This window comes from Canis lupus, chromosome 11 (genome assembly GCF_011100685.1).
Source record: "Canis lupus familiaris isolate Mischka breed German Shepherd chromosome 11, alternate assembly UU_Cfam_GSD_1.0, whole genome shotgun sequence".
In the NCBI taxonomy this organism is placed as follows: Eukaryota; Metazoa; Chordata; class Mammalia; order Carnivora; family Canidae; genus Canis; species Canis lupus.
In genome coordinates this window covers 2,843,648-3,132,005 of record NC_049232.1, presented here as the reverse complement: position 1 = coordinate 3,132,005, position 288,358 = coordinate 2,843,648, and the positions used below count along the sequence as shown (strand labels likewise).

General features: G+C 43.6%; 6 protein-coding genes, 3 long non-coding RNA genes and 3 pseudogenes across 32 annotated transcripts in view; 6 read left to right on the top strand and 6 right to left on the bottom strand.

Annotated features, from left to right (window-relative positions):
- The window catches only part of OR1X2 (olfactory receptor family 1 subfamily X member 2), a 942-nt gene extending 467 nt beyond the window's left edge, over positions 1-475 (bottom strand). The window contains exon 1 of the mRNA NM_001388524.1: positions 1-475. This exon is cut by the window's left edge and continues 467 nt beyond it. Coding sequence (NP_001375453.1) covers positions 1-475 — 475 coding nt within the window.
- Positions 14,128-15,113, top strand: VN2R302P (vomeronasal 2 receptor 302 pseudogene; annotated as a pseudogene).
- LOC119873850 lies at positions 51,493-75,461 on the bottom strand. 3 transcript variants are annotated; one of them, XR_005366498.1, is made up of 2 exons: positions 74,311-75,461; positions 51,493-52,149 (listed from the first exon to the last, which is right to left on the bottom strand). It is a non-coding gene; the product is annotated as an uncharacterized LOC119873850 (long non-coding RNA). The 3 variants fall into 3 exon arrangements; XR_005366497.1 differs by lacking the exon at positions 74,311-75,461 and adding an exon at positions 58,640-58,808; XR_005366496.1 differs by lacking the exon at positions 74,311-75,461 and adding an exon at positions 57,665-58,631.
- On the top strand, positions 62,848-63,185 carry LOC100687855 (annotated as a pseudogene).
- Positions 75,462-79,887: 4,426 nt separating the features above from the next.
- On the bottom strand, positions 79,888-83,034 carry LOC119874017. Its single transcript, XM_038551600.1, has one exon. It carries the CDS (start codon positions 82,039-82,041, stop codon positions 80,983-80,985), a length of 1,059 nt encoding a protein of 352 aa, XP_038407528.1. The 5' UTR covers positions 82,042-83,034; the 3' UTR covers positions 79,888-80,982.
- Positions 83,035-86,804: 3,770 nt separating this feature from the next.
- Positions 86,805-128,823, top strand: LOC119876790. Its single transcript, XR_005366495.1, has 5 exons — positions 86,805-86,948; positions 100,755-100,853; positions 106,557-106,717; positions 118,045-118,151; positions 128,305-128,823. It is a non-coding gene; the product is annotated as an uncharacterized LOC119876790 (long non-coding RNA).
- Positions 122,599-125,217, bottom strand: PROP1 (PROP paired-like homeobox 1). Its single transcript, NM_001020807.1, has 3 exons — positions 125,109-125,217; positions 123,682-123,914; positions 122,599-122,937 (listed from the first exon to the last, which is right to left on the bottom strand). Exons 1-3 carry the CDS (start codon positions 125,215-125,217, stop codon positions 122,599-122,601), a joined length of 681 nt encoding a protein of 226 aa, NP_001018643.1.
- Positions 128,824-137,219: 8,396 nt separating the features above from the next.
- On the top strand, positions 137,220-138,569 carry LOC607157 (annotated as a pseudogene).
- Positions 138,570-154,865: 16,296 nt separating this feature from the next.
- OR1AD1 (olfactory receptor family 1 subfamily AD member 1) lies at positions 154,866-155,804 on the top strand. Its single transcript, NM_001388859.1, has one exon. It carries the CDS (start codon positions 154,866-154,868, stop codon positions 155,802-155,804), a length of 939 nt encoding a protein of 312 aa, NP_001375788.1.
- Positions 155,805-166,552: 10,748 nt separating this feature from the next.
- ZNF454 (zinc finger protein 454) lies at positions 166,553-261,815 on the top strand. Of its 20 annotated transcripts, none has more exons than XM_038551775.1 (5): positions 166,553-166,694; positions 167,735-167,820; positions 171,913-172,039; positions 172,800-172,895; positions 182,589-184,723. In XM_038551775.1, the coding sequence occupies exons 2-5, from the start codon at positions 167,788-167,790 to the stop codon at positions 184,166-184,168; spliced, it is 1,836 nt and encodes a 611-aa protein (XP_038407703.1). In that variant the 5' UTR covers positions 166,553-166,694; positions 167,735-167,787; the 3' UTR covers positions 184,169-184,723. The 20 variants fall into 20 exon arrangements, with proteins under 20 accessions (XP_038407703.1, XP_038407724.1, XP_038407704.1 ...); XM_038551796.1 differs by lacking the exon at positions 166,553-166,694 and adding an exon at positions 230,431-232,281 and having other exon boundaries at positions 167,129-167,820; positions 182,589-184,150; XM_038551776.1 differs by lacking the exon at positions 166,553-166,694 and adding an exon at positions 167,169-167,298 and having other exon boundaries at positions 182,589-184,722.
- Positions 171,724-235,869, bottom strand: LOC119876789. Of its 3 annotated transcripts, none has more exons than XR_005366494.1 (4): positions 235,633-235,869; positions 193,373-193,482; positions 192,713-193,007; positions 171,724-172,054 (listed from the first exon to the last, which is right to left on the bottom strand). It is a non-coding gene; the product is annotated as an uncharacterized LOC119876789 (long non-coding RNA). The 3 variants fall into 3 exon arrangements; XR_005366493.1 differs by having other exon boundaries at positions 235,626-235,866; XR_005366492.1 differs by lacking the exon at positions 235,633-235,869 and adding an exon at positions 203,786-204,015.
- A 3,770-nt stretch (positions 261,816-265,585) lies between the features above and the next one.
- GRM6 (glutamate metabotropic receptor 6) lies at positions 265,586-287,307 on the bottom strand. Its single transcript, XM_038551774.1, has 10 exons — positions 286,801-287,307; positions 284,039-284,255; positions 283,617-283,752; positions 282,559-282,713; positions 275,153-275,293; positions 274,850-275,050; positions 272,458-272,603; positions 271,745-272,368; positions 268,840-269,151; positions 265,586-267,921 (listed from the first exon to the last, which is right to left on the bottom strand). The coding sequence occupies exons 1-10, from the start codon at positions 287,305-287,307 to the stop codon at positions 267,724-267,726; spliced, it is 2,637 nt and encodes an 878-aa protein (XP_038407702.1). The 3' UTR covers positions 265,586-267,723.
- Positions 287,308-288,358: the final 1,051 nt, after the last annotated feature.

Here is a 288,358-nt window from a genome sequence, read left to right as displayed (position 1 = left end):
GGGAGATGAGGCCAGAGCATGTCCACATGAGTGTGGTTAGTCCCCTACAGAGCTGAGGAGTGATGATGGTGTGGTATAGCAGGGGTTTGCAGATGGCCACATAACGGTCCAGTGCCATGGCCGCTAGCAGAAAGGTGTCCAGGTTGGCAAAGGAGATGAGGAAGTACATCTGGGTCAGGCAGTGGGGGTAAGAGATAGTCCATGTTCCTGCTACGTGGTTGACCAGCAGCTTGGGGATCAGGTTGGTAGTGAAGCAGATGTCAACAAAGGAGAGATTGATAAGGAAGAAGTACATGGGGGTGTGCAGGCGGGGATGGGAGCCGATGACCAGGATGATGAGTGTGTTCCCAGCCACAGTGACCAGGTACATACACAGGAAGAGCCAGAAGAGGACTTGCCGCTGCTCGGGGTCACTGGTGATGCCAAGTAGGAGGAACTCGGTGACTCCTGTCACATTCTCCTTCCCCCTGGACATCCCACTGTGGCTTGGGGAAGGGACAGGCTTCAACAGAAGGAGGAGGACACAATCCCAGCAGAGCGTGGTCTTGCTGTATGTTAAAAATCAAATCTAAGGTCGTTGGTAACCAGAAAAATGAACAGTTTTCTACCCATAGAAATTGCTGCTTTTTGTCAAGTGTTTATTGCATGTCACCATGCTAAGGACTTTATGTGCATGATCTCTCTAAATCCTCACAAAAGAGACACTTTAGGGACGCCTGGGTGGCTCAGCAGTTGAGCACCTGCCTTCGGCCCAGGGCATGATCCCGAAGTCCCGGGATCAAGTCCCACATCGGGCTCCCTGCATGGAGCCTGCTTCTCCCTCTGTCTGTGTCTCTGCCTCTCTCTCTCTGTGTCTCTCATGAATAAATACATGAATAAAATCTTTTTAAAAAAGAGACTTTAATGATTCCTACTTTCCAGATGAAATGGCTGAGACTCAGAGTATGTAGTTTGCTCAAGACCACATGGGCAGTAAGAGGCAAAGGAGATTTTGAAGCCATGATCCAAAACCAGAGCCTGTGCTTCTCTTTACCATCCCACTACAGAGGACCCACCTCATGGCTCCTCTGACGCTGTGTGCTGAGGGCAGTGTCACTGAATCTTTGACCTCAATTCAGCAGCATATCCTCTTAAGAGAGGACCTTCTTCCCTGGGTCTTGCTTACTTATCTGACTGCATGTGCTTCCTGCCTCAGGGCAACCAGGGCAGGGCCTATGCACTGGCTGTTCTTGGCCTTTCATTCTCTCCACCTGGACCTCTACATGGCTGATTTTTCATCTTTCTATCTCTGGGAAGCTATGTCATTTGTTGACTAGTGTATAGTGTGTTTTCCCCATGAGGCTGTGCCCTCCTAAGAAAAAGGCTGTGCCCATGTCTGAAACAATACATAGCACATGGTCAGTGCTCAACAAAGTGGTCAGGTAGAAGAATGAACTTTCACGAAGGTACTGCATACCAAAATTGACCAGTAAAAAATACATGGACACCATACTGAATGAGAAATGTTTTGTTGTGATTATTGAATGCACTTAGCAAATAAAATTGTGGCTTACAGCAGAAATTGGAGTGAAAGTGAGCAGAGTGAAAAGCAGCCAGTGTCAAATCATAGGCAAGCCCAAGGCTTCATGTCAACAGGAATTTCCTCAACTGTATGAATGAGGAGGTATTATTGCGTATCTGGTCTGTGTGATTGACCAGAGGAGCAAACCAGCTCTGCAAGCCAAATGCAGCCTCCAGGTGTGTGTATTTAATTTAGAGCCTTAATGTCTGACAAGATATTTCCTATTTGCTGACTTTTTAAAAATCAAGGATTATGGGGCTCTTGGGTGGCTCAGTTAAATGCCTTCAGCTCAGGTCGTGATCTCAGGGGCGTGGGATCGAGCCCTGCATTGGGCTCCTGCTCAGTGGGGAGTCTGTTTCTCCCTCTCTTCTCTCTCTCTCTTTGAATTCTTAAGGGACATCTGCAGCTACTTTCATACAACTTGAAGTAAAGCAAAATGGCAGAAATGAGGAAACTTCCATCCATTTGCTCATGCCATCATCAGGTGTGTGTGAGGCACTTATATCGTCCTTGTAGGGCTACCAGACCCTATGTTCTGAGAGCACTACTGCCATCCAGAAAGCACTTACTAAACTCATAAACTGATATGTTTAAAGCCAAGAGGGAGTAGAGTTGAGATGTGTTGGAAACTCATGGCGTGATGGAAGGGGAAATGGTACATGATCTATGGGGAAGAACTCTGAGAAATGTAAGACAATAAAGGCAGCCTTTTCAATATTTTCTTTAAAATTCCACATTGCTTAGTGTTTGGTTCAGGAGCCTTAAATGGAAACATCAGAAATCCATTCTGTTTGTGTAGGACTTTGCAACATGCATGGCCCATGTGCATTCAGAAAATTCTGTAGAATTAAATCCACTTCTAGATGAGAGGTGGGCCAGACTCTGGCTCACCTCTCATCTAGAAGTGGATTTAATTCTTTATTCTCAGATTCCTCCTCTGTACAATGGAGATGGCCTGTGAGGATGAGAGAGATGGTGACTGAAAGAGCCTGGCACTGTCATTCCATGTCACACATTAGTCAGTGGGTGGCAGCTCCCGATCGAGCTGTTATACCCCTTCCTCAGAACCACATCAGGCATCATGCACAATGCTGACAGAAGAAAACCCAAAAGCCAGACCCTTCCTGCACTTAGAGGAGCTGTTAGATAAGAGGTGATGTGGCACCATGTGTGAATCTGCTAACCTCACGTCTGAGCTTCTCCCCCATTCCAGCTTCCCCTGGTCTTACTTGATTGCCTGTGCTGATCTTAATTCCTTCCCTGGATTTTAGCTCTGGCCTTCACCTCTCTCCTCAAGGATTGGCTGCAGATTCCATGACTGCTCCACCTGGAGCAGAGCATGGGCAGCAGATCTGGGGCAGGTGTAATGAACTAGCACAGCCTCCCACGTATAGGAGAAACTTGCCTGGAGCATCTCTGGAAGGGATAGCACTCCCACCATGTGTTCTCCTTCAGTGGCGCCTGCTCTTTCCCAAAGCAGCCTGCAGCCTGCTTTTGAACCCTTAGGTTAAAATTTTCTATAAATTAAGAGTTTAGAGTGATCCCAAGGTCTTATTTGTGGCATTGTGGGATGCTGTTTGAAGCAGACGATCATGTCGTCGTGCAGAAGGTGAGGTCCTGGTCTGGGAATGTGGGACCCGCAGTTGCCCGAGCAAGGTTGGACAGACAGCCACTGTAGGAGTTACTGGTGTGACTAAATTTTGCACTTTGTAGTTTCTAATGGGGTTAATTGATAGCATTCTCAGGCCATGGTTTACTAATATCTAAAACAGTTATGTTGATTCAGGGGGCACCTGGGTGGCCTAGCTGGCTGAGCATCTGCCTCTTGATTTTGGCTCAGGTCATGATCGCGGAGGTGTGGGACAGAATCCGACGTTGGGCTCTGTGCTCAGTGTGGAGTCTGCTTGTTTTTCTCCCTCTCTCCTTCTTCCCCTGCTCTCTCTCTTTCTCTCTCAAATAAATAAATAAAATCTTTTTTAAAAGAAGAGTTATATTGGCTTTGTATAAAGTATAAAGACTTTCCCTATATATGACCTGACTTACCTTTCTGCAGTCCTATGAGGTAGGTGGGTCAGACAGCAAATGTGATCACCCCATGGATAATGGAGCTAAAGATGAATAAGATTGGGAAGTATAATTGTGGACTTACAGGTAGCAACCTACTCAAATCTCAGTGCTCTGGGGCATGGGGACAATACCTGGGGTCCTGGGCAGCACCTTCTGTTCTCTTATCCTCTGGGCTGAAATTGTCCTGTCTATAGATGTGTAGGACTTTATGGTCCCCACCAGAGTGAACTCCCAAAGCTCCTGATTATAGGCAGTCCACCAGGAATTTGTCTATGTTCTGCAGATCACAAACAAATCACCTACCCTGGGGGCTAAAGAATAAAGAAAGGAGATTGCATTTGTATTGTGGGTCAGTGACAGAAGAGCTTTCCCTGTTGGGAATCTTCCAGGTTAGCTCAAGCCCCAGCTGAATTCTGGGCCTCCATAGATCCACATTACTCTGCTCTATTTTGCCTTCATCAAAGGACTGAGAGAGAATTGACAGATCTAGGTCCTAATGTGGAGCAGACCCATTTTATCCTCTGATTATTCTGAGTATATATTTTGGGGGGTTGGTTAGGATGGCATGAAATCTTGGAGAACCATCCGTGATGTGCTGGGGTAGAAAATGCCAGAAAACAGAGTTTGGGCAGTGGTCTATGTCGTTCTGCATCTGAATGTTTGGGGATTAGGGTTCCTAATCTCCATGTTGTCATTGGGGTCAGAAGTCACCTTCTGGGTGGTGGAATGGTTCGTTGCCAGGTATAATCTTAGTAGTCATTGTGATCATATCTGTGACTGTGCTGAGGGAGGTACCGGGGTCCATTCTGGAGCAGAGCCTAGAACTCTTGTGTCACACTTCTCTCCAGCCTCACCCATACCAGTTGTAAAACAATGTTTTTGGTCTAATTGTCAACATTGCTTCCCTGGTTATATGATTTAAATAGTATTTATTGGACACCTGCTGTATGATAGAGACTGTTCCAGGTTCTACAGGAGAGAGAAGTCAGACAGGGTAGGTCTGTGTTCACACTTCTTTCACTCTAGTTGGGGAGGTAGCACAGCTTTCCATGAGTAAATGGTTGGAATACCACATAAAATCAACCCTGGTCTAGTGTCATGTCTGCCACACTTTCAGGAAACTGCTCTTTCTACTAATTTCTGAAAGGTATTAAATGGCAGGTTGTATATGAGCATTGGTTTTTAGAAGTCTGGATTGTGCTCACATAACTTGGCTCAAAAGTGATTTATTTGTCTATATATAAAGACCTAAGAAAGAGCAAAAATGATCTGCATCCTTCTTGGCAAATATATAAAAAAATAAAAGTGAGGATGTGCCAAAATATCACTCATACCTCACATATAAAAATTATAACGAGCTCAAACCAGTAGTTTTTGGCTGTCAACATGATATGCCTGAAATTTTGAGCAAATATGAGATGGCCTGTTCTGAAAATGAGGTTGGCAGGACCCTAATCACCTCTGTGTAGCTCACACATGGAAAATCAGTCTAGATAACCAGATTTACTAGGGGTCAGAGTTCATCAGTTAGACAACACCAACTTTCATTGACAAAAGATAAATACAACAAAGGTCATGGCTAGAACAAAGTCATCTGCTGAAGGCTGATTGACATTGTGAGAGACAAAGTCCACATGAAGCTTAGCTCCTGCCCTCAAGCATGGGGAGACAAGAGACTACAGGCAGGACAGTAACTTGCCATCCCCAGGGAAAGGCTTCAGCTCCCTGGAAGACTCCCTGGCTGGCGGGGCCTTGAAGCACAATTTGGAGGAAGAGAAGGGTTCCATGAACCGGGAAAGCATCTCATTGCAGTGGCCATGACATGGAACAGTCCCTGCTCCCCTGGGGAGAGCAGAGTCTGGGGAAATGTGCTGGGAAGAGAGATGAGTCTCTCTTTCAACATTAGCTGAGCTAAAATAAAAACTTTTCCCTGCAAGTTGTTTCAACTGCTTGCAAAGAGCTGGCCCCTAGTGGCTAATTAGTGCTACCTGGAAGTTGCCTATGAGGAAGAAGGATGGTGTCTGTTGGGTGCCCCAGCTGCAGAAAGCAGGCCCTGGAGGGTGACTTCCCAGACACAGTCCTGATTTCCTGGCTGCTCCCAAGGAGGACTCTGCCAGCCTGGCCCTGCATCTGCTTCTGTGGGGGTGGGGGGTGGGGGAGGCCACTAGAGGCCCCAAATGATGCTGAGCTCTAATTTATGATCTGTTTATCTCCTGTGCAGGAAACCACAACCAGAAATGACTCACCAGTTCTTACCACAGAGCCTGTGGCAAATCTCAACACACATGTTTGTTTCTTCAGTTCAGCTCATTATAAGTGAGCATTATAAATAGGAGCCCAGAACCTCCTTCTTTGTATCCCCTCATGTGTCAATTCAGGATACCTCAATTTTTTTCCTTTTTCTCCCCCCCACCCCAATTTTTTTGTGGCAAAATACACATGACCAAAAATTTACCATCTTAACCATTTTTAAATATACAGTTCAATGAAATTAAATACATTCATTACGTTGTGCAGCCCTCTGCACCATCATCTCCATAATGCTTTTCATCTTGTACAACTGAAACTCCACCCATTAAACTGCCTATGTTCCCTCTCCCCAGCCCCTGGCAACCACCATTCTACATTCTGTCTCTGTGATTTTGATTTCTTTAAATCTTTCATAAAAGTGAAAAGTGAAATCACACAGTATTTGTCTTTTTGTAATTGGCTTATTAACATAATATCCTCAAGGTTCATCCATATTGTAGCATGCTGTAGAATTTTCTTCCTTTTTAAGTCTGAATAATATTCTATTGCATATATATATATATATATATATATGGCATAATTTTGCTTATCAACTCATCCTTTGATGGACACTTGTATTGCTTCCATGATTTAGCTGTTGTGAATAATACTGCTGTGAACACAAGTGTATGAATATCTCTCTGCGTCCTTTTTTTCAGATCTTTTGGGTGAACACCCAGAAGTGAATTCCTGAATCATATGGTATTTCTGTTTTTAATTTTTTGAGGAACCATCATACTGCTAAGTGTTTTAATTTTTTTTAATTTTTATTTATTTATGATAGAGAGAGAGAGAGAGAGGCAGAGACACAGGCAGAGGGAGAAGCAGGCTCCATGTACCAGGAGCCCGACGTGGGATTCGATCCCAGGTCTCCAGGATTGCGCCCTGGGCCAAAGGCAGGCGCCAAACCGCTGCGCCACCCAGGGATCCCCAACCATCATACTGTTCTCTACGGTGGCTGCACCATCTTACACCCACCAACGGTGTACAAATGTTCCAATTTCTCCATATTCTTGCCAACACTTAATGTTTTCTGTGTTTGTGTGTGTGTGTGTGTGTGTGTGTGTGTGTGTGTGGTTTGTTGTTGTTGTTTTGGCTAGTAGCCATCCTAATGGGTGTAAAGTGGTATCTTAGAGTTTTTATATCCCTAATGACTAGAGATGTTGAACATCTTTTCATGTGTTTATTAGCCACTTGTGTGTGCTCTTTGGAGAAATGTCTATTCAAGTTATTTGCCCATTTTTTAATGGGACAGTTTGGTTTTCTCCCAGGGCTTACAGAGGGGTAGCCACTAGGTTCTGTGGTTCTCCCTGGGGTACCCTGTGGTACCCTGGGGACCCTCAGAGTCAGTTCTCAACATGAATTCAAACTGTCCCATTCTCCTCCTGGCCTTTTCACATAGCAGCTCTGTTTCCTTTTCTATGACCAGGGTTAGAAGAGCTTGTGAAGCCCCACAAGGTTCTAGGGCAGCACTCCTTGGTGCCGAACATCAGTTACACCCCCCAGCCCCAAGTCTCTGGGCTCCATGCTGGGGTGCTGGACAGCAGGAGGGAGCCAGCTGCTGGGTGATTGCTGTTGTGGGCAGACACATGCACATGGCCTACCTCACTCCTTCCAGGCATTGAAAGAATCTGATTATAATGGTGTTTATTGATTTACATGAAGTAGGCTGGGATCAGTTTGTATTGCTAGCCTCGCTCCTGTTGATAAAAGTATGACATTGTGATTTATAGTAAGAAGTATATATTTGGTCTTCATCCCTGTTCTAGCACAGAGCTCTTAAAATTCTTGGAATTTCCTGTGAGGAAGGAGATATAAAGTAGCCTTTATTATGTTGAGATGAATTTGGGACTGCATCTAAAGGATGGGGTGGTAGGAATCATTGGAGCCCACCAAGTGATTAGAGAGTTGGAACTTTCAGCCTCACCCTCTAACTAACCTCAGAAAGGCAGAGGGGCTAGAGATTGAGTTCAATTACCAATGGTCAGTGATTTAATCAAATACATATGTCATGAAGCCTCTCTAAAACCCTAAAAGGATGGGGGCTTGGAGAGCTTCCAGGCTGGTGAACACATGGAGTCATGGAGAGAGTGGCCCACCTGGAGAGGGCAGGGAAGGTCCATGCCTTTTCCCCATACCTTGCCCCCTGCATCTGTCAACCCAAATAAAGAAGTAAAGTGAGACAAGTGCAAATCAGCAGAAATTGAGTTTATTCAAGAATAAAGGATTGCAATTCAGGAAATGTAAGCTGCAGGTCCTGATGTGGGAAGAGTAGGGTTTGAAACTGATAGCCAAGAAAGAATTCCTGAGACGTCTTTGGTGTAAAAAGATTTTATTAAAGCCCGGGGACAGGACTGTTGGGCAGAAAGCTGCACTGGGGTCTTGAGGAGTGCCATTATATACTTTCAAGTTGGGAGAGAGTAATGTAAGCTTCCCAGGTATTTTGGAAATAAGGTTTCCAGGATCCTGAGGAGCTAGCTATTGTTGGGAAAGGTCATTTATTACTGTTTAGTAAACCCTCAGTCATGAGACCCTGCAGATGTATATCAGTGGGTCATATGCTTGGGGGATGATTACCAACATAGATCTTGGGGAGTAGAGATAAAGGAAGTTTCCAAATGAATTTTTGTTTATTAAAGTAGACTTAAAGGACCCTGGGGGTTGGGCTAAGATTGCCTTTTGTCCTTAGCAAAGTATCAGCATCAAGGCAGCGGAGTCCTTAGAGGACTGCCACTCTGCCTGTTTCAAGGATTTGAGAGGGGGCTGTAGGTAGTAAGGAAATTTAACAATTTGTCTTCTGCCTTTGTTCCCCATGTCAGGTTAGTCTGCTCAGGGTTTGGGGTGGGCTGTCTTTATGGGTTAGGAGCACAAAGAAGGTGAGTCCAGTCAGAGTCCAACCAGTAAAAGTTCACTGGCTTGAGGGTGGGGTAAGATTCTTGGCAGATAGTCATCAGTCAAGGAGGTAAATTTCAGTCTTCTGTAAATTAGCCATTTACAGGAAATCTCGGTCTCTTGGTTGAGTGTCATTAGCCTGAGGGCACAGGTGTGAGCTTCTGCATTCACCTCCTGTTTCCTTTTATTTTTTTTAAAGGTTTTATTTATTCATGAGAGAGAGAGAGAGAGAGAAGCAGAGACAGAAGTAGGCTCTATGCAGGGAGCCCGATGTGGGACTCCATCCTGGGTCTCCAGGATCAGGCCCTGGGCTGAAGGCACTGCTTAACAGCTGAGCCACCCGGGCTGCCCTCCTGTTTCCTTTTAGACTGAAATCCTTTCATGCCTGTCTCCCAACTGGGAACTCCTGAGTTCTGTGCTATGACGATCAATTGGTGATCCACTAAGTAATATGTTTCTCTGAGTTCTGTGAGCCACTCTGGCAAATTAACAGAACCAGAGGAGGGCATCATCAGAACCTCAAATTTAAAGCTGGCCAGTCAGAAGTGTAGATAACAACCTGGATTTATCACTGGCATCTGAGGTAGGGACAGTCTTGTAGGATGGGGCCCTTACCCTATGGGATCGGATGCCACCTCCAGGTAGGAGGTGTCAGAATTGAGTTGAATTGTAGAACAGCCAGACAGTGTCAGAGAATTACATGGTGTAGGGATGAAACCTATGCAATGGTGCTGGGCCCAGAGTTGGAAAGGGTAAGCCCCTTCAAGCTGTGGTTCGGCTGAGTTGCTAATAACCACTACTGAGGTTGAAAGACTTGCCAGTTATTTCCTGAGCAATTTTGACATGTTGATGATGTGAACACTGTGTAAGCCTGGTGAAGTCAATGGATTGACCTCTGATTTGGGGAGGCCATGGGAGATGTGGTGGGCATGGTAGTGATGGGAAGAGAAAGAGAACCTTGTTTTCTACAGATGGTTCAGCATCTCCCTCAGGCCTTCTCTAGCTGCATATTTGTTACCACTCCACTATTTTGCCCTTGCCATGTCTTCCTGGCCCTCTGTATTTCCTCAGTTTTCTTTTTTTTTAAGATTTATTTATTTGACAGAGCAAGTGAGCAAGCACACACATGTGCATGAGCAGGGGGAGGGGCAGAGGGAGAGAATCTCAAGCAGACTCTGCTGAGCACAGATTTCGAAGTGGGGCTCCATCCCAAGACCCTGAGATCATGACCTGAGCCAAAATCAAGAGTCAGACACTCAACCAATTGAGCCATCCAGGTGCCCCTCAATATTCGATCTTTACTTATAGTTTTAATTTAATTTGATATGTGTATCTGTTGATATAATATACATACTAAATAAGTATGTATTTAATACATAGATTTCTCTAATATTTGATATATTTAATTATTAACTATTTAAACATATTACTCAATAAAGTTAATATTTTACTATTTATGTAAATAGTTTATTATATATTTTCATATTTATAAATATTACATTATAATAGGTAAAACATTCATAGTTTATACTTCAACTTATTAAAATATAATACATAAAAATTATATATATATATATATATATATATATATATATATATATATACACATTCCCTTAATATTTTTTGGAAAACAGCATAGCTGAATGTTGAAGACCAATCATTCTAACCCCATCCTTCCTGGGTTCAACCCCTGTCTTCTGCGGTTACTGTGTATATTACACTGGGTACCTCTTAATTACTGGACTTCCCTGTGCATCAGTTTACTCTGTAACATGGAGATAATAATACTGCCCACTAGGAGTAGTTTCAAGAATTAGGGCTTTAATGTACACACAGGGCCTTAGAACTATGTCTGGCATATATGACTGTCCTGCTCCTTTGTCTTCTGTCTTCCACACTGTACCAGCATCTCTCAGACTCTTAATCTCTTTTTTTAAAAGATTTTATTTATTTATTCATGAGCGACACAGAGAGAGAGAGAGAGAGAGAGAGAGGCAGAGACACAGGCAGAGGGAGAAGCAGGCTCCATGCAGGGAGCCCGACGTGGGACTCGATCCCGGGTCTCCAGGATCATGCCCTGTGCTGCAGGCGGCGCCAAACCGCTGTGCCACCGGGGCTGCCCAGACTCTTAATCTCTTAATCTACTCTTAGAGTAGATTATGGTTTCAGATGAGTGCACGAAGGCAGTCCATGTGAGAAACATCACTACAAATATCTGTTTGAGAGGGAGAATTTTTAAAACTCATGGTAAAAAACACATAAAATAAAATTTACCATCATAATTGGTTTTAAGTGTGATTCACATTGGTGTGTAGCTATCCCCACCATCCATCTCCAGAACTGTTTTCATCTTGCAAAACTGAAATTCTATATCTGTTAAACAATAACTCCCCATTCCCTCTCCCTTCAGCCTCTGGCAATGTCCATTCTGCTTCCTGTCTTTATGCATCTGACTACTCGAGATACCTCATATGAGTGGAATCATACGGTTTTTGTCTTTTTGTAACTGGCTGATTACACTATAGCAAAATGTCTTCAAGTTTCTTCCTTATTATAGCATGTGTCAGAATGTCCTTTTTAAGGTGAATAATGCTCCCTTGTGTGGATATACCACATTTTGTTTATCCATTTATCCACCTTTGGCCCCTGTGAATAATGCTGCTACGAATATAGATGTACAAGTACTTCTTTGAGACCCTGCTTTCAGTTCTTTTGGATATATACTCAGAAGTGGAATTGCTGGATCATATGGTAATTCTACATTTAATTTTTGAGGAATCACCATGCTGTTTCCTAGGGGCTGCACCATTCTACATTCCCACCAACAGTACTCAAGCATTCTAATAAATGGAATTTTTAATTCCCCACTTGCATAACTGTGTAAGTTATCTCCTCTGTCCTAGTATTCACTGAAATCATAAAAACCTTACGTAGTTCATGGTGGTTTGGCATATTTATTGAGGACATATGAACCTGTGGAAGTGAGGTTGCAATCTCAAGATAATTAAGTAGACCCATATGCACATAAGGGTACTGGGGAGGCTATTGCTCACATTAGAGACCCCCGGAACCATGGCCATGAGATTTGGTCCAACTAGAAGTTATCGTCCCTTGAAATTTCAGAGTGGATTTATGATTCCCTCCTCTTCCTGCAGGTAGCTCCACAAACACTTCTAGCACTTCTAGCACAAACACTTCCTGGCTCTAGAATTTGTTCTGGAGATCAACTAGGACCCTGATCTTTGGCCAACAATGCCAATTGCACTGGTAAAAAGACTCTGAAATCTCCATGATGTGGCTGTTTGGAAGGGATAGGACAATGTCAAATTACGGCTGTCAGAGGAAACCGCGAGTCAGCATCTGTTACTGGAGGTGCTATCTCTGTCTGTCCAGATGGGGTGCTTCTTGAGCTCTGCAAGGTTCCCCAGGTAATACAGAGTTCACTGACTCCTTTGGCAAGTGTTGTGGTAGAGATACCTGAGATGCCAGAAAGTTCTGTAGCTCAGCATTTGACTTTCAGGAAGAAAAGAAAGGCAGGTACACAACCAACCCTCAGGCTGATTATATTGTTCTCCCCTTTTGAACCTAGTAATGCCTAATTCAAAATGAATTTCACAATATTTTAAGTCTATTTATAGGAAGGCCAAGAAGGGATGTTTTAATTTCATTGCAATAATTATTTCACTGCAATTAATTTCTACTTATTTAAAACCCCATATGGCTTTTGTTTCTTTCTCATTTGGATCATCTATGGCCCCTTTCATCTCATGCTGAATTAGATAAAGTCCAGTACCCATTCCTTTATCAGATGCCCCCCAAAGATGACTCCTTGCCCCAGGCCATGTGCCAGCTGATGCTCCATTTTGGATGGACCTGGGTGGGACTTGCTGCCTCAGAAGACATGAAAGGTGAACAGTTTCTCTCAGATTGGAGGGAGAAATGGTCAAGAAAATGATCAGTGTTGCCTTTTCAGAGACTACCTCTGTCAGTGAGAGGTGCCCCTTGAGGAGGTCTTTGATAATCCATCCATCAGAGCAACAGAACCAGCAGCTACAGTGATTGTCATTCATGGAGATACAGATTCTCTGGTGATTATGAGATTTTCACCGCCTATTCGGCAAGAAAAGCAAAGGTGTAGATCATCTCCCCTTGCTCGGATGTTACTCTGAGGCCCATGTTTCAGGATGGTTTTCATGGGCCTCTGATATATATTTTTTTAAGATTTTATTTATTTATTCAGGAGAGCCAGAGAGAGAGAGAGAGAGAGAGAGAGAAAGAGAGAGGCAGAGACACAGGCAGAGGAAGAAGTAGGCCCCATGCAGGGAGCCCGATGTGGGACTCCATCCCGGGACTCCAGGATCGCGCCCTGGGCTGAAGGCGGCGCTAAATCACTGAGCCACCCGGGCAGCCCGTTCTTTTTTTTAAAAAAAGATTTTATTTTTATTCATGAGAGACACAGAGAGGCAGGGACATAGGCAGAGGGAGAAGCAGGCTTCCCACTGGGAGCCTGATGCGGTACTTAACCCCAGGACCCTGGGATATCGACCTGAGCCAAAGGCTGACACACAACCACTGAGCCACCCAGGTGCCCCAAGTTTTTTGTTTTGTTTTGTTTTGTTTTTAGAGTGCATGAGTGGGGGGAGGGGCAGAGGGAGAGGATTTTTTTTTTCATTTCATGACTTTTTTTTTTTACATTTTTTTTTATTGGAGTTCAATTTGCCAACATATAGCATAACACCCAGTGCTCATCCTATCAAGTGCCCTTTCAGTGCCCGTCACCCAGTCACCCCCACCCCCCGGCCCACCTCCCTTTATACCACCCCTTGTTGTTTCCTAGAGGTAGGAGTAAGCAGACTCCATGCTCAGTGGGGAGCTGGACATGGGGCTCCATCCCAGAACCCCAAGATATCAAGAGTCAGATGCTTTACCAACTGAGCCACCCAGGTGCCCCAAGAACAAATCTCTTCAGTGTAAAAATGGAACCAGGATAAAAATTTGCTAATCCACACACTGTCCTTATTTGGTCTTTCCTGTAGGGGATAAAGGTGTTTATCCCTAAAGGCATATAGGATCGGAGTTCACAAACCCTTAAACAAAAGCAATAGGGTAAAGCTGTTACTCTGTCACTGTGGCTCCCAGGGCTACATGCTTTGGTTCCTTAAAGTAGAAGACTAAATAGGATACACTTGTGAAAGAAAGATGTAGCTAACAAGAAGCTACACAAATATTAGGTGTTAGCACTGAGCCTCTTTAGCTGGAGTAGGAATATTGTTTCTGAACCCATTCCTGCTGTGCTCCTCCTATCCCTTTAAGACTTGGGCCAGTGAGAGAGGTGCCCTAGGGGACCAGGACCCACCCAGGGGGAGAGACCGGTGCCTTCCTGGGAGAACCCCTGAGCATGACCTGGGCCTGTGAAGCTCTTTTCTTCTTCTCACAGCTCTAGTTCTGGGGGTCTTTGTGAGGCATTGGGATACTCCCCTGGTGAAAGCCAGTCTGAAACAGTCTCTCAGCTTTATTCTTCTTATCTTCCTGACTCTCTGCTTCCTCTGCTCCTTGCTCTTCACCAATTGTCCTACCACAGTGACTGGCCTTTTTCAAACGACCTTTGGAACTGTGTTCACATTAGCTCTTCCCACCATTTTGGTGAAGACTATCTCTGTGGTTCTGGCCTTCACAACCATAGGGCCTGAGAGCAGGGCCAGGCATTGCATGGGGCTTGGAGCCTCTAACACCTTCATTCCCATTTACTCCCTGGTCCCACTGATGCTCTGTGGGGTATGGCTGGTGAACTCTCCTTGTTTTCCAGACACAGACCCACACCCTGAGCCTGGACTCCTCATCATAAAGTGTAAAGAGGGCTCAGCTACCACTTTCTACTGGGTCCCAAGCTACATGAGCATTCTGGCCTCGGCCAGCTTCTCTATTGCTTTTGCAGAGCCAGGAACCTCTCTGACACCTTCAGAGAGGCCAAGTCTTCATGTGCAGAATGCTGGTGTTTTGCAGTGTCTGGGTGTCCTTCCTGCTCACCTGCCAGAGCACCAAGGAAAAGCCACGATGGCTGTGGAGGTCTTCATCCTGGCCTCCATCCCAGGGTTACTAGGATGCATATTTGCTTTTCAGTGCTACTTAATCTTGCCAAGACCAGACAGGAACACCCAGTCATGGGTAAAGAGTAAATATGATAAGAAGAGAATTAATTCTGAATTTTTGCCTAAAAGTGAGCTTAGAGAAAAGAAAACATAGCTATAATTGTATGTCTTAAAGCCAGCATCCTACTTGCTGGGAAAAAATGAAATGCCTCTCACAGTCCCTCTAGATCAGGATCTTCCTGATAGAATTGTTGAGGGCACCGCTATGCTCAGGCTGTTTGCTTTGTGAAACAGTTTTGGTCTTGGTGTTCAGCAATGTTCAAGCCATCACCTGTTCATCTTACCTTTTCTACCTCCTTATGTATAGAATGTGCCCAGTTCCTTTCCTTTCTTTGGCTAAAATTCTGTTTTCCCCTGTGTCTATTCTGTCAATCTCTTTAGAGGACATTCTGTTACTGACAGTCATTATCGCTTCTCTGCTTCTGTGACTTCACCACTTTTTGCTGTTTAGTACAGTGGGGATCCATTTTCCTTAACAGTGCTGCATTCCACAATGGCCCCCATCATCCTAGAAACTAGAGTGTAGTGGGATAAGCTCAGACTTGAAAGTTAGAAAGGGAGTGGTCTTCCCACTACCTAAATGACCTTAAATTTTTGCTATACTTATTTGAGCCTTATTGTGAAGGACATGGGATGAAACTGAATGATGCCTATTATGTTCACTTGGTACCACCCAAATGGATGTGAAGAAATCTGTGTCCCTGATATAAATGATATTGGACAGAATCAAATGACCAAACTAAGATAATTCCTATAGAAAGTCTCAGTAACAGCAAAATAATAGCATATATTTGTGTAATCCTTATATTCTTAGAGATAATTTTATTGTCCTATCCTGTATAGATTCTGTAGTTACCTAAGCTAAGGCCAATGCCAGTCAGCAGAGTGAAGGAGGAAGTCAGCTATGACAAGGTTAGAGATAAGCAGGTGACTCAAACTGCAGTGCCCAAGCTGGCTTAAGGAACTGAGCCCTCTTTAGGACTGGCCTAAATGTTCATGGAAGTCCCAAGTGTAAATGAGAAGCAGAACAAAAAAATCTGAGCTGAGCAGGAAGAAAGTGTCATGGTAGCCGGAAGCCTCCCATTGTCCTTTCCACTACTTAAAGGGAGGGCCCTAGTACAGGCTTAGGATTATTTCCTATGTCTTTTTTTTTTTTTGATCATCAGGGAATCAAAGATCAAAGTCTTAGAAAGTTCTTATCCCAATGCCTGTTTCCCTCCACTTAACTTTTGGGATTGTTCTTAACATAAATACTTTAGTCTTAAAGCTAGCATCCTACTTGCTGGGAAAAAATGAAATGCCTCTCGTAGTTCCTCTATATCAGGAACAAGTAAAAGATTCCCACATTCTCTGCTTCTGTTTAACATTGTATTAGAGGCACTAACCAATATAATTAGAGAAATCAATTGGAGACAGAAGAAAAAAATTAAGGAAAACTATCTTTATTTGCAGGTCATGTAGTAAATGGTAAAACTATTAAATATCAGTAAAGTAGAATATATTTTTAAAAAATCAATGGTATTCACATACCGTATACAAAGTATACAAAGAATACTTAGGAATAAAGTTAATACGAAATGTAACAGATCTATACAAAGAAAATAGTAAAACATTTTTACAAAACACAAAAATATACCTGAGCAAATGGAATAGGATAATTCTGCATCATAAACATTTTAGTTCTCAAGTTATAAATTTAATGAAATATCAATAAAATTAAATAGTTTTTAAATGAACTTGATAAGCTGATGCTGATGTTTATATGGAAAAATACCAATGCAACATTAACCAAAAATTAAAGAAAAACTTCAATACAGGGGGCCTAGTTCTACCAGATATTGAAATATACTATAAGCCTCTACAAACAAAATGATATTGTTGGAAGAAAAGACACACAGAGCAGCTGAATGGAATGGAAAGCCCAGAAAGAGACTCAGGTATATTCTGAAATTTGGAGTAAGAATGGTATTTCAAATAGTTTGGGAACAACTGGCTACCCTTTTGGGAAAAAATAAAACTATATTCATACCTTACACCATAAACAAGAATAACTTCCAAATAGATTGAGGATCTAAGTATAAAAGACAAAACCATGCAAGAATTACAAGAGAACATCATGAGATTCTCATTAATCTCCACCCAAGGAAAGCCTTTTGAGCTATGCCTTAAGACCTAGTGGCAATTAAAGACTGATGGGGTGCCTGGGTGGTTCAGTTAGTTAAGTGTCTGACTCTTGATTTTGGCTCTGGTCATGATCTCAGGATCATGAGATAAAGCCGCTGGGTGGGTGTGGAACTTGCTGAAGATCCTCTCTCTCCCTCTGCTTCTGCCTCTGCCCTCCAACCTCTTTTGTACTCTCTAAAAAGGAAGGAGGAGGAGGAGACTGACAAATTTGATTATACCCTCAAATATATAAAACATTGCAAGGCAAAAATCACCATAAATAACACAGAAGACAACTGGCAAACCAGGAGAAAATATTTGCAATGTGTATCCCAGATAAAGGGCTAATCTCCCTAATATGTGAAAATTCTGAAATATTGGACTAAAGTTCCAATTATGAAAGTGAGAAAATGCAGTAAGCAGACCACACACACACACACACAAAATAAAATGGCCCTTCTCTCCATGAAAAGAGATGTGATCTCACTTATACTAAGCAATTCATTAAAGAGAGAACTATTTCTAGTAATGAAGAAGTGAAGTAGCAACATATACCTGTGTGTAGAGGACTATTATAAAAACGATGTAATAGAAACATAACTGTAAAGACACTGGAAAGTATCCAGAAGCAGACACTGTCTCACCCTAAAATTGGAAGAAGATAATAAAGTTTCTGATTTCTGTTTGGACAGAACTACCAAGCCCCAGGGCCACGGCTAAGGAGATAGAATGGAAATTGGTAGCCCCTACAGTGCCAGGGATCAGAATTCAGGGCTGAAAATCAGCCAGAATTTTAAATATGGGGGGAGGGGAGGGAGATTATATAAGTGTGAGAACCAAAGTATAAACTCTGCCCCAATTCCTGGATAGCTGCCAAATTTGAAATAATCATGGAGGACACAAGGACATATGACCAAACAAACAACACTGTGTTAGTGAAAGATATACATTTTATAGGCTCAACAAGCTCAGCAAACTCCAAGTAGGATAAATATGAAGAAAACCATACATAAGTATGTCACAAATCCCTGAAAACCAAAGAACGTGAGAAATTCTTGAAAGTAGCTAGAGGAAAAATATGACACATCCCATGCAGGGGAACAACATTGGAATTTCCACTGACTTTTCTCAGAAACCGTGGTGTCCAAAAGACAAAGGAAACAATCTAGACTGTCAATATAATTCTATATCCAGTGAAAATACCTGCCATGGATGAAGGTGGGAAATATACAATTTCAGGCAAAAGGACATGAAGAAAGTTAGTTGTGAGCGGACACACTCTACAAGAAATACCAACGAAATTCTTCATGCTGAAGAGAAATGCTACCAGAGGTAAAATCCCATCAGGAGAGAGTGAAGAGCATCAGTATGATAAACATGTGGGTAAATATAAAAGAATACATTTCCATTTAATCCCTTTAAAATATATATGGCTGCTGAAAGCAAAATTTACAGCATAAAACATATGACCTCTACACCATAAGGGTGGTGGGAAGTGGTATATTTGCCCCCTTCCAGTCTCTACCTTGTATGTGAAATCATACAATATTAACTTGATTTTTATTATTTTTAAAAAATAAACATAGGGCTTCTTGAACTCAGGACCCTGAGACTGAGATCTGAGCTGAGATCAAGAGTTGAACGCTTAACCAACTGAGCCACTCAGGTGCCTCAACTTTAAATAGATGGTAAGAAGGATATCTATTTTAATCCCCAGGGAGTTTTTAAAAAATAATGCAAAGAAAAAAATAATGCAAAGATGTATACATCAAAGGCTAAAATTAAATTCAAGTAGAATTCTAAAAATTATTGAAATTCTACAAAAGAAAAGAAGAAAGTAGGAGCAGAGGGAAAGTATAGGAAAGCAATGAGCAGCAGCAGCAAGGAAGTGTGAAGTGGCCTCCTAAATGCAAGTGTGTGACTATTCAAGGGGAAGGGACCAACCCAGGGCATGGCAAACTTTTTTAAAGGGTCACTGTGGTCTCTGTTGCAACTAATCAATTCATTCTGGCATTACAGTGCAAAGTCAGCCGCTGAAAATAGGTCAACAAGTGGGTGTGGCTGTATGACAATAACCTATTTTATTTACAAAATAGGAAAGTTTCATGGTCCATAGAGCTCGTATTACAGAAAATACTTTCAAGTCTTGAAGCTTGTAGCTTGTCTTTAAAGAGAATAAAGTGGGGGAAGTCACTCTTCATGGATTATGGCCCACTGAAGAGCTACAGTAATCAAGATAGAGTAGCGTGTGCAAAGGGATAGACACATAGATCAGTGGAACACAAATACGCCCACCTGATTTTGTGCAAAATCAATTCACCTGAGAAAGGACAGCCTTTTCAACAAATGGTAGTTGAGGAACTGGACATGCCTAGGGAAAGAAAAAATGAACCTCCTCTACCCAGCAATCAAAGAAGAATGAATGCCAAGTCTTTTCAAACTCTAACAAAAAGAGGAGGAGGAACACTCACCAACTCATTTCCTGAGGCCAATATTCCAGATACCAAAACCAAAGACATCACAAGACAGGAAAACGAGAGGCCAGCATCTCTAATGAATTCAGATGCAAACACCCTTACCAACACACTGGCAAGCCAAATCCAGCAACATGTAAACATAACATGCCTTGAGCAAGGGGGATATATCCCAGGAATGCAAGAAAATGTGCCCTTTGAGTGCTAATAAGCAGAAATTGAGAGCCCATACAGACCGATTAGGTGTTTGTCTTTCATTAATTGGATGACCTCCTTGGGGGCTTGGGGAAAGCCATAAACAAATATTAGTTTTCTTTTTCCTTTTCCATTAAACATTGAGCCACAGTACTCCAGGAATGGAGTCAGCCTTATATCCCACTGGGCTGGGGGATGAATTGTGACAGCAGCAAAATTAATAACACAAGAGTTTATGTCTAGGGCAACACCTTTTGTGGGGTTGCATGGTGTCGGAGGTGGATGCCCTTACACGGATCCTATGGGGTAACTCAGAATTCATGAGTGCCTTTCAAGAGAACTCACTCTCTGCTTGAAGGACAGGATGAGATGTGTAGGAAATAGCAACTCAGTTTGCCTTACCGCTTACCAGTGCTGCCTGGTCAATGGATCCGATCACACTTGTCCCATGGTCTTGGGAGGGATGTCCCAGCTCACTCCCTCCAGAGGAACCTTTGGTAAACGTTGCTAATTGATCCAAAACCAAGGGCTGACCCCGACCCCTTGCACCAGGAACATCATCCTGGAGTCTAGACGATTAACAGCTCAGCACAGAACTCTGGGAAGACTCAGCAGTGGAGTTTAAAAATTAAGATGGGAACCCATGGCAACACCTGGCAAACCCACAAATAGCAGTAGTGCCAAGCTCTCGTGCCTGTGAGCTGGGGTCGGCACCTTCCCCAGTTGAACTGGTTAGTAACCATCTAGTGGCATACCATTCCAGTCTGAGGCCAAACTACCCTGCTTGCTGTGCCAACTGTTTGCAAATGTAGGTTCTATTACTCAGTTATAGTGTGGCCAACAGATCAGAGGACACCTGCCATTGAAAAAGGTGGATGGTGAGCATGACGTCAGCAAGAGGGCAGGATAGGAAACCTCCTTCGGCCACAGAGGGAGATTTAACAACACGCGGCCCAGTTGCCTTTGTGAGGAACCCAGAAGTCAGTTGAGAGGTTCCTGCACGCCCAGGCCAGTGTGAAACCAGGGAAATTCGGGGTCGTCCCCGGCAGAGCCCCACCTCCGTCGCACCAGGCGGCATGATGGGGAGGTAGCTCCCAACTCCTGCCTTCTCCCTGGAGAGGAAAAGCAGTGGAATGTATGTCCAACGTTTCTGAGTATTTCGTGTGCGGCCAGAGGGACTGGTTTCTATCTCACCTGAATCTAAGCGCAGACAGAATTGGGATTCAGGCGTGAGGGCGATCAACTCGGTTTGGTCGAGCACCAGGGTTGCAGTACCACGGACAGACACGAGAGGGCACTCCAGTCCCAAGGCTTGCTGATGCGACGGGGAGGACGCATTATCGCGGACAGACACCAGGGGGCGCTCCCGAGCAGAAGCCCGGTACACTTTTCGACGAGCTAAGTCCCTAGGAGCCCAGAGGATGCCTACCAAGAAAGGCTTGAGAGGGCTTCAGAATTTCCAGCTGGGCTAGTTGGAGAAAGCACTCACAGTATGAAACCATACCACAAAGACTGGGAGAGAAGTCTGATTTTTCAAATGCTGAGTCCGACCTCCCATCACCCCCCAAACAGGAGAACATGGCTTCTCCAAGAGAGCAAATATCCAGACACCAACCCCAAGAAGTAGAATGATGTGAATTCCAAGACAGAAATCAAAATAACTGTCCCAAGGATGCTCAGTGAATGGAAAGAGCACAGACAGACAACTGAATGAAATTAGGAAAATTGTACAGGTCAAAGTATTTTACAAAATATTTGCAGAGTACTTTGAGACTTGGGGAAAGAAAGTAAAAGCTAGTATTGCATGCAGATGTTGGGATTTGAAGGCTCGGTTCCTGACACTGACGCATTCATCTATCCATTCATTTTACAAACGCTCACGGCAAGCCTACTGTGTGCCAGGCACTGTGCTAGGTGGTGAATCACAGCATGGACTAATTATCATTCCTGACCACTCTCAGAGCTCTGTGTCTCTAATCTAGTTTTGGGTAGAAATCTTGGCTAGTAAGATAATTCGGATTTAAAGGAGGAAAGGAAGGAATGTGTTACAAACCTTTTTCCATGATCTATTTCACCTGGCACACTGCAAGTCATGGGGAGGCTGCTCAAAAATACAAATAACAGACTGAGAAAAATATTTTCAAATAATTTTTCAAAAAGCTACTGTTCTTTAAATATCAAAGTGTTTTTAAAAAGAAAAAGACCAACCTGATAGAAAACTGGGCAAAGATTTGATCAGAAAGGTAGGTCTAAATGGATCTCCAATATACAAAAAGAAGGTGATAATACAAATGCAAATTAGCACTGCTCACAGGGAGATTTTGAGGTGACAATAGTGGCACAGCTTTTGAATTATTCCATTTTCCCACCTGAAAACAGAGCAACTAGAAAGCAAAACCAGACATGGTAACACACAACCCCACCAACCAACAGGATCCTATCAAGATTGGCAGGATACTTCAACCAACAGCAGCAAAATACATTCTTTTCAGGGGCCCACAGAACACATATTAACATACACCATCTCCTGGGCCAGAAAACAAACCAACGCATTTAAAGAACTGAATTACATTTATCTCTAACTTCAGTGGAATCAAACTAGAAATCAGTAACAGAAAGACAACATAAAAATCTCCAACTCTTGGAAACTCAAAAACACATTTCTAAATGACCCACTGGTCAAAGAACAAACCTCAGGGGAAGTAGAAAATACATGAAATAAAATTAAAATGCAGCATATCAAAATTTGTGAAGCACAGCCACAGTAGTGGTGACAAGGAACTTTGTAGCACTGAATTCGTTAAAAAAAGGGAGAATTGGGATCCCTGGGTGGCGCAGCGGTTTGGCGCCTGCCTTTGGCCCAGGGCACAATCCTGGAGACCCAGGATCGAATCCCACGTCGGGCTCCCGGTGCATGGAGCCTGCTTCTCCCTCTGCCTGTGTCTCTGCCTCTCTCTCTCCCTCTCTCTGTGACTATCATAAATAAATAAAAAAATTAAAAAAAAAAAAAAAAGGGAGAATTGTCCAAATGATAATCTACCACCTTCAAGAATCCAGAATAATAGCAGACTGAACCCACAGGAAGCAGAAGAAACAGATAATACTAATAAGAGCAGAAATAAAATTGAAAAACAAAAAACCCCAATAAAGTCGATGAAACAAAGGCGGATTCTTGGAAAGATCAATAAAATAGGTAAACATTGAGCAAAGGCTAAGAAGGGACAAATTATCCATATCAGGAATGAAATAAGGATATCATGACAAATTCTGCAGACATCAGAAAGACAATAAGGGATACTCTGAATAAGTCTATACACATAAAACTTGACAACTTAGGTGAAATGAACCAATTCCTAAAACAACCCCAAAACCAAAGCAAAACCCCATGAATCACCCAATAGCATAATTAAAAAAAAATTTTTTTAAAGGGAGAAAACAAAGAAATGACCAGGCTCAGATGGTTTCACTGAAAAATTCTGCGAAAATTCTATTAATTCAAGAATTAACACCAATTCTACACAGTACCTTCCATGTAATAAAAGAGGGGACAGTGGTCATTGACAAACTAAGTAGTTTGTCATTGACTAAGTAGCAACTAGCAATGAGTAAAAATAATTATATGGCAAACAAGTGATGTATTCCAGGGATGCATGGCTGGTTCAGTGTTTGAAAATCAAAGATGATTAAAGAAGAATCCGTTTACAGGATTTCATAACTCAGTCGGTTAAGTGTCTGCCTTTGGCTCAGGTCATGATCCCAGGGTCCTGGGATTGAGCCCTCCATTGGGCTCCTGGCTCAGTGGGGAGCCTGTTTTCCTTCTCCTTCTGCCCCTTCCCATGCTTATGCTCTCTCACTCTTGCTAGCTCTTTCAAATAAATAAAATCTTAAAAAATAGACCCACATAGATATGGCCACTTAATTTTTGGCAATACTGCAGAAGAAATGACAAGATTTAAAAAAAAACATGGTGCTGGAGCAACTGACGTCCATAGGTACACACAAAAAATGACCCTTGACCTAAATTTAACTCAAATGCACCATGAACTTCAATGGTAAAACTATAAAACTTTTAGAAAAATGTAGGAGAAAATACTCAGGATCTAGGGCTAGGAAAAGTGTTTTTTGACATCAAAAGCACCACTCATTAGAAAATTGACACATCAGGCCATGTCGAAATTAAAAACTTTGGCTCTGTGAAAGCTAATTTGAAAAGGATGAAAAGACAAGCTACAAAGAGGGAGAAGATATTTGCATAAGGCATATCCCATAGCAGACAAGTAACTAGAATATGTAAAGAACTCTCAGTTCGTAAGAGTGAAAGCAAACAATCCATTTAGAGAATGGACAAAAATCATGAAGAGATATATCATTGAAGAGGATTTATGGATGGCAAATTAGCACACGAACAGATGTTTGATAGCACTCACTGGTTGGGATTGCAAACTGAAACCACAGTGAGTTATTGCTACTTTGTGCTGATGTACAGAGGAGACCTCTGGGCAGAGACCAGACCCATCATGCTAAGTAAGCTCTGCTCAGGGCACATGATCATGGGCTGAACCAGTGGATGCCACCCACTGAAGGTCTATCAGAAGCACTGAAACATGAATAGGAACAGCACCAAATGCTGGTGAGGATGCCAAGAAAGGGATTCACTCATACATTGCAGGTGGGAACGTGAAATGATACAGCCATCTGGAAAACAGTTGGGCAGTTTCTTTACAAAATTAAGCATGTAATTACCATACACTTAAATGTTGCATTCCTGGGCATTTATCCCACGTGATGACTTATGTTTACACAAAAACCTGTAGCTGAATGTTTATCGCAGTTTATTCATAATAGCCCTAACCTGGAAACAACCCAGATGTTCTTCAGTGGGCAAAGGGTTGAGCTGTGGCACATCCATGCAGTGAAGCAGTACTCAGCAATAAAAAGAAACAGTACTGATACATGCAAAGTCTCAATGACTCTGAAGATCATGGCAAGCGAGAAAAGCCAATCCCCAGAAGTTCCATATACATAACTTTCTTGAAATAGAGAAATGGAGACTATCTCCATGGTTGCCAGGAGGTAAGGAAGCAGTGTGAGAGGGTCATAAAGGGCAAAATGGGAGATCCTAATGGTGGTTTTGGATCCTGTCTATAACAATGTCAACATTCCAGTTATGCTATTATATTTTGGTTTTCTGAGATGCCACCACTGGGGAATCCTGAATAAAAGGTGTGAGGATCTCTCTGGGACCCCTCTGTATTATTTGTCACAACTACATCTGGAACTACAATGATCTCGAAGTTTCTCTTAAAAAAATGGAACCCAAGAAATGTGGGGAAATAAATTGCACATACATAGTGATTATGCTGTGTGTGTATGTGTGAAATATCCTAAAACTACCTCATGAAGTAAGGAACATCAGTCTCCATTATAATGGGAGGAGCCTGAAGCTCAGAAACAAACAGAAAGTCTGTGATCACACAGCTGGGGAAATGATGAGAGCAGGATCGAGCAGTTCTGAGAGTCCTAGATCCACCTCAGAGTAAAGGAACCTCCATGCTGGAAGCACATTGGAGAAAACAAAGATGACAAGTCCCAAGTTACTGGGATCCCAAGCTCCCTCCCTGCCCCTTGGCCTCTGTAATTTTAGGCCCCATCCAAGCCCCAAGCACAAGGCAGAAAGGGACAAGGTTCACAGTCATGCATTTGACATTTTGTTTTCATTACATTGGTCTGGGAAAGGAAGGAGTAGAGTTGTGCTACTCCATTGTCTTTCAAATAAAATTGGGATCCAGGTTCTAATTGTCTTTCAATTTTGGATCTGGATCCATGTCAGAGGAGTCCAGCCACTGCTGCTGGGTGCTGAGGGCTGCAGGAAGAAAGGCAGAAAACAGGCAGGGACTTGACCATGAAGGTTCATGTTCCAGGGCTCCTGTCTGGTTACCTGAGGGCCTTCTATGTATCACATGTATAGGAGGGCATTAGGGGGGCATAGCATCCCCTCAGAGGGATCAGGGATGGCACAGGCTTTGAGCTGGTACTCGGAGGTGGGAAGTCCACCACATTAGCACAGAGAGAACCAGAAAGTGAGAAAGGCACATGGAGAACTTATGAGGACATCACCCACCTTCCCCCTGAATCTTTGCCTATGACCTAGGCATGCCCAGGAGCCATGAACATGCTGAACAAGTCCAGGAGAAAAGTCCTTTAGGTCATGGCTTTAGGCATGTTATTGAGGAGCAAACAGGAGAGAGAAGCAGGTGGACGCTCTGAGCATCAAGTCCTCTGTCCTGTGTCTAGAGGGAACCTACAGGCAAGAGCTGGTCCCCTCATTCTCTCCTACTCAGGAGAGTGTGACGGCTGAGCCAGCTGATGCCACTCACTAAAGGACCGTGAAGGGATCCCCAGGTGGCTCAGTGGTTTAGCACCTGCCCTTGGCCCAGGGCGTGATCCTGGAGTCCCAGGATTGAGCCTGGTGTCGGGCTCCTTGCATGGAGCCTGTTTCTCCCTCTGCCTGTGTCTCTGCCTCTCTCTCTCTCTGTAATTAATTAATTAATTAATTAATTAAAAAATAAAGGATCATGAAGATGTGTATAGAGGAGACAAACCTGCTAAGACATGGTCCTCCCTTCGGTGTCCTGGGATCCTGTGGAGGGGCCCTCCATAAGGGCAGGACAAAGATTGGCCCCGTGGACTCTGGTTGGCTCCACGAATGAACCGATACAAACCCTGCATAAATCCTTAGGAACATCTGGAGACATCATCACCAGTTCTTTTCTGAGGCCCTGTGCTTGAGACGCTGGGCAATTGCTTTCCATACAATGGGACTCTTCCTCAACTCTTCACATTCAAGGAATTCCCATTCTTATAGGAAACTCTGAGTCTCATGGTCATCTCCAGGGCCTGGAAAGGAGAGAGGAATACGGATACGCTTTGGCACAACTGGCATGTACTTCGGAGGATTTCTCAGAGACTCTCCCTCTATACTGACGGCCCAAACGTGATTCTATCCAGTTTTGGGGAGACATAAAACCCTAAATGAGAAGTTCAGGGATTCAGTATAGGCCTGCATGCTAATGCCCAAGTCATGCAATCCCGGAGTCAGGGTAGGAAGCTTCTGAGAGTCTGGATGTTGTACCCCTTCCATAAATTATATTTCAGGGACCACTGGCAGGACTTCAATGGTTTATTTACTATTTGGGAGGGCTCTGCTCATGTGAGGTTCATATCTCACCTCTTGTGGGGCCTTGTCATCCCTGGAGCTGCCCTCATCTGGAGCCTGGGGGTGAGCATCATATCAGGCTCAGGAAGATGAAGGAGGTGGGTAGGAAGTTTTCTCTATGGCCGCCTGGGTGGCTCAGTCGGTTGAGCATCTGACTATTGATTTTGACTCAGTTCATGATCTCAGGGTGATGGGATCGAGCCCCGAATTGGGCTCTGTGCTCAGCACAGAGTATGCTTATCCCTCTCCCTTTGCTCCTTCCCCCATTGTCTCTGAAATAATTTTTAAGTTTTTCTCTAAACATGAGTCAGAACATTGTAGCTGAGGGCTTTCCCACTCCCTGAGTTTCTTTTTCCTCCTTTACTTCCTGAGGTTTTCTAATAATTTCAGTCTGAAATAATTTTCTAATGAAAAAAATAAAAGATGAATATTTACATAGATGATCACTTAATGAATCACATGTGATCAATTCAATAATTAGCTGATCACAGAATTAAAAATGAAAAATTGTTCTCAACTCCTAAGAACTGACCTAGAAAAAATATATTCTACAGTACTGGAGTATCAGTTGCTAACCACTCATCAAGAACTTATTTCAAAACAAAGCAGAGTGCTTCTTTTTGTCACCCTTGCATTGAACATGTAAAAAGCCAGAGTACTGAACTGATGTTTTTTTAGACAATGGACAACAGGAGCACAGAACAGTGATCTGGAAGCAGAAAAGGAGTTCTATGACCAATGGGCTCAGAACCTGTGGGGTTTCCAGACCTTAGAGCAGGAGAGGGAATCCCAACAGGCTCTGAGTGTCCTGAGGTGAGAACTTGGCATGAAGATTGCTGGAAATCACAGTGACAAGGAGTCCGTCCAGGCAAGAGTCGGTCCCCTCATAGGGAGGGGAAAAGACAGAGTGACAGAGACCCAGACAGACCGAGAGAGAGAGAGAGAGAGAGAGAGAGAGAGACCCCCAGACACACAGACTCAGAAAGACAGACCCAGACAGAGACCAACCCAGACAGACACACAGACTCAGAGAGAGACCCAGAGAGAGAGAGAGAGAGAGAAACCGATCCAGACGGAGAGACCCAGAGACGGGGAGAGAGAGAGAGAGAGACCAACAAATTAACTTAGAGAAACAGAGACCCAGAGAGACCGACTGAGAGAGACTGACTCAGAGAGAGAAACAGACCCAGACAGAGAGACCCATCCAGACCCCGAGACACCAACATATAGACCCACAAAGGCCATGTGTGTGAGCTCTGGAGATCTACAGGGAAGCCAAGCCCCCTGCCCCCCATCCAAGTACAGATAAGCCATGTGGGTAGGGAACACCTGGGCTGAATAAGAACCAAGCAAGGGAGCAGGCTGGTAAATCCTAGGGTCGCTCAGGGCTTGGAAGAATCTGCCACCGGCAGCCAGATTGGAAAGACCCCTAGTCCCAGGGATTCAGGGTGCTCAGAAGGGTATTGCCCCAGCTATGGGGCCAAATTATCTACAGACTGAAGCTTGTTCTGGTCCCAACAAAGATTTCAGAACAATCCTTAAATGGACCAGTTTTGAAGTACCTTCACTGCATCTCAGGACAAAGCCCAACATGATGAGTAAGAAACACAGAATATCCAGCACTCAAAAATGCACAGCGCTGATCTCCTGCCTAGAGTTACCGGATGTGTGATAAAACAGAAACATAAATCACCACTGGCAGAAAATAGATCCGTAGACCCAGAAATGAGACAGATGGTTGAATTAGTATAGAAAGAGTATCTGACAGGCATAAGAAATGGAGGCCTTGTGGTTGAACGTGGAGAGGAGACAGCAGCAAAAGTAGATGATAGGAAGCCACAAATGATCTAGGTGGAAATCATAGAGATGAATTACCAAAGCAGATACACGCACGATCCCCTTAAAATCGGGAATTTGAGAGAGAAACCATCAGGCAGGGAGAGGTGGCACCGAACAGCTGTGGAGGTCAGGGACTCCAGGGCCACACTGCAGAGTTCTTACTTCCGGCTCAGAAATTGTGATTGTGGGGTCCTTCCTCAAAGTGGTTACCATGCCAGGTTACTTCTCTGTCCAATGAATAACATCTGCTATCTGGTTTGCAATGAGGATTAGATGAATTAATACTTGTAAACAGGGCACCTGGGTGGCTCAGTTGGTTGGGTGTCTGCCTTGGGTTCGGTCATGATCTCAGGGTCCTGGGATTGAGCCTCGCTTTGGGTTCCCTGCCCAGCGGGGAGCCTGCTGCTCCCCCGGCTTGTGTGCGTGCTCTCTCGCGCGCGCTCTCTCAAATACAGAAAATCTAAAAAAAAAAAAAAAGTACTTGTAGAAAGTGGAGCAGCCTACAGAGCAGGCATCGTAATGCTTGTGAAAGGAAAGGTGGTCCAACAATCCAGCCCTCCTTCCGGAAACACACAGGACCTGTGTTTGCTCCCCACATACCTCCAAGTTGTGTCACTGGAGTTCTGTGAATCGTTTTGCTATAGCCATGAGGCCTCATCCAGGGCTGGCTGACAACCAGCCCTTACTCTGTGCTGCTGGAATTCAGGAGAGCAGGAAGCCCCCAAATAGAGAAATGGGCTTGCTCCTCTAAGCTCCTGGGCAGCCTCTGAACCCCATGGAGGTCCCACCACTACTGAAGGTCCTGGATATGATCGAGTCAGATCCACCTGACACACTTTAAGAGTATCTGAAGACCTGCTTATTTAGTACCTTTATTGCATCTGCAGAAGGTCCTCATCGGATCAGCTAAATTGGAGCTTGATTAATAACTGGCACCAAGTTAACTAGAGACCACAGGGCAGCGATTCCAAGGGTCTCTGGGCACCTAAGTCCCCAAATACATGCTGAGAAGCTGAGACATTCCTACAGATGAGCCACCCTCCCCTCCATGAGTCGGTGTTAGCAGTCAGTGAAGCCCTTTGGGTTTGGCAGGAGGACTCTTGGGTTGGACTTTGGAGGCTGTTTGAAGGGAGGGTTGAAAGGGTGAGCAGGCTTCTGCTGTTTGGGGGCTTGAGATTATGGAGATGGTGTGGGACCCACTTTGCAGGCCTTAGGTTGAAAGAAGAGTTTCTGGAGGCAAGGAGAGAGGGAGGCAGAGTTTTTTGTTTGTTTGTTTGTTTTTTAATAGGGGAGCAGACTTAAGATTTGAGCATGCCGCAGGAGGGACACAGAGTGGGAGAGAAGGCAAAAGGAGCAAACAGGTGCCCAGGGGATGGTGGGGAGGACACAAGGTGATCAAGAACCCTAGCAATAAGATCCTTGGATTGTTTGACTTCAAGAACTCAGCTGCAGGTCAAGATTCTGGACCCCACTGAGAATGAATCTCATGTCTTGGTGACCACCCACCCCAGTGTTTCAGATTTATGGCATCTATCTCCGGGTGGTATCTGAGGAGGCAGGGAAAGGGGCTTTACAGGGAGTGGTAACTTAAGTCAACCCAGGCTTAGTGTCTAACTAGTTCCAGAGGAATCCTTAAAAATATCACAGTCCTGGAGCACCTAGCTGGCTTAGTCAGAAGCATATGATTCTTGATATTGGGGTCATGTGTAGAAAGTACATAAAAATAAATAAAACTTTAAAAAACAGAACTTCACAAGCCCTTCATTTCCATAAACAGATTTTGGGCTTCCATTTCCCAATGCCCATACAACCAGGGACACTGGGCTCTCTGCTCCAGGCCGGTCCTATACACCCCACCCTGAGCACCTAAGGGACTATATTAGACAAAAACTTGACCTTGTTACCCCTGTTCCCTCCCCAAATGTTACTAAAAAAAAAAACCAAGTTTCCCTCTCCAGGTTAGCATCCTCATAGCAAAGCTAAGCTTCAGGACCCTTTCGTCTCCATGCTCAACAGGGTCCCACCCTGGGTATCCTCACCCAGCAGCCCACTCTATCTAACCCCTGTCAGGGCCTCTCCCTTTGGGTAAGTGGGGGCTTCTTCCAGGCTGTTTCCAGAGCAGAAATGCAGAAACAACTCATAGATCCTTTTGATCACCATACTGAACGGTCTTCTCAAGTGGAAATGGACATCCCACCTTCTAAATATATGGGCCGTTAACTGTTTTGTTTTCCAACATGGGAATTAAAATGGTCCAGGCACAGAGATTTCCAGGAACAGCAGGCATGACAGCTCACGGGGGATCCTGTTTATATTTGCCTCTGTGTGCAGTCAGTGTGTTCTGTGACTTTTCAGGACATTCTTCTTGTCCACTGGACAGCCTCAGGTCAAGCTCAATTTCCTCCTATTACTGGGGCTCCAGCCACACTTATCTTCTTTCAATTCCTGAACTTTTTGAGCACCATTTTGTTGCGAGGCCTTTGTTCATCAAGCTGCTTATTCCTATCCTTAGGTTCATCAACTGATGCCTTCTCAGATGGTAACGTCCTCCTCCTCTGCCACAGCTGCCACCGCCTAGACCAGTTCAACTGAACTTCTCAGTCAACTCTGGCTCTGCCCCTGATCTTATAAACTCAGCGAAATCATACATCCTAGCTGTAAGTAAATCCAGCTGTAGAACAGCTTCCCAGGCCTGACTCAACCATGGAATCAACTGGAAGGCATTCAAAGGTCAATCCCTGTGGCTAAGAGTTAATTACCCTGAGCTGGGGCCCAGGCCTTGGGTGTTTGTGGAGAGCTGTCTGGGGGGTGTCTCACCTGCAGCCTGGGTTGAGATCTGCTGCTCCCAGGAGGAACATCGTGCACTCTGCCCTGAGCTGCACCTGACCAGGGCGGTGGCAGGGGGTGGGGGTGTGGGGGTGTGCTGGGCGACCTCCTTGGGAATTGCCACCTGCGGGGGCTCCAGGCAGGGTAGAGATTCTAGAAAGTCTCAGGTGGTTCTAATGTACTCTGGGGTGGAGAAGCTGCTCTTTAAAAAGGTGGGATGGGGGCGGTAGCTCTCAGGCTCTTTGGGGGGCGGGTAGAAGATTCTCATGCCTGATCTAGGAAAGATTTTTCTGAGCTTTCAGACTTTTGAGAGGGGCTTCTGTTTTCTAAGGAACTGATTTCACACAACTTTAGGGCTGCTTCTTTCTAAGGATAGGAAAACGTGGGTGTTGCATCTTAAGCCTTGGGGGAAATCTGCTAACTTAGGGGAAAATGTTTCACTCTTTCATTATGAAATATTGGCTGATGAAGCTCCTCGGATGGATTTCTGAAATGGGAAGAGTAGTGGGGAAAAGAATAGGGAACGTGATTGCGGTTGAGGGAAGGGGGAGGCAATGGTGGGTGTAGATGTGGGGAGAAAGGCCTTCCCCAGGGAGGGCAGATCAGGGGTGGTTGTGTGGGGGGCAGTGGGAGCTTCTCAGCAGAAGGAACCACCTAACATTTTCACTTCAAGGATAAAACGGAGTCTTGTCAGGTTTCCGAGTGACAAGAAAAGTGGGGGGAAAAAAGTCACATAAGGGGCTAAAGATAGCTTCAGTGCCCTGCGGGAAGGAAGATTGAGCAGGTGAGGAAAACGCCGGAAGGAAGCTATGGCAACTTTTAACCTGATCAGTGCCCTGAAAAGGTGAAGCTGGTGAGGGAGAACCCAGAGTAGAGGTGGCGGTGGAGGAAACAATGGTTGTCACTGTGCAAAGACAACCCAGCCCTCTCGGGCTGTGGGGTTTGTGGGGTTGGAGGTCAAGAGCGGGTTCAGACAGGGACCTCGCGGTCAGCCCAGGGCAGAGCCTCCGGCCCAGTCCAAGCCTCACCCTTAGGGTCAACGGGGAGTCCCGGAGAGGGAAGCGGGGCTCCTGCAAGGGTCTGAGCCACCGACGTCAAAGTTCCCTTAATGTCAACGCGAACAACAGTCTGGGAACACTCCCAGCCACAGCCTGGGGGTTCTAGGGAACCTGGGAGGGGAGAGGGACAGGAGTACGCGCGTGGGCGTCCGGCTGCCTCCGTGTGCCTGGGGGGAAACGGGTGTCCCTGAAAGGGAAAAGCCGGAGATCGTGGACCTGCGTGGAACCCACCCCGGGGGTCTGCTGAGGGCTGGGCCCAAATGAGCCGGCCCCTGAGGCCAGCGGGGGGTCGTGGAAGGGTCTTAGCTTGCTCAGGAGGACGTCCGGGTGTCAGGAGCAGGGAATGAGCTGGGAGAGCTTAGGAGCCCGAGAGGAGGGGCGGATGGAGGGGGTGAGACAGGGCTGACGCGGGAGAGGAGGGGCCCCGGGTCCCCTGGTCCCCTGGTCCCCGGGTCCCCTGGTGGGAGCTGGCTGCCGCCACGGTGGGCGCCGGGTGCCGAGCCCCGGTCCTCCGCGCAAGCCCGAGTCGGGAGGGAGATCCGGCGCTCCCGCGGGCTGCGGTCCTGGGACGGGGGGAGGGAGGCTCGGGTGGGGGCGGTGAGCCTGGGTGGATCAATGGGTTAAGCATCTGACTCTTGATTTCAGCCCAGATGGCGGGATCAGGGCCCCCAGGTCGGGCTCCCTGTTCAGCAGGCGTCGGCTGGAGATGGTCTCCTCCCTCTGGCCCTCTTTCCATCCACTGCCTCCTAGACTTTCTCTCTAAATCCTAAGTCCCCGCACTCTCCTTTTAAAAAAACCTTACCTGTGACTGAGGCCAGCTAATCCAGGTTTTTTCTTGGGAGTCACGTGGGGACTGGGATATGGATTACACCTGTCAGATCCCTTTGGCTGCACTTAAACTAGCATCTGGTTGGGTCACTTGAAGAGTGTGCCTGGGCTCAACTAGGCCGGCGATTCGAAAGGATTATGGGCTGTATACCCTCACCGCAACACATGTTGTCTTTTCTCCACAAATGCTCACCCCTGACCTCTAGTTTACTTCTTAAGGTTTTATTATATGACAGAGCACAATTAGGGGGAGGGGCAGAGGGAGAGGAAGAAGCTGGGAGCCTGACCTGGGGCTCCATCCCAGGTCCCTGGGATCATGACCTGAGCCAAAGGCTGACGCTTAACTGACTGAGCCACCCAGGTGCCCCCCACCCCTGACTTCTGAATTGGTCTCTTTTCAACCTCCCTCAGTGCTTGAGGGCCAAACCCCAACCTCCCTAAAACCATGGAATGACGTAGGTTTTCTTCACTCCAGAATTAAAATAATCTGGCATCAAGTCTTTCCCACGCACCATAGCAAATAGCATCCTCAGGGGCAACCCTACTTTGATGGTGTTCAGATCAAACCTCCTTATAGGGGTTAACTGGACAGAGGAGACTGCCCCCAGGGGATGGGCCTCTGATGCTAGGCTTGGTGGTGCCACAGTCTCCTGGCAAGTGTCATGTGCCTACACTGGTCTGTGACTCATGTGCATTGTCCATGTCAGGTCCTAGCTGTATCCCTCTGCCTGGAGTTTAACACAAATGATTCTGAACCAATCCTGCCCCCAGCTGTGAATGTTCTAGGCTGCCTGGGTGTGAGATGATGGGGCTCCTACTTGACCCATCAGCGGACTGTGTTCTCCCAAAGCTCATATGCTCCACGGGAAAACAATATTGTGCCAAAGCCTGCTGTACAAGTTAACTTGGCTTTATCCTCTTCTTTGGTAGAGAAGTGGAAAACAAACTTGCCTGTATATAAGTGGCCAGAGTTGTTGAAAAGAAAGATTGGTGAGACTTGGGTCTATGCAAAAGAACAGTAGAGATTTTATATGCTGGAACCAGGAAGTATGGAGAAATGGGTTTGAGACCTAAGCCATTTGGTCCTGTCCACAAAAGGAAGCTCTGAAGTAAGGAGCATCAGCCGCAGCCTCACAAGGTGAATGAGGCCCAGGAACACAAAGTAGTAAGATTCAGCTCACACAGCCAGGAATGCTGCTAGCAAGACACCACCCCCGTTGACAACTCCAATCTGCAAACTTCCCCTTTGGGCTAATTATCCTCATGCAGCAAGGATGTTGGAGAGTGTGGGGGGAAGGGCGGCTACTGACCACAAATGACTAGGAAGCCCAGTGCTCTCCCTGCTCCTGGGTGCTCTCAGCACTTTTGAGTCCTTTTCAAGCTCTAGCCACAAGGCGGAGCTAGAGGATCCTCTAGTTCATTTTGCATCTTAGTTTCATTCCATTGGGTTTGGGGAAAAAGGAGTCATGACATTCCATATCTCTCAAGTGGGGGTGGAATCCAGTTTAAGTTCTGGATCTAGATCCACAGATGGTCTGTAGGGGCAGAATCCGTTGGGAGAAAGGCAGGAATTCAGCCTGGAGTTGCCATGGAATTCTCAGGGCTCCCATCTGGGTCTTGAGGATGCTCCATGTGGACATGTGGTAGGGCCAATGGCTCCTCACTCAAGTCTGTTCTCACCCTGTGCACAGAAGCCTGAGAAGGTGGGCACACTCCTCATAGGTGCTACTAGTTACTCAGTCCCTGAAAATAGCCTCCTACTTAATATACTTTATGTAACTCCTTGGTTAAGTGTAGCCCTCCCACTGGTCTGGAAGTGAATTAAGCCTCCTTGGCCCTCACCCACCTCACTGTGACTGATCTGTGTGAGTGCACGGCTCACTCCACTCTTGCATCATTCAGTTCCTCCTTGAGTCTGAGCAGCAATATGTTGAGTCTTAACTCCTTGAGTGAAATCAGAAATCTGAGGGCAAAAAGTTATTTCTGGAGGCCTAGGGTGGATGGATAGACAAGTTAGGGGTATGCAGCTGAGTTTGTACAAGAACCCCCAACCTCCCCGCTCCTTGAGCCAAGGCTGGGGAATGAGCCCTGATGCACCTGAAGCAGCTGTCTTCTGTGCCCTGGAGAGGAGACTCTTCGAAAGGCCCCCCAGGTGAGCACAGAGCATCCAGGTGTAAGGAGGCTCAGGCACCAGTGTTTACCTCCACAGAAATACCCCATGGGGAGGGACTCCAGACAGGGTGACAGCACGAAAACCCAGAGGATGTGCCTGCAGCCACTCCAGTATGGCTAATCTGTGGGCACCTTGCCCACCCTCTGGTCCTAGCACAGTCCCTCTGCCTGGGCTTTGACACCCAAGACCGGGGATCCGGATTCTGTAGAAGGCCCGTTTTTGGCTCCGTGGCTGCTCACCAGCGCCCTCTAGTGACCACTAAGCTCCGTTCTCTGAGTTCACCTGAGCAAGAAAAGCATTTGTCTAAGGACTGAATCCTAGTGTTCTTGACTAAACTTCCTTGTAATAGGAAAGCGAATTGTTGTAAGGATGGCTTTCAAAATAAATACTAGAGTAGGCTGGGATCTATATCGGGAGAAAAGCTCATTCACATTTCTTGTGAGGTATGTGGAGATACCCGTAAGACCATGTGAGCTTGACATATGTATACAGGACACTCTGAGCTCCAGCTATTTCAACATTCAGCCTTAATGTTATAGGGGGATGAGGCCCAGAACAGCTAAATGAAAGGATGATGCTGGACTGCTGGAAAATGCTGAAGGCACGATTGCAGAGCTGTCTTCTGATGGACAAGTAGTTCCTTGAAGATCAACGAGCTTCTGAGCACTAAGACTGAATGAGAAAGCAGGAGGAGGTAGTGGCTCATTTCAAGGCCCCAGAAAGCTGAGCCCCTCCCAGCTCCTCGGCTGCCCTGTGTCTCTCCTCCAACCCTGGCTACAGGGAGAAAGGGATGAAGACTGTCCATTCCAAAGTTTACTAAATGACCTTGGCTTTGGGGAAGGAAGGGTTCATGGGTACAGGGGACCATTCTAATACCTGGTCCCCTCACTGGAGTCAGCATCAATGTTCCAGAGAATCTCAAAGCCTCCAGATCCGGTTCAGAGTGAGGCAAATTTGGGTTCTGCTCCTGAGGGGAGCTGGGACTATGGGCTGGAAGAAGACTGGGGAAGACTCAGGCCCTGGGTCCCTGGCTTAGGTCCTGGAGGTTCTTATCACCCATCACTTAATGGGCCCCTTGGGCATCACTTAATGGACACCCACAGGGCCTACGGTCCATGAATGTGACCCATTCCACTGGCATTGGGAACTTGGTAAGGCAGCTGGCTCCAAAGCTGGAGTTCCATGTGAATATGTACACCAGGCAATATTGTTTTCTCCACCTGGCTATCAGGTGTGACCTTCCCAACTTTCTCTCAGGCAGTGTTTGTGGAATTGTCTGCTGGTGGCCTTCCTGGTGTGACCAAGGTCTGGGATGGAGTGGCATTTCTGAGAGTGGACACTGAACAAGAGCTAAAAATTCTACCTACCTCTTGCCTTACTGAGGTTCTGGATCCATGTGACTTGTCTGCGGGCCCAGGTCACCCAGTGTCTTTGCAGGCTGCTCCTCCCTTTACACAGGGAGGCTGTTTGTGTGAAGCTGAGCTCTGATGTCCCAGAGGGTAGCTGTAGCCATTAATCTCCCTCCCTCTCTGCTGAGAGCTGTTTCTAGTGCTCCAGGATGTGCCCTAGTGGATTTCCAGGGCTGCCTGTGGTTGACTCGGGCCCAGCTAGGCCATTGTCCCTGTGGCTCACTCTAGGATTGGGGCCTATGTTCTCCTCTGCCAGCCTTTGCACATCTGTATCTGAGCTAGGCTTTGACTAGAATACTGGGTGATATGCTGTGGAGCAAAGGAAAGATGGAAATTGAGCCACATGTTGAAGCATCTTTCAATGAAATCCAGGATTGAATATTCCACATGTATAAACTGGGCTAAACAAGCACTCCCTTTGAAAGTGTTCTCAAAACTGGTTTACATTCTGTTTTTTGTCAGAAGTATCCTGCCTTCTCTGATATGGATAGAAAGCTCACCCAGGGTGAGCATGAGTGATCCCACAGAAGTCCCCCCTGTGGTGGAACAGGCAATGGTAATGACCATGCAGAGTAAGGATCAGGTTTTTCCTGCTGGTACCCAAGAATGATCCACATAGACCACATGAGGGGTGGACCGCAGTGCTCCACAAATGGAAGTGCATGATGGCTCAGGACTGGAGCTATACCCTGAGCTAGGTGGTGGCTGCATCTGCACAGGGAAGGACCTGAGAGAGAAAGGCACACAGAGAGCTTCCGAGGACATTGGCCACCTGCTTTCTCCCTGGACTTTGCCAAAGGCCTAGTGATGCTGGTAGGGGTGAGGTGGGGTGTGGTGGGGTGTGCAAATCTACTGAGTCTAGGGGAAGAGTCCTTCATGATCAATGGTTTGACAGGTGGACACCTTTCATAAAACTACATTAAAAATTAAAACTACTTATACACCTTCACAGCCCCCCCCCCCCACCACCCAGCAGCCTTCTGGGAGTTGTAGAGGAAGCAGTGGGATCATATTGTGCATGTTAGTTTGAATTTAAAACCGGGGATGAACATTTTGCATTAGTCAGCTTCTACCTTCATCCTCCTTAGTCATCTTCCACAGGTAACCAGCTTGGTCTTATCCCCGATTTCTGTGAAGTGCCTGGTTCTCTGTCCTCCAGATGTCTTGGTGCAATAATGGTATGCAGCCCGGGGCAAAGCTCTGGTCATAGACTGGCTGTATTTTCCTCTAGGTAGCAAAATCCCAGTGACCTAAGGGGCCCTTCCTGTGCCTGGTGTATCTAGTTTATTTCATTCTCTGCATCATTGTTCAAAGCCCTGTCACCCTTCCTGAGTAGCCTGCTGCACAAGTGCTGCTCGTGCCAGAGAAATCTCCCAGCTGGCTTTTGCTCTGGCTTCCAGAGAATCTGCCTTTTGGTGATAGAACCTTCTTAAGAGCTTGCCATCTATAATCTGAAAGGAGCCTTGTATGGAGGGCAGGGAGAGACTGAGAAATTACTCCAGATGGCAGGTGGCAGGCTTAATACGCAATAGAATATCTGTAGGAGGTTTGTTGCAGGTGGCCACAAGATGAGCTCTCTGCCCAGGCCCCCCAAATCTTAGTATACAGAGCTCTTAACTGGGTCCAGACACACACACACACACACACACACACACACACACACATTCTGATAATCTCAACAAGCCCTTGCTCTCTAGGGTGGGTCCTTGGAACAGCCCCCATAGCAATGACACTTTGCAAGGCATCCATTCCAATGACATGGGTGGGGGGGGGAGGAGACTAACTGCCCAGGTCCTGTTCGGGGGTTGAATAGAGGTCACTCCTCTTACCTTCTCAAAGACCTTCCCAGCCTATAGGCCCAGGGAACTCTTTTTGGATGACGAAACTTTATCCCCCTCCATGGGATCCTTATCCACTTGTGCTTCTCAAAGGAGATGTACCACCTGTCGGGTCAAACCCCTCCTTCCTGAAGTCTGTCCTAGTCCTCATCCTGTGGTGTGCTAGTTGTGGAGGGCACACCATCTTTAATGACTTCTATAACAATCTGCTTCTGGAAGTTTCTTTGCAAGTTCCTTCTTACCTTTCATCTCGATTTTCTTGGAGCTGGGATCCTGCCTCAAGGAAAATATGTGGGTGAGCTGCCCGATGGTGTCGCCTGTGTTCAATGTGGACTAGGCCTCTGTACTGGAGCAATTGGCCTTGCTGTGGATGGGGGCAGCAGAGATGGCTGGGGAAGCACTTTCCTCCTCCTGTTCCACCACGTGGCCCAGGCAGGATCTGCTCATTACTGTCTCCTGTGTGGCTCCTGAAGAGCAAGCACTGGGGCCCAGAAATGTTTTAAATTACACCTTCTATTCAGGATACTTTTTTTTTTTTTTTTCTTTTTGCATCCCTTCCTGTGGATTTTCCATCAGTTTTCCCTTCATTCTATCACTTTACTGGAATTCCTCCCTTAGGCCATCGAAGCAAAGCAAAATACAGTACATCATAAAATACCAGCGAAACCAGTCTCATTCACAGTAATTAACTTCACCACAAAACAACACCAATGTTAAAGGGCCTAATAAAATATCCAAGGCCCAACAAGCAAAATGTCCAATGCTGACTTGTATCTAAAATCAGCAGGCACACAACCCACTAGAAGCAGACAATGGGAAATGACAAGGTATAATCCATAGAGAAGGACTTGAGCACCTCTGCTAAACAGACTCCTGTGGTCAAGCATGTAGAGAGAACATGAACACAACATAATCGGGCCCTAAATGGAACATTAGAGATGCACAATAGTGAGGGAGCCCACAGATTGAGGCAGACACAGTCTCCTTATCAGGAATGTTGCAGGACCAGCCCAGGAAGCCTTTCAGGAGCAGCATGTAGCAGCCTCCTGCACTGGAGCCTGACAGCCGAGCTCTATTTCCAGCTCTGCAAAGAGCAGCTGGATCAAGGAGGCTACCAGTCTGCACTGCCAATGAGGGTAGTAACAGTGCACTCCACCAGGCATGTCTCAAAGATCTAAAATTCTCCATATTTGTAAAACAGAATTGTGAATTGTGTATGACACATATTAGCTGGGAAAATGCTTGTGTAATGAAATACCCTCTACTTTCCATCAACCCTCAAGAAGCTGCCTCCTGGCCATGTGTTCTTTTTCATTCCTGAGTCTTCCTTGTGATCTAGCTGCTCTTAGCAGCAACTAAGCTGCATCCAGGACTCATTCTGGTAGCATTTCTGTCTTGCTAGAGGTCTGGGACTTAGAGGATCCCAAGTGTAGAAATATTTACTGTCCTCCGTGTCTGGCAGTCTCTGATGCAAATGGAGGTCTAGCTACTACAAAAGTGCTTGGATGGGATTTAGACTTGACCCACACAGAGTGGCCAGTCAGCCCTCAGGAGGACCGTTTCCTCCAGAACTAAGGTCTCTTCCTGGGCATCAAGACCTCCGTTCCAGTGCAAGGGTCTGACAGGAGTCTCAGTGCTTATACTTGCCCTGATCTGGGCCCTCCTTAGGTTCCCCTGAGTCCTGGCATCTTGTACTGTTCGGTCTCACCCACCTGATTCAGGCCAAACCATGAATCTTGTGGTTAATTTAAGGACTTGAGACTGGTGTTACATCTGGGGAAGAGACAAGAAATATGGAGGTATCTTGAAAGGCTGGGGGTGCAGGAGTCCCATTGGGGAACTTAGGATGTTTCGTGTAGATCACGTCTGGGGCCTACAGCATCTCCTCCTAGGGAACAATTCCTGAATTCCCTTGATCCTTCACTCAGTTTCAACTTAAGCAGAAATCTTGAATCCTAAATATTTCTACACTAGAACTAAAAATCTGAGTATGGAATCACTTCCACGGAAAACTGCCATAGCATTTTTTTTAATTTTATTTTTTACATTTTATCTAAATTACATTTGTCAATGTATAGTAGAACACCCAGTGCTCATCCCATCAAGTGCTCTCCTCTGGGCCCATCATACAGCCCATCCCCCTTACCCACCTCCCCTTCAGCAGCCCTTTATTTCCCAGAGTTAGGAGTCTCCCATAGTTTGTCTCCCTCTCATTTTTCCCACTCAGTTCCCCTCCTTTCCCTTATAATCCCTTTCACTATTTCTTAAATTCCCTGTATGAGTGGAAACCATATGATGACTGTCCTTCTCTGACTTACTTCACTCAGCATAATACACTCCAGTTCCATCCACGTCAAAGCAAATGGTGGGTATTCGTCCTTTCTGGTGGCTTAGTCCTATTCCATTGTGTATATAGACCACATCTTTATCCATTCATCTGTTGAAGGACATCCTGGCTCTTTCCACAGTTTGGCTATTGTGGCCATTGCTGCTCTGAACATTGGGGAGCAGGTGTCCTGGTGTTTCACTACATCTGTATCTTTGGGGTAAATACCCTGTAGTGCAATTGCTGGGTCGTAGGGTAGCTCTATTTTTAACTCTCTGAGGAACCTCCACACAGTTTTCCACAGTGGCTGCACTCTGTTCATATTCCCACCAGCAGTGCAAGAGGGTTCCCCCTTTCTCCACATCCTCTCCAACATTTGTTGTTTCTTGTCTCAATTTTCACTATTCTCACTGGTATGAGGTGGTATCTCATTGTAGCTTTGATCTGTATTTCCCAGATGGCAAGTGATGTGGAGCATTTTTCTCATGTGCTTTTTGGCCATGTGTATGTTTTCTCTGGAGAAATTTCTGTTCAAGTTGTACCATAAAGCTGTGACCAAGACAGTGTGGTACTGGCACAAAAACACATAGATCAATGGAACAGAATAGAGAACCCAGAAATGGGCCCTCAACTCTATGGTCAACTAATATTCGACAAAGTAGGAAAGAATACCCACTGGAAAAAGGACAGTCCCTTCAATAAATGGTGCTGGAGAAATCGGACAGCCACATGCAGAAGAATGAAACTAGACCATTCTCTTACACCATACACCATCTCAAAGTGGATGAAAGATCTAAATGTGAGACAAGATTCCATCAAAATCCTAGAGAACTTTTTGAACTTGGCCACAGAAACTTCTTGCAAGATACATCCATGAAGGCAAGAGAAACAAAAGCAAAAATGAATTATTGGGACTTCATCAAGATAAAAAGCTTCTTCACAGCAAAAGAAACAGTCAACAAAACTGAAACAACCTACAGAATGGGAGAAGATATTTGCAAATGACGTATCAGATAAACAGCTAGTATCCAAGATCTATAAAGAACTTATTAAACTCCATGCCCAAGAAACAATCCAATCATGAAATGGGCGGACTACTTGCCATAGCGTTCTGATGGGGACCCTGCTTACTGCACTGTCCCTCGTGTACAGACCAAACCTATTTGGTCAGGATAGCAGTTTCTTCATGTGTACTTAATAGAGCAGATCAGGCTTTTGTTTTGTTTTCCTCTCTGCCCAACTCCCTTCCCCCCACCATCCATGCTCCAGCTACATTTTTAAATTTTAATAATTTTTTTTATCGGAGTTCGATTTGCCAACATATAGTATAACACCCAGTACTCATCCCACCCAGAGACCATCCCCCCGCCCGCCTCCCCTTCCACTACCCCTGTTCGTTTCCTAGAGTTCGGAGTCTCTCATGGTTTGTCTCCCTCTCTAAATTTTTCCCACTTATTTCTATCCTTTCCCTCAAAATCCCTTTTACTATTTCTTAAATTCCCCATATGAGTGACATTATGATTGTCCTTCTCCAAATGACTGACTTCACTTAGCATAATATCCTCCAGTTCCATCCACATTGAAGCAAATGGTGGGTATTCATCCTTTCTGATGGCACTCCAGCCACATTTGTCTTCACCATTTCTCTTCTCTGATCTTTCTGGGCTCATCACCCTCCAGTGCTATTCATCCACTGGCTCCTACCTTTGACTGTGGGGTCAGTTTGTGCACTAACACCTTCCAGGTGGTGCCCCTTATAGGTTCTACTCCTTTGGTATGTCCTTGACCTCAGTCAACAGTGAATTCCAGTTTAAGTCCTTGGTCAAGGTCCCCTCTTCTGCCGTTGAAGCTTCAGGAGATCATGGATTGTGTGTGCAAATGATTCAGCTGCAGACAGCTTCCCTGTAGTCCTGACACTACAGTGGACTCCTCTTTTCAAAGGTCATCCCTAGTGTTTGAGACCTCCGTACACTTGGCGGAGGTCTAGGGATTTATATTTTTGAAGTCTCTGGATGATTTCAGCATGCAGCCTAGGTAGAGATCTATTCCCATAGAGGAATAGCATACACTCTGTCACAAGCTGGCCCTGAGAACAGAGGCCTCCTTGGCCTTTCCCACTTCAGTTTGCTCCAGGGGAGCAGGGATTTTAGAAAGTGTCACACTGGGTGGTAGACTAGAACTACCTAGAGATGGTTTCCTAATGCTGATGGGGGTCCGATCTTCAGGAATTCTGATGTGGTGATCTGGTGGGGGGTGGGAAGTGCTGAATAAAAGCTGTTCTGGAGGGCCCAGGTGGTTCTAATGTACACTCTGTGGAGAATCTCAGCCTCAAGGATGTCTGCAAGCCTTCTCTCAGGCAATACTCCTTCGTTCCTTTGTGTGCTGACAGCTTTCTGGTTTTGACAGAGCTCTGGGATCTAGTGGCATTTCTGGTGACCAATCATGAAGATGGGCTCGAGACATTCCACCCACCTCTTGCCTTACTGAGGTTCTGGATCTACTTAACTCCTCTTCACACAAGTGCCAGCTCATCAGCTCCAGCCATGCTGTGGGAGGGGCAGTATCCAGGCTGCTCCTCACTTTCCACAGGGAGGCTGCTTGTGTGGGGCTGAGCTCTGGGGTCCCAGGATGTAGCTGGGACTTTCAGCCTCCCTGCCTCTCCGTTGAGAGCTGTCTCTGGAGATCACAGAAGTGTCCTGGTGGGCAGAGTCCAAGGGCTGCCCATGGATTGAGTCAGGCCCAACCAGGTTACTGTCCCAGTTTATTCCTTCCATGTTTTGGGCTTTGGATCTCTACTATCATCTTTTCACAGCTGCCTCTGAGCTGGGCTTTGAGTAGAATCCTGGGAGTAGAGTGGTTGTGCTATGGTCTAGAGGGAAGATGGGAGTGTCCAGAGTCACATATTTAAATCTTTCAAGGAACCAATTTGCAACCCACGTTGAAATTCCACATCTGTATATGTGACTGAACAGGCACATATTTTACAAGTCTTCTCAAAGTTTGTTTTTAGCTTTTCCCTTTGGCCAGAATTTTCTCTAACAGGGATAGAAGCCTTACCGTGATGGATCTAGATGGATGAATCCAGATGCATGAATCCAGGGAGATCTATCTCCCTTTGTGGTTTTTCAAACCACCAGAGAACTTCGGTCTCACCCACCTGATTGAGTTAGCCCAATCCTTGAATCCTGCAGTTAAATCAAGAACTTTGGGCTTGGGGTACAGGTCTTTAAGCACAGGTGCCCCTAAAGGAGTGTTGGACTTGGTCCCTGGGAGAGGGTGTGTTTGGTCACCATGTGGGTAGAGATTGCAGAGCATCCTTGGGTTCCATGCCCCCTACTGCAGAAGGAAAGGAGGGGGTGTGATCACAAATGGACACCCCTGATTTTAGAACCCTTTTTCCTTGTTGAAGGTTTCTAGGCAAGTGGGAAGTACAGAAGCAAAAGCGGTCTGTATATAATTGTGAGATCAGCTGATGGTTCTTCACTCTGGAATAAAAATAGTTCTGGCATTCAAGGCTTTTCCCATGGACACCAGCAGTTGCCTCCACAGTGGCAACCCTGTATGTCCTCTCCTTGGTGTTAAGATCAACCCTCCTATGTGGGTAACTGGATGCAGGGGTTTGTCTCTGGTGGTGGAGGGGAGGTCTCTGATCAGGGCAGTGGTGGTCTAGTCCTGGCCAGATGTGCCTGTAGCCAAGGCTGTCAATGACTGAGGTGTGCTGCCTTGCCCAGGGAGCAGATCCCAGTGTGACCATCAGCCTGGGATTTAACACATAGGTCTGAGGTACTTGACCAAACCCTTCCTTGGGTGCAGATGTTCATTCCTGCCAAAGGGGTGAGATAATGGATGCCCTCTGTGACCCATCAGGCAGCTGAGTTCTCACCAAGCTTCTATTCTGCATGGCAAAGGTTTTTTTTTTTTTTTTTTTTTTTTTTTTTTTTTTTTTTTTTTTTTTTTACAAATAGTATAATCTGGGTTTTTAGTCTTAGGCATTGTTAAGAGAAAAGATGATGTATACATTGCTGCATGGGTTTGTCTTTAAACAATAGTTCAGTTATAAAACTTGAGTCTACTCAAGGGGATGTGCTCATCTGAATTTGAGGTAACATGGAGAAGAGGCCTAAAAGACCCAGTACAAATAAACAAATATCAATGTGAAAATTTATAAAGCTCTGCTGTAGGCTTCTATTGTGTCTACTGAAGTGAGAAGCAGCAGTTGCATAGTAAATGGAGGGAATTAGGTCCAGGAATGGGACAGAGCAGCAGTCTGATCCTACAGGCAGGAAAGGCTGAAGGCAGGACTCCAACTACCTCTTCTAGGATCTGATAAACCACCCATAATGGGTAAGGAGTCTCTGTGCAGGAAGAGTAATAGAGGAGAGGAGGAAGAATGATGGGTCCCAAGGCACCAGAAAGCTGGATTTTTCTCCCCGCTTCTTGGTCTCTGTTCTGTCTGGGCCTGAGGCACTAGACAGAAGTAGATGTCCCCTCCTTCAATCATACAACTTATTTTCATTTCATTAGGTTTGGGGTCCAGAAGTAACCATGACCTCCCTTGGTCAGGTGCAGTAGGCTTTGACATTCAATGGCCTTAAAGTTCAGGACTAGTGAGCAGAGGTGGCTAAGTGCCTCCGGCTGGGGTGGGGTTTCTGGGGAAGAGACAGGAAATGGGTGTGGAGGTACCATGGAGGGCTGGCAGTGTAGGGATATCATTGGAACCTCCAGGTGTTCATGAGGGGAAGGGACCGCCCGCCCAGCATCTTTCCTAGGGAACAGTTCCTGAATTCCTTTTATTCAGTATAGCTTCAACTTCAGAAGAAATAATGCAATTTTAGAGGATAAAGAAGTGGCACAGGGATCCCTGGGTGACGCAGCGGTTTAGCGCCTGCCTTTGGCCCAGGGCGCGATCCTGGAGACCCGGAATCGAATCCCACGTCGGGCTCCCGGTGCATGGAGCCTGCTTCTCCCTCTGCCTGTGTCTCTGCCTCTCTCTCTCTCTCTCTCTCTCTCTCTCTCTCTCTGTGTGTGTGTGTGTGTGTGTGTGTGTGTGTGTGTGTGTGTGTGACTATCAAAAAAAAAAGTAAATGTTAAAAAAAAAAATGGCACGAGCCAGATGCTCCTTCCATACTGGGAGTAAACTTACTAGGCATTAATGGAAAACCACCACAGCATTCTGATGGAGACCCTGCTTCCATGGTCACTGGTATGCAGACCAAACCTTCCTGTTTAACTCTCAGGACAGTAGTTTCTTCTACATCCACTCAACAGATCACACTGATCTTCCTCCACTGTCTGTGCCCAGCCACACTGTTGTCCTACACCATCCTGAGTACATTGAGCACTCTTTTGCCTCAGGAGCTCTGCTTCTGTGGTAGTTGCACATAGCCCTCCAGTGTTACTCACCTAGCTTGCTCCAACCCCTGAGTGAGGTGTTGGTCATCTTGTGCATCAAGACCTTCCAGTTGGTGCCCCATCTGTCCTTGATTTCAGCCAACACGTGGTAAATCCCGGTATAAGTCCTTGGTCAAGACCTTCTCCCACTGCTGTGTAACCTCAGCAACTTCATGGATCACTTGCAAGTGAATTCAGTTGGCAGTACAGCTTCCCTGTCCCGATGCTACAGTGGACTCTTTTCCAAAGATCCATCACCGTGCTTATGACTTAAGCATATTGGACTGAGATTCAGGGATTTGTATTTTTTAAAAGTCTCTGGGTGGTTTCAGCATGCAGCCTGGGTTAGAGACCTCTCTCTAACATCTATTACTAGAACACATCATTCTATCATGAGCTGCACCTGAGAGCTGCACCTCCTTGGTCTTTCCCTACCTTCCACTGTGGCAGGGGGTGGGGATTTTAGTCACAGGTAGTTGCATATTAACTACCTGGAGAGCATTTCCCAATGCTGATAAGGGTCCTCTCTTCAGTGGTTTCTGATGTGCTGATCCAGGTGAATCCCAAATAGCAGTTTTGAAGATCTGGCATGGTTCTAATGTGCACTTTGGTTGGGGAAGAGTTCCAAACAGCCAGGTAGGAGTGTGTGTGTGTGTTTTCCCCTGAGAGACTGAAGAGGGCTTTATACATATCAGAGAAGCTCAGGGAAGAGGATGAAGGCCTGCCCTAGACTTCCTCCCAAGATTCACTCTGGAGGGATATTGCATTTGATGAAGTAACTTTTCAGACGTTCTTAGGGCTGTCTCTGCTTGAAGATGTGAGGAAATGCTCACATTCAGCTTTAAAGCTTATGGAAAATCCTCACTGTAAGGGAAATTGTGTCTCTCCAGTGTTAGAAAAATTTTTTTTTTCAGTAAAGAGATTTAAGGTAAAATATTTCTGTATAAATACACTTAAGCTCTTGGCTAAATACTTGAATACAGGAGCACTGTAAGTATCTTACAGGCAAAGTACTTGATATGAATGAATGTATCAGGTTTTCCTGGAGGAAGGTCTTCATGGATCAGAGCTGTGGGTACCTGAGGGAGCCAAGGACAGTTTCCGAAGTCCCTGGAAATGCCTGGAAGTTTTTGGAGAGGTAGTAACCTCACATTCTTGGAAGGTATAAGGAAAATTACCTTTCAACAGAATAAAGGTTAGGGTAAATGTGATTGAGCAGAGAGCATAAAACTGATTTGGGTTGAAATGACCTCAGACACTGCCCCAGCATGTGATTTAGAGGCTAAATGTAGGTGAGATGGGGCTGGGGACAGGGGGCTCAGACACAGCGACCCGCTCAGGGATGAGTTCTACCCAGATCCTCCTCCTATAGGCCCTCTAGCCCTTTGGTATCTCTGGTGCCTCTTGGTGGTGGCTGGCACCCACTGAAGGTCTCAGGGTAAAGGATGAGGAGGAACAGCCTGACCTCTGGGTCATCCAGGTGTGAACCTTGGTCAGAGCCACATCATGTTCAGTCTTGACTCATTGGTTGCTTCCTGAAATCTAAGGGCAGCCAGTTGTCCCTGGAAGCCTCTGGGTGGATTGTGGGTTGGGGAGGGGTATCAACCTATAGTCAATGTAGGTATAAGATCCACCTCTCGGCCAAGACAAAGGAATCCAGGTATCCATGGTGTATCTGGGGCTGATGCTTCCTTTCTGTTCCTTGGAGGAAAGTTTTTGAACAGCTTGGCAGGGCAAGCACCTGGAGCCCAGGACTAGTTGGGTTCAGCCACCAATACCTCAATCTGCATAAAGATGCTCTATGTATCTGAGCCCATGCTGATTGCTGACTAATCTATGGGTGGACTGCCCACTCCATGGGCCCTAGCAGAGTCTCTCTCTGGCTTTGATGCACAAGAGAGCATCCAAGACCATGAAGATGTTCCTTTTTGGATCCTGGCCATTCACAGGTGCCCTATGGCAACCACAAAGTCAGCTTGTTCTCATAAAGTTTATATTATTCATGGGAAGGCAATACTTGTCAAAGGACTGAATCCTAATGACGAATCTTCTGAGTAGCAGAGTGATGAATTGTTCAATAACAATAACAATATCTTTCTCTTCAAGAGAAAGATAGGGGTATGCTGGGATCTAATTTGGGAGAAAACTCCCTGTTTGCCAGAAATTGGAGAGCAAGACTGAGTGACCCCGAGGTACCCAATACACAGGTACACATACACAACACAAAAATTCTGGTAAGAGGTTATTTAAAAAACTTCAGCTTAATAGTAATGAGCAGGTGAAGTGCAGTACTAGGAAATGAAAGGATGATGCTGCCTTCCTAGAAAATGCTGAAGGCAGGATTGAAGAGCTGCCCTCTCGGGCGCCTGGGTGGCTCACTGGGTCAAGCGTCTGCCTTTGGCTCAGGTCATGATCTCAGGGTCCTGGGATCAAGCCCTGCACTGGGTTCCCTGCTCAGTTGGGAGTCAACTTCTTCCTCTCCTTCTGCTGTTCCCCCTGTCTGTGTTCTCACTTGTTCACTCTGTCTCAGGTAAAAAATCTTTAAAAAAAAAAAAAAAAAAGGCTGTCTTCTCTGATGGACAAGTAGCTCCCTGAAGGTCAATGAGCTTCTGAGCACTAAGATTGAACCAAAAAGCAGGGGGACTGGGTGCCTGATCTCCATGCCCCAGGAAGCTAAACCCTCTCCCTGCTCCTTGGCTTCCCTATCCCTCTCTTCCAATTGTGGCCACCAAGAAGATGAAAGTGGTCTGCTTCCATTCCAAACCATTTCATGACACTGGTTTGGGGAATGAAGAGTTCATGGTTACAGTAGATTGTGCTAATACCTATCTCCAGTGGAATTAGGGTTAGTTCCAAGATTCTCAAAGCTTCTAGATCTGGTTCACAATCAGGAGAACTTGGCTCCTGCTCCTGAGAACTGGGAGCTTCTCTTGGGTGCAAACTCAGGATATGGACATGTTGATGACTGAAGACTGGATCCTGGAGGTCCTTACCACACATCAGTTACTAGGTCCCTGTGAGCCTTTGAGGGGCCCTGTCATGTCTAAAGTTCATAGCCCAGAGCAAAGTACGAACCAGGACCAGAGTGGCCTCAGCCAGAGCAGCCCCTGCATCCAGTAGGGCCTGCAGTCCATGAATGTGACCCATCCCACTCACTTGGGGAACTTGGCAAAAGCAAATTGGAGTCTGAAATCTGAATATACTGCAGGTAACACTCCAGTAATCTTATTTTTCTCCACTTGGTAATCAGCTGTTCCCTGCCCAGCCTCCTTTCAGGCAGTGTTCATGGAGTTGTCTGCTGATGGTCTTCTGGGTATGACAGGACTCTGGGGGAGAAGTGGGACTTCTGAGGATGGACCCTGAACATAGGCCAGAGAGATTCCACTTGCCTCTTCAGACTCCAGTTACTGAGTGCCAGGTCATCACTCCCTAACCGTGTGTGTGGGGAGGTGTTGGTAGTTTCTAGGCTGTTCCTCACTTTCCATAGGGAGGCTGCTCACATGGGGCTGAGCTTAGCGGTCCTGGAATGCAGCCATGGCTTTCAGCCTCATTTCTAATCTGCTGAGAGCTCTCTGGGGCTCAGGGATGTGCCTTGATGAATTTTCAGGGCTGCCTGTGGATTGAGTCCGGCCCAACCAGGCCACTGTCCATCTTGATTCACTCCAGGATGTGGGGCTTTGTTCTGCTCTGCCAGTCCTTGCCCATTTGTACCTGAGCAATGCTTTAGAATACTGGGAGTGGGTGTGCTGTAGACTAAAAAGAAGATGGGGGAGTCCAGATTCACATGTTCAAATAACTCAGTGAGACCATTCATGATCATATTGGATAAAACAAGCACACATCTTGAAAGTGTTCTCAAAGCTTGTTTATAACCTCTTTGGCCAAATGAGTATCTTTTTTTTTTTTTTTTTCCTAATATGGATAGAAAACTCACCCATGATAGGTCACTGGAATCACCCATGCTAGACCAATCTGTGGTTGTTTATAGGGACTGATCCTGTGGGCTTCGTGACCTTCTTGGGCATTGCCTGTTCTAGAAGGTTCTCCAGTAGGTGCCACCAGATTGGGGAAGTAGGGTATCACTCTGCCCATATGGTCTGACAGAACCCAGCTGGCATCAACTCCGTCCCAGTCAGGGCTCTGCCCTGGGATATCTCCCACACCCTGGCTGGCTTCTAGAGGAAGGTGGGGTGAGAGGGTAGCACAGACTCTAGGTCATCAAGGAACCCAGCATCATGGTGAGCCTGGGGTACTGTGGGCAGGTTCCATGCTATTACACAGTACAGAACTATCTCTGGGGTCCAGGGTCAGGTGGGGAAAAGTGCTTCAGTGACTGTCTGGATCATAAACCCCACCTCAGTATGCCCCAGATGAACCTTGGGGATGTAGTGCCTGGATCCTCTAGTGGTGCCTGGGGCTGCTGCTTCTCTGTACAGCTTCTGCAGGAGAGTTTCGAACAGATGCCCATGTTTGGATACCTGGAGTCTATGGGCATCTGCTTCAACCCCTAATGCCCCCAAGCAGCCTGAAACCTGGTTCCCCAGAAAGCAGCCATTGAGTCTAGGCCTGGTCTCTCCACTCAGAGGAAGAAATGCTGAGCATGCTTTTTCGTCTGTAGCTAATCAACAGGTCACCTTATCTATATGGTCTCCTATGGTATAACTTATCTTTCAAGGAGCAGAAATGATGGGGAGAGGAATGGGACGAGTATGATAGACCCCAAGTTAGCTAAGCTTTAGTTCCCAGCTGTAACTTGACCTTTGTCTTTTCTGGGATCCCTTCAACTCCAGAGTCTAAGTAGAAAGAGGCAGGTTTATTTTATTCAAGTTCAAATTTTGTTTTCCCTATGCTGGGTTTGGGGATGGGGAGGAGTGGTGAGTACATAACTGTGATACTCTTTTTCTCTCTCAAGCTGAATCAAAGTCTGGTTTCCAATGGTAAATTCTTGATCAAGTTCAGGCAGTAAAGGTTGCTAACGATTGTAAAGGAGACTCCATGCAAGAAGAATGATAATGACAAGGTGACAGGTACCAAGTTCCCTAGGAAACTGAGGTCCTTCCATGTCTCTTGCCTTTCCTATTTTTAGGATTCCATCTCAATCGCTGCTACAATCCAGAACCAGAAGATCTAGTTACATTTCACTTTTCGTCACTTTACTAGTTTTGAGGAAGAAAGCATTCATGGAAATCTTAAATGGAACTGGGATCCAGGTTCTAATTTTAAGTCCAGGATCTAGATGATGGACAGAGGTGAACGATACTGCTGGGGCTTGAGGGCTGCTGGGAGAAAGGCAGGAAACAGACGTGGTGAGAACCATGCAGTGCTCCAGAATTGGGCATTTCCTGAGGGACCTGAGGACTCTGCACTCAGAACACTTTGGAGCTCACCATGTTCTCCAAATGGAAGGTTGTTGGCCTTGTCCTGGAGCTGGTAAGTTGTGAGCTGTTGGTGGCATCTGCATGGGAGGACCAGAGGATAGAAAGGCATGTGAAAAGCTCATGAAGACACCACACGTTCTTGCCGAATTTCTGCCTAAAACCTAAGGGTGTGTCCACGCTGAACAAGTCCAGGGAGAAAGTCCTTCATGCCCAACGCTTTATTTTTTTTTCTTTTTTTTTTTTTTTAATTTTTATTTATTTATGATAGTCACAGAGAGAGAGAGAGAGAAAGGCAGAGACACAGGCAGAGGGAGAAGCAGGCTCCATGCACTGGGAGCCTGACGTGGGATTCGATCCCGGGTCTCCAGGATCGCGCCCTGGGCCAAAGGCAGGCGCTAAACCACTGCGCCACCCAGGGATCCCCATGCCCAACGCTTTAATGGCTGCTTAACCTATTTTAATGAACTAAAATCTTATAAAACAAAATACTTATGCACATTTACAAAACTCTAGCAACCTTCTAAGAATTGCAGAGAAAGTGGGAACATCTCCTCATGTAGACTATTTTTGGAATTGGAACTCAAAATGAGCTTTTTGGGCTCTTCAATTACATCAGTTTCCTTTGTCTTGATTGGATTGCTTTATTAGTCTTCCACAGGTGATCACACATGATCTCTTCTTTGAAGTGCCTGATTCTTAGCCCTCTAGGCATCTGGATGGCATACTGGCATGAGCCTTAGGCAAATCCCCCCCCTGACTGTTCATATAGGGGCTGTATTCCCTCTAGGTATCCAATTCAGCCTCTGGGTGCTTCCTATCATCTGGTTCACTCCACTCTAATCCTTCTTGTCACTGTCCACCATGTTATCCATGGCGTCTGGTATGATGCTGCACAACCTTGCACAGGCCAAATCTCCCTTTTGGCTTCCTCAGAGAATTAGTGCCTTCTGTTGGTCCCAACCTACTTAGAACTTTTGGGTATAATCTGAAGCAGTTCTATACAGAAGGCAGGGAGAGATCGAAAAAAGGCAGACCACTCGAGAGTAGGTGACAGGTTTAATAAGATAAGCCTCATATATCGGTTTCCTTGTTTAAGTGGCCACAAGACAAATCTCCACACCTACCTAACAAATCTTGAAAATTTATAGATAAGTCTTAACTTGGCTTGAGCACTCATGCCATTTAAGCATTCCCAACACCTTTATACTCTCAAAAGTATGTCCTTAGAACAGCCCCCATGGTGGGGACACTAGAGTATACATTCCAAGGACTGAGGCGGGGAGAGGTTAGGAGGCTTTGACTGAGTGCTGGTGCAGGGTCCTGCTTATCGCCTCTAACCCCTTCCCAGTGAGGAGGCCCAGTGAACTTTTTTTGGGTGGATTTGTTCAACTGCCTTACAAACCATGGATCCTTGTCTGTGAGCAACTTGTCCATGAAATCCCTGTCCATTTTGCTTCTTGAAGGAGCTATACCGCCTATTTCCTCTTTTCTCTCTTGGTCCAGCCCTGGTCTAGGTCTAGCTCCCTTTCCTCACCAATGTCCCATCCATTCCCAAGGCCTATTGGTTATGGAGAGCCCATCATCTTTAAGGATTTTGAAAAATCTGTCAGCCTCTGGAGGTTTCTTCTCTTCCAAATCCCCTTTACCTTTCATCTTGATTTCCACCCCCGCCTCCCACCTTGGTGCTAGGATCCTGTCTCAGATAGTAAGGGATCTCTGTGAGCTTGCTGATGAGTGTCACCCATGTTCAGTGTGGACTGGGCCTCTGAGGTGGGTCAGTCTGCTTTGCTGTGGAGGAGGTGGAGGGGATGTCTGTGTGAGCACTGCCCTCTAGGTCCATCATGTGGCCCAGTGCGACCAGCTCATTCCAGTCTTGAGTGTGGCTCCTAAAGAGTATATAGCAAACCCTGGAAATCCTTAAACTTCCACCTTCTACTCAGGATCTCCTCTCTCTCTCTCTCTATCTCTCTCTCTCTCTCTGCGTGTATATGTTTCCTCCTGTGGATTTTCCATCAGTTCTTCCAGCTTTTTCACTGGAAATTATAGCTCAGGCCATCTGAAGCAAAGCAAAATACAGTGTTCTTTAAAAATTAAAATCCATCTCATTTATAGTACTTCACCACAGAACAAAACCAATATTAAAGAGCACTGAGTAATCCAAGTCCCAACAAGAAAATACCTGATGCTGACTTGTATCTAAAATCGGCAGGCATGAAACCCACTACGAGCAGACAAGGGAAATGACCGAGGGTGAAGTCAGTAGAGAAGGACTTGAGAGCATCTCTGCTAAACAGTGCTGTGGTCAAGCATGTAGGATGAGCATGAGCACAGGAGGTAATACAAGAACAAAGCCAGGACTTAAATGGAATGCTGGATATGCCCACAGATCAGAGCCGACAGTCTCCTTAACATCAGGAACATTGCAGGACCAGCCCAGGAAGCCCTTCCAGGAGCAGCACGTAGCAGCCTCCTGCACTGGAGCCTGAGGGCTGAGCGTCTATGCCCAGCTCTGAGAAGAGCAGCTGGATCAAGGAGGCTACCAGCCTGCACTGCCAATGAGGGTAGTAATAGCGCCATCCATCAGGCCTATCTTGAAGATTGAAAATTTCCATATTTGTAAGACCTATAACTGCATAGCATGTATTTCTTAAACGTAACAATGCTTGTGTAATGAAAGGAGATAATCCAGTTATCTTCTAAGAATCCAAAAAAGCTGCCTCCCTGGCTTCCAGTTTGAGTTTTCCCTATGAGGCATCTCTAGGCAGCAGTAGGGCTGCATTTAGGGCCATTACAGCTGGCACTTATTTTCTGGAATTTGGGTATTCAAGAATTCCCAAGTGTAGAAATGTTTGTGTCCTCAATGTCTGGCTGTCTCTGTTGCAGGGGGGGAAGCCCAACAGCTAGTAAAGGATTTGGATGTGATTGAGCTTGATACATCCCACATATAGGCAAAGTGGTTGGCCCACCCACAGTAGGACAACTCCCTTCAGAACCTGTGTCCTGCCTTGGGAGTGAGCTCTGGGCATCAAGACCTCTGTTCCAGCGAGAAGGTCTGAGATGAGTCTCAGCACTTCATTGTGCCCTGATTGGAGCCCATCTTTGTCTCACCAACCTGATTGAGTCAGGCCAATCCATGAATCCTGTGGTTATTCTGAGGATTTGGGACTTGGTTTACGTTTCCTAAGTCACTTAAAGGAGCCACAAACTAGCATTTGTTTGAGTAAATAAGAGAGGATGTGCATGACCACAATGAAGGCAGCGATTGCAGAGCATCACTGGGCCCCACGTGCCAACTGGAAAAATTCCTGAGGCAAAAGCATGATCAATGTATTCAGGAAGGCTTTGCCTCAAACATTGTTCCCTTCTATATTAGCTGTTAATCCCTCAGCAATGCCAGTTATTGAGCTGACTGTCCCTCCTGGCTCAGGTCTCAGGCTCCCTGGGCATAGAGGCTTCTCAGATAAGGACATCCTCTTAGGGTACTGTCCCTTAGTCCTTGACTTCAGCTAAACTCTTAGTAAATTCCAGGGTTAGCCCCTTGGTCAAGTCTACTTCTCTCACTGATTTCCAAGATCATTGAGATCATGGATTGTGTACGTAAGTGAAACCAGGTATAGAAAAGCTTCCAAGCCCTGATGCTACAATAGACTCCTCTATTTTAAAAGCTCATTCCAGGGATGCCTGGGTGGCTCAGCAGTTGAGTGTCTGCCTTCGGCTCAGGGCATGATCCTGGGTCCGGGGATCAAGTCCTACATTGGGCTCCCTGTGAGGAGCCTGCTTCTCCCTCTGTTTCTGCTTCTCTGTGTCTCTCATGAATAAATATTTACTTACTTAATTAAAAGCTCATTCCAGTGAGTCTGAATTACTTTAGATCTGAGGCCAAGAGGTTTGTATTTGTAAAAAGTGTCTGGGTGATCCAGCACACAGTCTAGGTAGAAATCTCCTTTAGAGGAATATCGTACATACACCATGTCATAAGCTGTACCTGATGCAGGGGCCTCCTTGGTCCTTGCCGCCTCACTGTGCTGCAGGGGCCAGGGAATTTAGTAATGGAGTCTCGTCCAGGTTGAAGACTAGAACTGCCTGGAGAGGCTTTCACAATGGTGATGGGTATCCCTTTTAAGTGATTCTGATGTAATGATCCAGGTGGGATCTGAAGGCCCAAGGTGATTCTAATCCACAATCAGGTTGGAAAAGCTCAGCTTTAAAAGGGTTTAGATGGTCAGGTTTTTCTGGTTTTCTCTTTGTTTTTGTTTTCCCTTGAGCAATTGAAGAGAGCTTTATGGGAATCTTAACTCGGGGCTGAGGACTAGGGCCTGACCTAGAAACTCGAGATTGAGAATGAAATGCCCTACCAGGACTCAGACAGGTGCCTGCGCTCAAGTCCCAACAGATGTGCCTGCACCCATGCCAGTCACTGACCAACCTGTGGGTGAACTGCCCCCTTCATCAGTTCCTAGCAGAGTCATTCTGCCTGGCCTTAGATACACTAAGCAGAGGGTCCTGTCCCCAAGAATGTTCTTTTGAAATGCTGCCATTCATGGCTACTCTCTAGCAACTCTTTCACAGCTTAAATTCTTCATGGAAAAGTATTTTTCAAAAGGTTGTAATTCTAATTATTCTGGCTTTTTTTTATTGGTAATAGAAGTACAATGGATCATGTATCAATTTTTCAAGAGAAAGACTGAGATTTATGAGGGAGAAAAAGACATTCATTCTGATATGCTTCAAACAAGATAGCAGGGAGGGAAGAATGGTAGACCTCTAGGCACCAGAAATCTGAGTTCCCTCTATGTCCCTTGGCCTCTATCATTTTTGCTTGATATAATTCTGGGTCCCATCCAAGTCACTGTCACCAGGATGAAGGGGATGAGGGCCATCTTATTTAATGTCACATTTTTTTCCATGACATTAGGTCATTGGGAAGGGAAGGAATCCTGGGTATATGGAACTGTGATTAACACCCTCCCCCCCCCTGCCGCCCCCACTGTCTCAAGTGTAGAGAGGAACCACACTTAAATGGTCTCTAAATTCAAGACCTGATTCAGAGTCAGCAGAAGTCCACATCTTCTGCTGGGGCCTGAGGTTTGCCAGCAGAAGTACAAGAAATAAGTGCAGAGATGACCAGGCAGGCCTCAAAGTTCATGAAACCCTTCTTAGGACTTCAATGTCTTCAATATAGTTCACTTGTGGGGAGACCAGAATGTGGCCCTTGGGAAGGCAGATGGGCTAGACTTGGAGCTGGATCTGGGAAGTGGGAGGTACCTGTATGCACAGGAAATTGCTAAGAGAAACAAACCTCTTTAGGCCTGGTATAAGTGGCCCAAACCCTCTCCCTGGATCACTCTCTAGACTTGCCTTCCATGGGTATCATGGCCACTCTGAATAGGCTGCGGTAGCAAAGCCCTTCAGCACCATTGCTTTGGACCTCAGTTGTAGAGGGGCAAGTTCAGCATGTTAAGTCCTGTCCAGCTTTCTGAAGATGGGACCAACAGAGGCTGGTCTCCTAATTCTCTACCCTATTTAGGACACAGTGTGGTGGTTGGGCCAACCTATGTGGGTCACTTAAGGTTGAATATAGAAGAGACCTACCTGAGGCCTGGAGTCTCCTGCAGGGCTTCTCCATAGGCATGGGCTAGGGTTTACTAGCCCTAGTAAAGGCCAACAAGTTACCTTTACAGTCCAAGGTAAAGTTTGTAAACTCATCAGCATCTGGGGACATTATTGTCTTTTCTTTATGGCCCTGGGCTTGGGCACAAAGCCATTGTCCTTGTCAGGATAGGATTCTTCTTCCTTGACTCAAGATGAAACTCCTTCCAAAGATTCCCCATTCTTCTAGGAAACTTTGGATTTCCTGATCTTGCCAAGGACTGGCCTGGAAATGACAGAAATGTGGATGCATCTTGCCATGACTCCCTCTGTATATGAGTGGTTTTCAGAGACTCTCCTACACTGATAAGGCCCACACCTGCCTTTATGTCTGCTGGTGGGAGGTGAGAAATCCTTAAATGGGAAGGTCAGGAACCAGAATCACTGGGAGAAGTATTGTCCAATGACTCTACTCACAGGCATGTGGGGAAGTATCTCTGTGCTCAATAATCAGAAAACCTTCAAAAACAGTTTGAAGGACTTGAAGTTATTATTGGTCTGGAAGGGCTTTTCTGTTTTAGGGAATATTAATTATCCTCATGAGGGGCCTTGTTCACCTTTGGGTAACCAGGACTTTCTGGGCAAAGTCAGCTCCAAATACACAAGGTCACAGACCTGTCATCCACGGAGCTGCCCTATGGGCTGGGAGGGGAACTTGGGGCTGGTGAAAACTCTGAGGCTGGGGCTGGAAACAGAAAAAGTAGCTGTTAGTTTGTTGTAACCAGAAGGATAACCTTGTTTCTTCCCTTCTGTGTTAGGTGACTCTTGACAGAAATATAAAAACTTAAACATATTTATTACACAATCTATAATGCCTTGCCTATGGATCTGTTAAAATATAGTATTGAAAATAATAACCTTATTAATGCTAAGAACTGAGAAATGTCATTTAAAAATAAAAATGAATCAAGAATTTACCTCAAAATTCTTGCAGAGCTTCCCCTTCTGCCTATGATGGAGTAGCAAGATCCGGACTCCCTCCAACATCAAACAGGTAAAAGCCAGATGAATGACCTCATCTGGATGTCTGACACTGGACAAAAGGATGAAGGACAGTATCTAGAGGCAGGAAGCTGGTTGGGGTCCCCACACCTGCCCCGGCTCAGAGCTTGCAGAGCTTCTAGAGCTTCCAGGAATGCAGTAAGGAAGGGATCCAGGCAGAGAGGGGAGATCCCCTCTGAAGTAAGGAAACAGGGATGATAATACAAGGAGGAGAAGGCAGCTGGGCATCCTAAAGCAGACTTCCAGAGAAGAGGAAAGGGTGAGAATTTCGGGGAGAAGGGGTAAAATTGAAGATGAGCTGGCAGATGGGTTACTGAATCATCTTCAGGTATAAGGGGTTAGTGCAAATTAAAGAAATTTTCTGGTAAAGGGAAATAGACACTACCCTTTTTCTTTCAGAGCATTTTTGCATCTTATTCTTTCTCTGTCCTTTAATATATAATCTTTTTAAAAGCTAAATAACCTTCTTGCCAGTTTCTCATAGTCTTTAATGCCTGGGAGCCATCTTTATGAAATTGCATTTCACACAGTGTCTAATTTTGAATATTCCATTGAGAAATTTTACAAATTAGTCACAAAATCTTTTGGATTGTTAATCCAGGAAGGTGAAATGCCTATGTCACTATCACCCTGGGAGGGCAGAACTCCGGTAGATACTTGGTTCTAAGATACAGACCTACCTCTTAAAATATTAGATCATTTTTTTGAAGAGAGGAAGATAATGGAGTAGGAGGATCCTAGGCTTGTCTCATCCCATGAACACAACCAGATAACTATCCAATCATCCTACATACCCCAGAAATTGGCCTGAAAACTGACAGAATTCTACAACCAAATGGGGAGAAGAAACAATGTTGAAGGAGGTAGAGACTTAGACAAAATGCCAAGATGGAGGAATTTATCCCAAATGAGAGTGTAAGATAAGGCCATGGCCAGAGACCTAAGCAAACCAGACAGAAGTATTATGCCTCAGGGAGAATTTATTTTTTAAAAGATCTTATTTATTCACGAGAGACAGAGGCAGAGACACAGGCAGAGGAAGAAACAGGCTCCACACAGGAAGCCTGATGTGGGACTCAATCCTGGGTCTCCAGGATCATGCCTTGGGCTGAAGGTGGTGCTAAACCGGTGGCGCTAAACCACTGAGCCACCTGGGCTGCCCCTGATGGAGAATTTAAAGCAACAATCATAAGGATACTTGCTGGACTTGAGAAAAGATGTCAGTGAGACCCTTGTAGAGGTAAATTCTTTAACTCCTCGATTGTATTTTCCACTCTGATAAGAGATTGGAAACAGGCTTGATGCAATGACAGGATGGAAGAGGCAGAGGAAAAAATTAGTGATATAAAACAAAATAATGGAAAATAAAGCTGAACAAGAGAAGAACTATTGAACATAAGAATAGACCTAGGGAACTCAGGGACACCATCAAATATAGTAACATTCATGTTATAGGAGTCCCAGAAGAGTGAGAAAATTTAGGGAAGTTTTCAGCTATTTCTTAAACTAATCTGGGGAAGGAAACCGATATCCAGATCCAGGAACCACAAAGAACTTTCAACAAAATCAGCAAAAGCAGAATAACACCAAGACCTGTTATAATTAAATTTGAAAAATATAGTGATAAAAAAATCTTAAAGATTTTATTTGTTCATGAGAGAGAGACAGAAAACATTGGCAGGAGAAGCAGACTCCTTATGGGAGCCCAATGTGGGACTCGATCCCAGGAACCTGGGATCATGAACTGAGCCAAAGGCAGACACTCAACCACTGAGCCACCCAGTGGTGTAACAAGATCTCTTGTAACAAGATCCCCCTAAAGAGAAAAATCTTAAAAGCACACAAAAGTCCTCAACTTAAAAGGGTAAACCCACAAGGCTAGCTGCAGATCTCGCCACAGAAGCTTGGTAAGCCAGAAGGGTGTGGCATGATGGATCCAATATACTGAATGGGGAAAAATCTGAAGCTATCTAGCAAGGCTATGCTTTAGGATAGAAGGGGAGATAGAGTGTCTTGAACAAATTCATGACTACTAAACCAGTCCAGCAAGAAATAAAGGGGACCTCTCTCCTTTGCAAAGTGACAGACAACACCTTTTCTCTTTCTGGAGAGAAAATCTCCAGAAGCAACCACAAAACACACATTTATTACTAGCTTATTACTTATCTATCAATTACTTTGAACATAAATGTACTAAATGTTCCAATGAAAAGATACAGGGTGTCAGAATGGATTTTTAAAAAAGAAGCAAAAGACTCCCTTACATGCTGCTCATGAGAGTTTTCATCGCCTGGCTGTATGAGAGCATGAGATTCCTTCTGTCTTTGCAACCTTGTTGTGGATTGTCTGATGGGTATCACAATCTGGTTTAAAACCTATTTAATAAAAAACTTTCAAATGTGTCTTTTTTTTTAAATTTATTTATGATAGTCACAGAGAGAGAGAGAGAGAGAGAGAGAGAGAGAGAGAGAGAGAGAGAGAGAGAGAGAGAGAGAGAGACATAGGTAGAGGGAGAAGCAGGCTCCATGCACCGGGAGCCCGATGTGGGATTTGATCCCGGGTCTCCAGGATCGCGCCCCGGGCCAAAGGCAGGCGCTAAACCGCTGCACCACAAAAAAAAAAAAAAAGACATTTAATAAAAAACTTTCTACATTCGGGGAGAGATTGGGGGTGGCAGGAGATCTTGTTTTTAACTATTTCTTCCCACAGGAAGTGGATATCCTTGTGCTAGAGGGAACCCAAGACCTTAGTAGCAGAAATCTTCCCCCTCCTTGTACAACAGCCAGGGTCCTGTGCCCAGGAAAGGAAGACCCCACCCCACCCCACCGCCCTGCTCCTGCAGTGGAGGCTCTGCTGGAGCAGGGACCATTGAACTGCAGCCTGGAGGGGCCCCATTCCCCTTCTCCCTTCATAGCTGTTTACTTCTTCCTGTAGCTCCATGGCATGGCTCTGGGATTATTAGTGTGATCTCCTTGATTCTTATAACAAGATCCCCCTGTTTCTGCTGCCTAGAACAACAAAAACCCCACAACTCTCCATTAATGTTTATGAAGGGTATAGAGAAACCAAATGAAGGAAAATGTGTGTGTGTGTGTGTGTGTGTGTGTGTGTGTGTGTGTGTGTGAAGTCTCATGCATATCTTATAATGCATATCAAAATATGAAGTTCATTTTGACCAGCTAACTTCCTGAAAGTATCTTAAGATTCTTTATGGAACTCAAATGCTGACAGAATGTCCTATGCTATGAATGTTTGCTAAGTTTGTGTGAAAATAGGTCAGTTTGACTTAATGGATGTTGGTTTCCTCTTTGTGTGTTTACTTGTGACCTTCTCCAGATCCTTCATCAAGGATTAAGACCTATGAGTATGGTCCTGTCTTGCCTGTGCCGTTGAATGGGGAATGTATCAATTTATTGGTTACACCTCCTGGAGGCTCTAAGCTGCTATCACCCTAGGAACTTGCAGAGCTTAAATAGTGCCCCAATCTGGACAGATAAAGGCAATGTGTTCCTTCCCGTAACAGCTGCTGATTTGGCCTGCCTTTGGCAGCTGTAACTGGGGATGGGTTGGATTCCCCAGGAAGCCACCTAGGGAGTTCTCCAAGGTCTGACCATCACCGTATTAGGCATCATAGATATGGAACTTAAGACAAATGTTGGGCAAAATATCAGTCTCTGTTGGTGTCTTCCACAACAAATTCTAGAACCAGAGCCCTGCTGGTAACATTTGTAAAACTACCTGCAGGAAAAGGAGGGAGTCACCAATTTACTCTGGACTTTCATGGAACTGTTGTTTTTGTTTTAGGCTTTAATACTTTTCAGAGCAGTTTTAGGTTTACAGCAAAATTGAGTGGAAAGTATAGTGTTCCCATATGTCCTCTGCCCTCACACACGCAGAGCCTCCCCCACTCCAACATCCCATACCAAAGTGGAACATTTGTCATAATAAATAAACCAACATTGACCATAACCCAAAGTCCAGAGTTTACATTAGGTGGTCACTCTTGGTGTTAGATATTTGCTGGGTTTTGATAAATATATAATGACCTGTATCCATCATTATAGTATCATATAGTTCCACGGCCTTAAAAATCCTCTATGATGTCTCTCAGTCCCGCACCCAAGATGACCAAGAAAAGAAGGAATAATGGTCGTGCCAAAAAGGCCGCGGCCACGAGCAGCCTATTCACTGCACCAGCTGCGCCCATTGTGTGCCCAAGGCTATTAAGTTCATTATTCGGAACATAGTGGAGGCCACCGCTGTCAGGGACATTTCTGAAGCGAATGTCTTCAATGCCTATGTGCCTCTCAGGCTGTATGTGACACTACATTATTGCATGGATTGTGCCATTCACAGCAAGGTAGTCAGGAATCTCTCTTGTGAAGCATGGAAGGACCAAACACCCCCACCCCGATTTAGACCCACGGGTGCTGGCCCACGACCTCCACTGAAGCCCATGTAAGGAGTTAAGTCCTTAAGGACTGAGAAAGTGTTCTCCAAGGGAAAAAAAAATGGTGATTATACCAAAAAAAATCCACAAAAAAACCCCAAAAAACCTCTATGCACCGCCGATTCATCTCCCCCTACTCCCAAACACTGATCTATTTACTGTCTCCATAGTTTTGCCTTTTTGAGAATGTTCTGTCATTAGAAAAATCGTTTGAGGCCTTTTCAGATTAACTTCTTTCACTTAGTAATATGCATGTAAGCTTCCTGTCTCTATTCATGGCTTGATAGCTCCTTTCTTAGCACTGAAGAATATTTCATTGTCTGGATATACCATTTATCCATTCACTTGCTGAGGGACAACTTTTATGTTTCCAAGTTTTGGCAATTATAGAGCTGCTATAAAGGCCCATGTGCAAGTGTTGATGTGCACATAAGTTTTAAATTCCTTTGGGTAAATACCAAGGTGCCCAATTGCTGGATCATACGGTAGTTATGTTTAGTCTTATAAGAAACCGTCAAACTGTCTTCCAAGGTGGCCGTACCATTTTGCATTCCCACCGACAGTGAATAAAAGTTCCTGTTACAAAATTCTGGCAAAGATATGGAGTGTCAGTGGTCTGGATTTTGGCCATGCCAATAGATATGTAGTGGTATCTCCTTGCTATTTTAACTTGCAATTCCCTAAAGAAACGTGGAGTATCTTTTCTTATGCTCATTTGTCATCTATCTTATTTGATAAGATAGATGTCTGTTCAGATCTTCTGGCAATTTTTGAATTGGGTTATTTTCTTTCTGGGGCTTTATTGAGCTTTATATCCTTCATATATTCTGGATAACTGTCCTTTATCAGGTATATCTTTTGAAAATATTTTGACTTTGTGGCTGTCTTATGCTTGTAAAATACATTGTCAAGATTAAGTTTTTAATGCACCCCAGTGTATCAGTTATTCCCTTAATGGATTGTGCTTTGGTGTTAGATCCTAAAGTTAAGACCAAACCCAAGGTCATCTAGATTTTCTCTTATATTCTAGGAGTGTTACGGTTTTGCATTTTACAATTGGTCTATAGTCCATCTGAGTTAATGTTCATGAAGGATTTGAAGTCTGTATTTAGATTTTTTTTGCATATTAATGTGCAGTTCTAGCATAATTCTTGGACAGATCATCTTTTTTCTTGTTCCATTTTAAAATATTAACTATATCAATGTAGGCCTATTTCTGGGCTATTCTGTTACATTGATCTATTTGTCTATTCTTTGCTAATACGACCATGTCATGATAACTTTATACTAAATCTTGGAATCTCCGGTAGTGTCAGTCCTTCAACTTTTCCTTTTTTTTAAAACTTATTTTTATTGAAGTTCGATTTGCCAACCTATAACACCCAGTGCTCATCCGTCAAATGCCCTCCTCAGGGCCCATCACCCAGTTACCCCGACCCCCCCCCCCACCTCCCCTTCTGCAACCCCTTGTTCGTTTCCCAGAGTTAGGAGTCTCTTAATGGTTTTTCTCCCTCCCATTTTCCCCCATTCAGTTCCCCTTCTTTCCCTCATAATCCTTTTCACCATTTTTTATATTCCCCATATGAGTGAAACTAGATGATTGTCCTCTGATTTCTTACACTCCACAGAATACCCTCTGGTTTCATCCACATCAAAGCAGATGGTGGATATTTGTCCTTTCTGATGGTTGAGTAATATTCCATTTTGTGTGTGTGTGTGTGTGTGTGTGTGTGTGTGTGTGTGTGTGTAGAGAGAGAGCTACCACATCTTTATCCATTCATCTGTCGTAGGACATCATGGCTCCTTCCACAGTTTGGCTATTGTGCACATTGCTGCTCTGAACACTGGGGTGCAGGTTTCCCAGCATTTCACTACATCTGTATCTTTGAGGTAAATACCCAGTAGTGCAATTGCTGGGTCATAGGGTAGCTCTATTTTTAACTTTCTGAGGAACCTCCACACACAGTTTTCCCATCAGTTTGCTGTACCAGTTTGCATTCTCACCAACAGTACAAGAGGGCTCCCCTTTCTTCACATCCTCTCCAACATTTGTTGTTTCCTGTCTTGTTAATTTTCACCATGCTCACTGGTATGAGTTTGTATCTCCTTGTAGTTTTGATTTGTAATTCCCTGATGGCAAGTGATGCGGAGCATTTTCTTCTGTGCTTGTTGGCCGTGTCTATGTCGAATTTGGTGAAATTTCTGTTCAGGTCTTCTGCCCACTGGGTATTGAGTTTAAGAAGTTCTTTATAGATCTTGGATACTAGCCCTTTATCTGATAGGTCATTTGCAAATATCTTCTACCATTCTGTAGGTTGTCTTTGAGTTCTGTTGACTGTTTCTTTTGCTGTGCAGAAGCTTTTTATCTTGATGAAGTCCCAGTAGTTCACTTTTGCTTTTGTTTCCCTTGCCTTCATAGATGTATCTTGCAAGAAGTTGCTGTAGCCAAGTTCAAACAGGGTGTTTCCTGTGATCTCCTCTAGGATTTTGATGGATTCTTGTCTCACATTTTGATCTTTCATCCATTTTGAGTATATCTTTGTGTCTGGTGTAAAAGAATGGTCCAGTTTCATTCTTCGGCACATGGCTGTCCAATTTTCCCAACACAACTTATTGAATAGACTGTCCTTTTTCCAGTGAATATCTTTTTCTTTGTCAAATATTAGTTGACTATAGTGTTGGGTGCCCATTTCTGGGTTCTCTATTCTGTTCCATTGATCTATGTCTGTTTTTGTGCCAGTACCGCACGGTCTTAATGATCACAGCTTTGTAATACAGCTGGAAATCTGGCATTGTGATGCCCCCAACTTTTTCTCTTAATATTGTGTTGGCTATTCTAGGTCTGTTGTCTCTCTGTGTAAACCCTTTAGAATAAGTCTGTTGACACAATTGTTTGCTAGAAATTTTATTGGAATTGTACTTAATCTATAGGCAAGGTTGGGAAGAACTGACATCTTGACATCTTGACACTGAGTCTTCCTTCAAGGGTTATCTTCATTTAATTCATGGATTTCTTTTGTCAGTTTTATAGTTTTCCTCATGTAGATATTAATAAATATTTTGTTTTATACCTAAGTATTTCATTTTGGGAGGTGCTAATGCAAATGGTGTTCCTAATTTCAGAATCTACTTGTTCATTGCTGGTACATAAAAAGTAATTGATTTTTATATATTAACCTTATATCCTGTAACCTTGCCATAATTTAGTTTGGGGGGTGAATTTTCTTCATACAGTCATTTGTGAACAAAGACAGTTTTATTTTCCAATCTGTATGCTTCTCATTTTCTCCTGTTGAATTATCTAGGACTTCAAGGATGATGTGGAGTGATGAGGAGATCTATCCTGTCTTGTTCCTGACCTTAACAGTGATAAACTAGAAGTTTTCTTAAGTATGATGTGAGATGTAGGTTTTCTTTACCCAGTTGAAGTTCCCCTCTATTCCTAGTTTGTTAAGTTTACCATGAATGAATTTCAGGACCTTTTTTTTTTTTTTTTTTTTTTTTTAAAGGGCCAATCTTAGGGACAATAGCTTAGATGATTCATTTGAGTGTATAGTTATCAATCCTTCAGGACCTATATAGGGTACTTCCTTATTTCCTTCATCCTTGAGATGTATTGGATATATCCATTTCAATTAATGTATAATTCATCAGTTTTTTTTAATCAATAGGTATTTTTAGTGATATAAATCGACTAAATAAACATATCATCATGGAATCACAGAGATTCTGTGAGATGACCACATAGGGTATTACAGGAGAAGGCAAACAGCAGAATATAATAAGCGTATAGAGTTCAGAGGATGGCATCTGAAAATAGCACCCATGGTCTTTACTTTAGATTCCATCTCTATCAAGTGCTCGATATGTGAATCCTAGCAAGTTACCTAACCTGAGTCTGTTTTCCCATTTGAAAAGATGAAAATACGTATTTTCTATGGGGATGTGAGAATTAACATTTGTAATGTGTTCCTAGTAATATGTAATAACACTATCATTAAACCTGATGCTGGAGAAAAGTACCACATCATGCTACTCGAAACACAGGTACACTAAAGTCTATCTGGTCCTCAAGATGTCTTCTATGTATTCTTATCAGTTCTCTAATTATCCTTATTGGCTTTTCTAAACATTCATCACTCTCCTCACATTCCTGTATCCTTTTCTCCTCTCACTCCCCCATGTCAACAAACCCAATTTCAATGAACAAGTATGAGCCACTGGACAACTACTTCTTCCTTTCTTAGCCAACATCTGTGTTTCTGTATGTGCATCCTTCCTTTCTAAGGAATGGAAGAGCCATTCCATCAACTCAGGTGCAAAGCAGCCCTTCTAGTAGGTCTTGGATGCCATTTCAAAAGTTTCTAGCTTCAGGAAACTGGCTCCATTGATTAATAATTTTCTCTGTCCTTCAATAACTTCTTCCCGCTATTTCCCTTCATCATTATCAACAGCATCCTCTTAGGCACTCAAATTTCTTGAAAGAATGGTTACCCTTACCTGTCACTCTCTCCATTCTTTTTCTCAGCTAATTAACAACATGAGTATTATCCCCTGAGGCCCCCTGGAGATAATATTCCTTTTTTTTTTTTTTTTTTTTTAAGATTTTGAGAAAGAGCACGTAAGCTCACACAAGCAGCTGGGAGGGGCAATGTGGGGCTTGATTCTAGGTCCCTGAGATCCTGACCCAAGCTGAAGGCAGATGCTTAACTGAGCCACAAAGGTGCCCTTAACTTCTATTAAATTTTTAAAATTTAAGTGGACTTACTATCCAATCATTCAACCTGGACTTTATTAATAAATTACATCCACATATGTGCTTTTCCATTACTTGTACCTTCATACTTCTGTAAAAGTAACCACTATCAGTTTTGCATTGACTTTTCTTTTTTCCCTACCTTTTGTTGTCTTAAAGTATACAAATGCATTCTTAGACAAAATATTTCTCCCCTGTATTAAAAGGATATACTCATGTTATATGAATAGGGATTTCCTCATTTAAAATTTTTTTTGAGGGATGCCTGAGTGGCTCAGAGGTTGAGTGTCTGCCTTCAGCTCAGGGTGTGATCCTGGGGTCCTGGGATTGAGTCCCATATCAGGCTCCTTGCAGGGAGCCTGCTTCTCCCTCTGCCTGTGTCTCTGCCTCTCTCTGTGTCTCTCTCATGAATAAATAAATAAAATCTTTAAAATTTTTTTGAGATCTATTGACCTATAACATTTTCAGGTGTACAGCATAATTTAATGTTATAGCAACCATTTCATAATATATACAAATAAGTCTGGTTAGTAGTTATCACCATACATAATTACAAATAGGTTTTTTGGGTATGTTTTGACCCCCTTCATCCATTTCACCCACCTGTAAACATCTGGCAATCACTAATCTGTCCTCTGTATCAGAATTGTTTTTTTCTTTTAAAATCCCACATATAAGTGAGATTATGCAGTGTTTATCACTTTGGAAGTCTAAAACTGGATCACACTCGTATACCATACACAAGTTAACTCAGAATGGATTGAAGAATTGAATGTAATACCTGAAACCATAAACTCCTAGAGGAAAATAGGCAGTAAATTCCTTGACATTAGTCTTGGGGACTTGTTTTGTTTTTGTTTTTTGATCTGATACCAAAGCAAAGGCAATAAAAATAAGCAAGTGGAACTACATCAAACTAAAAGACTTATGCCTAGTAAAGGAAGCCATCAGCAAAATGAAAAGGCAATCTATGGAATAGGAGAATATATTTGAAAATTATTTATTCATACCCTCCATGGGAGCTTTCTGGGTGAAATCCAAAATGGATCCCCATATGCAGAGGGTGGAGAGACTGAAGGAAGAGGCAGGACACTCCACTCCAATTTTATAGGTGGCAGCTTTCATAAGCAAAGGGACTTCCAAATGAGGCTTGTCTTGGGTGACCATAAGACAAGTAGATTTCCACAGTGGCCATTAAATCTCCAAAGTTTGGTGTACCTGGGTGGCTTAGTTGGTTGAGGCTCCAACTCTTGGTTTTTGGCTCAGGTCATGATCTCAGGGACCTGGGATGGAGCCTCACATTGGGCTCTGTGCTGGGCATAAAGTCTGCCTGAAGATTCTCTATTTCCATCTCCCTCTGCCCCTACCCCAACTCATGTACCCTTTCTCTAAAATAAATCTTAAAAAAAAAAAAAAAAAGTTTATAGAAAGAGTGCCTGGGTAGCACAGTAGGTTAAGCATCTCTTGGCTTTGGCTTGGGTCAGGATTTCTAAGTCATGGGATCATCTCCACATTGGGTTCCATGCTCAGTCTGGAGTCTGTTTGGGACTCTCTCTCCCTCTGCCCACCCCCCTACCCCAAAGTTTATATAGAAGACTTCACTGAATTCAGTTACTGAGACCATTCAAATAGTCTCAACACCATTATCACACTCCCAAGGCTATGCCATTGCGGTGGATTCTAGGAGCAGGGAGGGTAAGCAGGATACACATTCCAAGGACAGAAAATACAATGAGCCCCCAGTTGCCCAGTTCCAGCTTATAGACCAAAAAGTGGTCACATCATTTTGATTACCTCCTCTAATACTCCAACACTTGTGATTGGTTCTTATAATCTCACAAACATGTCTCTTTGGCAGTGTACCCTGCCCTGAGTGGTCAGCAATGTGCCCTGTTCCCAATATAGGAATGCCCAGCCCAGGTGTTCAAATGTCTGTCTGTAACTGGGGTAACTTAGGAAACCCATTCCAAATCTGGTATAGCTACCATGGCTCTGATGGTAGTATTTCTAGGACCATTCTGGTCAGCATTCTGATGGGATGCCTCTATAGTTCGACAGAAAGGATACCAATGCCCAGTGTTGTTGATAGTTATGCCATAAGCCAAGTTTCTGGATCAGAATTAGTAATAGCAGATGAATTAAGAATGAAAGAGCTGGGACTAGTAACTTTAACGTACTGCTTTAGGGCCTTCCAATTCCCTACCTAGAGTGGTGATACCCATCATAGCAATCTTGGGTGAGCTAGAAAAGGACAGTTGCCCTCATAACAAGCATTTGGGCTGATTTGTCAGGAGTGAGTGGGCCCACTGTAGAAAGAGATTTCTATCAGGTGCCTATCCTGTAACAGGATACAATAGGAGTAACAGAAATCTACAGTTGCAAAGACTAGTACAATTGACTATGGAACAATGAAATGCACAAGCCTGGGCCACCTGGCTTAACTTGGTTAAGTGTCGGCCTTTGGCTCACGTCATGATCCCAGAATCCTGGACTGAGCCTCATGTTGGGTTCCTTGCTCAGTGGGGAGTCTGATTCTCCACTGCCCCTCCCCCTGCTCATGCTCATTCTCACTTGCTCTCTGAAATAAAGAATCTTAAAGTACACAAGCCCACTGATATGCAGATACTTTTTTCAATAAATTGGAAAACTTTTTGGAGATTTATTACAACTTGAAAAAACTCACAGATGAACCACATAGCCTAGAAAAACTGAAAAAACTTAGGTATACCATGAATAAGATAAAATAGACTGTTAACATCTATCACTACTATAAAATAGATTTTAACTTCTTATACATTTTTATATAACAGCACATGGTGCTATGTGCAATTGAAAGCATTAACAAAGATGCAGTGTTAAACTGCATAAAATTTACAGCAGTGCAATATGTACTAAAGTTATTTTGTAATACTTCCTATTGCTATTGCACTTGAGTGAGCTCATGTGTTGTATCTGCTTAAAACCTTGTGGTACAGGGTGAGCAATTTAACTCTCAAATTATGTACCACAATAAAAAGTGATCTCTTGTGGTCTTGGCAAATTTTTCATTGTGTTTAGTGCAATCCACAAACCTTAACACCATGGGACCCACATGAAGCACTACTAGTAATGCTGAAAGTGATCCCAGAAGTGGAGAAAAGTCATGACATCACAAGAAAAAGTTGAAATGCTTGATCAGTACCACAGATTGAGGTCTGCAACTGTGGTTGCCCACTATTTCAAAGTAAATCAATCCAGTATAAGGACCACTGTAATAAAAGGAAATTCATGACGATGCCATTGCAACTATACCAGCAGGCACAAAACCCTTGTATTTTTAAAATAAAATATCTATAGTCTCCTATTGAGGCTGCATTTTTTTTTTTATGTGGATGAGAACTGCTATAAGAAAGGCATACCTATAGACTCTGATTACAGAAAAAGCGAAGTTATAACAACTTAAAGCAAAAGGAAGGTGAAGGATCTAAGCTGTAGAATTCAATGCTAACCAAGTGGCCACAGACAAGTTTCCAGATGCCATGAAGAAAATCATTGAGTAGGGGTACATGGCTGGTGCAGTTGGTGGAGCATGTGGTTCTTGATTTCAGGGTTGTAAGTCCAAACCCCATGTTGGGTATAGAGATTACTTAAGAAAAAAATAAGAGGGGATCCCTGGGTGGCGCAGCGGTTTGGCGCCTGTCTTTGGCCCAGGGCGCGATCCTGGAGACCCGGGATCGAATCCCACGTCAGGCTCCCGGTGCATGGAGCCTGCTTCTCCCTCTGCCTGTGTTTCTGCCAATCTCTCTCTCTCTCTCTCTCTCTCTCTCTCTCTCTCTCTCTCTCTCTCTCTCTGTGACTATCATAAATAAAAATTAAAAAAAAAATCATTAAGATCTTATTCTGAGTAGAAAGGTTATCTTGCCTGAACAGGTTCTTGAAAGAAAAGTTTTATTCATGAGACACAGAGGTAGAGACCTCAGCAGAAGGAGAAGCAGGCTCCTCTGGGGCAGCCTGATGTGGGACTTGATCCCAGGACTCCAGGATCATTCCTGAGCTAAAGGCAGATGCTCAACCACTGAGCCACCCAAGTGTCCCTGAACAGGTTCTTAATGCAGATTAAGGTGCCCTATACTGGAAAATAAAATGCCCCAGTAGATGTTAGTAAGGAAGAGAAGCAAGCACCAGGACTTAAGGCAGGAAAGGAAAGGCTAACTCTATTATTTGGTGCAAATGCAATTGGATTTATGATCAGGACTAACTTGTATCTATAAAGCTGCTGACCCCCAAGCCTTGAAAGGAAAAGAAAAACACCAGCCTTTTGGTTATACACCAAAAAGGCTTAGATAATGAGAATCCTTTTCCTGGGTTGATTCTATTGCGGTTTTATCCTTGGAATCAAGAAGCACCTTGACAGTAAGGGATGGCCTTTTAAAGTTCCTTTAATTATTAGACAGTGCCCCTGGCCACCCAGAACCCCATAAGTTCAACATCATAGATGTTGGAGTTGTCTCCTTGCCCCCAAATCCACATCCCCAGTTGGGCCTCTAGATCGGGGTTGAAGGGTAGGGGTTCATAGGGACCTTTAAGGCTCTTTACCAGTAGCCTATGGAAAGGATTGTCAATGCTAGGGAATAAAATCCCAATAGAGAGAACATCATGAAAGTCTGGAAGGAGTACACCATTGAAGATGCCCTCATTGTTACAGAAAAGGCTGTGAACTTTCCATCAAGCTAGAAACAATAAATTCCTGCTGGAGAAAACTGTCCAGATGTTGTGCATGACTTCACAAGAGTTACCACAGAGCTGATGTAGGAAATGGTTAAAGAGATGGTTAATATAGCAAATATGAGGAGTGAAGGGTTTCAAGATACGGATGAAATTCAAGAGCTAATAGGCACATTTACTGTGCCTGTCTGTCTGCCCTCTTTCTAACTCTTCTCCCCCTACAATCCAAGGTGGCAAGACAAAGCCCTCCTCTTGCTCTTCCTCTTTAGTTTCCTCAATGTGGAAACAATGGTGACCTTCATGATGATTGATCCACTTCCATGAAAGGACTAGTAAATAATCCTCATTCTACATAGTTAACAAAGTTAGCTCTTGTATAGGTGTGTAAATATCTTCATGTGAAAATCCAACAATTGTTTAGCAAGAATTGTCTTTTTCCTTCATGAATCTGGCTAATACTTATAAACTCTTTAAAAGATTTTTATTTGAGCAGGGGTGGCAGGTGGGCGCTGGGGGGAAAGCATGAATGAAGGAGTGCACAAACAGAGGGGTAGGGGGAGAAGCAGACTCCATGTTGAGCAGGGAGCCAGATGTGGGGCTCAATCCCAAACCCTTGAGATCATGATCCAAGCCAAAGACAGATGCTTAACTGACTGAGCCACCGAGGTCCCCCAAGATTTATCAGTTTTATCTTTTTCAGCTCTTACTTTCATTGATCTTCCTGAGGTGGGTTTTTGTTTTTTGTGTTTTTTAAAATTCTATTCCCTTCTTTCTACTAACCTTGGGCTTTGTTCTTTTCTACTTCCTTTAGATTTAAGGTGACACTGTATATTGGAGATTTTGTTTCTTGTACTGCTATAAACTTCTCTCATAGAACTGCTTTTTTTGTGTCCCAAGATTTTTTCTTTCTTTCTTTCTTTCTTTCTTTCTTTCTTTCTTTCTTTCTTTCTTTCTTTCTTTCTTTCTTTCTTTCTTTCTTTCTTTCTTTCTTTCTTTCTTTCTTTCATTTATTTTTTATTGGTGTTCAATTTACTAACATACAGAATAACCCCCAGTGCCCGTCACCCATTCACTCCCACCCCCCGCCCTCCTCCCCTTCCACCACCCCTAGTTCGTTTCCCAGAGTTAGCAGTCTTTACGTTCTGTCTCCCTTTCTGATATTTCCCACACATTTCTTCCCCCTTCCCTTATATTCCCTTTCACTATTATTTATATTCCCCAAATGAATGAGAACATATAAATAATGTTGCCCAAGATTTTGGAACAGTGTTTCCATTTACATTTGTCTCAAGGTTTTTTGGTTTTCTTTACTTTCTCTTTGGTTTCTTCATTGACCCCCTTTGTTTAGTAGCATGCTGTTTAACCTCCTATTTGTATCTTTTCAGGTTTTTATTCCTTCCAATTTCTAGTTTCTTAGGATTGTGGTGGGAAAAGATGCTTATAGGATTTCTATCCTCCTAAATTTAAGACTTGTTTCGTGGCCTAATGTGTTCTACAACAAAAGACTCATGGCAGTCACACTTTGTTTTGAAGGGGGGAAAAACAACACTTTATGGATGTTATAAAAATCTAATAGAAACAAAGAAGAAAAGGGAAATCTGTGTATAGGTGAGGGCAACAGTAAACAGTAAAGAATAAGACAGAATTAAATCAAATCAGGTACTTAAAACATCTAACCTCATCAGCTGGGGAAACCCCGTGGAGACCGCCAAGCTGGAATCCCAATGAGAGGTCTGGGTGGAGCATCCTTCCCTCAGGTGAGACTTCCAACTGACTATCCCTATAAGGACTGTATTTATAGGGAAATGATGGGATCTGAAGGTAAATATTTGCTTGCTTATGTGTAGTACAGAGCTAGCTGCATTCCTGTGTTATCATGTCTTTACATATTCAAGGACCCTGGGCTGGATATGCTGGTCTCCTCTCCTGGATTCCATTCTGGGGGTTGGAGCAGGAGGGAATGTGAGGCAAGATTGACCTCTCTTGGCGTCCAGACCAGAAGGGCCAGTTCTGACCTGGAGGCCAGATAATGTCAACTAACTAGGCTCCCAAGGTCACTTATACAGCACAAGTCTCACAAACCACATGCTTTAGTTCACATGTGTATGTGCAAGTTGGGTGGCTGGTTATAACAGGACAACTCACAGAAACCTCATTCCATACCATATGACCTCTCCTGGAGAATGTCCCACACGCACTTGAAAAGAATGTGTATTCTGGTTTTAGATGGAATGTTCTTTATAGATCAGTTAGGACCATCTAGTCTAATGTGCCATTCAAAGCCATGGTTTCTTGACTTTCCCCCTCAACCTGGATGATCTATCCACTGATATGTGGGGTGTTAAAGTCCCTTATTGTTTTTGTTTTTTCTTCTCCCCCAGTTTGCAGGATGGGTGTAAGGAAAACCCACTGTCTCTGTGCCTGGGAGAACTGTGCCTATTTTCAGTCTTTTAGAGAAAATTTCAACTCCCGATTTACTGGTATGTTTACAGACATCACTTAAACATCAGCGGTGAGACCAAATGATGAAACGTTGCTTTATATGTTAGGGCTTTCCAGTTCACTGTTACCTCTACTTGTGGTGGATGATAGTTTTCCTCTCTTGTCTCTCCTAGCAAAGAGTCAAATTAACATCTGCAGAATAGATGAGAGGACTGAAAAATGTCGTGGGGCACCTGACTATCTCGTACTGTGACTGCAATAAAGCTGCCAAGGGTTATGTTTAATTTGGGGGCCTTTGAAAAGTTAGTTTACCCCATGAGGCCCCTGGAGGAACAACCCCAGTGGCGGGGCCAGCTCTGGAGCCCTGGAGTCAGCCCCCGCAGTAACTCCGGAGCTCTCGGTCTGCAGGGCCTGGAGGCTCTGGGGCGGGGCCGCTGATCTGCTCAGCTGGGGCAGGAGTGTCCTTGCTGTCCTGGGCCCTCCTGGCCTCTGCCTGTCCTGGGGGAGGCCGGATCCTGGGCTGTGTCCCGGCGCCCTGTGCTCCGGAGCCTGCGCTGTTGGATTCGCGCTCCCGCCCCGCAGCCCCCTCCGCGGAGCCGCCCCCGAGCCCCCCCCCCCCGAGCTGCTCCCGCCCGGCAGCCCCCTCCGCGGAGCCGCCCCCGAGCCGCCCCCGAGCCCCCCCGAGCTGCTCCCGCCCCGCAGCCCCCTCCGCGGAGCCGCCCCCGAGCCCCCCGAGCTGCTCCCGCCCCGCAGCCCCCTCCGCGGAGCCGCCCCCGAGCCCCTCCGAGCTGCTCCGGGTCCCGCCGTGTGCGCTGCAGCCCTTAGGGAGCTCGGCGCACTCTACTGGGTCCTGCTCCAACCCCCTGCGAGCCCCTTTCCGCCCGGGAAGGTCGGTGCAGCTCCTGCTCCTCCGGGACGGGGCTCTCCTGTCCTGGGGACACTCGCCCCGGCCTCAGCCCGGCTCCTTGCGGGGCCCCTCCCCCTTGGAGGCCTTTTGTTTCTTTATTTTTCCCCGTCTTCCTACCTGATAGAAGCGGGAATTCTTCTCACTGTAGCTGTTCCAGCTGGTCTCTCTTTAAATCTCAGGCCGAATTCGTAGATTTTCAGGAAAATTTGAAGGTTTTCTAGGTAATTTGGTGGGGACAGGTGACTCGGGGACCCCACTTTTCTGCTATCTTGCCCCAGTTTCTCTGATAATTGAATCTAAATTCAAGAGACAACAGCAATGTTAATTGCAAAGGAGTATTTTTATATTTGAAGGTGGAGGTTTGAGGGTGTTTGAATATAATGCCCCTGTTATCAAAGAGTTTATTTGTATGCCACATTGAATAGCAACAGTTCTCAAAGTTGACAACTGGAAAAGTGTTCAAACCTATTTTTCTTCAGTTAAATTGGGTGATTATCATCAATCTAGGATTGCTAAGAAGTGTTTTTGGTTTGTGTAGAATTTGAGCTCTCTTAAGAATTTGTTTTAAAGGTACATATACTTTGTGTAACGATTTCTGGGCATGTTTAACCTGGGTGAGAAAACCATGGTGCTGTTTAATGTAAATAGATGGATATAAGATTGGACCAATACTTGATGTGTACAATTTTAGTATGTAGGGGTTTTGTGCTTTTTTAAAAATGTTCAATTTGAAAATAAGTAAAATAAGTAAATTCCAGTTAACATACACTGTAATATTAGTTTCAGGTATGTTGTCTTGTTTTGTTTACCCATTCAGCTACCCTATGTCTTTTGGACCATTTAGACCATTTACATTTAAAGTAATTATTGATAGGTAGGTACTTATTGCCAATTTGTTTCCTGGTATTTTTATTCTAGATTTTATTGGGGGGGGGGGGGCGGGGGCGGAGGAAGCACCTGAGCCTGAATTGGCAGGGAGAGGCAGAGGGAGGAAGAAGCAGACTCCTGAGAGCCTGACATGGGGCTTGATCCCAGGCATCATGACTGGAGCCAAAGGCAGATGCTTAACTTACTTGCACCACCCAAGCACCCCTCTGGTTGTCTTATTTAAACCAAGGCAGTTGTTTTTATTTTTAGCTTTTTTTTTTTATGTATATAATTAAAGCGTCTTTGAAATTAAGTGCTCACAAGTAGGCATAAAATGCCACAACTCCCACAACTGTGATAACTAATGCCACTGTTGCTTTGCAGTTCATAAAACTGCTTTCCAGTTGTCTTCACACCTGATAGAGCTGGGGGTTATTCACATCTTACAGATAAGAGAACCAAAAATCTACTAGTAAGTGGCAGCACAGGACCCTACCCTGTTCTTCTCACTTTTTCTATATTGTTTCCATTACACTAAATCACCTCCTAACATTTCTCTTAAGTGCACTCCTTAATCCCCAGCACTTGTTTCACCTATCCTCCCTACCCACCTCTCTGATTACCATCAGTTCTCTATAGCTAGCTAAGAGTCTGTTTCTTGATTCTCTCTTTCCTTTGCTCATTTTTGTTTCTTAAATTCCACATATGAATGAAACCATATAGTCTTTCTGGTGGGGAACCAGCTGCACAGCCCATCTGAGAACTGAATCTCATAGCACTGGGGATATGGGAGGTCTTGAGTCTGCACACTGACTCTTGACCACATTGTTCTCCGGATACAGCTCCTCAGCTCTAGCCTCCTGGAGTCAATAGCCTCCCAGAGTCATATTTACCTTTTGAAGTAAATATGTTTTTCTCTGCTTCGCAAATTAATCATTCCTATAGCCAATCTGCTAACTCTATTAATAAACACTGGAGGAGACAGAGCCTTGGGGTCCAGGTCTCAGTCTCCATCCCCAAGATTAAAATTCAGTGACCCTGCGAGTCTGTTCATATCCTTGTATCCAGCTATCCTGGCTCTGTGGCACTTTCTTTTTTTTTTTTTTGGGGGGGGGGGGGAAACTGTAAAGTTCATTTATTTATTTATTTATTTTTTTTATTGGTGTTCAATTTACTAACATACAGAATAACCCCCAGTGCCTGTCACCCATTCACTCCCACCCCCCGCCCTCCTCCCCTTCCAACACCCCTAGTTCGTTTCCCAGAGTTAGCAGTCTTTACGTTCTGTCTCCCTTTCTGGAATTTCCCACACATTTCTTCCCCCTTCCCTTATATTCCCTTTCACTATTATTTATATTCCCCAAATGAATGAGAACATATAATGTTTGTCCTTCTCCGACTGGCTTACTTCACTCAGCATAATACCCTCCAGTTCCATCCACGTTGAAGCAAATGGTGGGTATTTGTCATTTCTAATAGCTGAGTAATATTCCATTGTATACATAGACCACATCTTCTTTATCCATTCATCTTTCGTTGGACACCGAGGCTCCTTCCACAGTTTGGCTATCGTGGCCATTGCTGCTATAAACATCGGGGTGCAGGTGTCCCGGCGTTTCACTGCATCTGTATCTTTGGGGTAAATCCCCAGCAGTGCAATTGCTGGGTCGTAGGGCAGGTATATTTTTAACTCTTTGAGGAACCTCCACACAGTTTTCCAGAGTGGCTGCACCAGTTCACATTCCCACCAACAGTGTAAGAGGGTTCCCTTTTCTCCACATCCTCTCCAACATTTGTTGTTTCCTGCCTTGTTAATTTTCCCCATTCTCACTGGTGTGAGGTGGTATCTCATTGTGGTTTTGATTTGTATTTCCCTGATGGCAAGTGATGCAGAGCATTTCCTCATGTGCATGTTGGCCATGTCTATGTCTTCCTCTGTGAGATTTCTCTTCATGTCTTTTGCCCATTTCATGATTGGATTGTTTGTTTCTTTGGTGTTGAGTTTAATAAGTTCTTTATAGATCTTGGAAACTAGCCCTTTATCTGATACGTCATTTGCAAATATCTTCTCCCATTCTGTAGGTTGTCTTTGAGTTTTGTTGACTGTATCCTTTGCTGTGCAAAAACTTCTTATCTTGATGAAGTCCCAATAGTTCATTTTTGCTTTTGTTTCTTTTGCCTTCGTGGATGTATCTTGCAAGAAGTTACTATGGCCGAGTTCAAAAAGGGTGTTGCCTGTGTTCTTCTCTAGGATTTTGATGGAATCTTGTCTCACATTTAGATCTTTCATCCATTTTGAGTTTATCTTTGTGTATGGTGAAAGAGAGTGGTCTAGTTTCATTCTTCTGCATGTGGATGTCCAATTTTCCCAGCACCATTTATTGAAGAGACTGTCTTTCTTCCAATGGATAGTCTTTCCTCCTTTATCGAATATTAGTTGCCCATAAAGTTCAGGGTCCACTTCTGGATTCTCTATTCTGTTCCACTGATCTATGTGTCTGTTTTTGTGCCAGTACCACACTGTCTTGATGACCACAGCTTTGTAGTACAACCTGAAATCTGGCATTGTGATGCCCCCAGCTGTGGTTTTCTTTTTTAAAATTCCCCTGGCTATTCGGGGTCTTTTCTGATTCCACACAAATCTTAAAATAATTTGTTCTAACTCTCTGAAGAAAGTCCATGGTATTTTGATAGGGATTGCATTAAACGTGTAAATTGCCCTGGGTAACATTGACATTTTCACAATATTAATTCTGCCAATCCATGAGCATGGAATATTTTTCCATCTCTTTGTGTCTTCCTCAATTTCTTTCAGAAGTGTTCTATAGTTTTGAGGGTATAGATCCTTTACATCTTTGGTTAGGTTTATTCCTAGGTATCTTATGCTTTTGGGTGCAATTGTAAATGGGATTGACTCCTTAATTTCTCTTTCTTCAGTCTCATTGTTAGTGTATAGAAATGCTACTGACTTCTGGGCATTGATTTTGTATCCTGTGTGGCATTTTCTCTTACTGACTTATGTCACTTAGCATAATATTTTCTTGTTGTGCCCAAGATTGCGAATCCAGGAAACCACCAAGATGCTGACACCGATGCAAGCACACAAGGGTTTATTAGCAAGCTCGGGCTTGGGTCCAAGTATACGTGTCACAGCGGAGCAGGAACTTGGACTCTGAGGTAAGTTACAGCTGGATTTTTATGGGCTGATCTAGGGCACTTCCAGAAAGGGTGGGGGGAGTTTAAGGGCGTGTTCTGCAGTTTTTCCTGTAACTGAGGTAGGGTAAAGTTCAGCCCCTGGTCACAGGGACCTGAGATGGCTGCCAGAGCTAAGATGGCTGTACTTGTGCTAATGCTAAACTTGAGGTGGGATGGCCTTAACTTTCTCAGCCTCCACATTTCCCCCTCTCAGAGGAACCTAAGGAAGGACCCAATCATGGGTCCAGGTTGGTCTCAGCAACAAGATCCAGTGGTTGGTATTGCTGTCTGAGTACCATGAGCTGAACTGTACTGACTCTGTCTTTGACAAAAGTAACTAATCTATTGATAATGCAGGGCCCAAAGGTAAGGAGGAGAAGGATAATGAGGGGCCTGGCTAGGGTGGACAGCGAGGTGGTTAACCATGGGGAATGATTGAACCATGATTCAAACCAACCTTGCTGCTGTTCTTGTTCCCATTTGCGTCTAGCCAAACCTTCTCTGACTTTTGCCATGGATTCTTGGACTATTCCTGAGTGGTCAGGTCAGTGAAGAAACAACATTCCTTGTTTAAGGCAGCACATAACCCCCCCCCTTGTTGTAAGAAGACCTAGTCTAATCCCCTTCTGTTTTGAAGGACAACCTCAGACAAAGATGTTAGGGAGTCTTGGAGGTGGGAAATAGAGGTTTCTATCCATTCTATGTCTAGATCGATTGCTGCTCTGAGACTGTTATAGTGGGAGTTCTGTACAGCTAGTGAAGCAATACCTGTCCCTGCACCTGCTAACCCAATTCCCAACAGGATGGCGATGGTGATAGCTGAGATGGGCTCTCTTCTATCCCATCTGTGGGTACCCACATATCTATCACCTGCTAGGTTAGGTTAAGTGGTTGATGGGGATTGGTTCTGGCATGAAGAGGACATAGCATAAGCAACATTAGTGGGGTAAGTGAGAACAGTGCAGTCTTAGCTTTAGGGGATTGTCCTTGTCTGGTTGGCTTTTCCATTCTGGAAAAAAGTCCTTGAGAACGGTGTGTGGGTCAGCTGGCCGGACGTGGGTGTAGTGGACCCAGGGAGTAATCCCGTCGACCTTGAGAGCGGTGAGAGTGGTCAGGATCACGATGTAGGGTCCCTTCCAGCAAGGTCGAAGTGTCTGGTGTTGGTATCTCCAGACATACACCCAGTCACCTGGCTGATATCGATGGGGGTCCAGGGGTGGCCCAGTCTCATAGAGGGCTCTCAGCTTAGGCCACACCTGTTCATGGGTTCGTTGTAACATTTGGAGGGAGAAAAGGAGTTGGTGATCATCAAACTCAGCAAGTACCTCAGGTTTTAAATTGGGGATAATAGGTGGAGGAGGACCGAACATGATCTCGTAGGGGATAAGTCCCATCTTATATGGGGAGTTTTGTACCTTATATAGGGTGAAGGGGAGAAGAGTCACCCAATCCCCGCCAGTCTCTAGGGCTAATTTAGTTAAGGTCTCCTTTAATGTTCTGTTCATCCTCTCTACCCGTCCTGAGCTTTGCGGCCTATATGCACAATGTAATTTCCAATGTGCCCCAAGTACTAGTGCCACTCCCCGTGTTACCTTAGAGATGAATCCAGGTCCGTTGTCTGATCCGATCCTAACAGGAAAACCATACCCCAGTAAGATGTCTTCCAGCAGTTTCTTGGTCACGGTCTGTGCTGTTTCATGTTTGGTGGGAAATGCCTCTGTCCATCCTGAAAAAGTATCTACGAACACTAGTAAATACCTGTATCCATATTTTCCAGGTTTTACCTCCATGAAGTCCACTTCCCAGTAGGCTCCTGGGCGGTCCCCCTGGAGCTGGGTGCCCGGGTTAGATCCATGGGAGGTGGCATTAGTTAACTGGCATGCCTGGCAGCTTGCCACAATCTGCTCGATCTTTGCTCGAGAGTCTTTAATAGTGATCTTTGCATGTCGTATGAGGTCTTGCATCTTCCTTGTTCCCATAGGAGTACTCCGATGCATTTTTGGATAGGACTTGTCATCCTAGTTTCTCTGGCAGGATGATGCTGGAGTCTGTGGCCCTCCACCAGCCACACAAGCATTGGGTCATAGGCAAGTGTTTGATCCAGTGTTAAGTCAGCATCACTATAGTTGGGGGTGTCCGGCAGGATCGGAGCCCCTGGATCAGGTAGCATGGTTGCTAAGACCTGGGTCACCAAAAGGGCCACCTCCTTTGCTTTTGAATTGGCTAGCTGGTTTCCCCTGGCTACTGGTGTACCTGCCTTTTGGTGTCCTGGACAACGGATGATAGCTAGTGCCTTGGGCAGCCAGAGGGCCCTCAGGAGTTCAAGGATCTCTGTTTTGTTTTTAATAGTCTTTCCTTCCGCTGTCAGAAGCCCCCTCTCTCTGTAAAGGGCTCCGTGGATGTGAGCAGTGGCGAAGGCGTACCTGCTGTAAATGTTTGTTTACCTTCTCCCATGGTTAGCGTCTTGGCCAATGTGATCAGTTCTGCCCATTGAGCCGATGGTTCTGGCTGCCAATGGCTCTGCCCAGATGGTCTCCATTTCCGTGGTTATGGCTGCCTCCGCGTATCTGATTCCTTCTCAGACAAAACTGCTGCCATCCGTGTACCAGGTGGCGTCTGCGTTCAGCAGTGGCTGGTCCTGGAGATCAGCTTTGATTCTGTGCACCTGTGCCAAAATTTCTTGACAGTCATGCAAAGGGGCGGTGAGGGAGTAGCGTTGCTGGATTCAGGGTTGTTGGTGGCTTGAATAAAATTCTGGTGGGGTTCAGCAGTAGGCTCTGATAATGAGTGAGATGGGCATTGCTGATCCAGAGGTCTGGGGGCTGTTTGAGTACCCCTTCAATAGCATGTGGTGTGGTACCATGCAGGGCATGCCCCATGGCCAGTTTGTCTGCGTCCTTGACCATAGTGGCCACCGCGGCAATAATTTTTAAGCATGGGGGCCATCCAGCGGCCACTGTGTCCAGCTTTTTGGAGAGCTAGGCTATGGGTCTCTTCCAGGAACCTATGTACTGGACAAGGACCCCTTTTGCCACCCTGTCTTTCTTGTCCACATACAGGTAGAAGGGCTTGGTTGGTCGGGCAACCCGAGAGCCAGGGCAGACAGCAAGGCCTGTTTAAGGTCATTAAAGGGTTTGTTCATGGCCTCTGTCCATTCAAAATTTTGTTGGTGCCTGGTGGCCTCATAGAAGGGTCTGGTCATCTCGGCAAAACCCGGAATTCATAATCGACAGAACCCTGCTGACCCCAGGAATTCACGTACCTGGCAGACGGTTTGCGGCTGTGGGATCCTTAGGACAGTTTCCTTCTGTGCGTCCGTCAACCATCTTTTTCCATCCTTTAATTTGTACCCAAGGTAGCTCACCTCTGCAGATCTGGGCTTTTTTAGCTGAGGCCTGGTATCCTAGAGCCGCTATTGTCTGGAGCAAGTCCCCAGTGCCTCGCAGGCATGTGTCCTGGTCCTCCACCACCAACAGGATATCCTCTACATATTGCAATAAGGTCAAATGAGGGGGGCCCAGAGTGGAACTCACCCAAGTCTTCGTGTAAGGCCTCATCAAAGATTGTCCGTGAACTTTTGAATCCTCGTGGTAGTTGAGTCCAGGTGAGCTGGCCACTGATGCCTTTCTCAGGGTCCGTCCATTCAAAGGCAAAGAGGTCTTAGCTCTTGGGTGCTAAAGGCAGGCTGAAAAAGGCGTCTTTTAAATCTAATACCATATACCAAGTTTTGTCTGGAGGCAGGGGTGGAGAGGAGGGTGTATGGGTTTGGGGCCGTAGGGTGCATAAGTCCTGGACTGGCCTGTAATCGTTAGAGTGTGGTTTCCACACCAGCAGCGAGGGAGTGTTCCATGCCGATTGGCAAGGCCTTAATATGCCCGAGTCCAGTAGTCGCTGTATGTGGGATATGATTCCCGTATGTGCTACGAGAGGCATGGGGTATTGGCGGACCCTGACAGGGTCTGCCCCCGGCTTTAGTTCTATGTATATGGCCGGTCAGTGCCGGGCCAGCCCAATTCCCCCAGTTTCTGCCCATGCTTGGGGAAATTCCTGCAGCCAACAGTCAATGTCAGTCATTGGGGCTAAGGGTGTTTGGTGGAGATGATATTTGTCCTCTAAACTCAGGACAAGCACCTGAATCAGGTGCCCCTCCTTGTTTAGGATTTTTGCCCCTTCGGGGTGGAAGCGAATTTGTGCCCCCATCTTGGTGAGCAAGTCCCATCCTAACAATGGGTAGGGACACTCAGGGATGACCATAAAGGAGTGGGATACCTGGCCCATGCCAAGATCCACAGTTCTTCAGGTAGTCCATGAGTACTGTTTGGTGCCCGTGGCCCCTTGCACCCATGAAGTCTTGCTTGCCAATTTCCCTTGGGGTTGTAATAAAACTGAGTGTTGTGCCCCAGTGTCCACTAGGAATTCAATGGGTTGCCCCTCCACTCTGAGAGTTACCCTGGGCTCAAGGAGGGATGCCGAACCCCAACTCCTAGTCATCCAGGTCCTCCATCTCCAATATCTTTGCAGGGGCCTTAGATCTTTTGTTAGGGCAGTCTTTCACCCAGTGGCCCTCTTCTTTGCAATAAGCACAGTGGTTTTTGTTCAGTTTAGGGCGCTCCTGACAGGGACCAGGGCTATCCTCCTTACCTGTCCCTGAAGCCAGCTTCTTGAGGTGCGTCCATTTTTCCTGTGGGTCCTCCATTGTCGTGGCCAGCAGGATCTTGGCCAGGTTTCGGGTCTGCCGGTCACTTAGAGAAAGTCCAGAAGAGCAACAAACTAAACTATTTTTTTTTTCATTTATTTATGATAGTCACACACACACAGAGAGAGAGAGAGAGAGAGAGAGGCAGAGACATAGGCAGAGGGAGAAGCAGGCTCCATGCACCGGGAGCCTGACGTGGGATTCGATCCCGGATCTCCAGGATCGTGCCCTGGGCCAAAGGCAGGCGCTAAACCGCTGCACCACCCAGGGATCCCAACAAACTAAACTATTATAAATTTTCTGCTGCTATCATGAAGTCCTGCAAGCTCTTCTCTCCTAGTCTCTCTACTCTTTGCAATTTTCTTTTGATGTCTGGAGCAGCCTGGTTAACAAAAGCCATGATAATTGTGGCCTTTGTTTCTGGGGCTTCTGGGTTCATATGGGTGTCCTGCTTAAAAGCCTCTATGATTCTAAGAAGGCTGCTAGACTCTCATCCTTACCTTGTCTTACATCATACACCTTGGCCAGATTGGAAGGCTTGCTCATGGCAGCCTGGAGACCTGCCATTAGAGTCTGGCGGTAGACCTGGAGTCTCTCCTTCCCTTCAGCTGAGTTGTAGTCCCAGGTAGGGCGGGATAAGAGGAAGGCAGCATTTATGAGGTCTGGGTTTTGAGTCGGCTGTCTGTCTTCTCCCAGGACAGACTTTCGGGCTTCCACCTGAATCTGTTCTCTCTTAGGTGGTGAAGAGAACCTGCAAGAGCTGTTGGCAGTCCTCCCAAGTAGGCTGGTGGGTAAAGAGAACAGTATCTAAAAGCCCGATTAGATCTCTCGGATTATCAGAACTTTGCATTCTGGGTTTTCCAATTATATAAATCACTGTTGGAGAAAGGCCAATTAACATTGGCTGCCCGCCAGTCTCATCGGGGGGATCCTATGGTGCCCGGCGAAGGGTGGTGGAGTCGGCCGGCCCGCATTAGGGGGTGGGGCTGCCCGGTGGGTCTGGCTGTGTGTCCCTGCTACTGGCCTGTGTACAGGGACTCCCTCATCAGGGAGGGGTGGGCCCCTTCTGCAGCCCCCCCCGGGCCTCTAATGGGGGGGCAGAAGGGCGAAGGGGCAGTAGGTAGAGCGGTGGGAGAATCAGGGTCTCTAGGGAGGAATCCTGCAAGACCGGATAAAGGGGCGTTTTGGTCTTAGAGTCAGTCTCCTTCTCAGCCTTTTGCAGGGCTAGAAGTTTGGTAGGTCCTGCTTTGGGGGGTAAAAATCATTTTAGTCCAGGAGGGGGATTCTCAACCATGTCCTGCCAGGCCAGGATGTAGGGCACCTGGTCAGGGTGGCCATCTGATTTATCCCTGAAGATCATGGCCTTAACCTGTAAGAGAATAGGTTTGAAATTTCCCTCTCCGTATGTCTGTGCTCAGATTATGAGCTCTTTCCCTAACGTCCCAGAAGTGGGAGAGCATAAGAGACAGGGGGTGGTTTGTGTCTGCCCCATTATGTCTCCAGTCCACACCAAGGCACAAACAGTTATGACGACACAGTAACATAAACGTTCTAGTGTGGCCGTGGAGACAAAAGAGAAAGTCAACTGAAGGGCTGGCTGTTCATAAAGGCGGTCGGCCTGTGGGAGGCCCAGAAAATTAAGGCCATTCCACCTTAAGTTCAGGTTAGCACAGGTACAGCCATCCCAGGCCCCTGTGAATTAGAGCTGAAACTTACATTACTTCAGTTACAGGAAAAAAAGTTACAGCTTAATGCTTTAGAAAGCCCCATATTAGAATGAGAACAGAGCTCAAGCCAGTGGCAGGAAGCCCCTATTAGAATAAGAACAGAGCTCCATGCTCTCGAAAGCCCCATATCAGAATGTAAACAGAACTTGAGAAATTCCTCCAGCCCTTCTGGAGGTCCCCGAGACCAGCCCATAAAACTAAGCTGAAACCCACCTCGGGGTCCCAGTCCCTGCTCCACTGTGTGGGGTACACTTGGACGCAAGCTCGAGCTTGTTAATAAACCGTCATGTGTTTGCATCGGTGTCGGCTCCTTGGTGGTTTCTCAGATTCGCAATCTTGGGCACAACACGGCCCTCCTCACAGATGAGGACTTCGTCCTCCCAGTGGGGGCAAAGGACGTCTCCCAAGACCCCCGGTCAACAGCCTGCCAGCGCATCCGCCTAAGCCAATGTCGACCCAATACAGATTGGAATTCCTACAGGTAAAAATACAGTATTGAGTCCTCAGAGAATATGCGCGCAAAAAGTGGAAAAAGTTGAGTGCACTCACCACGCGTGGGACCCTCCAGATGGGATCCTGGGGATCTCTCGGATCCCGGACGATCCCCCGAATATTGTGCCCAAGATTGTGAATCCGAGAAACCACCACGGAGCTGATACCCATGCAAGCACACGAGGGTTTATTAGCAAGCTCGAGCTTGGGTCCAAGTACACCGGACACAGCGGAGCAGGGACTTGGACCCCGAGGTGGGTTTCAGCTGGATTTTTATGGGCTGGTCTAGGGGATTTCCCAGAAGGGGTGGGGGAGTTTAAGAGTATGTTCTGCAGTTTTTCCTGTAACTGAGGTAGGGTAAAGTTCAGCCCCTGGTTACAGGGGCCTGAGATGGCTGCCGAAGCTAAGATGGCTGTACTTGTGCTAACGCTAAGCTTGAGATGGGATGGCCTTAATATTCTCGGCCTCCATACTCTAGCTTCATATATGTCCTTGCAAATGGCAAGATTTCATTCTATTTTATGGCTGAATAACATTCCATCATAATACATACATACTACATCTTCATCAATTGGTGGACACTTGGGCTGCTTTTATAATTTGGCTATTATAAATAATGCTGCTATAAATATACGTATGTGTGTATCCCTTTGAATTAGTGTTTTGGGGGTACATATCCAGTAGTACAATTGACAGGTTGTGGAGTAGTTCTATTTTCAATTTTTTTGAGGAACCTCTCTACTGTTCTCCAGAGTGGCTGCACCAGTTGGCATTGGTGCATGACTATTCCTTTGTCTACACATCCTCACCCAACACCATTTGGGTTGTTGATTTTAGCCATTCTGACAGGTGTGAGGTGATAGCTCATTATAGTTTTATTTGCATTTCTGTGATGGTAATGATGAACCTCTGTTTATGTGTCGGCCATCCATGTTATTTTTAGAAAAATGTTTGTCTTCATGTCTTCTGCTTTTTAAAAAAAATATTTTATCTACATATTTAAAGTGAAAGCTGGGAGAGGGGCAGAGGGAGTAGGGGAAAAAGCATCTCAAGAAAACTGCTGAGCTTGCATTAAATGTGTAAATTGCCCTGGGTAACATTGACATTTCCACAATATTAATTCTTCCAATCCATGAGCATGGAATATTTTTCCACCTCTTGTATCTTCCTCAATTACTTTCAGAAGTGTTCTGTAGTTTTGAGGGTATAGATCCTTTACCTCTTTGGTTAAGTTTATTCCTAGGTATCTTATGCCTTTGGGTGCCATTGTATCTGGGATTGACTCCTTAATTTCTCTTTCTTCAGTCTCAGTGTATAGAAATTCCACTGACTTCTGGGCATTTATTTTGTATCCTGCCACACTGCCGAATTGCTGGATGAGTTCTAGCAATCTTGGGGTGGAGGCTTTTGGGTTTTCTATGTACAGTATCATGTCATCTGCAAAGAGGGAGTTTGACTTCTTTGCCAATTTGAATGCCTTTTATCTCTTTTTGTTGCCTGATTGCTGAGGCTAGGACTTCTAGTACTATGTTGAATAGCAGTGGTGAGAGTGGACATCCCTGTCTTGTTCCTGATCTTAGGGGAAAAGCTTCCAGTGCTTCCCCATTGAGAATGATATTTGGTGTGGGCTTTTCGTAGATGGCTTTTAAGATGCTGAGGAATGTTCCCTCTATCCCTACACTATGAAGAGTTCTGATCAGGAATGGATGCTATATTATGTCAAATGCTTTCTCTGCATCTAATGAGAGGATCATATGGTTCTTGTTTTTTCTCTTGCTGATATGATGAATCACATTGATTGTTTTACGAGTGTTGAACCAGCCTTGTGTCCCGGGGATAAATCCTACTTGGCCATGGTGAATAATTTTCTTAATGTACTGTTGGATCCTACTGGCTAGTATCTTGTTGAGAATTTTAGCATCCATGTTCATCAGGGATATAGGTCTATAATTCTCCTTTTTGGTGGGGTCTTTGTCTGGTTTTGGAATTAAGGTGATGCTGGCCTCATGGAATGAGTTTGGAAGTACTCCATCTCTTTCTATCTTGCTGAACAACTTTAGTAGAATAGGTATAGTTTCTTCTTTAAACGTTTGATAGAATTCCCCTGGGAAGCCATCTGGCCCTGGACTTTTGTGTCTTGGGAGGTTTTTGATGACTGCTTCAATTTCCTCCCTGGTTATTGGTCTGTTCAGGTTTTCTATTTCTTCCTGTTCCAGTTTTGGTAGTTTATAGTTTTCCAGAAATGCATCCATTTCTTCTAGATTGCCTAATTTATTGGCGTAAAGCTGCTCATAATAAGTTTTTAAGATCATTTATATTTCCTTGGTATTGGTGGTGATCTCTCCTTTCTCATTCATGATTTTACTAATTTGAGTCTTTTCTTTTTAAGAAGGCAGGTTAATGGTTTATACCATGGACTTTCTTCAGAGAGTTGGAACAAATCATCTTAAGATTTGTGTAGAATCAGAAAAGACCCCGAATAGCCAGGGGAATTTTTAAAAAGAAAACCATAGCTGGGGGCATCACAATGCCAGATTTCAGGTTGTGCTACAAAGCTGTAGTCATCAAGACAGTATGGTACTGGCACAAAAACAGACACATAGATCAATGGAACAGAATAGAGAATCCACAAGTGGGCCCTCATTTTTATGGTCAACTAATATTCGACAAAGGAGGAAAGACTATCCACTGGAAAAAAGACAGGCTCTTCAATAAATGGTGCTGGGAAAATTGGACATCCACATGCAGAAGAATGAAACTGGACGACTCTCTTGTACCAGACACAAAGATAAACTCAAAATGGATGAAAGATCTAAATGTGAGACAAGATTCCATCAAAATCCTAGAGGAGAACACAGGCAACACCCTTTTTGAACTTGGCCACAGTAACTTCTTGCAAGATACATCCATGAAGGCAAGAGAAACAAAAGCAAAAATGAACTATTGGGACTTCATCAAGAAAAGAAGCTTCTGCACAGCAAAAGAAACAGTCAACAAAACTAAAAGACAACCTACAGAATGGGAGAAGAGATAAAGGGCTAGTATCCAAGATCTATAAAGAACTTATGAAACTCAACAGCAAAGAAACAATCCAATCATGAAATGGGCAAAAAGACATGAACAGAAATCTCACAGAGGAAGACACAGACATGGCCAACAAGCACGTGAGAAAATGCTCCACATCATTTGCCATCAGGGAAATACAAATCAAAACCACAATGAGATCCCACCTCACACCAGTGAGAATGGGGAAAATTAACAAGGCAGGAAACCACAAATGTTGGAGAGGATGTGGAGAAAGGGGAACCCTCTTGCACTGTTGGTGGGCATGTGAACTGGTGCAGCCACTCTGGAAAACTGTGTGGAGGTTCCTCAAAGAGTTAAAAATAGAACTGCCCTACCACCCAGCAATTACACTGCTGGGGATTTACCCCAAAGATACAGATGCAGTGAAACGCCAGGACACCAGCACCCCGATGTTTCTAGCAGCAATGTCCACAATAGCCAAACTGTGGCAGGAGCCTCAGTGTCCATCGAAAGATGAATGGCTAAAGATGTGGTTTATGTATACAATGGAATATTACTCAGCCATTAGAAACGACAAATACCCACCATTTGCTTCGACGTTGATGGAACTGGAGGGTATTATGCTGAGTGAAGTAAGTCAATCAGAGAAGGACAAACATTATATGTTCTCATTCATTTGGGGAATATAAAAAAACAGTGAAAGGGAATAAAGAGGAAAGGAGAGAAAATGAGTGGGAAATATCAGAAAGGGAGACAGAACATGAGAGACTCTTAACTCTGGGAAATGAACAAGGGCAGTGGAAAGCTAGGTGGGTTGGGGGTGGGGGTGAGTGGGTGATGGACACTGAGGGGGGGGCTCTTGATGAGATGAGCACTGGGTGTAATGCTATATGTTGGCAAATTGAACAATAATAATAAAAAGAAAAACTGCTGAGCTGGATGGGAGGTTTGATCCCACAACCCTGAGATCATGACCTGAGCCAAAGTTAAGAGTTGGACACTTGACCAACTGAGCCACCCAGGCAATGTGGGAAACCAAATAACAAGAATTTGTAGATACAACTAAGTGTCTATACCTGCAGCCCACTGACAAATACTTGAGGCAGGCAGAGCATGTTGTTACAGGAAGCTCCCAATTGTCTTAATGTTAATGCCTTGCTAGAGGGAAAAGCAAGCATAGTTTGACAATAGCAAGGACTCCTATATCCTGTGGGTCCTCTTTAGCATATGAAAATCCTTTTGAAACTTCCCTTATCTTTACTTCTCCCAACCCCAGAGTAGTATATAATCAGTTGTTCCTCACAATCCCAAAGCAGCTTCTTCTGTCCAGGAGTCCTGTCCCTGTGGTTTAATAAAACCACCATTTTGCACCAAAGACGTCTCAAGAATTCTTTCTTGGCCATCAGCTCTGGACCCTACCAACCTTACCAAAAACCTTTCAAAAACTACGTTCCAGGGCAGCCCGGGTTGCTCAGTGGTTTAGCACTGCCTTCAGCCCAGGGTGTGATCCTGGAGACCCAGGATCCAGTCCCATGTTGGGCTCCCTGCATGGAGCCTGCTTCTCCCTCTGCCTGTGTCTCTGCCTCTCTCTCTCCTTGTGTCTCTCATGAATAAATAAAATCTTAAACAAACAAACAAAAAAAAAAAACAAAAAACCTACGTTCCAGGCACCTCTCTTCTGCCAATTTTTTTGGGGGTGTTGAGTTTGATAAATTCTCATAGATCTTTGGATACTAACCCTTTACCAGAAATGTAATTTGCAAATATTTTCTCCCATTCCGTAGGTTGCCTTTCAGCTTTCTTGTTTCCATTACTATGCCGAAGCTTTTTACTTTGAGGTCCCAATAGTTTATTTTTGCTTTTGTTTCCCTTACCTCAGGGGATCTCTAGAAGGAAGTTGCTATGGCTGATGTCAAAGAAGTTACTGCCTGTGTTTTCTAGGATTTTTGTGGTTTCAGGTCTCACATTAAGGTCCTTAATCCATTTGGAGTTATTTTTGTGTTTGGTATAAGAATATGTTCCAGTTGCATTCTTCTGCAGTTTTCCTAGCACCATTTGTTGAAGAGATTGTCCCTTTCCCATTTGATATTCTTTCCTGCTTTCTCAAAGATTAATTAACTACTACAGCTTTGTAGTATAACCTTGAAGTCTGGAATTGTGAAAGCTCCAACTTTGCTTTTCTTTTTCAAGATTGCCTTGGTTATTTGTGGTTCTATACAAATTTTAGAATTGTTTTAGCTCTGAAAAAAAAATTCTGTGTTGGTATTTTGATAGGGAATGTATTAAATTTGTAGATTGTCTTGGGTAGTATGGAAGAACATTGTTAAATTGTCCAATCCATGAACATGGAATGTTTTTTCATTTCTTTGTCTTCAGTTTCTTTCATCAGTATCTTATAGTTTTCAGAATACAAGTCTCTCCCTTCTTTGGTTAAGTTTATTCCTATTCTTATTTTGGGTACAACTGTAAATGGGACTGTTTTATTAATTTCTGCTCCTTAATTGTTGGTGTATAGAAACACAACAGATTTCTGTAAACTGATTTTTGTATCCTGCAACTTTACTGAATTCATCTATCAGCTGTAGCAGGGTTTTTTTGGTGGTCTTTTGGGTTTTCTATATAGAATGTCATCTGCAAGATGTGAAAGTTTTACTTTTTCCTTACTGATTTGGATACCTTTTATTTCTGCTTGTTTTACTTCTGTGGCTAGGACTTCTAGTATCTTGTTGAATAGAAGTGGTAAAAGTGGATATCTCTGTCCTGTTTGTGACCTTAGGGGGGAAAGCTCTGTCTTTCCCCTTTAAGGATGATGTTCACTGTTGGTTTTTCATAGATGACCTTATTATGTTGAACTATGTTCCTGCTAAACCTATGTTGCAGAAGGTTTCTATCATGAATGGATGTTGTACTTTGTCAAATGCTTTTCCTGCATCTTCTGAAAGAATCGTATGGTTCCTATACTTTTTTTATTAATGTGATATCATGTTGATTGATATCAACATATTGAATGATGCTTGCAGCCCAGGAATGAATCCTACTTGATGGTTTTAAGGTGTTTTTTTGTTTGTTTGTTTGTTTTTTTCCGATTTGCTAGTATTTGTTGAGGATTTTTGCATGTTTATCAGGGATATTGGCCTGTTGTGTTCTTTTAGTGGTGTCTTTATCTGGTTTTTTGGAATCAGGATAATGCTGGCCTCATAGAATGAATTTGAAATTTTTCCTTCCTTTTCTATCTTTTGGAGATAGGTAGAATAGGTATTTGAGAAGAATAGGTATTAACTTTTCTTTGGTAGAATTCCCCTATGAAGCCATCTAGCCCTGGAGTTTTGTTTGTTGGGAGTTTTTGATTATGGATTCAATTTCTTTGCTGGTTCTCAGTCTGTTCAAATTTTCCATTTCTTCCTGTCTTTTTTTTTTTTTTTTTTTTTTTAGATTTGTATTTATTCATGAGAGACACACAGAGAGAGGCAGAAACCTAGGCAGAGGGAGAAGCAGGATCCCTTCAGGGAGCCTGATGGAGGACTCAATCCTAGGACCCCAAGATCTCGACCTGAGCTAAAGGCAGATGCTTAACCACTGAGCCACCCAGGTGTCCCCATCTTGATGTTTTTAAATCAGTTTTGTAAACTTGTTTTCCTGTGAACTACTTCTTAAGTCATTACCTGTTGGGCAGGCTGAGAGACAGGGGCACCCAAAATGGCGGACATCTCAAATTGGGTCAAGATGGCTGATCTTCCCGCCAAAGCAGCCGTGACCACACATCGTCTCCAGTAAATCGAAACCTAGACGGGAAATGAAACTTTCCATTGGACTTCCCAGCCAGGGGCCACCCCCTCAACGTCTGGACTTTCCCCACCCCCAGCCAATCACCTAGGGACACGGTGCTCCCTTGCTAATTTGGCAAGAGACCCACCTGGATCCAGACCTGGAACCAATAAGTCTTTTAAAAAAAAAAAAAAAAAAAAAAAAAACCCCGCACTCCGCACCCCGCCGACCTCCCTGACTCTCCTCTGCCGAGTCGCGGAACCTCACCGGAGGGCACTGGTAATAAGGCTCATCCTACGGATCGCTTTGCCTTGGGGTCTCCATTCTCCTAAAAAAACCCTTACATTACCTATTTTTCGTTACATGTTTTTACTCCAACTTTTAAAAAATATTTTATTTATTCATGAGAGACACATAGAGGGAGGCAGAGACCTAGGGAGAGGGAGAAGCAGGCTCCCTAGGGGGAGCCCCAAGTGGGACTGAATCCCTGGGATCATACCCTGAGCCGCTCAGGTACCTCCTCTTCTTGTTTGTTTTGATAGTTTATATATTTCTAGGAATGTATCCATTTTTCTAGTTTTTCCTTATATTATAATTTCTGTGGTGTTGGTGGAGTTTTTGACTTTCATTTGTGATTTTACTTGAGTCTTTTCCCTTTTTTCTTGAGAAGTCTGGCTAAAAGTTTACCATTTTTTTTTTTTTTTTTTTTTCAAAGAACCAGCTCCTGGTTTCATTGATCTGTTTTGTTGTGTGCAAATTATTATATTATGTATTTCTGGTCTAAACTTTATTTCCTTCCATCTGCTGGTTTTAGGTTTTGTTGTTTTTCTAGTTCCTTTAGGTGTGAGGGTAGGTGGTTTGAGATGTTGTTTTCTTCTTGGGGAAGGCTTGTCTTGCTGCATACTTCCTGTTGGGCTGGTGAGACTGGGGACCCCACAACAGCCGACCCGAGGCCAGCAACCTCCCAATAAGACCACCTTGCCGCCCTACCTTAGCACACAAAGACCGGTAACCCTTGCCCTAACTGGAATGCAGCCCTACCCCCATCTTCCCGCCAACACCACCTTACCTCCCTACCCTAACTTAGCTTACAAAGACCTGGAACCCTTGCCCTAATCAGAATGCCGCAGTGCCCCCATCTGGAAACTCTTTATAGAAACCCTGCAGTTTGCCTGGGTGCGACTTCCCTGACTCAAGCCCCTTTGAGTCCCGAGTTATGGAACCTCACCCAGGTTCCTCACCTTCCCCATTAAAGCACTCTTGAACCTACTGCCTGGCTCTGCCGTTTTTTGTTTTTGTTTTTGTTTTAATTTTAATTTCTCTCCCATTCATTTGGGAAAAACCTAACACTTCCCTCTTAGAACTGCTTTTGCTGCATTCCAAAGGTTTTGGACCACTGTGGTTTTGTTTCCATGGAAACAAATGAAACATTTCATTTGTTCAGCTTGATTTTTCATTTGTTTGGCTTTTTTTTTTTTTCTCCCCATATCCATTTGTGTGATAAATGTTTTTCCATCTCTTTACCTTAATTACCTTAATCTGCATGTGTCTTTATGTGTCTAAAATGAGTCTCTTATGGGCATCATATGTATGGGTCTTGCTTTTTTTTTTTTAATACATTCTGTCACCCTATGTCTGATTGGTGTGTTCAGTCCATTTACATTCAAAGTAATTATTGAAAGATATGTATTGTCATTTTGTTACTTGTTTCTGAAGATTTCCTGATCCTTTTTTGGTTCTCTTTCATGGCTTGCTGATTTTCTTTGGTGAAATATTTGGATTTCTTTCTCTTTGCATATTTTAGTGGTTTTTGACTACCAGGTTTGTATATAACCTCTTCTGCAGATACCAGTCTATATTACATTGATGGTCATTTAAGTTTGTACACATTCTTTGCTCCTTTCCTCTCCATGTTTTTATTTTGTGAGTTTAACTGATTTTCTACAGAAATAAACCATTTTTACTGTTTTTGTTTCCTGTCATTTTACTGTTACTTTTGGTCTCTCCTTTTCACTCAGAGTCCCCTTTACTATTTCTTGCAGGGCTGATTTAGTGGTCACAAACTTTTTTAGTTTTTGTTTGGGAAACTTTCTAGTCCAATGATAGCCTTGTTAGAATATTCTTGACTACAGATTTTTCCCATTCATCACTTTGAATATATCATACCCCTCCCTTCTGGCTGTCCATGTTTCTGCTGAAAAAAAAAAATCTTCTATTAACTTTATGCATCTTCCTTTGTAAATTACTGTTTTTTGTCTTGCTGCTTTTAAAATTCATCACTATATTTTGCCAATTTAATTATAGTATGTCTTGGTATGGGTATGCTTCTATTGATTTTTGATGGGAGTTCTCTGTAGCTCCTGGATCTGGATGTCTGTCTTAGGAAAAATTTCAAATTTTCTGCCCCCCTTTCTCTTTTCCTGAAACTCCTATAATACAAATGTGATTATGTTTGATGGCTGCAGAGTTCCCTGGGACTAGAATGAGTTCCTATTCTCATTTTGTGCAATTCATTCTTTTGTTCAGCTTGATTTTTCCGTTACTCTATATTCTAGATCACTAAGTTATTCCTTTGCTTCTTCCAGCCTGCTGTTCCTTCCATCAAGCATGTTTTCATTTCATTTATTGTTCACTTTATCTGTTATTCTGTAGTTCTATGTTAAGGATCTCACTTGTCTTAAGTGATCATCGCTTTAAATTTACTATCAGTCATATTACTTATGTGTTTCACTTAGATCTCTGGTTGGTGGCCTAATCCTGTTCTTTCACTTGGGATAAATTTGTCTCCTCATTTTGTCTGCCCCTCTGTCTGTTTCCCTCTGTTAATCAGTTATGGGGGCACCTGGGTGGCTCAGTAAATTGAGTTTCTGACTCCTGATTTCAGCTCAGGACATGATCTCAGGGTCCTGGGATCAAGCCCTGCATTGGGCTCCATGCTCAGTGGTGAGTCTGCTTGAGAGTCTCTCTCCCTCTCAGCTATGTCTTCTGCTCATGTAAAGTAATGACTTTATAGAGAGATCCTGGAGTGCAGCATCCCCTGTTTACCAGAACCTGGCACTTTAGAAGAGTATCCTACGTGTGTTGCTTATACCTTGCTGTTGTGTCTGAATCCCTTTTCTTTTCAATGCTGCCATCTGTACTATCTGCCTGTTGTGGGCTGTCTTTGCTCTCTGTTATTGGGATATAGGTAGGCCAGCTCTGAGGGGCTATGCCCACTGGGGAACTTGAGAATGGGGTGGCAGTGTTAGCAAAATTTGTGCTAGGCCACTAGTCCTATGCTAGATACCCTAAGCACTATGGGCACCAGGGACTGTGCATCTGGCAGCTGGGGTACACAGCAATGGCTGAGCACAGGTGGGTCTGGTGTACAACAGGAGCTGGGGGCACGTGGCCCTGCAACAGTGCACAGTACTGGCTGTGCACCTGGTGGCTATGTGGGGTACATGTGTGGTGTTGGCTGGTCATGGCACATTGGCTGGATGCAGTGTGGGACAGCTGTGTACCTCATGGCTATGTAGGGTAGGTCACAAGATTTGCCCCAATCCCAGGACCAAGGCTAGTAGGGTCGGAGTGGGTAAGTCCATCAGAGATCTCATGAGTGTGGCACACTGCTAGGAGATTAAATACCAAGTATCTGCAGCCGTGCTTCCCACAGGTGGCTCTGTGTTTATGCTGGGAGGCAGGAAAGGAAAATGGTGCCTACCAGCTCCCTTGTTTTCCAGGAAGTACCCCGATACCTTTCAAAATCAGTGTGAACAGACAGCTCCCATTTGCCCCTGGTATTGTGTAAGCTGCTGTTTCTTTCTTTCTTTCTTTTTTTTTTTTTTTTAAGATTTTATTCATGAAAGACACACACACACACACACACACACACACACACACAGGCAGAGACACAGACAGAGGTAGAAGCAGGCTCCATGTAGGGAGCCTGATGTGGGATTCAATCCTGGGACTCCAGGATCACGCCCTGAGCTGAAGGCAGGCGCCAAACCACTGAGCCACCCAGGAATCCCCTAAGCTGCTGTTTCTATGCTGCCCCTCCTCACAGACTGCTGACTCTTCAAGGACCCAGCTGTCACTCACCCTCTCAGCTCACCCAGTGCTGAGCCAGCTGACTTTTAAAGCTCCAGGTTCCACATCCCACTTGTTATATAAACTCAGGGATTTCAGTCCCTCTGGTTTTCAAAGCCAAACATCGTGCAGATTGGTCTTTCCTGTGTGAGCTCCCTGGTGTTAGGGCCCATTTCCCTACTCTCTCTGTGGGTATAGCTCCCTCCCTCCACTCTTCTGATCTTCTTAACCATTCAGCTTCAGTTTCTTTAGTTGTGGAGACTGTTCTGCTTTCTTGTCTATTGACTTGGTTGTGGATAATAACTAGTTATGAGAAGCGATAGGGTGAGCTCAGAGTCCTACTCTGCAATCTTCCCAAGCTCCTATCTAATTGTAACTTTTTAAAAGAGCTTGCATGTGTATGTGTGGGCTGGGCAGGGAGAGAGAGAGAATCCCAGGGAGGCTCCTCACTGAGTACAGAACCCAATGCAGGGCTCCATCTCAGGACCCGAAGATCACAACCTGAGCCAAAATCAAGAGTCAGATGTTTAAGAGCCACCCAGGCACCCCCAACAGTAATATGTTTAAAGGTAAATATTTTGACAGTGTTAGGAATAACTCTTTTATTGTAAGAAAAACATTTGATTTATAAAACAAAATGAATAGAATCCTAATGGTAGAACTGACCTTAAAAATCACAATATGAACTCCTGATTCTTTTTTATTTATTTTAAAAAAGACATAACCTACCTCTTCTCTGAAAAGGCATGTAGACAATGATAATCCAGTACTAATGAGGATGCCTAGCACCTTGATTATGTCCTCTAAATATTATTCTCTACTAAAGAGAGCCAAGCGTCTTTGGAGAAAAACAATCTAACTATGGGGCAGAACACATACAAGAAAAGGTCATACTAAAGTTCTTGGGGATAAATTGGCATAATATCAGCAATTTATTTTAAAATATAACAGCAATGGGGCACCTGGGTGGCTCAGTTAAGCATTCAACTCTAGATTTTGGCTTAGGTCATGATCAGGGTTGTGAGATAGAACCCCTCACTTGGTTCCTCACTCAGTTGGGAGTTTGCCTCTCTCCTTCTCCCCCTCTCCCTGCTCTTTCTCAAATTAAAAAAAAAATACATCAGCAAAAAGAAGAGCTAGGCAGAGATAATAGTGGCAAAATGTTAATTGCTAAACTGTGATAGGCCAATGAATTAAGACAGGCCAATGAATTAAGACATAAAATTATTTTTGCTTGATAACTTTTTAGTTTCAGAGGTAGAATTTAGTGACATCAGCTGCATATAACACCCAGTGCTCATTACATCAAGTGCTCTCCTTAATGCTCATCACCCAGTTACCCCATTCTGTACCCACCTCCCCTCCAACAACCATCAGTTTGTTTCCTAGAGTTAAGAGGCTCTTAGTTTGTTTCCCTCTCATTTTTCATCTTATTTTTCCTTCTCTTCACCTACATTCATCTGTTTTGTGTCTTAAATTCCACATATCCATGAAATCATGTATTTGTCTTTTTTTTAAAAAAATGATTTTTATTTATTCATGAGAGACACACGGGGGAGGGTAGAGACACAGGCAGAGGGAGAAGCAGGCTCCACGCAGGGAGCCTGATGCAGGACTGGATCCCAGGTCCCTAGGACCACGCCCAGGCTGAAGGCAGGCATCAAACTGCTGAGCCACCCGGGCTGCCCTGTATTTGTCTTTCTGATTTATTTCACTTAGCATGATACCCTCTAGTTCCATCCACATTATTGCAATAGCAAGATTTCATTCTTTTTGATGACTAATATTCGTGTGTGTGTGTGTGTGTGTGTGTGTGCGCGCGCGTGTGTGTGTGTACTACATCATCTATCCATTCATCCGTTGATGGATATCTGGGCTTCTTTCATACTTTGGCTATCGTCAACATTGCTGCCATAAACACTGGTGTACAGGTGCCCCTTCAAATCATTTTATTCTTTGGGTAAATACCTAGTAGTGCAATTGCTTGGTCATAGGGTAGCTCTATATTTTAACTTTTTGAGGCATTTCCATACTGTCTTTGAAACTTCTGTAATAAAATTTAAATTGAAAGAAATTTCTCGGGGATCCCTGGGTGGCGCAGCGGTTTGGCGCCTGTCTTTGGCCCAGGGCGCGATCCTGGAGACTCAGGATCGAATCCCACGTCGAGCTGCCGGTGCATGGAGCCTGCTTCTCCCTCTGCCTGTGTCTCTGCCCCCCCCCCCTCTGTGACTATCATAAATAAATAAAAATAAAAATAAAATATTAAAAAAAAGAAATTTCTCTAACTTGACTAGGAGTATCTGCAAAATCCTACTACAAACATCAAATGGTGAAATTTTGGCTCCTTTTGAAGTTCGAAATGAGACTTGGCTATTTGCTATGACAATTTCTGTTAAAAAATTGGGAGTAGGGATTCCACTTCATCAAGCAAGGCACAAACTTTTGGCTTTGTTGATCCTCTATAGTGTTTTTTTTTTTTATCTTTATTTCCTTATTTCTATTTTATTTTGAATTATTGAGTTCTTACTTTGGACACCTGACTTACTAATACTCAACTTTTCAATTATTTAAATATCTTCAAAGTCATTTATTTCTTTTTTTTTAATTTTTATTTATTTATGATAGAGATGAGAGAGAGAGAGAGAGAGAGAGAGAGAGAGAGAGAGAGAGAGAGAGAGGCAGAGACACAGGCAGAGGGAGAAGCAGGCTCCATGCACCGGGAGCCCGAAGTGGGACTCGATCCCGGGTCTCCAGGATCGCGCCCTGGGCCAAAGGCAGGGGCCAAACCGCTGCGCCACCCAGGGATCCCCCAAAGTCATTTATTTCTAAATGCTTTTTATTTCCATTGATATCTTATACCCATGTGTTTATATATACATATATATTATATCGTTTTATTTTACACACATATATTTGCTTACTTTGTTTTTAGGAACTGCAGGACTGTGTATCAAAGCAGCTGTACCATTTCACACTCCTGCTAGAAGTACCTGAGGGTTTGTTTCTTCACATCTTCACCAACAGTCTGTCTGTATGTATTTCATTCATTCATTCATTCATTCATTCATTCACTCAAAATGATTTTTATTAGAACATGTACCAGCTGGGGGAAGGGCTGAGGGAGAAGGAGAAGCAGACTACCCGCCTGCTGAGCAAGGAGCATCATGTGGGGCTCCATCCCAAAATTCTGGGCAGATGCTTAACTGACTGAGCCACCCAGGTGTCCCTATTATCAGTCTTTTAAACGACATCCATCCTAATGGATGTGAAGGGCCTATCATTATGCTTTTTTAATCCTTTAAAACTGCTTATGGTTTATGTCTTTGACTGAGATATTGGTGCTCTGTCTTTTCTCTTGCTTCCAATCTTTCCATAACTTCCCTCTCTGTCTTGGGTGACTCTAAGGGAAATAATTGAGTCTCATTTTTAACTTTAGCTTTTTTCTTTTAATATTCATAGCCTGCCAGTTCCAAAGCTCATTTTATTGGAAGGGCCAGGTACTCTGCAAGTATATTACAGCTAATGTAATGCACTGTTCAGGCCATTTACATCAGTGAATCATACACAAGCATTGCTTCACTAAGTCACATAATATTCCTATGGATAAAATACCCCCCTGCTTCCATTTTTCTGGATGGATAAGCTGAGACCCAGGGAAGATAATTTGCATGTCCAAAGTCTCCAAGCTCAAAATTTTTATAATTGTTTTATTTCTATTCTAAGTATTGTATAGTCAGAGAACACGGCCTGTATGGCTTTGAAATTTGTTGAATTGCCTTTTTTTTTTTTTTTTTTTTAGCTAACTTTTACACATGTCTGAAATGGCTTTCTAAAGACTGTATTCTCTAATTGTTTATAGAATTCTGTATGTGTTCATTTGCTCAAATGTATTAACTGTGCTGTTTAAATGTCCCGTATCTTTGGCCAAACACGCAATTATCAGCAATCAGTAGCTGAGAGCAAATGTTTGAAGATGACAGTATGCTAGATGATTTATCATTTTCTTGCCTAAGTTCAACTTTTGCTTTGTAAAGTCCATGAACAGGATGGTTAAAATAATTGAGGCTTTCATATCCTAATATGTAGCCACAAAAATTGAACAAGACAACCTGTCTGAATATCAAAACTTAATACTGAACAAAAGCAGTCAGATTTATTAAATCATACCAAATGCATTTTATAAAGATTGAAGAAATGTTACTAGATGCAAATAGGTATAGAATTTTTATTTCATAGGTTGCACACTTTTATTATACTGTAAGACCCTTAAGTATTTAAGCCTTAAAAGTCTATTTCATCTGACATCAGTATAGGTATACCAGAATTTTTGGTTGGCATCTGCCTGATGCCCTCGACCAAGTGCTCCTTTCAGACATCCCGTGCAGGTGCCAGCTCAGCCTCACCCCACGTGTCTCCAGTGCCTCCTGTGCCCTCTCCCTGTGCTACAGCCTTGGACCACCCATGACGCCTCAAAGAATGCTAAGTATTGCTTCTGGTTGCCTGAAGCCTGCATGCAGAAGGAGAGATTTCACCTCTTCTGGTAGGAGGAAACTCTACTCTTCAATGCACATGTATTGAGTGTGTTTGAAGAAAAGGGGTTTACCTCTCAACAAATAGAAACAAACAATCCAATCATGAAATGGGCAAAAGACATGAATAGAAATCTCACAGAGGAAGACCTAGACATGGCCAACACGCACATGAGAAAATGATCTGCATCACTTGCCATCAGGGAAATACAAATCAAAACCACAATGAGATACCACCTCACACCAGTGAGAATGGGGAAAATTAACAAGGCAGGAAACCACAAATGTTGGAGGGGATGTGGAGAAAAGGGAACCCTCTTACACTGTTGGTGGGAATGTGAACTGGTGCAGCCACTCTGGAAAACTGTGTGGAGGTTCCTCAAAGAGTTAAAAATAGACCTGCCCGTCGACCCAGCAATTGCACTGTTGGGGATTTACCCCAAAGATACAGATGCAATGAAATGCCGGGACACCTACACCCCGATGTTTCTAGCAGCAATGTCCACAATAGCCAAACTGTGGAAGGAGCCTCAGTGTCCATCGAAAGATGAATGGATAAAGAAGATGTGGTTTATGTATACAATGGAATATTAGCCATTAGAAACGACAAGTACCCACCATTTGCTTCAACGTGGATGGAACTGGAGGGTATTATGCTGAGTGAAATGAGTCAATCGGAGAAGGACAAACATTATATGTTCTCATTCATTTGGGGAATATAAATAATCGTGAAAGGGAATATAAGGGAAGGGAGAAGAAATGTGTGGGAAATATCAGAAAGGGAGACAGAACGTAAAGACTGCTAACTCTGGGAAACGAACTAGGGGTGGTGGAAGGGGAGAAGGGCGGGGGGTGGGAGTGAATGGGTGACGGGCACTGGGGGTTATTCTGTATGTTAGTAAATTGAACACCAATAAAAAATAAATTAAAAATAATCGTGAAAGGGACTATTAAGGGAAGGGAGAAGAAATGTGTAGGAAATATCAGAAAGGGAGACAGAACATAAAGACTCCTAACTCTGGGAAACGAACTAGGGGTGGTGGAAGGGGAGGAGGGCGGGGGTAGGGGTGAATGGGTGATGGGCACTGAGGGGGGCACTTGACGGGATGAGCACTGGGTGTTATTCTGTATGTTGGCAAATTGAACACCAATAAAAAATAAATTTATTATTAAAAAAAAGAAAAGGGGTTTACCTCTCAACAAGCAGAAATCGCTGTAGCTGCATTGGTCAAGATGGTGAAGGCCAGAGAGGGTCACCAAGATGTAGCAGATCATGAGTCTTCAGCAAGTAGTTTCTCAGGTTGCTGATGTGAAATGGGATGGGATTGTTCTGTAGAAAAGTGAATTTTTGGCCTTCAGAGCAGAAAATAAGAAAACTTGAACCACATCAGTTAAAATAACAAAGGATGAAGTAACCAAAATCCAGAGTAAAATATATATTCATTGAGGAAAATGTATCCATTGAAATCAATTGTATTCACAGAAGCTGCTGGAAATGACAGAAAAGCAGGGTTGCCTGCCCGGCAAGATCAGGCCCTTACCCAGAGAGACAAAAAGACAGGCGCTGAGGTTGCCCACCTCTAAACCATGCTCCAGTCTCATAAGCCTTATAATATTATTTAACAGGTCTGTATTTCACATGCCTAACAGTAGTTACAGGGTTTTATCCCTATGGATACAATAAATATTCAAAGAGTGGAGAAAAAAGTTATTAAAAATCAGATATGGAAAAAATCACAAAAAATTCATTACATCCTTGGAATCACAAATCCCAAGTGATTTTTCTTACAGCTCCTTTTGTCACTCTTGAGTCTCCTACATAGGGCCACGTGCTCCAGTTGTGCCATAAATGTAAGATTTAATAAAGCTCTATTCTAAGCCTTCTGTTCTTTACATTTAGCAAACAAATTTAAATGTCCATATAATCTCGTGTTCTCAAAAAATGTCCTGTCCATGACTTTAAATATGGGTTTTTTATTAAAATTCAGAAGTTCATTGCCAGCCTCACTATCTTGAATTCAAGGTCTAAAATTCTATTTGCAACTAGCTATTGGACATATGCATTATGCTATGTTGCTAATACAACAGATTTCCAAATAAAATACTAATTTTAAACCTTTAGAGAAGTCCTAGGGAAGATGAACTGATCTTCCCAGATTGCTTCTCCCCCACCACCTTCCATTTCTACAATACCTACCACCTCTCTGATAACCACTCAAAATCAGAGCCCAGGCTCTAGACCTCATGTAAACTCCTCTAAACCACCCAGGACCCAACTGACAAGTGGCTTTGTACCCTGACCTCTCTCTCTGGTTGCATGGTTATTAGCATCTCAGCTGTGATTCTCTGAAAGTATAGTCAAACTGCATTGTCCTATAGCTTTTGAACAAAAGGCAACAGTCCCCGATTAGCATCTTCATGTGAATAGTGGGAAATCAATATTATTCTTATATCCTTAAAAAACCTGATGAAAATGCCACATTCCAGCCATCTCCCTTTCATTTTTTAAATAATTTATTCATGAAAGACACACAGAGGCAGAGACCTAGGCAGAGAAGCAGGCTCCATGCAGGGAACCTGATGTGGGACTCGATCCCAGGACTTCAGGATCACGCCCTGCACTGAAGGATGGCGCTTAACCACTGAGCCACCCAGGTGTCCCTCCCTTTCATGTTCTTAACCACAGGATGATTTTTTTTTTTTTTTTTAAACTACAAGACTGAAAGTCCCGGACTCTTCCACGCTAGAGAATTCAGGACCAAGGACAGCGACCAGATAGGGCATTTTGTGAAAGGGCTCTTCTTCCTACAAGTGGGCTCTGATCCCAGGGCCATCATCCCTGACCCTCCATGGAAAGGATCACTCAGGTCCTGCTTCTGTGCTCAGATCAGGACTGACTTTCAGTGCCCTGAAGTGCAGAGCTCATTGACTCACAGTATCCCTCCCCCAGTCTCTCTGAGAAGGACCAGGAGGAGCTGGGATGGTTTGTGCCTTCAGCTTTGCATTCCAAGGTACTGCAAAGAGAGTTTAAAGATGGCTGTCACAGACCACAGAGAAAATAGTGTCCTCCTGGATGCTCCTCCAGAAGCCCTGGAAAAAGCCATTCCATCCAATAAAAACATGAGACACACACACACACTTATACAAAGTACATACAAAGTGTCTGAACAATCTCCAATCAGTGAAGCTGCTCACCTCAATAAAAGGGGGGAAAAAATCCCACAATCATCAGGTTCCCATCCCTGGAGAATCCAGGGCTGAATTGCTGGAAGCAGCGGGGCTTTTCCATTGCACATTCCGTGAGAGGAACCTCCAGGGACCGGAGGAGCAGACAGAGCATCAGGGCAGTTCCTTTCCTTCCCTTCCCAGACTCTGGGCTCTGCAGCTAGAAAAGCAGGAGAGACTGAGAGTAGCTCCAGCTGCTTCCAAGGGAAGAGACTTCAAAGGTGATGGTCTCACTGGGCTGGTTCCACAGCTCTGCAATGTTGAACACAACCAAGGAAACAGGGACTTATATCAGGCCCATGGGCTAGGGCAGTGGTCAAGGGACAGAGGGTGATTATGAGGCTTTGCTTGTGCTTAGAGAACACTTCCAGGGCACTTGCTCACAGTATTTGCTTTTGAGCCCAGCTCCCTCTCCCACCCACCATTTTAGCGTTTCTGCCTGGTATAGGCAGAGTCACTCTTGGCCCTGTGATCAATCCTGCTAGGGCACTGCACCTGCATCCCCAATACATGCAGTTTCTGGGAATTTCCTTTCTCTAGCCTTTCTGCCCTCATTGGTGACCCTGGACACTGGTAGGATGCTCTATGTTCCCTCTGCTCCCCACCCCACCCAAAGGTGGAATTCCCTGACACTGGTCGTCTTCAGCTTCAATGACTTGAGAGGTTACAAGAAATACCTGTGTGGGGTGACAAGGTAAAGATTTTAGGATGGCCTAGTCTGTCCCAATGGGCCCCCAGAACATGATGGACCAAAGTCCTGCCCTTGGAGGCTAAACCTATACAAGGACCCTTCCTCTTCCAAGACTAGTCACCACACAGAAACAAATCTAGGCAGCCTCCAACCTGATGTGACAGAGTCCTTTCTGAAGATTTTTCTCCTAAGAGACCCAGCTGAGTTAGCAAAAGAAAACGCAAGTTGTTTTTCCCAGCTCCATGTGTCTCTCAGATTAGCATTCTCTTTTCTTCCATCATCTGTACAGTTCCCCTAGGTGATCCTGAAGTCCCATCATTAGCCTCAGCCCTTCTGGACCACCATGAAAAGTCTGTCATCCATTTCTGCCTAACCACAGCTCTGCAACTTGGGAGAAATTCAAGAGGACACACCAGAAACAATGAGCCTGTTCTTACAGCAATCTGAGAGGTACACAAAACATCCAAAATGTTTGTCTCATTCTACCAATGGCCTTTGAAAACAGAAAATGTGCGGTCATGTTAAGCATTTTAATATTTATCAAACAAGAGTTCAGTGGAAGGTATGAGAAAAGAGTTCATGAAATGTTTTCCCTGATATCAAGCACTATACTTTAGGTTTTGTGACTGCCTGGGTCCCCCCATCCCCCATATGCAGCCATGCAGGAATCTCAGTCCTTTGTTTAGCATGTAGGCTCATTTTTTTGGAATTTGGGGCCAGTCTTCCAGATGTTTCACAGCAGCCATATCCTAGGGAACTCTGTGAGGATGCGCTCCCTCCCACTTGTCTTCTACTACTTGCTTTTTCCAATCTTTTTAAAAATAATAATACATTTGGATTTATAAATTTGTTCACTAAATAATTCTAATATTTTTTAGAAATGATAAAGTAGAATATAGCCAAATGGTAGAATTAATATCAATGCTAATACAAAACACAGATACCAATTTATAAGAAAAATCTGAAATGTTAACATCATACTTAAGAGGAAAGCATTGAGTCTTTCACCATTAAGAACAGGAACAACAACAAAAAGGATATACCCTCACTGCTTCTCATTAACGTTCTACTTAAGTTTCTGGCCAGCAAAAGAAGGAGAGGGGCAAAGAGAAGGAGGGATAGCATGAGGAGAGAGAGAAAGAAAGAGAAAACAAAAAACACAAGGCATTCAGGTTAGAATGAAGTAAAACCATCTCTATTTGCAGATAGCATAATCTTGTATATAGTAAATCAAAGGAATTTACTAAAAGACCATGGGAACAGATGGTTCAGCAAGATTGGAAAAATACAAGAGTGTGACAGATCACTGAAACAGTATTGAGAGTCTCCAAATAGACTCTTACAGTTATGGTCAGTTACTTTTGGTGCCATAATTCAACAGGGAAAAGAATAGTCTTTTCAACAAATGGTTCTAAAATAATCAGATAGCCACATGCAAAAGAACACAGCTGGACCCCTACCTCATACCACTGGTGAAAATAAACTCAGAATAGGTCGTAGACTGGGGCACCTGGCTGGTTCAGTTGGAAGAGTATGGAACTCTGGATCTTGGGGTTGTGAGTTCAAGCCCCACATTGGGAGTAGAGATTACTTAAATAAATAAACTTAAAATAACTTAAGGTCACTGACTTAAAGGTGAAAGCTAAAGCTCTAAACTTCTTACAAGGAAACCTAGGAGTGAATCTTTGTATCTCTGGGTTAATGGTTAATGATTTCTTAGACATGGCACCAATCAAGTGAAAAGAGAAATGGGGGAGGCAGAGAATGGATAAACAAAGTCTGATATATCCATATAATAGAATACTATTTAGTAATAAAAAGTGAATATATTCCATAACACAGGAAAACTTTGAAAATGTTACACTAAGTAAAAGACCATGTGTTAGAATTTGGGAGATGGTGAAATAGGAGGACCCTAAGTGTACCTCATCCCATAGATACAACTAGGTAACATTATATTAGTGTAAATAACCCAGAAAATGACCCCAAAACTGGAAGAACAAATTCCACTACTAAAGGCAGGAAAGAGGCCACATTGAAAAAGGTAGGAAGGGCAAAGATGCAGTCTGGGAGCTAAATGGACAGTGGCTATTTCAGGTGCAGAGGGAGCCAGTGGCCCAGAGAAAGGCAGCAAACAGACTTACAGGGGAATGCACAAACAAGGAAGACGAATCTCCACAGTATTTGCTTGGAAAGTGAGTTCTTAAAACCAGCAGGACTTAAATGCTGGAATTTTAGAAACCAGCAGGCTCAGCTCTGGGATAGCCCTGACCCTTAAGGAGACAGTACAACACACAGCCCCTGGAAACATAGCTTAGAAATAGCAGTTTGAAAAATGCTAGGGGCAGACAGGAGGGAGAGTGATTTGCTCAATTCAGAGTACAGCCTGGAGAGACAGGGATGCATGGGCAGACCTCTCTAGGAACAAAACAGCTGGCAGGCACCATTTCTCTTCCCCCTTCCCCTTCCCCTCCAGCCACCCACAGAAACCAGGCAGGTGCCAGACACTTGCTACCTAACTGGTTTGCACCAAGCCCTGCACCCCTGATTCAGTGGATCCCCCCTTTTCAGTCACAACTACCTCAGTCCTGGCACTGCAAGCCCCTCCTCCAGAACTGGGCACAAGCCCTGCCAACACATCTCCTGACCTGATTGTTTTTGCAGGACCTCAGTTCTGGCAGGGGCAGAGGCAGGTCTCTCTTTTTTTTTTTTTTTTATTTTTATTTATTTATGATAGTCACACACAGAGAGAGAGAGAGAGAGAGGCAGAGACACAGGCAGAGGGAGAAGCAGGCTCCATGCACCAGGAGCCCGACGTGGGATTCGATCCCGGGTCTCCAGGATCGTGCCCTGGGCCAAAGGCAGGCGCCAAACCGCTGCGCCACCCAGGGATCCCGGCAGGTCTCATTTTATAAGCAGACCACCTCAAACCTTGCTGCAAAAATAGGCAAAAAGAGCCTCTGCATACAACTGGACTGAACAAAAAAGAGGCCAGAACTCAAGAGGAGACCACATAAAACCTAAATAGGAGACATATAGGAGATATTCTCTAAAGCACCAGGTCCTGGGGAACAGCACACTACACTGCAGGGCACTATAGGACCTTTTCACAAAGCTATTATCATTAAGAACAAGAGAAGTAGCTGACTTTTCTAACAGAGAAACAGACACAAAGTCAGACAAAATGAAGGGACAGAGAAACACCTCCCAATTGAAACAACAGGACCAAACTCCAGCAAGAGACCAAAGTGAAACATATGTAAGTAATATGCCTGATAGAGAATTTAAAGTAATGATCATAAACATACTGGACTTGGAAAAAGAGTAGATGACATCAGTGAGACCCTTAGCAGAGACTGAAAAACCAATCTGAGATAACACAATAAATGAAATTTTAAAATACACTGGATGGAATAAATAGCAGGCTAGAAGAAGCAGAGAAATGAATTAGTGATTGGAAGGCAGTGTAATGGAAAGTAATCAAGCTGAGCAAATAAGAAAAATAATTATGCAAATTGAGAATAGTCTTACAGAACTTACTGATTCCATTAAACGGAATAACATTCACATTAGAGGAATCCCTGAAAAAAGAAAAGGGGGCAGAAAATTTGAAGCAACAGTAGCTAAAGGCTTTCCAAATCTAGGGAAGGAAAGAGATAACCGGATCCAGGAGGCAAAGAGATCCACTGTCCCCCACTCCAGTAACTCAACCCAAGGAAGCCTACACCAAGACACACAGTAATTAAAATGGCAAAAGGTAGTGATAAAGAATTTTAAAAGCAGAAAAAGACAGTTACATACAAGATAAACCACCATAAGGCTATCACTGGATTTTTCAGCAGAACTGTGAAAAGCCAGAAGGGAGTGGCATGATATTTTCAGAGTGCTGAAAGGAAAAAATCTGCAGCCAAGAGAACTCTGATAGCTTTGCTGGATATTCAGAATAGGAGGAGAGCTACAGAATTTCTCAAATAAAAGTTAAAGGAATTCATGATCACTAAATCAGCCCTACAAGAAACATTAAAGGGGACAATTGAGTGGAAAGGAAAGACCATAAATGAGAGTATGAAAAGTAAGTACATAAATAAAACCCCAAACCAAACAAACAAAAAAACCCCACCAAAGCAGAATAAATATTCCTACAAAAATCGGTCAAGGGATACATAAAATAAAGTTGTAAAATATGACACCATATATCTAGAATGTAAGGGAGAGAGAATGGATTTAAAGTTAAATGACCATCAACTTAATATAGACTGCTATAAGAAGATGTTACATACAAACTTAATGGTAACCATAAATCAAAAACCAGTAACATATACTTGGATCCTTTTCTCTTTATTATTTGCATATCACTAAAGAAAGCCAATAAACCCTGAAGGAGAGCAAGAGAAGAAAGAATCAGAGAAAACCTATAGAAGCAACCACAAAACAAGTAACAAATGGTAATAAATACATAGCTATCATACATAGTTATTGAATGTAAATGCCCTCAACACTCAAAAGACATAGGGTGATGGAATGCCTTAAAAACAAGACCCATCTATATGTTGCCTACAAGAGATTCATGTCAGACCTAAAGACACCTGCAGGTTGAAAGTGAGGAGATGGAGAAATATTTATCATGCAAATGGATGTCAAAAGAAACCCAGGGAGGGGGCACCTGGGTTGCTCAGTGGTTGAGCATTTATCTGCCTTTTGCTCAGGTTGTGATCCCAGGGTCCTGGAGTTCTGCATCAGGCTTACACAAGGAGCCTGTTTCTCCCTCTACCTATGTCTCTGACTCTTCCTCTGTGTCTTTCATGAATAAATAAATAAAACATCTTTTTAAAAAAATGCAGGTAAGCAATACCAATGCCAGATAAAATACTTTTTTAAAAAAAGACTAGCAAGAGACAAAGAAGTTTATATAATAGTAAAGGGAACAATCCAACAAGAAGATATAACATTTGTAAATACATATGCACCCAACATGGGAGCACCCAAATACATAATAACAAATACAAAGAACCTAATCAATAGTAACACAATAATAAATAGTAGGAGACTTAACACCTTATTTACATCAATGAACAGATCATCTAAACACAAAATCAACAGAAACAGTGGCTTTGAATGACACACTGGAACAGATGGATTTAACAGAAATAAAGCAGTCAGAGAAAGACAAATATATAATCTCACGCGTATGTGAAATTTAAGAAACAAAGCAAATGAGCAAATGAGAGAGAGAGAGAGAGACGAACCAACAGACTCCTAACTCTAGAGAACAAACTGATGGTTACCAGAGGGGAGGTGGGTGGGGGATGAGTGAAATAAGGGATGGGGATTAAAGAATACACTTAGCATGATGAATAAAATAAAATGATAGAAATTAAACAAAACAAAAAAACCCACCAAGAATTGTGAGGACACACTGAGTGTTTGGGCTGGGGAAGGCTACTCTTGGCAGACCTAAATAGCTCTCCAGAGATCTTGAGACACTTGCTCCTGTGCTGGCCAGGCCCTTCCCAGCGGGCAGAAGTGTTAAACTACACAGCAGTCTCAGGAGGAGAAGGGTACCTGTTCCTACAGTGGCAAGGCTCTTCCTTATGGGCAGTGGTGCAAGCCACGTAAGGGTTCCTGGAGCACTAACCTTCAGAGGAGCCCACCTCACCTGTCAATGCTCATGCCATCATCTGCTAGCTATGTTCCCCAGCATCAAGGGACCCAAGCTGGCAGCTGATACCTAGCTTTGACTTGGAAGGACTGACTTCACAGAACCAACTTTTAGAAAGGTATACCTCAACTAAATTTGGACTTTATTCCTTTAATCTACCCTTTGCCTGGACAACAGTATACTAGATTATTTCTTTAATTATTAGGCTGATTAAGAGACATTTTCCTATGTCCTATTGGCTTGTGAGATGTTACTATTATAAATTATCATTCCGCCAATTAACCTGTGTTAAATTATTGGCAAAGACAAAAAGACCATGTATTACATAATTTCATTTATATGAAATGCCAGTAGACAAATGCATAGAAGCAGGAAATAGACTAGTGACTACCTAGGGCTGGTGGGTGGTGGTGGTGAGTAGGATGAGAGTTTCTGTTAATTGATATAGGGTTTCTTTCAGGGGTGTTGAAAATATTTTTAAAGTGGATTGTGGTCATAGTCAAATAACTCTGAATATATGAAATGCCACTGAATTTTGCACTTTAAATTAGTTTATTATATGGTATATGAATTATATTTTAAAGTTTTCGAGAGTGAGAAAGTGTGAACAAGTGGCAGGAAAAGGCATTGATTATAGTAAGTGTTTAATAATTTTCTTTTTTCTAGGTTTACTGAGGTATAATTGACAAATTTTTAAAAAGCTGTATATTTGGGGTGTTGAACATGATGATTTAATATATGTACACACTATGGAAGGATTACTACAATCAAGTTAAATAACACACCCATTACTCACATAATTACCGTGTGTGTGTGTGTGTGTGTGTGTGTGTGGTGAGAGCCCTTAGGATCTACTTTCTTAAAAAGTTCCAAGTATACAATACAGTATTAAGTTCATCCTGCAAAATATTAGATCCCCAGAACTTCATCTCATGTACCATGTTTACATAAATGTACATGAATTCAAATCCAACTATAATTAATTAACCATTCTCTTGAAACTTTCAATTTTTAGTGAATTACATTAAGTCTTCATGGGGCCTTTGGGAGGTGATGAAGTCACAAGGGGGAAGTTCTCATGAATGGGAGTAGTGCTTTATAAAAAGAGCACCCAGAGAGGTCATGTGAAGACAGTGAGAAAACAGTCATCTGTGAGGAGGTAGGCCTTCACAGATCAAAATACTCTGGTTCCATGATCTAGGACTTCCCAGCCTTCAAAACTGTGAGAAATAAATGTTTGTAAGCAAACAAGAAAAAAAAGTATTCAATGAACACGCAAATTGATTTTTTTTTTTTTTTGGTGGTTGTTATTTGACTTGCATTCTGCCTTTTATGATTGATTCTTTGAAGTATAATTATTCCATGAAAGAATATGAATATTTGACTATTGGTACATATTGACAAGTGACATTTCAAAAAGATTATATTAATTAACATCACCCATACAGGCAGGAATAGTTTTGCAGCACCACTGTGTATATTGCATATTGTCATTAAAGTCTATTTTGCAAAAAATTAAAATATACTACAAAAAATGACAACAGTATCTCATGGATTCCCTTGAAAATCTTTTGATTATTAGTGAACTTCAACACTTCCCTGCATGTTTTTTTATCATGAATTATTTTTCATTGTGTAGGGCAATCCCATGCATGAAAAGACATTTAGCATTTCTGGCTACTAGGCAAGAGAAAACAATACCATCTCTGTGTTGGTCAATGTGACAACCAAACATCCTCTACATATTTTCACACATACTTTTATGAGATACCAACCACTGCTTGCTGATCTAGTTTAAGACCTAGGCCTATTTTTGGTCCAAGTATCTATCCCAAGCCTTCTTTTTCTTGTCTTTTACTGTGGCTCTGGTATGGCCTTCATGTGAAAGAGGAGGCCTCTTGCCAACAAAGAATTAATAAAGCACTTCCATGAAAAGGTGTTGTCCTTGTAACCTCCCTGACAGGTTTCTCCTCTGATACTCAGATTTTATCCTTGGTCTAGGAGGCAGAGCAAGATGGCAGAGGAGTAGACGTCCTCAATTCACCTGGCCCCACCAACTTACCTAGATAACTTTCAAACCATCCTGAAAACCTATGAATTTGACCTGAGATTTTATCCTTGGTCTTTACCTATGTTAGAACTCCTCCTGTCACAAAAATAAGCACACATCAACGGAACAGAATAGAAAACCCAGAAATAAACCCACAATTATATGATCAACTCATCTTTGACAAAGGAGGAAAGAATATTCAATGGGAAAAAGACATTCTCTCCAATAAATGGTATTGGGAAAACTGGACAGCTACATGCAAAAGGATGAAACTGGACCACTTTCTTACACCATACACAAAAATAAACTCAACATGGATTAAAGCTCTAACTGTGAGATATGAAACCATAAAAATCCTTGAAGAGAGCACGGGCAATAATTTCTCTGACGGTGGTAGCAACACTTTTCTAGATAGGCCTCCAGAGGCAAGGGAAACAAAACCAAAAATAAACTATTAGGACTCCATCAAAATAAAAAGCTTCTGCACAGTGAAGGAAACAGCAAAACTAAAAGGCAATCTATGGAATGGGAGAAGATATTTATAAGTGATGTATCAGATAAAGTGTTCACTATCTAAAATACATAAAGAACTTACACAATGCGATACCAAAAAAATAATTCAAAAGTGGGCAAAAGAATAGACATTTCTCCAAAGAAGACATATAGATGGCCAACAGGCACATGAACTCATCATCACTTACCATCAGGGAAATGCAAGTCAAAACTAAAATGAGGTATTACCTTACACCTATAAGAATGGCTAAAATCAGTGACACAAGAAACTAAATATTGCCTAGGATGTTCAGAAAAAGCAACCCTTTTCCATTGATGATGGGGATGCAAATTCGTGCAAGCATTATGGAAACAGTATGGAGTTCCTCAAAAACTTAAAAGTAGAATTACCCTGTAATCCAGTAATTGTACTACTACTATATGCCCCAAAACTACAGAAACACTAATTCAAAGGGCTATATGCACTATGTTTATTGCAGCCTAATTTACAATAGCCAAATGATAAAAGTATCCATTGATAGATGAGTGGATAAGGAAGATGTGGTGTGTATATATAGTAGAATATTATTCAATATTCTACATAATATTCTATATAACATAGAATGCAATTCTATTTAATATTAAAATGAAATCTTGCCATTTGTAACAACATGGATGAAGCTATAGTATAATGCTAAGCAAAATAACTAGTCAGAAAAAGACAAATATTGTAAGATCTCACTCTTATATGGAATTTAGGACACAAAACAAATGAGCAAAGAAAAATAAAAAGAGGGAGAGACAAAGAGAAAAACCAAGGAAACAGACTCTTAACTCTAGAGAACTGAAGGTTACTGAAGGGAGGGGATTAGAAGGATGGATGAAATAGGTGATGGGAATTAATAGTACACTTAGCACTTAGTGATTCAACAATTCTATACATTACTATCTTGTACACCTGTATGTTAAACTAACACTGTATGTTAACTCTACTGAAATTAAAGTTGAAAACTTAATAAAAAATGAAAAGTTTCAAAAAAGGAACTTTTTTACTTAGAGGAAGTTTTGAGCCCCCAGCGATGACCAGGCTCAGCCAGAACCTGTTTCTCACTGCTGGCCAGAACATGGTATCAGAAAAAGGGATTCTAGGGGAGAAGTCAGGGAAGAAGAATAGGCTGTGAGACAGGTGACAACCCACACTTCTGCCATTAGGCAAAGAATTGCTTACACCACTCTGATCTCCAATATGAATGTAATTCTGCTACTTCCAAACCCCATTAGAGCCTTAATTACAGTCTTTCAACATTGTACAAACCACTGTGATAATAGGCAGTAAAATTCCTCTGTTGGCTTATGCTAACATTACCTGCTGAGTAGGGAGCTCAATGCAGGGCTTGATCCCAGGACCCTGGGATCATGACCTGTGCTGAAGGCAGATGCTTAACAGGCTGAGCCACCCAGGTGCCCCTCTTGGGGACTTCTAAGCTACACCCTTCTTCCCCCAACCCTATCGCTGCTTACCTACACTAGCTGTATTTAGGACTCTTACATTCTTTGGGAATAGGAAAGACAGACGTGAGATTTATGTGCAGATGGATGGTTGGTTGGCTGACAGGCCCAATTACAAATGAAATAAAACATCCACAGCTCCACCAAGAATGTAGAAATAAGAAAACAAACCTTCTACTTCCTATTCAGTAAGATTAAGATCATGTCCTCTCTTTGGAGACACTACCTCCTATAAAATTTTGTCATAATAGTGAAAAAGGTTGATAATGACCATATATATTAAATCAAACAACAAAAACAGATTCATGAAAAGACCCAGAATGTGCAATAAAACAGAATTGATTAGGGACAGCTTGCATTTCCGAGCTAACTGTATTTTACAGTGGCCAACAAAAAACAAGACTTGACAACATAAGATATGAACATCTATAGTTCTAACCTTTACAGTTACATGCAACTTTACTAACCTCCATTATGTCACAAATCAGACTGGAGTCAATCAGGTTGCCAATTACAAGGCAATTTAGAGAATTTATTTTTAAATGAGATGGTTGAAAACCTTATTGCCCCCACTATCTCTCTTGGGGCTCCCCTGACAGCTCTGTCCTACAAGGAGGGGGCTTTAGCCCTGGTGGATACCTTAATAGCTGAAGGGAAGATACAATCTGGAGCCCCATATGGGGGGCCCTCAGCTGACTGCCTTAGAGCAGGAGGAGCCTCTACAGTACCCATCCCCCTCAGCACCTGGAGCCTGAGGTCACTAAGCCTGGTCTACCACAGTTGGAGTAGAGGGGAAGCCTATCCTGCCCAGTCTGCAGGAGGTAGAGATCTAGGACTGAGAGAGAAAGGTGTGGTACCAGGGCTCCACCAGGAGTGGATAGCTGTGGGGAATCTGGCAACCTAGCTACTCCCTGCCTGTTTGGAACTTTATCACACTGTCTCAAGGTCCAGGAAGCAGCTCCATAGAATTCTGGGGAGAGGGATGAGGTAAGGCTACAACCTGTATGCTGGTCCTTACCATGCCCCACTGGGTACTAGACAGCAAAGAACAGCCAGTGGTGTTCAGTGCACCCTCAGGAGAGGTGGCCTGTTGGTGGTGATGAACACTGAGGATGCAAAGCAGTATCCTCCAAGAAGGACAGCCTGTTACAGGTGAGGAGGAAAGGCAACCAAAACTGAGGAAGGTGCCTTAGTCCCTTTCATGTGCCCTGCTCCACCTAGGCAAGTGATAGAGTAGACATACCTTAGGTGGCCTTCAGTTCCTCCCTCCCATCTGCTCCTGCACCTCAGGTCCAGAAGCAAGGAAGGGTTCCTGAGATCTGAGCACAGGAAGTAGACCCCTACCCAAAGCCAGCTGCCTCTATAAATAGGAGGCCAAGTCCCCCATCTGGAGACTAGGGGGGCCATTCCCAGAACAGGACAGACAGGGTGTGAGGGCACTGCCTTCCTCCCACTGCTGCACCAGACACCCCAGGCCCAATCTTCTCCTAAGGATTCTTTTTCTTTCAAGGCATCACTCTCTACTTCCCACTGTAGCCCCAAACATCCTGCACTCAAGGACACATAGCCAACAAGGAAGCAGCAGCCAGGGAGAGGCCAACACAGACCCCCTGCTTGGGATGGGTGAGTGCAGAGGCAGCGGAGATTGCGGGTGCCTGGGGCACCACCCAGGAGGGCAGGCAGAGGAGGTGCTGCTGTGCGGAGCTTCCCTGGAGAGTCTGCTGCTGACAGCCCCTGTCCCCCTCCCTGGGCTGCAACAAGTGGGGGAGCACCTAGCTCAGCCAGGTAGTTGTCTTGGGAAGCAGGGGCCATTAGACCCTCAGGGTCCCTGCTGCAGGAGAAGAGCCAATATACCCAAAGGTTTTGGGTCCAGAGGGGCTGGGTTCCAAGGGCTTCTGTGGGTGCCTGTCTTGAGCTGTTGCTGCCATGACCCCCACATTCCTTCCTCTCCTTCCCCCTTCCACACACACTGGTGGCAGTGCCTGCAGGTGCACTCAGAGTGGGAAGAGGGTCCCAGGAGTATGGAGGGGGAGTCCCCTTTCAGTGCCTTCTTTTTTTTCTCTGCAGAAGCTGGGCTCACATGGTCCTTCCTATCCTGATATGTCCCAGTGTCTGGGAGGTTTTCTTGGATTCAAGAGGAATCTCCCACATCTGACACTCATCTTGGCAGTAAGGTAGGTGCCCAACAAATATTTGCACAGAATTTGTTCTAGCTGCCATATTTGAGAAGTCTAACAAAAAAGTAGAAGTGTTTATAACTGTGGAGGGGGAGGTGGTAGTGGGAGTCATGGCGACTGAGCAGATGGCTCTTCCTCACTGCTGCTACAGTGGTGGCCTGATCAGGGGTCACTTCTGTCTTTGGGAGATGGACAAGAGAACCTCACTTGACCTTGGGTCTCTGTCCCTGTGACTGAAGAGCCTATACAATAGAGAGGCAGCTGTCTACACCCATGTGCCCCCTCTCCTTCACCTTCTTCACCTGGCCAAGATTAGGCCCTAGGCCTGAGTTCTTGAGGGGTCCCTGTTCTCCTTACCATGAGGCACATCGGCCCATCTCATCCTAGAAAATGCCAGAATCTCCCAGATGTGTTCTGGCTACTAGTTGGGATATTCTACACCAGCTTGCCAGGTGCCATTTGCAGGTACAAAGACACCAGGGCGCAGATAAACTCAGGAATCCTGCAAATAAGTTGGTAAGGGCATGATTTGAGTACCCTAACCCCAGAGCCTTCAGTCACATGGCTTCCTGGGGCTATTCAGACAATGTAGCCCCAAACACACACACACACACACACACACACACACACACTCACTCACTCACACACTCAATGAGTCACCCTGTGGGGCTGACCTCTGCCCTAATTCCACTTTGGGTTTCTTAGTTGGGTGCCAGAAGAGCAGTAAAGGACCCCACAGGTTAAGGGGGTAAATCTCAGGGGCAGGTGGCAGGGGATGGAGAAGAGACCTCAGGGGAGCAGGGGCATATTCTTGGAGCCTCTCTTGTCACTGGCACTTCGGGTTCACATTTTGTACCTAGCTCAGAGAAGAGAGAGTAAGGATTTTCATTCCAGGGGTGTGGGGAAAACCTGGAAAGGAGTGAGAACTCGGATAAGCCCCTGCGGGGGAAACCCATCCAGCACAGTCTTAGGGCACTTGCAGGGCCCTCTCTGGTCATCCTCCACCTGTTGAGAAGTTCTTAGGGTCCCAGCCCCAGCCCCTTTCCCCAATTAGGTCTCATCCCCAGGTCCCTGGTACTGTGATTCCCTGCCTGGATGGCACTAATCCCCATTTATAGGGTTTGCAAGGATCTATCCCCCCCAGTTCTATCTTTCCAAAGGCAGGCTGGGCCTGGGTCTCCAGGGAGCCAAAATGGGGGCACTGGGTGTGTGGGTGGGTGGTACAGTCTGAGTACACCCTCAAAATGGGAGAGGTCTTTCCTGATACAGAAGTGGGTAGGGGCTGGGTAGAGATGCCAGGCAAGCAGTGGGCCACAGTCTTCACTTGTCCTCTCTCCAATCTCGGGAGCCAGGCATCCCCATTCTGAAGGAAAAACTGAAAATGGGCATGGGAATCTTCTCAAGAGTTGATGTCATGGGTGATGGGGTGGCCATGTTTGGGGACTGTGACCTCTGAGCCTGGAAAGCTGCATCCTGCAGGGCAGCCAGGTATGGTTTGCACTGGCTAGACAGCCCACTGGCCAGAGATGAGCCAGAGACTCTGATTGAGAAGTGGCAAAGCATGTGGAAACGCACTGCCCTGGAACTCCTGATAAGGTGAGACTGGTGGAGTGGGAAGGGGCCCCGACCCAGAATCCTGCAGGTTCCAACCATGCCTCAATGGAATGCTCCTGGCAATCGAGGTTTCTCATGGAAGCTGAATGTTTTAAAACCTCTGCTATCTTAGACCTGGTTGTTAAATTGCAATCACCATTGCCTAGGTTGCACAGAAATGTACCTGCTGCCTACAGAGCCCCCCCTTGGATCACAGGCATGCACTCTCAGACTGCACCCCACAAGGGTCTCCAGGACTGTACCTCCCAGTCCTCTCCCAGCACCCGGTGACTGGGAGGTCCAGCCCTAATGCTGTACTTATTGTATATAGCTTCCGCACAGTTAAAACTTGACATAGGGGATCCCTGGGTGGCTCAGCGGTTTAGTGCCTGCTTTTGGCCCAGGGCATGATCCTGGAGTCCCGAGATCGAGTCCCACATTGGGCTTCTTGCATGGAAGCTCCTTGCTTCTCCCTCTGCCTGTGTCTCTGCCTCTCTCTCTCTCTCTCTCTCTCATGAGTAAATAAATAAAATCTTAAAAAAAACTTGCTATAAATGGTATGATATAGTGAAGGTACTTTTCTGGGGAAAAAAAAGTTTTTTTTACTTAACATAAGGTTTTTGTGAATAATCTAGGTTAACATACATAAATATACTGTCATATATGTTACATATGTAATATTTTGAAAAGACTTGTTACAAAGAGTATATATTACTTTTGTAATTTATAAAACTCCTATTAAGATTTGTTTTAGATATATGCATATATATATGCATATAGAAGTTTATATATATATATATATATATATATATATATATATATATATATATATATATATAAAGAAGTTTCCTGAGGGACATGAGAGAAGTCTGGAAAAAATGACAGGACACATCAGTGTTTAGATAAGATTATTTCACATCTTAAAGATATCGATAATTCTTATATTTTGTGTAATTAAAGCCCTATTGTGGTGGTGCCAGAATAGACAAGTTAATTGAGGGAGAAGAGCCACATGTCTATAACTGTCCTGTGTGTAAAGGAGAACTCAGTGTATAAAAAAGTAGGACTTTACAAATCAATATTAGATGATTAGATAAATTATACTGATAAGAATGGGCTGGCTGGTTGAGAGGAAATTACATGACTATTTTGCATGACTGCACATCCTAAAATAAGTTTCAGATGATTCAAGGCATAATATTTTGATCCAAATAGTGGAGAAAATTGGGGTGGGGGAGCCAGTCTCACCTGGGATTCTTCATCCAAACCACACAACACAGAGAATGAACTGGGTGAATACTCTCTCAGTTCTACTAACTCTACATAACTGGTAGCATTCCAGGTGCTGAAAAACAGAAGTTACATACAATAGATACCTACAGCATTAGGGCTTAATTCTCTCAGGAAAACCTTGTTCAGAAAGGTTAGGAAACAACAAATAGTGAAAAACAGCTGTAACATCTCTGAACAGATATTTATATCCCTATTGCACAAAAGCTCTCAATCACTAATAAAAGATGACTCTACCAATACACAAATACACAAACACACCTCAAAGAAGCAATGCAAGAAAACATATAAATTGCCAATGAACATGAAACTATTTTATATCTCATTAGAAAGTGAGCAAATGAAAACTTACAAATAAGCAAGGAGACATCACTCTCAGTGAACAGAAATGTCAGAATGGTAAAGGTCAACAAGGATGTGCTGAGACCAACACTCGGGTACTTTTGGAGGCTGGTATAATGTTTCCGGAAGGCAGTCTGGCCCAAAGAGGTAATTATATGGGACTGCAAAGGTAGCAGTACAGAGGTTTTGACTTCAGACTTTATATATATATATAAAAGTCTATAAATAACATGAATATCCATCCCTAGGGGCTCATTTACTCATAACTTTTTCTATGGGCCTACCAATAAGTAAGGTAGGCCTATATATAAGTATGCATGTTATAAGTAAAATAAGTACATTATAAGCCACATGATGTATAAATGGTGCCATTAACTAGGACTCAGACCAAGGTTCTTTCCTGGGGCTGACCTCTTATGAGCCTTAAGACTTAAGATTGGCATTTGGAAAAGTCACCTCTAAATCAAATAATTTCTTCTCTATCAGAAACCATGTATGTTATGACATGCGTTGATTTAAAAGTCAGGTTAAAGGTAATGTTGAAGACTCAGATGTTATTTATCTGTTTTGTATAAGACTTTGGAGAGCCATCCTGTGATAATCAGATTTGGAAGGTCCTATTGGCAATGGGAAAGGCTGGAGCTAGAAGAACCATTGAGGAGGATGAGTTAGAAGATATGGGGCCAGAAAAGGCCAAGTGTCTGCTGGAATGGAAAAGAGAGGAAGAAATTACAGAGATATTTCTAGAGTATTAATGAACAAAAGTTAATGACTGATTTGCGTGGCAGAGTGGGTGATGGGGAAAGGATGAACAGGTAGACTTTGAATCAAAAGCCTTATTGAAATCCACTAGAAACCACTGGGTAAGGATCTTCAATTGTGATCTTCGTCAGTGAAGCCTGGAAAGTTTTATCATGTTCAATCATTTCCATTCTCCAGCGGCAACAACTGCTTTCATCAATACCACCCTTACACCAGTCACTACCATTGAGGCTTTTTATCTCTATTTTCTAGTAGGTTCACCTCCCTACATTCCCTCAACTAATCACCTCAGGGGGCCTTCTTCAGCATGATTTTCCATTTTTAAATTCCTAATCTCTGAGCTGCTCCTCCACAAATTTCTACTTGACCCTTAGAAATAAGAGATGCCACCCAGATTTCTCTGCATTTCACCAGGGCCACAGGCTCGGAGATTATCTCAGCAGCTCCTGTCCAGACCTTAGTTCCAGGACTTTGGTGGCTCAAGGCTGAGGGGAAGCATGGTTGGGGGTGGGGGACAGGGCAGATGACCAGTGGGGGGTGGGTGCAAGGTGGGGTACCAGTCTTCAGACTGGTGGGGTCGAGCAAAGGAACCACCGGTGGAGGGCTGAGAAGGAAGGGCATGGTTGTAGGGGTGAGGGAAGCAGGTCATGGGTGGAGGTGGTGTTGGGTAGGAGTAGGGGCATGCAGGGGACTCAGGCAAGAAACCAGAGAAGGTGGCAGGAGACAGATGGGCCAGTGGCTGGAGCAGCGACCGTTCTTGCTTCCTCTGCTTAGCTCTGCGGTTCTGGAACCAGACCTGAGGAAGGGGGATAAGAGCCACATCAGAGCCTCTCTCTCCAACAGGTGGCCATGTCACATCAGGGCCCCCTCCCCTCTGATGACAGAAGGTTCAGATGCTGAGCATAAGTCTCTCTTGCACTGCAGAGGAAGGAAAGTTCTTCCCAAAAGTATAGCTGAGCTGGCCTCCTACCCTCACCATCACCCCCAACTTGTGTCAAAATTTACCCTACTACAAATCTCGGGAGTAAGAAATGTCAAATTCCAGTAAGAAAGAGATAATTGTGACAAAATGGCATTTTCCCTCCACAGAGGATATGAAATGTCCCCTAGGGTTATTAGAGATTAAGACTGTAGGGGATTTTAATGGGTATAGATGGAGCTGGATTTAGGGTAGGGTTTATACCTCAGATTAACTACATCTATGGGTCCTGATGGAAGGAGCATCAGGCTAGCTGGGTTTCAAGGCCATGGTTAGGGACAAGGTTACACATGCATGCAAACAATTAAGACTGCATTTCTGTCGGAATTCATATCACCGTTAAGGTTGAGGGCAGGATGCTGAAATTCAAGTTAGATCAGGTTAGAGCTCAGGTTAAATTCAAGTGACATTCCCGATGTTGTGTTGACCGTTGGTGGAGGCTGTGTGCTGGGGAATGTTTAGGTTAGGGTTACGATGTCTATGAGAATTTACACCCCAGTAGTTCCCATGCAGAAAATGGGTATTTCTTCCCAGAAGAAGAGGGGGATCCTGGGGCATCACCTGGATTCTGGCCTCGCTGAGGCCTGTGTCCCGGGCAAGGCCCTCTCGGGCCCAAATGTCGGGGTACTGATTCCTCCCAAAGGCTGTCTCCAGCTGTTCCAACTGCCCTGGGTTGAAGGTGGTGCGGTGGCGGCGCCGGGAGTGCAGGCGACCCCTCTGTCCTCCTTGGGGGGAAAGCCTTGGTCTCCGCACGCCTACACCAGAAAGGTTCTTGCTGGGCTGAGGGCTCACATCTGAGGATGGAGGGGAGGGCAGACATTGCACAAAGTGGATCCAGTTGTCCCTCCTGGACTATGTATGCTGGGACCCCCAACATTCTCCTCGGTGCTCCCCCCCCCAACCCTGCTGCTCATACCCTCTGTCCCGACCAGAAACCCTTCTTCACCTCGAAGCATCCTAACCTGGGCTCTCTGCTCACACATACATTGTACAGACTCACTTCACACTCTGGGCACTTCTGCTGTCCGCCTCGCTTCACTATATGCCCACACCCATGGAACATTCCTGTGCAGTGGGCACCCATTGTGTGCCTTACACCTCTCAGAACCTATGTACTACCCACCTGGGCCTCAACCCATGGGGCTTCTTTTGCTTTGACCCACTAACAGACCAACCAGGTCTCTGAAGATCACCCCCGTCCCCTTACTTCTTCCTGGCTCTTGAGGCTCCCATTCAACTTACACCTTCTCTCTATGGCTGCAATCCTCCCCTGCCCTCCACCTGGGAAGATGAAACATTCCTCCCTCTTCCGCTCAGACATACCCGCCCCTCACATACATTTCATCTTCTCCCCTCTCCCAGCGCTGGCCCGGCCACCAGGCTGCAGGAACCTGAGCTCGTGGGAAAGCCTCGCCTCTGCTCCCCACAGGCTCACTAAGCCCCCACACTAATTAGTCTGAGAGCCAGCAGGGCAGGAGAGAATACGGGCCGAATGGAAACACCTGGAAGGCACTGACTGAGAAAAGGAGATGTCTGGAGTTGAGCACCCATCCCCATGGGGACCAAGGGTGTGGCTCCCACCCAGCGCCCGCAGTCTGCCTTGGGGGCACCTCTGCTCTCCTGGGATCCAAAGCCCTGGCCTCTCCAGCTGCCCACCTCAGAGGAGGTGGTGCACAGGGCCAAATATGAGCTCCGGAATGAGAAGCCAGATTTCAGCTTTACCTCCACCCCACCACAGCCCCCTCGGATGCTGTTGGGCAGCCCGTCCATGCCAAGGCCTCGGGTCCTGGCTGCAAAGCAAGGGAGCTGTCCCTCCCCGTGCTTTGCTTTCTAAGATGCCCAAGGTTTCAGAATTCTCGAATTCTGTTGTTTATTTCCCCTCCTCTCTTTCTTCCTGGGGAACCACTGCCCCACAGGACTTACATGTGCAACTCCAGCCCCCCTCAATACCTGCTGCCTCCTCAGGACCACCCCGGCGATTCACTCACCTACTGTGGAGGTCAGGGTCCCAGCAGCGGGGTAGCTGTCAGGCCAGAGGCTGCCGCAAAGTCGCCCCTTCTTTTGCTTACCCCGCTCACTCCTCCCTTCCGCTTCCATGGCTAACAAACGCCACAGACCAGCCACTCTCTCGTGTCCAAGTCTGGGTCACTATTTCTCTGGTCCTGCAGTTCCCCTTTACACCTGTGGATCTCACTCCTCCCTCTGATTATACCTCTGGCTCTCTGTGTGGACGTAGATATAGATATATATCTTGGTTTTTCTCACTTTGTGTCCTGGTTTCTAATTTTTTTCTAGTCTCTCCTTCCTTCGCTTGAGTATCATTGCATTCTCTCTGCCTCACCTGGACCGTGTTTCCCTCTTTGGGCCTCAAACTTCCCACTGACTGCCCTGTCTCCTGTACCCTGTCTCAGAGATGTAGTCCTCTCCCTTTGCTCTCAGCTACCTACTTTCCCAGCTTGCAATCCCACACCACCTCCTTCTCCCCCAGCCTTGGAGGAGTGACCTGCTCCTCGCCCCTGGGGGCCCATCCAATCATTGCTTGGTCACCAGAGCCCCCTTCGCCAGGGGAGGATCACAAGCCGGATGAGGGAAGGTGCTCAGTTGGAGGGTCCAGGGACTGGGGCCAAGAGCTCGTATTCCCGAGGACCAAGTTCTTTTGTCCTGTTAAATCCCCTCCTGGGAGCAGGCAGGGTAAGAAGCAAATGCATTCCTCCCAAGACCCTTCCTCAGAACCCTACCGTGGGGAGGGGGGTGCAAATGCAGGCCAGGAGCAGGGCCTGGCCTGGCATCTCAGCATGTAGGTGATATCCAAGGACCTGTTTCCAGGAAACTAAAAAACAAAAAGACACCAGTGCATTCTGGCCCCTCCTAGATACAGCTGATTCTCAGAATATACTAGATACACCCCTGTAGGACAACCTGAACCACAGAATGAGTCTCCAGGACACCACACTTCTCAAGTACTGTCTGCTTTCCTCCCCTAAATGTCACCTTTTCATCGACTCAGAACCCCTGGGACTCCATGACCTCCAAAGTCACCCAGACATTCAGAAAAACCCTGATCCTCATGCACCTGGGCTTCCAGGTGCATCCTGACCCCTTGGACTTGCAGACTCTGCAGGAGACTGGGAGCCCCATGACATCCTGACATTCTGATTCTTCAAGGAAACCCCAAGGCATCCAGATCCCTGGGCAGTCAGGACACCCCGACACCCATAGTATTCTGCTTCTTGACATTACTTAGACCCAGGAAGTCCATTGTAACACCCGTAGGACATCCTGACACATTTTTACAATTTATTTATTTATTTTTTCATCCTGACACTTTAAAGACAATCTGAAACCCCAGGATACTCTAGGGTACACTGAAACCCAGAACATTCTCCCTCTAGTAGAAGACCACTCTGATCCTACCATGAGGTCCTAACCTCTCAGGACACACTAACCCAATGAGGACACTCTGCCCCTCTTGGGAGGGACAGTCTGGATCCCCAAGGTCATGCTAGTCTTATGCACACATCCTTTAAAAGCACCCTGACAATTTACGACAAAAAAATCCTCTAGGATATTGAAGTTTAAATATGGCCCACAATCAGCAGCATGAGCAGCACATAAGAGCTTGTTAGAAATGTAGACTCTAGGGCCCCACCTTAGCCCTACTGAACCAGAATCTGCATTGTAACAAGATACCTCAGAGAAATGAATGTACATTTCTCTTCATCAGCTCAGGTTTCCATAACAAAGGACCCAAAGATGGGTGGCTTAAAGAGTACATGTTTATTTCTCACAGTTCTGGAAGCTGGAAAGTCCAAGGTCCAGGCGCCAGCTGACTCAGTTCCTGGTGAAAGTAGACAGCTGCCTGTGCATCTTCACATGGCAGAGAGGAACCACCTTTGGTCTTTTTTCTTCTCCTACAGATACTAATCCCATCATTGGGGCTCTCTGCTCATGATCTCATCTAACCTTAAGCACCTCTCAGAGGCCCCACCCCCAAATGTCATCACACTGGGTTAGGACTTCAACAGAGGAATGAAGGTGGGGGAGGTGTGAACATTCAGTCCACAACACTATCAGCTTTGAGAAATCACTGATCCAAGACACCAAAGTTTCTCCCTCTACCCCAGTATATTCTGTGAACTCCTGGAGCCTAGGACATCCAGACTGCCCAAGACCCAGTAACATGCAGTCAACTTGGACCTATTAGCAAACACTGAATTCCAATACACTCTGTAGCCTCAAGATATCCTAAGCCTATGAAGATATTCTGACCGGCCATCCAGGACAGCCTGATTACCCCTAGGAGGCTCTGATATTACAAAGAAACTCTGACCCACTCCCCCTGCTCCTCAAGAATGCTGAGACACTGCAAGTTTGACTTGCCATTCTAAAACTCAATAATCCCTCAGAGGGAAAGGTATTTGGTCTTCCAGGGCATCCTGATTCCAGTCCCTAACCCCGACCTTCAAGGAAACCTGACACCCAGGATCCTCTCATCCTCCAAGAAAGAGAATGGTATGGAGGGGGAGGAGTGTAAGTTCTGAAGCCAACTGCCCTGGGTTCAAATCCCAGCTATACCACTTGCTAAACCATATAATCCTGGGCTCATCACAAAATCTCTGTGCCTCAGCTTTGTCATCTGGGGCATATTAATATAGTTGATTCTCCTTCTTTTGAGGTAGTTGTGTTCCATAAAGTTCCATAAAGTCACTATAAACACTGAGTTAGTGAATATTGAACTGCTGCTCCAAAAAATAGGTTCCTGTGAGCTCCTGGCCACAACATTTTCTTTTTTCTTTTTAAAAATTGATTTATTTGAGAGAGAGTGTGAGCGAGAGAGAGAGCATGCTTGCACACAGGATGGAGGGGCAGAGGGAAAGGGAGAGAGAGGTATTCAAGCAGACTCCCCACTGAGGGTGGAACCTGACACAGGGCTCCATCTCACAACCCTGAGATCAGACCTGAGCCAAAACCAAGAGTCAGATGCTTAACCTACTGAGCCACCAGGCACCCCTGGCCACAACATTTTCATCAACTGATCAGTATGTAACCTTGTTGCATGTGTTTCTGCTTAAAGATATCTTAATATATATTGATAACTTATCAACATTGAGCTTGGGGCCAATGGCACTGTGGCTCCTGTCTGAACAAGAGTTATCCAACAGACGTATTTTCTTCTCCCTAAAGCACACCACAGCCTTCCTGCACCTAGGACCACCAGATAACCCCTCAGCACTACACTTGGAAACTGCTTTCAACGGTAAAATTGCCCCCCAAAGCAGAAAAATGTGAGAAACGGTGGCACTTAGGAGAATGTAAAAAGACATTTGTTCACAGTTTCTAAGTGAAAACAAGAAGGCAGAGCAGCTGCTTTGTTTGACCTCGGCCAGGAATGTGGCAACTCAAAGTTTTCATCCCACTGCACATGCGCATGGATGCAAAAGGCCACCAGGCTGTCAAAGAACACTGCAATGGAGTACTGACCCTGGGGTTTCAAATAAATTATAGTGAGTAGGTGACTTCCCAAATATGGAATCCACACTTAATGAGGATCACCTGTACCTACCTGGCAAAGATGTGATGTCTGAGAGTTAATAAAAAAGAAGCATTTAGGATGTACCCTGAATGCAGTAAACACAGGCAAAAATGCTACTTTCTTATGATTCTTATTACCATTGTCCCTGGGAGACTCTAGCCCTGAGTCATTCTGACTTTTTCTGATTCCTAAATCCCTAGGGGGCAGGGTTGAATTTAGTTCCTAGGACATATAAGCCCTTGGAGAAGTTTTGACTTCCATACCTTATAGTCAGCATGATAGCCTCAATTGACAGTATTCCTCTACAGCACTTTATGGCACCCAGTACCTGTACTGTGGACATGTCCAGAAAAAGGCATAATGAGATTTGGGAAGCTCTGGCCCTAGAAGGAATTCCCTGACCTGAAAGGATCCAGACACTCATGGGCATCCTGCCCCTCTGGTCCATTCAGAAACCCTGGTTGGCTCTTATCTTGCAAAGGGCATGCTGACACTGAAAAACCACTCAGTCCCAACACAGGAGATATCCCAATCACACAGGTCTGACCCACTGGACATCTGGACCAAGTAAAGACATATCCTGATCTCCTAGGCAGCCTGGCCATCCAACATCCACTGGCACTGTGGGACATCTGATGCCAGGATACTCTAACCTTCCCAGGCACTCTGACTCTCTCAGTCCTGGGCTTCTCAATAGACACCCTGATTACTGCCACTTGCCTCTCTCTCTGATACATAGCCAGCCCACCAGGACCTCTTGAATCCACAGGGTAATAATTCTAATTCCTGTAAAATCCTAGCCTCTCAAGGAAACCAGTCCCTACAAGACACTCTTACTCTACCACATTCTCTGAACTGCCCAAACATACTGATTTCCTGAATACTTTCACCCTCTGATTCCTAAGAATATTGATTGTACAAGGACACTCTCACTCCATGACAGGTCCATTCAAGTCTATCCAAACCCTCAAGGACCACTAGATCTCCAGAAAACCTGGATCACTTCAGAATACCTGATTTTCACACATTCAGATACTGACAGGGTATGCCAACCTACCTGAAAACTGACAACTTTGGACTTCCAGAGTATCCAGGACTCTCTGAATCGCCAGTCAGTCCAACCTCTAAGACACACTGACTCTTATGAAAACTGTTTGATCTTTTCAAGTTTCCTGGACTTTGTGACTTTCACCTTTCAGGCATCTGATCCTATATGACCTCTTAGAATTTTCTAAACACCCTTCTGTTCCCTTAGGGTATTCTGACCATTTAGGAGGTGTTAATCCGGTAAGACACTTAGAATCTACTTGCTTACCATCCTAAGACAAGGTGAACCCACAAGACACTACTTTCACTACACAAGGATCCTCTGAGATCCTAGACAATCAGGTCCTTATAAGGACACATCAGTTCCTCTGCATAATATAAACACCAGTTCACTCTGAGCATATAAACAACCTGCCTTCTAGGTTATTCAGTCCTAGAAGGAGATCTTAATGTCCCCAAAGACATTCTGACTTCCAGGGCATTCTAACCATCTGAAGTTACTCAGATCCTCCAGTTCATCAGATATCTCAGGAAATTCTAACTGTGCATAGATACCCCACCTATCTGTTCCACAATGACCTTGCAGAAAACGTTAATCATCCAAAATATACTGAACATCTCAGAAATTCTGTTCCTTTGGTCTGATCCTAGAGACACCCTGTGAGTTGGCAGAGTTCAAATTCTGAAGCTATCATGTACTTGTGTGTGACTAGGAGCAAGTTGTTTGATCAGTCTGAGCCTCACCTTCCTCACTTGTAAAATGAATACTAAAATATTCCTTCTGTGTTCCAGGCAGGCAAGAACAGCACATGTCCATGCTGCATAAGGGCCTGTTTTCAGGACACAAGATAATATAGAGAAGCAGTCCCAAGGGTGGGGCCAGAAGCCAGCCTAAATTAATGTTGAGGCCTTTGAATTTGGTATCTTCATATTTATTCTTGAACACAAGATGGATTTGGGACTATGTGGGATGGATCAAAGTAGTCATGCTTTAATAAAGCTTCTAAAAAGAATATAGTCCAATATCCTCTTTACCTTGGGTCAGCGGTGAGATAAAAGCGAAGGCTGTTTTTTTCTTCCACATGCATATCCAATTGTCTCAGTGACATTTTTAATCTGTGTCTTTTTTTTTTTTTAAGATTTTTATTTATTTATTCATGGGAGACACAGAGAGAGAAAGAGGCAGAGACACAGAGAGAGAAAGAGGCAGAGACGCAGAGAGAGAGGCAGAGAGACACAGGCAGAGGGAGAAGCAGGCTCCATGCAGGGAGCCTGATGTGGGACTCGATCCCAGGACTCCAGGACCATGCCCTGGGCCGAAGGCAGGCACTAAAATGCTGAGCCATCCAGGGATCCCCTGTCTCAGTGACATTTATTGAAAACATTTTCCTTTCCTTGCTACTGGGAGGTGTCACTTTTGTCCTAAGCTACATATTTGGCACACACATCTGTTCTGAGTTTTCTATTTGGTTTCATCCTTCTTTCTGCCTGTGCTTGCACCAGTACCACCCTGTCTCAGCTACTATGACTTTGTAAGTTTTAATATCTGGTAGAGCAAGTCTTATCACTTTGCTTTTCTTTGTCAAGAGTATCTTGATTAATCCTGGCCCTCTGCATTTCCATCACATTTGTAACCATAAAAGTATGCTGGGATTATACTGAATATACTAAAAGGATAATTTTAAAAATGAAATGCTAGTTTATTGTCAAATAAGATCAGGATGAGTCTAGGGGTGTAAGAGAAAGGCCTTGTCACTAGGCAGGCTTTGACTAGCAGATTGTTCCTGAGCTCAATAGCAAAGAGTGGGATGAAAGGAGAATGTCTTTTGCCTTTATACTGAAAATTTCAATTAAATATAAAATCTGAGCCACACTTTCCTTCAGAACTGTATTTTCTGTTTTGAAATTATCTGTGGCCATCTTGATTTTTGGCCTTATAAATACCTGGCCTTTTCTGCCTCCCTGCAGATTTTTTTTTTCCCGTTTCCTCTAAAGTCCAGTAATTAACCAGTCCAAAATTTTGCATGAGTTTTTCAGTGAAATTTGACTTACAATTCCTTACATTACAGTGGGATGAAAATACTGTCCAGATTCAAAGGCCCTTTTCAAATTAGAGTCATGAGAAAGGAAAACAATGGCAGCTGTACAAAGATAATGCATTTCCCTTCCCTCTGTCAGACTCACAAGATGACAGGAAAGAGATGAAGACACTCAGTGGTGCATAGAGTATTTTTTTAAGTTGTTCAAGATGAAGGATTCATACTTCCTGATTTCAAAATTTACTTGAAATATATGGTAATCATAAACAGTATGGCACTGGCATGTAACTCGGTGAAATAGAGTAGAAAGCCCAGAAATAAATCCTTACATATAGGGTTGAATGATTTTCAACAGTCGTGCCAAGATTGTTCAATGGGGAAAAGGATGGTCTTTTCAACAAATATTTCTGGGAAAACTGGATATCCATATGCAAAAGAACAAAGCTGGATCTTTACCTTATACCATATACAGAAGTTAATTGAAAAAATGGATCAAAGTCCTATATTTAAAAGTTAAAATATAAAATTTCTAGTGGAAAGTATGGGAGGAAAGCATCATGATGTGGGATTGGGCAGTGATTTGGATGTGACATCAGAATGAAAAGCTTTTGTGTGCCAAAGGATACTATCAAGAGAGTGAAAAGGCAACACACAGAATGGGAGGAAACATTGTAAATTGTATGTTTGATAAGGGTTTAATACCCATAATATATAAGAACTCCTACAGCTCAACAACCAAAACACAACCCGATTTGAAAAATGAATGAAGGACAAATACCCAAGGAAGATATACAAATGGCCGATAAATATATGAAAAGGTGTTCAACATCACTAGCCACTAGAGAAATGCAAATCAAAACCACAGTGAGATACCACATCATACCTATTAGGATGGCCACCACTAAGCAAACAAACACATAAATGGAAAATAACAAGTATTGGCAAGGATGTGGAGAAATCAGAACCCTTGTTCACTGTGAGTAGGAATGTAAAATGGTACAGTTGTTATGGAAAATAGTATGGCAGTTCTTCAAAAAATTAAACAATTGCTACATGATCTGGCAATTCCATTTCTAGGTATGTATCTCCAAAAATCAGAAAGGGACTTGAACAGATATTTTTATAGCAGTGTTCACAGCACCATCAGTCACAAATAGCCAAAAGCTGGAAATAACTCAAATGTCTGTCAACAGATAAATGGATAAACAAAATGTGCTCTACCTACACAATGGAATATCATTCACCCTTAAAAAGAAATAATATTCTGGCACATGTTACAGTAAGAATGGACCTTAAAAACATTATGTTTAGGGCAATAAGCCAGGCAGAAATGGAAAATACATGATTTTCTTTATATGAGCTACCTAGAATGGCCAAATTCATACAGACAGAATGTACAGCGGTGGTGGTTATCGGGGCCTGGGGAGGCTAGAGAAGGAAGAGTTTACTATTTAATGGATACAGAGTTTCAGTTTGGGAAGCTGGAAAAATTCTGGAGATGGACTATGGTGATAGTTTACAATAACGTGACTCTACTCCACGCCACTGTATTGTATGCTTGAAAATGGATAAGATGGTGAATTTTACGTTACGTATATTTTACAATTTCTAAAAATAATCCAAAGACATTAAATTATTCCTTTCATCCAAGAGAAGTTTTCCTTAGTGCTTTGGTTACATTTTCTATTCTATTTCTTACATTCTCTACTTCAGAGATAAAGATTAGCCTCATGTTGATCTCATTGCCTTTTACCTCTTTAACTTTCCTGTTTTGTTTTTGCCTCTTTCTATTGCATCCACTGCAGTTAACTAGAGTTTTTCTCAGTCACTAATTCTATTTTTAGCCTTGTAGTTCCTTACTATTTTAAGGTATTAATAGTATCTAGTAAAGTTGAGGGAAAAATACATACCTTTATGATGTAATTCCTCTTCTATTAGTTTGAACCATAAGAAACTGACTTGTTACAGTTAAAAAACTGGCAAACACCAAAAATCCAGAAATTTCATATGATTCAACTTGATAGTTATATACCTTAGAGGAGTTCTCCCACCCATGGGAAAGATGTTTTCATTATACTATCACTTCTAATAGAAAAAAAAATCCAAATTCTATCAGTAAGGAAATAAATGAGTATGTTTTGCCATATCCATATAATACAAACAAACAATTATCTGTATGCATTAAGGATAACTCTTGAGAGTCCAGGCCACTCCCTAAACCCTCCTTGTTTGGAGAGATAAGCCAGGTTGCCCATTGACCTCATCTTGGACTCCTAGGGCTGCAGTCCCTTGCTGCAGGAATCCTGGCTTCCTATATATCCTTACTGCCCTTGAATCAGAGAGTTCTGCTTTAAGAGTAGGCAAAACAGCAATTCTTTTAAAATGATAAGGTCCTACGCAGGGCTGCCAACATGAAGTAAGTAGCTCTGCTTTAAAGCAGTGTTTCTGAGTTCCAGTGGCTCAACCCAGCCCCAGGCAGATCACCAGAGCAAAAGAAAAAAACTTTCAATGATACTCTTAAATGTGGTAAGACATTCAGGACCACTGCAATAGGTGCAGGGAGCGCTACAATGGAATTTTACAGCGGGAGAGAGAGAGAGAGAGCGGGATCAATGCCAAATTCGGCATGGGCAAATGGGAAGTGCTAGCCAAGGAGCAGGGTAGAGGGCAGTGGATGGAAGATTGCTAAGAAACCACAGGGGTCATGGGTGGGGGATTCTGGCTCAGCTGACCTAACAGGATCCTTGCTGAAAATGGACCAGGGTGAGTAGACAGTCATCTGAAAAATGATGAAGGATGAAGAATCCTATCAGATATGGAGGGTGCTAAGATATCAAGGGTGGGAAGCTCTGGTTAAACGGACTTTGCAGGTTTCTTGCCGAAACTGAGTTTTCTAAGGAAGTAACAGGTGGGCCTCGAAGAAGGTTTGGGAGCAGCGCTAAAGTATGAGTCTGTGTTACCAGCTGCTAGTTAATGGGCTGGGTATCCAAATATCGAAGTATCTGAAATATAGGTGTGGTCCCCATCAGGACTTTGGTTTTATACTAGAAGACAGCTGGACAAAGATTCAGCAAAGATATTTCTGTGGGCAAGTTGATGGTTCACACAAAATTAAAAAGAATCTTAGAACTTTAGGTCTCAGCTTACAGATATAGAGAGCTTTAAAGACATGCATCCCACTTTTATAACAATAACAACAACAAAAGGTGGACAGGTGGAAATTAATGACGTCTTGAGAACTTGTCAGAAAAACAGGTCACAGCTTGATGGTGCAAATGGCTCTCTTGAAATCTGGAGAGAGACAAGTACCTTGATTCAGTGAGACCCAGAACCCGAGTATTTTCTTTACCTGGGACAGAAGTTGCAGTACTCCATACAAGCCAGTCAAAACAAAGTAGAAATTTAATGAGTTGCTAGAGACCAAGTATAAGCTAGCTTGAGAATCAGAAGCTCCCAGGGGCCATAATCATGAGAGGAATTCCCATTTTCTCATAGGCCTTTCTTATAGGAACTCCATCAGGCTCTCCCAGGGAGGATAGGAAGAGTCTGGAGACAGCTCCCCCATAGTGCTGTCTTGGGAACAAAATTTGCCCAGACCAATTCCCCTATGAAAAAAAGTCTTAATCTACAGAGGAAGGGCACTAGCTGAGGGCATTAGTTAAATCCCCTAGCAGCTAGGGAGAAAGGAACTCCACTCAGACCTAGCCACCCATCTTACCTAAGTTAACAAAGCCTCAAGGCATAAAACTGGTACATTCCTGTTGCAGCTGGGGAAAGGGAATTGGGCTGCAGGAATAGCTCTAACCTTAGAGGAGCAGAAACACTGTGAGCAGATGACCCAAACATTCCAAATACTGAGACTTAATCAGAACATTAGAGAACGCCCCTGATCTTTTCCCCATGATCATGGTAACAGATCTCCAACAATAATAATTGTGGGTTACAGGAGGGAGAATTCAAGAGACTTTCCCTGGGCACCCACACAAAAGGGATCCTAAGAAGGAAGGCAAACACTAGAGGAATTTAAAGTTTCTAATTGCCCTAACAACAACTTTCAGAACTGGTAATCGTTAGATAAACAAGCCTAGTACACAACCCAACTCGTGGCTCGATTAACATAAATCCTCATACAAATGTCCTATTTAACTGAGAATTGACTGCTTTATACAACACATCCAGCTTTCAACAAGAAGTTACGAAGCATCCAAAAAGTAAGAAAAAAAATCATGTGAAGAGACAAAATAATGATCAGAAAGAGACATAACACAGATATTAGAAGTATTAGAAAATTTAAAATAAATGTGATTACTAAATTAAAGGTCTAATGGAAGAGGTAGACAAAATGCAAGAACAGATGGGTAACTTTAGCAGGCAGATGGAAACTCTAAGAGTCAGATGGAAGTGCTAGAAATCAAACACATCCTAAGAGAAATAGAGGATGTCTTTGTCTTATCAGTAGACTTGATACAGCTGAGGAAAGAATCAATGAATTTGAAGATAGGATGATAAAAGACTGGAAAAAGTGAGAGGCACCTGGGTGGCTCAGTGGTTGAGCATCTGCCTTTGGCTCAGGTCATGATCCCGGGGTCCTGGGATCAAGTCCTATATCAGGCTGCCCACAGGGCATGATCCTAGAATCCTGGGACCAGGTCCTGTGTCGGGCTTCCCACGGGGAGTTTGCTTCTCCCTCTGCCTATGTCTCTGCCTCTGTGTGTCTCTCATGAATAAATAAATAAAATCTTTAAAGAAAAGAGAAATGAAAAAAAAAAGAGAAATGAATAAGTGTCCGAGATGAATGTTAAAGCAACATTTCAAAAAAGAAGGAATACATGATATAAGATACTTCGATCTGTAGAAAAACAGAGTGTTGGAAAAGGAGTAACTGAAGGCAAAGTAGGTTTCTTCTTTCTTATTTTTAATTGCTATTAAAGATAGTCAATTGTTTAAAGCAACAATAATAATGGTACTTTTGACTGCACATTTCATAGCATGGAAAATGGTTAAATACATAAAATAGTTTCTTATTATTTAAATCTCTTTAAAATATCATTTTTAAAAATACAACTATTAAAACAAAAATACTAACAATGTAGTGTGGGGCTTATAACCTATGTAAAAGTAAAATGTATGACAACTAGAGTACAAAGATCAGGAGAGGAGAAATGAAAGTATACAGTCACAAGGTTCTTGTACATGAAGTAGTCTTGTATTAATTTCAGGTAGAATGTGGTAAGTGAAAGATATATATTACAAACTGTGAAGCACTAACTGCTTACACTAGAAAAGCAAAACTATACACATATGAAATCATGAATTCTACTTTATCTTAAAACTTTGTCAATTATACCTCAATAAAGTTGGACAAGAAAGAGAGAGAGAGAGGTTCTCTTACATCCACTGCCTAAGAGTCGCGCTGTAAGAAGCAACAACCTCTCCTCTTCTCCGCCATCTATCTGGCCGGCAGCCACCAAGGAGCAACCATGTGTGAATACATCTCCATCCACGTTGGCCAGGCTGGTGTCCAGATCAGCAATGCCTGCTAGGAGCTCTATTGCCTGGAACACAGCATTCAGCCCGATGGCCAGATGCCAAGTGACAAGACCATTGGGGGAGGAGATGACTACTTCAACACCTTCTTCAGTGAGATGGGCACTGGCAAGCATGTGCCCAGGGCAGTGTTTGTAGACCTGGAGCCCACAGTCAGTGATGAAGTTCACACTGGCACCTACCGCCAGCTCTTTCACCCTGAGCAGCTTGTCATAGGCAAGAAAGATGCTGCCAATAACTATCTATGCCCGAGGCACTACATCATTAGCAAGGAGATCATTGACCTTGTCTTGGACCGAATTCGGAAACTGGCTGACCAGTGCACGGGTCTTCAGGGCTTCTTGGTTTTCCACAACTTTGGAGGGAGAACTGGTTCTGGGTTCACCTCCCTGCTGATGGAACATCTCTCTGTCGATTATGGCAAGAAGTCCAAGCTAGAGTTCTCCATTTACTGTGTCCACAGCTGTAGTAGAGCCCTACAACTCCATCCTCACCACCCACACCACCCTGGAGCACTCCGATTGTGCCTTCATGGTAGACAACGAGGCCATCTATGACATCTGTCATTGGAAACCTCAATATTGAACGCCCAACCTACACTAATCTAAATAGGTTGATAGGTCAAATTGTGTCCTCCATCACTGCTTCCCTCAGATTTGACGGAGCCCTGAATGTGGATCTGATGGAGTTCCAGACCAACCTGGTGCCCTATCCTTGCATCCACTTCCCTCTGGCCACATATGCCCCTGTCATCTCTGCTGAGGAAGCCTACCATGAACAGCTTTCTGTAGCAGAGATCACCAATGCATGCTTTGAGCCAGCCAACCAGATGGTGAAATGTCACCCTTCGCCATGATAAATACATGGCTTGCTGCCTGTTGTACAGTGGAGACATGGTTCCCAAAGATGTCAATGTTGCCATTGCCACCATCAAGACCAAGCATACCATCCAGTTTGTGGACTGGTGCCCCACTGGCTTCAAAGTGGGCATTAATTACCAGTCTCCCACTGTGGTACCTGGTGGATACCTGGCCAAAGTACAGCAAGCTGTGTGCATGCTGAGCAACACCATAGCCATTGCTGAGGCCTGGGCTCGCCTGGACCATAAGTTTGACCTGATGTATGTCAACTATGCCTTTGTTCACTGGTATGTTGGTGAGGGCATGGAGGAAGGAGAGTCTTCTGAGGCCTGTGAGGACATGGCTGCCCTGGAGAAGGATTATGAGGAAGTTGGTGGGGATTCTGTTGAAGGAGAGGGTGAAGGAGAAGGAGAGGAATACTAAAGTTAAAAATGTCACAAAGGTGCTTCTTTTACAGGGAACCTTATTCTGTTTGAACATTGAAAAGTTATGCTCTGATCAGTTAATTTGTATGTAGCAGTGTATACTCTCATATACAATTACTGACCTATGCTTTAAAACACAACGCTTTGTTACAGACCCAAGCTGTCCATTTCTCTGATGGGTTTGAATAAAGTATTGCCTGTCTTAAATGAAAAAAAAAAAAAGAAAGAGAGAGAAAGAGAGAGAGATGGCAGGGAAAGGGAAGGAGAGAGGGAGACAGGGAAGAAGAGAAAGGTCTTAATCAGTCCTTAAAACAATTTTTAAATAAATTCAACCTTTATCTTAACAAACTGGACAAATGAATGTCTAATTGCAAATGAAACCAAAGTAAGAAGAAGAAAGAACATAACAGAGATCAGACTGTTGACAAAGATTTTTTCCTTGAACAAAACTTGAGTCAACCTCCTGAACCTTTTCTTAGGCCTACTTGTATATTTCCTTGTAAACCCCAGTTTTAGCAAGAACCCTGCAAAATCAGTTTAACCGGAATCTCCCACCCTTGGTATCTGGTCACCCTCTATACCTGGTAGGGTTCCTTATCATCCACCATCTCCCAAATGAGGGGTGTTCATTCTGGTCCTGTTTGGTCAGTCTAACTAGAATCTGCCACTATACCTGGTGTCCCTCTTAGCAATTTTCCATCCACTGCTCTTCACCTTGCTCCTTGGCTATAAATTCTAACTTGTTCATGCTATATTCTGAATTAAGCCTGGTTCTATACTTAGGACTCTTTCCCCCTACTGCAATAATCCTAAATAAAATCTGTTTTGCCACTTTAACTACTGCCAAATTCCGATTTTTCTTTGATGGTATAAATCAATGAAATAGAAAACAGGTATTAGTGAAAATTAATAAAACTGAAGGCTGGTTCACTAAGACAATGAGAAACATGAGAATCTCTAGTAAAGCTGATCAGGGAAAGGAGAAGACAGAAATGACAACTACAAAGAATGACAGAGGTAAATCAGTACAGATTCTACAGATATTAAAAAGAGAGTAAGAAAATATTATGAACTTCATTCCAGTAAAGTTGATAAATCAATGAAAGGGACAATCTTATCAAAGCTAACTCAGCAATAAATAGATGGCCAAAGTAGCTCTGTATCTAAGTAACAACTGAATTATAGTTTTTTTTTTTTTACATTGAATCTATAGTTGATTTGGGGATAATTTACATCTTTATGAGTCTTCCAACCCATTAATATGATCTTTCTTTCCATGTATCAGTCTTTAATTTTTATTAAAATTATATAATTTTATAGTATAGTTTTATAGTTTCCTATGTTAAGGTCTTGCATATCCTTCAATACCTTAAAATTTAATAAATTTTTACATTATTGTAAATTATATCTTTTTAAACATTCCATTTAATTTTTGTTTTTATATAAAATACAACTGAATTTTATATTAACTTTACATTCAGCAATCTTGATTATCTAATCTATTATTCACGTAATCTATATTATTATGAATGTTCTATATTCACAACCTGGTCATCTGCAAATACCAAGTTTCATTTCTTCTTTTGGAATGGCACTGTTTAGCATTTCTTTTTGTTGTCTTCTTGCAATGGCTAAGAACTCTATTTTGAATAGAAATTGCAATGGCAAGCTTCATTTTCCTGTTACTAATGTCAGAGGAAAAGCTGTCAACACTTTAGTCAGAATTATATTTACTGTTATTCTAGTCTTGAATGTCTTCTATTTATTTTCTAAGAGTTTTTATTATGAATAAATTTGATACTTCTATATCTACTAAGATGATCACATGATTATTCTTTATTCCACTATTATCATGGTGACAGCAATTGAGCCTTTTGAGTGTTAAACTAATCTTGCATTTCTGAAATAAACCAGACTTGGTCATGATAACATATATGTGAAGGGGAGCGTTGGATTTAGTTTACTAATAATGTGTTTAGGATTTTTACATTTTCATGAAAAATATTCACCTTTATCTTTCCTTTTGAAAAATGTCCTTATTCAATTTTGGTATCACAGATACTATGGCTTCATAAAATGGAGGGGGAATTAGTTTTTTTCTATTACATGGAAGAGCTCTATCTCAAACATTTGGTAGATTCACTAATGTCACCATCTGGGTGTGGGGGATTTCTTATGAGATTTTTAATTAGGAGGCAATTACTTTAAATCTTGTAGAATTATTCAAATTTTGTTTTTTTAATAAATTTATTTTTTATTGCTGTTCAATTTACCAACATACAGAATAACACCCAGTGCTCATCCAATCAAGTGCCCCCCTCAGTGCCCGTCACCCATTCACCCCCACTCCCCCCCTCCTCCCCTTCCATCACCCCTAGTTCATTTCCCAGAGTTAGGAGTCTTTATGTTCTGTCTCCCTTTCTGATATTTCCCACACATTTCTTCTCCCTTCCCTTATATTCCCTTTCACTATTATTTATATTCCCCACATGAATGAGAACATATAATGTTTGTCCTTCTCCAACTGACTTACTTCACTCAGCATAATACCCTCCAGTTCCATCCACGTTGAAGCAAATGGTGGGTATTTGTCGTTTCTAATGGCTGAGTAATATTCCATTGTATACATAAACAACATCTTTATCCATTCATCTTTCGATGGACACCGAGGCTCCTTCCACAGTTTAGCTATTGTGGACATTGCTGCTAGAAACATCAGGGTGCAGGTGTCCCGGCGTTTCATTGCATCTGAATCTTTGGGGTAAATCCCCAACAGTGCAATTGCTGGGTCGTAGGGCAGGTCTATTTTTAACTCTTTGAGGAACCTCCACACAGTTTTCCACAGTGGCTGCACCACTTCACATTCCCACCAACAGTGTAAGAGGGTTCCCTTTTCTCTGCACCCTCTACAACATTTGTGGTTTCCTGCCTTGTTAATTTTCCCATTCTCACTGGTGTGAGGTGGTATCCCATTGTGGTTTTGATTTGTATTTCCCTGATGACAAGTGATGCAGAGCATTTTCTCATGTGCGTGTTGGTCATGTCTATGTCTTCCTCTGTGAGATTTCTCTTCATGTCTTTTTGCCTATTTCATGATTGGATTGTTTGTTTCTTTGCTGTTGAGTTTAAGAAGTTCTTTATAGATCTTGGAAACTAGCCCTTTATCTGATAGGTCATTTGCAAATATCTTCTCCCATTCTGTAGGTTGTCTTTTAGTTTTGTTGACTGTATCCTTTGCTGTGCAAAAGCTTCTTATCTTGATGAAGTCCCAATAGTTCATTTTTGCTTTTGTTTCTTTTGCCTTCGTGGATGTATCCTGCAAGAAGTTACTGTGGCTGAGTTCAAAAAGGGGTGTTGCCTGTGTTGTCCTCTAGGATTGTGATGGAATCTTGTCTCACATTTAGATCTTTCATCCATTTTGAGTTTATCTTTGTGTGTATGGTGAAAGAGAGTGGTCTAGTTTCATTCTTCTGCATGTGGATGTCCAATTTTCCCAGCACCATTTATTGAAGAGGCTGTCTTTCTTTCAATGGATAGTCTTTTCTCCTTTATCGAATATTAGTTTATCATAAAGTTCAGGGTCACTTCTGGGTTCTCTATTCTGTTCCATTGATCTATGTGTCTGTTTTTGTGCCAGTACCACACTGTCTTGATGACCACAGCTTTGTAGTACAACCTGACATCTGGCATTGTGGTGCCCCAGATATGGTTTTCTTTTTTAAAATTCCCCTGGCTATTCAGGGTCTTTTCTGATTCCACACAAATCTTAAAATAATTTGTTCTAACTCTCTGAAGAAAGTCCATGGTATTTTGATAGGGATTGCATTAAACGTGTATATTGCCCTGGGTAACGTTGACATTTTCACAATATTAATTCTTCCAATCCATGAGCATGGAATATTTTTCCATCTCTTTGTGTCTTCCTCACTTTCTTTCAGAAGTGTTCTATAGTTTTGAGGGTATAGATCCTTCACCTCTTTGGTGAGGTTTATTCCTAGGTATCTTATGCTTTTGGGTGCAATTGTAAATGGGATTGACTCCTTAATTTCTCTTTCTTCAGTCTCATTGTTAGTGTATAGAAATGCCACTGATTTCTGGGCATTGATTTTGTATCCTGCCACGCTACCGAATTGCTGTATGAGTTCTAGCAATCTTGGGGTGGAGACTTTTGGGTTTTCTGTGTAGAGTATCATGTCATCGGTGAAGAGGGAGAGTTTGACTTCTTCTTTGCCAATTTGAATGCCTTTAATGTGTTTTTGTTGTCTGATTGCTGAGGCTAGGACTTCCAGTACTATGTTGAATAGCAGTGGTGAGAGTGGACATCCCTGTCTTGTTCCTGATCTTAGGGGAAAGGCTCCCAGTGCTTCCCCATTGAGAATGATATTTGCTGTGGTCTTTTCGTAGATGGCTTTTAAGATGTTGAGGAATGTTCCCTCTATCCCTACACTCTGAAGAGTTTTGATCTGAAATGTATGCTGTATTTTGTCAAATGCTTTCTCTGCATCTAATGAGAGGATCATATGGTTCTTGGTTTTTCTCTTGTTGATATGATGAATTACATTGATTGTTTTACGGTGTTGAACTAGCCTTGTGTCCCAGGGATAAATCCTACTTGGTCATGGTGAATAATTTTCTTAACGTATTGTTGGATCCTATTGGCCAATATCTTGTTGAGAATTTTTGCATCCATGTTCATCAGGGATATTGGTCTGTAATTCTCCTTTTTGGTGGGGTCTTTGTCTGGTTTTGGAATTAAGGTGATGCTGGCCTCATAGAACTAATTTGGAAGTACTCCATCTCTTTCTATCTTTCCGAACAGCTGTAGTAGAATAGGTATGGTTTCTTCTGGGAAGCCATCTGGCCCTGGACTTTTGTGTCTTGGGAGGTTTTTGATGACTGCTTCAATTTCCTCCCTGGTTATTGGCCTGTTCAGGTTTTCTATTTCGTCCTGTTCCAGTTTTGGTAGTTTGTGACTTTCCAGGAATGCATCCATTTCTTCTAGATTGCCTAATTTATTGGCGTATAGCTGTTCATAATATGTTTTTAAAATCGTTTGTATTTCCTTGGTGTTGGTAGTGATCTCTCCTTTCTCATTCATGATTTTATTAATTTGAGTCTTCTCTCTCTTCTTTTTAATAAGGCTGGCTAATGGTTTATCTATCTTATTCATTCTTTCAAAGAGCCAACTCCTGGTTCTGTTGATCTGTTCCACAGTTCTTCTGGTCTCAATTTCGTTGAGTTCTGCTCGAATCTTTATTAACTCTATTCTTTTGCTGGGTGTAGGATCTATTTGCTGTTTTTTCTCTAGCTCCTTTATGTGTAAGGTTAGCTTTTGTATTTGAGTTCTTTCCAGTTTTTGAATGGATGCTTGTATTGAGATGTATTTCCCCCTTAGGACTGCTTTTGCTGCATCCCAAAGATTTTGAATGGTTGTATTTTCATTCTCATTAGTTTCCATGAATCTTTTTAATTCTTCCTTAATTTCCTGGTTGACCCTTTCATCTTTTAGCAGGATGGTCCTTAACCTCCACGTGTTTGAGGTCCTTCCAAACTTCTTGTAGTGATTTAGTTCTAATTTCAAGGCATTATGGTCTGAGAATATGCAGGGGACTATCCCAATCTTTGGTATCGGTTCAGACCCGATTTGTGACCCAGTATGTGGTCTATTCTGGAGAAAGTTCCATGTGCACTTGAGAAGAATGTGTATTCAGTTGGGTTTGGATCAAAGTTCTACGATATCTGTGAAATCCATCTGGTCCAGTGTATCATTTAAAGCTCTTGTTTCTTTGGAGATGTTGTGCTTAGAAGACCTATCGAGTATAGAAAGAGCTAGATTGAAGTCACCAAGTGTAAGAGTATTATTATCTAAGTATTTCTTCACTTTGGTTAATAATTGATTTATATATTTGGCAGCTCCCACATTCGGGGCATATATATTGAGGATTGTTAAGTCCTATTGTTGGGTAGATCCTTTAAGTATGATATAGTGTCCCTCTTCATCTCTCACTACAGTCTTCGGGGTAAATTTTAGTTTATCTGATATAAGGATGGCTACCCCTGCTTTCTTTTTAGGACCATTTGAATGGTAAATGGTTCTCCAACCTTTTATTTTCAGGCTGTAGGTGTCCTTCTGTCTAAAATGAGTCTCTTGTAGACAGCAAATAGATGGGTCCTGCTTTTTTATCCAGTCTGAAACCCTGTGCCTTTTGATGGGGTCATTAAGCCCGTTCACGTTCAGAGTTACTATTGAAAGGTATGAGTTTAGTGTCATCATGATATCTATTCAGTCCTTGTTTTTGTGGATTGTTCCACTGAACTTCTTCTTAAAGGGGAATTTTAAGAGTCCCCCTTAAAATTTCTTGCAGAGCTGGTTTGGAGGTCACATATTCTTTCAGTTCCTGCCTGTCTTGGAAGCTCTTTATCTCTCCTTCCATTTTGAATGAGAGCCTTGCTGGATAAAGTATTCTTGGTTGCATGTTCTTCTCATTTAGGACCCTGAATATATCCTGCCAGCCCTTTCTGGCCTGCCAGGTCTCTGTGGAGAGGTCTGCTGTTACCCTAGTACTCCTCCCCATAAAAGTCAGGGATTTCTTGTCTCTTGCTGCTTTAAGGATCTTCTCTTTATCTTTGGAATTTGCAAGCTTCACTATTAAATGTCGAGGTGTTGAACGGTTTTTATTGATTTTAGGGGGGGATCTATCTATTTCCTGGATCTGAATGCCTGGTTCCCTTCCCAGATTAGGAACGTTTCCAGCTATGATTTGTTCAAATACATATTCTGGCCCTCTGGCCCTTTCGGCGCCCTCAGGAACCCCAATTAAACGTAGGTTTTTCTTCCTCAGGCTGTCGTTTATTTCCCTTAATCTATCTTCATGGTCTTTTGTTTGTCTCTTTTTTCCTCAGTTTCCCTCTTTGCCATCAACTTGTCTTCTATGTCACTCACTCGTTCTTCCACCTCGTTAACCCTTGTCGTTAGGACTTCTAGTTTGGATTGCATCTCATTCAATTGAATTTAATTTCTGCCTTATTGGATCTAAATTCTGCAGTCATGAAGTCTCTTGAGTCCCTTATTCTTTTTTCCAGAGCCACCAGTAGCTGTATAATAGTGCTTCTGAATTGGCTTTCTGACATTGAATTGTAATCCAGATTTGTAACTCTGTGGGAGAGAGGACTGTTTCTGATTCTTTCTTTTGAGGTGAGGTTTTCCTTCTAGTCATTTTGCTCAGTGCAGAGTGGCCAAAAACAAGTTGTATTGGGAAAAGGAGAAAAAGAGAGGAGAGAAAGAAGAAAAGAGAAAAAGAAAAAAGAAAAAAGGAAGAAAAAAAGAAAAAAAAGAAGAAAAAGAGAAAGAAAAAGAAAGAAAGGAAAAAAAGAGGGGTGGAGGAAGCAAACATTTCAAAAAGCAAAAAAAAAAAAAAAAAAAAAAAACAAAACAAAAAGAAAAACAAAAACAAAAAAACAAAAAAAGAACACGGGGGAGTATCTTCTGATTCTGTATACTTTAAGTCCCTTGACTTCCCCTGGAACAGGTCCGTCCAGCTGGTCTTCTGGGGGAGGAGCCTGTTGTGCTGATTTTCAGGTGTTAGCACTTGGGGGAGCTGCTCTGCCCCTGCCTGGTGCAGGGCTCAGTGGGGGTTGTTTACCCCGTGAGGCCCCAGGAGGAACAACCGCAGTGGCGGGGCCAGCTCTGGAGCCCTGGAGTCAGCCCCCGCAGTAACTCCGGAGCTCTCGGTCTGCAGGGCCTGGAGGCTCCGGGGCGGGGCCGCTGATCTGCTCAGCTCGGGGCAGGAGCGTCTCGATGTCCTGGGCCCTCCCGGCCTCTGCCTGTCCCGGGGGAGGCCGGATCCCGGGCTGTGTGCTCCCGGTCTGCTGTGCTCCCGGTCTGCACTGTTGGATTCGCGCTCCCGCCCCGCAGCCCCCTCCGCGGAGCCGCCCCCGAGCCCCCAGAGCTGCTCCCGCCCCGCAGCCCCCTCCGCAGAACCTCCCCTGAGCCCCTCCCCGCTGCTCCGGGTCCAGCCCTACGCGCTGCAGCCCTTAGGGAGCTCGGCGCACTCTCCCGGGGCGCAGGTGTCTGTTAGTGTCCCCGGGAGCCCGAGGGCATCCCCGCCCTCCTGGGTCCTGCTCCAACCCCCTGCGAGCCCCTTTCTGCCCGGGAAGGTCCGTGCAGCTCCTGCTCCTCCGGGACGGGGCTCTCCTGTCCTGGGGACACTCGCCCCGGCCTCAGCCCGGCTCCTCGCGGGGCCCCTCCCCCTTGGAGGCCTTTTGTTTCTTTTTTTCTCCCGTCTTCCTACCTTGATAGAAGCTGAACTCTTCACATGTAGCATTCCAGCTGTTCTCTCTTTAAATCTCAGGCTGAATTTGTAGATTTTCAGGATCATTTGAAGGTCATCTAGGTAATTTGGTGGGGACAGGTGACTCGGGGACCCCACTCTTCCGCCATCTTGCCCCTCCTCCTGAATTATAGTTTTAAAAAACTTCCCACAAAGACTTCAGGCCCAGATGGATACACTGGTGAATTCTATCAAACTTTTAAGAAATATATAATAAAACTATACACAAGTTCTTTCAGAAAATTGAAAAGGTGTGGGTACCTTCCCAATTAATTTTATAAAACATTATAGTACAGACTAATATTCTTTATGAATTTAGATTCATTGGGGATCCTGGATTAAACTTTAGAAAATCAGTATCTCATCATATCTAAATGTGAACCAAATGGGCTTTCCCCCAGGAATGCAAAGTTGGATTAACATTGAGCATCTACCTTTGGCTCAGGGCATGATCCCAGGGTCCTTGGATTGAGTCCCTTCTCCCTCTGCTTATGTCTCTGCCTCTCTGTGTCTCTCATGAATAAATAAAATCTTTTTAAAAAAATAAGCCCCTTGGACCATACCTAGATGTATGCTAATGAAGTGACTCTTGGTGGGCCCCTAGATAGCTTCAGGATGGGGGCTGGTTGCCAGAGGAACCAGCAAATAAATAAACTTAAAAAAAAAAAAAACTTGTCTGAACACTTAGCCCTAGCCCCCTGCCTCCAGGGAGGAGGGAGTCACTGGTGATTGAGTTAATCACCAATGGCAGAGGATTTAACTAACATGCCTATATAATGAAGTCTCCATAAAAATTCCTAAACTATAGGATTCAGAGAGCTTCAGAGAGCACCTGCGGGTTGGAAGGGTGCAGGAGCTCCTGCACTCAGGGCCATCCTTGACCTTTTCCTATGCTGCCTCTCCATCTGGTTATTTATTTGTCTTTTATAATATACTTTATAATATACTTTATAACCAGTGATAGTAAGTCAAGTGTTTCCATGTGTTCTGTGAGCCACTATAGCAAAATATCCAACCTGAGGAGGAGGTCATGGAAACCTCAATTTATAGCCAAATTAGACAGATTATGGGGGGGGGGTAACCTGGGAATCCACTACTTTAACTGGAATCTGAGGTTGGGGCAGACTTACAGGGTCTGTGCTACGTCAGGATAGTGTCAGAACTGAATTTAATTATAGGACACCCAAGTGGTATTCTGAGAGAGAACTGGTTGTCAGTGCAGAGGGAAAAGAAAAAACAAAAATCAAGACAAAACCCATACATTTGGTATCAAAAGGGTTGTGAGCAGAAAATATCTTTATTAAAGGGCAACTGGATTAGAAAGAAAGAAGTAAAACTGCCTGTGTGTGTGGACAAAATACTCATCCATGTAGAATTTCTGGTGGAATTACAAGCAGTCTACTAGAGATAATTAATGAGTTTAGCAAGGTTTTAGGATTCAAAAGCAAGACTTTTAAAAAATGATGTAACAACAAACAAAAAAAATTCAAATTAAAACCAGTACCACTTACAATAGCATAAAAATATAAAATATTTAGTATTTAAAGCTGTCAAAAAATGTAAGCAATCTGTATACTGAAAACTAAAAATAACATTCATGAGAAATTAAAGAAAATCTTTTAAAATGAAGAAATATACTATGTTCTTAGGTCAGGGGCTAAATGTTAAGCTGTCAATTCTTTTTTTCTTTTTCTTTTTCTTTTCTTTTCTTTCTTTTCTTTTTTTTTTTTTTTTTAAGAGAGAGCACACATGAGGTGAGCAGAGGGGCAGAAGGGAGGGAGAAAGAGGATCCTAAGCAGGCTACACACCACCAGCGGGGAGCCAGGTGAGGGGCTCAATCTCATGAGCCTGACTGAGATCTTGACCTATGAGCCAAAATTAAGAGTCACAACCTCCACCAACTGAGCCAGGCGGTGTCCCAAGCTACCAATTCTTAATTGATAAAATTCCATGAAATCTCATTCAAAATGTCATCAGGCTTTCCCATAGACATTAACAAACTGATATAAGAACTTATGTAAAGTAATAATGCAAAGAACCTATCTGGTTGTGGGAGGGTACTAGCTACAGAGGGAAGCCAGAAAACTTTTAGGATAATGGAAACATTCTGTATCTTGATTGTGGTGATGGTTACATGACTGCATGAGACTATCAAACTCATCAAAGCACCCTTAATTGGGAGATGTTTATTGTCTATCAAATATAACTCAAAACTTGGAAAGATTAATTTTGGAATAGGGGAAGAATAAAAGGCATGAAAATTAAACAAATGCAATGATTAATTTCAGGAACATTCAAAACTTGTACAAGAAAAGAAAACTAAGGGATGCCTGGGTGGCTCAGTGGTTGAATGTCTGCCTTCAGCTCAGTGCGTGATCCTGGAGTCCCAGGATCGAGTTCCGCATTCGGCTCCCTGCGTGGAGCCTGCTTCTCTCTCTGCCTGTGTCTCTGCCTCTCTCTCTCTGTCTCTCATGAATAAATAAATTTAAAAATCTTTTAAAAAAAAGAAAAGTAAGTACACCCACAGTGTATAACAGAATCAAAATGTTGCTAATAAATTGAAAAATTTTGCTTTGGAGTATGATATACAAGTCAAAACTTAGAAATACACACACAAGTTCCAAAAGCCAATAGATACCATTTGAATGGTATACACATCCCATCCCTACCCAGTCGACAGGCAAGTATCTGGGTGGTGACTCTGGTTTCCTCTGCTGGGGACACAGTCACTATTACAGAGATTTAAATACAGATTGGAGGTTCAGTTCTTAATAATTACGTTCTTAAAAAAATAATTACGTTCTTAGTATAAATGAATAAATCAAACTTTGTATTTGAGAGAAGAAAGAGTGTGAGATCCTGAGACCTTCAGGATTATACAAGAGAGTCAGTGCAGGAATGAAGTGTACAGAGCAGAGCTCCTATGAATGTATGTGGGCCAATTTTATGGGCTTCGCGATTTTTCTTCAGGTCCACTTTGGGGTACAGAGCAAAAGATGAGGGATATTCCATGACATGGGCATAAGACGTACTTGAGGCAGTTGGAAGCAACAAGTCTGATGCTAAACTGAGAGCCTCTCACAAGAGACAGCTGTGTCCAGAGAGCACAGAACAAAGAGCAGTTAGTATGTGCATCTCTAGCGGAGCTATGTGGAATCCACCCCAGGGACACCCAACCTTGGCAACTGTTGCTGCCCAAATCCCTGTGAAAGTCCCAATCTCCAGGGAAGGAAGATCTACTGATTTGCTCTCAAGCATCCAAGCTAGATGTGGGAGAGCCACACTGTCTAACCCTAAGTGTTCTCCTCCAGCCCTAGCTGAGTCTTGAATCATCCAGGGTCAGGCAAGCAGCTGGTGGAGATGGGGGTCCCATGACTGCATCTCTGTATCTCACAGCAGCAGACAAGAGCCAGGTAAGAAAGGCTTGGTGAAGCAGGTGAGGACACAGTACCTCCCACAACAGATTCACATGGACACAAGCACACAGATGTACCTCTGGAAAAACAGGCATGAAATCCCTCTGCACCTGGGCAAGTGCGAAGGGAGGACATGGCTTGGTTTGATACCTACAAGCCTTTCTCTCTTCAGGGTTTGCTGCCCACGTGGCAGGATAGAGCAAGTACGTTTCCAAGGTGGAAATAGAAAAACAGCAGTGGGAGACTGAAGGAGATGGCTAAGGTTAGTGGTGCCAGCGTCAGTGATGGCAGGCTCCTCAAAATCCTGCCCAAGAGCCACCCTCTCTCCCCACCACAGAGACTCTTCTGTCAGCCACTCAAGACCCTCTGACGCTGTCCCCCTCCTACTCTCCACCCTCCTGCAGGATGCTTCCCTGGCTTTATTCATCCACTATTGTCCATGACCATGGAATCAAGGTGTCCTGTGAGGAGGCTACTTGGACGCCCAACAGAGCTTCACAGAGGGGACTTGGCTTGGGCTGGGGACCAGGAGCTAAGCAGCTTGGATTCTCAGGTCCAGGCACACAAATCCTCACTGCTGCACCTGTGTCAGATGGCTCAGAGATAGCCACACACTAACAAGACTCACCAGAGGTTAGTGTAGGAAAGCAGCCACCAGCATGGTTAAGTTCTATAAAGTAAGCATCATTCCAAGAGGGCTGGCAGGAGCACTCTCTTCCTACCAGGAAGTTGCATGGAAGACTGAATGAAAATTCAGGGGTGGGAGGTAAGTATGCATTCATAGTTGGAAGAATTTGGCATATCACATATTCACTGTGGGATCTCAACTTGTTGAGGTTTAAACTGTGAAACAATAGATATTTTCTAGTAACTGACCTTCTACGGGTAGGTCTCATAAAAGCATCCTAGCCAGATTCTTTCATTTTAAGCTATTGTATATTATAAAGATCACTCTTGTGTAGTAGTCAACAACACTGCCAATCATCCATCTCTTGTGTTCCACTCTCCCACAATGTGTCCTGGCTCAGGGTACAGCAGGGGGTGGGGAATGGTGATAGACATGGTTTCAGGCAATGCATCCCCTTTACTCTTCTAGAACTAACTCTTCCTCAGTTGGAGGAAGAGAGAGATGGGGGAGAGCCAGTAGGTGTGACTGTCCTTGACCACATAAGGAAGCTGCCAGTCATCTGTTGGTATTTGCACTTTTCTGGCTGGTTTGTCTGTCTGGCTTATGGGCTTATCTCTGTGGGCTGCTCACAGGGGATTTTCCAGGGATTAGCAGAGAGCCTCAGAGGTGGGAGACCCAGCTCTCATTCGACCTCTGTCACCTCCAACATTTCCACCCAAAAAGCGTTTATGCTGCGGTGTCTTACTGAAGAGCTCACCTTTCCTGCCAGGCACAACTTTCATATTGGGTTTTGATTCGATGCCACGTGTCTTCCACAGGGGCTACCAGCACAAGGGGAACTCACCCATCCTTGTCATGGAGAACAGCAAGCACACATCTACCATCTCACTTTCCACTCTTGGTTCTACTGTCTCTAATCATTTTCTCTTCCCTGCTTGGGGGAAGTAAGGGCTAGTCAGCAAGCCCATGTGCCAAGCCAGGAAACCAACTGATGATCTGCCCAGTGTTCAAGCATCTCCAGTTTTTGGTGGGATTTTCTTGGGGCTCTCCCCTCTCAGAGTTGGGGATCAGGAAACCCACTTTCCTCTCTCTCCCAAAGACGTGTAATGAGAGGGCACAGACTTTCTTCAGAATCATTGCCCTTTCTCTTCTTATTTCTCTTACCACAGGGCTTGGGGATTGGGGGCAGTATTAATTGTGTTCCTGTATTATCCCAGCAAACACTGATGGAAGTAGTTATCCCTAATGCTGGCAGATTCCCCAACATAGAGTGTGAGTTATTTAGAGCCTATTGACCTCGAGTTCCCAGACCAGGGGAAAAACCCCACTGCCATCCTGCTATATACCTCTTTCAGCTTTTACTACCATCTCCATTATGGGAACCAGCCTGCAATGAAGACCAGAATATTCACATCTGCTGTTCAGGGAACAATGAGAAAGACTGCATAAATATAGCTTTGGGTTTCTTTGATGCAACCTCTGCCTTCCAACTTCTACATTCTACATTAATCATCCTTTCCCTGGAGCACCTTCTTTAAATACCTCTGGCTACAGCCTCATATTATCTTGCCACACTTTTATCCTGTGGTATGACTTATGAGAAAATGACTTCAGATCTCAGGATTTTACATTGTTTTTACTAATTTAACTCTGAAAATGCTAGGAGATTGCATTGTCATAGTACATACATCCTAAAAACAGTCTCCTTAAAGTTGTACCTGTAACATCCTCTGCTCCAGTGAGTCAAGCCACTTAACCCATGGTCTCCTCCCTTTCCTCCTTCTGTTTACCCTAGGCTAGTGTTCTTAACCAGGAATGCCGTTTCCTCTTCTCTTTACTGCAAATCACTGAATTTTTCCATGCCACATCCACAATGCTTCATCTGACTCCTCCTGCTTATATTGATTTTTTTTAAAGATTTTATTTATTTATTCATGAGAGGCAGAGACACAGGCAGAGGGAGAAGCAGGCTCCCTGTAGGGAGCCCTGTGTGGGACTCAATCCCAGGATCCTAGAATCACGACCTGAGCTGAAGGCAGATGCTCAGCCACTGAGCCACCCAGGTGTCCCTGCCACTCTTGGAACAACCTTTAGGCTGTCTTTTTCATGCGGAGGAACCCCTTTGGTGTGGACATCTGCTGCCGGAAGGGGTCTCGAAGCCCCCTGCAGGAACTCTACAACCCAACTCAAAACCAAGGATCATCACAGTCTGGATCCCAGTAACTGACTGAAGAGAAGCTCCTCTTGCCCTGTGATTTTTATAGTTCCTCGCATTCAGACAACCTGTTACTGCTCTTCAGTGCATAATTCCTCAGTTTGTAGCCGAGGGAGCTGGTGTTGTCGCTTAAGGTCACCTGTGCAGGGGACCTGGGTGGCTCAGTCAGTGAAGTGTCTGCCTTTGGCTTGGGTCGTGATCCCAAGGTCCTGGGATTGAGCTCTGCATCAGACTCCCTGCTCAGTAGGGGAGCCTGCTTCTCCCTCTTCCTGCTGCTCCCCTTGCTTGTGCTTGCTCACTTTCTCTCTCTCTCAAATAAATAGATAAATCTTAAAAAAAATAAAATAAAGTAAAAAAAAATCCTGATCCCCAGGCCACAGGACATTTCTTAATGCTGGGATTATTACTTGGATATATTCCATAATTTCACTCTTTAAATTTCTTGCTCTTCAAAAACACTACTGCATGCCACATATAATGGATTTCATTTTGGCTAGCACAGGAGAGAAAATAGGTCTCTTTGCAAAATCCTGTGCATAGCAACCTCACCAGTATGTTCAGCTTTTCCAAGCCAACAGTTGTGAGCTACAGCAAGGATGTTTTGATGCTATGCAGTCACAAGGTTGAGGACAAACCACCAGCCAGATCCTTCAAAGCCTAAAGGTAGCACAATCCTGGGAAAATGTAAGACACCCAGAATGAATCTGAGGAAGTTGCATAAAGCAGCATTTTATTCAAGTAAAAGAACTTGTGATCTTAAACAAATAGTTAAATCTCCTGGCTTCACTTTTTCCTTCTTCTTGATGAAGGATGTTGTTTCTAAAACTTACAGATTTTATTTTTTTATATTTTATTTATTTACTCATGAGACACACACACACACACACACACACACACACACACACACACAGAGGCAGGACATAGGCAGAAGGAGAAGTAGGCTCCATGCAGGAAACCTGACGTGGGACTCAATCCCAGGACTCTGGGATCATGCCCTGAGCCAAAGGCAGATGCTCAACCTCTGAGCCACCCAGGCGTCCCTAAAGCTTACAGATTTTAATAAGGATAAGGTGAGGAAATGCATATAATGCATGAATTGGTTGTATTCTTGCTTGGTTATATATATATATAAATGGAAACTAATCAAAATTGGGAGGTAAAACTAGGGAGGAATTAAAGAAAAGGGCATTTTACTGTTTAGGCCTATAAATGGTTATGAGTTCTGCCATTCTAACATGCCATCACCTAATCTCTCTGAGTCTCAGGGCTTTTATCTCTGATTCCTTTTCTCAGGGTCTCCATTTATGTGTGACTGAATTCATCAGTCATAAGCTAAAAACAAGCTATCGGTGGGAAAATACTTTTGACCAGATATTCACTAAATGTTAGTGTAGTATCAAGTAAGCTGTATGTAATCAAAGATAATAAACGTAAGTTAAAATTGTGGAAATTAGACAGCTATTTATTTCAGTAAAACTAACTCCATAGAATGTTAATTATCAAACAATGACAAACCAGTATCATAAAAATTTACTCAAATGACATATTATTATCTATCTACTTTTTTTTTCATCTACTTTTATATTTGAAGTGATATTAAGAAATAAATTCTGGATCTGGTACTGCTAAAATAATCTCTAAAAAGTAAATGGAACTCAATTAAACATTTTCTTTTACTTTTGACCACATTTTCTCCCCTGCAGACATGGACAGAGACAACCAGACTACAGTCACAGAATTCCTTCTTCTGGGACTCTCTGGGCAGTCAGAGCAAGAAGACATTCTCTTTGGGCTATTCTTGGGGATGTACCTGGTCACCATCATCGGGAACTTTCTCATTGTCTTGGCCATCAGCAGTGACAGTCATCTCCACACCCCCATGTACTTCTTCTTGGCTAACCTCTCCTGTGTCGACATCTGCTTTTCATCGGTCACAACCCCCAAGATGCTGGTGAATCACATCCTGGGAAGCGAGTCTATCTCGTACATGGAATGCATGATCCAGATCTACTTCTTCATCACTTTCACCAACATGGATGGGTTCTTCTTGAGTGTGATGGCCTATGATCGTTATGTAGCCGTCTGTTGCCCGCTCCACTACACCATGATCATGAAGCCCAAACTCTGTATGCTTCTGGTGGTGGCATCTTGGGTCATTACAAACCTGCATGCTCTCCTCCACACCCTTCTTATGGCCCAACTCGCATATTGTTTCAACAATACTGTGCATCACTTTTTCTGTGACCCCTATGCAATTCTAAAGCTGTCCTGTTCTAGTACCTTTATCAATGACCTGATGGTATTCACTGTGGGTGGACTGGTATTTCTGACACCGTTCACATGTATCATCATTTCATATGCTTATATCCTCTCCAATGTACTGAAGTTGCCATCTGCCCATGGAATAAGGAAAGCATTCTCCACATGTGGGTCTCACCTCACTGTGGTCTCCCTATTCTATGGGGCAATTTTGGGGGTGTATATGCGCCCTTCATCCTCCTACTCAGTCCAAGACACAGTGGCCACTGTCATCTTCACAGTGGTGACTCCCTTGGTCAATCCCTTCATCTACAGCCTGAGAAATCATGACATGCAGAGAGCTTTGAGGAAACTAATCTCAGTTTCTAGAATTAGAAAATTTTAGAGCTTGGAAGATTCTTGGTTATCATATGTTGTTTCATTTTTATAACCAGAGAACCTGAGACCCAGGCAGGTATAAATGCACCCACAACTATTTCTCTAATTAATGATATGTGATCATGCAAATACTTTTAATATGAGGCTGGTAGTTGCTCAAAAGTCATAAAAGCATTAGTTTGTTATCTACAAAGAGGGCTGATTCTAAAACACTCATTTTACACACAACAAAAACTTAGGACAAGACATATTTGGATATTTTTGGATGGTTCCAGCAAGTCCATGAGATGCTCTACTCAGCATCAATGGCTTCTAGGCCTCATATTAGAAGATGTGAAAATTGTTCCCAATTTACTGAGTTACAGAAAAGTTACTATTACCAGGACTGTGAAACCAGTAATTGTTGATTATGATATGGTCCTGTCTACACTGAGGGTCACTGGTCATTACTGACTTAGGTAATTGTCCCTCTAGGCCAGGCTCAAGCCAATGCCTGGACCTCTTATTGATCAGAACCCTTCCCTTACACTACTCCTTCTCCCTCACTAACCAGTCTAAATTTTTGGTGCTTTGTTATTCAGTATGGGTATCAGGAAGCTTCAGATAGTAGCTAGACTTATTCATAGAACTCTTGCTATCTGTTCAACTTTAAATGGGCTAAAAGAAACAGGTTCCCTTGATGCTGCACTGTCCAGAGTTACTATAGCACCTTAGGGACATGAAAATAGGAATTATAGGATTTTGGTGGTGGCCCAGGACTACTGATTTGAAGTCTAGAGTTCTACTCCAGGAGGCCAAGTGTCTAGGAGTCCAAGCTTCTGCTCCTACTCTATACCTGAGGGCTAAGAACCCATAAGTCAGTTCCTACCTCTTCTTTCCTGGTATCCAGAGGGCACTCTCCTAATCTCCAGTAGCCAGTCTTCAATATCTGCCCCCTTCACTGGTCTTCTTGCCTCACTTCTCTCCTTTCTCAATCTCCTCCAATCTTATGGCTAATCAGTATTTCTTATCCTCACCATCAGCTCCTTTCTGTTTTGGTCCCAACACTGACTATCTCTTATCTTGACCACAGCAACATGCTTATGGGGGAATCTGACTGCCTCTCACTTCTCCCTGCACTTAACTATCCTGCATACAGGATCTATTTAATCCTCCTAAATCACTGACTGTATCCTGTCAGCCAGTCCTTATATAAAATATTAAGAAGCCAGGATAAATCCAAAGATCACCTTTGAATATAAGACCTAACATAACTTGGCCTCAAGCTATCCCAACAATTTTGTCAACAACTCATCTGTTCCATGACTTGTCTCTCCTAATTTTCTTTCTCTTCCCTTCATTCATTCTCTGCTGGAAGACTCCTCTGGTCTTTTAAAACTCTGATAATTGTGTGTTTCCCTTAACTTCTTTACTGATCACAGCCCATAGATATGTACTGAGTATACAATATAGTGCTTCTCATATGTAGTACATGAATTCCCTACTGTATATTGGTGCCAGTGGAAACCTGACTACATGTGATAAATCTAATGTATTTCCTGAACTGTGAGTTTAATTTTAGAAGTAGTTTAGTGCAAATGTTTGAGGTAGAATAACATAGACCAATGTTGGTATTTAAGGTTATATGACTCATTTTAGACTCGTCATGTTCTTTGCATTACCCATATCTATCTGCATACACATCTTGCCTGATTATTACTTTACACACTTTTTCAAGAAAATGCCATAGATTGTCCATGGGCATATCCCCTAAATGCTTAGTAGAGTTTTTGTTCATCCCAAATAATCATGTGTTGACAAGTCATTGATGATGGGCTAGGCAAGTCTAATGGAAAACTGGAAGGTGAACATTCCTAGATACAAAAAATCAAAGAAGTGAAATTTTATATCTAGGGAGCTAGAATATTGACAAATTTACTCCAGAACATGGAAAGATTTCACTGAATTCTGGGACCCAAAGAAGCAGCAGGGTTGAATGGAAAGAGCCATGGTTCGGGATACAGTTTTATTCCTCAGTCCCTCTCTCCCTCAACTCTCAGACAAAGGTTGGGTATGATTGCTGGCAAATTGAATTTAAATAAAATAAAAATTTAAAAAGGTTGAGTATGAGAATGAGGATGAAGACAGAGGGAAGTTGATGAACAGACTATATGTTGCAGAGTCAAAGGGAAAAATAATTGTTTACCATTATGGTCCCCACCAATTTATCTCAGAGAGAAGTTATCATTCATCATACAGCAAGCTTGCCTTGAAGGGGAAAATTATTCTCTAAAACATCAGCAACATGATGTGAGCAGAAAGAGGAGATATTGCCTTCTTGCTTGGACTGGCCATGGCATGAGAAGTTCTATCTATGCAGCCAATTCTATGATAGCCTCCGGTCTTTAATCCTCCTACTTCTGGGGCCACCTTCTAGTGAATCTTCACTGGCTCCCTGAATTACCTTTCATGGGGCAGCTACATAAAGGGACCGTATGGGAGATAGGGAAAGGAGTTTCTTTCAGGGACCTGAGCAAAATCAGCCTTTGTTATGGTTTCCTGCATGTGAGGCACTCATGGGACATGAACTCATGGACTTCTGAACTCGTAAATTAAAGCTCAGCATCATTTGGGGCCTCTAGTGGCCTCCTCCCCGCCCCCACAGAAGCAGATGCAGGGCCCGGCTGGCAGAGTCCTCCTTGGGAGCAGCCAGGAAATCAGGACTGTGTCTGGGAAGACACCCTCCAGGGCCTGCTTTCTGCAGCTGGGGCACCCAACAGACACCATCCTTCTTCCTCATAGGCAACTTCCAGGTAGCACTAATTAGCCACTAGGGGCCAGCTCTTTGCAAGCAATTGAAACAACTTGCAGGGAAAAGATTTGACTTTAGCTCAGCTAATGTTGAAAGAGAGGTTCATCTCTCTTCCCAGCACATTTCCCCAGACTCTGCTCTCCCCAGGGGAGCAGGGACTGCTCCATGTCATGGCCACTGCAATGATATGGTTCATGGAACCCTTCTCTCCCTCCAACTTGTGCTTCAAGGCCCCGCCAGCCAGGGAGCCTTCCAGGGAGCTGAAGCCTTTCCCTGAGGATGGCAAGTTACTGTCCTGCCTGTAGTCTCTTGTCTCCCCATGCTTGAGGGCAGGAGCTAAGCTTCATGTGGACTTTGTCTCTCACAATGTCAATCAGCCTTCAGCAGATGACTTTGTTCTGGCCATTAACTTTTATCACACGAATACTAAAAACTGGTTGTCTAACTAATGAACTCTGACTCCTAATAAATCTGGTTATATGGATTAACCTTTCATGTGTGACCCACACAGAGGTAATAAGCATCTTGCCAAACCCATTTTCAAAACAGGCCATCTTTTATTTGGTAGAAACTTTAGGCATATTATGTTGATAGTCAAAAACCACTGGTTCAGGCTCATCTTGAATTTTTTTTAAAAAGATTTATTTATTTTAGAGAAAGAGTGAGTGTGAAGAGGGGCAATAGCAGAGGGAGAGGCAGAGAAGCAGACTCACTCCCCACTGAGCATGGAGCTGGACATGGGACTCAACCTCATAACCTTGAGATCAAGAGTCAGATGCTGAACTGACTGAGCCACCCAGGCGCCCAGCTCATCTTGCTTTTTATTTTTTTATTTTTTTTATCTTGATTTTTAAATGTGAGATACAGGGGTGCCTTAATGGCTCAGTGGTTGAGTGTCTGTCTTTGGCTCAGGTCATGACCCCTGGGTCCTGGGATTGAGTCCTGCATCAGGCTTCTTCCTCTATGTCTCTGCCTCTCTCTGTGTGTCTCTCATGAATAAATACATAAAATCTTTAAAAAAATAAATAAATGTGAGATACAAGTGATATTTAGGCACATATCTGCCCCTATATTGTGGAAATATCTGCCAAGAAGGATGTAACATTATTTTTGTTCTTCCTTAGGTTTTTAAGTATGGACATATAAATTACTTTTGAGCCAGATTATGTGAACAGACTTTCCATAACTGATGTTCATATACAATCTGCCATTTAATACTTTTCAGAATTTGGTAAAAGAGTGGTTTATTGAAATTGTCAGCAGTTATGACATGTAGTATAAGAAAGTAAGGAAAAGCTTAAAAAAAGGATGAAGGCACGACAAAGGGAAATAGCAGCCAACAAGAAAGAGCTCCTAATGGCCAAAGCTAGAACAATTCAAGCAACAAAGTACAGTAGTACTGGATTATAGTCCAAAGTATAAAATAAATATACATAAGTCTATTCTGATGAAAACAAGTGACTGAATAAACAAATAAGTGGGGGAGAAGGGATAAATTTTCCTTACAGAAAAACTCCAAGTAGGTACTTCTTCCATCCCTACCTGCCAAAAGGTGAAACTTAATCCTCTTCTCCCTCCTTCCTGGTGGCTGGATTTAGTGATCTATTTCCAAAGGCTAAAGTATAGAAAAGGGAAAACAATAACTTTAAAACAGAGAAATCTGGAAGATGATGCTACCTTAACCAAGTAATCAAAGTTAACATCATCAATGAAAATCATGATGATGATTTGATGATGTGATGTGATGAGAAGGGTTCTCCACCTCTGTGGGATTCTTCCCCCAAAGCTATGATAGACTAATCATGAGAAAAGTTATACAACCCAAAATACTCTTCAAAACTGTAAAGGTTATGAAGAACAAGGAAAGACTGAGAAACTGGTACAGATCAGAGAACAAATCAATGAAATAGAGACTAAAGAGAAAACAATGGGAATGAACAATAAAACCAAGAGCTGATTCTTTGAAAAGATAAACAAAATTGATAAATCTTTAGCCAGAATCATGAAGGAAAAAGAGGACTCAAATAAATAAAATAAGAAATGGAAAAGAAGTCACAACCAACATGACAGGAATACAAGAGATTATAAGAGACTACTATAAAAAACTATATGCCAACAATTGTGTCAACCTAGAAGAAATGGATACATTTCTAGAAACATAAAATATTCCAATACCGAATCAATACAGATCTAGCTGAGCAGACCAATTACTAATAAAATTAAACCAATAATAAAAAAAACTTCCAACAAACAAAAGTATAAGACATTATTCTCTTAAACATTTAAAGAGTTAATACCTATCATTCTCAAGTTATTCCAAAAAAAATTGAAGAGGAACCAATGCTTTTGAACTCATTTTCTGAGGCCAGTATTACCCTGATATCAAAACCAAACAAAGACAACACATAAAAGAGGGGAAATTACAGGCCAACATCCCTGACGAACATAGATGCAAAAAAATCTCAACAAAATATTAGTAAACTGAAATCAACAATAAAGGGACAATGCTCAAGGATCAGGTGAAATTTATTCCAAAGATGGAAGAATGGTTCAATATCCACAAATGATTCAGTAATACACCACATTAACAAAAAGAATAAAAATCATATGATCATCTCAATAGATGCAGAAAAAGCATTTGATAAAATTCAACATCCATCTGTAATGAAAACCCTCAACAAAGTGGGTATAAAGGAAACATATCCCAACATAATAAAGGCTATATATGACAAACTCACAGCTAACACCATACTCAAAGGGGAAAAGCTAAAAGATTTTCCTCTAAAATCAGGAACAATACAAGGATGTCCATTCTTGCCACTAATTATCACTAATTATCAAGGAAATACAAATCAAAACCATGAGATACCTCCTTGTACCTGTCAGAATGGCTATTAGCAAAAAGACAAGAAATAAAAGTGTTGGTGAGGCTGTGGAGAAAAAAGAATCCTGTTCTCTGCTGATGGGAATATAAATTGGTGCTGCCACTGTGGAAAATCTAACACAGAGGTTCCTCAAAAAATTAAAAATATATATTCCATGTAATCTAGCAATTCCACTTCTGGGTATTTATTCAAAGGGGGAAGAAAACCACTAAGTCAAAAAGATACATGCACTTCTATGTTCATTTCAATATTATTTACAATAGTGAAGAAATGGAAATAAGTGTCCAATAATAGACGAATGGATAAAGAAGATGTGGTATACATATACAACAGAATATTACTCAGCCATCAAAAATTTTGTGGCAACATGGATGGATCTAGATGTTATTATGCTAAGTGAAAGAAATCAGACCACATTTATCATCATGATCACTTCCTTATATAAATACTAAATAACTGTGCTGTATATATCAACTACATTTCAATTTTAAAAAAACCTATCAGCAATTATACACTCTTGAGAAAGTCTATGTATTCACAGGCATTTGCAAATCCTCAAAAAAGTCATGAAGGGGTACATCAGTGTGTACAGAATGTTTACAGCAGCATGATTTTTTTCAAAAAGTTTTTATTGTGGTAAAATACAAATATAATGAAATTTACCATCCTATTTTTAAGTGTATAGTTCAGTGGTTTTAAATTCATAATGTGCAACCATCACCACCATCCATCTCTAGAACTCTTCATCCTGAAAAACTAAAACTCTATACCAGTTAAAAATTAACTCCCCTTTCCCCTGGCAGTCACCATTCTACTTTCCATAGTGTAAGTAGAATTACACACTATTTATCTTTTTGACTGGCTTATTACAGCAGCAAGTTTTCTTAAAAATTATTATTCTTATCTAAAAATGAAAAACAAAAATGAAAAATTTTGAGACAGTATCTAGCCTACTGTGAGCCATTTTATTAATGTGAGACAAAGGATTTTTAGTTTGTTTTCAGTTTGTTTCCTCCTTCTTGTCCTCTTGTGTCTCTCTTCCAGCCTTCTCAAGGGTCACTCTAACATTTTCATAATTCCATCTTGATTTATGCTGTGTTTTAGAGTACATCACTTTATATAGTTTTTTTTTTTTATTTTTTTATTTTTTATTTTTTTTGGTGGTTGCTCTAGATACAACAGTATACATACATGATTTAGCAGTCAGCCAAGTACAGAAACCCTACTTCCATTTAGGATCTTTTGCCTCCCCATTTTAAAAATATAATTGTCTTAAGTATTCCCACTGTGTATATGGAGAACATCAAATGGTGTTATTTTTACTTCAATTATCATGTCTGAAGTAAGAAACTCTTAAGTTTATAAGGATAGTCTATTTTATAATATCCCTATTTTTCATATTCTGATGTTCTTTTCTTTTAGCAGTTTCAAGACTTTGTTGTTAACATTTACTTTTAGGGTATTTCCTTTAGTTTTCCCTTAAGGGTAGGTTTGCTGGGGCACCTGGGTGGCTCAGCCGATTAAGTGGCTGCCTTCAGCTCAGATCATGATCCTGGGGTCTTGGGATGATACCCTGTGTTTGGGCTCTCTGCTCAGTGGGGAGTCTGCTTCTCCCCCTCCTCTCACTCTTGCTCTGTCTCAAATAAATAAAATATTTTTAAAAGGGGAGGTAGGTTTGCGGACAATACTCTGTAGTTACCTTTTGAAATGTCTTTATTTCCCTTTTATTCCTGAATGATATGTTCACTGGATAGAGATTCATCACTGAGAGTTCCTTTAGTTCCACTTGAGAAAAATATGCAACTTCCTCTGGCTTCCATGATTCAAATGGAGGTGGGAGGGTGGTTTCTCTACTGGTGTTTGATTGAAGGTAGATGGGTATTACCAATCTGTTAGGCCACGCTTTTCCAGGTTCTGAATAAGGGAAATAGGCTTAGAGCTTTTTTGGTCTGTGTCTATCAGAGGTTCCAGCATGGAAGCTTCTGGAACATATTAGCTGAAAGATAAAGGAGGTGAGAAGGAAAAAAAAAAAAAAGGAATTTACCACCATGTTACTCCTCAGCCCTGAAGTTCTCACAGTTTGCCTTCTCCTTTTCACATTTTGGAGTCTTCCAATGCTTGTTGATTCATGCCCAGGGTTTTTTAGTTTTAAGAGGGATGACCTAGGAGGAATAGTGGTATCTGCTTAGGCTCAAAACCCCTGATACAGAGTTTTTTCCCCAACATTTTATCATGAAATATTTCAAACACAAAGTAAAGTCGAAAGAATTTTATAGTCAACACTCATATACCATCACCTAGATTCTACTATTAATATGAGAATGGGTATCCTATTAGGGTGAATGTTTTCACCCTAGGTGAAATGTTTTCAGGGGTATTCTCTTTATAATTATGTGTACTTATTGGATTACATGCTCTAATTGCCCTTCTGTATATTTTGCATTTTGAAAAGTATGGAAGATATGATTCTATTTTTGTTTCAGACACACCAGTGTGTGTAAGCACACACAATAACATGTATGAATAGATGTAATCAGTGTTTATGAATATTTCTTCATTCCACATAGTATGTGTAAATTTCTTATGATTTTATTTTCACACTCAGGTAAATAAAGCACTTTTCTCTTTACAAAAATAATGCATATTCAAAATGAAAAAAAATTGAACACTTCAATAAAGTACATACACAATACATGTGAGATCAAGATGACTGAGCAATATGATCAATAAATATGGTATCATATTTAATTTCACAAGTACTCAAAATTATATATAAAGATGGAGACCCGGGATCGAGTCCCACGTCAGGTTCCCTGCATGGAGCCTGCTTCTCCCTCTGCCTGTGTCTCTGCCTCTCTCTCTCTGTGTGTCTCTCATGAATAAATAAAATTTTAAAATAAAAAAGTTAAAAAATTTTGCCCTATTGAATAAACAAGAGTTGTTTTTTAAAATATTTTATTTTTTGGGATCCCTGGGTGGCGCAGCGGTTTGGCGCCTGCCTTTGGCCCAGGGCGCGATCCTGGAGACCCGGGATCGAATCCCACATCGGGCTCCCGGTGCATGGAGCCTGCTTCTCCCTCTGCCTGTGTCTCTGCGTCTCTCTCTCTCACTGTGTGCCTATCATTTAAAAAATAAAAATAAATAAATAAATAAAATAAAATAAAATATTTTATTTTTTAAAATATTATTTATTTATTAGAGATACAGAGAGAGAGAGAGAAAAAAAAAAACAGGCTCCATGCTGGGAGCCCGACGTGGGACTCAATCCCGGGTCTCCAGGATCACACCCTGTGCTGAAGGTGGCGCTAAACCGCTAAGCCACCGGGGCTGCCCTAAAAGATTTTATTTGTTTATTCATGACACAGAGAGAGAGGCAGAGACACAGGCAGAGGGAGAAGCAGGCTCCAAGCACGGAGCCCGATGTGGGACTCAATCCCGGGACTCCAGGATCACGCCCTGAGCCAAAGGCTTAATGGCTGAGCCACCCAGGCATCCCAAAAGAGTTTTTTTTTTTTTTTTTTTTTTTTTTTTTTTTTTTTTTTAAGGATTAAAAACAAAACAAAACCAAAAAAACCCAGAGTAGGCATGAGTGCTAGGCACAGCACATATTATTGCCAACTGCTTACAGAAATAAAAATTGTAAGATCTCCCAGGAAGGCAACTAGTCAATGGGCTTAGAATACCACCAGTCCTTGATCCAGTAATTCAATTCAAGAATTTTAAACTAAAAAAAAAATCTCCAAAGATACAGGTACAGGGGCACCTGGGTGGCTCAGTGGTTGAGCATCCACCTTTGGTTCAGGTGTGATCCTGGGGTCCTGGGATCCAGTCCCGCATCAGGCTTCCCACTGGGAGCCTGCTTCTCCCTCTGCCTGTGTCTCTGCCTCTCTGTGTCTCTCATGAGTCAATAAATAATATCTTTAAAAAACAAAAAGATATAGGTACAAGAATATTAACGGAGCAAAACAAACAAACAACCTGGAAATAATACAACAGGTGTTAAATAAGCTTAGTTTAGTGAGATTCAATCCGGGATTCTGGGATCACGCCCTGAGCCCAAGAAAGACGCACAACCGCTGAACCACCCAGGCCTCCCTAGTTAAATGTATTTAACTAAAAAATGTAATTAGTCAGAATGGAATGCACTGAAGCCATTCAAAACATTACCGAGGGAGAGTATATATTGGCAAATTCAGATGTTCAAGGCACATTCATAAGTGGGGGAAAAAAGTGAAATAGGTTACAATTGCTATCCGCAAGATCCCATTCTGATAGAAGGAGGTCAGCAGCGATGGAGCGATTGATGTGGAGTGCAAAGGGCTGTGGAAGAGGTTCACCAAAACGGTAACCACTTCTGTGCGGTGGCATCAGGTGCGTTCTTCTTTTACTTTTTTCTATTTACAAAGCCTTCTGGAAGGGACATGCTCCCATAGGGAAAAGAAAAGAGAGCATCTGGCTTCTCGAGCCTGCAGTGCCCCTCGCCTGCTTCTCAGGGAAGGCTGCCAGGGGGACCCACAGATCCCACCACCCTGCGCTCCTTCCACTTTTCCCCATAACGCTTATCATCGAAAACATTAAGTAATTATGTTCACAGCTTACTGTCTGCTCCCTACCAACTCTCCAGAGAAGTTCTCGAAATCTATTACCTTTGTTCACCGACTGGTTCCCAACCGCTTAGGCAGCGCTTGCCTCAAGAAGGTTCTCGAAACACTCTGCCTAAGTGACTGAAAGGTAATTGGGTTTTTCTCGGCGGTTGTCTACGTGCCTTACTATCATTTATGCAGATGCAGAGCCACAAGAAACACCGTCCTCAACGAACCTCCGTTTCCTTCGCTGGAAACCCGGAGCCACAGACTGACTTCCCAGCCCAAGGGCCGTGACCGCGTGCCCGGAAGCCGCAGCGGGCCACCTGACAGGCCTGCCCGGCCCCGCCTCGCGCCCCAAGTAGCGGAGAACTACACTTCCCAGAAGGCCTGGGGCCTCGCCTGGACTACATTCCCCAGAGGTGTCAGCGGCCGTCCCTACACGCCCGCTGCCCGCCTCTCTGGACACCCGGCTTCTGCGGACGGCGAGCGGCTCCGAGCTTGAGATCCGCTCAGGCATCGCCCGGGCGGGGGCAGTCCCGGCGCCAGGCTGCCGTCCGCCGGCGCAGTGTCGGCGCCTCCGGCTGCGGAGCACGGCCGAGGAGGCGCAGCCCCCGGAACCCCGAGACCTGGGCGAGGTGAGCGGCGGCGTGTGGGCGGAATGCCGGACGGAGGGCGGCCCGGGGCCTCGGGAGGATGCGGCGCCGGGGCGCGGGGCACAGGCCCGAGAACCGCGCGCGGGGCCTTTGTGGGCGCGGGCGGACCGAGGGCCGGGCTCCGCCGACGTGCCCGCCTGCCCCGCTCCGGCCGCCCGCGGACGCGCCCCTGACCGCGGCAGGTCGCGCGCTTGTCCCCACGGGCCCAGGCCGGCCACCCTCCTGCCCCCTGCGGGCCCGAGCCCGGGGCGCTCCCTGCCGGCCCGGCCGGCGCTGGGATTTGCTACCGGCTGTCAGTGAACGGGAGGGACCGCGTTTGCGCCCCTCCTCGGCGCCCCTCCTCGGGCTGTCCTGCCGGGCTGCAGGCACCGAGACGTGCTGTCTCCCAGAAGTGAGTCGCCGCCTCCCCCGCCCTCCCCGGCCTGCCCCCGCGGCAGAGCTGAACTGGAACGCACATTTTCGGGCTCAGTGCCCGCCCCTGCGGACGGCGGCCCTCTGGCCGGCGCAGGGAAACTGCTGTCATCCCTTCCCGAAGCACTTCTTTCTGAAAACCTGGAAGGAGGTTCCTGGACAGGAGGAGGAGAAGGTGGGTGGGGACCGCTCGAGCTGGAGAAGAGTTGTCCGCTGCAGGCGGTGAGGTTAGAGCAGGTGCTCTGGGGGCGCAGGTGCGGATCCCGTGCGCCGGGGCCAGCGGCTCCCACTCTGCCCTCAGTTTCCTGATCTGTGAAGTGGGCGCGCTGACAAGTGCGGCGGGTGGGGGAGGTTCAGGGAGCTGCCGCTGCCGCTGCCGCAGCTGGAGTCCCAGGTTCTGTTTCTCCGAGCCACGGGGGCAAGAGTTGGGGCCGGGACCATGGAGGGCCGCCCCTTGCCTCTGGGCTTGTCTGCCCCCAGCTCCGTCTGGCTTCCCGCTCTGAGGGCACGAGGCGTCATTCTCGGGTGGTGTCAGGATTTCAGAGCCGGTGATTCCCGGAGTGGAAAGCAGAAGGGGCTTCTCCCTCCTGGCTCCCTTTTTCCTCTTTCAGATCTGCCTCCTGGAGACTCCACCCACCCTTGGGGAAGAGCCCAGAAAGAAGATATGGCTATTGGACAGAGAGAAGCAAGGTCTCGAGTGAGTTCATTGCCATCTCAGGTCTTAGAGATGATAGATAGATAGATAGATAGATAGATAGATAGATAGATAGATAGATAGACAGATTGACTTAGTTGCTTGCTTAACCACCCCCAAACTGAAGTTCTCTACTCAGTACAGCTTTCTGCAGGATTGTTGCGCAAGGCCCTTTCCCTTGGCAGAGCTGGTCCACCTGGTGGATGGTGGATTCTGTAGGGAATGCTTACCTCTTTCCCCACCAATCCATGTCTAATATTTCTCCTTTCATTTCCTAACAGAGGCACAAAAATGCACACCTGGCAGCTGCTTTCTGGCCCTGCTTCCTTGGCTCGCCCTGGTCTCCCTCCTACCCTTGGCTGTTCTTTAGGTTACCTTCCCTAGGCTTCAACAATCCATCGTTGTTTGGTTTTTATCTTCCCTTTTTACTTTGCCTCTACACTCTCTTGGAAACTGTTCTTGACCCGCCATGTTCATCCTTATGTTGTTGGAAACGGGAGGGGCCCCGTCCCAGTGAGCCCCTGCATCAACAGGGAATAGCTGTGTTGGAGGGAACACAGTTGGAGAGATCTCCTGACTGCGGGGGGCAGAGAGAAGACTCTCCAGGAAGCAGCAGGGAGGGGGTTTGTGGGATATTAGTAGTGGAGAGGCAGGGTCTCCAGTGGGTAAGAAGCAGGGCTTTGAGCCAGACTGTTGGGCTTGAACCCATTTCCTCAGTGGTTGTTTGTGGGCCTTGGACAAATAGCTCCATCTCTCTATGCCCATTCCTCACCTGGACGTTGGGAATAACAAGCATGCCCTCCCTGTAGGCTGGGTGAGAGGATCAGGTGAGTGAGTGCGTGGGAAGTGTTTAATCAGGGCCGGGCACTGGCAGGCAGATGCTCCACATGTGGTTGTGGGAGCAGAATGATGTGACTAGTAATAATACCATTAGTGCTGACAGGTGGGAACTGCTGTACCGTGTCCTAGGATGTGTCCTTTCATTGCTCTTCTTCATCTGACGGTAACAGTTCCTATCATTGGGGGTCGGCCTGAGGGCTTTGCCTTTGTTCTCACTCTCGCGCCAGACAGCAGTTATCATCCCCATTTTGCACATGAGCAAACCGAGGCTCAGAGACGTCCGGTAACCTGAATTCAAACCCAGTGTGTCTGGCCTCTGGGTCCACGCTCGTTACTGCCTAGCCATTCCCCTGGTGCCCCTTTCAGAACCCCGGGGCAAACTAGCCTGGTGTCCCAGAGGTCTTCACTGTGATGTTGGGTTTGGAGCTCATGGGATGTGGTGGTGGTGGATCTTCAGGCCAGGGCCTGCCAGTGCACATCTAGGCTGCTTTTTTTCTGAAGCTTTCCTCTTCCGTTCCAGCAGAGCCATGTTGCTCTCTTCTTGCCCAGAATCTTCTCCATCCCTGCAAGGGAGTGGATCCATGTGGCATTCTCTCTAACCTCACTTGCTCCTGGATGTCAGTACTGCATGGGCTGGTGTGTAAAACTCAGGGACAGGGCTTTGAAGACCAGAGAGTGAATATGCTGAGGGCCAGGTAAAAAGAAAATATTGTTGTGCTGCCTCTTCTGCTGATAAAGTATGTGGCCTGGGGTCTTGACTGCCCTGGACCTTCTGGTCCTCAACTCTAAAATGAGGATTGAACTGGGAGATGGTGTATGGTGCTGTCCAGCTACAACTTTTATTTCCTTGATCAAATTATTTAATGCGTTTATCTTGTCTGCCAGTTGAATTGTAAATTCTTTTGAGGGCTAAGATTATTTCTTATACTCCCCCCATGTGCCAATAAATTATAAATTTATAATTTAAATTATAAATTAAAATTTCAGAGCATAAAAAATTTATAGGTAAAGAAGAACGTGAAATCAATATGTAGAGACAGTCACTGTCACCTCTTTGGGATATGTCCATTAGACTCATTTTCTGCTCACCATTGTTTTTTATTTATGTCCCCTTGTTTTTTATTTATGTATCTGTATGTACACATGTACACATTTATTTTACCATTTTAACTTTTTTAGCTTGAGAAAATATACGTGACGTAGCATTTACTACTTTAACCTTTTGGGTGTATAACTCAATGGCATTGAGTACATTCACATTGTTGTGCACCTATCACCATTACCTATCTCCATTATATAGATGGTCTCGTTTATTTCTTAACATTATGAGCTAGACATCAAGAGGCAGTTTTGCAGAGTGATTAAGAATGGAGCCTTGGATCTCCTCTGGATTGAAATTCTACTTCCACCCCTAACCAGCTGTGATATTGTGATATATAACATGAAATAATGTATATTTGGTCTTCGGGTCTTCGACCCTGTTCCTGGCACATAGGAAATTATAAGGGTTTGGAAAACTAAGTGATTAGTAATATTTGGCTTTTGTTCTTGAAAAACTTCAGAGCGATAAAGGTGAAATGAGTGTGTTTTCTTATTCATAACGAACCATTTTGACCAAGCCAGAGTTGATAGGAATGGGGTGACTTTTGGAATGCCCCTAAGGATCTGAGCTGGTTGGAAGGGGAACCAACTTGATTCGAGTGTTGGAACTTTCAGGCCCTCCACCCCAACCCAGGGGCTTGTCTTGCTTACACAGTGGTCAGTGATTTAATCCATTGTGTCTATGCAATGAAGCCTCCAGAAAACCCCAAGAGGACAGGGTTCAAAGGGCTTTTGGGTTGGTAAATACTTGTAGTGGGGAAAGTGGTACATCCAGAGATGACATAGAAGCCCCACCTGCCTTCCCACATACCTTGCCAAATGCATCTCTTCCATCTGGCTATTCCTGAGTTACATCCTTCTATAATAAACCAGTAATCTAGTAAGGAAATGCTTCTTTACCCTGTGGCACTTTCCTGCATTTGCCACGTGAGCAAATTAATTCAACTCAAGGAGGGAGTTGTAGAAACCTCCAGTTCATAGCCGGTTGATCAGCAGCATAGGTAACAACCTGGACTTGGGATTGGCATCTGAAGTTGGGGCAGTCTTGTGGTGGGACTGAGCCCTGGGCCTGTGGGATCTGACCCTCTCTCTAGGTAGATGGCATGAGAATTAAGTCAAATTTCGGACACCTAGCTGTTGTCACACAGTTGCTTGGGTGTGGGAAATCCACGTCTGGTGTCAGAAGTAAAGTAGTATGGTAGTATTGACGGTAGACACACAGGAGGAATGAGTTTTCCTCTATGCCAGCTGTTTGATGTGGACAAATTTCTCTTTGTTTTTTCTTGTATAAAATGGGGGCATAATAGTACCTATTTTATAGGATCGTTGTGAAGATAAATATTTACAGTAACAGTTAATATAAATCTCTAGGAACAGTACTTGGTCTGCAGAAAGCATTCAATAAATGATAGCTGTTTTAATTTTCCATTATTACTGTCCTCTGTCTTCAGTATGCCTTAAGTTAGTTGACCTAGCCTGCATCAGTGATTATTTGGGTTATGTTTTTTTGCGATCACTAACAGGATTATAAATACCCTTGGATGTGCATTTTGGGGGCACTGTTAATTATGATACAAATACAGTAATTGATAAGTTAACAGATATGCACATTTTAAAGCTTTAAATAGGTATTGTCAAATTGTCATCAGAAAGATTATTCTAATCTACACTCCCACCAGTGGTCTTAATTCCTCCTCATGTCTCCTTAGAGTGGTTAACTATAAGGGCCTGGTTAATACTTCATGCTGCTCAGTGTAGGTATTTGTCGCTGGCTGATGGTTCATTTAAAAAAATACCTCAAACCTTCAAAACCAGAATGACATCAGAAGCATTTCATGGGGTTGCCTGGGTGGCTCAGTCAGTTAAGTGTCTGCCTTCAGCTCAGGTCATGATCTCAGAGTCCTGGGATTGAGCCACCAGGAGGGGGGGGGGGGGTCCCTGCTCAGTGGGGAGTCTGCTTCTCCCTCTCCCTCTGCCTCTCACCACCGCTCCAGCTTTCTCTCTCTCTCTCTCAAATAAATCTTTAAAAACAAAGAAGCAGCAGCAGCAGCATTTCATGGCAGCCCATCCACCCCATCCCCCTACCCCCACTGCTGCCTTCTTCAGTCTGTGTGATGGGAGGGCCTGGTGAGCTGGGATGGCTTGTCATTATAGATGTCAGTGACCTTCGAGGACGTGGCTGTGCTCTTTACGCGGGATGAGTGGAGGAAGCTGGGTCCTTCTCAGAGACACGTGTACCAGGAAGTGATGCTGGAGAACTACAGTAACCTGGTCTCATTGGGTAAGGCAATTTTCCCTGTAGATGACAAAGTCAGAAGTTAGCATAAGACAGCACCTGCTTCCCTGGGTAAAAGCCATAGGTCATCAGGAACTTGTAGCTGAATTTTGCATTAGGATTCTACACGTTATAAATTTAAAAATAAATTAAAAAATAAATATTTAAAACCTCTTTCCCCCTTACAGGGATCTGTCCCATCCATGGGACAGGTGACCTACCTGCATGTTGGAGACTCCCTCATAGTTCAGGCAGTGCTTTCCTGCTCTGATTTTTCGTGATTTTGTTTGCTCAGCTCACAGCAGAGGGCATCCCTCAACCATCCTCATTAACCTGCCACCAGCCCTTCCCAATTCTCTTTTCCAGCCTGACAAACATTGTAGAGTCCATCTTTGAGAGACAGTCAGATAGTGCTTTCTCATTTTAAATAGGGGACCTGGTACACAGTATCTTGGTACATAGGTACCCGTCTATAAACTTTAGTCTGAACATCTAATAACATGTGCCCTCTTCTATAGAAGGCCATCAGTACTCCAGGAATCAAAGCTGCATGTTTATTGTATTTCTCTAACATACAGCTAATTATTGCACAACCACAGGTTCCCTTGCCTTTCCCTTACACACCCCCCTCATGTCATGGGGCACAGCTTGATCACCATCCCTTGAATTTTCCATTCAGATCTGTGGTGCCTCTTTGAGTCATAACAAAATGATGTCTTTTTTCTTTCTTTCTTTCTTTTTTTTGGGGGGGGGGGCCTATGAGCAGGACTCCTGTTTTCCAAACCAAAAGTGATCTCCCTGTTGCAGCGAGGTGAAGATCCCTGGAAGGTGGAGAAAGAAAGTCCTGGAGGCCCCTCCCTAGGTGAGTGGGTGGGCCTGAGGTGCCCAAGAAACCGGTGTGGGCAGCAGTCTGGGTAGAAAGTGGACGGCGCAGCTTGGAGAGGTCAGTGGGGAAAGTTTCTCCAGGCCTGTCTTCAAGAGGTGGTGGAGAGGGGACGCTCAGGCCCCAGGTGCGAGCCTCCTCTGATTCTGAGGTGATCACTGCTTCCCAGATGATCTGCTCTCATTTGTTCCTGTTTTCAGAAGAGGGCTGCACATCGGGTACTCAGGCAGCAAACTGTGTTTAAGGACTGGCAGAGAATGATCCTGACTGAGGTTCAGGGTGTGTGAGAGGAGCTGAGAAAGGAAAGGGTGTGGAGAGGCAGCAGGACCCGCGTCCCAACGTGCTTTGACAGGAATGTTGTAGATGGGACCATCCCATGGAGATGAAGGCTTTTAAGCAGCAGACTGATGTTTTTGTTATTTTAGAAAAATTGGCTTCAATCTGAAACAATGTAAATGTCCTTTGATAAGGGCACGGCTGGGCTGGAGAAGCTGTGCCAGTCCCTGCCCCTGCATCGAGTGCCACAGTCAGAAAGAGAGCATGCTGGTGTGGACTGTGCTGTGGGGCAGGTGGGCAAGCCTGGGCTGAGACGGCAGCGCTGATGCGGAGGGAGAGTATGTGGCTGCTTGTGTGTGACTGTGTGGAGGTGCAGACAGAAAGGGCAGGGGACACACCTCGGCTGCTTCCAGTACTTCTGCTTGGAATGGGATCAAGAAGGGGCAGGATCAAAGAACGGTCTTTGGTTATGTGTAACCTTAACATTTCATAGAGAATATGTTCATGAAGGCCTGATGTAATTTGAATTTAATAGAACGGTCACTTTGGAAGCACTGTGGGGGATGCATGTAAAGTGAGGGATCCCTGATGTGGAACCTTCCCAGAGACACTTGCAGTAAGGTAGGCGGGATGTTTCTAGGGTGTGCAGTGGGGTCTGGAAGAGGATGGGCCCCTGTTTACGGGTGTAGGCCGAGGGCACTGGGGGGTGACTCTCACTTGAGATGGGAGTGGCATGCTCAGGTAGAGGTGCAGGTGGGCAGCTGTACGAGGTCCACGGGGACTCGAACGGAGGTCAGGGAGCTGTCAGGTGCACAGGTGGTGTCTGACCTCAAGCTGACCAGGAGAGGGCACAGAGCAGAGGACGGGATCCCAGGAAACCTCCCCATGTAGGAGGTGGGTTAGGGAAGAAGAACCTGGCTGTGCCAGAGAAGTCATCAGAGGAGACACAGGAGGGACAGTGGTCCTGGGAGTTGGGGAGAGCTGAGGAGGGTGAGAGGATCCGGGTTCACACCTGCACCCACTGCTTTCCTGCTCCATAGTGAACGGTGCATGAACTTCATGCTGGGCCCTGGTGGTGTGATCTTGGACAAAGGACACAGGTCCTGTCAGCTGGGGGTCATGGTGGAGTGGGGAGACGAGTGGTCGTGCATGGAGTACGTGCGGGGTGCAGCATCATCCCACAGGGGAGACACTGCGTGGCATAGCACTGCAGCAGGAGGGCCGGCATGGAGACCTGGGGATGCGGGCTGTCGTCCAGGCCCAGGAATAGACTGTGTGAGCCCAGGGAAAGGAAACCAGCCTGTGCTGCTGGGAGCCAGGGGAGAGGGGCAGGGACCCTATCCCACTGAGCCAGGGATCCCGGACGCAGGATGCTGTCTGGGTCTGAGAGGCAGGCAGGGAGCCCGAAGAGTGGGAATAGCCTGGCTAAGGCTCCTGGTTCACACCCTGCTGAGATCTGCCTGTGGGGAGCTGCTGGCATGGGAGTAGGGGCTTGTCCCAGCTGCTGTCAGGTCCAGACGCACCATTAATGGCTGGTCATCCCATGGGCCCCACTGAGAAGCTGGGGGGTAGGTGGTCCCCAAGCACCCAGGACAGGAGAGCTTCCTTCCCACCCAACATTGAGGTTTTTGCTGTGGGAACCACCCTTGCCTGTCCATCTGTCTTTGTAACTCTAGTTTGGGAGAAAGACATGAAGCATGTGGAAGGTGGTCGAGGTTGCACAAGAGGCCACACCAGGGCACCAGCAGAGGGTCAGCAGGGGCTTCAGTCCCTTGGGGTACCTGAGTGGAGGCTGGACCAACGATGGGAGGAAGAGAGGAAGGGGTCCTTCCCTGTCCTCTGGCCCAGGGAGCCTTTGATCAATGGATGACTTTCTCTCTGAGCGAAGCAAGTGCTCTTTGGGTTTAGGGGAACGTAAAGTGTACCTGGAGTACAGTCCCAGAGGTGCTGGGGCCACTGGGTGATGGGGTTAGAGTCCCCAGTGAGCCTCCTCTCAGGTTTAGGGAGATGTTTGAGGGCGGCCATGGGTGGGCGTCTGAGGGAAGGAAGGTCATCACTCTGACCAGCAGTGGGTCTTTCTGGAAGCGATGTACCTCCCCTTTCCTCAGAGATGGGGGTCACATGGGTCGCACTGGGAGTGCTGCACCCCTGCGGAGAGTCCCTCTGCCTGGACTAGGGGCCTCAGAACAGCTTCTTCTCCTGAGGGCAGCTCATTCCCTGTGAGCACAGAGGGAGGGGCCAGCCTGTTTTGGAAGTACTTAGGCTTCTTCCCTGGACCAGAACCCGAACCCACCGTTTGCACAGCCAGGGACAGAAAAGACTGCGCTCCCTGGGCAGGGCTGGAACCTCTAGCAGCCTCCAAATGTCCTTTGTAAAAAAAAAAAAAAAAAAAAAAATCAAAACTATTCACAAATAGGAAAAACAGAGGAAAGAAAAACAAAAGGTCACCCCTGCATGTATATGTTTTGAATTGAGAGCCGGAAGGAGATGGCAGGAAGGGTGTGTGTCTCCTCAGAGTCTCTTAAGAGTACAAGTGAGGTGGCGCTTTTCTCAAAGACTTGTAACACGGTGATTAAACCAGCTTGTACACGGCGAGTTTGCTCTACACTCATATGTGGAAATATTCTTGAAATCTTGAAATAGCCTCAAGTGAAAATGTGTTTTTCTTTCACATCATTTTCTCCTCCTTTGTCATCTAAGTGCAAGAAGCCTGGTAGGGGGACTGTCCCTGTGCTGTGTGGTCAGCTGATGGGTCACCTGGGGGCTGCCCCCACCCCTGCACAGAAGGCGGTCTGTCTTTTTCTAATTAGCACAGAGGTGTTGTCCTTTGCAGCCAAGTGACCCAGCAGGTGGTGGTTTTAAGAGTGAACCTTTTAGGAGGTGCTTGGTAGGCATCTCTAGTACGTTTGGGTCAGTCTTGTCCTTGTCCTCTGCCTTCCCCCCACCCCCACCCAGACTCCTGCCTGGTCCTGCACCTCCCTCCTGCCACTAGCCTCTTTTCTGTAGCTGCCAGAATGCTTTATTAAAAGGCTAATCAGGTTGTCTCACTCCCCTTCACAAAACCTGGCTTCCTTCTTGATTTTTACATTTCAAAGAGATGGCTCCTAGGATCTGAAATAAAACATCCTTGGTGGGTACCTGGGTGGCTCATTTGGTTAAGGGGTTAATTATCTGACTATTGATCTCAGCCCAGGTCTCCACCGCAGGGCTGTGAATTCCAGTGGAGCCCAGTGTGGAGCCTACTTAAACAAACACAAAAACATCCTTGGGTTACAATGTTCACAGAGGCTTTACCAGGTGTATATACATTTCATATCAAACTATCCTTCCTACAGAGAGATATCCTTCTTTCTTTCTCTCTTTGTTTCTTTTTTTCTTTCCTCCCTTCCTTCCTCCCTCTCTCCCTTCCTTACCTCAGTATAGTTCACATACAGGGTAATATTAGTTTCAGGTGTACAATATAGTGATTTAACACTTCCAAACAGTACTTGGTGCTCATCATGGTAAGTGTATTTTAATTCCCATCAACTGTTTCTCGCATCCCCCACCCACTTCCCACTGGTAACCATTAGTTTGTTCTCTAGTTCTCTAGTCTGTTTTTTCACGTGTCTTTGTTTTTGATGGATAGCAGGTTCTGTATGTATCCATTCAATCCAGTTGGTTTATTGTGTTCTTCAAGTCCCTTATTTATTCTTTATATCTGGTGGTTCTATTCCCTATTGAATAGAGTATTATAGTCTCCAAGTATTATAAGATTATTTCTGCCTTCAATTTTGTTCATTTTTGCTTCATGAGCTTTGAGGATGTGTTATTAAGTATGTAAATGTTTATAACTGTAATGCCTTCTTACTGAATGGAAACTTTTTATGAATATACATCATCCTTTGTCTCTTATAACTTGTTTTCTAAAGTTTATTTTGTCTGATACTAATATAGCCACTCCAACTATCTTTTGGTACTTCTGTTTTCATGAAGTATCTTTCCATCGTCTCACTTTCAACCTATTTGTGTCTTTGGATCTAAAGTGAATCTTATTCAAACAAAAAACAGACTCTGAAATACAGAGAACAAACTGGTGGTTACTGTGGGTGGGGAGAGGGGTGAAATAGGATCAAGAGTATACCTATTTTATGAGCAATGAGTAATGTATAGAATTGTTGACTCCTTATATTGTATACCTAAAACTAATATACATTGTATGTTAATTATACTTCAAGAAAAAGAAGAAAAGAAGTGAGTTTGCTATGGGTTATAGTTAGAAATGTTTTTTTCCCTCCATTCTGCCAATATCTGTATTTTGACTGGAGGATTAAGTTAATGTATTTATATCTGAGGTAATTACTGATAATGAGGGACTTATTTCTGCCATTTTGCTATTTCTTTTCTCTATGCCTTATGTCTTTTTGTCCCTGATTTCCTGCTTTACTGTCTCCTTTTGTGTTTAGTTGATTTTTTGTAGTGAAACATTTTAATTCCTCTCCCATTTTCTTTTATATATATTATATAAGTATTTTCTTAATGGTTACCATTGGGATTATATTTAACATCCTAAACTTATTCCACTCTGATTCGAATTTATACTACCTTAAGTACAATAATGTACACAATCTCTCCTCCATCTTTATCCCCTTTTAGTTACTGTTGTCACAAAATGCATCATTATAGGCTGTGTGCCTTAAAATACATACAGTCTAATGATTTTAAAATGCGTTTGTCTTTTAAATCATGTGGAAAATAAAAAGTGGAATTACAAGCCAAAATCACAGTAATACTGGTTTTTATATTGACCATACATTTACATCCTGACTGGAGGTCTTTATGTTGTATCACTTTGCTTTGCATCCTTTCATTTTAATTTGAAGGACTCCCTTTAACAATTCTTGCAAGGCAGGTCTAGTAGTAATAAACCCCCTCAGCGTGGGATTGTCTTAATTTCTTTGTCATTTTTGAAGAATGGTTTACCAGATAGAGAATTCCGACGATACCAACTCAATACTTTCTAGCCTCCAAAGTTCATGATGAGAAATCTGATGATCTTATTGAAGATCCCTTGTATGTGATGAGTCTTATTTCTTTCTTGCACTTTCAATATTCTCTTTTTTTGGCTTTGGGTTGTGACAGTTTGGTGATGGTGTGTCTCAGTCTCTCTCAGTTTTCCTTTTTGTTTTTTTTTTTTTTTTTTTTTTTCAGTTTTCCTTTTTGGAGTTCATTATGCTTTATAAATTTGTAGATTCATATTTCATATCAAATTTGGGGAGTTTTCAGCCATTGTCTTCAAATGGTATCACTGCCCTTTGCCCTTTTCCTTTTCCCTTTCAGGATTTCCATATGCTATTTTGGTCCACCTTATGGTGTCCCACAGGTCTCTTAGGCTGTGTTCACTTTCTTCAATATTTTTTTGTTGTTGTTCTTCCTCAGGAATTTTAAGGGCCTGTCTTTGAGTTCATTGACTCTTCTGCCTGCTGAAATCTGATTTTTTTTTCTTTTTTTTTTTTTTTTTTAATTTTTATTTATTTATGATAGTCACAGAGAGAGAGAGAGAGAGAGAGGCAGAGACACAGGCAGAGGGAGAAGCAGGCTCCATGCACCGGGAGCCTGATGTGGGATTTGATCCCGGGTCTCCAGGATCACGCCCTGGGCCAAAGGCAGGCGCCAAACCGCTGCGCCACCCAGGGATCCGAAATCTGATTTTTTAATCTCCTTAGTGAAATTTTTTAGTTATTGCCCTTTTCAACTCTAGAATTTCATTTTGGTTTCTTTTTGTGTTTCCTCTTTATTGATTTTTTCATTTTTTAAATCATTTTCCTGACCTTTACCCATATATTTCTTTGGCTTTCTGAGCATCTTGAAAAGTATTGTTTAAAAGTTTTGGTGGAGTATGCCCACCGTTATCTCTTCCTCATAGATGGTTTTTGTCTGCTTGTTGCTTTAAGTGAAATGTATCTTTTTTTTTTTTTTTTTGACTGCCTTGTGATTTTTTTTGGTTGCAAATTAGACATTTGATTTTTATAATGTCATAACTCTGGGAATTAGATTCTCCCCCTTCCCCAGAGTGACTTCCTTCACATATATTCCCTCCTTTTAACAGGTTATTTGATAAAGCCTCTTCCAGGCCTGAATCTCTGGACCTATGACTTATTGTAGTGTCTGAACACTTTTTTTTAATGATTTTATTTATTTATTCATGAGAGACAGAGATAGAAGCATACACATAGGCAGAGGGAGAAGCAGACTCCCTGTGGGGAGCCTAATGTGAGACTCAATCCCTGAATGCCATCATGACCTGAGCTCAACCGTGGAGCCACCCAGGCATCCCATGAATACTTTCTGTCACATTAGCAAACAGCCTAGGTTTTTAGCTCCTAGAGAATCAATTGAAATATTGATCAAATTTTAGTTTTAGGGAAAAATTGGTTTTATTTCCAGCTTTATTACTATTACATATTTGAGTTTGGGCAAATCGCTTAACATCTGAGTCTAGTTTTCTCATGAAATGAAGATATTACGCTAAGTGACTGCCAAGTTTCCAGCTAGTCCTAGAGTTCTGTATTTCTAACATAACAATTTTATCATGCAGTTGCTGGGGAATATGGCCAATACTACTGAAGCTACTAATTTTATGTTGAGCTTTGAAGTCCCTAATTATTATCTTTGGAAAATATTATTTGACCTATGGTATGTTCATCAATTCAATAAAATCACTTTATAACAGGGGAAAATGGTAGTTGATTTTTTTGTTGTTGTCAGGTGTCTTTGTGCCATGAACCAGCCCGACACAATACAGTAAAGGTTTTTTTCACGTCTTTTCTGAGTCTTTATCTTTCTCTTGGCATTTATGGCAACTTTCTAAATTTCCCACATATGCAGTTACTTTTGACTGTCCTTATCCTTATACTTAAATATGTGGTTCCCCAATGTGGGAAAAATGTAAAATGTGAGTGTGAGAGGGTAGGGGGAAGACAGGTTCTGTCCCTTAAATCCCCTCGCAGCTGCTTCAGCCAGTAGGGCAACAATGGAAGGTTTCCTTTGTGTCTTTACCTCCGTGACCACAAGCAATAATCCTGTCAGGACCCATATCTACAAATAATCGAAGAACAAGTTTCCTGTTGTCACCTTGGTTCCTGTCCATCCAACAAGTGTTAGTACAGCTGCCTGCCATGGCGCTGGAGCTGGGGCATGGGTAGCTGCTACTGACTGCGATGAACTACAATTTCTCAAGCAGACTTTCCCCTAGAAGCTGCCAGCCATCAGTTAGATTCTACAGTTTGAAAATCATTGAATAGCCAGATTCTGTCAGTTCCTTTGTTGTCTAGATGGGGAGACAGAACCTTGGAATTTCCTACTCTGCCATCTTCCTTAATGTCCACTTTTTCCTTAACTCATATTTATTTTATAAGTTTTGGCATTTTCTTTCTTCTTTCTCAAGTAATGCTCAAGTTAACAATTTGGATAGAAGTCTCATACTTATGGAATTATTTATCATTTGGGGAAATAATTTTGATAGTTTATTTTCCACCTAGCACTGTCTTCAGTTACCCAGAAGGCTTTGATATTTCCTATTTAAATATAAGCTTTGTCATTCTGTAAGTATTCTAATTTTCTACTTAGAAAGTATTTTTTTAAGTTAAAGTATTTTTTAAGATCTTTTCCTTTGTATATTGATATTTTTAAATTCATGTGCCAAAACCTTTTAAAATTGCTGGTCTATTATTAGATATGACCTTGAAGAGGAAAAAGATTAATCTATGCACTCTTAATACAAGGAGCAACAGGAAGTGGAAGAAGATTTAATTTATTTCCCTATTTAAAGTTTAAACATATATGTGTAGATAGAATACTATAATGAATTCTTGTGTATCCATCACCCAATTTTGACAGTTATCACTTATCCTGTTTATTTCATTTATACCAGTGGTTCTCTGTGTGTAGGGGGGTGATTTTGTCATTTGTTAATGTTTTGAAACATTTTGGATTGTCACAGCTTGAAGAAGGATGGAAGTAGGGGAAAGGCTAGGTGCTAGTGCACAGGGCAGCCCCATGACAAAGAATTACCCATGTTCAAAATCCAGCTAAAGGTAAAAAAATCCTGATTTCTATATAGGATTTAAAATATCTTTACATATTTTCTTTAAAATATCTTTATATTTTTACAACATTGAGTTGTTCTGTGCAAGAATTGGAGAGGCTGTTCTATTTGTTCAAGTGTACTTTAATGTCAGTCAAGACTGTTTTGAAATTTTCCTCAGATAAGTTTTCTATATTTCTTATAAATCCATCTAATTTTTTGTTAGTGTCAATGAAAGTTATTGACTTCAGCATGTTACTTTTATATCCTGCTACATCACTGATAGAGTTTTATCATTGATTTTCTAGAGTTATACAGATAGGGTATTATATCACCAGCAAATAGAGGTAGTTTTATTTCTTCATTTCCACTTTACTCATCCTTGTCACTAAACAGATTAAGGCATCTTGTATAATGATGAACAGAAGGGAAAATAATGGGCATCTTATCTTACTCATTTTCTAAAAGAGATATTTTTAAGTAATCTCTACACCTAACATGGGGCTCAAACTCAACCCCAACATCTAGAGTCACATGCTCTACCACCTGAGCCAGCCAGGCTGCCCTTGTTCTTGATCATACTGGAAATGCCTCTAGTCTTTCTTCATTAAATAGTTTACTGGTTTTAGAACTAAAATATTTTAGCATATTTTATTTTGATAAATGATAAAGCATATGTATTTTAGCATATTGAGGGAGTATCCCTCAATTCCTATTTTCTTGGAAGTTTTTACTATCAATAGTGCTGAATTTTTTTGAAGGCTTTCTCATTGTCTCTAAATATATTTATAATTTTCCCCCCTAGGTACATACATTATAATATACTGCAGTAGGTGGTATATTAGGGTAATGGATTGTTGAAGCTGGAAGGGGTACACAGAGGAGTTAACACTGGCACTGAGTATGAAGGCCACAGAGAAACCTGGCATGTAGGAAAAGGAGGAATGACATTCAACATTAGAAATAATTACATAAATGAGAATAATGTCATGGAAATAATGTGTAAGTCTGTCATAGGCTTTGGATACCAGACTGCACTTAACTCATTCTCTTCTAATCCTGTCTCCTCATTGATTCTCCTGTTACTCATACACTCTTGCCTTCTGTAAATGAGCTTCCTTTATTCTTTCAGTCACTCTAACCCTTCTGCCCTTATCCGTTATTGTTTTATGTGTTACTTTCCTATTTTTCCCTCTTGCTAGTCTCTTCTAGCCAGAAAGCAAGCCCTTATTTAAATATCATTAATATTTATTCTTTCTACATGTTAAGTCTCAGCCCATCATGTGAATCATTAGCGGGTTTTTTTTTTTTTTTTTTTTTTTTTTTTCCAGGATGTAAGAGAAGTCCTAAAACTACAAAGTCAACTCAAACCCAAGATTCATCATTTCCGGGTCTAAAAAGAAAAAGACTCAAAAGGGATGAACTCTGGAATTTCATATCAGAAAAACCCTGCATATATGAAGATGGATTTAAAAAACAAAAAGACAAAAATGAAAGTTTACAAATAATTTCAATCACCCATACAAAAATCCTCACTGTAGAAAAAAGCCATAAAAACCCTGACTTTAGCCAAAATTTCAGCCTGAAATCAATCTTTGTTAAACAACAGAGGGTTGCTAGAGAAAAGACACCCTCAAAATATGAAATACAAAGAAACAGTTTCAAGCAGAATTCAAACTTACTTAACCAACCAAAACTCAAAACACCAGAGAAGCGGTACAAATGTAACATATGTGAAAAAGCCTTCATTCACAATTCATCCCTTCGTAAACATCAGAAAAACCACACTGGAGAAAAATTATTTAAATGTAGAGAATGTTTGAAAGCTTTCAGCCAAAGTTCAGCTCTTATTCAGCATCAAAGAACTCACACTGGAGAAAAGCCCTACATCTGTAAGGAATGTGGGAAAGCCTTCAGCCATAGTGCATCCCTTTGTAAACACCTAAGAACCCACACTGTGGAGAAATCCTATAGATGCAAAGAATGCGGCAAATCCTTCAGCAGAAGGTCTGGCCTTTTTATACATCAAAAAATCCATGCTCGAGAAAACCCCCATAAATACAATCCAGGTAGGAAGGCAGCTAGCACGTCCCTCCCTGGGTATCAGAGAATTCATCTCAGGAAGAAGTCTTATTTATGTAACGAATGTGGCAACACCTTTAAGTCTAGCTCATCCCTCCGTTACCATCAGAGGATTCACACAGGAGAGAAGCCTTTTAAGTGTAGTGAGTGTGGGAGGGCCTTTAGTCAGAGTGCCTCTCTCATCCAGCATGAGAGGATTCACACTGGAGAGAAGCCCTATCGATGTAATGAATGTGGAAAAGGTTTTACTTCCATTTCACGACTCAACAGACACCGAATAATTCATACTGGTGAGAAACTGTATAACTGTAATGAATGTGGTAAAGCCTTAAGTTCCCACTCGACACTCATCATTCATGAAAGAATTCACACGGGGGAGAAGCCGTGTAAATGTAAAGTGTGTGGGAAAGCCTTCCGACAGAGTTCAGCTCTCATTCAGCATCAGAGGATGCATACCGGAGAAAGACCCTATAAATGCAACGAGTGTGGGAAAACCTTTCGGTGTAACTCATCCCTCAGTAATCATCAGAGAATTCACACCGGAGAGAAACCATATCGATGTTTGGAATGTGGGATATCTTTTGGCCAAAGTGCTGCTCTTATTCAGCATCAAAGGATTCACACAGGAGAGAAGCCCTTTGAATGTCATACATGTGGAAAAACTTTTAGACAGAGCTCGTCACTTATTGCCCATCAGAGAATTCATACTGGAGAGAAGCCGTATGAATGTAATGCATGTGGGAAACTTTTCAGCCAGAGATCATCCCTTACTAATCATTATAAAATCCACATCGAAGAGGATTCCTTGAAAGTAGATTTGCATGTGTGAAAGCCTTAAACCAAAGCTCAGCAGAGTATAGATACTCAAGATTGATTTAATAAATGTAATGAACATGAGAAAACTTTTCTATTTAAATTTTGTCTTTGTCAAATATTAAATTCTTGATAAAAAGCTTTGTGTATAAGTATCTGGAAATTTTTCATACCTGCCAGTCACTTTTTAAAACATCCCAAGACAAGGAAATCACAATGGCAATTTGATTGCAAAGTCAGTTTGGGCCATTTGTAAGATAAAAGGGGTTTTTCTATCTATTTATGCAGCATTATACACTATATGTGATATGTAAAAATGAGAAAAATCTGGGTGTAGGAGTGCTGGGTTTCTCATTAGAAAGACACCAACTATTTAAGCCAGTAGCATCTTTATTAGAACTAACATTTTAGTAGCAAACAGAATTGATCTTAAAATATATGCATATGTAGACCAAATAATAGATTAAAAAATCTGCAAACTACCTCAGTCTCTGGAATTTGCCTTTTCCTAAATTGTCAAACTTTGTGCGTGGTTTTCATTAAAAAGAAGAAATAAAATGTGTTCTCTTACTCCTCTATTCTTTTAGTTATTTCCAAACTATATCTAACAGTCTCCCAAAATGTTTTTAAACAATTAATTTTGTTCTCATAATTACTTTTCTTTGTTGCCTTGAAGTAATTTATTATTGAACTGTACTTGCTGTGTTCTCAACAGTATGTTAATTTAAGTAGAAAAATATAAATTTTTTGGCAGTCACTTCAAGGTTAAAGTTATTAATATTTTTTTAGTTGGCTGCACAAGAAATCCTAAGAAATAATTTAAAGGACATGTCACTATGGCGAAGTCTCAGAAATCCATTTCATGAAATAAAAACATGTATTGTAGTTTTCAAATGTTAAAAAAAATTCAGACTGCAAAGGCTCTCTCCCTGTGGGTGTCTCATGAATAAATAAATAAAATCTTTAAAAAAAATAATAAAAATAATAAAATTATTTTTTAAAATATTTTATTTATTTATTCATGAGAGACACAGAGGCAGAGACACAGGCAGAGGGAGAAGCAGGTTCCATGCGGGGAGCCCAATGTGGGACTTGATCCTGGAAATCCAGGATCATGTCCTGAGCCAAACACAGAGGCTCAACCTCTGAGCCACCCAGGCGTCCCTTAAAAAATAATTTTATTTATTTATTTCTTTTTTTTTTATTTTTTATTGGTGTTCAATTTACTAACATACAGAATAACCCCCAGTGCCCGTCACCCATTCACTCCCACCCCCCGCCCTCCTCCCCTTCTACCACCCCTAGTTCGTTTCCCAGAGTTAGGAGTCTTTACGTTCTGTCTCCCTTTCTGATATTTCCCACACATTTCTTCTCCCTTCCCTTATATTCCCTTTCACTATTATTTATATTCCCCAAATGAATGAGAACATATAATGTTTGTCCTTCTCCGACTGACTTACTTCACTCAGCATAATACCCTCCAGTTCCATCCACGTTGAAGCAAATGGTGGGTATTTGTCATTTCTAATAGCTGAGTAATAAAAAATAATTTTAAAAGCTGAACTTTTATATGTTTTGCACCTGTTCCTTTTTATTTTTTTAAGAAAAAAATTGCTCATGAATTAGAGTTTAAAAATTATTTAGGAAGGGGAAGAAAGCACTCATGCTATAAGAGTGATAAGCCTGAGACAGGAAAGAAATGTAAGAGTTCAACAGGTGTGTGGAGGTAGATGGAAAGGCATTCACATAAGAGAAGTTCATGAAATGACAAGAAGGCATGAGAAGGCACAATGTGCTCACTATACTGTAAACAGAATTTTTTAAACTTCATTTTTCAATTACTACTAGTACATAGAAATACAATTGGTTTTTGTATATTGACCTTCTATCCAGTATTCTTGATAAATTCACTTTTTTTTCTAATAGCTTATTTGTATATTCTTTTGGATTTTCTTCATACACAATCATCATCTGTAAACAATGGCCATCAGGTTTTTTCTTTTTCTTTTTTTTTTTTTAGGTTTTTTCTTTTCTACTTGTAATACCTTTTAAATTTTGTTCTTACATTATAGTACCATATGGCATATGCCAGTGCAATGGTGAATACAAATAATATTCAGTATTTTATCATTTAATATGTTAGCTTTAATTTGTGGCTATGTGTTCTCACAATTAGCTTTAATTTGTGGATATCTCTAATCACAAGGACATTCCCGTATATTCCTAGTGTGCTGTGAATTTTTATCATAAATGGTAATATTATGTCATATTCATTTTCTGCTTTGGATCAAGATGATCATATTGTTTTTCTCTTCATACTTTACTAGAGAAGAACATTGACTGAATTTTTATGTTAACCAGTATCACAGTCCTGAACTAAATCTTACTTGGTCATAATACATCATCATGTGTGTATGTATGTGTGTGTACAAGATCAGGTTTCTTCCTTAATAAATACAAGCCTGAAGTGACCAAGACTGTATTCTAAGAACTCAGCACAGAGTTTTTATCATTCAAATCTGAAGAATGGATAGAGTCCTAACACTTGGAGAGGTGTCCTAGAGGAACAGAAGACTATTGGGAGAGTGAATACAGCACCTGTAGGAACCAGTGGGGAAACCAGCCTTGCTGGTATAGGAGGGCTCCTGATAGGATAAGAGAAAAAAATAATATTGGATATGAAAGCTAGAAGTAGGTTATCAGAGACCTTGAGTGCTGTCTGAGACTGTTAATAGCTGGGATAAGATCCTTTAGATATTAAATCACTGTTGATGTCTGAGGAACAAATGGTCATTTTGCAGATTATGTTGTCTGATGAGACCAAAGGATGATTTGATAATTTCTGGCTCGTGAAACTGGCTGAAAGACTGGTTCTCAGGAGTGGGGGTTGGGAGAGTCTGTGAGAAATGTTCTCAGTGAGAAGTGCAAAAAAGAACAGAGGCTGGCTTTATTCTGGATGCTTGACCATTGCCCTGTTTTTCTGCCAAATGCCACAGATGATAAAGTTCTTAAAGCTGACCACGTGATATTTTTCAAAATCAAGGTGCAATTATACTTTTGAAATTAGAAGATATAATTCAGTTAGTATTGTAGGTCAGTATGTTTCAGGTTATAAAATCAAGTGTTTCAGGAATACATTTTCTAAGAGCTATACGAAAATGTTTTTTATTTTGAGAGAAAACTTTCTGTGGGAATGCTGGACAAAGACTCAAGAGACCTGCATATTTTCCTGCCCCCATTCTGCTTCAAGTTACATAGTCTCTGGCCGTTTCAACTCTACAAATTCCACTATGTTGTTTCATCTCCTGCATTATGGTTCCTAATGGTGTAGATCAACTCAAAATTTAAAATTTTCATCTTATGCATTTTTGTGTAAACATGTTGAGATGAGCACAAAAAACTACAATGAAATCCTATTTTCATCAAATTGTTAGTAACAATATTGACATATATTGTTAAATAAAATAAATTATACATTATGAACTAAAATTTTCAACCTAAAAGTCAAATTGTTTTAAGAACATAGAATAGACAGACATAATTTTCCCTGTTTTTCTCCACTAAGTACATCTGAAAACCCTATACATTATATATAAAACAAACAGAAAAAGACTGAAAAGTGGAGAGGAGATAGGTCCAGGTAGGAACCTCAGGAATAAGAGGAATGATATGGTGATTGCAGGGTTTTTTTTTTTTTTGCCTCATAGGCCCCAGACTCAGAGCTAAAGAAGCAGGAACTCAGAAACACCAATAGACAGAAATAAAATATTGCAAAGCCTCAACAAGAGCATGCTTTCTTTAATCAAAGGGCTAAGGAAGGGGTACCTCTAGGAAGATAAAAAAACAAACTCCTAGACAATAACCACTCTACTCCAACCAAACAATATAGAAAAAAAAAAAAAAAAAAAACTGGTCCTATCACTATCCACAGCAGCAAAGACTGATTGAGGAGCTTAGCCTTACTGGCTTATAAGGCTGTAAAGAGGGGTCATAAAATCCTGCTGGGTGGTGTCAGAAAAGGCCAAGAGCTAGGACATGCATCCATCCTGGCTGGCAATAAACACCCCACTTTCTCAGCAATGATAGTGGAGACCATATGAAGAACCTGGACGTCCCTCACTCCCACTCAACAGTAAGAAAGCATCACCTACCCCTCCCTTGTGGGGTGGTATCCAAGGAGCCTACTGCAGAACGAAAACTTTCACTACAGCCTAGCAGTAATGAGGCCACAATCCCACTTTATGGTGTTATCTAAGGCCAGAGTAGCTACAAGGCCCTCTAACCTCTCAGCCAGAATAATATTAGTGAAGGCCTAGTAAAGAATTAGAAATCCCACCTCTACCAAAAGGAAACTTTTATCTCCCTGGGTATTTAAAGGGGGCTAAATGGGGAAGTTGGGCTTCTACCTTCCATGGCCATAATGAAGTAGCACTTCCTCTTCCTTTGCTAGGGCAGTATCAAAGCAAGCCAGGTGACAGAAGATTCAGATAAGATCCAGAGTTTCACAGCAATATTCAAAATGTCCAGAATTCAACAAAAGACTTTTTTTTTTCAACAAAAGATTTTTATCAGACCAGAAACAAGGAAGATCACTTGAATGAAAAAAAAGACAAGATGTAAACAAGTTGGTTACATATATTACAATAATCAAAGAAATATTTTATTTTTTAAAAAGATTATATTTATTTATTCATGAGAGACACAGAGGGGCAGAGACAGGCAGAGGGAGAAGCAGGCTCCTTATGGGGAGCAGGATGTGGGACTAGATCCCATGGCCCTGAGCCATCAGGTGTCCCTCTAACAAAGATTTTAAAGCAGCCATCATTAAAATACTTCAGTGAGCAATTATGCATGCAAATATATGGAACAAAAAGCAGAGTCTTAGCTAAGAAATTTAAATTTAAAGCAAAGGAATAGAAAAGAAATAAAAGGAAATTTTAGAATTGACAACATAGTAAGTGAAAATTTTAAAGCTTGAGTACAGGCTCAAGAGCAGAACTGGGTGAAGAGAAAAGTATCTATGGACTTAAAGTAATATAAATTATTCAATCTTAAGGAAGGAGAGAAAATAGACTGAAAAAAAATATGAAGAGAGCCTCAAGTTCTGTGGGATTATAACAAAAGATCTAACATGTCATCTGAGTGTAGAAAGGAGAGGAGAAAGAAGATTCGCCTGCAAAGTCTTTGAAGCATTTTTAGCTGAAAATTCCCAAGTTTATCAGGAGACATAAGTCTATGCATTCAAGAAGCTGAGTTAACCCTCCAAAAGCATAAAACCAAAGAAATCTATACCAAACACATCATAGTTAAACTTCTGGAAACTAAAGTCAAAGAAAAATCTTGAAAAAGGTTAGGGAGAAAAATAACACCTCGTGTATAAAGGGAAAAAAATTGAATGAAAGTAGACTTCTCATCAGAAACCTCAGAGGTACAACAAAATAAAAGAACCCTGAACCCAGAGGAATGATGTCAGCAGGCCTTCATTCTCTGACAGAGACTCTGACTAACAAAGACACGGAACAAACTGCTTTTGAGAACTCCAGAAAGCGGTTAAGATATTGCAGTACCCCAGGTGAGTGCAAAGCCAATAAGAATGCATGGGGTGGATGGTGAAACTGGTGACATTTTATTCACCTTAGCCACTCCCCTTGCCTGGCCTAGTAAAGCACTTTCAGGAGAAAGCTCCCAACTCTCAGCTTCTACCTCGGAGGGAAAGAGATAAGTGGACCATGCAGTCAGTGTCTTGCTTTCTGGAGGCTTGCCCAAAGGACTGGTTGTTAGTATATTCAAAAGGTATGTGCAGCCATCACCATAGGCAATTTTTTAAAAATTTCTTTTTATTGGAGTTCAATTTTCCAATATATATAGCATAACACCCAGTGCTCATCCCATCAAGTGCCCCCACTCAGTGCCCGTCACCCAGTCACCTCAACCCCCTGCCTACTTCCCTTTCCACCACCCCTTCTTCATTTCCCAGAGTTAGGAGTCTCTCATGTTCTGTCACCCTCTCTGATATTTCCCACTCATTTTCTCTTCTTTCGCCTTTATTCCCTTTCACTATTTTTTATATTCCCCAAATGAATGAGACCATATGTTTGTCCTTCTCTGATTGACTTCTTTTACTCAGCATAATACACCATAGGCAATTGTGGAACATTTTCATCAACAAACAAAACAAAACAATACCCCACACTCCAGCTATCACTGTCCCATTCCCTTTTATACCCCCAATCCTAAGCAACCATATATATTTAAAGATTTGTTTATTTATTTGAATCTCAAGCAGGCTCCCTGATTAGCATGGAGCCTGATGTGGGGCTCGATCCCATAACCCTGAGATCATGACCTGAGCCAAAATCAAGAGTTAGACACTTAACTGACCAAGCCACCCAGGGGACCCGTTTTCTGTCAGTTTTTGCTTAATGTTTTTAGTGCTCTGTTATTAGGTGTGTATATGTTTTTAATTACTATACCTTCTTTTCTGATTAAGGGCTTTAATGCAAAATATATAAAGAACATTCACAGACAAATAGGCCCCCCAAAAAGATCTGAATGCTTCACCTAAGAAGATACACAGATGTTAATTAACCACATAAAAAGCTATTCAAAATTAATTATTGGGGGATCCCTGGGTGGCTCAGCGGTTTAGCGCCTGCCTTTGGCCCAGGGCGCGATCCTGGGGTCCCGGGATCGAGTCCTACATCAGGCTCCCGGCATGGAGCCTGCTTCTCCCTCTGCCTGTGTCTCTGCCTCTCTCTCTATGTCTATCATAAATAAAAACAAAAACAAAAACAAAATTAATTATTGGGGAAATGCAAATTATAACCACGAGACATCATCACACATCCATGTGCGCACATGCACACATATACACACATGCACCAAGAATGCCTAAAATTTAAAAGACTGACAATGCCAAGTGCAGACAAGGATATGGTACAACCAGAACAGTCATACATTACTGAGAAGAATGCAGAATGGTTTACTCCTTTAATTATATTCTATATTCTTAATGGAATGACTTTTTCATCACTACAAAATGTCTTTCTTCATCTCTAGTAACATTCTTTTTTTTTGGGGGGGGGTGCAGAGGGAGAGGGAAAGAGAAACTCCTAAACAGGCTTCAAGCCTCCTGGAGAGCCTGATACCCAGCTTGATCTCGCAACCCTGAGATCCTGACTTGAGTCGAAATCAAGAGTTGGAGACTTCACTGACTGAGCCATCCAGGTATCCCAATATTTTTTGTCTTAAAGTCTATCTTGTCTTATATTGGTATAGCTACTCCAGCTTTAGTTTGATTATTCTCTGCATGAATATATTCATCCTTTTATTTTCAATCTATTTGTATCTTTGAATCTAATATATGTTTCCTGTATACAGTATATGGTTCAATCTTGTTTTGCCTTCTCTAGACTGACAATCTCACCTTCTGAATGTGTTATAATCCATTCACATTTAAGGCTTTTATTGACACAGTTTTATTTACAACTGTATTTTGCTTTTTTTTTCTATATGTTCTATATATTTTTTGTTTTTCTATTCGTTTTACAGTAAATCGAAATTCTACAAAATAACATTTCAATTTCTATCTTTTTCACTATAATTTTTTAAGTTGTTTCTTTGGTGTTTCCTCTAGGGCTTACCTTCTACATTTTAGTTTACTAAAATCAGCTTCAGATTTTTTGTCAGTTAATTCCAGGGAGATATATAATTATTCCTTTTCACCCCCTTTTGTGGCATTTCTGTTACACACACTACATCTATAAATGTTACAAATCCAACAAGTACATTGTTATGGTTATTATGTAATGTTATAACTTTTGAAGAAGCTGAGAAAAGATAGGAGAATAAGCAAATATTTATAGCTTTTCTATATTAACCTCAATATTTACCATTTTTGGTTTTCTTCATTTGTTTCTGTGGATTCCAGTTACTATCTTGAGTAATTTTATTATCCCCAAAGAGCTTTGCTTCTACCTACCTTCTTTGTGCTGTTATTGACCAATATACATTTCTAAATGTTAGACCTGACAATACATTACATGCATATTCTTTTATATTATTACTTTTAAATCAATTAAGAAAAAGATAAGAAATATACATATATACTATCTTCCATAATAACACAATTACTTTTTCCAGCATTCAGTTTTATCATGCCAATATAAAATTTCATTTATTTTTTAAATTTTTAAAAAAGATTTTATTTATAAATTTGAGAGAGAGGATGACCAGAGAAGGGTGAGAGGGGTAGAAGCAGACTCCCTGCTGAGCAGGAAGCCTGATGCAGGATTCAATCCCAGGACCCTGGGATCATGATCTGAGCTGAAGGCAGATACTTAACCAACTGAGACACCCAGGCCCAGTTGCTGAGGAACAACCAGAAAAGAGAGGCAGGGACAAGCTCAGAGTGTTAAGTCCTTTCCAGTCTAATGAAAATGGAATCATGGGCAGAAGCTGGTCTCATAATTCTCCACCCTACTCAGGGCACCACGTAGTGGCTGGGTCAGTCCTTGTTGGTCACTAAAGGGCCATAAAGTAGAATTTAGAAGAGACCTACCTGAGGAGACCTTTCCTCTCAGTTCTGGTCCAGGGTCTGTTGCAGGGCTTCTCCATAAGGATGGGCCAGGGTTCATTTGTCAGCCTCCTGTATAGTCAGTCTGTTGTAAATTCTGTGAATGCATCAGCATCAGGGGACATTGTTGCTACTCTTCTTTATGGCCCTGGGCTTGGGCACAAAGTGATTATCCTTGTCAGGATGTGATTCTTCTTCCTTGACTCAAGATGAAACTCCTTTCCAAGGATTTCCCCATTCTTGTAGGAAACTGAATTTCCTGGTGTTGCCAAGCACTGGCCTGGAAGGGACAGAAAATGTGGATGCACCTTGGCATGACTCACTCTGTATATTTGGGTGATTTTCAGACACTCTCCTTCTACAGTGACAAGGCCCACACATTCCTTTAGGTCTGCTGGTGGGAGGTGAGAAATCCTTAAATGGGAAGATCAGGAACTAGCATCACTGGGCAAAGTAATGTCCAATCCCCATACTCAAACCTGTCAGAAAGCATCTGTGCATCTGGATATTATTCGAGTTCATGAATGAAAAAAATATGAAAACTGACCGAACAAAGGGATTCTGACTAAGGAATTCCTGGCCTGGAGGGGCTCTTCCTTTGTTTCAGGGAATGTGATAGGTGTCCTTGTAAGGGACCTCATTTACCTTCCGCTCTGTGGGCAAAGACAGAGCTCTAGGTACCCCGAGTCAGGCCTGTCATCCATGGAGCTGCCCTGTGGGCCAGGATGGAACCTAGGGATGGTGAAGGTCCTAGGCTGGGGTGGCAGAGACAGAGAAAAAGAAAAGTGGCTGTTAGATTGTTGTCACCAGAAGGCTGCTCTTGTCCCTAAGTTTTTCTTCCATTGCCTTAAGATTTTTAATATTTCATCTAGCATCCATCCATGTTGTCACACATGGCTTGAGCTTATCCTTTTTTATGGATGAGTAATAATCCATTGTGTACATATGCTGCCTTTTCCTTATCCATTCATCTATCAGTGATGGACACTTGGGCTGTTTCCATATCTTGGCTCTTGTAAATAATGCTGCAGTGACCATAGGGGTGCATGTATCTTTTCAGGTTAGTGTTTTGGTTTTCTATGGGCAAATATCCAATAGTGGAAATATTGGATCATAAGGTATTTCTACTTTTAATTTTTGTGAAACCTCATGCTGTTTTCCACAGTGGTTGCACCAGTTTGCATTCCCACCAACAGTGTAAGAGGGTTCCCTAAGTCAGCCATATAATTTCATTCATATGTGGCATCTAAAAAAACAAAAACAGGGTGCCTGAGCATCTGCCTTTGGCTCAGGTCATGATCCTGGGGTCCTGGGATAGAGTCCTGCATTGGGCTCCCTGCAGGGAGTCTGCTTCTCCCTCTCCCTCTGCCTATGTCTCTGCCACTTTCTCTGTGTCTCTCATGAAGAAATAAATAAAATATTTTTAAAAAGTAAACAAAAAAGAGGCGGGGCAAGATGGCGGAAGAGTAGGGTCCCCAAGTCACCTATCCCTGCCAACTTACTTAGATAACTTTAAAATCATCCTTAAAACCTATGAATTCGGCCTGAGATTTAAAAGAGAGAACAGCTGGAAGGCTACAGTGAGAAGAGTTCATGCTTCTATGAAGGTAGGAAGACGGAAAAAAATAAAGAAATAAAAAAGCATCCAAGGGGGAGGGGCCCCCGCGAGGAGCTGGGCTAAGGCCCCATGGGGAGTGCCCCCAGGACAGGAGAGCCCAGTCCTGGAGCAGAAACTTTACCAATCTTCCCAGATGGAAAGGCGCTGGCAGGGAGCTCGAACAGGATCCCAGGAGGGGTAGGGATATCCTCAGGCTCCCAGGGGTCACTAACAGAGGAACTGAACCCCGGGGGAGAGCGAACCACACAATGCAGACCGAACTCCCTAAAGAGCTGGAGCGCGCTCCCGGTGGGGCCCTGGGAGCAGCTGAGGCGGCGGCTCCATGCAGAGGGGGCTGCGCGGCCCCCAGCACGATTCCTGTGGCGCAGGCCCCGGAGCCAAGGACGCTGGGGGACACAGCCCAAGATCCAGCGCTCCCGGGACAGGCAAAGGCCGGGAGCACACAGGACAGAAAGGATGCTCCTGCTGCCGGGCGCCCCCGAGCTGTGCAGATCGGCGCCCCCCCACCCCGCCCCCAGAGCATCCAGGCCCCTGCGGACTGGGAGCTCCTGCGGACTGGGAGCCCCTGAGGACTGGGAGCCCCTGCGGACTGGGAGCCCCTGCGGACTGGGAGTTGCGATAGTTACTGCAGGGGCTGACTCCAGAGCTGGAGAGCTGGCCGCCGCTACTGTTGTTCTTCATCCTGGTGTCACCTTGTACCTGGGACTGAGCAGGGGCCTCACAGGATGAACAGCTCCCACTGAGCCGTGCACCTGGCAGGGGCTGGACAGCTCCCCCAGGTGCACACACCTGAGAATCAGCACAGCAGGCCCCTCCCCGAGAAGACCAGCTGGAAGGACAGGGGAAAAGCAAGTTATTGACCAAACAGCCCTGGAAAGTTCCAGGGGAAGTAGAGGGATTTACACTATACACAGAGGATACTCCCCCTTGTTTTTTGTTTTGTTTGTCCCCTCCCCCCCCTTTTTCTTTCTCTCTTTTTCTCCCTTTTCCAGTACAACTTGCTTTTGGCCCCTCTGCACTGAGAAAAATGACTAGAAGGAAAAACTCACCACAAAAGAAAGAATCAGAAACACTACTCTCTCCCACAGAGTTACAAAATCTGGATTACACTTCAATGTCAGAAAGCCAATTCAGAAGCACAATTATAAAGCTACTGGTGGCTCTAGAAAAAAGCATAAAATGATTCAAGAGACTTCATGACTGCAGAATTTAGATCTAATCGGGCCGAAATTAAAAATCAATTAAATGAGATGCAATCCAAACTGGAGGTCCTAATGACGAGGGTTAATGAGGTAGAAGAACGAGTGAGTGATGTAGAAGACAAGTTGATGGCAAGGAAGGAAGCTGAGGAAAAATGAGAAATACAATTAAAAGATCATGAGGATAGGTTAAGGGAAATAAATCACAGCCTCAGAAGGAAAAATCTACGTTTAATTGGGGCTCCCGAGGGGGACAAAAGGGACAGAGGTCCAGAAAGTGTATTTGAACAAATCATAGCTGATAACTTCCCTAACTTGGGAAGGGAAATAGGCATTCAGATCCAGGAGATTGAGAGATTTCCCCCCTAAAATCAATAAAAAACTGCTCAACACCTCAACATTTAATAGTGAAACTTGCAAATCCAAAGATAAAGAGAAGATCCTTAAGCAGCAAGAGACAAGAGATCTCTAACCTTTATGGGGAGAAGTATTAGGTTAGGGTTAGTATTAGGGTCCTAAATGAGAAGAACATGCAGCCAAGAATACTTTATCCAGCAAGGCTCTCATTCAGAATAGAAGGAAAGATAAAGAGCTTCTAAGATAGGCAGAACCATAAAGAATATGTGACCACCAAACCAGCTCTCCAAGAAATATTAAGGGGGACTCTGTAAAAGAAAGAGGAAGTCCAAGGAAACAATCCAAAAACACAGGGACTGAATAGGTATCATGAAGACACTAAATTCATATCTTTCAATAGTAGCTCTGAACGTGAATGGGCTTAATGACCCCATCAAAAGGCACAGTGTTTCAGACAGGATAAAAAGGCAAGACCCATTATTTGCTGTCTACAAGAGACTCATTTTATTTATTTATTTATTTTTTTTAAGATTTTATTTATTTATTCATGATAGTCACAGAGAGAGAGAGGCAGAGACACAGGCAGAGGGAGAAGCAGGCTCCATGCACCGGGAGCCCGACGTGGGACTCGATCCCGGGTCTCCAGGATCGCGCCCTGGGCCAAAGGCAGGCGCCAAACCGCTGCGCCACCCAGGGATCCCAAGAGACTCATTTTAGACCTAAGAACACCTACAGCCTGAAAATAAAAAGTTGGAGAACCATTTACCATTCAAATGGTCCTCAAAAGAAAGCAGGGGTAGCCATCCTTATAACAGATAAATTAAAGTTTATCCCAAAGACTGTAGTAAGAGCTGAAGAGGGACACTATATCATACTTAAAGGATCTATCCAACAAGAGGACCTAACAATCATGAATATTTATGCCCCGAATGTGGGAGCTGCCAAATATATCAATCAATTAATAACCAAAGTGAAGAAATACTTAGATAATAATACACTTATACTTGGTGACTTGAACACAGCGCTTTCTATAATCGACAGAACTTCTAAGCACAACATCTCCGGAGAAACAAGAGCTTTAAATGATACACTGGACCAGATGGATTTCACAGATATTTATAGAACTTTACATCCAACTGAATACAACTGAATACACAATCTTCTAAAGTGCACATGGAACTTTCTCCAGAATAGACCATATACTGGGTCACAAATCATGTCTTAACCGATCCCAAAGGTTGGGATTGTCCCTTGCATATTTTCAGACCATAATGCTTTGAAACTAGAACTAAATCACAAGAAGTTTGGAAGGATTTCAAACACATGGAGGTTAAGGACCATCCTGCTAAAAGATGAAAGGGTCAACCAGGAAATTAGAGAAGAATTAAAAAGAGTCATATAAACTAATGACAATGAATAATACAACCATTCAAAATCTTTGGGATACAGCAAAAGCAGTCCTGAGGGAGAAATACATCACAATACAAGCATCCATCCAGAAACTGGAAAGAACTCAAATACAAAAGCTACTCTTGCACCTAAAAGAGCTGGAGAAAAAACAGCAAATAGATCTTACACCCAGCAGAAGAAGAGAATTAATAAAGTTTCAAGCAGAACTCAATGAAATAGAGACCAGAAGAACTGTGGAAGAGATCAACAAAACCAGGAGTTGGTTCTTTGAAAGAATTAATAAAATAGATCAACTGTTAGCCAGCCTTATTAAAAAGAAGAGAGAAAAGACTCAAATTAATAAAATCATGAATGAGAAAGGAGAGATCACAACCAATACCAAGGGAATACAAACGATTTTAAAAACTTATTATGAGCAGCTATACGCCAATAACTTAGGCAATCTAGAAGAAATGGATGCATTTCTGGAAAACCACAAACTACCAAAACTGGAACAGGAAGAAATAGAAAACCTGAACAGGCTGATAACAAGGGAGGGAATTGAAGCAGTCATCAAAAACCTCTCAAGACACAAAAGTCCAGGGCCAGATGCCTTCCTTGGGGAATTCTATCAAACGTTTAAAGAAGAAACCATACCTATTCTACTAAAGCTGTTCGGAAAGATAGAAAGAGATGGAGTACTTCCAAACTTGTTCTATGAGGCCAGCATCACCTTAATTCCAAAACCAGACAGAGACCCCACCAAAAAGGAGAATTATTGGTCTATATCTCTTAGAAACACGGATGTAAAATTTCTCAACAAGATACTAGCCAATAGGATCCAACAATACATTAAGAAGATTATTCACCATGACCAAGTGGGATTTATCCCTGGGATGCAAGGCTGGTTCAACACTCGTAAAGCAATCAATGTGATTCATCATATCAGCAAGACAAAAACCAAGAACCATATGATCCTCTCAATAGATGCAGAGAAAGCATTTGACAAAATACAGCATCCATTCCTGATCAAAATTCTTCATAGTGTAGGGATAGAGGGAACATTCCTCAACATCTTAAAAGCCATCTACGAAAAGCCCACAGCAAATATCATTCTCACTAGGAAAACACTGGGAGCCATTCCCCTAAGATCAGGAACACGACAGGGATGTCCACTCTCATCACTGCTATTCAACATAGTACTAGAAGTCCTAGCCTCAGCAATCAGGCAACAAAAAGAAATAAGAGGCATTCAAATTGGCAAAGAAGAAGTCAAACTCCCCCTCTTTGCAGATGACATGATACTGTACATAGAAAACCCAAAAGCCTCCACCCCAAGATTGCTAGAACTCATACAGCAATTCGGCAGTGTGGCAGGATACAAAATAAATGCCCAGAAGTGAGTGGCATTTCTATACACTAACAATGAGACTGAAGAAAGAGAAATTAAGGAGTCAATCCCATTTACAATTTCACCCAAAAGCATAAGATACCTAGGAATAAACCTAACCAAAGAGGTAAAGGATCTATACCCTCAAAACTACAGAACACTTCTGAAAGAAATTGAGGAAGACACAAAGAGATGGAAAAATAGTCCATGCTCATGGATTGGAAGAATTAATATTGTGAAAATGTCAATGTTACCCAGGGCAATTTACACATTTAATTCAATCCCTATCAAAATACCATGGACTTTCTTCAGAGAGTTGGAACAAATCATCTTAAGATTTGTGTGGAATCAGAAAAGACCCCAAATAGCCAGGGGAATATAACAAAGAAAGCCAGAAGAAAAGAAAAAAAAGAAAAGAAAAGAAAAGAAAAGAAAAGAAAAGAAAAGAAAAGAAAAGAAAAGAAAAGAAAAGAAAAGAAAAGAAAAGAAAAGAAAAGAAAAGAAAAGAAAAGAAAAGGAAAGGAAAGGAAAGGAAAGGAAGAAAAGAAAAAAGAAAAGAAAAGAAAAGAAAAGAAAAGAAAAGAAAAGAAAACCAGAGCTCACAATGCCAGATTTCAGGTTGTACTACAAACATGTATTCATCAAGACAGTGTGGTACTGGCACCAAAAACAGACACATAGATCAATGCAACAGAATAGAGAATCCACAAGTGGACCCTCAACTCTATGGTCAACTAATATTCGACAAAGCTGGAAAGATTATCCACTGGAAAAAAGACAGTCTCTTCAATATATGGTGCTGGGAAAATTGGACAGCCACGTGCAGAAGAATGAAACTAGACTATTCTATTACACCACACACAAAGATAAACTCAAAATGGATGAAAGATCTAAATGTGAGAGATTCCATCAAAATCCTAGAAGATAACACAGGCAACACCCTTTTTGAACTTGGCCACAGCAACTTCTTGCCAGATACATCCATGAAGACAAGAGAAACAAAAACAAAAATGAATTATCGGGACTTCATCAAGATAAAAAGCTTCTGCACAGCAAAAGAAACAGTCAACAAAACTAAAAGACAACCTACAGAATGGGAGAAGATATTTGCAAATGACGTATCAGATAAAGAGCTAGTTTCCAAGATCTATAAAGAACTTATTAACTCAACACCAAAGAAACAATCAAATCATGAAATGGGCAAAAGACATGAACAGAAATCTCACAGAGGAAGACATAGACATGGCCAACAAGCACGTGAGAAAATGCTCTGCATCACTGGCCTCAGGGAAATACAAATCAAAACCACAATGAGATACCACTTCACACCAGTGAGAATGGGGAAAGTTAACTAGAGGAAACAACAAATGTTGGAGAGGATGTGGAGAAAGGGGAACCCTCTTGCACTGTTGGCAAGAATGTGAACTGGTGCAGCCACTCTGGAAAACTGTGTGGAGGTTCCTCAAAGAGTTAAAAATAGACCTGCCCTACGACCCAGCAGTTGTACTGCTGGGGATTTACCACAAAGATACAGATGCAGTGGAACGCCGGGACACCTGCACCCCGCTATTTATAGCAGCAGTGGCCACAATAGCCAAACTGTGGAAGGAGCCTTGGTGTCCATCGAAAGACGAATGGATAAAGAAGATGTGGTCTAGGTATACAATGGAATATTACTCAGCCATTAGAAACGACAACTACCCACCATTTGCTTCGATGTGGATGGAACTGGAGGGTATTATGCTGAGTGAAGTAAGTCAATTGGAAAAGGACAAACATTATATGGTCTCATTCCTTTGGGGAATATAAGAAATAGTGAAATGGAATAAAGGGAAAGGAGAGAAAATGAGTGAAAATATTAGTGAGGGTGACAAAACAAGAGACACCTAACTCTGGGAAATGAACAAGGGGTAGTGGAAGGGGAGGTAGGCAGGGGGTTGGGGTGACTGGGTGATGGGCACTGGGCACTGAGGGGGGCACTTGATGGGATGAGCACTTGGGTGTTATGCTGTATGTTGGTAATTGAACTTCAATAAAAATATTTTTTTAAGTAAATAAAAAAATAAAAACACATGAATAAGCAAAAAAAGAAAAAAGAATCAGACCTATAAATATAAATAGAACAAACTGATGGGTAGGGGGTAGACGAATGGGCAAAATAGGTGAAGGGGAGTGGGAGATATTGTATTCTAGTTATGGGATGAATAAGCAATAAATGGCACAGAATAAGGAATATAATCAATGATAAGATAATAGCATTATATGGTGATAGATGGTAGCTACACTTGTGAACCCAGCATAATGTAAAGACTTGTCAAATCGCTATATTAATACATGAGACTAATGTAACATTGTGTCAACTCTACTCAAGTTGGAGAAAAAATATTGAAAAACTAAAAATTAAAAAAATAAAAGATACTTTTAATGTGTGGCAACCTATTAACGTCTTACATGGGAATCTGTTAAAATATGGGAAATTGCAGTAATGAAAATAATCTAATGTTCCAGAAAGTAAGCTAGAATCATGTCATTTTAAGATAATAAAGAATCTCAAGTTTCTCCTTATGCCTGTGATGAAAGCACAGGATCCAGACTTCCAGCACCAGATGAGTAGAGCCAGATGAACTCCATGTGACTTAATAACAGGAGTACAGCACAGTGTCTGGAGGCAGGAACTGAGGAACAGGAGCCCCGTGGATGCCCCAGATCAGAGCTGTGGAGCTCCCAGGATGCAGTGAGGAGGGGGATCCAGGCAAAGAACAGGGTGTCCCCCTGAGTTAAGGAAAGAGGGATGAGAATTCAAGGAGGGAAGGGCAGTCTCAGGTCCAAGTATCAAGGAGGTACTTGCTGCAATGAGGGGCAGTTGAACAAAATCAGAGGAGTCTGATCAGAGTTTGGTAAAAGACTCTGTTAGCACAACTGGCCCAATCTCTAAATATTCCCTTTTATCTAAATCTTTAAAGAAGTTTCTGGTCTTTTAAAAAATGTGTAATTGAGGGGGTGCCTGGGTGGCTCAGTTAAGTCACCACCTCTTGATTTCGGTTCAGGTCATGGGATCCAGCCAGGTTCTGCGTGCTCAGAAGGGAGTTGGAGCCTGCTTGAGGTTCTCTCCTTCTGCTACTCCCCCTGCTTGTGTTCTCTTTCTCTAAAATAAATAAATCTTTTAAAACAATGTCTAATTGGCATTGTTGTGAAATTATGTGGTTTTTATGATACCAATTCTTTGAAATGTTTGAGACTACTTCATAGCTTAGCATTAGGTCATTTTTTAAAAAACCATGATTAAAAATGTGTTTTCATTAATTTTTGAATGTAGAATTCTATATATTTATTAAAGTAAACACATTAATTGTGCTATTCAAAAATTCCATATTTCAGTGCCATGGGGGGTGGGTAGCTTTTCTATCAGTTACTGATAATGACAGGTTAAAAATACATCTGTAATGGATTTGTCAATTCTTCTGTCAATTTTTATATATATTGAAGCTATATTGTTATAGCTTCGAAACTATGAGTTTATTTTCTCTTGGTGAAATAACTTTTTATTGTTATGTAATTACCTTCCCTACCTCTTTTTTTTTTTTTTTTTTTTTTTACTTATTTATTCATGAGAGACAGAGAGAGAGAGAGAGAGAGAGAGGCAGAGACGCAGGCAGAGGGAGAAGCAGGCTTCATGCAGGGAGCCTGATGTGGGATTCGATCCTGGGTCTCTAGGATCAGGCCCTGGGCTAAAGGCAGGCGCTAAACCGTTGAGCCACCCGGGCTGCCCACCTTCCCTACTTCTAGTAATATTTTTTTAACATGTTATTTCTTATAGAACTAAATGCAGCCACATGAATTTACTTTGGCCAATATTTGTCAGGTGTACCGTTTTCCAACATTCTACTTTTAAGATGTGTGTATCCTTGTTTTATCATATAGCTATGTTTTTAAAAATCTAGTTTTATAGTTTGGAAAGTTCAGTCCATGTGCGTATCTAGTGACTACTGATACACCTGGATTTATCGCTGCCATCTCCTTATGTACATTTGTCCAAATTTTTGTTCATTTTTGTGTGTGTATGTGGTTTACTTTGTCCTCCCTCTCCCCTCTATACCTCTGCATACTTATTTGGAAATTGCACACTCCATATTGTGAGTTTTATCAAGGACAGTTTCTCTATAGCAGAACAACTATGATGAATATGTTCATGTAGTTTCTAATTTAAGAATGACCTGTAGTGGTGGAGAAACTGTTTCAAGGTTTTTGTATTATTTTAGTGATAGATTTTTACTTGGTTTGGTGCTATCTGGGTTACTTTAGCTTGATTAAAGGAATCATGAAGATTTTCATATTTTTCAGTATTTTGCAATAGTTCAGACAGCTCTCAAAAGGGAATGAAGTTAGTTAAATAAAGAAAGGTATCAATTAAAAGTAGTAAAGAAATACTTTATTCAGTACTACTCCAACAGAGGAGAGCGGCTTCAGTAAAATTGAATTCAACTCCCAATACAGCAAGGAGAGTTGCGGATGGACAGAAGCAACAAGCAGAGTAAGGGGGTTAGTGGATGGAAAAGTACCAAAAGGAGACTGCAAAATTGGGGGATTCTTGCGAACCTGTCTCAATAGGATTTTTGGTAAAGGCAGCCCAAGGACGTAGACATCAAAAGTAGGGGATAAGGCATTTGATCAGATACCAAGAATGGGGCATCTTCCTAAACTGACTTAGCCGGATGCTCGGTAAAACGAAGGCTCCGCAGGCTAGGGACTGGGCCCAATAGGGCCTAGTAGAACGAGAACTCGGAGGAAACTGTGAAGTTTGGCCAAGTCTCTGTCACAGCAATAGAAAGGCAGAAGAAATCAGCGGTCACCTTTATAAGCATTACAAGCATTACAAGCATTACAATCTACGCTACCCTATTTATGTGGCCCAAATGTCATCTATTTCTCCAAGTTCCAGCGACAGATCCAGCTGAAGGGACTCTGGCCATATTTTTAATCGGAAGCTTTCGCTGCATTGTACGCTGTGCTAACGGTGAGCACCTGGCGCAGCGCCGGGCCCGGAGCTCGGGGTGGGGCACAGTGATCACTATTCCCGGAGGGCCCACTCTGTGTACGGTTACTACCTTCTGACAACTGTGCAAGGGACTCGTTATCTCCAAGAGGAAAGTGAGGCTTAGTTAAGGCTCTAACGAGGAGGGACTTCTTCGGGGTAGCCGGACCAGGTCGTCACGCAGTCCTCTTCCAGCTTCCCGAGGAAAAACCACCAACGCCAGGGAGCCAAGCCGGAAGCCAGCCGGAAGCCATTAGGGTCCTTCCCCTGGAACGCCTCACCCTTCCGCGGGCTCGCGCCTGCGCGCTCCAACTGCCGCGCCGCACCCTGCGGCCTTGTGGGAAATGTAGTCTGGCGCCCTGGACGCAGGCGCCGGCAGGGCTGCGTTCGCACTGGTGGCTCCCGCTCCGCCGCGAGAGGGTGAGTGTGGGGCCACCGTGAGACGCACCATATTGGGGTGGCGCCGGGCGGAGGACCAGGCAGGAGGCCGGGAGGACCAGGACGGCTGGGCGAGGCCCCTGAGGGGCGGGGCCGGCGGCGGATGGGACCCTGCGCGGCGCTGGGCCGCTCGCTCCAGGTGCGCGCGCTCTCGCCCCGGGATCCGGGCCGGGTAGGAACACCCAGAGCGGAGGGCCGCCACCTGTCGGGAGGGAGCGGCGAGGGCGGGGGACCTGGTGCGACCGTCCCAGGCCCGAGGGCTCCACCCTGCCGCGGGCTTTCCCCGGGCCCGGCTTCGGAAGTCTCGGGCGGTGCTGCACCCGGTGCGCGGTCAGGGCTGCAGCACCTGCCCTTTGTGTCCGCCTCCTTTGGCGGACGCGCCCTCTGTGATCTCCGATTCCGAGCGGCGCTGGCGCCCGCTCCCCTTCACCGTCTCCTGAGAATGGGGAGGCCCACCCGTGCAGATTTCTATTTCAGGGAATCCTTTAATTTCTTTTTTTAAAGCAATTTTTCTCCGCCCCTCCCACCCCCCAAAAAGAAAGTTCCCTATAGGAAAACTAGAAAATTCAGAGGAGCATAAAGAAAAAAAATTATATGAAAACTCAAAATCTGCATGTTGGCATGTTGGCATAGAGAGGCTTTGTTTTTACACAAAGATGTGGACATTAGTGTCCTTTTCTCTACTTTTAAAACTGCGATTTGAAATACATTTGGAAAGATTTTAAGGTGCACAAATATTAAGTTCCACGATTTTTTACAAATGTTTTTATCTACGTAAATACCAATCGGACCAGGTGGAGAATAAATTTTTTAAAAAACAATATTTTGAAAACATCGAGTTTTACCAGTTTTTAAAAACAACTGTCATTTTAAAGAGTGTGAGAAAACTATGTCTGTGCCATATTCAATCCTCCCTTTAAGGCCTTTAGATTCTTTCTCAGGTTTTTTTTACCCCCCTCATGTTAAAAACAATATAGGCCATCTGGCTGCATACATCTTTGCATTCCAGTCTCATTCTTTAAATCTCTTTGGATGAAACTTCAGAGTCATACTGCAAGGCTTTTGATACCCTCTGTCTTATTCCAGAAAAGCAGTAGTTTATGAACATCTGCAATGTAAAGAGTGCCTGATGGACCCACAACAAGTCTGGGTGTCCCTATTCAACTTTCTGAGAGGTGCAAACTATAGGGTTGTTTAAGTTTGTTTTCAACACTAATGAATATTTTGATGCAATTTTGAGTTTTGTTTTTAAATTCTGTATTTGATATACAGTGTTTTACTAGGCAGAAACGTTGCATTTTCATAAGGTTACAAACAAAAACCTTCCCTTCAAGTTTGGGTCTTTGACATCATTGTTAGGGGGACTTCTCTCCCATTATCACAAAATTGTTCATCTGCCTTTCTTCTGGTACTTTAGTTTGATTTTATGTACAATTTCTATTCATTTCCAAATGATAAGCCCTTGTTCCAAGTTATGACTAATTCTTTTTTTCACTGAATTCTTATATATAAAATTTTTTCTGAACTCTTTTTTGTTGGTAGGATTTTAATTGAGGGCTCAGAGAACTTGTTTATTTGTTTTATTTAGGCTGTAATTTACCATCCCCTCAGCCTGTACTGTGCCTGGTACACAGTAGGTGGTCAACACTATCTGGTGAATGAATGACTCAGCCTGGTCCAGAACACTGTGTTCTAATTATTATAGCTTTATGATATCTGGCAGGCAGATTCTCCCTCACCACTCTTCCCTTTCACATGTTTCCTGGCTGTCAAATGACACAATTAACTTAAAAAAATCTTTTCCATAATTATCTTAAAAATACTATTACTTAGGTATAACTTGGTTAGGAACATGTTAAGTTTATAAGGTAATTTCAAGGAAGTGACAATTTAGATATGGTGACAGCCTATCCAGGAATACAGTATGTCTCTCTGTTCATCCTTCTTTATATATCTACGTAAGCTTAGCAAAATAAACTTCATAAATAAAAATTATAGTTTTCCTTAAGTAGGTGCTATACATTTCTTATTTGGTTGATCTGTAGGTATTTAATTTGTGGTTGTTGCAGGAGTCTCATTTCTCATGGCTTCTTTTCCTTCCTTCAGCTCTCCCTCCTCTGGATCCTGCCTATCTCCTAGGAAGGACGGCGCTGGAAGGAAAGAGAAGGCAATGGCTGTTGGGCCTCTGCCATCAGCAGCTCAGGTGAGCTCATCTTTCTCTCTGAACCTTCTCCCTTACTCCTTACCACTTACTTATTCCTGTGCTGTGTGGGGGCATCACTGCAGAGGATGGGGCTGCTGAGGTCTCCAAATGCTGGATACTTCCCACACTGCCTGTTAGTCATGAAAGATGATCTGGGTGCTTATAGGGAACATAAAAGAGGTCATATCTCTACAAGATACAGTCAGGATGATTATACGTGAACGTGATAGTAAGTATGGCAGGTACCCAGATTGTCAGTGTTCCAAGATTTGTGGCAACCAGGAGAAGTAGGGTGGGATGGATATAACTGGACAAGATTTGCTATCCTGGAGTTAAAGTGTCCCAAGTTTAAATCCTGACTCTACTATCGATGGCTGCATTGTCTTGGGTGAGTAACCTGAATTCCCTGAAGTTCCCTCATGGTGATGACAGACACCTACTTGATATTACTAAGCATTTCATGTGGCTTATTTCATTTAGTAATACGTACCTCATAGGTTTGTTGAACGTTCAAGGGAAATAATGTAAGTAAAAAGTGCCCAGCATGGTTACTGTAATGTTAGAGGGTACTTGGTAAGGCATTCTTAGCATTATTTTAGCTTGGCATTTTAGTTTTGGAGGTGGAGCAAATGGAGCAGTGACTGGTAATGAGAGGGAATCAGATACAAAGTTTGGGGTCAAGTATTAGGAAGGGGGAGTTTGTGTGTCTGGCAGGGTGATAGGCATGGGGGTGGAAGAGGAAGAATTTTGATAAGGGAGTCAGCATGTTCCTAGCTTTTCTAGGAAGAAGCTAAAGGAAATCAGGTGGTGAAAAAGTAGTGAGGAGCCCAGGGCTTTTTGCCCTGAGAGATCACTTTGAAAATGGAACCTGCTAGGGCTACCTGGGTAGCTCAGTTGGTGAAGTGTCTGCCTTCAGCTCAGGTCATGATCCTGGTCCTGTATTGGCCTCCTTGCTCAGCAGGGAGCCTGGGTCTCCCTCTCCCTCTGCTGCTCCCCCTGCTTATACTTTCTCTCTCTCAAATAAATAAATAAATAAAAATTTAAAAAATAGAAAGAATATGGAACCTGCTAGTTTTTACTAGAACCTTAAGTTGTTGCTTCTCTGGAAAAAGAAGGAGAAATCAAGGGGACTTGGCCCCAGGAGACCTTCAGTTTTTTTGTTTGCTTTAAGGTTAGGCTTACTTAACTTTGCAGTCCCACAAGACTCGTGGTGTTTTCTCTATTCATAAGATCATGTATTAGGGTTCTCTCAGATATGTCACTTGTGTATTTATCAAAAGAAACAGTTTAAAAAAGGCTTCATGGAGACAAGTACTAACTGTTGTGATTTCTTTTTGTACTACTTTCTCTCCTTAGTATTATCAAGCTCAGTTATAAAAGGCGATATAACTCAAAAAATAGGCGGAAGAAAGAGGGAGTTTCTGGAAAAGAAGGTTTGGGAGGGAGTGTTCAGAAGATTTTGGTTGATGAAGGTTGTCTTTTGATTGTCAGGAGCCTTGATTTTACTTTATTTAGTTAAAATAGGGTTAATTGAGTTTTTAAATTAGCTTTTTTTTCCAGGTGTAATTTTACATAAAATAATCCATTTTAAGCATATTAAATTCATCGAGTTTTGACAAATTTATGCACTAACATAATCACCACCCCAATCAAGCTATGGAATGTTTTCATTACTCCAGAAAGTGTCATCACCCCCTTCTGTTCACATCCCCGGCCCCAGGCAATCACTGGTTTGATTTCTGAATACCTTAGTATGTGTTTCCTAAAAACAAGCTTTTCATTTTATTTTACCAGAATACAATTAACAAGTGAGGACACTGCCATGGACATGGTTAGCTAATCTACAAACCTTAACACATATTTTGACACAAATGTCCTTTATCTGGTCCAGGACCCAATCCAGATCATAACTGGCATTGAGCTGTCACATTTCCTTAGCCTCCCTTAACCTGGAACAGCTCCCCAGTCTTTGTCTTGGATGATCTAGACAGTTACACCTGGGATGTATCAGTGAAGCATTTGAACTGTTCTACTTTTTCCATCTTTCCTTTGTAGGCTGATGATGTGACTATGAATCCCCCAAGTATGACTTGTATTTGCTTTTAAGCTTTTCTTTTTCTGAATATACATACTAGGCCTGTTACAACTATCCTCAAAAATAAGCATGGATGTACATTCTTCAGGCCTTTTAAATACGTTTATATCCTTGCCCAGTTTTATAGTGGGTGGTTTGTATATAAAAGAAGCCTTTTATGCAGGATTTGATACTAATCCTTTGCCATAAATTGTCAATATTATTTATTCCCTGTCATTTCTTTTAAATTTGTTTATAACATCTGCTACAAATAAGTTTTGAAGTTTTATGCAGTTACCTTTCCTCCCCTTTGTTTGGCTTTGGAATCATGCTATGAAAGGCTTTCTGTATCTAACATTATATAAATATTTTTCTAGATTTTCTATTAGTTTTATCATTTTAAATTGACATATTTTAAATTCTCTGAGCTATCTGGAATTTATTGTATATAATGTGAGGTCGGAATTTAACTTCATTTAACAATGTGGTATAGCATTTCATCATCCATCCATTTGCTAAATAGGGAGTACGCACCTGCCTACCACGCATTAGGCAGTATTCTGGACTTTGGGAAAATGGCAGTGAGACAGACTAGGTCCCTTTCTCCTAGATCCTGCCTTACAGAAAGGGGAGGCAGGAGAGAAGAAGGAATAATTACTGAGGAAATAATAAGCACCTAATAATTACTGTTAGGTGCTGTGATAGCCACACAGCAGGGCAGCATGGTGGAGTTTAATGTCTGTTTTAGCTGGGCAGAGCCAGAGTTGACACTCTTGAGGAGATGGAATTCCAACTGATGTAATATCCTGAATAATCTGCTGCTTCTCCATAGATTGGAAATGCTGCCTTTAATGTATACTATATTTATATATATATTACACAAGTTTTTCTGGATTCCGCTCAATTCCTGCTGCTATTCCTGCTATATAATACACTATTTTGTTTTAGAATTTGTTATTTCATAAATGAAATGTTATTTCATTTCAAATTTTTAATTCCTGCACTGCTCTTTTACATTTATTGTTATAGTTAAATTTTATTAACTATTACCAAGTTCTAATAGTAAGTTAAAAAGTATGCAATTCTTGGGACACCTGGGTGGCTCAGCAGTTGAGCGTATGCCTTCAGCTCAAGGCGTGATCCCGGGATTTGGGATCAAATGCCACATCAGGCTCCTTGCAGGGAACCTGCTTCTACCTCTGCCTATGTCTCTGCCTCTCAATCTGTGTCTCTCATAAATAAATAAAATCTTTTTTTAAAAAAGTATGCAATTCTGATTTGAATTCCATTAAATCTATATCAATTTGAGGAAGACAACCATCTTTTACAAAGTTTACTTTTCCTATTGAATAAGAAAAAACTACCCTTCATTTTATTCAGATCCTTTATTATGGCTTTTAAGTCTGATCACAAGAATCTTGCATATTCCTATTAAGCGTATTCTGAGGTTTCATTTTTTGTTGCTATTGTGATTGCGGTTTTTTTAAAAAACTGGATTGATGGGGCACCTGGGGGGCTCATTTGGTTAAGCCTCTGACTCTTGGTTTTGGTGCAGCTATGATCTCAGGGTCATGGATTAAGCCCCACATTGGGCTCTGCACTCTGCAAGGAGTCCACTTGAGATTCTCTCCCTCTGACTCTGCAGCACCCCCAACCCACAGGCTCATGTAGACATGTGTTGTCTCTCAAATAAATGAATAAATAAATCTTAAATAAAAATCAGATTGCTGAGAATTATATCTGAGACATTTTATTGCTGTAGTGCATCAAATTTCATCACTGTCATTACTTTTTTTATAAATTATACTTTGATCATTTAAAATATTCCCATTTATCCCATTTGATCCTCAGTCTTTTCAAAGATAACAATAGCAAAAAGTCTGTATCTTTAGGTTCAAGGAAACCTTTTACACAAATCAGACCATGAAGCTGCTATTTCAAACACCATGAGTTACTTTACCCTGTGCTTTTTAAAAAAAAATTTTTTTTAAAGACTTTATTTATTTATTCATGATAAGAGAGAGAGCGAGAGAGAGAGGCAGAGACACAGGCAGAGGGAGAAGGAGGCTCCATGCTGGGAGTCTGACGTGGGACTCGATCCTGGGACTCCAGGATCATGCCCCAGGCCAAAGGCAGGCACCAAACCGCTGCGCCACGTTAGCCTTTTAAAATGCTCTTACTTTCCTAAATCATTCAGGAGCCCGTCTACAGGTCAGAGGTCCACAGGATATTTCATAAGAGAGACCAGCTCTGGGACACTCTTGGGAGCTTTGCACTAAAGCCAATGGGAATCCAGGGAAGGGGGGAAGACAGCCCATAGGAGTCAGAATCTGGGCTTTTAATTTTGCCCAATATATTCAGCTAATGAGGCAATTTTTGAAAAACAACAAAAAAAGGTACATTAATTTTTGGAAAGAGAATATCCTATTTCTGATGTTACCTTTTTCTCAAAGAAGGGGCTTATAAAGCATAAGCCCCTTGTATGCTTCCACATACATTCTACTTTATCTGATACTCGTATGTTCTCAGCCCAGTTTCTTTTTTCTTTTTTCTTGCATTTTTTATTTGCACTGGCCTGCTGTATCTTGTCTCTGCCCACCCCCCACCCCCCCCCCACACACTTTTTAACTTTCTGGTGCTTTAGGTATGTCTCTTGTATGTCCTAGATTTGAAACCAATTTTAGTGTTTTTGTCTTTTTTTAATATTTTTTTTATTTTTTAAAGATTTTATTTATTTATCAGAGACAGAGAGAGAGAGAGAGAGAGGCAGAGACACAGGCAGAGGGAGAAGCAGGCTCCATGCAGGGAGCCCAATGTGGGACTCGATCCCGGTCTCCAGGATCACGCCCTGGGCTGAAGGCGGCGCTAAACCGCTGAGCCACCTGGGCTCCCCGTGTTTTCATCTCTTAATAGAGAAAGTCAACTTATTCATGTATGTTGTTATACAAGTATCTTTTTCTGATTATCTATTTATTTTTATTATGGTTTCCTGTTTCCTTTCTTTACATTCGTTAAACTGATGCTTTTTCTTGGTTCCTTTCATAAAATGGAAATTCTGCTGTGTAATGTTGTCCTACAAGTAGCTACCTCTACATCTCTTGACAATATTTGTAAGTGACTTTTAACATTTTATGTTGATATAGTTGATTAAATATTAGGAGAAAATAATGAGGTAGAAAGAGAATGAACTCTGTTTCAGTGCTGAACTTTTTCTAGAAGTTCACAGCAAGCAGGATGTAAAATACACACATTTCTTGGACGTGGGCTACGTCCCGTCTCTGGCATCCAGGCCTTTTCTCCCCTTTCCCCATTTACATGGTACAGCGCTCTCTGTCCTTAGTTGAAAGCCTCCCCATGGCTTTATCCCTGTTCCCTGGTCCTTACTTCTTTCCATACTCTCCTCTCCCATCTTTTCCACATAAGTCTGAAGTAATTCCATCTAACTGCTTCTGACTCCTTATCTTCCACTGTAAGCTAACTTCTGCCTTCAGCACTCTGTTGAAATTAGCTCATTTTCCAACTGGCAACTCTCTTTCAGTTTGGCCTACTCCCTCCTCCCAGACCTGCAGTCCTGAATCTCCTTTCTCTCCCTCCCCCAGCCCACATTCTCACACCGCTCTGATGGAGGTTGGCTGCAAGGGTTCTTTTCTTGGCCTTCTCCTCTCACAACACAAGGAGAGAGGTGACCTTGGGTTTGAGTCCCAGCTGTGAGATTGTGGAAAAGTTATTTAACTATTTTGATCTTCAGATTCCTCATCTGGAAAATAACTTTGGTGCTAAAAATCTAATGGGTTGTCATATCGATTAAATGAGGTGAGGTGTGTGAGTCTCCTATTAGTGCAAAACTCAGTACAAATGTGAAACTCGGGTTAGTGCTCCCTCCTTGTACTAGTCAGGCTTCTTCCAAGAAACATAACCATTAAAAAAAAAAAAAAAAAGGAAAGAAACATAACCATAGGCTGAAGCGTACCCATGATCTGCACTCTGTGGTCTGGAGGCCAGGAAAGTCAGGGTGTAGTTCTACTCCCAACCTGGAGGCCTGAGATCAGGACTGAGGGTGTAAGTACTGGTCCAAGTCTGAAGGCACAAGAGCTAAGAGACCATCTGAGGGAGGGAGCTGGTGGCTGTCAGAGCTCAAGCAGAGCCAGCAATTAGTCCTTCCTCAGCCTTTTTGTTCTGTTTGGCACTGGATGTGCCCTCTCACACTGCTGAGAGCTGATCTTGATTCAGTCTACTGATTCACTGGGAGCACCCTCACAGAAACATCTAGAAATAATGCTTTACTAGCTCTCTGGGCATACCTTAGCCCATCAAGCTGACACATAAAATTAACCATCACACTCATTAAACAGATACTGAATGCCTGTTATGTTTTACTTCCTAGTCTGAGGGCTAGAGAACAAGGCTGAAATGGGCTTATGAATTCAAAATGACACTTTCAAGTCAAGCTGGGTGTTTTCTTGGTCCTTTCAACCATATTCTACAAGTATCCTGTTTGTACATGCTTTCCCTCCAGGAACTGGGATTCCACCTATTCAGCAAAGCCGGAAATTCCATGTGCAGCCTTGACAACACTGAGCCTTGCGGGGCTCTGAAGACCCGGCTCTGAGTTCTCCTGGTCTCCTTGCCCCAGCCCAGCAGGAAAGGCACCCTCCCCAGCTAGCTGTACTGTCAGCCAGACCAGGTGCACTCCTCCCAGTCCAGTCCTCAACCTGATGGGTTTCGCGTCTCTGGAACAGCCCGGGAAATTGTTCAAACAAGCTGGCTGCATCTTCCCACAGCAACCCTGCATATTCACCTCACTCTCCTGTCATTACAAAGCCCCTCTGGGTCACAAGTGCAGCCCCTTGGTGGCCCTGCATACGGAGGAATTCCTCCTTCCCTGGGCTGATAAACTGCTCAGTGCCTTCTGTCTGGTGCTGGGTGTCATGTGTTCAGTCATCTTGTACTCTGCAAGGCGGGGATCCCTCCTTTACCAATGGGGTAAATGGGAGGCCATCAAAACAGCACCTATCCTTCTCCAGTGGAAATCTAGAACAGCCTCAGTGCCTTTCCTATTACTCCCTAGTACCTCCTCTTCCTGTCTTTACATGCCAAAGCACTTTCTTTTTCTTTGAGAGAGAGCGCACGATGGGTGGAGGTAGGGAGAGAGGCAGAAGGAGAGAGGGAATCTTAAGTAGGCTCCATGCCCAGCATGCAGCATGGCACAGGATTCAATCTCACGACCCTGAGATCATGACCTGAGCTGAAATCAGGAGTCAGATGCTCAATTGACTGAGCCATCCAGGCGACCCCAAGCACTTCTGGTATTACATTTATTCATGATATTGTACATTATTTCATGATAATGTACATTTTTTGTTGAGTTTCTTTTGGCAGGTAACACATTTTTCTCACACAGATCTCTTTGTCTTGTCTCTTCTAATGCTGCTTTTTTCCCCCCACTTCCCTCAGGGGGTTTTATTGGCATAATCCTTTGAGCAGGAATTTATAGTTTCAGGAGTCAGTGACATTCCGGAATGTGTCTGTGAATTGCACTTGGGAGGAGTGGATTCGTCTGGATTCTGCTCAAAGGAACTTGTATGAGACAGTGGTGCTGGAGGACAGGGACTTGGCTTCACTAGGTAAGGATCTCTCGTTATAACTCAAAACCTCCCTACTGACATTGTGCCCCACCTACTGACACTTGTGTAACCGCTGAAATTGAGGAATTTGCAGTTGCAGTCCAAACAGTGATAGGTCATTGTTTGAGGATAGTTGCTTGTGTCCTCTTTGGACATAGAATGGAAAATGGAAGCTTCAGAAGGCCTGAAGGGGAAGGGACAGGACAGGTACTGGAAGTGGTTTTTACACTTAGTTCAGAAGCCAAATTTAGTGTCTCTCCTCCTGAGCAGGGCATCAGCTTTCCAAATCAAATGAGATTTCTCAGCTGGAACTGGAAGAATGAGCTGGATGACAAAAGAACTTTCACCGTGCCTCTCTCCAGGTACGGATCAGGTTGCAGGGACTTGTCACTAGGTGTGTCCCCGTGGGAGAAATCACTGCAGAGCTTCATGGGTCTCCTGGGGAGACCTGCACCCCTGAACTGTCTTCTCTCAAAGGCCTCTATGTTACTAACACCACTCATCCTCCTTCGGTCTTACAAAAGTCCTCACTATGGAAGGAGGTGATACTGTAGAGGGTTAAATGAGTTACTACATTTTAGCACTTATTATAATTGCCTTGAACATCCATAAATGTGACCAATTATTATTGCCTCTCTGTCTTCATCTGTACTTTGAATCTCTCTCTTTCTTCCTCCACTTAATATTCTCTTTCCTGTTTCACGAGTCTTTCTTCTCAGCCATTACCTATATCCGTGGCTTTCTTTCCCTTCTTCATTTAAACCCTTGTCAGTTTTCTTAAAGGAAACTAATGTTTTTATCCCTGAGTTGCAAACTTGTATACATGTTTTATTGTCTGCATTTAAAACAAATAAAGATGACTTTAGCCTTGTTATTTTCACCAGTAACCTCATATTTTATACATTTCCTTTCTCATTCCTAAATTTTCAATCTGCATCCCATTCTCTGCTAAGCATTTAATGCCTCTCAGTGTTTGTTAACTGGTTTCTAATCCCCCTCACAAATGAAGTTTCTGTTAGAGGTTATTGCTGACTTTTCTCTGAAAAAATACATTTTACAGCCTTATATTCTCTATTCAATATGAAAGTATTGATCACCATTTCTTCTTATGCATTTTCTAAAGAGACAGGCACTTTTTTTTTTAAACTCTAGATAGTGTATGGCTACCTAAGTATAAAGCAATAAAAGAGATCAGTAAAAGAACACACCAACAGGAACAAAGAATCTTATGAACATGGCTACTAGTTTCCAGGAAGCTTTTTAAAGAACAGGATTTTACTATAATCACTTGCTACACAATGCACAACTTTGGATATTTTATGCCTTTTAATGCTAATTTATTACGTATAAAATGATCCCTTAAGATAGCTTTAATTGCCTTTACTATAGACTTTGTGGATTTGATTACTATTGCTATTTATATTTATATTTATTCTTATGTAATAACCTATTTATTCAGCATTTTGTGAACATTAGGCCCTGTTCCTAGCACTGTGGATATAGCAATAAATAAGACAGGTGGTTTCCACATGGATATTATACTCTAGTAGAGGAGACCATAATAAAGCAAGCAAGCATGGAGGGGGAAGGAAAGGACAGGAATGAAAAGCATAAAGTCCTAGTGCTCTGTGGAAAAAGCAATAAGCATAAGGGAACTAGATCAGTTAACAGCAGCTTATTTCAGAGGGAGTGATCAGAGAGGGCCTCTCCTTAAAGATGGCTGTTGAACACATAACTCACAAAGTGATGGGCCATGTGGCAGACTATGCTGGGCCCAAGGAACAGCAGGTGCAAAGACCCTGTGGTTGACTATTGACTACATGGCCTTGTTTGAAGGGAAAAGTACCAGGAGACATAAAGATTTCCTTAAACTTACTCTTTCCATTCTTCTTTGAAAAAAATTTCTATTATATTCTTAAATTTCTATGAAACTTCTCATTCTGAGTGTTCCTTTTTCCTTAATAGCAATCTTTTTTTTAGGATTTTATTCATTTATTCATGAGAGACAGGGATGGGGCAGGGACACAGGCAGAGGGAGAAGCAGGCTCCATGCAAGGAGCCCAATGTGGGACTCGATCTGGGACTCCAGGATCACGCCCTGGGCCGAAGGCATGCACCAAACCACTGAGCCACCCAGGGATCTCCAATAGCAATCTTTTTTTAATGGATTCATTGATTTCTCAATGAGAAGTATTGTATGAGAATATTTAGGTTATTTTTTTGTTTGTTTTGTTTTTGGTATATGTATGCAGCATTTCCCCCTTGTTCTCTAGATTATGTCGGTGGTTTTAATATGCCTTTTTCAGTATCCCACTGTCATTTTGGTGGGTTTCCTGGAGGCAGCAGAGGCAAACGCATGTATTTTTGATTCTGGATTTTTCTGTCCTTTACTGGTCTTCCAACTTCCCCATTGAGCTAAATCCTAAAGACTCTTCCTTTGTTTATGATTGTATTTCATACTACATTTGCCTGGTCTCTCTGAATCTCTGTCTAGTCACAAGTATGCAGGCTTACTGAGCTGTCACGGTTGAGCGTACTTTGCCTTATATCCCCTGCCTGGCATGTTGCCTGCCAGAGTAGGTATTTAATATATGTATGTTAAGTGAATCTTGAATGACATGAAGTAAAATTTTTAGAAATTAGATGAAAATACAGATTTGAAAGCTATCATCCTATCTGTGACATTCATTTCAATGAGTATTATTATCAGGGAGAGGGAATGAGAAGGGTTGCCCCAGCAAGCATGGGTCCCTTAAGGACAAGAAGATGGACTTGACGCCAAAGATGCCCCAGTGAAGGGCAAAGAAAGAGGGATCCCTGGATGGCGCAGCGGTTTGGCGCCTGCCTTTGGCCCAGGGCGGGATCCTGGAGACCTGGGATCAAATCCCACGTCGGGCTCCCAGTGCATGGAGCCTGCTTCTCCCTCTGCCTATGTCTCTGCCTCTCTCTTTCTCTCTGTGTGACTATCATAAATTAAAAAAAAAAAAAAAATTAAAAAAAAAAGAAAGAGTAGTCATGGAGGAGGGAATTTAGAGAGGAGAGCCAAGGGAAGACAAGCAGTGGGAGTACAGCATGCCAACTAAGAATTAGAAGGTGTTGTTGGCCTTAGCCAGAAGGACGCTTAGGACATGGCTGGGCAAGAGCACTCTTGGTGTAGAGGGAAATGTGCTGGGGTAGATGAGGAAAGGAGCAAACACATAAAGACGTTACAGATGGTCATTTCAGTAGACAGGAAATGGAGAAAGGGTGAGAGCTGAGAGAAGTCAGAGGTCGAGTGCCTCTAGTTTGTTTACCAGCAAATAGACACGAGTGTATTTAGTGGAGCAGAGAGGAGAAACTAAAGACCCAGAAACATGGAGCAAGAGGACAAAGCCCAAAAAATGGGTGATGTGCTAATAACTCCAAGTCTTCTTTTTTCCAGATTTTCTTCAATATTACTGCCAGATTAAGCTACCATTTAGTATGCTTCTGTCCAAAACCAAGACAAGAAAGCAATGGAGGACTGAGTGCTGTGCTCAGCTCTTCCCCAGGCATCATGACTCACTCCCCATAGTCATCCTGTGGAGTAGACTCCCAGCCCCTCTCTCAGAGGGGGAATGACACACCAGAAGTTGAACACAGATTTGTTTTATTTCTGCCTTAGGATTTAATTCTAATTCTGGAACAAAAAGGTTATAACTTTCTTTCCCTGCCTTCCTGTGACTTATTTCCAAGTACATCTAGCAAAGAATAGAACCTCTATGTCCTGGTTTAATTTTTCTTTTCTTTATTTATTCATTCATTCATTCATTCATTTATTTTATAATAAATTTATTTTTTATTGGTGTGCAATTTGCCAACATACAGAATAACACCCAGTGCTTATCCCGTCATGTGCCCCCCTCAGTGCCCGTCACCCATTCAGCCCCACCCCCACCATCCTCCCCTTCCAACACACCTAGTTCCTTTCCTAGAGTTAGGAGTCTTTATGTTCGGTCTCCCTTTCTGATATTTCCCACCCATTTCTTCTCCCTTCCCTTCTATTCCCTTCCACTATTATTTATATTCCCCAAATGAATGAGAACATATAATGTTTGTACTTCTCCGATTGACTCATTTCGCTCAGCATAATACCCTCTAGTTCCATCCATGTTGAAGCGAATGGTGGGTATTTGTCATTTCTAATGGCTGAGTAATGCTCCATTGTATACATAAACCACATCTTCTTTATCCATTCATCTTTTGATGGACACCGAGGCTCCTACCACAGTTTGGCTATTGTGGACATTGCTGCTAGAAACATCGGGGTGCAGGTGTCCCGGCATTTCATTGCATCTGTATCTTTGGGGTAAATCCCCAACAGTGCAATTGCTGGGTCGTAGGGCAGTTCTATTTTTAACTCTTTGAGGAACCTCCACACAGTTTTCCAATGTGGCTGCACCAGTTCAGTTCACATTCCCACCAACAGTGTAAGAGGTTTCCCTTTTCTCCGCATCCTCTCCAACATTTGTGGTTTCCTGCCTTGTTAATTTTCCCCATTCTCACTGGTGTGAGGTGGTATCTCATTGTGGTTTTGATTTGTATTTCCCTGATGGCAAGAGATGCAGAACATTTTCTCATGTGCATGTTGACCATGTCTATGTCTTCCTCTGTGAGATTTCGGTTCATGTCTTTTGCCCATTTCATGATTGGATTGTTTGTTTCTTTGGTGTTGAGTTTAATAAGTTCTTTAAAGATCTTGGAAACTAGCCCTTTATCTGATACGTCATTTGCAAATATCTTCTCCCATTCTGTAGGTTGTCTTTGAGTTTTGTTGACTGTATCCTTTGCTGTGCAAAAGCTTCTTATCTTGATGAGTCCCAAAAGTTCATTTTTGCTTTTGTTTCTTTTGCCTTTGTGGAAGTATCTTCAAAGAAGTTACTGTGGCCAAGTTCAAAAAGGGTGTTGCCTGTGTTCTCTTCTAGGATTTTGATGGAATCTTGTCTCACATTAAGACCTTTCATCCATTTTGAGTTTATCTTTGTGTATGGTGAAAGAGAGCGGTCTAGTTTCATTCTTCTGCATGTGTATGTCCAATTTTCCCAGCACCATTTATTGAAGAGACTATCTTTCTTTCAGTGGATAGTATTTACTCCTTTATCGAATATTAGTTGACCATAAAATTGAGGGTCCACTTGTGGATTCTCTATTCTGTTCCATTGATCTATGTGTCTGTTTTTGTGCCAGTACCACACTGTCTTGATGACCACAGCTTTGTAGTACAACCTGAAATCTGGCATTGTGATGCCCCCAGATATGGTTTTCTTTTTTAAAATTCCCCTGGCTATTCGGGGTCTTTTCTGATTCCACACAAATCTTAAAATAATTTGTTCTAACTCTCTGAAGAAAGTCCATGGTATTTTGATAGGGATTGCATTAAACGTGTAAATTGCCCTGGGTAACATTGACATTTTCACAATATTAATTCTTCCAATCCATGAGCATGGAATATTTTTCCATCTCTTTGTGTCTTCCTCAATTTCTTTCAGAAGTGTTCTATAGTTTTTAGGGTATAGATCCTTCACCTCTTTGGTTAGGTTTATTCCTAGGTATCTTCTGCTTTTGGGTGCAATTGTCAATGGGATTGACTCCTTAATTTCTCTTTCTTCAGTCTCATTGTTAGTGTATAGAAATACCACTGACTTCTGGGCATTGATTTTGTATCCTGCCACGCTGTCGAATAGCCGTATGATTTCTAGCAATCTTGGGGTGGAGACTTTTGGGTTTTCTATGTAGAGTATCATGTCATCGGTGAAGAGGGAGAGTCTGACTTCTTCTTTGCCAATTTGAATGCCTTTAATGTCTTTTTGTTGTCTGATTGCTGAGGCTAGGACTTCCAGTACTATGTTGAATAGCACTGGTGAGAGTGGACATCCCTGTCTTGTTCCTGAACTTAGGGGAAAGGCTCCCAGTGCTTCCCCATTGAGAATGATATTTGCTGTGGGCTTTTTGTAGATCGCTTTTAAGATGTTGAGGAATGTTCCCTCTATCCCTACACTATGAAGAATTTGGTCAGGAACAGATGCTGTATTTTGTCAAATGCTTTCTCTGCATCTAGTGAGAGGATCATATGGTTCTTGGTTTTTCTCTTGCTGATATGATGAATCACATTGATTGTTTTACAAGTGTTGAACCAGCCTTGTGTCCCGGGGATAAATCCTACTTGGTGATGGTGAATAATTTTCTTAATGTACTCTTGGATCCTATTGGCTACTATATTGTTGAGAATTTTTGCATCCATATTCATCAGTCTATAATTCTCCTTTTTGGTGGGGTCTTTGTCTGGTTTTGGAATTAAGGTGATGCTGGCCTCATAGGACAAATTTGGAAGTACTCCATCTCTTTCTATATTTCCAAACAGCTTTAGTAGAATAGGTATGGTTTCTTCTTTAAACGTTTGATAGAATTCCCCTGGGAAGCCATCTGGCCCTGGACTCTTGTGTCTTGGGAGGTTTTTGATGACTGCTTCAATTTCCACCCTGGTTATTGGCCTGTTCAGGTTTTCTATTTTGTCCTGTTCCAGTTTTGGTAGTTTGTGGCTTTCCAGAAATGCATCCATTTCTTCTAGATTGCCTAATTTACTGGCATATAGCTGTTCATAATAAGTTTTTAAAATCGTTTGTATTTCCTTGGTGTTGGTAGTGATCTCTCCTTTCTCATTCATGATTTTATTAATTTGAGTCCTCTCTCTCTTCTTTTTAATAAGGCTGGCTAATGGTTTGTCTGTCTTATTCATTCTTTCAAAGAACCAACTCCTGGTTCTGTTGATCTGTTCCACAGTTCTTCTGGTCTCGATTCCGTTGAGTTCTGCTCGAATCTTTATTAAGTCTCTTCTGCTGGGTGTAGGATCTATTTGCTGTGTTTTCTCTAGCTCCTTTATGTGTAAGGTTAGCTTTTGTTTTTGAGTTCTTTCCAGTTTTTGAATGGATGCTTGTATTGCGATGTATTTCCCCCTCAGGACTGCTTTTGTTGCATCCCAAAGATTTTGAACAGTTGTATCTTCATTCTCAGTTTCCATGAATCTTTTTAATTCTTCTCTAATTTCCTGGTTGACCCTTTCACCTTTTAGCAGGACGGTCCTTAACCTCCACGTGTTTGAGGTCCTTCCAAACTTCTTGTTGTGATTTAGTTCTAATTTCAAGGCATTATGGTCTGAGAATATGCAGGGGACGATCCCAATCTTTGGTATCGGTTCAGACCCGATTTGTGACCCAGTATGTGGTCTATTCTGGAGAAAGTTCCATGTGCACTTGAGAAGAATGTGTATTCAGTTGAGTTTGGATGTAAAGTTCTGTAGATATCTATGAAATCCATCTGGTCCAGTGTATCATTTAAACCTCTCCTTTCTTTGGAGATGTTATGTTTAGAAGACCTATCGAGTGTAGAAAGTGCTAACTTGAAGTCACCAAGTATAAGTGTATTATTATCTAAGTATTTCTTCACTTTGGTTATTAATTGATATATTTGGCAGCTCCCACATTTGGGGCATATATATTGAGGATTGTTAAGTCCTCTTGTTGGGTAGATCCTTTAAGTATGATATAGTGTCCCTCTTCATCTCTCACTACAGTCTTCGGGGTAAATTTTAGTTTATCTGATATAAGGATGGCTACCCCTGCTTTCTTTTGAGGACCATTTGAATGGTAAATGGTTCTCCAGCCTTTTGTTTTCAGGCTGTAGGTGTCCTTCTGTCTAAAATGAGTCTCTTGTAGACAGCAAATAGATGGGTCCTGCTTTTTTATCCAGTCTGAAACCCTGCGCCTTTTGATGGGGTCATTAAGCCCGTTCACGTTCAGAGTTACTATTGAAAGGTATGAGTTTAGTGTCATCATGATATCTATTCAGTCATTGTTTTTGTGGATTGTTGCACTGAACTTCTTCTTAAAGGGGAATTTTAAGAGTCCCCCTTAAAATTTCTTGCAGAGCTGGTTTGGAGGTCACATATTCTTTCAGTTGCTGCCTGTCTTGGAAGCTCTTTATCTTTCCTTCCATTCTGAATGCGAGCTTTGCTGGATAAAGTATTCTTGGTTGCATGTTTTTCTCATTGAGGACCCTGAATATATCCTGCCAGCCCTTTCTGGCCTGCCAGGTCTCTGTGGAGAGGTCTGCTGTTACCCTAATACTCCTTCCCATAAAAGTCAGGGATTTCTTGTCTCTTGTTGCTTTAAGGATCTTCTCTTTATCTTTGGAATTTGCATGCTTAACTATTAGATGTCGAGGTGTTGAACGGTTTTTATTGATTTTAGGGGGGGATCTCTCTATTTCCTGGATCTGAATGCCTGTTTCCCTTCCCAGATTAGGAAAGTTTTCAGCTGTGATTTGTTCAAATACATATTCTGGCCCTCTGGCCCTTTTCGGCTCCCTCAGGAACCCCAATTAAACGTAGGTTTTTCTTCCTCAGGCTGTCATTTATTTTCCTTAATCTATCCTCATGGTCTTTTAATTGTCTCTTTTTTCCTCAGTTTCCCTCTTTGCCATCAACTTGTCTTCTATGTCACTCACTTGTTCTTCCACCTCGTTAACCCTCGTTGTTAGGACTTCAAGTTTGGACTGCATCTCATTCAATTGATTTTTAATTTCTGCCTGATTAGATCTAAATTCTGCAGTCATGAAGTCTCTTGAGTCCCTTATGCTTTTTTCTAGAGCCACCAGTAGCTGTATAATAGTGCTTCTGAATTGGCTTTCTGACATTGAATTGTAATCCAGATTTTGTAACTCTGTGGGAGAGAGGACTGTTTCTGATTCTTCCTTTTGAGGTGAGGTTTTCCTTCTAGTCATTTTGCTCAGTGCAGAGTGGCCAAATCAAGTTGTATTGGGAAAAGGAGAAACAGAGAGGAGAGAAAGAAGGAAAGAAAAGAGAAAAAGAAAAAAGAAAAAAGGAAGAAAAAAAAAAGAGAAGAAAAAGAGAAAGAAAAAGAAAGGAAAAAAAAGGGTGGGGAAAGCAAATCAAAAAGAAAAAAAAACAGAAACAAAAACAAAAAAACACACGGGGGAGTATCTTCTGATTCTGTATACCTTAAGCCCCTTGACTTCCCCTGGAACTTGTCCGTCCAGCTGGTCTTCTGGGGTAGGGGCCTGTTGTGCTGATTTTCAAGTATTAGAACTTGGGGGATCCGCTCTGCCCCCTGCCTGGTGCAGGGCTCAGTGGGGGTTGTTTACCCCGTGAGGCTCCCGGAGGAACAACCACAGTGGTGGTGGCCGGCTCTGGAGCCCTGGATTCAGCTCCCACAGTAACTACAGAGCTCTCAGCCTGCAGAGGTCTGGATGCTCTGGGGGTGGGGTCGCTGATCTGCTCAGCTCGGGGCAGGAGTGTCCTTGCTGTCCTGGGCTTCCTGGCCTCTGCATTTCTCGGGGGAGGTCGGATCCTGGGCTGTGTCCTGGCGCCCTGTGCTCCCGGCCTGCGCTGTTGTATTCGCGCTTCCGCCCCGCAGCCCCCACCATGGAGCTGCTGCCTGAGCCCCTCCAACCTGCTCCCGGGTCAAGCCTGCGGGAGCTGCAGCCCTTTAGGGAGCTCGGCACACTCTCCCTGGGGTGCAGGTGTCTGTTACTGTCCCAGGGAGCTTGAGGGCATCCCCGCCCTCTTGGGGTCCTGCTCTAACTCCCTGGGAGCCCCTTTCTGCCCAGGAAGATTGGTGAAGCTCCTGCTTCTCCGGGACGGGGCTCTCCTGTCCTGGGGACTCTCGCCCCAGCCTTAGCCTGGCTCCTCGTGGGGCCCCTCCCCCTTGGAGGCCTTTTGTTTCTTTATTTCTTTTCCCCCCCCCCCCCCCGTCTTCATACTTTGATAGAAGTGTGAACTCTTCTCACTGTAGCATTCCAGCTGTTCTCTCTTTAAATCTCAGGCCTAATTGGTAGATTTTCAGGATGATTTGAAGGTTATCCAGGTAATTTGGTGGGGACAGGTGACTTGGGGACCCTACTCTTCCGCCATTTTGCCCCTCCTCCTGTCTCTTATTTATTTTTAAAGATTTTATTTATTTATTCATAAGACAGAGAGAGATGCAGAGACCTAGGCAGAGGGAGAAGCAGACTACCTGAGGGAAGCCTGATGCAGGACTTGATCCCAGGATCCCGGGATCCCAACCTAAGCCAAAGGCAGACACTCAACCACTGAACCAGCCAGGCGTCCCCCAATTTTTCTTTTAGAGGTTTCTTTTTTTACTTTTTCTTTTTTTCTTTTTTTAGAGAGGGAGTGTGTGAGCTGGGGGTGGGGGGTTAAAGGAAGGCGCAAAGGGACAAAGAGAGAGAGAGGCAGCCTCCATGCTCAGCATGGAGGCCACCATAGGGCTCAATCTTAGGACCCTGAGATCATGACCTGAGCCAAAGTGACAAGTCAGATGCTCAGCCAACTGAGCCACTCAGGCACCCTGGATGATTGTTTTCTTTTTCTGTATTAAGGTTTTCTTGTGTACAGTTCTTGAATGCTTCATTAGGTTTTGCCTCTATTTTATAAAAGCTGAGTAGATTTTATTACCAAAGATTATGTCTATAATATAAGAGTTAGGGATTCTCTAACATTTTAAGCTCTACAGGAAGCTACCCTTCACTACCCCTAAATGTAGAAACCTATTATTTGTGTTTTATATATGACTTTGTATCATTCTCAGACATGTCCTGGGTGACAACCTGTGTTTATGTGTGTGTTAACGTATATGTACACATACACACAGAATTTATATTCTATTACGGAGTCTCTATTTACCTTCCTGCTAACCTCAGTCTCCCTCTTGTTTAGTACAGACACATGTCTTTGCCTCCATTAGTAGGAAAGACCATAATAAATGGAGAAGTATCCATAGATTATTGATGCTTTCAAAGGGCAGATCCACACCTGCCTCAGGACCTCAGCACTGGTGGTTTCTTCTGTGTCGGATGCTCTCCCCTCAAGAAGGGGGTCCTTTCTTAGCCCCTAATGTCTTGGCTTCAATATCACCATTTCATTGTGGCCTTTCCTGAAGACTCTATGTAAAATTACTATATTTTACTCTATGTAAAACTATTCCCCTCACCTGTCCTCTTCCCTATTTCCATCTTATTGCTTTTATTTTTTTCTATAAGGTATGCCACTTAATTTCTAAGTATTTTACTTACTTATTATGTTGATTGCCCTTCTTCTCACGGAAATATAAGTTCCCTAAGGCCAGAAATGTGTTTTGTTCATTGTTAGCACCCTAATCAGCACCTGGCTCAGTAGACATTTCTTGAAGAGATATTTCATGTTCAGAGGATCAATCTGGCTGCTATACAGAGAATGCACTGTACAGTAGCAAGAGTATTAAGTAGGAAGCCCACTCAGGTGAATATTAAAATAGTCTGGTGGAGTAGAAGGAATAGTTCATCTACTACACAGGGTACTGAAGAAAGACAAAAAGAAATAAATTGACTTGCCCTAGGAAGAGCAGGACCTGCTGCCTAACTACTGTACCCACCCCAATTCTCTGCAGGCTCCTCACCTCTACTATGACCCATGTCAGCCATAAAGCCTGAAGGATCTGTGTTCTCCCAGACCCCTTGGTCCTGGGAGCTCTTGTTCATGTCCTGATGAGCACCAAAATTATACAGACCCCATAACGAGACATTCTAAGACAATAAGAGAGCATGGGTTTATCACTCAAAAAGTCCTGTTTAGGAAAAAAGGAAGAGAGGGCTGTGATCGTTTGACATAAAATAATAATAGTAATGATAATAGCTAACAATCAATAAACTTTATCCTGGCTCAGCATATTGCTGTGCACATAACAGGTCCTGCTATAGCGAAATAGCAAGCATCAGAAAATCTCATCCAGTTCTGGAAGAGCCAGTTACTGATTCTTAGTGCTCCAGTCCCAACCCCTCAATACTTCACTAATTCTGAGAGCAGCTACCGTGACACTTTTATGTTGTCCAGGGAGACAGTCTGATCTGGGAAAAATAAAATTTCCTCCCCTCTAATTTGTCAAATGTATTGGTCACACTTGGGGAACAATATTAAATAGTAAGCATCCTTTCCTTGATTCTGTTGTTGGTGTGGATTCTAGTGTTTTACATGGCTTATAATTTTGTTTTTGAATCAGGATCCAAGTACCCATTATTTAGATATTATCAAATACTTTCGAAGCATCCATCAGGTTGGTCATATGTCCTTTTCCCCATGCCCTGTTAACATATTAATAGATTCCTAATACTAAGCATTCTGGACCTCCTGGATAAATCTTTTGTTCGAACTGAATAAGTAGTATTTCAGGGATAGTGTAGGAGTGCTTAATTACTAAATCTCTCATATTTAAGAATGTGTCTTGGTTTTCTCTACATATGTATAGAGTACTGGCTATGTGCAATTCTTGAGTCATATTAGTCTTTTCTCAGTGCCTTGCAGATATGGCTTCACTGTCTTTGGCGTCCCATGTTTCTGGAACAATCACTTCAGGTCTGTTTTTTAAAAAAAAATTGTTAATTCATTTTTCTTTTTTTGCAGCAAATCTCCAGACTTAACTTTTAAATTAGATCTCCAAATTCCACAAAGATAATACTGAGTCTTACAATTAAGTATTCTGCAGTACACTGTGATATTTCAACTTAAAATTATTAATATTTTCCAAAATAGCAAATATTTTTTCAAAATAGCAAATATTTTGTTCTCATTTTAGAAATGTTATTATATACAGAATATATAAAATACATGAACTATTTAGCAAAAATCTACATATACCTCTAAGCTCTTAATATAATATTAACCAATTTTTGTTCTAATATCAATACTATGCAATAGGTGCCATTTAACAGATGAGGAATCAGAAGCACAAACAGGTTAAGTAACCTGCCCAAGGTCACACAGCTAAGTGGAGCCAGGTAGGCTAGCTGTAAAGTTGTCTTAACCATTTTGCCATACTACTTCTCTTTACAGTTCATGATAATAAAGATGAATGAAAATAAGGAAAGCAAACACTCAGGCACTAGAACCCAGATTTAAAATAGAACATTGCTAGTATCTTAGAAATGCTTTGTGTGAGCATCTTCATTCACATCCTCTTACCTCTACCCAAGACATAACCACTCTTCTTACATTTGTGATCATTCCCTTTCCCTCCTTTTCTTTATAGTATTGCCATCCATAAAGGAATCATTTAGTTTTAAAACATTTAGTGTTAGCCTGTTTTTAGACTTTATCTAAATGAACTCTTAATACATATTTTTTGTGTGACTTTCCTTATTTATTCATTCTGATTATTCTGTGTAGCTTTAGTTGGTTAAATGTGCTCTGTCGGTTCAGGCTGCTATAACAGAACACCCAAACTTAGTGGCATAGACATAAGACATCGATTTCTCATAGTTCCTAGAGGCTGGAAGTCTGAGATCAGGGTGGGAGGGGTGCATCACGGTTGGGTTCCTGGTCAGGGCCCTCCTCCTGGTTCATAGACTGCTGCCTTCACACTGCATCCTCACATGATAGCAGAGAGAGGAAGCATGCTCTGTTGTGTGTGTCATTTATAAGGGCTTTACCTTCATGACTTAATGACTTCCAAAGGCCTTCCCCTTCCTAAAGTTATCTTATTGGAGATTAGGCTTCAACACATGAATTTTGAGGAGACAGAAACATGACATCCTTAACATGCATTGTTTTCAATTATTCTATTGAAATAGAATAGAAATCTATTATTTCTTTCTATTCTATTAAATATTTCACAATTTATCCATTATCCATTCTGTTGGTGGCATTTGGGTTGTTTATCCATTCTGTTGGTGTTATCCATTCTGTTGGTGGCATTTGGGTTGTTTCCAGTTTTTTGCTCTTATGTACAATGTTACCTTAAAAATTATGAATTGTGTGCCTTTGCAAAGCAGATTCCTTAAGAGCATGCACCAACTAGTGGGTTTGCTAAATCATAGTCTGTGTGCCTGTTGTATATTACTAGGTCATGTTAAACCTTTTCAAACACCTGAACCAGATTACATTCCCACCAGTGGTATGTCAAAATTCCCATTATAGCACAGCTTTCTCTTTTTTTTAAAGATTTTATTTATTCATGAGACACAGAGAGAGAGAGGCAGAGACACAAAGAGAGATGTAGGCTTCCTACAGGGAACCTGATGTGGGACTCAGTCCTGGACCCAGGGATCACGCTCTGAGCCAAAGTCAGACGCTCAACCACTGAGCCACTCAGGCATCCCTAGAGCACTGCTTTCTACATTGGGCAAGCTATCTGCACTTTTCAATTTTGTTACTCAGGTGGAAGTGGTAATAGAATCTAACTGGAACTTTAATTTGCCCTCCCCTGCTTACTGTTGAGATTGGTTATCTTTGCTTATTTACTCACCATTAGGTGTCCTTTTTAAAGTGCCTATTTAAGTCTTTTGCCCATTTTTCTGGTGGACTTAGTGTTCCACAAACATTGTTTTCCAGATTATGGAAAACAGATTCTAGTCCTGTATTGTGTGGGCCATGTATTGCAAAGATCTCCTCCCAATGACACTGTTTTTGTTTTTCCTTTTTGATGCCTTTTGATTGAAAGCATTTCATTATTTTTCCAGTGTTTACTTTCATGTGTTTTTTTTATGTTTTTCCTCATTCTCATTTTTACTATTTTAAAAATTTATTTCTTGAACCTCTACATAGTTTCCAAATTTGATATTTTCTGTGTGTTATCTTTGAACAGGGGAAGTTCTTGTATTTGTCTAATAATGTGAATGGATCCTTTGGCCTTTATGTTGTTTATTGGGTACAGTTTTAGTTGGACAGTTGGATATGATAGAGTGATGGGGCAGGAGGCAGTTTCCAGTTCATTTGTTGAGTGTTGATACTAACATTTGGTTGAATAGGTCCTTTCTGCAGTTACCTGGTGGTGTGTGTGTTTTAGAAGTGGAGATTGCGAGGCTTGCCACTTCTTCTCTTTCTTTATATAAGTAGGCCAGGTTGCAAGGAGGTCCAGTTAATGCATACCTCATGCTTCGTAGTAAAGCCTCCTGCCCACAGGCCTTTGGTTTGTTGGTTCAGTGTTGATCTTGGCTCTGGTAATTTTGATCAAGCTGACAGCTGATTTTCAGATTTTAGTTTTCTGTCCTCTGCCTCCCATTGTTGCCAAGCCATTTTGTCTAGGATAAGAAGTGGATCTGAGAAAATAAAATCTGAGTGGCCACAGAGTCCTTCAGTCCTATTTCAAGCAGCTCAACAGATCCTACTTTGCCTTTCCCTGCCACCAGTTCACATCTCTAATGAATGGATATTTTGGACAGGGTAGGGCCTTGTAGGACTCTCTTACCTGAAAAGAATGAGAAACTTATAATCTGTTGGAAGTTGTTGGTGGGGGAGGGGAGAACTTTAGATTGTGTCATCCTCCCTTAAGTTTCAAGTAGGTTGTGGTTTCTTATGTTCCAAACAAGCATATTCCCTAAGGGTAGTTTATGTGTATTATCCTACTTTATCCTCATCAGATTATTTTTATCATATTTTATATGTGAAAACTCAAGCCCGGAGAAACAATTAGTTGAGAGGGTAAGTTAACAGCCAGGGTTTAAACCCAAGCATATCTGATTCCAGAGCCAACATCTTTCACAGTGTCACACTGTGATGTTGTACAATGATTCAGTGTCAGAATTAGCGGCAGCACTGCAGGGGGAAAAAAACTGCTGATGGGAATACCAGGCACAATGTGGCAGGGCTTTCTGCTCTGCCTCCCCTGATCCCAGCTTGTCTGTAGATTTCCTCTTTATTGCATCTTCATTATTCAGCCTTGTCAAGTGGTCAGTGATTTCAATGTCCATTCCTCTTGTATACATAAGCTTACTCTTTTCTTTGCTTAACACCTCCTCTAGCTCTCCTGTTATTTATGAACGAGTTCACTGTTCTTTCCCTTCCTTCTGTTTTTCTTCCAAATTATAGGGACATTTTTGAAAGCTCTCACACGTGTCCTATAGTCAGTCTGTTTCTTTCTCTCATTCCCACCTTATGTAGTTTTCTGTCTCCCAGCACAGAAACCAATGTATGTTTGAATTTCTTATTTTTTTCAGACTAGGACACAAGACTTGAAACCAAAGAATCAACTACAAAGCTCAGCATTACTGAAGATTTATCCTATGGGGTAATAATGGAAAGGGAAGGTCTCTGGCCTTCTTTAGGGGAAGCCTGGGAACCTGATAATTGGTTAGATGGGCAACAGAAAAATCAGGACAGACATCTGCACCAAGTGGCCATTACTCATAAGGAAACCCTCCCTGAGAGGAGGACACGTGGAGATCATGAATTTGACAGGTGTTCTAGTCAGGGGTCAGTCCTAGATATACAACAAAGTACTCCTGTGGGACAAAGGTTCCATAATCAGAATTCACATGAAGAGGACACTAAACCGAATTCTGAATTAATTAAAACTCAAAGTATGTTTGTAGGAAAGAAAATCTATGAATGTAATGAATGCGGGAAAACCTTCAGCCAGAGCTCATCTCTTCTTAAGCACCAGAGGATTCATACTGGGGAGAAACCCTTTAAGTGTAATGTATGTGGGAAGCACTTCATTGAACGCTCCTCCCTTACTGTACATCAAAGAATTCATACTGGGGAGAAACCTTACAAATGTAATGAATGTGGGAAAACGTTCAGCCAGAGCATGAACCTTACTGTTCATCAAAGAACTCACACTGGAGAGAAACCCTATCAGTGTAAAGAGTGTGGAAAAGCTTTCCGTAAGAATTCATCCCTTATTCAACATGAAAGGATTCATACTGGAGAGAAACCATACAAATGTAACGAATGTGGGAAAGCTTTTACCCAAAGCATGAATCTTACAGTGCATCAGAGAACTCACACAGGAGAAAAACCCTATGAATGCAACGAATGTGGGAAAGCCTTCAGTCAGAGCATGCACCTTATTGTACATCAGAGAAGTCATACTGGAGAAAAACCCTATGAGTGCAGTGAATGTGGAAAAGCCTTTAGTAAGAGCTCTACCCTTACTCTACATCAACGAAATCATACTGGAGAAAAACCCTACAAATGTAACAAATGTGGGAAATCCTTTAGCCAAAGTACATACCTTATAGAACACCAGAGACTTCACTCTGGAGTAAAACCTTTTGAATGTAATCAGTGTGGAAAGGCTTTCAGTAAGAATTCATCTCTCACTCAACATCGGAGAATTCATACTGGAGAGAAACCTTATGAATGTATGGTATGTGGGAAACATTTCACTGGGAGATCTTCCCTTACTGTACATCAGGTTATTCATACTGGAGAGAAACCTTATGAATGCAATGAATGTGGAAAGGCCTTTAGCCAGAGTGCATACCTTATTGAACATCAAAGAATTCATACTGGTGAGAAACCCTATGAATGTGATCAGTGTGGAAAAGCCTTCATTAAAAATTCATCCCTCATAGTGCATCAGAGAACTCATACAGGAGAGAAGCCCTATCAATGTAACGAATGTGGAAAAGCCTTCAGTAGGAGTACAAACCTTACACGACATCAGAGGACTCATACATGAGTTAAGTTTTCATTGGACCCTTCACCAGGATTAACTCTTCAATAATGATCATATAAGTCATGTAACACAGAAACCTAATAAATGTAATAATTTTAGGAATCTTCTGGTTGAAGTATAAATTACTATATCAGATAATACCACTGCAAAGAAACCATATAGAGAAATCTTAATTCAGAATGCAAAACACTCCTTTACACCAGAAGGTTTAAATAACCTAATGTTCTAAAGGATGAGGATTTGTGCTGAAGATAAGTTCTATTGTGTCATAACATATCAGAGACTTCACACTGGAGAGAAAATGTGAGAGTGCTAACTGGACAGCCCAAAGACCTGGTATGTAGTCCAGACCTGACACTTGGACAAGTCACCTACTCTCACCACATCACAATGTCCTTATTTGGTAAATGAGGGATTTTGAATATAAAAGGTCTCCAGGATCCCTCTTAGTTCTAAAGCACTATAATCCTATAAATATAACCAATATTGGGAAATCCTCGATCTTTTACCATGTATATATATTATCTAGATGTCCCTATTCCACAATCTGGTTTCTCTGGATGTTTTGAGTCAAAATTCTCTACTTCTTCCAAATCCTATTATTAGCCCTCCATGTCCTTCCCCCTCTCCCTGCACTGTTATTTTCTCTCCTAAAACATTAGGCTGGTTGCTACCCAAGTGATGAAATAATTGTACAGATCTTAAAGCAACAGCATGCTGCTTTAAGTTCTCAATTAACAGTCATTAAACTGTTAAATAAGCTAATTATTTAGAAAACAGTCTCTAAGTACATAGGATTCAAATACACATCTTTGTACCATACTCTGTATCAAAGTGGCAAGGAGAAAAGACTAAACACTAATATACATGAAGATGTAACATATTAACAAAATCTTTGCAACTCAAGACAATGGTAGGTTTTAAAGATCTCTAGTGATGACAGTGTCAAGATAATTTCATTTATTTCATACTCTTAATAAAGTGCTAAATATGTGATAGACATGATCAGAAAATCAAAATAGGTAAGACATATTCTTTGCTTTTCAAGGGCTATGCTAAGACACTGGCCATGAAGTGGGAAAGAAAGAATTCAAGCAATAATGAGGCACAGAATCTAGATAATGTGGTAATTGATTAAATGTGGGAACCTAATTTGGTTGGATGGAATACTATAATGAAGAACACATAAAGCTGACCAATTCTGGGGGCATTTTAATGAGTCTATGGATATCCAAGTGAAGATTCCTGATAGACACTAAAATAACTGGCAGGACATCACTGAACGAGTGTATGTGGAGAAAGTGTAACTAGTAGGAGCTGAGAGGAAACAGCAACCTAAAGGAAAATGAGCAATGGAAGGAAAAATTAGAAAATGGTGGCACAAAAGTAAAAGAATTTCATGTAAGGTAAGAATAGTTAATATTTTCAAATGCCGTGGAGGGTTACAGTAAGATAATACAAAATGGCCTCTGGTTCTGGTTACTGATGACCTCTGTTAAGTATTAATGGGTTGAAGAGTGAGGTAAAGGTTGAAAAATGGATTCAGTAGCTTGCCTGGGAAAGGAGACACTGAGAAAGATAACTAGAGGGAGACTGGCATTGAGAGTAGGTGTATCAGAGGAGCTTCACAGCTACAAGTACTGGAAAGCCCAGTTAACACAAGCAAACAGGGATTCCCCCTCCCAACCCCCAACCCCCCCCCCCCACAAACACATAACAAATCTAGAGTTGGGTGGCATTGTTTAGACAAAATTAATTCTATATCTTTAGTCTCATGGCTTTTCCATCATGGTCATGTGATGGGTGCTCTGCTTCAGGTAAAGTATCTGCACTCAGGGCAGGAAGAAAGGGGATGGGAAGCACCAGAAACATCTGTGCCTTTTATCAGAAAAATTTTCCCAGAAACCCCTCAGCAGACTTCTGCTTAAATCTTACTGACCATAGCTATGTTGTGTGGAGGCCAGTAACAAAAGAGGCTGAGAAAATACTCTTCTAGCCTCTAAAGTGGAAGTAGGCAAAAAAAAAAAAAAAAAGTAGGTTTGAGAAGGGTGTTGATCTGGCCAACAGTCTGTGGAGAGTGAGTTTACCACTGAAAAGAAGAGGTGTGGGAGAATGTAAGTTGCAGGATGGAGGGAACCGGCAGCTCAAAGTGGGAAAACAGGATTGGAGCAGAGGTAGAAGCTATAGGAATGTCTTTCAAACTTTTTCAAAGAAAGGAAACTTTTCACTGGGAGAGGTGGGAATCAAGTACAGCAGATGTTTGTGGGTGGCAATTGAAGAGGCTCCCTATGACAGAGGGTCATAGGCAGGCCAGTCTCTTTGGGCTCTGTGATCTCTAAGTTCTAGCTCTTGAAGTAGGAACAAAGGCAGAGAGGGGAATGAAACACTGAATTAACTGTATCTTCAGAAACCTAGATCTTTATTTAATATTTGTCCCTTACACCTAGTTTCCTCTTTTCCCTTCACATATTTTTCTCTGGAAGATGCAGAGAGAAGAGATGGATACAAAGTAGATAAAAATGATAAAGAGCAGCAAAATAAAGGGTCAGAAGGAAGGCAAGGGACAAGTGGGAGAGGAAGGATGAAATACCTAGAAGCCTAGGACGGGTGCAATGGCTCAAAACTTGGTTGAATATTAACCTTTAGAGGAAGCAGATGGAGAAATAGGTCAGATAGAGGTTGTACTACTTTGTCAGGAGTTTTGGAAGCTATGGCACTTGTACATCATTTCTCAATCATTCTGGGCAATAAGTGAGGACAGTCTGTGCACCTCTCTGTCACTAGGGCTAGGACTGTCTTGGTTCCGCTTCCTAGACATGATGATCTCCATCTAGGTGCTTCATTCTTTTTCTTGTTAGCAGTGTGAACCACACAGCTCCAGAATACAGTGGATACCCACATAAAGTGCTTACAGAAGTGCCCAACACCTATTGCTAAATAAGTATTATTATCATCCTCATAGATCTGAAAACAAAATAACATTCACACTCCGTAGCATGGCACCCAGAAAATCATCTTCCAATCATTAGTCTCTCAAAACAAATGCCTTGTTAAAAAGGTTATCATTGACTGTGGGAGGTTGTCCCTCCCCAGGACTGTTGTTAACAGCCTCCTACCTGGTTTTCCTGCATGGCCCCTGGCCCCACCACAGTGCCTTCTCCCCCCAGGCCCATGAGCGAGTCTGTCAAAGTGCGCTCAGCCACATCACTCTTGCACACAGACTCCTTCAGTGGTTTCCCATCACACTCGGACCAAGTCCAAAGGTCTTGGTATGGCCTTCAAGGCCTCCTGCCCAACTCTCCCTTGTTCACTGTGCCCTCTCCAGTCCCCCTAGCCTTGCAAAGCCCCAGGCTCACCAAGCGCACTTTGGTCTCTGGACATTGCTACCCCTCCCCCCCCCCCCCCCCGCCGCGGTTCTTCCCCAGGTATTCTTTGCAGGGTTTTATCCCGGGCTGCAGTCAAATCTCTGCTCACATGTTACCTCCTCAAAGGGAATTTCCCATAATACCACTTCAAATCACTCCCTCCCACCTCACACTCACCGTCACAGGTTGGCTGATAACTACCCTCTGTGCTTTACTGACCCTCTAGAATCCGCCCTGCGTTACGGGCCGGTGTCACTGCTCTTGGTGTCACAGAAGTCGCTGACACCGCTTCCTAAAAGGTGGCCAACAGTTCCCCGACTGACCAACCTCAAGGTCGCATTTTTTTTTTTTAATTCACTACCGACAAAGTCAAGACCTCTCTTCTTCCCGAGCTCCGCGGAAACGTGTACTCAAAGGCAACTTCGCATCCCCAACGGGACTTTTCCAGCTGTCACCCCATCCCTCCCCTCCGCCGCAGGAATGGGTATCACCCGGCGTCCGGCACCGCCCCCCCCCCCCCCCCCCCTCCTCGGGCTCCGGCTCTTCCCCGCTCCCTCTCCTCCCCGACCTCCGGGTCGCTCGACCTCCGCCCCGCTTCTCCCAGGGCTCTGCGGGCGCCACCCCGGCCCCTGCCACACCCCGTGCCCCTGCCCGGCACCCTCTCCCCCCGCCCCGGGCCACACAGCAAAAAGGGTCTGCGTCCGCGCGGTCCTCCTTCAGCAAGTGGCCTTTGCGGCTTCTCACCTCTTACCCCGTCTCCTGGGAGCGCCCCAGATCCGCTCCCCACGGCGACCGTCCGACTGTATCCCGCCTTCAACTTCTAGCGGGTCTCGCCTTCCCGGGCATTACCACAGGGCTGAAGCGGACTCGGATCCGACGGGAACAGAACCGGAGCCGCACGTGCCGCTCGGCGCTCGGAGGGTAGCTGCACTACGGGGGAGGCGCGACGACCCCGCGCGGGCCTCTGGGAAATGTAGTTTCAGCACGCCGCTGCCAGGCATCGCGAGGGAAGGGCGAGGCCCTGTCTGCGCAGGCGCGCGATATCACTTTCTCTGCCCGGCGCAGGAGCTGGCGCTCGCCGCCGCTTCGCCCTCTGGGAAGTGGAGTCGGGGAAACCGCGGGGTTGGCCCCTCCGACTCGCGGGTATTCGGCTCCCCGGCTCCCCGGGCAACGCGCAAGCGCAGTTCCGACCCGGGCTGCAGACTCCAGCTCATTGTGTTTCGCCTGCGATGTGGCGGTTGCGGTTCCTCGCTACAGGCAGAGGTTCCTCGAAGGGCAATCCGGTGGTGACCAGGCACGGTGGCCAAAGCCGCGTTGGGAGCGCGGGAGCGGCCGTGGGGTGATCGGGCCCGGGGGCGGGGTGGGGGAAGGGCGGAGGGAGGGAAGGCCGGGTGGGCAAGGGTCGTACGGTCCGTCCTGGAGGACGCTGATCCGATGCCGCAAACTTCCCGGAACGTACGGTTGCGGTTTGATTCGAAAGAGGAAAAGGCGAGGATGGCCAGGTGCGGGCTGTTGGTGTTAGGGTCCGAATCTGCAAGTGCATGTGGAGGAGGATGCGTCCGGGCCTCTGCGTGTCTCGGAGGAGCCGGGAAGCGGGTGCTCGCTCCGGAGGTGGATGCCCCGGGCTGTGTCGGAGCCCTGTCTGTAGACCAGGCCGAGTCCCGGCGACAGCAGCTCCCGCGGGGACCCAGCCCGGGGCCGAAGGGTGGGTGGGATGAAAGAGACCCCTGACCCCTCCCCACCACCCAGCTACTCTAATGCAAGGCCTCTCTGGCTCTTTGTCACCCAGACTGGGCCCCTGAGCGGGGAGAGGCCTTGACAAGCGAAGGGCCAGCGTTCTTAGCTTGCCTTGGGAGGAGGAAGAAGACCATCCTTCCTCTCCAGTTCTTCCACTCCCCTAACAGGCAGGAGAGAAACTTCTGTTGAGACCTGTCAGGGTAATATAAGGACAAAGGTCGGAGGGCAGCTAGAAAGCCTGAGATCTGGGCTGAAGGGTGCTTTCTGCAAGGAAAAGCCACCCTATGTAAGATACAGAAGGAAAGATGTGGAGGATTTGACGCAGACGCTGGGGGAACATGTGGGGGCCCAGAATGGCTGCATAGGAAGGGAATCTCTTTGCAGGGGAGGCCTGCACACTCTCCTTAGAAGCACCTAGGGACTAGGACTCAGCTTCTTCCCAGTAGTGGAGGACCTCCAGGATGTGAATGCTCGCAGCCTCACTGTGGACTGCTCTGGGATCTGTTTTAACTCATTTGTCCTTATAACAGGTGTGTAGAGGTTTCTAGCCCAAGTCCTGCTCTGCTAGACCTGGAAAGGGCTTATCAGAAAAGAAATGGCTGTCCAGCACCTGCCAACCATGGTCCAGGTGAGTGGGGAGTTGCTGCGGGGTCCCCCCACCCACCCGAATTGCCTTAAAAGTTTTGAATGTAGAGGTTTGAAGAGTGGTTTTTTGTTTGTTTGTTTTTGTTTTTACCCTGACCAAGAGCTTTTCTCTCAATCCAGGCTCAGTTGGAGGCCTGACCCCGTTACTCCTTTCTCTCTGGCCACCATGATGGGCTCATCCTCATGGGTGAGGGAGCTAAGTAATGTGCTCAAGGTCACATAAATGACACCCCTGCAACCCAAGTTGATCCGAAATGGTAACCTACACATTTTCCACCAGCAAGTAACAGTAGGGGTTCAGAGTAGTAAAGGTAATACCTATACCTAACACGGGAGTTGAGAGAAGAGAGAAATTGGAAGACTTTCTTGGGGAGCTGGGACTTACTGGACTCTTCTTTTTTAATGACGTGTGGTTTTTCATAAAAGCATTCAAAAGATACATTTTCAATTTCAGTAAATTACTAAAAGCACTTTGAGCAGTGCCAGCCTTTTTAGAATAAGGATATGGACTCCAAGTTGAAGGAGATAGCCTTCACTTGAATGTATACATTCTGATGAATTGGGTAAAATTATTCTAATTCCTTCACATGACAGCCTGTCCAAGGCAGGAAACTATGGCAGAAAATACTAGAAGAGATGAGCAGATGGTGGAAGGTGCCATGTTCCAGGCCAGGCATTGTACACCAGATGCTCACCCACCTCCTTCTGGTTTGACTTCTCCCTCGACGCCTGTCTCTGACACCACTGTTTCTCAAAGCCTGACTCCGCAGTGCCAATCCACTGTCATATTTCTCATCCCTGACTTACTTCAATTCATTGTTGTCACACAATTTATTTCATGTTTACAGGCTCTTTTAATTTGGTTGTCATTCAGCAGACCTGTACTAGGAATGTAAAGTGTGTAGGGTATTATGATACGCTGGTGATAAAAAGGGAAACAGTGGTACCTGAAAAATTGATTCATGGGTTCAATCCAACAAGTGTTTCTTGGTTGCCTACTTTGTGCAAAGCTCTGGGTACAGGTATCAAAAACCTAACTCAGACTACCTTAAGCAAAGCAGGCCTTTATTGGAAGGATAATTGGGGGTGCCTGGGGTGCTCAATCTGTTAATTGTCTGCCTTCGGCTCAGGTCACGATCCCAGGGTCCTGGGATTGAGCCCTGAGTTGGGCTCCCTGCTCAGTGGAGAGCCTGCTTCTCCCTCTGCCTCTTCCCCTCCACACCCCTCATGCTCTCTCTCTAACTCTGCTCTTTTCTATCAAATAAATAAATAATTTTTTTTTTTTAAAAGGGAAGGATAATTGGGCTTTCTCCCAAATATTTCTGCTAAGGCAAAGAGGCAAGGACTTTGGATAGGGAGGTGCGGTGGGTGGTCTGTCTGTCTCTCTGTCTCTACATATATATAATCTAAAAGTCCTTTCTTTTGGACCTTTGGCTTTCTTCTCTGAGCTTCTGCTTCATTCATTCTCAGGGCACACCAGCTCTCTTGGCTTCTCAGCCAAGAGTTTCCAAGGAAGGCACTAGTTGTGATCAGAGGTGACAAGGTCATATTGTCCAGAGTGACTATTTCTGTCATACACAACCATGTATGTGTTAAGAGTGGGCAGGTGAGCAGCTGAAGATATGCAGGAGTTGCTAAGCAACAAGCAGTAGGTGCTAGTATGTGGGCCATGTTCTCCAAAACATGTGGGGAAGACAAGAGATGTGGAAATACTCCATAGCATCTTAGAGTTAACAGTCCCGTGGGGGAGCCCAAAAGTAAATGAGAACTCACAATAAAGTGGGGCCATACTTGGTTGAGCCTGAGAAAGGAGTTGAGGCAGGCTGTGCCCAGGAGATAAGGTGTAGGCTGAAGCCTAGGTAGGATTTGGTCATGGGGTGGGGTGGGAGTGGAGGCAGGGCTGGGCAGAACAATGGGAGAAAATGTGCAGGGCACAATGAACAGCAAGTTCGAAGTCTCAGTGCTGAGGAAGCGTATCTTCTCCATAATACGTGTTTATTCAAAGGAAGAAGCAAAGTCTGATAAAAACTTGGCCCCTACGACCCCCTAGGATTTGCTTATGTTGTCATGGAACACCAGCCTGCTCTGTGCTAACAGTCCCGCACATCTTCCCCAGCTCCTGAGGACTGCCAGGCTCAGCAGTTCCTGGAGAGCCGTGGGAGTGGGTGGCCACAGGTCACCAGGGACTGGTTTGCTGTTACAGGAATCCGTGACCTTCAAGGACGTTGTGGTGCTCTTCACCCGGGACGAGTGGGCACAGCTGAACCCTATTCAGCGGGCCCTTTACAGAGATGTGATGCTGGAGAACTACAGCAACCTAGTCTCCCTGGGTAAGCTGGGGAGGGACCCCCAAAGGCTTATCTTCCCATTTGGAGATCTTTTTGGGACCCTTTTAAACTCTTAAACTGGTCCCATGCAGCAGACTGGGCTGGGGATGGCCTGATCGAGGATGTTATCATCTGGGCTCCTGCATGCCTACCCCTGGTGTCTTGAGTACGTGACCCCTTTGGAGTCTATGTGCAGATGCTCTGAAGGTGACTAGGTTCAGTCCTTTCTCCGTTTCAGCAGGTAGAAGGACATGCAAACAGATTGTCTTTCTTCCTCCTGGGAACTCATCTGGCCCCTGGCCTTCCTATCAGGTCACTTTTTCCAGGAGGTCCTGAGGCCCAGGTCTCCTGTTTGCAATGATTTTATTGCTGGTATGAACAGACATGGTCCATTTTTCCCCTCAAAAACAGGACTCTTAGGACCCCAACCAGATGCATTTTCCCAGCTGGGAAAAGAAGAAGAATGGATGCTGGAGGACACATCAGGAGGCTTCTGTGTTGGTAAGAGCCCCATGTGTAGGAGTCATCGGGAGGAGCTCCACAAATGCTCCAGGCCTTAGACTGAGAAACAAGATCTTTTCACTCTTCGTTCACCCCAAAATCTAGTTGCCACATTTGGTCCCGTGTGCATGTGGGCTTTCCTCTCCATGAATTTTCTTCCTCCTCCTTTAGCATAGACTAATGTCTCCACTATAATCTGGGCAGCTCCCACCATGCCATGTTCGCATGTCCTTTTGTCTCATTGAGCATCTAACAGTGCAGTCTCTGCTCATTGTCTTCCCATGAGGAGGACCCGCACCAGGTTACACACAACAGGTACATGTACTTTCTTTTTTTTTTTTTTTTTTTTAAGATTTTATTTATTTATTCATGAGAGACAGAGAGAGACAGAGACAGAGAGGCAGAGACACAGGCAGAGGGAGAAGCAGGCTCCATGCAGGGAGCCCAATGTGGGACTCGATCCCGGGACTCCAAGATCACACCCTGAGCCGAAAGCAGGCGCCAAACCGCTGAGCCACCCAGGGATCCCCCGGTTACACACAGCAGGATGTGATGGGCCCGCTAACCATCTGCCTTCTGAGGCATTCCTTCCAGCTAAACATTACACACTTCTTCACTTGCCTTCATTTTTGCTCATTCATGTGATCCATTTAATTATTTTCTGACTGTTCTCAGTACCACGCTGTGCTGGAAGCACCATGAGAGTGCAGCCAGGTTTATACTTTCCCGAATCGCTCACCTGGTACCTAGTAGGTGGTCTACACTTGGAGCCAGAGGATACAGGGAACATACAGTTTAGTGGTTGTAACTTGTCTCGAGGAGCCCTTTGGGTGTCTGGTAGCTTAAGAGCGGGAGCAGGGGTGCCTCTCCCCTTGGTCCTGAATATTCTAGAGAGCATATTGCCTTAACCAAGACATGACATTTCACTTTGAGCTAGCATTTTGTAAGCTGGAAAATTTTTTCTTTTAAAGGTTTTATTTATTTGAGAGAGAGCACAGCAGGGAGAGTGGCAGGCAAAGGGAGAGGGGAGGGAGACGTAGACTCCTCTCTGAGCAGGGAGCCTGACACAGGGCTCGATCCCAAGACCCCGAGATCATGACCCGAGCTGATGCAGATGCTTAACCGACTGAGCGACCCAGACACCCCTGGAAAATATATTTTGAAAACCTTTTGGTACTCATTTTTCATCCAGGTAAAACAGGCAAGGATTCATATCCTATGATAAATAACTCTAAAAAAAAAATAAATAAATAAAATAAAATAAAATAAAATAAAATAAAATAAAATAAAATAATAAATAAAATAAAATAAATAAAATAAATAAAATAAAATAATAAAATAAAATAAAATAAAATACTCTATACCCAGAATGTCTAGGACCCAATCTGTTATAGAATTTGAATGTCTTAACTCTAAAACTCAGTTAAAAAAAAAAAAATATCTTCTAACTTTCCCCAATAGCATTCAGAATTTTTATGTTCTGTGATAACCAAGCTAAGGCATTTTGAGTATTTCATTCTGTGTTATAAAAGCAGTGTTCTAACAAAAGCAGGGGAGGAGGAATTAAACAAAAGAAATTCATCCACTGTCCTGCCACTCTTCCATAACATCATCATCCATTCCTCCATTGCTCATCATCATTCCCACTAGTTCTTTATTGCCCATGGGTGGAGGGAATATGAAGATGAAGAAGGAGCTTTATACCTGGAAGCAATTTGATAGGTGTAGGTAATGACCTGAATGCCCAGGTGGTCACGGTTCAGGCCCTCCCAGGTGCCTTTCCCAGCCCTCAGCGTCTAGCACCTTGCATTCCTGAGTTGCCTGGACACCCCAAACCTTGAGTCGATTCTTGAGGGTGATCAGTAGTTATAATATACTTACCAATAGGGATCCCTGGGTGGCGCAGTGGTTTGGCGCCTGCCTTTGGCCCGGGGCGCGATCCTGGAGACCCGGGATCGAATCCCACGTCGGGCTCCCGGTGCATGGAGCCTGCTTCTTCCTCTGCCTGTGTCTCTGCCTCTCTCTCTCTCTCTGTGACTGTCATAAATAAATAAAAATTAAAAAAAAAATTTAAAATATACTTACCAATAAAGTTTTATAGCTGTCTCTCTCATCTGTTGAAGATCTATTTTTACTTTGGAATAGAGCCATCTACTTTTTTGTTCTTTAGTCAGAAATTACTGCTGTAGAGAAATAGTAGTTATTTCCAAATATTTTTGCCCTCTTCTCACTCTCCAATGATCATTATGCCTAAAGCATTTGTTAGATCCTTTTTAGTTTTGGTTTTTATCTTATTTCTGTTTCATTTCCTAATGACTGACAAGGACTTCAAAAAAACATCTCTAGAACTCCTCTGCAATTGCACCCAGTGACCCTCGGTTTAGAATAGACACTTATTTTCAGACATAGAAAAAGTCCTTCTGATAGGTTTTCTCTTCTCTGGATCATGTGCTAGCAGAGGGAGAAGGGAGTTGGCTGTTGAGCGTCTGAGGACCATCACTGTGCTGAGTGTTTTCTGAGGAAATTTATGTGAACTGCCCCATTCAGCTCTTACAACCTGTGAGGCAAGTCACATCAACCCCACATAAGGAAAACCTGGCCTCCGCATGGTTAGCTCATCTGGACAGATTTAATGTTGCTATCTCCTGGCAAGTCAGGATTGGGGTATAGCCAGCAATGAAACTCCTCTGACCCTCAAAATTCATTTTCTCTCCTCCTCCAAAATAGCTTCAATCACCTAGAAAATCGTTTACTCAGTAAACCTACAGAAAACCACCTGGTCTCTTATTCTGAGTCATGTGCTAATAACTTTTTACATTTCATCCATGTTTATTAACCTGCTGAGGTTTCTTTCTGTTACATCGGTTATACATTTTACCAATTAGCTTTAAACTGTTGGATTTTGGGTTTGGCTTTTTGATTTTTGTTTTTTTGCCATGAAGTGTATTCATTTGCAACTGGGCATAGCATTCATCTACAGTTTTAACACTTTATGTTGTGTCCTCTTGCTCATTTCCAATTGTATCTGCTTTTTTGTCTCCCTCTTAAATTTGTTGGGAATTTTTTTCAGAGAACCAGCTCTCATTTACTATTAATTGTAATTTTATTTCTACACTTGTAGTCATTTCCTTGTACTTTTTTTTAAAGATTTTATTTATCTATTCATGAGAGACACAGGAAGAGAAGCAGAGACATAGGCAGAGGGAGAAGTAGGCTCCCTTCAGGGAGCCTGATGTGGAACTCAGTCCCACAACCCTGGGATCACAACCTGAGCTGAAGGCAGATGCTCAACCACAGAGCCACCCAGGTGTCCATCCTTGGTTTACTTTAAAATAAACATATATTGATGCCTGTATGTTCTGTATACAGAAGAGAATATATGGTATTTTCTGATGGTTTGCAGAGTTAAGGAAACAGCACCCATACCCACTGTCCAGCTGAAGAAACAAAACATAGGGGCACCTGTGGAGTCCGTTGCGCCCTGCTTCACTGCTCCTGCCTCCTTTCAATGCCAACCAAAGCCACCAGCTTAAATTTTACACCAGCAGCCCCACGATGCTCTACATGGTTTTACCACATCCATAGCTCTGAGCAATCATGTTCAGTTTTGCAAACTTCAAAGTCTGATATATGTATTGTACTGTAGATGCCTTTCCACAAGTTGTATGTTTTAAACCCTCATTGAGAAGTGTAGCTCTGCAGTTTGACACTTCCTCAGTGGTGATACCTTACTTTATCTGTTCTGTTGCTGGTAGATCTGTAGGATGTTTCCAGACTTTGCTGTTTCGAATAACTCTGACTTAATATTCTTATACATGTTTCCTCATATACATGGACCTTCTTTGGGAGTATTTTTGAGTGTATTCATAGCTATAGGGTATATGCTGTGTCAGCTCCACTGGATTTTCCCAGATTACCAATTAATTGTTCCAAATTATACCAATAGTCAGTGCAGGTTCTTGTTACTTTACATTCTTGCCCAAATTGGGAACTCTTAGACTTTTAAAAATTCTCCCAGTCCCATTTCTGTGAAATGGTATCTCACTGTGGTTTTAATTTATATTTCCTTGTTAGTAATGAACTTGAACATCTTCTCGTGTATTGATAATTTGTGTTCTGGGACTTCCGTGTTCATATTCATTGCCCATTTTTCTATTACAGTTTATCTTTCTCTTATTCCTTTATAAAGAGTCCTATGTATCCAGGAATCAAGTTATTTTATCAGGTAATATGTGTGTCACTCCCAAGTTTATCTTCTCTCTTTCTTTACTAATGGAAGTTCTTTTTTTTTTTTTTTAAGATTTTATTTATTTATTCATGAGAGACACAGAAAGAGAGAGGCAGGGATCCCTGGGTGGTGCAGCGGTTTAGCTCCTGCCTTTGGCTCAGGGCACGATCCTGGAGACCCAGGATTGAATCCCACGTCGGGCTCCCGGTGCGTAGAGCCTGCTTCTCCCTCTGCCTATGTCTCTGCCTCTCTCTCTCTCTCTCTCTCTCTCTCTCTGCGTGTGTGACTATCGTAAATAAATAAAAATTTAAAAAAAAAAAAAAAGAAAGAGAGAGGCAGAGACATAGGTAGAGGGAGAAACAGGCCCCTTGCAGGGAGGCCTATGTGGGACTCAATCCTGGCACTCCGGGATCACAACCTGAGCTGAAGGCGGATACTCAACCGATGAGCCACCCAGGTGTCCCACTAATGGAAGTTCTTAATTAATGAAATAAAATCTGTCAGTCTTTTGCTTTTATGATTTTTATCTTCATGCTGTGTCATGTTGAAATGATCCTTTCTACCCTTTGATCCGTGAGGGAAGGACTTGGTCCTCCTTGTCCTGTATCCTCAGCACACTGGGGCCCAACATGTATTTATTGAATAGAAGCATGAATTTCTAATGGTTAGCTTTTGTCTTTTTTTTTTTTTTTGTAAAACTTTATCAGGGGTTTGGTCTTTTTTTTTTTAAGATTTTATTTATTTAAAAAAAGATTTTATTTATTTATAAAAGAGAGAGCACAGAGGGAGAGGGAGAAGCAGACTCCCTGCTGAGCAGATAACTCTGCTATTGGGCTTGATCCCAGGATCCTGAGATCATGACCAGAGCCAAAGGTAGATGCTTAACTGACAGCCATCTAGGCGTCCCAGAGATTTGCTTTTCAATAGACTTTCTTTTTAAGTAGCCTAACAAGGGACTTGAACTCACAACCCTGAGATAAGAGTTGGCTACTTAACTCCAGGCACCCCTTTAATAGACTTTTTAATGAATGTTTGACTCTGCTGATCCTTTTTATTTTATCTTGATCTAGTTCATTGACTTTTTTTTTTTTTACACTTCATTTCTTTCCTTTATTGGTTTTGGAGTTTATTCTGTTCTTTTTTATTGAGTATTAAGTTTTACCACAGTGATACATGCATTTCGTGAAACTACTTTGTTTATTACAAAAAAAAAAAAAAGAGTGACCTCATTGTCCTCCCTTTTCCCTGTTCTCCCTTCTGGAGAGGTAGCCACTTTTCGCTGACTATTTGATGTATTTGCTTCCAAATAATGATGTTTCTGTTATCCCTAACCTAAGAGTTCCCTTAGACCTCTTTGTAGTCAGTCCCTGGCCCCACCCCTAGCACCAGGCAACCCAGATTTTATAGGAACAGAACCACACAGCACATACCTTTCTGTGACTGACTTCTATCACTTGGCACAGCATCTTTGAGACGCCTCCTTGCCGTTTCACGTGTCAGAAGTTTTTTGTTATTGCCAAATTAGCATCCTGCCCTATGGAGATAGCCCTATTTGTTCAACTATCTTTATGGAGCACTTGGGCTATTTTCAGGTTTTGGCTAAAGCTGCTATGAACATTCCAGTACAAGGCATCGTGTGGATATATCTTAGTTCAGATGCTCTTTGTGGACCTATGTTTTCACTAAGGCATGTGCCCAAAAAGCAGAAATCCCAGGTTGTATTCTAGTTGTGTATTTAAACCGGGAAAGTGTTTGCAGAGAACGTGAGGTCCAGGTGTTGCTTACCGGCCAGGGTAGGACTCTGGCACCATGCAGCTGAGCATCAGAACAGCAGCTGTGGGAGGGCCTGTCCCTCTTTGCTCCCAGTCCTAGGGGCAATGCTGCCTGTCTTTCACAATCCAGTATGTCGGGCATGGATTACTTTGTAGATGCCCTTCATCAGTAACTTTAAACATCTGATGAGGGATTTATTGTGACTGGATGTTGCAGTTTTCTCAAGTGCTTTTCCAAATCCTTAAGGTGCTGCAGTGGTTGATCAATTACATTGATTGGTTTTAAAATATCAAGTCAAATTTGCACTTCTGGAAAAAACCCAACTTCGTTTTGATTTACTGTTTCTAGAATATTCCTGGATTAGATTTGCTAACATTTTGTTGAGAATTATTCCATCTGTGTACATGAGGGCTATGTTAGTCTGATCTGTTCCTCGTAATATCTTTGGTTTTGGTATCAGAGTAATGTTAGCCTCAAAAGATGAATTTGGACGGTTCCCCTTCTCATTTTTGGGAAAATTTGTATAGAATTAGTATTATTTCTTCATAAAGTGCTTGGTCAACCCAGTGACAGTTTCCGGGCCAAGAATTTTCCTCATGGGAAGGTATTAAACTGCAAATTCAGCTTCACAGCTTCTCTTCAGTGGTCCACAAATTATAGCTGCCTCAGCCTTCCCAAACCCTGAGTCCTGTCAACCTCAGTTCACGGAGCCTCCTGGGCTCTGTTGGTCCTTGTGCTGTGACCTGGACACGGTCCCTAGGGACTGAATCCCTTGTCTGTTTGCTTTCCTCCAGGGATCTCCCATCTTTCCCTGTCATTTGTCAGTTACCCAGAAAGTTGTTGCTTTCTCTCTCTTTTTTTCCCCTAATTTTCTAAATGTTTTACAGTGGGAATTCTCAGAGGAATTCTCAGAGTTTTCAAATTCTGCCATCATTTTTAATTTCCAAGGACTCTTGTTCCTCAGGATATTACTTTATTTATAAGTTCTTATTCACATTTTATAGTTAAGGTTTCTACCTTGAAAGAGAAATGACTTACAAAAACATTTTTCTTCTCCCTTTGAAAGCTCTGTGGTCTCAAATTTTCTTTTTGATTCTGTTGGTATCTCTTTCCAGTTAGAAGCTTTCCTCAGCTATCTGGTAGTCCCCGATTGTCTGCCCAGGTAAACAGTAGGAGTCCTTTTTCTTTCCAAAAGGAACTCTATGTGGGTAAGTGGGGCTTGAGTCTTTAACATGGCTCTCCTGCTGCCCGCTGCCCTGGTGTCTTCTTCGGTCTGGAGCACCTTTGATTTACTCTCTCTGAGAGGGAGAGAGGAAGAGGAAAATCCCTGAGCTCCTCCGAGTTGGGGAAGGGTCGTGGAGGCCTAAAAGCTTTGCAAACTGACCAATGCTCCATCATCCATTCCCCACTTCCTGATGTATCTGATGATGCCAGTTCCTGAAACTTCTTGTGATTTAGAAGTTAAACCCGATTAGTTTCTGGTCCCTCCCCAGGGATGACCTTTTGAGTACATTGTAAAGGGGACTTGGATCATACTGCTTGCATGTCTTGTATGAAACCCTAGAGTTATATAGGTTAAAACCATACTTTGTTTTTTTTTTTTTTTTTAATGTGAGACAATGCAGCCAGGGGTATTACTTCTTAATTGAGCCCACCCTGAAGAGACCTGGGCCCTGGTAAGAGCAGATGCTGTATGCTCAGATCTTCAGTGGGGGTCCAGTCCTCCCAACCTCAGTTCATCTTCAATGTGGGAAAACCTGCATTTGACTCCCCTCTTGATTGGATGAGTGTTCTCCTATAACACTAAACATTAAGAAGACAGATATTTTCTTTAATGTAGATAATGTGTTTTTATGATCACAATCAAGAAAAGGCTTTAATAGAATTATCCAGCAGCTGCTAGAAAAGAAAGCCAACAATTGGTTATTTTCATTGAGCCACAGTATCATTTTTGAAAGCCATCGGCCAGATTTTTTTAAGTAAAAATGTTTTGTAGTACTACTAGCCCAGAAAAACACACAAATTAGAAGTGTAAAACTCAACAAAGTTTTGCAGTGTAAATACCATATAACTGGCACCTATAACAAGAAATAGAATGTTACCAGCGTGTCAGAAACCTCCCATCCCCTCTATTTCTTTTGTTCTAAAGATAACTATTACCCTGAATGTAGCTTTGTTCTTGCCTGTTTTTGAAGTTTATGTAAATGGAATCCTACAGTATTCTTCTGTGTCTGGCTTCTTTCCTTCAATGGTATGTTTGAGATTCATCCATGTATAGCAAGAGTTGGTTCATTCTCACTGATATATTTCACTCTGTAAACCTACTGGCATTTCTACTTTTTTTTTTTTTTTTAAAGATTTTATTTATTTATTCATGAGAGACACACAGAGAGAGAGGGAGGCAGAGACACAGGCAGAGGGAGAAGCAGGCTCCATGCAGGGAGCCCAATGCGGGACTTGATCCCAGGACTCCAGGATCACGCCCTGGGCTGACGGTGACGCTAAACCGCTAAGCCACCAGAGCTGCCCCCATTTCTACTTTGTACTGTTGCTAGACATTTGATTCATTTCTAGCTTGGAGCTTTTATGATGAAGTGTACTGCTTTGAACATTCCTTTACATCTTTTAGAGAATATACGTGTACATTTCTCTTGGGTACATGGCTAGGAGTACTGTGTTCATGAGTAGGCAAGCTTTAGTCAAGACTGCGAAGTAGTTTATCAAAGTGGGTATACCAGTCCATTCATCAACCAGCAGTATGTGAGAGTTTCATATCCTCCTGTAGACCTACTTTTACCATTTAAAATTTTTTTCTACCACTTTAGAGGATTTATGGAATATCTGATTGTATTTCAACTTATGACTGATGAAATTGATCATCTTTGTTTTTAATTTTTACTATCCTCTTTTTTTTTGAAGATTTACTTATTTATTTTAGAGAGAGAGCACAAGCGGGAAGGGCAAAGGGAGAAGGGGAGAGAATCTCAAGATAACTCTGTGCTGAGTGGTTGGCCTGACTCGGTGCGTAATCTCAAAACCCTGAGATCATGACCTGAATCAAACCAAATGTCAGAGGCTAACCAACTGCACCACCCGGGCACCCCTAATATCCTCTTTTGTAAAGCACCTATAAGTTTTTTTCTTATTTTCTATATAGTTGTCTATTCTTTTCTTATTGATTTTTTTTTATTGATTGATAGGGTTGCTTATTTATTTATTTATTTATTTATAATTTTTATTTATTTATGATAGTCACAGAGAGAGAGAGAGAGAGAGGCAGAGACACAGGCAGAGGGAGAAGCAGGCTTCATGCACCGGGAACCTGACGTGGGATTCAATCCCGGGTCTCCAGGATCGTGCCCTGGGCCAAAGGCAGGCGCCAAACCGCTGTGCCACCTAGGGATCCCAGGGTTGCAAATTTATGATTTGAATCTTCAAATGTCGTGTGTGTGTGTGTGTGTGTGTGTGTGTGTATTGCAAATGTTGTTTCCCACTTTGAATAATAATTTGATAAACAAGTTCTACATTTTTAAGATAGTCCAATTAATCAAGGTGTGAGTTTTTGTGGTTTTGTGTTTGCTCCTTGTGGTTAATGCATTTTGTGTCCTTTAAGGCTTTGGAGATCTTTGTTTACCTGTAGCAGCTTTATTCTTTTGTCTTTCATACTTCAGTCTGAAATCAACATGGAGGGGATCCCTGGGTGGCGCAGCGGTTTGGCACCTGCCTTTGGCCCAGGGCGCGATCCTGGAGACCCAGGATCAAATCCCACGTCGGGCTCCCGGTGCATGGAGCCTACTTCTCCCCCTGCCTATGTCTGCCTCTCTCTCTCTCTCTCTCTCTCTGTGACTATCATAAATAAATTTTTTAAAAAATTGAAATCAACATGGAAAATATATTGTTCATTGTTTTTTATATGGATATCCAGATGACCCAGGATGGTTTACTGAAAAGACTGTCTTTCTCCCCCAGTATTGCACTATCTCCTTTGCCATACATGTGGCGACTACATGTGCATGAATCTGATTCTGGATTCTATAATCTCTTGCATTGGTCTATTGGTATATAGGTCTGTTTCTAGACTCTATTCTGTCTCATTCTTTTTGTCTAATACAGTACTGTTTCAATTACTCTAACATAATGATGTAAGTCCTCCAGCTTTGTTTTTTTCTTTGCTTTTAGAATTTTTGAATTGACTTTGCAGTTTCCACAAAATTCCTGCTGGGATTTTAATAAGAATTGGTCTGAGTCTGTAGCTTAAGTGGGGAGAATTGGTAATATTCCATTCTGTGAACATGTTCTATTCCTATATTTATTTAGGTTTTCTTTATGATTTCTCTTAAATTTTTTGTTGTTTTACATATATAGTTCTTACACATCTTTCATTGTATTTATTTCTGAGTATTTTTTGCTTTTGATTACAATTATAAATGTCTTTTGAAAGTTTTGTTTTCCAATTATTTGTTACTGGTATACAGATAGACTGTTGGTTTTTATATATTGATCTTATGTCCAGCAGCTTTACTAAATTTCCTTATGAATGCCAACCATATTGTAGAATATTTTGTTGTTTTATACAAATATAATCGTATTATCTGAGAATAATATTTTTATTCTTTCTTTACCTTGTACTGATTAAGACTCCAGTACAACAATAAATATGAATTGTAATAATGGGGTGCCTGGCTGCTTCAGTCAAAGAATATGTGTCTCTTGATCTCAGGGTCATGTATTTGAGCCCCACATTAGGTGTAGAGATTACTTACATAAATTTTTAAAAAATGAAAACAAATTGTGATAACAGACTTTTTCTCATTGCAGTCTCAGGGGAATGTTTTCAATATTTTACAATTAACTGTGATGTTTTGTGTAGGTTTTTTGTAGGTACTCTAGCAGATTAAGGACGTTATGTTCTACTCCTACTTTATGAGTTTTTATCATGACTGGGTATTGAATTGGATCATGTGCCTTTTCAGCATCTATTGAAAGAATGATGTTATTTTTCCCCTGTATTTTGTTAATGTAGTGAATGACATTGAGTGATTGAAATGTGAAAATAATGTTGAATTTCAACTTATTTTTGATCCATTATCCTTTTTTATTCACTTTTTTATATTCCTTTTGCTGAATATTTCTTTTAGGAATTTTACATCTGTGTTTATGAGAAAGAATGGCCTGTGATTTTTTTTTTTTTTTAATTATCCTCATCAGATTTCTGGCAGGTTATACTAACTTCATAAAACCAATTAAAAATGTTTATTCTCTTCTGTTCTCTGAAAGAGTTTGTGTAATATTGGTGTTATTTTTTTTCCTAAATGTTTAGACAGATTTACTAGTGAAGCCATCTCTGGCTGGCAATTTCATTGTGAGAAGGTTTTATTTTTATTTTTTTAAGATTTATATATTTATTTATTTGAGAGAGTATGTGCATAAGTGCAGGTGTAGGGAGTAAGAGGGGGAGAGAGAGAGAAAATCCTCAAGCAGACTCCCCACTGAGCAAAGAGCCCGATGTAGGGCTCGATCCCATGACCCGAAGATCATGACCTGAGCCAAAATCAAGTCTGCTACTTACCCTACTGAGCCTCTAGGTGCCCCTATGAGAAGGTTTTATTATTATTATTTTTTATTTTTTCCTATGAGAAGGTTTTAAATTGAAGATTCAGTTTATTTACTAGCTGTAGGACCATTCAAAAAAGATTTTTTTTTACCTTTCTAGGAATTTGAGCCATTTGTCTAAATGGCTAAATTTATTAGCATAGAGTTTCCTCATTACATTATTGTTTTATAAGTCTCTGGAATCAATCCTGATGTCATCTTTATCATTATTGATATTAGTGATATATGCCTTCTTTCTGTTCTTGATTAGTCTGGCTAGAAGTCTGTCAATTTTTATTGAGTTATTATAATAAGAAAGGTTCTTTCTTTCCTTTGTGTTTCATTTACTATTTTTCTAATTTCTTAAGATACACATTTCCTTCTACAAATGGCTGTACCTGCATCCTATCAGTTTCATTTCATATTTTTATCATTTAAATTATTTCTAATTTTGTGATTTCTTTCATCTATCAGTTATTTAGAAATGTGTTGTTTAATTTAGAAATATCTGTGGATTTTTTCAGTATCTTTTTGGTATTTTGGTGTTCATTTCCAGCTTAATTCCACTGAGTTCAGAGAACATATTCTGAATGCTCGGAGTCATGTGAAATGTATCATTTACAGCTCAATATGACATCAGTTTAGGTAAATGTTTTGTATGCACTAATAATATGTACTTTGTCATTGTTGAGTATGCAGTTTTCAAGCCTATTTATTGAGTCAGATTTGTTTATCAGATTGTTAAGATCATCCCTGTTCTTTAAGATTTCATTTCTGAGTTACTGAGTTATCTTACTAGGATTGTTAAGATTTCTCTGTTTTTGCTCTTCATTTTCTCAGCTTCTACTTCATACATTGTGAAGTTATGTACAAATGTAGATTTGTTATATGTTCCTGGAGAAATATCCCTTCTGTCAATACGAAATATCTGAAAGTCTATTTTTCTTAGATTGTAAAGTTTGTCTGATACATACACCAGCTTTCTTGTGGTTAGTGCTTGAATGATAAATCCTTTTCTATGTTTCTATGTCTGTATTTTGATATTTCTCTTCTAATAAACATTTAGTTGGATTTTTAAAAATCTAGTCTTACAATCTTAGTTTTTTTTTAAAGATTTTATTTATTTATTCATGAGAGGCACAGAGAGAGAGGCAGAGACACAGGCAGAGGGAGAAGCAGGCTCCCCACCGAGCAAGGGGCCTGATGTGGGACTTAATCCCGGGACCCCGGGATCATGCCCTGAGCCAAAGACAGATGTTCAACCGCTGAGCCACCCAGGCACTCCCAATCTTAGTTTTTAATCAGATATTTAAACCAGTTACTAATATATAGTAACTAGATCGGATGTCTGTTATCTTAGTATTTATTTTCTGTTTTACTCACCTACTTTAAATTATCTTTTGTCTTCCATTTTTCCTTCTCTTGCTTTATTTTCATCCTTTATTGCTTGTTAATATATCTTCTGTAACTATTAGACTTTATTGCTAGTACCTTAAAATATTAACTCCATTTTCTTCTACCTTTCATGTTATGTTTTCTATGTATTTCCTTACATAAATATTTCAACCTCCCAAGACCTAATTATTGTGTGCAATAATACTTAAATGTATTCACATATTCTCTTTTCCTTTTGTTTTTCATTCCTTCTTACATTTCCATGTTTCCACCTGGGGTTTTCTTATGCCTAGACCATTCTTATCATTGTTTTTTTCTTTTTAAATATAGGTCTGTTGGTGACACAGTTTCTATTTGTATAGAACTGCCAATTTCGTATTCACTTTTTAAGGATATTTTCTTTCTGTTGAATTCTATTTGGCAATTATGTTCTTTTCAACACTTTCAATGTTATTTTGTTGTCCTCTGGTTTCCATTGTTTTTGTTGAAAAGACAGCTGTCAGTCTTTAAAAGTAATGCATTTTTTTTCCTCTCAAGCAGCTGTCAAGATAAACTTAGGTTTTCAGTAGTTTTGTGCTTAGGTGGATTTTCTTTGTATTTCTCCTGCTTGAAATCTCTAGTGCTTCTCAAATTCATTTTTCAGCCTTTATTTTTTTTCAAATAGCATTTTTGTCTTATTTGTTTCCTTCCTCCATCCCGGAACTCATCACATATATGTTCAGTCTTTTCATCATGTCTTCTATGTCTCCTTTTTAATTTTTTTCAGCAAGTCTTACCAGATGTTTTCTGCTTATGTGTTTTTCCAGGGCACTATTGCTGCCTTCTGCCATGTCCAATATACTATTAAATCTATCTGTTCAGTTCTTAATTTCAATTAGTATATTCTTTATATATTCTTCATTGTATTCTTTCTAGAATTTTCACTTGATTCATTGGTTCCAATAATCTGTTGAAATTCTCATTTTTATTTGTTTTATTGAACATATTAATCACACTTATCTTAAAATCCATGTCTGATAACTTTGGTATCTGAGTTCTGTGGGTCTTTGTCTATTTTCCGTTTTTCCTCTTAACTTAATTTCTTAGTACTCTTGGTACATTTTTATTAAATCCCTGATACTGTATTTAAAGAAGTGAAGAAGCTCTGGGTGATGTTATATGCCTCCAGAGAAGATTTGCCTTTTCTTCTGGCGGATAGCTAGAATGCAAGGGAACCACCTTAATCTAGCCAAAGAAATGTTAGCGGGAGATAGGGTTATGGTGTTTATAAAGCTTTGCCTATCTCTTGTTTGTCCATGCTAGTAGGTTGTAGCCCTCCAGGAATGCCTACTGAGAGCTTTACATGTGTACTAAGATGACTACCTCCTTCTTTGGAAGATCCTGATCTCAGTTTTTAGCTCCATATTTTCTTAAGACTAGAAAATTTTGAAATTGTGCTTAGCTTTGGTCTCTTGCCCTGTGAAGTTTTAGAATTCAGCAAATTCTATAAGGAAAAAAAAAAGTAAGTATTGGGATTGCCTTTCTGTATTTCCCTTCTCTTTCAAATATTAGATTATCAGGTTGGCTTCAAGTGACATCTGATGCCTTTAGACAGAATTTTTGTTTATCAATTAAGATTTTCCAGTTGTTTTCTGCAGGAATGTCAGCCAGAGCCTACTTTATCAGGTCCAGAAGTGACAGTCAGCCTTAAGGTGTTAAGATTTGGCAATCCTGGTGTTTAACTGACCATTCTTTGTTTTGAGCAACATTATTTGAGTTCACCAGGATTTTACCCTTAAAATGCACCTGTTTAACTTTCTTTTCCAGATAAGTAAAGAGGTTTGTTAGTTTAGTTTTATTGATTATAGCTCTTTGTAGTTTTTCTGGAGTGTATAGGGGGAAAAAAGTTATGAGGGAGGCTTGTTCTTGATAGGATTTTCCAGTAATCTTTGCCCTTCACGTGGAAGATCAACTTTCTTTTCCAGATAAGTAAAGAGGTTTGTTAGTTTAATTTTATTGATTATAGCTCTTTGTAGTTTTTCTGGAGTGTATAGGGGGGAAAAAGTTATGAGGGAGGCTTGTTCTTGATAGGATTTTCCAGTAATCTTTGCCCTTCATGTGGAAGATCAATGAGGGAAATCTTTATATTCTGGTATCTAGCTCTTATTTCATTTCTTAATACAAGGCCTTAAATAGACTTAATGTAAAAGGCAGGCATTCACAAATATGTAAGAAAAACTAGTATACAGTCTAGAACTCTGCTTGTTAATACTGACATACTTCATTCTGTTGTGCTATGTGCAGATATGCATTTTTTACAAACTGAAGATTTGTGGCAACCTTGCATCAAGCAAGTCTGTTGGTGCCGTTTTTCTGACAGTGTTGGCTCACTTTGTGTCTCTGTGTCACATTTTGGTAATTCTGGCAATAAAGTTGAAAACCTCTGGAAAGGATTCACTATTCTAGATGCCATTAAGAACATTCATAATTTATGGTCAGAGATCAAAATACCAATTTTAATAGGAGTTTGGAAGTTGATTCCAACCCCATTGATGACTTGGAGAGGGGTTCAAGACTTCAGTGGAGGAAATCACTGCAGATGTGGTAGAAAGAGCAAGAGAACTAGCATTAGAAGTGGACCCTTAAGACATGACCAAATTGCTGCAAGCTTATGAGACAACTGGAACAAATGAGCTGCTTCTTAAGATGAGCAAAGACTGTGGTTTCTTGAGATGGAATCTACTCCTGGTGAGGATGCTGTGAAGGTTGTTGACATAACAACACAGGATTTAGAATATGACATAAAGTTAGTTGATAAAGCTGTGTCAGAGTTTGAGAGATTGACTCTAATTTTGAATGAAGTTCTACTGTGGGTAAAATCCTGTCAAACAGAATCACATGCTACAGAGAAATCATGCATGAAAGGGAAATGTCTATCAATACAGTAAACTTCATTGTTATCTTATTTGAAGAAATTGTCACAGTCACCCCAACCTTCAGCAGCCATCATTCAGCAGCCATCAACACTGAGGCAAGACCCTCCACCAGCCAAAAGGTTTCACTGAAAGCTTAGAGGCTGGTTAGCATCTTTTAGCAATAAAGTACTTTTTAATTGTGGTATATACACTGTTTTTCTAGACATAATGCTATGCTACTTAATAGTACAGTGTAGTATAAACATTACTTTTACATGCTCTGGGAAATCCAAAAAATAATTTGACTCACTTTGTTGCAATATTCACTTTATTGCAGCAGTCTGGAACTAAACCTGCAGTATCTCTGAGGTATGCCTGTACTATGAAACCAAATGAGACAATTGTTGAGAAAGTACAGAATGTGTCTATGGGAAGAGAAAGCATTCTGTCAGGTAACACACGGGACCATGGCTCTTAGCCCAGTTGCAGAGTCCCATGTCTGGCGACTGGTATACAGCCCGGGGCCAGGGCCTCACCCTCTAAGATATATTGGGTATATCCAGGCAGATTGGCTGCTATGTTTCTCATTTTCCGCCTTCACATATACATCCTTGAGGTGTGTTTTCCTCATATAGATGTTACATTATTCATAGAGGTTTAAAGACTTTACTTCCTTACCAGTAGTAGGAGGTCCTCATTTTATTAGTAGATATGAGTGTTTTATGCATCCTTCATAGTGGCTTTTTTACTACCCATCTGAATGCTAAAATGAGTCTATAAAACATAAAAATGTTGCTTTTAGTAGTTATGGGAGTTGAATTACTTTTCTACCAAGTGCTAACCACTAGTTTCCCTGGTTTCTTGAGGACACATCTAGGTTATTTTAAAGACCATACCACTAAAATAGACAAGGTACCTTTTTTCTAATCTATTAGTATAGTAGGGTCTGTGTAGGCTTTGGAGGCTTAGAAAGTCCGGCAACTTCTCTGTAATCACAAAGAAAATATTGTACTCAGGATCCCAACCTAGGCCTGTGGCTTCTTTACTCAAGCTCCCAAGCTATCCTGCTGCATACATTTTACATTAAGTCAACCCCTTCCTGCCACATCCTCTGTTCACCTCTCTTCCCTTTCCTTTCTGATCATCACTTCAGGAAGCCTTCAAAACCGTAGCCTCTTTGGTAGCATTATACACAGGCTCATCTTCTTACCCCAACTAGATAAAACAGATATGTTTATGTTTGTTGTCTTTCAGACTGGATGACAACACCTGTGAGTAAGAAATCTACTCCCAAGGTGGATATTCCTGACCAAGACGATAGTCACTGGAAATGTGATGGCCTATTGAAATGGCAGTATGGAGGCCAGGTGGCACTTGCTCACCAGAAAACCCCCTCTGTCTTCAGCGCCCAGGCAGGAGATGAACCTGGGAAGCACTACACTGTGGGCTCATCTTTTGTTCAGAGTCAGAGATTTCAATATAGCAAAAAAGCCTTCGAGTGTAGTGAGTGTGGAAAAGTCTTCACTAAGAGTTCAACCCTTAATAAACATCAGAAAGTCCATACTGAAAAACTTAATGCAAATCGGAAAACTGTTATTAAAGAGAAACGATATGAATGTAGAGAGTGTGGGAAAGCCTTTCATCAGAGTACACACCTCATCCATCACCAAAGAATTCACACTGGCGAGAAACCGTATGAATGTAAGGAATGTGGCAAGGCCTTCTCCGTGAGTTCCTCACTTACTTACCACCAGAAAATTCACACCGGAGAGAAACCTTTTGAATGCAACTTATGTGGAAAAGCTTTTATCCGAAACATACACCTTGCCCACCATCATAGAATACACACTGGAGAGAAGCCTTTTAAATGTAACATATGTGACAAAGCCTTTGTGTGCAGGGCACATCTTACCAAACACCAGAATATTCATAGTGGAGAGAAGCCCTATAAATGTAATGAATGTGGGAAAGCCTTTAATCAGAGCACAAGTTTTCTTCAGCATCAAAGAATTCACACTGGAGAGAAGCCCTTTGAATGTAACGAATGTGGGAAGGCCTTCAGGGTGAACTCTTCTCTTACTGAACATCAGAGAATTCATACTGGAGAGAAACCTTATAAGTGTAGTGAATGTGGGAAAGCTTTCAGGGATAATTCATCCTTTGCTCGACATCGGAAAATTCACACTGGAGAGAAACCGTACAGATGTGGTTTGTGTGAGAAAGCCTTTAGGGACCAATCAGCCCTAGCCCAACATCAGAGAATTCATACTGGGGAGAAACCTTATACATGTAATATATGTGAGAAAGCCTTCAGTGACCATTCAGCCCTCACTCAACATAAGAGAATCCACACTAGAGAAAAACCTTATAAATGTAAAATCTGTGGCAAAGCCTTTATTCGAAGCACACACCTTACCCAACATCAGAGGATTCACACAGGAGAGAAGCCCTATAAATGTAATAAATGTGGGAAAGCTTTCAACCAGACTGCAAACCTCATTCAGCATCAGAGACATCACATTGGAGAAAAGTGATAGGATTATAGTTTATATGGCAGAGCTTTGAGACTAAGTATGTTCATTATTGAATGTAAGAGTGTTCGTTCCAGAAAATAGCCATGAAAGCTTACCTGAAGATGGTCTTTTTATTTACTGAAAATCAACCTTCATGGTATTATGGGTTTGAGAATTTAAGAATGGCATGCATTCCTCCTAGTTCAGAACTGCCTCAATTTAATAGCAGTAATATTTATTTAGCCTAAATTATCAAGTATCATGACCAAAATGAAGCTTCATTAGCAAGATAGAAATAAGTTGATCAAATTTGCATTTTGACTCTTAAGAGAGATTGTAAAATTGTAAAAGATCAGATCAAGAAGCAAAGGAAGAAAAAAAGTAAGAAATTGGTCTATAAGCATTTCATTCACTTCTCTTATATAAGAGGGTTTCTACTTTTAATGGAACCCTTTGTTCTCGCCCCACCCACTTTCCCAGCATAAGGAAAGTGCAGTCACGCATGCATTGGCCCCAGAGTTAAATTATGTTTCCCACCTTCTGTTTCAAACCATCTTGTCAGATCTCCCCGACTTACATGTCCACTGGCTGCTTACCTGTATTCTGGGACAGCTCATTTGAATAGTGGGTCTCTTGATTTAGCACCTCCTAACCGGTGACCTCGTGTCACTTATTATCACCCCATTTTCCATTGGGGAATGTGGTGACCTAGCTTCGTACACAGTCCGTGATTCTGGATGTAGCACCCAGACCCAACTTTCAGAACTCTAGACCCCCCCCCCCCCCCCGGGAGGCAGAGGTCAATCAAGCTTCTTGAATTACACAATTCCTCTGGGCCTCACCTCAACTCTGAAACTGGGATGGTACCTTCAGGTAGGGGCTTAGTTTGTGTAGACATTACCTCCAGTTATTCTGCAGTACTTCCCCACACACAGTGGTCAGGCCTGATCAGCTTCAGACGTGACAGTGCAACCACCTAGTGGTGTTCTAGGCCACCTCCACTTCTGTGACTTGCCATTTCCTAATGTGCAACTGACACAAGAAGTTAGAGCCCCAAAGCCAGTTCTCAGAAACCCTGGCCCATTCTGTTTCCCTTGGGTGACTGTCCTCTGTGCCTATTGCACTAGAGTATATATTTGTTACCCCCCACCCCCGGAATATGAACCACTGTATCCTAGTCCCTGCCCTTTTGTGTCCAATTTCCTGAAAGTATCAACTGTGTTCACAGATAAACAGCTTTGAATTTCTGCTTTTGCATTTAAAAGTAGGGATTTCCCCTCGTCCTTCTGTGTTACCCCACTATTTAAAGACTGCCATTTTGAGAGTGGTGAGCTATCTGTGGGGTCATTCCATGGGTCAGGAGGTGGTCAAAAGCATTATGATGTTCTCTGGCAGGGCACTGTCCATGCTCAAAAGTTTTAGTAATACTCTGTTCCTGCAGGTATAGTTCCTTTTCCATCTTGGGTCCTTCATTGCTCTCAGTAGAAATCAGAGATAAAACAACGTGTGTGCCTTCACATACACCACCTCTTCTAGCACTGTCCCCTTCCCCACCACAAAGAATGGGGAGCCTGCTGTACTGCAAACCGGAACATACCACATCATGAAAATGGCAGAGCAAGTTCAGCCGTTGCTCTGGGAAATGGAGTGGCAGGTCCTTGGTCCGTGGAGGTGTCCAAGTTGGGCAGCCCACTGGCCCCCCAGATACTGCACCTCGACTTCAAGTTACAGAAGAGGACAGTCTATCCTGGTGGCATCAGTGGACTCCAGGTTGAACACAGAGTTGGAAGCTTCCAGAAGCTCTGAACCCTAAGTTCTCTAAATTCGGCTTGCATCAAATAAAGGCCACCAATGTGGGCAGGCATCTCCTGTGAGGTGATCAGCAGTCATACTTTCTTCCCTATGAAGCTGCAGGTGGAGCAGCATTTTGGGGGGTGACTGGGAGCCCTTTGTAGGCTGGGCCAGCACATGCTCACCTACAGCCTCACAGGCCTAGCAGCCCCAGATGCCACAATATACTTCAAGATCTGCTCACTGCTACAGATCACTGCCTTCAGAACTAACCCTATGGCCTGGCTGGTCCTAATAATCACCCTTACCTTGAATCCCTGTGGAACCCTGCTTGACTGAGTTTATTGTTAACTAGTTTTTCTTGGGCACCTGCAGTTGAGCCATGGCCAAGACCTGCTGCCCTCTGAGAGTCTCCTTCATCCCAGTGATGGCCCCAGCAGCTGTTCCTGCATCAGGAGCAGTGCAGCTGAAAGGCCCTCAATCTGGGACTCCTCCCTGCCCTGTCAATGCACAGAGTTTCCAGCACCCTCATGACTACACCATATCAAGATAATGAATGAGCCAGTCTCCCCACCCCCTCATAGGGACCGAAGAGAGAGGAGCCAAAGGAGCAGACCTAGAACCCATCTCCCACATCAGAGCTCCCCTGGCCTCCTGTGGAATCAAACAGCCTGTGGGCAAACTCAGGGCAAGGGTTGGAGAAGAGGATTAGCACTTAGACTTTGCTAAATTCCTCACTGTGGACTCCTGTGCACACCCCTGAAACTGCCAGGTCTTGGGGAAAAATAATTGCTCCCAGTTTCTCTTTACACATTCCTCTAATGCTCTCGTATCAGGTTTTCCCGTCTCCAACTGATAGATTTGGCACCTGGGTTCTCCCTCGCCACCTGAGTTAGCCTAGCTCTGACAGCAGTGTCTACCCAAGACCATCCCTTCCTCCATATTCAGCAACAGCTTTTAGAATGGCACCTTGACCCCCAGCAGACTGGGGCTTCACAGTTACTGTGCCTGAGCCCCAGAGTTTCAGAACAAGACAGTCCGAAACTGCATGCATCTTTGGTTAAGAAAACAATTTAATTCCCTTAAACATAAATTTCCTCTAAGTGCATTGCCTCCAGCTGTCTTCTTTCCTACCCCCTCTGCACTTTGCCCTCCCCTTCCTTCTAGTCAGCAAGGCCATGTGGACCATAAAACCCTCCTGCCCTACTCTAGCCTACAGTGGGAGGGGTCCCAGCTTCTGGCCCCACCTCCACTTCTGCTAAATATATTTTTGGTGATATTTTTACTTTTAGTATTTTTATACCAGTTTGTGAAGGGAAAAGAAAATATACAAGGTTTGATTGTTTCCCATCACTCATGAACTTCTCTTGGTGTGCTAATGACCACTCTCTGCTTGGGCCAGGATTTGGTCAGTTGGGCATATTCCTCCTCACCCTGTCTACCACTCATCACTATTCTTAAAATATTGTTGCCATAGAATAATCCATTAGTGTGTCTTTCTGAAAATAAATGAGAAAAGTTCAGTGCCCTCAGAGGTACAGGCTGCATTTGTGTTACCTGGTTATCGTTAAGTCGTGGCCAAAAGTAGTGTTTCCAAGTGTTTTTGTCTTTATATGGCCCTAACTGCCTACAATGAGCATCCAAACCTACCTGGCTCCAGAAACCATAGTTCAGGCTGTGGAATATAAAGAGTTGTATCCCCAGTTGCTGGGGAAAGCAGTTAATATTTGAGGACATCCTTCAGGCCAGGTTCTGTTGTAAGCATGTATTAACTCAGTCCTCACAATTACATGAGACTGCCCCATCCCCACTTGAAAGTTGGACACAGAGGTTAAAAAACATTTCAGAAGTTGCACAGCTGGTAACATGCATGATTGGAGGACTTGACCCAAGCAGTGCAGCCCCAAGGCACACATGCCTACCTGCTGCACTCAGTTCTCTCCTTCGTGGACACATTCTAGTTCACCCTGCAGGACTGCTTGACTCCAGATGTTGGAGTGGGGCTGATCTGACTATTGATGGATGGGAGGCTATTGCAGCAAGTCTCCAGTTGCATGGTTTTCCATACTCACTTCTTCCACAAAAAGACATTTCCTCTGCCCTGGGTTGGCAAGGTATAAAGGGTCTGGGTGCTCCTCTAACCTGAGAGTATAAGAACTGTGGGTTCACAAACAACAGTCAGTCCTGGATAACTCGCGGGCACAGCCTGATAACCCATGGTGGGTCCTGGATGCAGGCCAAATGAGAGTAATTACTAGGAGCACGCTTCTGGAGGTATTCCAAAAGCAGAAAGCCAAAGCTAGCAGCTAGAGAACAATAGCCCTCGATAGTTTCTGCCAAGCATAGTACATACACAGAGGGTATGCACACATCTAGATACTGCTTTTATGGAACTTAAATATGGAAGGCAAGTATTGCAAAATGAAGCCATTAATTAGCAAAATAATTTTAGTTTGTGGGATGAGGACACAGGTGGGGTACCACAAAAGAGAGCTATAATGATCATGTGGTTGCATCAGGCTTTACTAGAATTAATCAACAATAATCACAAAGCACAGTTGACTGAGACAGGGAAAGAGATTTGGACACACAGGCAGGAACTAGCTGGGGCTGGTTAAGTGCCTTTATTATTTTTTTAAGATTTTGTTTGAGAGAGAGCACTGAGCAGGGAGCCTGATGTGGGGCTCCATTTCAGGACCCTGGGATTGCAACCTGAGCTGAAGGCAGGCGCTTAACAGACTGAGCCCCTGGTTAAGTGCCTTTAAAGAGGTGTGGGTGGGGATCCCTGGGTGGCGCAGCTGTTTGGCGCCTGCCTTTGGCCCAGGGCGCGATCCTGGAGACCCGGGATCGAATCCCACGTCGGGCTCTTGGTGCATGGAGCCTGCTTCTCCCTCTGCCTGTGTCTCTGCCTCTCTCTCTCTCTCTCTCTCTCTCTGTGACTATCATAAATAAATAAAAAATTAAAAAAAAATAAAGAGGTGTGCGTGGAGCCCAGAATCAGGGCTTACATTAGCAAGCCTGATGGTGTTCTATGAGAAAAGGCAGGACCATAACCCCACCAGCCATGGAGGTAAGCTTTGCTGGCACTCTAAACAAGCTATTGCTAGTCATCAGGTTTTGTGCTTCAAACTTCTAAGCTACACATGATTGCTATTGATATATAAATTTCACCAGAGCATAATAAATATTGGAAATTATCCAATTAGCTTGGTATTTCCCAATTGATTTCCCTCACAGTGAACAAGAAGTTCCAACATTGGAAAAGTTTAAATGCAGAAACTTAAAAACTTAACCATGTAAGATTCAATTGCTACTTTATTTTGGCAATATACTTCAACCAAGGTACATCATTGCTCACTGTTGCCTAATGTTATCATTTCTAGCCATTGTGATAGGGGGAAAATGGAGTTATAAATATTTGCAGGTGAGGATATACCAGATTCCTCTTAGTGCTTTGCCTCAGGTTCCTCACCAATGTTTCTGGTCCCCTCCAGGCCACTTCCCACCCCAGCCACCAGTGACTTTGTCCACTCCACAGATCCATCCATGGCACTCACTTCTGTAAACCCTTTCAGTGGCCTTCCTTGGCCAACCATGGGAAGCAAAGCCTTCAAAACCCTTCACAGCCAAACTGGTGTGAAGAAATATGAATAGAATTCATATTTTTATCAGGGAAATTCAGCACAGATTTATCTAGAGAGCAGTTTTGAAGAAGGAATGCTATTTGGGGGTTCTGAGATGGGGTTTAAGATGGGTCAGCTGAGGGGTTTGCATAATGAGTGGGGTCTGCGTGGCAGTGACTGGTAGGACTGGGAGGGTGGGTGTAGGGAAATGAGGTCAATGATTTGGGCATCTCTTCAGGGATCAAGGAGACTCTGGCTGTCAGCAATGGTGGGAGAGGCTAATCATCTTGCCTGACATCACTTAACTAACATGGCAGAGCTGGCATTGATCTCAAGAAGTCTTAACCTTGACTCTGTACAATTTCTAGACACAAAAGCCGACTGAGAGAAGTCTTCAGTGTCAGGAGCAAGAAAAAGTCTGTGGCCCCTGGAAAGTTTCCTATCTGCCAGATCAGGATGGGGGGGGGGACCCTCAGAAGTTGATAGTATGGATAAGTTCAACATTCTATAGCCCTGATAGAATAAACTAAAAATACTTCATCAGCCAGATTATATCAGTGAACAGCATGTGGGGCTGGACCCATGTGCCCTTCTTGCTATTTCTGATTCCGCAAGCAAGAATGAATCGCAGTCAGATACAGGTACTGGAAGAGGGCCTGCCCATAGCTGTGTCCCTAAAAGTGTGGGGAGCCGGTGCCTCAGAATGATGATCTTGATATTGGTGTGTGGGATGGGGGGAAAGACACAGGAAACAGATACTAGTTAGTATCCCAGTACAGCAATCCACGAATGAAGCAATGAGGCTCACAGTGCCCAAACCCGGTCCCTCCACACCCTTGGCTGACTTTCATCCAAGCCTCCCTTCAGTGTCTCTACTTTCAGAGCTGCACCCCATCTTGGTTCCTACCCTTTGCTCCACAGGCTGAAAGGTCATCTCTGAAACTGCCAGTCTTCTATAGCTGTCAATATTCTGTCCATTACTGCAGGAGGCTTCCTTCCTCAAAGCCCAAGAGACAAGAGATATTTACACTTGGGAATTTTTCATATTTAGGGAAAAAAAGATGGCAATATAATGGAGTATTTCTGAAGAGGTTTTATTCTATAATATGATAGTGGAAAGATTCACCTGGAATTGTGCACTTTATTCCAGTTTGGAAGGAGTCTTCCAAATTGGTAATTACATGAAAAAGCAGCAGAAAACCCAAGTCAAACTTCTGGGAAAAGTTACATTTATTCAACAAGAATTCCTTGAGTGAGAGACAACAAAAGTAATGAATTTTGAGGAAATTTCTAAAGAGCACACAATGTAATAAATGTGACAAAGCTACAGTAAATGTAATAGATGTGTTAGAAAAAACTCACATTAGTGAAAAGACATAAGCATATAGTTAATGTAAGAGAAGCCCTCCTTATACAAGTCTCCACACATTGAACACAGATGATACCTTTATGAATAGGTGAATAAAAGTTTATACCAAAACGTAATCTTCTGCTTTAGAGAATTCATATTGGAGAGAACACTGTAATTGTAATGTGGGAAAGCCTCCAATCCAGAGCACCGTTGTCATGGGAACATGTAAGTCATACTGGGGAGAAATTATTCAGGGGCAATGGATGTGAGAAAGTCGACAAGCACAGCCCAGTTCTTATTCAGCATAAAAGAAGCACACAGGAAGAATGCCTTATAAATTCTACAAATTTGAAAAAAACACCTTTATTCAGGGTTTCAAATTGATTGAACCTCACAGAAGGCAAAACTATGCATGTAAATAGCATGGGAAGACCTTTAGGAAGTTGTCAACCCCTTGCTGGACATCAAATGATCAAATTGGTACACACTGATTGTAGAAAAGCCTTCTTCTAGGATTCCAGACTTTGTATACATTAGAAAACTCCTAAAGGAGAGAAACCTCACAAGTATGCTACATATGATAACACCTTTAGTAATAGAGGATTCCTCACTGCACACAAAATGGTACATGCTGTGGAAATCATCTACAATTGGACTGGATATGAGATGCCCTAAGAAGGAGCCAGAACCTGCTGTGTGACAAAGCATTAACATCAGAGAGCCCAGTATGAACAAACATGGGGGAATGTGGGAAAGCCTTCAGTAGAAAGCCAAGACTCTAAGGCAGAAACCTCACACTAGGGAGAAATCCTCTAAATGTAGAAAAGTTCCACTAAGAAATCATCCAAACTCTAAGTTACAGAGTTTAAAGTGGGGAAAACCACAAATATGTAAAAAAAAATGTGGTGAAGTTTTCAACTAGAAGTCACCATTTTTTGCACATCGGGGAGTTCATACTGGGAGAAACATCAAGAGGGAAAAAAAGACTACAAGAACACCTTCCTTTGGATATCAGAGCTCACTGGATGAGAGTTCATATAGGAGAAAAACCCTATAAAAGCACTCTCAGCAAGAAACAAACCTCATCACATTACACATTAGAAAATCCACACAGGAAAGAAGCCCTATGAAATAATGAATTCTGGAAAGCACTGAGCAATAAATAAAACTTCATAATTCACACTGTGGAGAAACCATACAAAATGCAAAAATGTGAGGAAGAAGAATCCATACACCAAAAATGTTATTCTGAGGAGAAGCTCTATTGATTTAAGGAACACAGAAACACCTGGTCCCAGGATCAAAATTTATTTCTGCAACAGAGATTCTGTGTAGGCAAGAGTCTTTATGTTGTATGAAGTATGGTGACCTTTGGAATCAGTTCCAGACATTAGATACTAGAGAATTCAAAATGATAGAGTCAATTTAACTAATGTAAATTGTACCATGGGGAAATATAATCCCATAATAGAAACCAAGCCTTTTTAAAAGAAAAAATAAATGTCCATGCATCTGAAGTCTATCTTCCTCCCTGTGCCTCATGCTCATCTTTCAAAGGGGACCTCTCAGTACATATTGAGAGAGGAAAGTTTTGGTACTCATCCTAAGATGTCTACTTGGAATTGATTGTCACCATAGATACAACTCTGTCACTGACCCCAACCTGAAACTCCTGACCATAATCCCTCACAGGCATCAGAAGAGGGCAAACACCACCCTGTTGCTTTATTCTCACACTACTAACACCACACAAGTGTTTGGGGATCATTTAAGGGAGTAGGCATGGAAAGGCAAAAAGCTATGGTTTAAGTGTGATCCCATGGATGATGGTCCTGAGAAAAAGACCTCAATACAAGTAACCCCATGGGGATACATCCCAGTTACTCTGCTCACTCCCAAGTCCTGTCCCAGGTCCATCCTCACTCACAGGGCTCTCACACCGAAGGTCCAATCCCTCTGTGTCAAGCCTGAGTCACTCAGCAGAAGACAGGTCCCCAGATCTTGTGGACACTGCCCCTCCCCAAATCCAGCCCTGTATTTCTAGAGTGAGATCTACACATTTTTGCATACTGCCCAGTCCCCAGGTTCTGGTGGCTACTCAGGTGGAAATCTCACACACACTGGGCCAAGCCCAGGCTTCATCATGCTCTCTGGACTCAGACCAGGGAGTGTAAGTTCAGTTCTTCCCTAGAGTAGGATCCTCTTGGTGGCTGATTCCCGCCATGAGCAGAAAGTCTGGTCTGCAGCAAGTATGCATGATGCCAACAGTCACAGAAAAGCAGGGATGAGGTGTGGTATGTGTGGGTCCAGGTCTTTCTGGAGGACAGCCCCATACTGGTGGGTGTGGGCTTCATAGACTCCCTGCTTCTGAATGCTCACTGCAGACCTGGACCTTCCACAGCTTCCGTCATGAAGCAAGGGAAAGAAAAGAACAGAAGAGAGGGAGAAACATCCCCACTCATCCCCCACTTGCTACTTGGGGGCCTCTGTGTCCTCGCCCTTGGGTGGGGCTGCCACTGTAGAGGTCGCCTTGAGGCTTCGCTTCCGCTTCTGCACATTCTGCTCCGGGTGGAACAAGATGACGTAGGTTTTGGGCACATAGAGCATGCCGAGGGACACCGACGCACTCAGGCTCAAGGACACAGTCAGTGTGGTGGTTTGGATGTAGATCTGAGCCATGGAGGAAGAAACTGGCTGGGATTCAGCCCTGTTTTCTCCCACCCCCCAGCCCCACATGAGTCTGTGTTCATCAGGTGAATGGAAAGGCAACCATATAAGCCCTATGGCATGAAGAAGTGATAGTCATGCTGTGGCTCTGATGTAGGCAGGAAGGAGGATGAATGACACAGGACCAAGCGGACAAGTGACCAGGGGAAGCAAAGGATCCATTCACAGCGAGTGACACTTGGGGAAATGGTCCATATGCCTAAAAGGGGCTACAGCATGTTACTGAATGGATGAATATGTTTTCAAATGTACAAATGAGTGTACAAATAAAAGAGCAAGTGGTCAAACATGAACAACAGGGATGAATTAACACATGGTCTACCATATACACAAATAAATGATGGAGTAATGATCAGCAAATGGACTGACAGATTAATGGATTGAGGGACATGATGTATATAAAGAAGTAACTGAATAAAAATAAGTTAATGGTGGGGTGCCTGGGAGACTCAGTTGGTTAAGCATCTGGCTCTTGGTTTCAGCTCAGTTGTGATCTCAGGGTCAGGATCAATCCCCACTTTGGACTCTGCACTCAGCACAGAGTCTGCTTGAGATTCTCCCTCTGCCCCTCCCCCCACTCATGCTCTTTCTCTCAAATAAATAAATAAATAAATAAATAAATAAATAAATAAATCTTTAAAAAAAAACCAGGTTAATGGATGGTTAGAAGCATGGATGAATAAATGAATGAACAAAGGGATACTGACAAATAAATGAATGAATGAGTATTTAACTACATGAATGAATTAACCAACGAACAATCATTCATGGGGGCAGCCCAGCTCTTGGGACAATTGAGCCCTTGTGTGAACAGACAGGAAACAAAGGAGGCCGTAAATCCGATGGGCGACCCCAGATTACCTTTTCAGCCGACTGGGCGGTGCCAAAGAAGATGGGCACAAAAGCCAGCCAGATGATGCAGGTGGTGTACATGGTGAAACCGATGGGCTTGGCCTCATTGAAGGTCTCAGGCACACCACGGGCTTTGATGGCGTACACCGTGCACGTGACCATGAGCAGGAGGCTGTAGCCCAGGCAGCCGATGAGGGACAGGTCCGACATGTCGCACTTGAGCACCCCTCTGGCCTGCTCTGGGTCCACTGTCCGTTGCTCTTCATAGTCGATCACACTGTGTGGGGGCTGGGCCCCTAGCCACGCCATCACTCCTACCACCTGCAGGAGCCAACACCATATCAGGGACACACCCAGCCTGGCCACTCACCAATGTCTCTGGCAGGTTAGGGTCACCTTGAGGCTCCTGGCCTACTGAGTGGGATGCTCAGGCCTGAAACAGAAGGGCTATCCAGGAGGGGCCTGCCCATACAAAGGCCAGTGAGCAGAAGGCACTACAGCATAGGCATGTGCTGGCAATGTCAGGGCTGGCTGGGTAATGGGCCCCAGGATGTCTTCTTCCTGCATTCCAACATCACCAAGCCCTGCAGGATACAGTGACTGCAGGCAGAGGCCATGGAATTGTGACCCTATCCACAGCTTCTCCACACCAGCTTGGGGGAGGAGATGGTTCATGCCCTACTGATTAAGGGCCAGACCCAGCAGATTCTCTTTTTTTCACACCTCCCAGGCAGTAGGCAGTACCATCTCCATCCTGTAGATGTGAAAACACTAACTTGATCGCATCTAGCAACAGGGCAAACCTAGTTCCTGAGGACTCCTTCCTTCTCCAGATCCAGAGAACTGTTGAACACAATGTAATGAAATCATGTGCAAATGCATAGTGAAGCTCAGAATGAGGCACTAAATAGAGAGCAGTAAGGATGTGAGCTGATGCCAGGTGGCCCAGGAAATTATCAAAGTCAACTCCTTCTATTAACTAGGAGGAGGTGGAGGAGCGGTTCCCTGTGAGGGTTAGAGACATGACCTTAAGCCAAGGGAAACTGGAGAGTAGGAACTAAGACACCTGCATAAAGGCAGGACCCTGAAAGTGCTGCCCTGCTTGTTTGTGCAGATTGTTCACTGCACAAGACTGCCTGGTTTCTGTGTGTGTGTGTGTGTGTGTGTGTGTGTGTGTGTGTGTTGTGGAGCTGAAATCTAGCCAACACTCTAGTGCCATGCCAAGTACCTAGAGAGGGGCTGTGTAACCTGAGAGTAAGGGATGCTTTTTAATAATTTATACACCCAGGAGAACCTTTTTGTGATTCTCCCAAAGGCAGTAGCTCCATGGACAAGGGGCAAATAACACCCCACCCACTCTCCAGAAAAGCAGTGTGGAGGCTCCTCTTAGAACAAGGTTCTAAGGAGGGAAAAATGCTGCATATGAGAAACTATTAGCCAAGGCCTGAGATACAGAGGAATAGCAACCAAAATGGATCCTACAAGTTTTGCAACCCATGTAATTGATAATTAGCACCCAGCATATTAAACACACACACACACACACACACACACACACAAATCCACAACTCCTACAAAATAATAGAAAATGAGCAAAGCATAGGAACAGGAACAACATAGAAAAGGAACCTTCAAAGGCCAGCTACACTAGTAATTTAGTAGATGCAAATTAAAACAAAGAGATACTATATCATGTCCACCGTATCGATACATAACCCAGTAAAACTGCAGGTGTGCTTTGAAAGGGCGTGGGAAGGACGTCTGGCTCAGTGGTTGAGCGTCTACCTTCGGCTCAGGGCGTGATCTCTGGGCCCTGGGATTGAGCCTGCATCGGGCTTCCTGCATGGAGCCTGCTTCTCCCTCTCCCTATGTCTCTGCCTCTCTCTGTGTGTCTGTCTCATGAATAAATATATAAAGTCTTTTTAAAAAATAAAGAAAAGAAAGGGTGTGGGATTTCTGGAAAGAAGGGTATAATGTAGGGAGTCCACAGATGAGCCAGGAAGTACTGACTGCAGTCTATCCTGTATCTCTGTCCTGGGGGCAGGGGCACCACAGGGGTTTCAGCCAGGGAAGCAGGATGGTAAGAAGTCAGGATGCTCTGGGCATTGGTGTTCTGGTGTTCACGAGAGAAGCTCTGACCCTGTTATCTGCACAAGGATGGCAATACCTTTCAGTTGTGAAGAATTGCATGGACCAAGGCCTGTGGGTGGCAATGAACACTTGTCTGGAGTGCAGAGTGTGCTGTGTCCAAAGCAGGCTGAGCACAGGCCCTCCCCGTAGCCCTGTGAGCTGGCCTGGCTTTATAATGTCACAATGTCATCCACACCTGTCTACTAGCACCCTGTGCACAGAAAATATCCAGTGCTTTCCAGATCGTGAGAATAATTTCCAATGCTCTAGTGAACCCCTTGAGGGAACTTTGCTTTCGGTGCACATACGTTATGAAATCCTGGCCATTTATGGAGCTGGATGCTCCATTCAACAGTAACATTGCTGGAACCTGTGCCTCTCATCCATGTTACCCCAGTGACTGGGCAGCAGGAACTCCTTTATGGAAACAGATGTTTTTTTTCTCCTTGAGAAAATCATCAGATAGCTCTTTGCCTTATTTTTTGTGGGAGCGAAATGGTGGAAGAGCCTGTTCTGTTTAGGAAAATAATTTCATTGTTTTTACAGACACGGAGCTGGATGCTGGCGCTGCAGCTTACTGACCCAGTTCCCTCAAGGACGGAGCAGGCGGAGGGAGTGGGGCCCGGTCTCCTGCAGCCCCCCTCCCCTTACTTGTTTAAACATAGGAGCCAAAATAGAAGAGTGCTTATCTTGACTTTGGGAGTGGAGGCCACCCCCCAGCCAAGTGGTGATCTGCCGCTCCCCCTTCCCCGTCCACCTCCTGGCCCTGGGAGCCACGGCCCACCTGCACCGAGGTGAGGCTGAAGGTGATGGCGAGCTGCGACGTGGGGCTAATGAAGGGCGGTGGCGTGACGGAGCGCTTCCCTTGCTCGAAGATGCGGTAGATGCGGTTGGTCTTGGTGAGCAGGGCTGAGTAACTGAGCGTGGTGCCCAGGCCCAGGAACAGCCGGCGGGCGGCGCACACGGCCGCCCCGGGCTCGGCCACCATCAGGAAGGTGATGGCATAGATGAGGAAGATGCCGGTGAGAAGCACGTAGCTGAGCTCGCGGCCCGAGGCCCGCACGATCGGCGTGTTGTTGTGGCGCACGAAGGTGGCCACCACCGTGGTAGTGGCCACGCTGCCCAGCACGGCCAGCAGGAGCGGCGGCGCGGCCCAGGGCGAGGACCAGGTGAGGCGCACGACGGGAGTGGGGCGGCAGCCCGTGTGGTTGCGCGTGGGCCGCATGTCCCCGGGGCAGGCCTCGCACGTGAACTCATCCACCTGGAAGCGGTAGCCGTCGCAGGGCTCGCAGTGCCAGCAGCAGGGGACGCCCTTCACCATCTTTTTCCGCTCACCCGGCCCACAGGGGAGGCTGCACTGGGATCGGGGCACCTCGCGGAGCTCTCCGGACCACAGCAGGGCTTCCACCTGTGGCGGGGGGACGGGCCTGGGACCTCCGGATCTGGGGACGGTGGGCCCGCGCCCGGCCGCTCCCCGCCACTCCCCGGCTCACTCACGTCTAGCCTGAGGGTCTCTGCCCACTGGCCCACGGCCTGGTAGCCGCCGCTGCCCGCACTGCCGTTCGCCGCCTGGTACTGGAAGATGTCGTAGCGCCCGGGCGCGTCCCCATTCTCGTTGAACATCACGGGGGTCCCCGCGCTGCCTGCAGGAGAGCCGGCATCCTCAGCTGGTTCTCCAGCCCCTCCCGGAAAGGCCCAAGGCCCAGCCAGGATAAAGAGCCAGCGTCCCACAGTCACAAACCCTGCAAAGATGCTCCCTGTCATCAGGTAAGTGCAACTCCAAACCACAGTGGCCACTGTTAGCATTCCAGGAAATAAGCCTCCGTGAGCATGTAGAGAGACTGCAACCCTGGCGCACTGCTGGTGGGGATGTAAAACGGTGCTGTCACTGTAGAAAACAGAGTGGCAGCTCCTCCAAAAACTAAACATAGAATTACTACATGACTCCGCTGCCAGGTATATGTCCCCCAAAGGGGATACAGGGACTCAGAGATACACACCCACGTTCACAGCAGCATCATTTGCAGCAGCCAAAAGGTGGATGCAACCTAAATGTTTGTTCACTGAGAGTTAGACAGATAAACAAAACGTTGCCTATTTGTGCTAGGATATTCTTCAGCCTTTAAAAGGAAAGATGGGATCCCTGGGTGGCGTAGCGGTTTGGCGCCTGCCTTCGGCCCAGGGCGCGATCCTGGAGACCCGGGATCGAATCCCACATCGGGCTCCTGGTGCATGGAGCCTGCTTCTCCCTCTGCCTGTGTCTCTGCCTCTCTCTCTCTCTCTGTGACTATCATAAATAAATAAAAGAAAAAAAATATTAAAAATAAAATAAAATAAAATAAAAGGAAAGACATTGTGACACAGGCTACAACATGGATGAACGCATGGATGTTATGCCAAATGAAATGAGCCAGTCACAGAAGGACAAATACTGCATGATCCCTCTCATAGGATGAACATAGAGTAGGCAAAATCATAGGGACAGAAAGTAGGATGGAAGTTGCCAGAAGCTTCAGGAGGGGGAATGGGGAGTTAGTGTTTAATCGGGACAGAATTTCAGAATTTTTTTAAAATTTTTATTTATTTGTGATAGTCACAGAGAGAGAGAGAGAATGAGGCAGAGACACAGGCAGAGGGAGAAGCAGGCTCCAGGCACCGGGAGCCCGACGTGGGATTCGATCCCGGGTCTCCAGGATCGCGCCCTGGGCCAAAGGCAGGCGCCAAACCGCTACGCCACCCAGGGATCCTTCAGAACTTTTTTATCTTAAGTTCTGGAGAATCTGCACAACAGTGTACATGACTAGACTGTACACTTAAAAATGGTTAAGACGGTGGGGGGGGGCAGCGCCTGGGTGGCTCAGGTGGTTAAACATCTGCTTTTGGCTCAGGTCATGATCCCAGGCTCCTGGGATGGAGCCCCACATGGGGGGTGGGGGGCAATCTCCTCTTCGCGGAGCGTCTGCTTCTCCCTCTCCCTTTGCCCCTCCCCCTGCTGAAGTGCTCTCTCTCTCTCTCTCTCAAATAAATAAAATCCTTAAAAACAATTGTTAAGATTGTACATTTTATGCTACGCGTATGTTACCACACTTTAAAAAGAAAAAAGCGAGCGTAGCTGACCAGGTGGGATGGTGGGTTCAGACTTGGACGAAGGTCTGAGTGTGTGTGTGAGATTTGTATCGATTTGAACGATCAACACTATTTCTGTTGGAGGCTTGTCCTACCACCTTTAGAGCTGGTCTGTGGTGATAGTAAGCTGTACTATTCAGCTGAGAGGTTAACAGAGAGAGGGTGCTCAGAATGCAGTGGAAGAACAATTTTTAATTTTATAGTGATGGTAACTAAACAAGACGTGTATCTCTCTGCACAAACCACGAGTGAGGCCTCAGTCCACGTGGGCCTTTTCAGAGACTTTATTCTGAGCCCTGCCCGTGTGCTGGACCCTCTGCTGGTACCCGGGACACATGAGACTTGTACCACGAGCTCCAGAGGCGTGGTCTTTGGAAGCCCGAGACTCAGAGTGAGCAGCATGTCCACGTTGTGGGCAGCGCCTCTGCCCAGTGTGCACTGTGCCCCTTGCAGGCCGAGTTTAGGTGCCCCCAGCTCTGTGAACAGCCGTGAGAGTTGCATGGGAGCGGCTGAGGGTTCCAGGCAGAGGGCTCTCCAACGCCTGAATTTTGCAACTTGGGGCAAGGGAGTGCTGAAGCCTGGTGGACGAGTGTTAAGAACTGGTTCCAGAATTGGGCTCAAGCTTCCAGCTCTCAGTACCAGGTGCCCCCACTATAGCATTCCACCTCTCCCACCCCTTTGATCTGAGTCAGCCCGGGTCCAGCAGAGAAGTCCATCCCAGGGGCTTCCCTTCCCTGCCATGGAGGATCTGGCTCCCGCTCACCATTGAATCGGACGGCTCGAATGTACTGCAGCAGCACCCGCCCATCAGTGGTCTCCATCGCTGGGCACAGGCCGGTGAGCCCGGGGCAGAGCGCCTGGTGCATGCTGTGGAGGGCGTGGGCAATGGCATACACAGCATCGATCACGAACTGCACCTTCCCCTCCTGCTCGTAGGTCGAGTCCCTGCCGATGCGTTCCTCGCCTGTCCTAGGGATGCACAGAGGAAGTGTGCCCAGCCCCCAAGTGCCCTGCCTCGCCTCCCGCCTTCCCCTTCACCTCCCTTGCCACTCTGGGTAGCTCTCACCTGTGCATTTGCGGGTGGAGTCATCTGACTGGGTACCTGAGCTGGTCAGTTTGCAGTTAAAATTCTCCTCCCAGAACTCAGCAAACCAGATGTTTCGGCGGTTGTTCTCCAGGGAGCGGGTCATAAAGTACTGATCAAATCCTGAGGGAGGAGAGAGGACGGCAATCATCTGAACCAGGCATGATTCTGCTGTGTCCCTTCACCATCTGCTCACTTTGCAGCTAGGACTGGCCATGTGAACAACTTCTGGCCAGTGATTTCAAAGCCTTCTGGGGGCTTTGGGGTAGAATTTGCATCCTGTTGTAAACTCAGAGCGTCACCATATCAAAGACTTTCATGCTGTTCTTTCCTTTTTTGGTTAGGATGCTGCTGTGAAGATGTAATAGGTAGAGCTTCAGCAGCCACATTGTGAATAAGACACCTCAGTCACGAAGACAAGTCGCAACCAGAGAGAATGGTGGAACAGAAGCAGGGACAGAGCTCAGGACTTTGAGAACATCATTAACTCACCGTCCCAAACCTGAAGTGGCCTACTTTCAGGTCTTATCTTGCAACGAAATGACTTTATTGCCGAAACCACTCTCATTCTACTCCACTCTGCATTTGTCAAATGCAACCAAATGTACTCTAAGGGAAAGAAAGGGTGTGGGTGGGAGCCCCTGAAAGTCAGGGTAAAAAAGTCCTGAAGCACTTCATCAAGGCAGCTTCAGTTCAGGCTTTGGGGAAATGATCAATCCTATTGTCATGTGACAATGTCTCTGCTAGATCCTTCCAGATATTCAGGATGGTGGAGGATAGGATGGGAGGCAGGCTTCATCATTTGATCAACAGGACAATATGTCCCCATCCTCAGTTTTGTTCCTTCTCCTCTCCACCCTCAAATTAGTATGTCTTTTGCAGAACCAGCAATACCAGGATTATAGGCATTGGATGAAAACAAAAGCAAAAACAAAACTAATTCTTGACCCTATACAGTGGAGTGGGATTTTCCTACTTTGCCAATTCAAAAACACTGCTTGGAGGGATGTATTCACAAAGTCTTAGGATCCTAGAATTTGGGAATCCTAGAAGGGGTGTTGAGCGAGATACACGATAACATTTTACAGATGGAGGACGAGGCGCAAGCTGGCGGAAGAGCAGGGTCCCCGAGTCACCTGTCCCCACCAAATTACCTAGATAACCTTCAAATCATCCTGAAAATCTACGAATTCGGCCTGAGATTTAAAGAGAGACCAGCTGGAACACTACAGTGAGAAGAGTTCGCGCTTCTATCAGGTAGGAAGACGGAGAAAAAGAAATAAAGAAACAAAAGGCCTCCAAGGGGGAGGGGCCCCGTGAGGAGCCGGGCTGAGGCCGGGGCGAGTGTCCCCAGGACAGGAGAGCCCCGTCCCGGAGAAGCAGGAGCTGCACCGACCTTCCCGGGCGGAAAGGGGCTCGCAGGGGGTTGGAGCAGGACCCAGGAGGGCGGGGATGCCCTCGGGCTCCCGGGGACACTAACAGACACCTGCGCCCCGGGGGAGTGCGCCGAGCTCCCTAAGGGCTGCAGCGCGCACTGCGGGACCCGGAGCAGTTCGGGGGGCTCGGGGGCGGCTCCGCGGAGGGGGCTGCGGGGCGGGAGCAGCTCGGGGGGCTCGGGGGCGGCTCCGCGGAGGGGGCTGCGGGGCGGGAGCACGAATCCAACAGCGCAGGCCCCGGAGCACAGGGCACCGGGACACAGCCCAGGATCCGGCCTCCCCCGGGACAGGCAGAAGCCGGGAGGGCCCAGGACAGCGAGGACGCTCCTGCCCCAGCTGAGCAGATCAGCGGCCCCGCCCCGAGCCTCCAGGCCCTGCAGACCGTGAGCTCCGGAGTTACTGCGGGGGCTGACTCCAGGGCTGCAGAGCTGCCCCGCCACTGGGGTTGTTCCTCCTGCGGCCTCACGGGGTAAACAACCCCCACTGAGCCCTGCACCAGGCAGTGGGCAGAGCGGCTCCCCCAAGTGCTAACACCTGAAAATCAGCACAACAGGCCCCTCCCCCAAAAGACCAACTAGACGGACAAGTTCCAGGGGAAGTCAAGGGACTTAAAGTATACAGAATCAGAAGATACTCTTCCGTGTTCTTTTTTTGGTGTTTTTTTTTTTTTCTGTTTTTTTTTTTGTCTTTTTTTTTTTTTTTTTTTGCTTTTTGATTTCTGTTAGCTTCCCCCACCCCCAATTTTTCCTTTCTTTCTTTTTCTTTCTCTTTTTGTTCTCTTTTTCTTCCTTTTCTTTTTTATTTTTCTCTTTTCTTTCCTTCTTTCTCTCCTCTCTTTTTCTCCTTTTCCCAATACAACTAGTTTTTGGCCACTCTGCACTGAGCAAAATGACTAGAAGGAAAACCTCACCTCAAAAGAAAGAATCAGAAACAGTCGTCTCCCCCACAGAGTTACAAAAACTGGATTACAATTCAATGTCAGAAAGCCAATTCAGAAGCACTATTATACAGCTACTGGTGGCTCTATAAAAAAGCATAAAGGACTCAAGAGACTTCATGACTGCAGAATTTAGAGCTAATCAGGCAGAAATTAAAAATCAATTGAATGAGATGCAATCCAAACTAGAAGTCCTAATGACGAGGGTTAACGAGGTGGAAGAACGAGTGAGTGACATAGAAGACAAGTTGATGGCAAAGAGGGAAACTGAAGAAAAAAGAGACAAACAATTAAAAGACCATGAAGATAGATTAAGGGAAATAAACGACAGCCTGAGGAAGAAAAACCTACGTTTAATTGGGGTTCCCGATGGCACCGAAAGGGACAGAGGGCCAGAATATGTATTTGAACACATCCTAGCTGAAAACTTTCCTAATCTGGGAAGGGAAACAGGCATTCAGATCCAGGAAATACAGAGATCCCCCCCAAAAAATCAATAAAAACCGTTCAACACCTCGATATTTAATAGTTAAGCTTGCAAATTCCAAAGATAAAGAGAAGATCCTTAAAGCAGCAAGAGACAAGAAATCCCTGACTTTTATGGGGAGGAGTATTAGGGTAACAGCAGACCTCTCCACAGAGACCTGGCAGGCCAGAAAGGGCTGGCAGGATATATTCAGGGTCCTAAATGAGAAGAACATGCAACCAAGAATACTTTATCCAGCAAGGCTCTCTCATTCAGAATGGAAGGAGAGATAAAGAGCTTCCAAGACAGGCAGCAACTGAAAGAATATGTGACCTCCAAACCAGCTCTGCAAGAAATTTTAAGGGGGACTCTTAAAATTCCCCTTTAAGAAGAAGTTCAGTGGAACAATCCACAAAAACAAGGACTGAATAGATATCATGATGACATTAAACTCATATCTGTCAATAGTAACTCTGAATGTGAACGGGCTTAATAACCCCATCAAAAGGTGCAGGGTTTCAGACTGGATAAAAAAGCAGGACCCATCTATTTGCTGTCTACAAGAGACTCATTTTAGACAGAAGGACACCTACAGCCTGAAAACAAAAGGTTGGAGAACCATTTACCATTCGAATGGTCCTCAAAAGAAAGCGGGGGTAGCCATCCTTATATCAGATAAACTAAAATTTACCCCAAAGACTGTAGTGAGAGATGAAGAGGGACACTATATCATACTTAAAGGATCTACCCAACAAGAGGACTTAACAATCCTCAATATATATGCCCCGAATGTGGGAGCTGCCAAATATATCAATCAATTAATAACCAAAGTGAAGAAATACTTAGATAATAATACACTTATACTTGGTGACTTCAATCTAGCTCTTTCTATACTTGATAGGTATTCTAAGCACAACATCTCCAAAGAAACGAGAGCTTTAAATGATACACTGGACCAGATGGATTTCACAGATGTCTACAGAACTTTACATCCAAACTCAACTGAATACACATTCTTCTCAAGTGCACATGGAACTTTCTCCAGAATAGATCACATACTGGGTCACAAATTGGGTCTGAACCGATACCAAAAGATTGGGATCGTCCCCTGCATATTCTCAGACCATAATGCCCTGAAATTAGAACTAAATCACAACAAGAAGTTTGGAAGGACCTCAAACACGTGGAGGTTAAGGACCATCCTGCTAAAAGATGAAAGGGTCAACCAGGAAATTAAGGAAGAATTGAAAAGATTCATGGAAACTAATGAGAATGAAGATACAACTGTTCAAAATCTTTGGGATGCAGCAAAAGCAGTCCTAAGGGGGAAATACATCACAATACAAGCATCCATTCAAAAACTGGAAAGAACTCAAATACAAAAGCTTAACTTACACATAAAGGAGCTAGAGAAAAAACAGCAAATAGATCCTACACCCAGCAGAAGAAGAGAGTTAATAAAGATTCGAGCAGAACTCAACGAAATTGAGACCAGAAGAACTGTGGAACAGATCAACAGAGCCAGGAGTTGGTTCTTTGAAAGAATTAATAAGATAGATAAACCGTTAGCCAGCCTTATTAAAAAGAAGAGAGAGAAGACTCAAATTAATAAAATCATGAATGAGAAAGGAGAGATCACTACCAACACCAAGGAAATACAAACAATTTTAAAAACATATTATGAACAGCTATACGCCAATAAATTAGGCAATCTAGGAGAAATGGACGCATTCCTGGAAAGCCACAAACTACCAAAACTGGAACAGGACAAAATGGAAAACCTGAACAGGCCAATAACCAGGGAGGAAATTGAAGCAGTCATCAAAAACCTCCCAATACACAAGACTCCAGGGCCAGATGGCTTCCCAGGGGAATTTTATCAAACGTTTAAAGAAGAAACCATACCTATCCTACTAAAGCTGTTTGGAAAGATAGAAAGAGATGGAGTACTTCCAAATTCATTCTATGAGGCCAGCATCACCTTAATTCCAAAACCAGACAAAGACCCCACCAAAAAGGAGAATTACAGACCAATATCCCTGATGAACATGGATGCAAAAATTCTCAACAAGATAGTAGCCAATAGGATCCAAGAGTACATTAAGAAAATTATTCACCATGACCAAGTAGGATTTATTCCCGGGACACAAGGCTGGTTCAACACTCGTAAAACAATCAGTGTGATTCATCATATCAGCAAGAGAAAAACCAAGAACCATATGATCCTCTCATTAGATGCAGAGAAAGCATTTGACAAAATACAGCATCATTCCTGATCAAAACTCTTCAGAGTGTAGGGATAGAGGGAACATTCCTCAACATCTTAAAAGCCATCTACGAAAAGCCCACAGCAAATATCATTCTCAATGGGGAAGCACTGGGAGCCTTTCCCCTAAGATCAGGAACAAGACAGGGATGTCCACTCTCACCACTGCTGTTCAACATAGTACTGGAAGTCCTAGCCTCAGCATTCAGACAACAAAGACATTAAAGGCATTCAAATTGGCAAAGAAGAAGTCAAACTCTCCCTCTTCACCGATGACATGATACTCTACATAGAAAACCCAAAAGTCTCCACCCCAAGATTGCTAGAACTCATCCAGCAATTTGGCAGCGTGGCAGGATACAAAATCAATGCCCAGAAGTGAGTGGCATTTCTATACACTAACAATGAGACTGAAGAAAGAGAAATTAAGGAGTCAATCCCATTGACAATTGCACCCAAAGGCATAAGATACCTAGGAATAAACCTAACCAAAGAGGTGAAGGATCTATACCCTCAAAAGTATAGAACACTTCTGAAAGAAATTGAGGAAGACACAAAGAGATGGAAAAATATTCCATGCTCATGGATTGGCAGAATTAACATTGTGAAAATGTCAATATTACCCAGGGCAATATACACGTTTAATGCAATCCCTATCAAAATACCATGGACTTTCTTCAGAGAGTTGGAACAAATCATCTTAAGATTTGTGTGGAATCAGAAAAGACCCCGAATAGCCAGGGGAATTTTAAAAAAGAAAACCGTATCTGGGGGCATCACAATGCCAGATTTCAGGTTGTACTACAAAGCTGTAGACATCAAGACAGTGTGGTACTGACACAAAAACAGACACATAGATCAATGGAACAGAATAGAGAACCCAGAAGTGGACCCTCAATTTTATGGTCAACTAATATTCGATAAAGGAGGAAAGACTATCCATTGGAAGAAAGACAGTCTCTTCAATAAATGGTGCGGGGAAAATTGGACATCCACATGCAGAAGAAGGAAACTAGACCACTCTCTTTCACCATACACAAAGATAAACTCAAAATGGATGAAAGATCTAAATGTGAGACAAGATTCCATCACAATCCTAGAGGAGAACACAGGCAACACCCTTTTTGAACTCGGCCACAGTAACTTCTTGCAAGATACATCCACGAAGGCAAAAGAAACAAAAGCAAAAATGAACTATTGGGACTTCATCAAGATAAGAAGCTTTTGCACAGCAAAGGATACAGTCAACAAAACTAAAAGACAACCTACAGAATGGGAGAAGATATTTTCAAATGACGTATCAGATAATGGGCTAGTTTCCAAGATCTTTAAAGAACTTATTAAACTCAACAGCAAAGAAACAAACAATCCCATCATGAAATGGACAAAAGACATGAAGAGAAATCTCACAGAAGAAGACATAGACATGGCCAACATGCACGTGAGAAAATGCTCTGCATCACTTGCCATCAGGCAAATACAAATCAAAACCACAATGAGATCCCACCTCACACCAGTGAGAATGGGGAAAATTAACAAAACAGGAAACCACAAATGTTGGAGAGGATGCGGAGAAAAGGGAACCCTCTTACACTGTTGGTGGGAATGTGAACTGGTGCAGCCACTCTGGAAACTGTGAAGGTTCCTCAAAGAGTTAAAATAGACCTGCCCGTCGACCCAACAATTGCACTGCTGGGGATTTACCCCAAAGATACAGATGCAATGAAACTCCAGGACACCTGCACCCCGATGTTTTTAGCAGCAATGGCCACAATAGCCAAACTGTGGAAGGAGCCTCGGTGTCCAACGAAAGATGAATGGATAAAGAAGATGTGGTTTATGTATACAATGGAATATTACTCAGCCATTAGGGGGTGGGGGTGACTGGGTGACGGGCACTGAGGGGGGCACTTGACGGGATGAGCACTGGGTGTTATTCTGTATGTTGGTAAGTTGAACACCAATAAAAAATAAATTTATTAAAAAAAAAAGAATCAGAGGGCTGCTGGAGGGGAGGTATGGAGGGGGATGAGGTAACTGGATGATGGGCATTAAGGAGGGCACGTGATGGAATGAGCACTGGGTGTTATATGTAGCTGGTGAATCACTACATTCTATCCCTGAAAATACTAATACACTACATGTTAACTAAATTGAATTTTAATAAAAATATTTTAAATGAAAAAAAAATTTACAGATGGAGAAAATGATTGCCCCCAAGAGGAGATCGTGGGGAAGGGCAAGATCAGGAGATGTGGTGGGGGAGGGCATCCCTGCACTCACCATCAATGGAAGCTCTTTTGGGCAGGATGGTGATGGCCCCCACGGCCACGTCCTCCAGGTTCAGGATGGGAGAGGTCTTGGCTCCCCAGCTGTCTGAGCCAACCCATAAGAAGTGACCTGTCAGGTTGGCCTGGCGTGCAGCCTCCAGGACCCTCCTGGTAGGAACAGGGCAAGGAGTGAGAGGGCCTGAGATCCTCCTCTGACTTGCTTCTGGCCACTTCCTGTTCTTCTCTCTCTCCTTCTATCCCATTCCAAACCATGCATCAGACCCTCGTTTTTTCAGGAAAAATGAGATGTGGGGAGTTGTTCTGGGCTTCTTAGGTAATAAAGGTTCCAGCCAGGCTCTGGCCCCAGGACAGCCCTCTTGATCTCTGCACTGCAGCCCACTTCACACTGCCTGGAAGAAGGGCCTCCCTTCTCTTGCAGAGCCTCCTGCTTGCTCTGAGTCACATAGGCCCTAGGCCAAGATCCATGGCCACCTACTGATACCCCCTGAACTGCCTGCCACCAGGGCTCCTTCCCTGACAGCTCATTTTCTGCACTTAGATCTGCCAACTGGTGTCTCTCTCACTGTGAATTAGAAGAGCAGACAGGAATTCCTGTGTGTTTCCGTTGGCTAGTCCTGGAGCATCTCCACCCAGGCCAGGCCTGGTTCTTTTCTGGGTGCACCAGACAGAGAGATGGCAGCAGGAAGACTCTGTGAGGGCAGGAGGGTGAAGGGGGATCAAGAAGAGGGAGGAGGGATCCCTGGGTGGCGCAGCGGTTTGGCGCCTGCCTTTGGCCCAGGGCGCGATCCTGGAGACCCGGGGTCGAATCCCACGTCAGGCTCCCGGTGCATGGAGCCTGCTTCTCCCTCTGCCTGTGTCTCTGCCTCTCTCTCTCTCTGTGACTATCATAAATAAATAAAAATTAAAAAAAAATTAAAAAAAAAAAAAAAAGAAGAGGGAGGAGGAGAAAGGGAGGATATATGTGGCCAGGGGACATGTAAGAAGAGGAGGCAGGGCCTTCTAGGAGCACCTCTGATAAACACAATGATTGAGTGTGACAGCTGCTCCCACCTGATGTCATCCTCATTGGCAAAGATGATGATGCCCCGGGCGTTGGGTGTCTCCATGAGTCTCTTGATCACCTTATTGAATTCTCCTGGCTTTGGTTCCCTGGGAATCTTGATGGACTGGGCAATGCAGACCCCCCCTGGGTGCCGGGGGTGCCAGAGTCACCTCTTGTTCCAACCAGCCACCCACCCACCTACTGGGGCCGCCACTGGCAGGGGCTGAGTGCTTCAAAGGAAAGAGGTGCCCACCCACAGGGGCACCACCCAGGGCCCCATCTCATGGCTTCGGCCCTGTCTGATGGCCATGGATTCAGGGCCTTATCATGAATCCAGGGCGCCATATCATGGCTTCGGCCCTGTCTGATGACCCCTGGATTACCCCTGTGTAGGCTCATTGTTGCCTTGGAACCCCTGCTCCCAGCTCACCAGCTTCCCGCGAGATCTGCACAAATGCCTCAACCCCACTCTCGCCATAGTTGCCCTCCGAGGCCAGTGTGGACACGTAGTTCCATCCCAGTGCCCTCACGATGTCCACCATGGCCTGGGCCTGGTAGGAGTCAGGTGGCACAACTCGGGAGAAGAAGTCGTATCGTGTGGAGTCACTGAGCTCAGGGGCTGTGGAGGCGTAGCTGATCTGAGGTATCTGGAATAGGGAAGAACATTTGTGCTAGGGCTGGAGACTCAGTGACCCCGTGGGGAGGGAGGGCAGTGAGGATCCAGGATGCAGGTCAGGGCATGGAAGTCTGGGACTGGGGTGTCAGGGGCCAGTGTGGGACAGCAACATGGAGAGGCCCAAGGGTGTGGGGAAAGCTTTTGAGACGTGGTCTGATGGAATACAGGAGGTACAAAGGTCTAGGTGAGAGGGCAGGGCACTGTATACAGTGGTGCCAGGCATGTGTCCAGGCAAAAGGTTAGTGGGGGCTCAAGTCCAGCCTGCAGCCAAGTGTAGGCTGCACCTGCAAGGGGAGTTAGACTCCTTGTCAGCCCCAGGAGACAACATATTTTCCTAATTCACACAAAGGGGCCATGTATGTAGGGGAGTGGCAGCCCCAGGAAGGGTCAGAGCAAGCAGGTAGGGGAGCTGGGAAGGGGTTATTTGATTCAAAGGTATGTCTGGCCTACTGGAGGGGCCTGCTTGGAACTGGGTGCATTAGAGTGATTGACAGCTGGGATTATGGGCTGAGCATGCTGAGGCAGTGGGGTGAGTGGGTGGGAGGCAGTAAATGTGAAAGGAGAGTGGAGAGACTAGTAGCAGAAGGCTGAAGAAGTCAGGAAAAGAGAGTGAGTAGAGAAGATGGGTGAGGCAGCAGCTGGTGTGAAGGGTGGAAGAGAGGACAGGTTCTGGAAGGAGTAAGCTCAGCTGGTCTAGGGGAGACAGGGATGACTGAAGCAAGACAGGAAGAAAGCATGGAGTGTGAAGACAGGATAGGAAGGGCAAGAAGGAAGGAGGAAGGGGGAGAGAGAGAGAGACAGACAGACACATGGAGAGACAGAAAAAACAAGAACCACAAAGGAGGGAAGGTCAGAGAAAGGTCCAGCACAGGTAACGGATGTTGTAGACACTCCAGACGATAAAGCTTGATCTTCAGAACAACCTTCCTGTAGAGGTGGAACCCCTCAGGGAGGCTAATCTAAAACTCCTGTGATCACAGTGATGCATGAATGGAGATGAACTTGGGAACCCACAGCTTTGCTCCTAGACCAGGAATTGCAGAACGGCTCCAGGGAGCCAAATCCGGTCCCTGGTTGCATGTCATGCACCAATGTCTTCATTTAAAATTTTTTGAGAGACAGAACATAAAGACTCCTAACTCTGGGAAACGAACTAGGGGTGATGGAAGGGGAGGAGGGGGGTGGAGGTGAATGGGTGACGGGCACTGAGGGGGGCACTTGACGGGATGAGCACTGGGTGTTATTCTGTATGTTGGTAAATTGAACACCAATAAAAAATAAGTTTATTATTAAAAAAAATAAAAATAAAATAAAATTTTTTTGAATGGGGAGCCAGTGTCTAAAATGTGTGATTGTGGCCCCACCTCAGTCTTGGGCTGAGCTGGCAGCAGGGGGCCCTAGACTCACTCAGCAGGGGTCCTGCTTCACTCATCTATACTCCAACCTGCCTCCTGAAGGCCCTTGAGTTTGAGAGCTCTGCAGCCAGCCTGGAGGGGCAGACACAGGGAAAGGGATGGAAACTAGAGCTCCAGGCAGAGCAGGGGACAGAGGTACAAAGGCAGACAGACAGGGCAGGTGAGTGAGATGGGGACTCTCCGGCATCCCCTGACACTGGACAGCCACATAAGGTTCCTTTGTGCCAGCTAGAAAGTGTGACTATAGGACTAGCTGCCATCCAGTGGGAACGGGGTGGTGGGGAGTGAAGATGATGGAGGGGTGCCCAGATAAAACTACCACCCAGCGTGGTAGAAACAGAGGCCATGACTGGGAGAATCAGAGAAACGCTCAAGAAGCAGAAGTCCCCTCCCTTGGCCAGATGGAAGCAAAGCCTTCCTCTCTTCACAGAAAGCTGAAGGACAGAGACGCCCCCTCCCTCCACGGAACCCCAGTGAATGACCACTACTGAAAACCCCCAAACTCTAATGTCGAAGGCCCCTTAGTCCCTGATTCCTATGCTCCTCCCCCAGTCACTGCCCCCCCCCCCCCCGCAGGATGCAAGAAAGGGGCTGCCTCGGATTCTTTAAGACAGTTCCCTAAAGATGAGGGAACTACCTCCCCCCACGCCAGAAGTCGGGGGTATGTGTTAGTTGCCCCACCAGAAGGAGGGCCCTGGATCCGGGAAAAGCTTGCATCTCATCACCCAGATGCGGTGGCGGCGAGAGCCCCACACAGGGCTGTGCAGTGGGCACCCAGGCAAGCGATCAAGGGGGCGCCACCCCAGGGGCCGCCCTGTTCTAGTCGGCCGGGCCCCCAGGGGAAGGCTGCAGCCGCCTCCGGGGGGCCGCCTTCGCCGCCCACAAGGTTGGTCCCTTCATCCTCGCGAAGGGCGGTGCGTGCAGGTGGCGGCCCTGGCAGGGCGGCAGGGCCGACAAGGACGGGCGCACCGGCTGGGCCGACCTGGCCCACAGGGCAGGGGTTCTCGGACGCGGCGGCTGATCCCTGGATTTGAGGACTTCTGCCCGGACACCAGCCATCAGCCACCCCCCGAGGGCGAGGACAGGAGAGGGTGCCCTCACCGCAAACAGGCGCAGCACGTTGGCGACCATGATGGAGACGGAGCTGGCCGAGGCGCCGACCACAGCCACCACGCGCTCGGGGGGCGCGCTGCGCAGCGGGGGGACGCCTCCAGGGCAGCGCACGGCCCCCTCGTCGCCGTCGCCGCGGCGGCGGATCAGCGCCTGCACGAAGCTCAGCGCCTGCTCCAGCGCGTACGTGTCCCGCGAGCAGGTGTCGAGCAGCCGCGCGCCCAGGCGCACGCCGGGCAGCAGCTCGGGGTCGGCGTTCACGCGGTCCAGCGCGTACAGCATGGCCTCCAGCCGGTGCACGCCCTGCTCCTTCTTCAGCGGCCCGCACGCTCTGCCCGCCGCGCCCCGCGCGTGCACCGGGAACAGGCCGCCCAGCGTGAGGCCGCCCGCCAGGCGCACCGAGCCCGCCGCGCCCGCCGCGCCCGCCTGCGCCAGCACCAAGAGCCACCGCAGCAGAGCCCGGAGCCTCGGCTCCCCGGCGCTCCCGGGCCCGGCCATCCGCTGTCCCGCTGCGGGGGGAAGACAGGGCCGGGAGGGAACGGAACGCGGGAGGCTCTGAGCGCCGCGCCGCGCAGGGGAGAACAGCCAAGGCGGAGGGAAGGGATGGGAGAGCAACTCGCCCTGCCCCCCCAGGCCTCCACCGCGCTCTCACACCCTCTGAACCGTGTCACACGGGCCCCCCCGCCCGACCACTGTCTCCACCGCGCCCCTGTCCCTCCCCGGCAGGCAGCCCGGCCCTCTCCTGTCCTCAGGGACCCATCCCTAGAGCACAACCTGACCACACTCACCTGCGCCAGCCCCTGTGAGTCAAGGTAGGGCTGTGACAGATGCGCAGGGCCCAGAGCGACAGAGGGTTTAAGGATTCTGAGGAAGGGAGGAGAGGCCACTCCGAGGGTGGTGACCCCTCCTGAACAGGAGGTGCGTGCAGCACTGGCTCTCTCTACATCTCCTTCCCCTCCCTCTTAGGAGAGGAGGGAGCCCTGCTCCCCTGGGGATGTTTCTTTCCTGTCTTTGCATGTGTGTCTGACCCCAACTGTCTCTGGCTGTCTCTGACACATGCTGTCCTTCTCTGTCTCTGCCCCCTACCCATCTCTGACTCTCTTATCTTTCTGCCTCTGTCAATTTCTCTTTCTCTCTCAGTCCCTGTCTTCTTCTTTTCCCTAGCCACAGGTGCTTTAGTTCCAGCTGCGAAGGCACTCCCCAACTCTCTCCTTGCAAAACCCTGCAGTACCTCTGGAAATGGAGGGACAAAGGAGCTCTGGTTAAATGAGCCGAATACACCTGAACAGCAGGACAGAGAACAGGGCTGTGCAGGAAGGAAGCACCAGCAAGTAGACCTTTAATATTAGCAAGGACTCTGCTCAATACACACACAACAGCCCTACAAAGAGGAGGCATTTACCATGAGCCTCGTTTTGCAGATGGGAAAATAGAGACCTCAAGGAATTAAGCAACTCATCTAAGGTTAAATAGCTGGCATGGGTCAGCATCAGGATTTGCACTCAGGTTGGTATGAAACCACCAGCCCATCCTGCCTTTCATGGAAAGG

What these genes read in the sequence shown, in the direction of transcription:
- LOC119874017 (XM_038551600.1), bottom strand. Translation starts at nt 82,041, where the DNA reads ATGCATCGGAGTACTCCTATGGGAACAAGGAAGATGCAAGACCTCATA.
- PROP1 (NM_001020807.1), bottom strand. Translation starts at nt 125,217, where the DNA reads ATGGAAGCGGAAGGGAGGAGTGAGCGGGGTAAGCAAAAGAAGGGGCGA. An exon ending in GACCCTGACCTCCACAGTAG is followed by an intron (nt 123,915 to 125,108) that starts GTGAGTGAATCG and finishes CTCCATCCTCAG; the next exon opens with ATGTGAGCCCTCAGCCCAGC. An exon ending in TCAGCGAGGCCAGAATCCAG is followed by an intron (nt 122,938 to 123,681) that starts GTGATGCCCCAG and finishes CCCCTTCCTCAG; the next exon opens with GTCTGGTTCCAGAACCGCAG.
- OR1AD1 (NM_001388859.1), top strand. Translation starts at nt 154,866, where the DNA reads ATGGACAGAGACAACCAGACTACAGTCACAGAATTCCTTCTTCTGGGA.
- ZNF454 (XM_038551796.1), top strand. Translation starts at nt 167,563, where the DNA reads ATGGAGGGCCGCCCCTTGCCTCTGGGCTTGTCTGCCCCCAGCTCCGTC. An exon ending in CAGTAACCTGGTCTCATTGG is followed by an intron (nt 172,040 to 172,799) that starts GTAAGGCAATTT and finishes GCCTATGAGCAG; the next exon opens with GACTCCTGTTTTCCAAACCA. An exon ending in TCGAAGAGGATTCCTTGAAA is followed by an intron (nt 184,151 to 230,430) that starts GTAGATTTGCAT and finishes TTTGTAGGAAAG; the next exon opens with AAAATCTATGAATGTAATGA.
- GRM6 (XM_038551774.1), bottom strand. Translation starts at nt 287,307, where the DNA reads ATGGCCGGGCCCGGGAGCGCCGGGGAGCCGAGGCTCCGGGCTCTGCTG. An exon ending in CAGAGACCCTCAGGCTAGAC is followed by an intron (nt 272,369 to 272,457) that starts GTGAGTGAGCCG and finishes CCCCCGCCACAG; the next exon opens with GTGGAAGCCCTGCTGTGGTC. An exon ending in CCGCCCAGTCGGCTGAAAAG is followed by an intron (nt 267,922 to 268,839) that starts GTAATCTGGGGT and finishes TCCATGGCTCAG; the next exon opens with ATCTACATCCAAACCACCAC.